Genomic DNA, 243,793 nt, shown 5'->3' with positions numbered 1-243,793 from the left:
TTACGACGTGTTTCATAAAAATGCTTCATCAAGGAGGTTTATAGACCTTGGTGGAGAAGTCAGTCCAACTCTCATCTTCACCCAGCAGCCTGTATTTCTTCAGAACAAAGCCTAAAAGCAGAAGGGAAACATGCACTTTAGGCCCTCTATCACCAGGGGGAAATAATCCTTCCAGGTTTGTAGTGAGATTTTATTTCTGTAGAGGGAAGAGGTAACACTGAATCGCAGATCCTCTCACCCAAGGTTCTGTTGCTGCTTGGGGCCTAGGTCCCATGGGCCATCCTCCTCCATTGACCTCCTCTTATTCATCATATTTTGCCAGTCTGTAAGTCCTACAAGGCACTGGGGGATGTAACTTGTTTTCCTCTCAACTGATGAGCCTAGACACAGGTGTAGTCGTGCTCTGAACAGAGCTGAGGAAGCTCTTTATCCTCTAAAGAAAGTGCCTGCTATACTGACTGCCGATTAAGTGATGGGGGAGAAGCGGAAAAGCCAGCTGGGCACAGCCTGGAGGGCCACGCTCACCCGCGTTCCCCACCTCCTACAGTGTCCTTTACCATAGGGAAAGAGCTGCACCTGGTCAGCAACCTCACTACAGCAACAGCAGCAGTAACAACCCTACACCCTTTAGCGGGGAACAGCCGGTTTTACCTCAGCCGGTCCACGGAGGAGGCGTCAGCGCTACCACCCCCAAGCCCGGCACCTCCGTCCGCATAAAGGCTGGCTGGCTGGCAGGGCCGGGCCACGCCACAGCCGTCGGGAGGGAGGGAGCGCGCTGGGGGGAAGAGCCGGCGCGCGTGTCGGGGAGGCGGCGCGGAGGGAGGGCAGCCGGGCTGCGGGAAGCGGTGCTCCGCGCTGGGACTGGTTCCTTCGCAGCCATTTTCTGTCCAACCAAACAGCCGATTTGCGGAGGGAGCCAACCAGGGCCGCACTGGAGGTTTGTGCCTGGCTCCGGCCAATGATTGGTAACCGGTTCCACTGCAGGCTCGAATGAAATGTCCGTCTCCCTCCCCGGGCTCCGGCGCTGCCGCCGCGCCGCCGCCGCGGGGACCAGGAAGTGGGGGGCGGCAGCCCCCGGGACCCGCCACCGCCCGCTCGCCTCTTTGTGCGACCGGAGGCTCGGGGGCCGCCCGGACGAAGGAGCGGACGGGGGAGGCGGCGGAGCGGGCGCGGAGGCGGTCGTAGCGCGGGGGTCGGGGCAGAGCCGGCGCGGCGGTTATCCCCGTCGGGGTTCCCTTTTCTCCGCGGGGCCGGGTGCGAGGAGGTGCCCCCCTCGCTCCGGCTCCATTTTGTGGCCTAGGCGCGGGGAGGAGGGGGGGGGTTGGAGGCGGGGACGGGAGCGCGGCTGCCCCGCGGTTGGTGTACGGCCGCCGGTGTGGGGCCAAGCGAGGCTGCCGGCGCCCCTAACCGCTCGCTGAGGTCGCGGCGAGGCAGGCGCGGGGCACACGGTTTTCCGCCGGGCCGGTCTTGCGGTCGCCGTGACCCTTTAACGGCGGTTTCTCTCCGGCCCGCTGGCCGTGTTCGGTCTGCCCTGGAGCCCCTCCGCGGCGGCATGGCGGGCGGGGCGGGGGGCGGCTTTGTGGTAGCCGTGCCTCGCCGCCCGCAGGCGGAGGGGGCTCCGCTCTCTTTTGTTTTTCCCCGGCCGGCGCCGCAGCCCGCTGAGCCCCCTCCCTTCGGCCGCGGGAGTGGGGGCCCGGGCCCCCACCACGCCTACGGCCCCTCGCAGAGCCGGGAGCCGTGCAGCGGGCAGAGAGCTAGCCAGCTCCGCCGCTGTCGTTGGGACCGAGATGGGGTTGGAAGGTCTGGCGGTGTTTCGCAGCGGTAGGGAGCGTGGGGCCAGGCCCCGGGATGTGGTGAGAGCAGCCGGGTGTTTGTGCGGGCAGCCCGGACCAGGCACGGCGCCCCGGGGCGGGGGAATACCAAACGGAGGTCTGCAGCAGGGCTCCGGCAGAAGGCTCCCACAGCAGGCAGGTACAGGTGTGTAGCCTCTGCATCCCACCGGAGCCAAAGGCTGCTACCTTCTGCACGGAAATCACGGCAAAAGTGATTAACAATAAAGTTGCTGAACTGGGGACGCTTTGGTTTGCTCTTTCTGGAAAGAAGGGATCGTGATAGATGAGGTTTCCATCGAACATAGTCGAGCTAGGTGCAAGGAAGATTCGTGTAGCTAAGGGGGTTCCCCCTCATGCCCCTGTGCTGGCTGCTGTTGCATCATTGAAGGACATGAAATCAGGAAGTGAGATCGATCGGTTGGCACAGCCGAGCAGCATCGATGACTTGTCCTGTAGCACACATGGCAGGTAGGAGAGTGATGGGACTCTGCTACTTGCAATGTCTACACAACTGTTGTGTGTTTGGCAAGTGGTGTTGGCCATGCCTGTGTGTGCCAGCCCCTGCTCCATCCAGAAATTACGTAGTTGGTGATTGTAAAGAGAGTTAGGTAGGTTACTCACAGAAAATCATATTGGAAAATTACCCCCACCCAGATGTATTCTAGTAATGTTTCTGCAGTTATTAAGATACACTGGTTAAAGAAGCCTTCCTAGGTACTACAGCAGTAGAAAATCAGTCAATTTTTAGCTTTACCAACTTCTTTGAGGTTTAACCAAGAGGATTTGTTCTGCAAAGAACTGTCATGTAAAAGCTCCCCAGTATGCTTGGATTGATTTTTATGCAGGCAAAATAATTGATAATAATGGCCTGATTGTTTCTAGGCAGTGAGGGATGTAGAAGTCTGGATTTCAGTCCTTGAATGGGCTGTCTTGCGTGTAGTAACCTTTGCCTGTGTTGCTGGTAGATGGAAGTTATTGCCAATTAAAAAAAAAAAGTAATTGCAGCTTTTTCAAAAGACACTCAGGCAAAATAGTGAAAAGCAAAATGGAAGGAGCTGCTTTGGGCATTATTTGCAGTCTGGGTTTAATTGGCTTGTAGGAATGAAGAAACAGTGTTTATGCATAATCATTAGCATAATGTTCCTAAACAATAAGCTCAGTGATTACTTTCTGTCTTTGCTTATGCAGCCTATATGACTATGTGGCATGACAGTTACAAAGTTAAGGGGGAACCCATCTGTAAGTCTCTTGGGGACCCAAGATAGTTTAATCTGAATCATTATTTATGAGGTCTGCATGAGCAGCCTGTGCTTTGCATTGGGCGGGTAATATATATGGTCTTGGCTGATAACATTTACAGCTATGAAATTATATTTGAAAAATCAAGAATATTGGGTATTACTGCTTAGACTTTAATATTTGATAATTAAGGCAGTTCAAAGTTTAATAGATTATCTCTTATTTGTGATAATAATTGCATGAAGGCAGCAGTGTACAGAAATGAGATGAAAAAGATTGTTCAAGATACTGTGCAGATATGAAACATTAAATACTGTGAAGCTTGAAGTCAGTTATATTGCCTTTTTAACATTTTAAAAAGGCTTGTAGGGCTCTTCAGTGCTTCAGGTGCAAATTTCTAATGTCACTTCACCTTTAAAATTTTGCTTAGAAAGAAACTTGTCTTCAGTAGTGATTTTTGCAATATTACTTTAGAAAAACATGTATTTGGAAATGGGTGTTTTAGTGGCAGGATGCTTGTAAAAAATAGAAATGTGACTCCAAATATCGAATACTAAACAACATGTGTAAATAACATTGGTAGAATAAAATAAAGTGTCAGCAGATTTGATAATGCTGACTGAAAATACTGGCCTGGTCTGGACTAGTTTTGTATAACTCTTACTTGCCCTGTTGCTTGAGAGCAATAAGCTTCACCTATTTGATATACTACCACAGTGAAGGAAAACCATAACCAACTTACTGATGTTATCCAACTTGCAGAAGAAAGGCAGGATTTATGGACTGCTGTTTTAATAATTAAACAGCTAAGTTTCAGTTCTTCACAGAAAAAAAAAAGCATAAAAAACTGAACATGGAAAGGTAATATGGGGTTTTCAGAGTTGCAGGAGGGTGGAGGTGCTGGTGCAGCCTGTTCAGCACTGCTGTCCTCTTCCAGCTTCTGCAAAAGCAACAAAATTTCTCTGTTCATCTCAGTTTTTTACCTCCGGTTTATATTACTGCCAAGAAAGAGAAGGCATGGAAACTCAAGTTTCTCCTGCCTGCTCTGTATCACTGATCTACTCCTACTTGATGTAAAAATATATGCGTTGTTAGTCCACCCATGTAAATTGCAGCTAACCATGCTTGTGAACAGTTAGCCTGGTAAGGAGACACCACATGCTCTAGCACAGCTGGATCCACGTGGAGGAAGCTTGTGGCTGGTGACTTCAGGGCTTGTAAGATGAGCCAGAAAGTTTAAAATACTGGAAAGGTGAAAAGGCCCTGTTCAGACTTCATAAAGGAAAGGTTTTCTTCTTGTGGTCCAGGGGGAGGAAGGAGCCTGGTACAGCCTAGGTGGTAATGAGCCTTAGTGGTGCTGTCAGGTCCTCTCAGCCTCAGTCTGCTTCTCCTAATGCTATTCTGCTGTGGGGGAATACACTGAAGACACGCCGAGATGAGTCTGAAATGGAGAGGGACAGTGCAGCCCCTGTGTTCTAGGCATGTGCTGAGGGGTTTTAACGTGGCTATTTAACTTCAGTATGTTCCATCTGCTGGAATGATGTCCCATGAGTACGTTTACCAGTCAGTGTTTCTTGCTGCAGGAGACACTGCTTTACTTCCAGGTGAGAATTTAGTGGGAAATTAGGTTCTCCAGAAGTCATTGAACATTGAGGGAGATAGACATTATTTTTTTCAAATAGAAAATTCTCTATTTGTGTTTAGGAACAGCAAGTGAGGGTGCAGAAAGCCCAAATAAAACTTTGTTTCTACTGTTACCTACTGCTTTACATCTCGTAATAAGATGTGGTAGAAAAATTAATCTACGATGACTGATGTTACTACCTACAGCTATATTTCTCTCCTTCCTTCTGTGGAAGGGACAGCTGTATGGAAAGTGTACCAAGTGCTTCAGATAATTGCATGGAATTTTCGGCAGTCCCTCTTGCTGGGTAGCAATTTTGGGAAATAGGATGGATAAATAATGTGTGAAGTACTTAAATCACACAAGGCTTTTAGTTGCACTTGGGAGATCAGTTTTGCAAATCGTTGCAAAATAAATTCCTCACTCTGAAGACACAATCTTTGATTCTATTACTGCCCTTTTTACTGACCCTTTCTCTCCTCAGTGCTGGCAGGTCTGGGGTTATGTTCTTTGGTTGTCATTTAGCTGGGCTACTGATACTGCTCTTTCAAGAGAGGTCCTCAGATTAAACAGGCTGCAAGATTTACTTTGAGATACTGAGGTTTTATTAATTCAGTATCGATGTGTTCTAGGAACAGACTGGGTTGTGGGTAGCAGACAGGAGCATCTTTCTTTTTTTTTTAAGCATCCTCCAGAAATTTTTCTACCAGATGTCCGTGTAAAGCTGTACGTTCATTCACTTGCATCTTAGTGCTGAAAGTTCTTTCATGCCCTTGATCTGAAAGGTTTCTATTTTAACATATTTCTCAGGTTAATTTCCCTGGATCCATCAATTTGTATATTCCTAGCACTATTCTTTTTCATTAGAGATACACAAACAAAACAAATCCCAAACCAACAACAAACAAACAAACCCACAAACAAACAAAAAGTTACTACCAGATAACTTTGTGCTGCTGCTCTGAATTTGGATGCTTATTATGGAATATTTGAGTTGAGTTTTCTGTGCTTATTTGGTTTCTCTCCCTCATTTTTGGTAAAAAATCAGATGGTGTCATGGTCACTTTAGAGAGTAACCTATTGTCACTTCTGGTATGCTTAGCACTCAATCTTGATTCAGTCAGCATATGCATGGATGAGAGCTTGAGTGTTTTCCTAGCCCTAAAGTCTTGAGGGTAACGTACAACATGCAGTAAGCGCTTCTTGCAGATAAATGTGTAGTACGTGCTACTAGACCAACGTGTTGGAAGACCTCTTCCTCGTGTGATTCGGTCGCTGCACATTTGTAGGAGATGCTGTCTTGATTAAAAGAGATTGCAGTGTCTGCATGCTGAAGCTGCTGTGTGAGTGGGACATAGAATCTGCAAATAGGTACTCCAGGGGCTAAAGCAAAATCTGAGATTTCTTGCCCATCTGAACCCTGTAGGATTATATCTCCAAGGACTCTGTTCATGAAATTTAGCATCTAATTCTGTCCAAAGAAGTAGCTCTTCCTACTAAATACGCTAGCTTAAGAGTTGTTGTCCTTCACTTTCCCAGTGACTGTAGGCTTGGTGTTGTTTCTATGCTACATTGTACTGCTGCATTTTTTTAACTCGCTTCAGGGACACTGCAAGTTTCGTTTGTTTCAGAGCTTTTTGTTTTTTTAAAGTGGTGGATTAATTGGTAACAGTCTATCAAGAGCAGTGTTTTCTCATTTTCTGAGCATTGTGTTGTATGTATTACAGGCCAGCTGAGCTGACAGTCAGGTATGTGGTGATTAGCTTGAGTTTTGAACATGTAAAATTAAAACCATAATACTTGAATGTGTAACTGGTCATTATGAGATGAGTAGGATGGCAGCCACCACAGTTTTCAGCAGGCTCGTGTTTGTGTCATCCATCAGGCTCAAAGAAATACTAGTAGGCTGACTAGGTGGTATATTAATTACAGTTGCTATGTTCAGATGCCTAGGTGTACATGACAAATCTGACTGAAGTTCTTCAATAAAACTTATTTGGATTGCAGTGTTGTGTATAAAATGCCACTCCTTTCCTCACCATGAGGCCAGCCAAGCTGTGGAAGGGGGCTTGCAGTATGGTTGGGCAGGCTCTGTCTGTGAAGATCTTCAGGGCTGGATAAAGCCCTTAGGAGCCTGCTGGGATCTGGCCCTGCTTTGAGCAGGGGTTGGACGAGAGATCTCCCGAGGCCCCTTTTAACCTGAATTATCCTGTGATCCTGGATTAGGACTGGGTTATGTTAAGCATTATGCAGAAAGGTGTTACACTGTAATCCTCTGTCCCAAGGTTGTTCTGGCAGTTAAAAGTCTTTCTTAAAGTAATACACATAGAATTTATTTCAGTTGATGTCAAGCTGTCAGTGCCTGGTGGTTGTTGTTTTTTTTTTAATCTGAGACAGATCTGCCTTTTTCTTTTGCAGTCCTTTTCCTATTGATTTTGCTCATCACTCTTTTAATTCACAATAAGATTCCACTCAAATTCTCACTAATTGTGAAATAACACATGCTGTAGGCAGACTTGGAAATGTGCACACAGAAAAGGATAAAAGCAAATATAATACCTTGAGGATACATCAGTCTAATATGGCCAAAACTGTCTACAGATGCAGCAGAGGTTTAAAAGGGATTGGAGCAGGAAATGTCTTTTGAAGGTGAGCTGGGCTAATGAAAGCAAGACGGTTTCTTCAGTAATGCTGCTGGGTCTTGGCAATAAAGATTCAGATGGGGTAGCCTGCAGAATGGGTGAGCAGAAACCAGTGAATTATCACATCACTGCAGAAATTGAAGAAGAATATTGGAATCCTGGAGAAAGAAAACATTTTGGAAGATAAGGTTCCATAGGAGACTGAAAAAGGAGAGGGGAAGAAACCTTAAGGCATTTAAAATAGTACTGTGGCTGAGTAAATTTAACACAGTTGGAGGAGACCCTAATTCCAAGTTAAATTCTAGTAGGGATCAGACAGCTGAGACTGAGAACAAGAATGCCAGAAAATCCTAACTTGATTTTGGGATTTATCAGGCTGCAGAATGTTAATTGCTTCAAAAGGGAAAGAGAGATACAACTCTTAGTGGTGAGTGATGTCAGTTTGGGTGATCTTGACATGCAGAATTTTGATATCCTTGTCATTACAGTGAGCTGAGTAAGCAAACTGCAGACCCTTTGGAAAATTGAAAATCAAAGTTAGATCGCCCAACAAAGAGTGCAAAATGCAGGCAGCAAATTTATGTGAAAATTGGTACATGTGTGAAACATTCCCCTTCCTTTGGACAGAGCTGCTCTGGAAGAAGTGAAACTGATTTACAAAAACCCATCAAAAGGGACCAGAAGTGATGTTAAAAAAAGCACTGTGTGCATAATAATTTGTATGATGAAGAGGTGGCAGATGTGGAAGAGGTTTTCCTTTCTCTTAAGTAGCTCCTAGGGCTATCTCCAGCTGTTGTAGTATTGCTCTGAATGATGTGAGCCGTGCTCAGGTTACTTGTGCATCTGTGGCCATGTAGCCGCAGATGTGTAGCGCTGGGTGTTGCCTGAGGGTTTGAAAGCAAAACCCAACCCTGTGGCCACAGACAAAGTGCAGAGTAGAGAGAGGTTAAATTGCTCATATTTCTGTGTAGGTATAAAAATAGCATGAGATTGTTTTTCCCTTCCTCCCTTTCTCTCTTGATCCCATTCGCTCTTGAGGCTAATGGTTGTGGAAAGAAGCGAGCTGCATGGTCCGGCTGGCAGTGACCATGTGACCCTTTGGGCAGAGGTTGCTTTACCAAGACACCAGGGTACCTGCACCGCTGGTGTAGGTCAAGGAGTGAATGGAGTGGGGTTCTGCCTCCCGTGGGGCTGTGATTGCAGCTTGTCAATGAGGCAGGCTGCCCTTGTCAGGAACAGCTGGAGTGGGAAGAGGGAAGGATGGGAAGGGCTGGTCCAGAGACAGAACTGTATGAAGTGTAGGATGGGAATGGAAGAGGTGATTTGCTAGCCAACAGGTAGATAAGCATATGCTCGTGGAATTGTTTGGTGGTAAACCTAGGCAAGAAAATTTAGGGCAAAGGTGAATCTGGTGCTGCGTATCTAAATGCATTCAAGAATATCTTTGTATTTATGCCCCAGTGTTGGAAGAGTTTGTATGTGCTGGGGACCCTTTCTGCCTCACTCATTTTTGCAGTATTCCTTTTCTCCAAAAGAAGCATTTACACATGACTGCACAACTGCCAAGATGCCACCTCGTGGAAAAAAAAAAAAGCATGGGAGCTAAATGTTCTGCAAAAGTTTATTTTTAATACACTAATTCTCAAGACACCTGCGACTGGAGAAAAGAGCATTGTCCGAAAGTTTTAAAAGGCTGGAGGCTTGAATTCAGGCTTGCATTAGCACTGCTAACATAGCCTCTTGGAAAGCGGAAATATTGTCTGCCATGATTTTTATAGGTCTAAGTTTTCTACCTGCTGATAGCGTTTAGTGAAATCTGTTACTTTTTGTAAAAGAAGAGACTTTCATATGGTAGCACATTACATGGGCTGAAGTACTTGCTTTTACAAGAATGCATGTGTATCTATCTGCGTGTTGTGTATGGTGGCAAAACGCGGATGCCAAAGGCATTGATGTGTTGGATTGATGCTATGGGATGTACTCACTGAAGAGGTGTGAACTTCCAAGGACGGTGGGAGGCATCTTCATGTCTTTTACCTCCTCAGAATGAGAAAGTGCAATACATGTGATGTCTCTAAGTGTTTCGAGGCTGCTGAGGAGCCTCTGAGCCACAGCCCGTTTGGAGACCTCTACTTCATCACAAAGTAGATATCCTAGAAAACGTTGATGCTTAACCAGCAAACCCCTGCTGGTTTTGCTAGTTTTGTCCTATTTGAAAGGGGGTAGGTGAGCTTCTCTGGGACCTCTCTAGCTGAAACATGTTTGGTGCCTCCCAGCACAAAAGGTCTCTAAGGGGGTAGGGAAGTACTGGCTATTTTGGCTTCCCTCTTTCTCCTGCCATTGAAATTACTTTGACCCTGTCTCTAAAGCCTGAAAGAAAATACTTATTGGCCATTATGTCAGAACATTGTGAGAGGAGCACTGGAGGATGCCCAGAGGAGCAGGGCAGGGTGGGACCAAAGAAAGCAAAGGAAAACACAACTCAGAAGGTGTCTAGGAGTGGCTAGTGCCTGAGGAGAGTGAGGATGTGGATACAGGTCTGGCTAGTATAAGGTTGTTAGTGGGCTTGACAAAAGGTGTTTTGAGTGGAGGGCAATGGTGAGTGAAGGATGCAGTCTGTAATAATTGTAGGTAAAGCATTCAGTGAACAGTGGGCTCATGTAGGTTTTTAGGGTTGCTTGGAGAAACTTGCCTGAACCTGTTCATGTGACTGTCGTAGGAACAACAGAAGATTGCATGAACCAAATGTTTCTGTGCATGGCTGAATTTTTGGGAAGCATCACAAAACAGTTTCACCATTTCCACTGTCAGTAAAGCTTTGTAGTGAGAGAGGGGATACTGTTCTCAAATGACAAAATATTTATGCTTTGTGTTAATTAGTCTTATAATTCTGTGTTGATTAGAGTGCTGTTTTTTAAGCAATAGCTGCACTTATTGATGTAACAAACATACCTGAAAGGTTGGTTTCTTCTGTTTGTAGATGGATGGTGATAGCTCCACAACGGATGCTTCTCAGTTAGGAATTACTGGAGATTACATTGGTGGCAGTCACTATGTGATACAGCCTCATGATGGTAAGAAATGTTACAGTAAACACTGCTATTTCTGTGTGTGTGTATATATATATGCTTCTAGTTCTTATAGTCTATCCTCTCAAGCTAAGAATTTGCAATTGTATTCTTTATGCCTCACTGTATAAAGCAATTTTTCTGCAGTCTAAAAGTGGGGGTTGGATTTTTCAGTGTTGACACAGTCCTTTGAGGTCATGATAAAAAAAAAATCTGTTCTAGGGAACAATTTCTATTTAGACATAACATTGAGAATGTTTGGTGTTCAGCCGTGTGTACTTCTGTGCATAATGTGCTAAAGATGATATGGAACAACCATGAAGGTACCGTGGTGTTCCATCTATTTTTAAAACTATTTCTACAATGCTAATACACTGTGCTTTCAAAGGTCTTCATCCTTCAGTGTAAGATTTTAAACTGACTTAATTATTGCTTGCTCTCTGTCAACTACAATTTCTGCTAACTTTTCTTTATTTCATTAGACCCAGAGGACAGCATGAATGATCATGAAGATACAAATGGCTCAAAAGAGAGTTTCAGAGAACAAGATATATATCTTCCAATTGCAAATGTGGCAAGGATAATGAAAAATGCCATACCTCAGACAGGAAAGGTAATACCCTTGTCTGTAAAGAAAGCATATTAATGAATTTTATTCCTTCCTCTACCTGAACTTGAGCTGGTAAAACAGTATATTTTTCCAAATGATCCTGGTTTATTGGAGAAAAGCCTTACAAAAGAAAACAAAAATCTGAGCAGGAGGTGATTGAGACCAAGTCCATTTTTCTTAGGTTTCTGAAAGCTTTTAGTAACTGCAGTAATTAATCAGAACAGTGTTCTTGATAGCACTTTCAAGGGCTTTCTTTTTCTAAGATGTATTCTCTGAAATTGTCATAATGGGTCAGACTTGGTGACCATCCTGTATCAATAAGAGTATTTTCTATGTACTTATCTCTTATGAAATTTAATCCGCATTTATTGAGATGCGTAACATTTGGAATAAATGAACCATTCGGTTCACTTTTCCAGTGAACCGGAAAAAAACCAGTCCTCATCCTGAAGAAAAGAGAATGGTTAGTCTTTCATCACCCAAATCTTCACATATATCCAAATGCCAAAATGACTTAAGAAGTCTGCCTTATACAATGTAGAACATAAGGCCAGATACTGAAGGACTTGTTTTATATTTCCTACTACTAAGAATAGGCTTTTTAATCCATTCTGTTGAGCTGGTGATTGTATAAGCGTTTGACTGTTCTACCTGTTTATCTGAAACCTTTGCAGGGCTCCTGTTACTTGCTGTTTCCCTATTGTATTCCAATACAATTCCTGCCCCAGTAACATTTCCTCTAGCTAAAGCTGTTTTTTGGTTTTTTTTTTCTTTTTTTTGAGATCACTCTAAATAGAAGCAAGACATAATTTACTTGCATCTGCTTGTACTTTCTTAGTGTTCAGGGCTCTCTGGAGATCTGCATGTTCCATTTATATCTTTGCTGTGAAAATCTCTTCCCCAGTCCATATTGTCATAAATTTTTAGTGATCAAGATGAGATTTTTCTCAAGAATTTAGCATATGGGATGTCGAGCTTTCTCAAAATCAAGGAGGGTTTTGTCAAAAACTGCAAGGGAAGCTGCTGGCTGATAAATACTTATGAAAATCTCACCCTATGTGTCTGAAAATATCAGAAGAACTAGTGAAGATTCTACATATGATTACTGCTTCGTTTTTTTTTTTAAATACAAACAGGTTTTTCTCATGTAAAGAATAAGAATCTTAATTATTCTAATCTTTCAGTTGCCTCCTGTCAGCTTCCCAAATAATCATGAGTAATGCTTGCTGTTATTTAAAGTTGGGTAAATTAATTTTTTCCAGCTGAAAACCATAATCAAATTTACTTATTTCATTCCTGCCAGGACCATATGTGTTTCTTCATTTGAATTCTCATTTGGAAAAATTATACCAGAATATTAAAGCATTACAGAGGCTTGCTGCTAGGCATATATTCTAGTCCTTGAGTCTGGTCAGGATACAAATACTTGTTGTTGCCGAATTTGTGGGTTATACTGCAGAGGGGTTGGTTGGAACTGGTGGGCCTATTAAAGGGAAGATGGAAGTGGGCTATGGCATTGTAATGAACAGGTTTAAAGACAACGTGTAGGTAAGCAATACTGAGGTGCATCTATGTGTAAAAGCTTGTACAGATACAACTTCGGGAGACCCTGGGAGTTGGCCATGCTGCTTGAAATAGTAAAACTTCATGTTGCAGCTCTGCTTACATAGGGCAGTGATGACATCCAGTGGTTCCCTCACATGCAGGTGTTGCCTAAATGGGTATAGCCATCAGGTTTGGGGATGTTTCCCTTATTATCTAGTGTATTCTTTGCATTTTGCTTTTTTAATAAATTTTCTTGCATCTTGATTAATCATTTTATGATACTGTTTCCTTACTAGATTGCTAAGGATGCAAAGGAATGCGTGCAAGAGTGTGTAAGTGAATTCATCAGCTTTATAACATCAGAAGCAAGTGAGAGGTGTCACCAAGAGAAAAGAAAGACCATCAATGGAGAGGATATTCTCTTTGCCATGTCTACCTTGGGGTTTGACAGCTATGTTGAACCTTTGAAATTATACCTCCAAAAATTCAGAGAGGTTGGTATATACTTCAGTATTTCCTCATTTATTTAACCTGGTTGTGTTTATCATTAGCTCCTTGTCATTGTAATAGTATAATGGTTAACTTGTATAATGTCTCACAGCTATTGTCAAGGACTAATGTAATGTTTAAAAGCATTCCAGAGGATATATAGAGAAAAAGGGGTAAGTAAGCATTTTTATTAGACTTCCAGATTCAAAGTTCTAAAGCTTTCAACTGAATAAATGCTCTAATATATTGCTGGTAGTAAATCACTCTTTAAAGGTGACTATTTAGAGTACTTAATTCAATCTTCGGGTTCAATCAATAAAATTGTTCTAGACAGCATTCTCTGAGGAGCTAGGCTAATGCCTGGTGTTTGTCTGGGCTTTGTCTAGGCTTCAGATATGCAAAAGAAAAAGCAGTTTTTCTCATGTTGGAATAATGATTCACATGGAAACCTCTCTGTCTCTAGCAGAAAGTGACTTCCCCCCCACGCCTCCCCTTTTAGCATTTTAAACTTCTTCAAAAAGAAGTTGCTTCTGGTTGGGTTTTTTGTTCTGGTTTGCCCTCCACCCCTCACCTCCTGTCTGGAGACCAAAGAGAATTGCTTACTTGCTCCTCCACTCTGGTGGTGGTCTATCTCAGAATATCAGATTTAACCAAACAAATCAAGGGTATTTTTATCCAGTGACCTCTCTTCCTCATAGTCCTGATTGAAGATGTTGTTCAGATATTAAAAAAAAATAATTTGGGGGGGGTGGGTAAAAATTAAAGCAAGTGTTCTATGATTCTATTAATTTTGTTTTTAATGTGGATCACTTTTCTGGTATGGCTGCTTGGCTCTACTGGCATGAGTGAAGCAGGCATGTCTCAATTGGCAGTGTTGTAGATAGAGATGCTCTTCAGACTTTGTTCTGTAAACTGAAGTTGTTTAATTAATGGTGTCAGACTCATTAATGATGATTAATTTGCTGATAGCACTTGAAGCTTCCCCTTTCCCAGGAAGTCATCTGCTGTGATAACTGGCTAACAGCAGGTGTAATCTCTAAGTTGGAAGTACTGCCTTGTGCTGTCCTTTTCCAGTTCTGTATGGCAGTTGCACGTGACATTGAAGTGCTCTATGTGCTTTCCTTAAAAATGTAAAGGAGTGCCTGACTAGTTTCAGTACTTCTGGAGAAGCCTGAAGTGGGCCTGTAAGTGACCATTTTTGCAGATAAATATGCCGTAGTGGCAGAGTGGTGGGATTGGGATTTAAATGGATGGATGGATTGGATGGTTTTGCTCATCAGTTTTAAACCTCCATTCCAGCTAGTTCTGTCTTCAGGGTACCATATATAGTGAAGTATTTCTGATTTGTAGTATTTAGTCTGCATCAAACAGTTTCAGAGAATACTTCTTATGCTTGTATTATTTTCTTGGGTGTTCTTACATAATTAGCAGAGCATCAAACTTCATACTTGTAAAACTGCATGCAGATGACTGGAAGCTTTGGCTTTCTGTGCTGATATCTTTTCTGGCTGTAGTCCTTGATGTGGGAAAAGAAATCCAGTATCTTGGTTTTAAATGCCAACTGTTAGTTGTATGATGATGGCTCTTGCACGTGGCTGGTAAGCAAGTGTTGCACGTTCTCATTAGTACTGAGATTCTGTGATTTGTCAATGTTCCTAACGGCTCCTTCTGGACTACTGCAGATATTTGACCTTCCTTAGAAGGTGAAAGCCTTTCTTAGAATCTACACAATCCTAGTTTGCAGAGTTCCTGTTTCTTAGGATTATGGCTAAGATGAAAAACACCCTTCATACATCCTTGTTTTATGCCTGTTCTTAAATCTCATAGCGTTTCACAGGTCTTGGATTTCAAACTCCAGCTACTGCACAGTGACTCCTCTGCAAGTTCAAAACCTTGGCTAGATCTCTTGGGGTTTGAAAACAATCTCAATCCAACTGTACTCTAACACAAACTCTCTTTTACTATCCTCCCCCCCCCCCCCCCCCCCCCCCTCCAGGCAATGAAAGGAGAAAAGGGAATTGGAACAGTTACAGCTGGGGACGGTCTAAGTGAGGAGCTCACGGAGGAAGCATTTAGTAAGTAATACTTTTTATTATATTACTACTACATCTTTTATAAAAACAACAGTCCCTTTAGACATCAGAATTCTTACCTGAGAAATCCATCCTGGACATCCCACACGTTACACCTTTGATCTGCTGAGATTTTCATTTGAGATGTCTGAAAGCTAACATGTGCTAACATAAACCCCTCCAAATCAATAGAATTTGTGGTCAGAATGAGGAGCTATAGTGATAAGTGATGCCACTCTAGCAAAAGCTAATGTCAACTGTGGAAGATAAGTGCATATGTTAGTGCTAGTATTTTTCTCTACACTTAAATACAGGTTATAGTGAAAGGTGCAAACTCCCCCAACTCCCCACCTCTAGTAGCTACATATTTAAGCCACATTTGTTCTACTTGCAAGACTGCTGGGGGAGGGGAGTAAAAAAACTCCATGACTTGAGCTTGTCTTTGATAAATGAGCCAGAGAAGAATGTAATTTTTGTATAATTCTAAAACACTCGGTATTTCTTATATTCAAAAGACTGCACAGACTGGTAAATAAAAGGTGTAGGGCAAGTAGCATCATATGCACTCACTGTAGTTTTAATTCTTATACTGTGAATGAAAGCCTGATAGATGATGGGACTTTGTGTTGGTTTTGTTGATGCTGGATTCTTGGATGTAGTCTTTGCCTTGGGTTTTAAATGCTATGAGCTGGTAAATCTTGAAGCCAATCAATACAAGAATTAGGATGTGCAGCTCTAGTCATATGTCGTGGTTTAAGCCCAGCCAGAGGGCTCGTTCACTCACTCCCCCCCTTCTTTTCCTCCCCCTACTTCTGGAGGGACAGAGAGGAGAATCAAGAAGAATGCAACTCCCACGGGTTGAGATAAGAACAGTTTAGTAACTAAGGTATAACACAAATCACTGTTGCTACCATCAATAATAATAATGATAAAGGAAATAACAAGAGAATACAACACCTTACCATCAGCTGACCAATAACTCGCCCCCCCCCAGCCCAACCAAGCACTGACCGATGCCTCCTCCAACCCCGCAGACTCCCAGCCCTTCCAGGTAACTCCCAGTTACATCCTGGGCATGACGTGCTGTGGTATGGAATACCTCTTTGGTCAGTTTGGGTCAGGTGTCCTATCTCTGCTTCCTCCTGGCTTCCCCTCCTCCCTGGCAGAGCATGAGGCCCACAAAGTCCTTGGCCAAACCAAAACATCATTGTTATCAGCTCTGTTCCCAGGCCGAAAGTCAAAACACAGCACTGCACCAGCTACCGAGAAGGAGAAAAATGACTGCTACTGCTGAACCCAGGACATTGTATCTACTGACAAGATTTAGTTTTTCAAACATCTGATAAAAGATGAGGCAATGCAAATAGAAAAGTCTTATCCATATTCACTTATGTGAATCATTGTAGAATCATAGAATGGTTTGAGTTGAAAGGCACCTTAAAGCTCATCCAGGTCCAACCCCCTGCCACGGGCAGGGACATCCTTCCACTAGAGCAGGTTGCTCCAAGCCCCATCCAGCCTGGCCTTGAACACTGCCACAGACGGGGCAGCCACACCTTCTCTGGGCAGCCTGTACCAGTGCTTTACCACCCTCACAGTGAAGAACTTCTTCCTAATATCTACCCTAAACCTACTTTCTTTCAGTTTAAAGCCTTTCCCCCTTGTTGTGTCACTGTATATCCTGAAGCTCCCATCTAACTTTCTTAAAATGCTTTTTCTTTCAGCTAACCAGTTGCCAGCAGGCTTAATAACTACAGATGGCCAACAGCAAAATGTTATGGTCTACACAACATCATATCAACAGGTACTGTATCCCATCCTCTACTCTCCCTTCTGCTGCTGAAATTCCAATGCTAATTCAGCTGCCCTCCTCTGAAAGATGCGAATTAATTTAATTTAGTCCCTTCGTGGTGGCTGTCATGACATTCCAACACCGTGACAACTCAAGCAATGCAGTTTCAGAAAATAATGTAAGCCTGCGTTTTCTTTCTCTAGATCTCTGGTGTTCAACAAATCCAGTTCTCATGATCTGAAGAAAACTTTGTATCTGGGAACATGAGACAGAAAAGCTGTGCAACTCTTAACGAAGAGGCAGGTTTAATGACTGGAAGAGATGTATCTCTTTGTATATTAAATAGCTGTAATGTAGCTACCGGAAGCTTGACTAATTGAGGTGCGAGTTCTGACTCAAATCTTTTTCATGATGATTTAAAAAAAAAGAAAATTGGATTTTAAAGGTATTAAAGTATTTTTGTTTTGTACAAGAGTTTGTTGCTCTGTATAACTCCTGTATGCATTGTATATTGCAATTTATTACTGTCAGAGATTTGTAGACAGTTTCTTATTTTCATATTGAATCATGTTACTTTTGTAATTCAGGTAAACAGCTGGGTTAATTCATGTTTACCCTTTGAATAAAATTGTAAGGGTAAAGTTCATTTTTGAATGCAAGTTGCCTTTATTATAAAGATTGAGTTAGTCTTGGTTATGTACCTTGTCTTGCATGACAACCTCAACTAACTTTACATGTCGGCATATTTATTGAGATTTTGAAAGGGACGTTTTCCTCATGAGCCTAGGAGTGCAGAATTGCCACAACTGCTTTTTGTTTTGTTTTTGTTTTTTAATGTAACTTCAGAATTAAAAGTAAATCAAAACCAACCAATGCTCTACTACATTTAGAGACTTAGAGCTTATCAACAGTGTTGATGAAAACACTATGTGTGATGCAGGTCTTCATTTATTACTTTTCTCTTCAGTTGCATCAACTCTCTTTAGACTTATTTGATATATTTAAGGTAGTCTTTGTGCTACTGAAATAACTTTTCCTTTTTTTATGTATAGTTTTTAGAATCCAGAACTTTAGAAATTCAGGGGGTAGTGGGGGAGGGAGGGATTTTATAGTCCTTGTGGTAAAAGATCTCATTTTAACTTTTTACTGAGATGTTTTAAGGGTTCTTGCGAGCCTGTGGGAACTCCAGTGTGTTAGCGACTTTCCGTGTACAGGCTGCGTGCGTGTGTGTGAGCGACTGAAACCTGAGCAAGTGATACAAATCCGAAATGGAAGACAGACTTCTGGTTTCTGGTTTTGCAATAAACTCTACCTAGGTAGTGTAGTTCTGTATATTTAGTGAGCTGTTCTTGGTAACGTTGCTGTTTCTTTAATACACGGGAGGGTAATTTTGTTAGATGCAATGTCTTAGCCTGGTAGGATAAGGGTAGTGGTTTTAGTAATATATCTTACTAAGAATGAATTTTGGGACCTTTGATATTTTTACTGTTTGCAGTGAACTGAAATGTAATATAATATCTATCCACATATCTGTCATTAATTTAAGCAACCACACCTTGAATCTGTTGCCATTTAATTTCTTGCTGGATATGTCTTTTTTTTTTTTTTTTTTCTCCTTTTCTAAAGTAACAGTTTTGTATTGGAAACACAGCTTAAACTAAGGTGTCCTGGAAGCCTGGAATAGCCAATTCTCTACTAAACGCCAGTTTTATGTATGTGCAGATTTGAACAGTGTCTCTTACAAATCAGCATCATGCTGGCAGAGCCTCTGGAGGTGATGCAGTGTATTCCGTGGCAATCTGGACAGATGTTTGGGTTTTGTGGCAGTCTGTCACTCTTCTGCAGCTATGACTGAACAAATGAAGTTTTTATTCATTAAATGTAAAAATGAATAACACCATCCCTACATGAGCCCCTTCTGTTTGTATTCTATGATTCTATTCCGTTTATTTCAGGCCATCATACCCTGTTCTCAATGCTCCCAGATTTGCAATGGAAAAAAGCTGTGATCTCAGCTAAGGAGAAGCCAGGAGAGATTTGGTGGTTGGATGTGCAGAAAAGGGGGCTGAGGTCACCCGTTGTACTTGCTTGAAACAAGCTGCATGTTTCAGAGTGCTATCTCCTGTGAGTCTGAAGTGTTTTGAGTTTGTGGCTTACACATGACTGGGAGCAAAGGAGCTGATGCTGCTTTGACTTAATTTTGTCTTCTCCTTCTCGCCCTGTGAGGTTCAGGGACAAAACTGCAGCCAACTCATTCACTTCCTGAAAGCACATATGTAGAAGTAATAGCACAACTATTGATCTCTCTCTGAAGCCATTCACCTGATAAAGATTGCAGGGTGCTGTAGTGCTGGCAAAACAAATAATAGTCTGAGGAAGTACTTGCAGAATATTTTGTTTGAGCTAAGAGAACCCTAAACTGAGCTTGAGCTCCAGACAGCTGTGGCAACCTATGCCAGAACTTGGAGAAAGGCTGCTTGAAACAGCAGTGATGTTCAAACACATTTTCCCAAGCACAGTGACTTTTTTTTCAGGTGTTTTTCCATGACACAAGCACATTTTAGTACTTTTTTCATTAATTTCTATGTGACCTGATCCTTCTGATCTCCATGGAGTGCTTGTGGTGCCTTTAAAGGCATAGAAATTATCTCAGAATGCAGTGATGAGAAAAGCTATTTTAGATGGCCTTCTACATCTGTTTTCACTAGGCTCTACCCTCACCTCATACATACACAGCTTCACCGTTTTATTTATTCCTCTGTTCTGATCTCTACTGAGCTCTAAAATATGTGGCTGGAGGGTCAGCGCAGAGAGGGAGTCTTGGTGTGAGGTGATACATCCTAAATACCTACTGACCCATGCTCGTCTGCCTGTAGCTAAAAATCAGTTTGATTATGTGGGCTGCACTTTAAATAGCCACCTTCCTTGAACTGTGCCCTGGTACGCTGTGAATCCTGCCAGATTATAGATGCAGCGTTCCAAGATGATGCTCATTAACATGTTCTAAGCATACATAGGTGATGGCTCTCATGCCTTTGGCAGGAGAGGAAGCATATGGGCAACTGTGCACGCACAGGAGATTCCTCAATGTAAAGCACCACAGGGGAGAGCCAAGGGCTCGTATTTTCCCAAGCACCTGGCTGTTATGATAAGAGCTGGCAGCAGCCTTATTTATAGCTATGAAATTCTTCATTTTGCAGAGCTTTGAATGTGATTAATGTTCTAGTTAAGTCACGTACACTTCCTGCTTCAGTCGTATCTACAGTGATGAGACAACTTGCTTTAAAGTCACTGCATTCCCCAAATGGTGCACACTAGACTTTTTTTCAGCTTTGATTTGTACTATGTAGAAGAAAGTAAGTTTTTCCCTTATTCAAGTGAATTTTATTGCATTCATAAATTAAGAAGGAAACCTGTATCTACATTTAAAGATGAATAACAGTACAGGGAAACTATATTTTATGTAGGGCCCAGTTACATATTGATAATGTGGACAATGGTTACTGTTATAATCCCTTTTCAAATTGGTTTGGTGGAAGGAAGGATGCCCATTGGCTGTGGTACAGTTTAAGACATGTACCTAGTTGAAAACACACAGACCAATTTCTCCTCTTTGAAAACAAGGGCTGTTGCTCTGACATAATCAGTCACACACCTTTTAAAAGGGTGAAAAAATTGTACTTAAGCAACTGAATATTGATCTGTTTACCTATTGATTTGTGAAATCGGCGTGATAATGGCCTGCAACATCACCTCTGACCCTCCCTATGTAAAAACTTAATGGAAGGCTCTCTAGCAGCTCAGTGCCAGTTCAGCTTGTGATGCTGTCCAAGGCCAGACGCTCTGGGGAGGGAGGGCAGTTTGCTCCCATGCACAATAGCTTCCAAATTGGTGCCAGCTGCACTGAGCTTACTGAATTGCAGCCTCCAAGCATGGCTGTGGAGGAAGGGAGGGAAGAAGTCAGCTACACTGGTTTAAGAAATCTTCCAGGCACATTGCCAGGGTCATTTCCTGGAATATTTTATTGCAGTGCACTGGGCCAGAGGATCCATTTATCAGGAACAGCAGCACCTGGTTTGCTTTTGTATGGAAGAAAGCTATTGAGGATCTAAGTCTGCAGGGCAAAGGAGCATCCTTCAGGCTGCTCATCTAATCTAATCTGTGGGTGCCTCATCTGGCCCAGCCTGTACAGCACCGGGGAGGGCAGCTGACTGCAGGAGACAGCTGCCTGAAACGGGCTGGGTTCTGCTAACAAACCACAGTAGTGTGTGGCTCAGCGCTCACCCCAGAAGGCACATCAATGGCAGCTCATTGCAAACAACGTTCTAGCAGCAGTTTCCTCCCCAGCCCAGGTTTTTGGTCCCATTCAGAGGTGCAGACCAATTTTCCCAGACATCACTGCGTGCGGTGTGAGCCCGCCCTTGCCATGGGTGTAACAGTGACTAAAGCACTTTGCTGCTGCTGCTCCTAAGCTGTTGTCACGATGTGTCTTAAGTGTGTGCAATAAGAAGACAAAAAAAAGGGCTGTTTATAACATAAAGAAGCTCCCTACCCTGTTGGGGTACATAGCTCTACCCAAACTGAGGGTATGGCATGGACCCAGCTGTTGGCTGAAGCTTGGCCAGTGACAGCTACAGCAGAAAACTATTTCTTAGATGTATTCATGCCTTTAGCAAGGCACAAATACAAATGCTGCGTCACTCAAAATCCAACTGAGGCCAAAATGTGTTCACCGTTTTATGCACCAGCAAAGTAGGAGACCCCCACCAGCAGTACTGCAGTCAGCTCGGGGGCCCCAACACAAGAGGGAAGTGGACCTGTTGGAGTGAGTTGAGAGGAGGCTCAGGGGGCTGGAGCACCTCTGCAATGGAGACAGGCTGAGAGTTGGGCTTGTTCAGCTGACCTTACAGCAGCTTCCAGTGTCTGAAGGGGGTCTACAAGAAAGCTGGAGAGGGACATTTATATGAGGGCATGTAGTGACAGACAGAGGGGAGATTTACATTAGGTATTATTAGGAAGAAATTCTTTACTATAAGGGGGTGAGACACTGGCACAGGTTGCCCAGGAAAATTGTGGCTGCCCCATCCCTGGCAGTGTTCAAAGCCAAGTTGGACAGGGCTTGGAGCAACCTGGTCTAGTGGAAAGTGTCCCTGCCCATGGCAGGAGGGTTGGAACTGGATGAGTTTTAAGGTCCCTTCCAACTCAAACCATTCTGTGATCTTCCTAACCTTCTAATAGCAGCACAAGCACCACAAATGTATCTCAGTAATTTATCTTCTGAATAATTACTCAACAGTCTGCATTTACACAAAATATTCATGCTGTAACATAAGTAGGTGAAACCTCAAACTGTTAGATTAACATTTCAAGTCTTTCCAAGACAGTCACTTCAGGGAGTTGCTCCAAGACTCCAAGCATTTTCCTGCTGGAGTGGACATCATGGAAACCAACATATAAAAGTCCGCTCCCTCTTCAGGCAATGAAGCGCAACAAAGAAATAATTACAAGGCTACTACTAGAAAGCAAAATTTGGGGTACTTCTTAATATTGCTCAAAGTCACTTGTGCCTAATAGCTTTCTGTTAAAGGAGAATTATCAGCACTGCATATGAGAGAGGTGGTAATCCTAAAAGTCCCCAGCAAGAGACATTTAAAGAATGCAAATAAAAGAGGATGCAAATGAAACCTCAGCACTGGAGGGTTTGAATCCCCTATGATGGCATATACCAAGGGTGCCTCTTTTAAGTAGCACTTGGAATTAACTGTGTATTGATAAATTCCATGTGTGCATAACAGTATTCGATAACTTGGTCAGATACAGAAATAACTCTCTGAACACTACGTGCCATTTGGGACACACGGAAACACTTTGTCTCATTTTCTCTTTGAAGATACCATATCTAAGCCTTTATTTTAAGGAGCTGCTGTAATAACTTAGCAATTATGTCATATATTAAAAGCAGATGCTCGTGCGAGGCAAGAACCCTCTCAGTAAAACAATGACAGCAAACTAAGCCCAGCCCCAGTTCTTTTTGTTATTGCCAGGGCTGTTAAATGCAACAAGTAACATAGAGTACTTCAGGCTTTTGGGAATAGACCAAGGAGCCACTTTACCACCTTTTAGATGCCAGATTTTCACAGCTTTCTGTTAGGCACATGTGGACAGAGTCAGATGAACAGACATCTCTCAGGCCTTCCTCCCATCCCTTCACATCCCATCCCTACTCTTCCCCCTCTCCCACTCATGCAGCCCAGTCCCTCTATTTCTTTTGCTCTGCTGCTTCTGTCTCTTTGCTGAGCTGATGGCCCAGCAGAGCAAATTCACACCATCTATCTCATACAACCTGAAACTAAACTGGGTGCCTAAAACACATCAGCATCCCTCCACCTCTGCCTTCCAGGTACGAGCCTTCCGTTTTCCCTTCTTTTCCTCTGCGCTGCAATTCCCACAGCTCTCTCCAGCAGCATGGCCAAATGATGGCTTTTGTGCTTGACTGAGGAATGTCCAGGCATAGACAGCAAGGGAGAAAGAGGTCACTTATTCCTGGAGCAAGGGGAGCCATTTTAGCTCATCTTCCTGCTACTTTCAACTAACTTGCGGAAACACTAATAGAAGGGAACTCCACTTAGCTTTATATCAGTGGAAAACATACTCACATGAAGATTTCACAACTACTAACAGGAGGAGGAACACATTAACTGCGAACACAATGCCAACAGCCAGTGCTCCACCCCTGCCCTGGGAATCTGGAAATGCTTCAGCATCAGAAATGGAAGCCAGAGTAAAAACCCTGGTTTTTAGCTCACTAAACGTTGTAAAAATACACCAGAAAAGAGCTAATGTGACAAAAAAAAAAGAAATCCCACGTTGGTTTTAAGATAAATTCAGAAACCAAATTCAAGTCTGCCTTAAAGAGAAGGTTACTTCTACCTGAAGAATCTTATTAAGAGGAAGTAAAAACCATAGTGAAGGGAATTCTTCACCGATTGTTTAGGTTTTTCCATGTTTTCCACTAACTCAAGGGTCACAAAATAACTGAAAATATGACAACAGTTACTCTATTAAATAGCTAGGAACACAAGAAGGAATCGGTTCACAGCAGACAGCTTTTAGCAGTTTCTTTTGTGAAGCCTCTTAGAGGTCTAGAAACAATCCATAGACCTTTCCATTCACTTGCTCCTCTGCTTCTAGAAACATGTAGTCCTTATTTCCCAAGGAGTTCCCCATAGTCAACTGCCATACCAGTTTAGCAAGTCACCCTAAGACTGTGATGTTTTGTGCAGAGCTGGATCTACACACTATCCGAATCCTTACTAGAAGCTGCCTGAGCATTGGAAATGCTCATTCATATGCCATCGTTTTAACAAACAATGCAATACCAAACTCTTTGTCACTCATTTTGAACAGCAGCAACATAAACACACCCTCTCCTCCCCCAATAAACATACTTACTCTCTTCTACCATCCCCTTTTCTGAAGATGGTCAGAAACGCGCACACCTCTGAAAAACACAGACATACACCTCAGTGTTTACAATGTGTTTGATAGGACAACCACTTTATTACAAAGAACAAACAATGCTCTGAAATAAGACTGATCAACTTGAATAGTACAAAATGTCAGTTTCCTTGTAGAGGTCATTAAGTAACAGGCTGTAAGACTAAGTTCACGTCAAATCCGCTACTCTGAAATATCAGGTAACAACAGTAATACTTATTATATCTTCAGAGTTTACGGCATGATCATGTGCTCTACTCCAAACTACATTCAGAAGATATTGCTATCATTACTTTGAAAACACAAAGTGTAGGTTATTGTTCACTTCATTTCCGTTTTCACAAGAACATTCTTGAGGTGAAGCTGTAGCCGTGTCTGCCGTAACTGTCATGACTGTCCTCTGCTTACACAGTCACAGCTTCCCTAAGGAGTTTAATAAACTTAGACACATCTACAACATGGATACTGTCATCTGATAGATTCAGCTTCTGTTACAATGTCCTTTAGCAATATAGGAAGTAAATGGCTAACATGGATTCCCAAAGAGCCAACGTCAACAGTCTTCCAAACAAATTCAAAAATCAAACAGTCAGTATTTGTCTGATACCTACTTGATGGATAGGCAAACAGCTGGCATTTAGATGTTATAAATACAGTTCTGAAAACAGACCACAAAGTGTATTTTACAGTGTGAACCACGATTTCATCTTAAAGTAAAACTGTGAGGAACTGAAGATTTGCGTATGATCACTATTCAACGTCACCAACTCGGACAAAGAAAAGTGACATCCTATGTCAGGGCAGCTGGAGAAAGCACACTTACAAGGAAATTATACTTTCATTGAAAACGCCACACTTTTACCCTTTGGTAGTTGTGACATACCCACTGAAAAAGAAATTGTGCAAAGCATGTGAAACTAAGTGCAAAAAAACTCCACCCAGACATACCCAACAGGTTTTATTCTTAAATAACAACTCTACAATCACAGCTACCAACCAACAAAATCAAAGCCACAAGTGTTTTCTCTAACGGCTTCTTTCACAGTACTAATGAGAAAAACCAAGTTCTATTCTTCTAGTTTGCAGTTCATGTGTATGTTATTTCAGTTATCAGACAGTATTGGTATTGATGAAATGGACCATTAAAAACACAAATATTTTAAAGCCAGTTAACTTCAGGAAAAGTCCTATACATTCATACTATAAACACTGTTTAAAGTGAATGTGGGGCATCTGTCGTCGTCATAAACACAAGATTTTTCTCTGGAGCAAACCCACATGTATTACTCCTGTGCCACAATTAACACTATTATGGCGATTTATGGTCCCCAGCACTTTTTATATGCTATTATAGCATGCGATGTGTTGTGACAATTAAGGCTGTATCAGCACTTCCATCACAACCCTGATTTTCAGGGTAGCCAAAAGTTGGCTATTAAGTCTGTTCTGGGATACTGGAGCTGTTAAATCTCTACTGTTTTAGTGATCCTTCTCCCACCAAACCAGGCACATCATTTGTTTCAGTTTATACATTTACAAACGCTCTTAAGACAAATTTAACTGGCAGAGGCAAGAAATTCTACCTTGACATATAGTCTTTTGGCATTTGGGGCAAAATTAAAGTGCAAAGTATAAACTTCATTGCACAGTAAATAATTTAGATTTTCTTTTAAAATAAATCTTATTTAGGTGCCTCAATCTATTCACCTAGTGACCTTGTCCAACTCAGCCATTTTCCTCTATGCTTTGGTAAACATAGGTTTATATATAGATACATAAATAGCATTTAAAATGTTTACCTTTATTTCACTACTGTGAACACCTTTTTTTCCTCTTAGCATAGGAATGGATCAACCTATTCCTAGAAGTAATGCTTGTTGAATTCATCAGCTAGCTAGTTAATGTAAAATGATGCATAGTAAAAAGGGAGATACTGAACTTGATTGGTAGAATATACTGGTAAAGCAAACAAGCACTTAAGAAGATTAACTGGAATAAATATGTTGAAAGTTGCCATATAATATGTGCAAAATTGCTTACCATGTATTCAAAACTTTGGTTAACGTTTTCAGATTGAAGTCTTACAGAAACATGATGAAAGCAACACAAGTGATTACAAACACAGGAATGAGGTAAGTTATTATTAGTGCAAAAAGCAAGCATATGCTAAAAGCAAAGCATATGGATTTAAAACAAAAACAACAACAAAAAAAAAACAAAAAAGAAAAGAAAAAAGAGAATGAATCTCATGGAAGTTTTAATCCCAAGACCAGAAAGGTCTCTTGTAAACATTGGTATTTACAAGTTTAAGATTTGTACAACTACAAAAGGATAGTTCTAAATAGTAGTAGTGCATTTACAATGACTTTTCGGTTTTCTTAATAAGAGAAATGACTAAGTTTTATCTTTTTCCTTTTAAATCTTCAGGGGCTATCTTTCAAGATTAAGGTATTTGTTACAAATAGTAGAAAAATCATTTCTTTACAAAAAAGGTATATATTAAAATATTTATACACTTTAAGTTACTATATAATAACTGGAAGTTTTTGCCTTGTACTCAGGCACTGCAATGAAGAATGTGGTATAAGGAACTGAAACCAAACAGAATTTGCTCATATACCAAACCTTATGAATTACCTATGCAGGATCTGTAGCAATCATGGGGACTCTACCTCAATATTACTGCATGTGCCAATCATTTATGTATTCATTTTCAATCTGAAGGTGTGTCTTTTTTACATCTTAACTATCACTACCAAAAAGAGCTGCTGGATAGAGTATGGTCCTCCAGCCCACCATCCTCAATATACTTTCTATATGGTACTCATACCTGAGCAAGGCTGTATAATGCTGATGTTCCAAACGTAAAAAAGGTTATATATTTTTAAGATAAAAACAATGCAAAAATAAAATATTTGTAGCATTTACAAATAGTACAAGAGTTACATTAAACACTACATTCGAAATTTGAGATTTATCATGTTGTTTCTACTTGGAGCTTGATGTTTTCATATCTGCAAAAAGAAGGAGACATTGTTAAATGTTTCATAATTTCACATCATACACAGGGTCAAACACCTTCAAACAATGACTATTTCAGAGTTCTAGGGTACAGATCAAGGTCAAAACCCTTGCCAATTAAATGGTTAAACCAGCACTGGAATACTTCACATTACAGAAGACAACTTCTTCATTGTTGTTCTCCATCTTAGAAAAAACATCAGAAAACAAGCAGTGGTGTATTCAACAGCTGTCTTTCAACCACTCCCTGGGGATCACAGCCCACAGACTGAGAGGTCAGCTAAACCCATACAACAGTTCATAGCTCCCGGAGGGGGTGTGCACACTCCCCCTCACTCTGCCCTTCCTAACCTTACTCCATGCTCACAGGACCTCTGGCTGAGCAAAACCAGCTCCCAGCTACCAGAAAGCTAAGGCAGAATGAGGAATAAGTGGGGTAAGAGGCAAAGCAAGCAAAACTTCTTGTTTTGAGCACCTTGATTTGCTTGCTTAAAAAGGTGAGCCAGAACTGATCAGGCTTAAAGCTAATCTTTATTTTCAGGAGATCCATTCCCATCCCCAACTCACCATGAACCCGTACATATTCAAGCATGGGGACAAGGTGACAAAACCTCTTTTGGCTGTAATATACACTTTAAAGTGTACATGCCCCACAAAAACAAACCTTACATTATGAAAGATTCTTCTAATGAAGAGTGGGGAAGGATTGAAAAACACCCTGATTACACCCATGCATGTAACTGGATTGCTTCTTATTAGAATAAAAAGCTTTTGAGCTGAAGTGAAGCCCAAGGAACTCAGAACCATACTGGCCTTTCATTTGAGGGGTCAATAACCAACATTTCAGTTCTTGCTTGTCTTTGCTTGTGAACAAAAATGCTTTTAAAATGTTATGCCAAATTCAACAACCGAATTTTCTTAAAAACTTCTATAAGGAACAAAACAATATTTCAAGAACTTCATGTGCGGTGCTCAGAGAAGCATTAGTTCTAGAGACACAATACGCTACTTCTTCCATTTAAATGCTGCACCTGACACTGACTTTACCTTGAAGCCATCGAACTTGCGTCGCTGGTCCATATCCTCGCTCGTTCTTTGCGGAAATCCTGAACACTATAGCAGGTCGGGAAGTGTAATCGACGTGAGCGTTTGAAAGCTGGGCAGCAGTCACTATACATGATGTTTTAAGACCACAGTATATTCTCATAAACACAAGCTGACTTGGGTTTTCCTGTAACTGTGTGGAACGGATTGCTAAGTAGGCAGAATATTCCAAAATATTTCCAGAGGGTGAAGCAGGAGGCTCCCAAGAAAGATGAATACAGTCTACACTCTGAAGAAAAAGGGACAAAATGGGATGGTTATGGAGGTAACCATTGGATACTAATATATATATATATTAATAATATCAATATTTACATGTATCTTTACATATATCATGTATTATATATAATACAGAGAGCAATACAAAATGCCCAAGTTTTCAGATTTAGCTTGTGATGAGAATTTTATCCATCAGAATTAGAATTATTTCTATTTCTCACCTTGGTGATTTTGACTGTTGAAGGAGCTCCAGGAAAACCTGGAATGCAAGTCTTGAATTCACTGATTTTACTGAAAGGCCCAACACCACAGCCATTAATTGCAGCAACTCTGAACTTGTATACTGTGCCTGGAAAAAGATCCTGTTTCTTAAGTAATCTGTAGTCTGGTACATCTGCACTTTCCATCTGAAAATAAAGCAACATCTGTATTAATTCTTAAAATATTCTAAACATAATTAGTCTACAAAAATATAAAATGGGTAGTGATAAATTGAGATTAATACGTTCAATTGAAGCTGAAAATCTCATACTTTTGTACTTAAATCAGAATTTATAAAAAAGTTCTGACTGAAGCACTAACTCACCTCAAAAGAGCTGACCTAAGATGCAACATGAGACTCCATCTCCAACCAACCCCATTTTTCAATCATTTAAATTGAACTGCAGCTCTTGGCTATTTTTACTTGAAAAAGTAAAAGCAAAGTAGCATTTCTAACGGTACAGATTATGATTTCATTAGCAGACTTGTCTGCTCTAAAAAAGTATTTTTTATTTCAAAACCAGTTATTCCTGTGGTTAGGAGCTGCAACATAGGTAATCAAAATGTTTTTGAAGAAAAGCACTGTAAGTTAGTATCAAATGTTTTCTGAAGCATTACGTGCTACTGTAGTTCCATGTTTAAAATATGCATTGATGTATCACTGAAACATTCAACAGAAGTATTTTCCTTCTGAATAATGTATAAGAAATCACAATTGATGAAAACACTGTAAAATGTACTACCCTTCAAAACTAGAGATGTGCAATATTTTTAGTGAAGTGCTTTCAAATAGTGTTATGCTCTTTTGTTTCTGTCTCAAGGAAACATATAACCACCAGTTTTCATTTCTAATTTACCAGGATATCATTAATTTAAACACCATCAAAGCTGCAACATTTTTTCAAGTTTCACATGTATAGCATGTTAATAGATAAGCCTGCACGTGCAACAACATAAAGTTAGAGAAATCTAACACAAAACCCACTACAGTTCCGTATCTAGTCCTTTTAAACAGCCTAGCCTATGTCGTCTTAGTATCTCTAACAACTGGTAAGCAAAGATTCTGAAAACAAAGAAACTTTGAAATGTTTCAATGCTGTTCTGAAATAACGTATTTAAGAGTTGTGGGTTTGTTGTTTCATTTTTTTTTGGGGGGGGGGAACACAGACTGGATTTTGTTGGTTTTTTTTTTAGTTTTAAGAATTTTTACTGGTTTCAAAGTTCACTAAGTTTAAAATTCTTTACTAAGGCCAGAAATCGAAATATGTAAAGAATTAGCAATAGCAAAATAAGATGTTCTATATTATCATACAAAAACAACATAAGAAAATTCATCTGTTTTATGAAAAAGTAAAAAAAGGTGAGCAAAATACATGAGGAACTTCTGGTCACAAAATACAAGACTCCTACAAGCACCTGATCCTGCTGTAGTATCAGGAATCCTACATTTTATTGTCAACCATATAAGCAACAGATTCCAAAATATGTATGTGCAGGTTATGTCAGAGAAGAATCAGCAACTACCTTGTTAGAGATGTTCAGTGTTTCCTCTGGCAGCAAGTAGAACTGGCTCACCACAGCACTGTTGTTCTTAAAAATCCCAACATCATACCACTGCCGGTCTCTTGGTTTCACCAGTGGTCTTTGTGGAGTTTTCTAGTATTTGAAGAACATGTTATGTAGACTACCCATACTTCAAGGTAATGTAAAAGCAAAAAGTTAAGACTAATATGTGTAAGAAACAACCCCCTTTTATACCAGTGTTACTTTCTTATGCTTGAATTGAATATGCATAGGTTAAAATACTGTTCAAAACCAACTGGTTGTAATACACTGACATACACAATATTGTGTAATACACTGTAATACACAATCCATCATTTAAAAAAACCCCACAACCAACCAACAGTTGGGATGTCACCTCTGACATTCTAGTTTAAACATGGATGGGAAGAAGTTTAAAGCTGTAGAACTAGGTGTCTGCAGCAGCATGTACTTGCGAGTTAATTTCACTCAGAGGTCAAGAAGTTCCACAGTGTGGTCCAACATCAGCAGCTCTACCTGGGATTCAGCTGTACCTCAGCCCCAAGCACACTCTCTTTCAAGGTGCTGCTAACTCACTTGCAACTGAGAACAGAGCCTCTGCTGTGGCATGGGGTGATGGTGGTGGACGGCACTGGAACTGTTCCTGACTGACCCAGAAAGACAAATCGTCTTTCTTGCTTGTCTCCAGGCACCAGGGAGGGCGCTGGGGTGGTCAGTGTGCCACACACAGCCAGGCCATGGTCCTGCTAACATGGAAGAGGGGCAGGAGTGGCAGCTGCTCTTGGCAAAAGCACCCCAACACTTTAGTAGCAGCTGCTTCTTCCCATCCTTAGCTCCTCCCTTTTGGTGGCAACAATGGCACCTTGGTTTTGTGCATTAAGTTGTAAACGGGTGAAATAGGAAGCATTTACTTTTTCAGGCAGTATTTACAGCTTGCATAGCCAGTCCCCATCTCCTCTAGGGAAAAACATCAAGATATCAGTTTAGTAACGTTTCAAACCTACAGATCAGCAGCTAACACTAGTCTGATGTAATATATACCTCACTTTAAATCCTGCTGTCCATACAGAAAAAACATTTTACATTTGCACATCATGCAGCAGAGAACCATACCACTGTGCCAGTTGATAAAAATGATTCAACAGCTGAACACATACTTGGATCTCCTCCCAACTACACAACTGCTGCTTAGACTCAAATCAAACCCACACAATGCGATTAGTTTTACAACAGAAATGTTTACTCCTGTATTATTAACTTCAAGCCCTAAATATACATTGCTTTTCTTTCAGAGAGATAATACAAGGAAAACAGAAGAGCCCTTGCAACTAATCAACAGAACAATAAATACAGCTATTTAATTATACTTTTTCAGACTTACAGAGGAGTGTGAATCATTTGTCTGTCCAGAACTGACCCTTGTTGAAGGCATGAGATACGCAGTTTCAGCAGCTAGGAACAAAAAGTTACGTTTAAAAAGCTTAAGTGATAGGAAAAATTTAATACAAAGCCCACAGAGTATTGAAAGTTGACCTCAACAGCCATTTACAAGTATTTGTAGCAAAAGTAGGTCTCAGACTCCTTCTGCATGCAGTTCTATTTATAGAACGGATAGCTAATTCTGGCTTGCATCATATTTACAGAACAATTTTAAGAGCCCGGAATTGCAGGCTGCTACAGATAACAAAAACAGAAGGCAGGACTCATAAAACACTAAAAAGTGATAGAATTATGAAATTAATATGAAATATTTGTGAACAAATAAACTAAATCCTAGATTGAAGCACATGCTGGTAACATTGTATGAATAGTCTAAGCATGAAATCTTAATTTGAATGCACTCTGACATCAATACAGTCTGAATGCTGAACATGAGCAGGTCATCCTTATACAAGCCTAACAAATGGAAAAAGAACATTTATTAAATTTAAAATGGAAACTTAAAAAAATTAAAGAGAAATCAAAGCACGTAAGCACATGAGCAACACATGGGAAAATTAGTATTCTATACTTCTGTTTCTGGGGTTTGCTTTTAAAATAGAATATACTGTTTGGTAAAAATTCTACTACTCACACAGCATCAATAAGAGAATACAGTTCTTAACACTCAAAACAGCAAGCACAGCCTGTTGATATTCACGAAAACCAGAACCTGAAAAACTACTAGTATGTTTAGTTTCTGCATCACTGCTTATTTTGGCTATTTCTAGCAGACTGAAGAGATCACCACATCCAACTGGCGGCGAGTGAGGCACGTGAGCTGGCCATATTTGTTACAGAGGTCAATTGTTTAAAATCAGAACCAGAGATTACTAGTTGTAGTCTTTTGCTGACTGAATAAACAGACAATCACTGAATACAGCAAATGTGCTATGGGCACCAAAACTGGCTGCTTCTGCTGTTCAGAAAATGGGCTTCTGCATAAATGCAGATTTAACAGACTTTTCACTTACAGGAAACAAAGTAGTTTACAATGGTACAAAAGGAATATCCTGATTTTAAAAGATGTTTAAATCATAGCAGAGATCATCCAGGCTGCCCAAGGTCCTCAATGCCCAAAGCCCTATCTTAGTCCCAAGACAGTCAAGATGGGAATCCCACCACACTAGAGAAACTCTGATGGCCTTAGATATATATGGCTCAAAATACAGTATGTGAAACACATTTCAAACCTTCAGATTTTGAATTGAATGTTGTTAGTGAAGTTTCATCTTTAACAACTGCCCCATTTGTACTTGATGATTCAGTTTTAACAGCCTGCTGGGTTACCATAGTTTGTGTGCTGGAGACAGTACAGGATACAGAAGCATCAGGATTTACAGTTTGTTTATCCAAGTCATGTAATTCACCTACATTTGCTGAAGTTTGAGGACCTTAAAAAAAAAAAAAAAGAGAATATTAACCAGAATTCAATATTGGTAACACTTACCAAATCTCAACTTGATCTAACAGCTTCAGTTTCATTTAAAACCAGCGTTTAGCTCAGATTCAAATCAGAACAGATCTGATTATGTTAATTGCTTTCTTTAGGTCTATAACTTAACAAGAGTCTGTATGCATGCTCATAACCAGATACATGTAAACAGTTCAATTAAAACAGTGATTTCATTTGTTTTAAGCTTGCTATTTTGTATCTATTTGGTTACAAAATTACTAATTTGAAAAAAATCCTAATATAAAGTATCCACACAAATCAGTATCACAGATTTGGAACCATCAACTGAAGATTAACTACTGTGGAACGTCTGCTTGTAACTTAGCACTAAGATTCAAAATTTCCACATAATACTTAAATTACACTGTGAAGAAACAACCTATAAATTACATGAAAGTCAAATATAAAGATCAGGTGATTCTGGATTCACCACACTGAACTTAAGGCACTTCAGTACAACAGCTGTATCGGTGCCTATTCATCTTCTACTTCCTCTGCAGTCAAAGAGAAACATGCTCCTCCCCATGTTGCCTAAAATTTTACATTATCTAATGGCTTTTCACGATTAACAGACAGAAGTAGTGTCAAAGAGAGCCTGGAGTTACTTTTACCTTAATGCTGTAAAATTAATCTGGTCCTGTCAGTCTGTTCTTTGATGTTAAAACCAGCTATTTATGTTTAAAGATATGCATTTGCCATCATAATAATGAATATATTGAAAATTTCATGTCCCTTGCAACACTTCAAACAACTTAAGATTTCATTTTTCCTCATATCATCTAAAAATACATACAGTAATAAGTAGCACAAGCTAGGGTTTATTTAAACTACAAAGGCCTCAAACAAACTGCGAGACAGATATAATCTTATGTTTACAAGACGAATTTTAACTCTCACTTTTTGATTAATTTTTATTCTATAGTCATCTTACTTGAAGTACAAACAGGCAAAAGAGAAGGGGCATTTGATTCTTTGAATCCTGTAGCATCTGCATGGTTTTTCATAGTCTCATGTGTAATCTTGTTTTCGGGTGCTGCAACCTTTTCTTTTCCTTCTACTTTTAATAATGAGTTGGATGCAAGGGAAACTTGGACCTAACCAAAACAACAAGTTTGTTAAATGTTTAACTGCAAAGTTCAGAAACGTCAGTTGCAAACATGGCATGAAAACGCTCAAAAACAACAAACAAAAATCCTCCAACAAATCCCCCTAACATTTTAATCAAGAACCACCCTCACAACCTACATCATCTTTGCCAAAACAAAGACTCAAACTATAGGTTGGCCTGGAAGTTTCCCTGAAACATACTAAATTTTACCTGAGAGTGAGCTCACCTTCTTAGTTTATTATATAGAAGCTCACTGGTGCATACATTTAGTCTATTGAGGGAACAGGAAAAATCACAATTACAGAGGTTTTCAACCTTTGCTTTCCTGGCACATGCCTAAGATATTTCTACTGTCAGTAAAATTCATAGTACTTCTATGTGTGTTTTCTACAAGAACACATTATGAATTCCATACAGACCTGAGGCCTTAACCCAATTAAGAAATGGTATACATTTCTAAAAATGTAATCTTTTAGCCAGTTTGTCCTCCCTCATTCTTTTAAATTGGCAACAGTGGAACATGTGCAACTGCACAACTAGAACAGGTAATAACTGAGTTTATTCTGTAGTAGGAACGTACAGCTAAACAGGCTAGCATAAAAACACTAACAAAGAAGGAATATGCCTTTCCTTTTTGCCTCCCACATTAATTTCACCAACACTGAGAGTGAATTGTATTTCTATTGTTATCAGGCTTCCAGTTAGCATTCTAGAAGTCAATACAGTTGCATTTTCCTTTCTTCATTACAAGGAAGACTGTCTGCCAATCATAAAACTAAAAAGGACATATGAAAACAGACATAACTACTTCAGCAGGTGTCTTTTTTGCTGGATCTGGATTGTTTTCTAATGCCTGAGAAGTACATAGGGACTTACAAAGCTGAGAAAGTGTTTTGGCAGTTCGCTTGCTTCCCATATTGCTTTGCCACTTAGAAGCATTTTTCAGCTTACACTTACATTATTAGGAATAATATTATTTGTTCGGCTGGGATGATCCGCCTTCATTTCTGGATATGGGACATTAGGCATTGATTGTGGACTTTGATGTAGAGAAGAGCCACCTTTCAGGTAAACAAAAGCAAATTCTAATTAGTTACATAAAGCTTAACATTATGTTCATTGGAATCTATTCCAGTAAGCAAGAGGGAGACCCAAAGCTGCCTGATGGAAGACTTGGTTGTAAGACTAATACGAAACTGCACAAACAGTCAGATAAAATCCTTCCCTCACTGTTTCCTTTCTCAAATTGTGCCCAGCACTGTACAAATACCTTCAGACAGATGGCCATAACTGACAAGGAGAAGTTAAAGCTGAGATTCCCATAATCATGATGCTCGCATTTGGGGAATAACCAAAGAAACCGGGTCTCTGTCGCTCAAAATCATATTAAAAAATTGCTTATTTGCGCAATCCTCTACCTCTGCACAAACATTAGCATATTATGATCTGACTACTACCTTGCTGACTCAGCACTGATGTCTCAGGAACCCCAGTACCAGGTATTCCAGCCGCTGGTGGCACTGGTGAGTCAGCATGTAACTGAAGAAGATATCCTTCAACTGTAGGTACTTCATCCCATTTCACTTGAAAAGAGTTGGTTGTAGCTCTAATCAGCTGTACCTGTGATGGTGCTGGAGGTTTCTCTAAAAAAAAAAAACCAAACAAAAAAAAACACATATGGCATGTTTAAAATTGCCCTCTTCATCAGTTTAAGAAATACCTACATAATGCAAGCCAAATCAATAGCCCCTTTTCTGCAATGTACAATATATACCATGTTTAACAAGAAACAGTTGTCAAAGGTGGTAAGTCAAGTCAGAGGATTGCAAGTCTTCAAAAATGCTTAAGTTTTAATGCTTTGTTTTTTTAATGGCTCTTCTGCTGCCACTAAGTCTTTGTATATACATCGTTATAGGGATTACAGAGAGAAGAGATCCTTATCCCTTCCTAAAAGGCTGCAAGCAGCTCTTTGCCTTCTAAAGCTTTATGTATTCCAGGAAGGGATTCACAGAAGATTGTGCTTTCTTTTTTCTTGCTCTCAGGAGCTAAAGCAAACTTTCCCTTAAAACTTCTACTGCAGAGGCTGAAGCCTAGGCATGATTAAATACCTATGACCTGCTCCTCCCACTTGCCTTCATGGCTGACTAGGCTGCACTCTCAAGTACATACCTCCCCTGGTGTTTTTTTCATTTTCTGACCTCCCTGAGGATTAAAAAAAAACAAAACCAAACATAAACCAAGCACCAAACCAAATCTCCTAAATGTTTCACAATCTTCAGTAACTATTCTTATGCTTCTGCTTGAGTGGGCAACAATTCCCTCCCAGAAGTACTATTCTAGTTCCCTCTCTCCCAGTACCATTTCAGTGTTCTGCCACCAAGCCAGCTAATGAGTGACTGGTGCTCCAGAATTCCCTTAAGCCCCAGGAACAATCTGGTCCTTTCTCAGATTTGACCGTATCTTTTTGTAGTCCAAGAGATGAGGAAGCAGCAGCAGCAATGATCCCAAGAGAAGCAGGGGTTTGGTAAAAGTAGCAGCAGAAAAGATCACTAAGAAGAGAGGCCAGGCACCCTGAGTTTAGATAAAACACCCTTTAGCACCTTGTATCTACTATGACGTACAATGAAGAATCTAGCCACAAAGTTCTTTCAGAGGATTTAAACAAGCCTTTCTACTTTTGAGCTGAAGCCTTCAAACAACACTGAAGCATGGTTTATTTAAATAAGGTTTAAGATCTAAATAATCTTTGAGTTTGCCACAGCTACAGATGTTCCATTCATCAATGATGCCAGTTTCCCATATAATAATAATATTTGGAACATAGTACAAGTCTCTTACTTATTTCTGACTCACCGGTATCAAGGTACCAAAGATCTTTGCAGCAGACTTGATTGTTCCAAGCTTTTCTGTAACCATCTCTACCACTCCAGATATACAGACGAGTGCCAACTGCTACAGCACAGTGTCCTGCTCTTGGCCCTGGTAACAAGTTACTTTTGTCCTCCTGGCAATCTGAGATCAGACCTATCCATTCTGTGGTATCTAGTAAATGAAACTCAAAAGATTTAGTTTCTAGATGTCTTCCAAAACAAGCAAAACAGATGTTAATACACTCTGTTAATACACTTAACTGCTCAGAGAAAAGGAAAGTAAATCACCTCTGGTTTTACAGACAATTGCATTTAAATTTGCAATGTTACAATGAGAAGGTCACTTTCCAATTAGTTTGCAAGATACAATCAGTTAATACAGGATGAATTTCTGACCTCTGGTTGTCTGTCTCAGGCAAATACAAGATCACAAGTTGAGGATTTAGGGACAGTGCATTTAGAAAAGACTCATTTCAGGATCTGTCTTTTGTGGTTTTCTATAAATGAAGGAGGAGTATTTATACTACTGAGTATTAAAGTCATACTAACAAAGATTTGCAGAAGCAAACCTGCTGAATGTTCAAAGAAAAATTTTACTAATTAAAATAACAATTTCTTAAGGAAGATGTAAAAAAATAAAAAATGGCATCTTCTTCAGTCAGCCAGGATTACAACTGTGTATCCTAAATGTTTTCTCAGGAAATTCAAAATATTTACTCCATTCCTTTACGAAAGTATTAATTCCAAATGCCCACTCCCAGAAAGGCAGAAACACTAACCCAAATTAAGATAAGAAAATGAACCGGTACATTTCCATTCACCATCATGAGCAGAAATTTCACCTCCTGCTGACTGTGGAACCCATCCACCAAAAACATACATTCTGAAATACAGGAAAAGAAGGAAGAGGGGAAAAAGACAAGAAAAGCCAATTAACATCTAGATCTGCTGCATGTGCTCTCTCAAACTAGGACAAAGCAGAAAATACCCAGTCCATCAGTTCTGGTTTACAGCAGATTTTATTGTGTCTGCTCTCTTTAGAGAGTATTGTTGCAGACACTCACCTTCTGAAACTTTAGAGTAAGTTAACTGATTAAAAAACCCCAACCAAACAAATAACAAGCAAACCCAAAACTACTCCAACAATTTCCCAGAAACAGAAGTTAATACTGTGTCTTTTTACAAACCACCAAACTGCCAATACTCTCTAAAAATCACACATGTACACATAGGATTTCTACAACCCTTTACTGCAGACTTCTAATTAAACCCTTCTAAAATTAGAGTACCAGTATCTAAGTCAGATATCAAAATTTAAAAACATAATGCAGGCTACAAACTATTAACATCTTAGTAAATAATAAAAAGAAACTGTTGGATCATAAGATGGAAAGCTTTCACGCTTCCTTCCCCCCTTGTCTCTGACTCCTCATACTAGCTTGTAAACTAATATAAAATGGACTGAAACCCATGTTTAAAAGCCCATTTTATCAATGCTATCCACCAAACCATAACGGCAAAAAGTAAAGTAATGAGAAAGAGTACAGAAAAACTGGCCCTAAAAAATGTGGAAAGGTTTTACTGAGAGGTAGTTCCACTCTTTAGCATTTTCTTTGCGTAGCTAGTTCACTGTGTCACAGACACAGCAGGACTCAAGTTGTCTCCTGATAAAGCCAGCTCAGGTCCAGCTGAGACTGCTCCAGAACACATGAAGAAGCCAGGAAAGCTACTTGTGGGCTAGGCAGATTACCCTGCTAAATGGACACTGACAGTTTGATACCCTTAAGTTAACAATGGTACTTTTACATTTCTTCTGAGATAGCATAATAGAAGCAGAAGAGTACTCTACAGGGCTGATGGTTTATACTGAGCAGTAGTGGATAAACATCATCATTCTCCTACTAGGTGTACCTTTCTAGAGCTGAGCTTTTAACAACAGACATACTTGTTTCCTATTACATTGGCTGTATGGAGGCTGCGAGGAAGTGGTACTGTTCCTTTAGTTTCTGGTCTTGACCAGGTCATGGTTTCTAAAAGAAAAAGAATAAAGCTATTCAAAAAAGTGCTGCTGTGTATTCCACTACCTGAATTTTAGGATGGAACATATGTTTAACATTCAACAAAACAGAATTCCACCTTCTTCAAATGGCAATTTTCAGAAAGCAGGTGCAATAATAAGGCACTTAAAGCTTCTTTTAAAAAAATCACAGGAAATACTGACAAACTAATTGCTAATCAGCTTATCGAAAAGATACGTTATGGTTTCCTTATAGTTATTCAGCTTGGTTATCGTACTGACAGTCTTTAAAGCACTCTAAGGAAATAATCTCACAGTGTAACCAAAACCAGTAAGGATAATATATGCAAACAATGCTGTATGTATTTAATTCCAAAAGGCTAACACTATGGTGTAAGTCCCAATAATATCTGCACCACATCATGCCATCATTATGACATTAATCATTATATACTATATTTTTTTTCTCTTAGCCTGTAAGGCCTCTGCACTGACTACTAGTGGCTCATCAACTTACCTATGTCAAGCTCCCAGAGATCATTAAGCCGACAGCCACACATCCCTCCAAAAATATACATCTTTGGACTTCCCAAATCTTTTCTGCAGTATATGATGGCTGTGTGAGATTCTCGCGGAGATGGCAAGATCCCTTTGGTCACAGGAATACTCCAGCCGACAACGCCAGAACCGTGTTGCAGCTCCAGTTCATAGAAATCATTTAAATATCTAGGGTATTATTGTCAAAGTATAAAGAATTCACTTATAAGCAAGATTATAAGTGAGCTTTAAAACCTGACCCCTTACAAGTATTACAGACTTCAGTCTTGGGAGAGGGTAGAATTTAGAAGTCTCAAAAGATCTGATGGCATTGTGGACACTACCAAAACTAAATGGATTTATAATAAAAAGTGAACTACCATAACTTACGGCCTTTAAGAAAACATGCTTTCATATCATACTTGATACACTGTATTACATGAAAGAAATATTAAACATTGACAAAAAACATTTGTAGCAGAAATTGCTACATATGGACAAACCTGGAATAAACTGCAAAGTTGTGAGAAGTAAATGATGATGTGGGACATCAGAGATTAATTTCTGCAACTCTAAGGCAACAAAGGTAAAAAGAAGCTGTTTGTGATTTCTTCAGGCTGGCCAACAATTAGCCATTTGTTGATGAATCTATTAGCAAGTTACTTTGAGATAATGGTCACTGAATTTTGGCATTCACACCAGATACCTCTTGCTTACTGAGCTTAAAATTACCAGTTTATAGCTCAGTAAGCTCTCTGAACTGCAGGTGAATGTGGATATAAAACTTCAGCATTATCACAGAATAAATTGGAAGGGACCTTAAAGGTCACATAGATCCAACCCCCTGCCACAGGCAGGGACACCTCAAAGCCCCATCTAGCCTGGCCTTAAACACTTCCAGGAATTGGGAAGCTGCAACTTCTCTGGGCAACTTGTTCTGGTGCCTACAGGAAAGAATTTGCTCTCTTTCAGTTTAAAGCCATTCCCCATTGTCCTGTCACTACATGCTCTTGTAAAAAAGTTCCTCTCCAGATTGGAAGGCTACTCTAAGGTCTCCCGGTCTCCCCTAAGTCTTCTCTTCTGCAGGCTGAACAAGCCCAGCTCTCTCAGCCTGTCTTCATAGGAGAGGTACTCCAGCCCTCTGAGCATCTTTGTGGCCTCCTTTGGACTCACTCCAAGAAGGTCATGTCCGTCTTATGTTGGAGGCCCCAGAGCTGAATGCAATGCTCTGATGGGGGGCTGTCTCACCAAAGCAGAGTAGAGGGGCAGAATCACCTCCCTCAACTTGCTGGCCAAGTTCCTTTTGATGCAGCCCAGGATATGGTTGGTTTCTGGGCTGAGAGCACACACTGAAGCCATCTCATGTTCAGTTTCTCATTGAACTACATCCTAAGTTCTTCTCCTCAGGGCTGCTCTCAATCCAGCCTCCATGTCGACCCACATGTGTTTGGGACTGCCCCGACCCACATGCAGGACTTTGCATTTGGCCTTGTTGAACTTCAGGGGATTTGCACAGGCTCACCTCTCAAGAGTGTCCAGGTCCCTCTGGACAGCATCCCTTTCCTCCAGCATGTCAACCACACCACGCAGCTTGGTGTTGTTGGCAAACTTGCTGAGGGTGTACTGTTATTATAGTGCTATTTGCCAAGTAAAGGAAACTTCAGCTTTTACTTTGAAAAAATTCCAGATGAATTCATGACTGTTTTCTACAGCATTATAGAGGAAACTTTTATGGTGAATTCCCTGGTGATTTGCAAGACTGCTGATTTAAGTAATTCTAACAAACAAGCCATTCTTAAAAACATCACCAAAAATACTAAGAAAAAGACCAAAGTCTACTCAGGTTTCCCTCCAAAAGTGTCAGGGCTGTCAGTCAGTGTTGTGGGATTAGCAGAAGAAATATGTAAGCTTCTTAGCATGTAACCCCTCCATTGCACATATAATCCAAATGTGAGTACTTGATATGTAGGACAGGCTCCCTAGAACGCTCCTCTCTGAAGTTGTCTATCTAGTAATTTATTTTTTTTAAAGACATTGAATTCAAACCAAAGCAGCATACCTGGGAACATTATTATTTGAATCCTCACTTTCATTTGCCAGGCCACCAAATAAATAGCACTTGTTACCATATAAAGAAAAGCTGTGGCCAAGTCGAGGACAAGGTGGTGATCCAGTGGAAGGAGCTTGAGGTTTTACTTTTTTCCAGAGCCATCGACTTGCCTTAAAGACAAGAAAAACATATTCAGAAATACCTTCATTTATAGTTGTTCATAGTCAACAGAATACAGATAATATTAAGACTTGTATACTTTCTGAATTATTTTTAAGGGAATGCTGGGCTTTTCTTAGGATATAGATATTAAAAGGGACAAAGAGAAGCTAGTCTTTATAAAACATCAAATATTTTATACTTGATTCAGACTAGATGGAAGTCTCTTTTTCAAAGTTATTTATATTTTCTCCATCTTCAGAATCTATTCAAAGAGTTTATTCTTCCTGGAGCACAGCAAAGCTCATCTAACTCTCCTCTGCACCTGGCAATATAAAATGTGTTTGCTCATAAAATATAAATAAAGTAGTCCTCAGAACTGAAACATCTTCACACATTTCATACCTGCAATTCATATAAATCATTACTGTATCTTCCATATTCAACCATTCCTCCAAAAACTAGTATTCTGGTGCCATCACAAACAAATCCATGTGCTGCACAGCCTGGAGGAATATCTCCCCTTACAGCAGGAAGGAACCACTGATTTGTAACTATAATAGAGAGGGGGGGAAAAAAAAAGTATTTTTAAACACCTCTGCTTTCTAAAGAATTACCTTTTACCTGTATATAACTGTGAATGGGCTGTTTAACACTAACTTTTAATAAAAAAAAGTAATTCTATTAAAAGAAAAGCAAATACCTCTATCAAACCTATGTTACTCAATCGGTAAATGAGCACATGAGGCCTCTGTAATAAGTCAGTTACCAAGGGTCACTCAGCAATTTTAACAGACTGGCCAAAAAAAAAAAAAAAACAAAAAAAAGGCTAATGAGGACCGTAGAGTGCAGTTCCACACAAGAGAGATAACTACACTAACTCAGAGGGAGCAAGCCCTAGAAACAGAATTATTAGAGCTGCAGGGGCATAGCAATGTGCCTGGACTTAACAGTGCTATTGAAAAGCTAATTACAGTGTTCTGGGACCCGTGTTAATACCTACAGAGCACTGCGCTGATACATGGGAGAGGAGAGGCAAAGAGGCAAGAAAGGGCAACAGAGACTGCCCGATCCAGCATGTTGGTGTTTAAACTGTTCTGGAATTAAAGAATTACAGGAGACTGCCTCCTTTTTCCTAAGCTTTTTGCATGAGCACAAAGAGGAAAAGTATGAAATTAGAAGCTACGAGTGAACATTGCTTCAAGGGATTAAGATGCCTTCACTGGGTGCCAGCTCCTCAGAAATCATCATGCTTTTAGCAAAAGCAATGATGACATCCCAAATTCAAGCAGCTCAGGTCATAACCCTGCATCTTAGCCACCAGATTAAAACAAAAGGTCAGCTGGGGCCAAACACTCGTCTGGGAATTGGAACAACCACGTTGTGATGCTTTTTGTCACTGCTGCAAATAGGAAACACCTTCTTATTTTTCCTGGGCAGAAAAATAAAGTGATGTTAAGATTCACGCAGAAGGCACCCATCAGAACCTCTGTTCCGTTAGACAGTATAACTGTCCTACCTAAAAGCTTCCTTTAGATTACTCATCAAAACAAAAAAGACTAAGAGATTTTTCTTTTCTCCCCAAAAAATGTAACTGAGTACAGCAGATCTTTAAGCTACATGGAAATACCTGCTTGGAAGAACCCTACCAGTAAGCATTTCCCACTAATAAACTACCTCCAAAACATGTTTGTGCTGCCATATTTTACCTCAAAAACACTCAGCAAAAATACCATCCCTTTTTTTGGGGGGGTGGAGAGACTGGGGGAAGAAGGGACATAGCACGATAAGAATATTTTTTTAATGTTCTTATAAGCTGGCAAATTAAAAGGCTAGTTAACATGGTCTCACTTTCATGCTTTTGGTACACTGCAAAAGCAGCTAACAGCGACTGACTGAGAAGCCCAGATCAGTCATTTAACTATCTCAACTCTGCCCAAGCTCTGAAATCACACAGAAGTTTTCCAGCTTCATCCAGTATCCCGTACAGTAAGTACTTAGCCATCTAATCTTTCACGAATAAAATCGGTCTTGGGCAGCTTCCTGTTTGGAAAGGCTCCCAGTGCCAACATGTTCGCTTTTCTAACCCAGATTTGTTTCAGCGTGCTCAGCTCTCGTAAACTGCCACCAGAGGGAAGAAGAAGGGGGCTCTGGACACCCATGGGGAACTAATCCAGCCTGCAGTCATTTAGCCGAGACCTCCCGGGGGAGGCTCTGCATCCCGGGACGAGGGACTAGGAAAGCAGAATAGACGCAAGGCACACAGAACAATTTTCCTGGTTCCCGTTCTCCAAGAAAGGGGCAGCATCAACCAAGGCGCTGCACAAACCCGGGAGAACCCTCACCCAGGCGTTATTTCCCTGTTTCCCCCTCCCATTTCAGCTCCAGGCAGCTCTTCAGCATCCCGCCCGCCGTCCCCTCAGCATCAGCAGCTCAACCGTCCACGGTAGCCTCGGAGGACGGCAAGAAGCTCGGAGAGAGATCGCCCCACTGTGAGGAGGCCGGTGCCAGCGGCGGCGGCTGAGAACATGACAGCCCCGCCGCTAGCGCTCCCCTGCCGCCTCAGAGCCCCGGCTCCGCCCGGCGCTCTCCATGCCCGCCGCCCCGCCCCGCGCACCCGTGTTGTAGACGTGCAGCTCATCGGCGATGCCCTCGTTGCCGCCCCCGAAGATAATGACCAGCTCGCGGATGGCGACCGCGCGGTGCCCATGGCGGGAGCGTGGCACCGGCCCCGTGAAGGAAGACACCCGCCTCCAGCTCAGCCCAGCGGCGGCAGCCGCCATCTTACTGCCACTCCCACAATGCACTGCGCTGCCGGGGGAGAGAGGGGGTGGGAAGGGGGAGCGGCGGGGGTGCCGCCGCGGGTCACGTGAAGGCTGTGGCGGGGCGGGTGCCGTTAGTCGGTTGTCTTCGTCTCTAAGGCGGAGTTTTTATGGTGGATCTCTTGCAGGCAGTGGGTGCCTGCTGGGTGCTGGCCTGTGCCCCCTCGGTGGCGGGGCCGCAGCGGAGGACTTGCTGAGAGTGTTCCAGGCCAAGGTGGGGACTCGGAGGCCGCCCTGGGCTCCCCCCTCGGGCTGTGCCGGCCGCCTCTGCCACAGCGCTCTCTCCGCCCCTCAGGAGACTCGGCCTTGCTCCCTTGGAGTCCTGTGAAGGGCACCTGGCAGAGGCGGGGCACCCGCCCGCCTCTGAAGTGCTGAGATGCTCGGTCATCACGGCTGTTTAGCTTAGGACACGCAGCTGTGTCTTCAAACCCTCAGAAACGTGTAGTGTTTTTTGTCTGTTTTAACTTGCTAGTGGTAGGCGAGGTGTGCTGCCAGCGAGGTACGCGCATGAGAGAGAAATGAGTTGCTGTTTAAGCGCTGAGGGCTGAGAATAGAAACGAAGGTTTCAGTTCTACAGTTAACGGCGGGTAATCTGAGTAAACCTGAAGATCTCATTCTGCAGGATGGAAGCTGCTCTCTTTCCTGTGTGAAGGGGTTGTTAAATGAGGATAAAAACGGCTGAGGCTGAAGGAGATCTAAAGGTGCTACTGAGTTGCCAATAATGTAAGCATTGCTGCTAGGTGGTCCCAATGCTGCAGGCTGATCACACTCGTGTGCTTCTTGGGTCTGTTCAGATGCAGAGCGACACGGATGGGAGAGAAAAAAAAAAATGGAAGAGAAATAAAAAAAAAAAGGGTGGATTTTTGGTGAATACAAGCTTAATAGAGTTTAAACAAAATAACATAGTACAAACAAATTATGAATCATTGTGCCTAGCTGCATGAAGCTCATAACTGTATGTATAGCTCTTCATTTAATTTTCCTTAAGGCAGTTTTGCAGAACCTGGATTTCTGTATGAAATCAGACACAAGTAATGCAGTTTGGCATGTTTGAGACATGCAACTGAAAACCCACTTTTTCAGTTCCTGCAAATTGAACACCAAATTTCATTTAAAATACTTTCAGATTTTTAAAACTTTGGCTGAATGCTTTTTAAGTTTTGCACTGCCTCATGCTAAAAATAGTTTAGAATTAAAGATGACTATTACTCCTTCCTGTATTCATTTCAAGAACTGCATTATTGTATAGAAGGGGGGCTCCTAGAAGAGAGGGAGAAAATCTGAATGAAATAAGTGGTGTAGAAATAAAACCACAATAGCATTCAGGAGAGCTTAGGAGGCAAAGTATCAACATGTGTTGGTCGCCTTTATCTAAGATCCCTCTGAATCTAAACCAAATCTGTGGATTCGGGTTCCCCTCACTGCTCATGGATTTGGAAATTATATGGTTCGAGTAAAAATGCATGTGCAGAGTTGAATTTTCCAAGTTTTCACTGGCTTTTGGCTCTGCAAACAGACACTGTAAAAACTTTGGCATGCTGTTGTTTGGCTCTTGCACACTAGTGATCTGTTCACATTGACCATAAAATAATGACGAGAAGCCTAACCTGCAACTTAAGCTGTTGAAGTAACTTCTGGAAGGTTTTGTTTCCTTCTCTTTCCCCCACCCCTTAAGACATTTTGTCTTAAGGGATTTGTTTGCAATCTGCTAGCTGAAGCTCTGAGGCAAGTTTGCTAGATTTGGGGCTGCATCATCATTCTAAACATCTGGAAGTGGTTTATGGGCTCTCATTCCTCCAGTGCAGCGTCTGGATCCTGTGCTATTCCTCAGCAGCAGAGAGAGAGAACCAGCACAACTCCAAAGTAAACTTTGAAGAGTCTGGAAAAGGAATTGAATCTTAAAACTGTTACTGTGCCCTGTAAGGCCCTTGTGCGGGGGACTTCAAAGGAGGTTGATGGTCAAGAAAGCTTTGGCAAGAGTGCTTACATCTGTGGGCTGTTTAGGATCCCAGTAAATAGCTCTACAGCTCTTCAGGAGAGAGGAGTCCCGAATACGGTGCTGCTTTGAAGAGGTAAAAAGACTAATTAAGCAGGAAATATCTAACCAGTAATGTCACTGTTTCTGAGCTTTCCCTTCTGCAGCCCCTCATTTTGTTACAGGACTTGGCAACTGAGTTAGGGGCTGCCAGGTTCCAGGAACTAATGTCTACAGTCAGGGAAAAATGAGTAAGTATTTGTAGGGGAACAAATATTCCTTTCTTTCCTTAAAAATGAGTGGGTAATCAATCTGAGTTTCTGAGACTCAGGAATGCTGTAGTTTTAGAACTCAAACTTGTATGAGAGTCTGTCTGAGTTTGGTTCTTAAAGTTTAAAACATGGTTCAATTTATATTGATTTAGTAATTTCTGAAGGTATCATGAAGCTGTGGCTATCCAACTTTCATCTTGCCATGATCATCAGTACTGTTTGTGACTATCATTGCAAGTGTTAATTAAAAGATAGTACTCAGCTCTATGGAAATCAGTGGAAGATTGTGATTTGCTAAAGTGGGGTTAGAAAGTTCCTTCAAGAGTATAGGGGGTTCTGCTGTCTCTCAGCTTGCCTAAATGAGTAAACATAAAATGGATAAGAAGACAATGCTTATGTGTAATGCATGAGAGAAGGGCTTTCTCAGCAGTGGGGTTTGGGGTTTTTTTAACCGATAAGCTTGATTTCCTGTCTGTGTAAATTAATGCCACATGAAAAGAATGGGTTGCTGGAATGTAGATAAGTACTGCAGATTCGAAAGAACTTTAGAAATACTCCTCTCAGTATGATTTAGTTATCTGTTGGGACCTAAATACATGCAAATATAAGTAGTTTGGAAACAAAGGCACATCTTAGCTTTTTAATGTATTTTTATTGTCATTTAACTTTTTATTCAAAGTAGAGACTAATTTAGGATGCTGCCTGATCTTGAGCATTAACCAATGAGAAGCAGTCAGTTTCATGACTCAGGTTTCAAGAATTCTTGCTGTTCGTCTGCTTTCTCACGGAGTTGGAATAATTTTTATGTATAGAAACCGCTATATATCCTTATGTATGCTGTAATGTGTCCATATCTGGATGCATATACAGCTACCACTGCATAAAGGTTAGGTCACATAGCTGTATTTCCCCCTCCCCACAAGCCCTGCACCAACTTCTGGTGCTGTTTGTTACTGTTGAGTTGTTTGGGGGTTTTTTGGTCTGGTGTTTTTTTGGTTTGTTTTTGTTTTTGTTGGTGGGTCAGTTTTTTGTTTATTTGGTTTGTTGGTTTTGTATTTTTTTGTTGCCTTTTTTTTTTTTTTCATTAGCAGTAGGTTTGGGTTCAGAATTCCAGTGAATGTAATTTCTCTTAACCCTGTGTTTTTGAGATTCTGTCTTGACATCTCAGGCAGAAAGCCATGGCTACCCTTGGGCCTAGCTTAGAAGTACAGTTTTGGGGAAGGCTACCTCATTTTCTTCAGCATCACAAATAATGTGCTTAAATACAAGCCACATTGCATAAGCTCTTCTGCCCCTCCCCCCTTCTGTTAGTGGAAGTGTATTGCTGTTAGAAAGTATTTTCACTATTGCTCTGTGATTTTATGAGAATATGAAAGATGCTGCTCCAGTATAAGATTCCCATATGTTTGGAAACATACTCCAGACTAGCATTTGTCACTATGTTTAAGTTAAATCAGAGGTAAATGTATTTACAAACTGCATCAGTGGAGTGTTTTAATACTTCTTTGTAGGTGATCGGATGGAATTTATTAAAATTATGTTCTTTTCAGCCTGTATCTTAAATTAACATAAGTAATAGTTCTAACCCAGAATGTTAGTTATTTAGAAGAGTTATTTACAAAGATAGAGTTCAGTTTTACCAGGTCAGTAGTAAAATTTGATGGTGCAAACCCTTGTCCCTGATATAACTGCTAGTATTCACATCTGATGTTAATGATTTTTTTTCTCTCTCCTTTAAAAATTGTTTATTTTTATTTTACCACAGATCACAGTTCTCATCCAACAGGACACATGGCTCTTTTAAAGAAAAGTAAGACAGATGAAAAACATTTGAAATATCTATTTTTAAAAGAGGACAGAAATGTCAAAGGCATTTTCCCATGCAACTGTTGTTACAGTTGCATGCAAATTTATAGTTCGAGTTTTGCTATATTATGCTTAACTTTCAGTATACAGATAAGACTTTTCTTGTTAACTAAATCAGATCATTACAGCCATAAATCCCATTAATTTAAAATTACTTCTTGCTTTACTGCATTACAACAGGGGTCTGCAGTTTCCCACTAAGAGTGCAGGTAGCTGCTGGTTTCATGTGGGTTGTGCCCATAGCTCTGAAGCTGTGTTTTTTTACAGAACTCTGCACATTAACACTGCTCATACTTGCAAATGAGGTGTGGCCCCAAGAAATTTGGTGCTTTCATCAACTGGCAGGATCAGTGACTGCAACTGGACCAGTGCGTGCCTGCAGTTATGCACCCAAATTTCTCCAAAAGCAATGGACTGTTTCCTCAGCTGGCTTAAATGGGTGCGAGTTTAGTGACATATGTTTACCGTTTTCAGTTTATTCTCACACCCAGTTCTGGCCAGTTGGCCCTTTTGATTGGAGTAGTTCAAAACTCTGTTCCCTTTGCTTTTTTGTACACCTTAAATCCTTTTTATAGTGGTGCTAAAGTAACAAAGTGTCTGATGCAAAAGAAAAAAACAACAAACCTCCCATTATCAAGGTAACTGCTGATGATAGCAATGTATTCCTTCCTGTTGTAGTCAGTGAACTGTCCTGGTAAGTGCTTATTGTTAGTTTACGTTGAATGACTTAAACTTGTACAAGACAGTGTGGTAGGAACTGCAGATCACAGTATACAGCAAGGTCTTTGCAGTTGCATGCTTTGTTTTGATTTTACTAATTAATCACATCAAATATTTGTGTTTTCAAATATTTTGAAACATTTGTGGCTTTAGTAGCATGCTGGATTTTTTTTTTCCAGATTTTTAGAGTTTTTTTTTCCTCAAATACACCCTGAAGATCTGAATGTTGAAATTGGAAAAAAATTCTCCTGTGTTTGAAGCTCTTTCAGGGAAGCCTGAGAGAGGGAAAGGGCTAGGTAAAAATAATGAACTCCTGAAGTCCTGTGATGAGAAACAGCAAGTTAGTCAAGAAAAGAGAGTTTAGCTCTGGTAAAACTCAGAAAAGTGTGAATTTCCTAGTATGGATAGCCTATCTATATTAGGAGCTTGATGGTTTTAGTGAGCAAGTTATCCATGGAAATCAGATAATTGGAAATTATTGCAATGGGGGAGAAATACTATTATGTTTATAACGTATTTTTTTTTTGTTGTTGCTTTAATAATGAGAAAGCAGAAGTTGATAAACACAGCAAATACAGGTTATGTTATGTGCTGGTTACAAACTGGATTTTGGTTTTAAAAAGATGCTTGGAATTAGCTATAATACTGACGGTCAACAAATTCTCCCTTTTCTTTCAGTTAACCAGATCTTACTGTTACTTCTTGTCTTAACTGTATGCGCCATTCTGTATAATAAAGTTCACCAAGTGCCATCTGCATTAAAGAATGAAACAGGTAAATGACTTGTACTTCTGTTTCATTTATGCTCTTGTTTTACATTCCTTATTTCCTCATTTGAACAGTGCTTTTTGTCTTACTGAATCCTGTTTTCCCTGCAGTAGATGAACTACTCACACTGTTGCATATGGTCTGGGATGCAGAATTTTTTCTTCTGAATTACTTGAATAAAATAGTAGGAGACTGATAGTGATAACTAAGAATTGTCATTCTGATTCAGATTTTTATCCAGATGCCACTGATGTAGATGGAAGCTGGAGTATATCCTTATTTGTTCTGAACAGCATTGCAGTTGTTGAGTGGTAATAAACTTTGATCACAACTTGTCCCTGTGGGAGTGCTCGTAGCCTAGCTATTCATTTCAGATAGATCATCAGATCTTGACATGACTTACAGCAGAAGTATTTGCTGGAATTTTTATAGTGACATAAACCCACTAGGGTTGATGTGGTTGGTCTGGTGGTAAATCTTTATACTAATAGCTTATTCACTGTTCCCAATATAAACAAACTCTGTCTTGCTATATTTTTTTTCAGTATATTTTATGTTGTATATCAACTGTTAAGAGTTTAATGGTATGTTTTAACCAGTATAAATATATCCATATAAGTTCTGTAAGTTAATCAGTGCTAGAGATAAAAGCCTTTCTTAGCAGTAATGTGAACTGATTCAAAAACCATGTAGATGGGGCCCTCAGTGACATGGTTTAGTAGTGGTCTTGGCAGTCCTGGGGTAACGGTTGGATTTGATGATCTTAAAGGTCTTTTCCAACCTAGTTTATTCTTTGATTCAATTTTGTTTAGACCTTTTTTCCTTTTTTATCACTATCAACTTTCTGCTGGTATAAAATTTTGCACTATTTCTTTCTAGCCTGCTTCCCAAAGAAGTGGGGCTCATGCAATTGCACCATCTCTTTGACTTACCTCTTTCCTTTGATAATTTTGGAACCTATTGTTCACCTTATACTAGATATAACTGAGAAGCAGAAGTCTCAAAGGTATTTGAACTTCTTCAGGTTTCATGTGAATAAGCAGCTGCATGGATGACAGGCTGAACTGTGCCTCTGCTGAGTAGAAGATGCCAAGAACTCTGTTATATATTCTGTTTGGAGGCATCCAACAGTGAAAGCTCATGCTGTATGTGTTGCCAGATGCGGATGTGTATAGGATGTGGTAAGGAAATGGGGTGAATGTGATATGATTCAGCTTCTTCTGGAACTACATACTTGTTCCTGGTATCCAGATCTGATATAAAAAGATTCTTAATTTTCTGTTATAATGCATAGTTTTGTTTCTTGTAGTTGATTTGGAGAGTCCAGAGGAAATGGAAGAAGAAATCCCAGTTGTAATCTGTGCTGCTGCGGGCAGAATGGGGGCAGCTGTAGCAGCAATCAGTAGCATCTACAGCAACACAGAGGCCAATGTTTTGTTCTACATAGTTGGGCTGAAGACTACCATCCCACATATTCGGTATATACCAGCCTTATTTTGTTTCATGCTGTGGTTAGAACCAGGTTGCTGTGTTCCTTAAGATGCATGTAGACTTTGGAGGATGTTTCAGGTAAATGTTTCTCCCTTTAATTACTGCTATACTAAGTAGTGCTATACCCAGTAGCAGCAATACCCAGGACTCTCTCCGTTTAGGAAACGGGACCATTTTGCTCTCCGCAAGGCACTGCCTGGTGTAGAAGGGTGTGAAATAGCCAGCCCATGTCTGTTACTGCCTCTCTGCCTGCTGTAGATCAGCTGCAGAAAGTCTGGAGTATATAAGTATACACATGCTTGTGCCAGTCCCACTTTGTGACACCGCACTATCATCTGGCACTGTGTCTTAAGCTTAAGTGTAGAAAAACTTGATGTTTAAAGCTAATTTCAGCTGAGAGGGTGTATTAAAAGTTATAAATAGAGACACCAAAATGGTTGTAATGAAAGCATTGGGTGTTAAAATTTGAAAATACTGTCTGAAAGAGGAGGAAGGTGTGAATCAAAATTAAAGCAGTTTCTTACCAGTGCTCACCTCTGGCTACTCCACTTCTGTAGCCTGTGTACCCACATTTTGTGTCAAAGTGAAAAGCTGTAATGAGTGGAGTTCCGTAGGGAGTTTTTGCATTTTAGTTCATTGGTAACCTAGATAATAGTGGAAGATGTTCTCTATGAATCTGCAGTTGGCATGAAGCTGGAAAAGAGACAGCAGATAGATATATTGAGAACAAGAGCTGAAAACAAAGTGATCATGATGAATTGGAAAAATGAACTGTACAATGTGATCAAATTCAGTAGAGGTAATGACAAGGTGGGAAGAGCTGATTGTATTGGCTCGGGGTAAAGCAGGAATTGGGTAGCACTCATTTGAAAAACGACAGAATTATATAAGGCGTGCATCATTGTGGATATACATGTTGATATATGTGACCGCAGGAGACTTGAAGAAACTTCTGATCGTGCAGACATTATTAATGCATCAGAAGAAGTGTGGTGGTTAGTTCTAGGTGCTTTCAGGAAGGATTTAAAAGAGAAGTCAGAGGAGAAAATGAGCAATGGTGTCAAGAAAGGTGACACAACAATGGGAAAATAAGTCTAAAGACGATGTGGTTGAGAGCTAATGGAACAGGCATCTTGACGGTTGTAAAACTGTGAAAGGGAGAAAACTAACCTCTGCTTTAAAGACATAGATAGGATAAGAAAAAATGGTCTTTATAGGAGGAAAGCCTAGAAAAATAGCATTTGATGCTAGTGATGGTGGAAGAGTTGTTTGGGCAACAGGTGGAGTCTGGTTTTGGCAGTGGGGTAGGATGTTTTGGGGGGTGTTTTGGTTTTTTATGTATGTGTGCAATAGCTGTTGACGGAAGTGATTCTGTCTTTGGACAGAATAGATCAAGTGAACTTTCAAGTTCTGTTCTCCTATGAGTCTGCAAATTTAATATTGGAAGTACTTGCTACATACTCAGTATTTCTTTTACCGCTTCTTTTTTTTCACAGAAGATGGATTGAAAATTCTAAACTGAAAGAAATAAAATTTAAGGTTGTGGAATTCAACCCTATGGTACTAAAAGGAAAAATCAGACAAGATGCATCACGTCCAGAGCTACTGCAGCCTGTGAGTAAATTAATACCACATAACAAATTTCCAGTGTTTTTAATGCTTTCTAAAGCCTTTACAATGTACTAGAAATTCTGTTCCATTACATGGGGGGTGGGATGTAAGTCAGAGAAGCTACATCAGGTCCAAACATTGTGCCCTCACTCAAGAAGGAAAAGTGCACTATAACAAGCTCCTTGCAACTTAGCAGTCTTGCTGGGACCTCAGTATTTGGTGGCATAAACTAGGTGATTGGAATGTGTCGTATCTTTAAGAATATATTTACAGTTTATTAGAGAGAGGACCTAATAGTGTTCTTTGTGCTTCCACGATGCCGAGTTAGCTGCATTCTGCTCATGTCCATGGGGAATTCAGAAGCTAATTACTAATCTAAATATTACTCACTGGCAGAAAAAGGCAAATCAGATGCTAGAAATTATTAGGAAAGGAATATGGCTTAAAATAGAGAATATTATTATGCCACAATACAAATACATTGTTTTCCTTCATCCTAAATACTATATACAGTCTTTGTCCCCTCATCTGGAAAAGATGTAGCACCACTGGAAAATTTTCAGGTCTGTTTGGAATGTTTATTCTTGCTGCCCTTCTCTGAGCCTTTGACACATTTAATTATAGAATTTCTTCCTTCATGCAAGGAATCAGTGGGTTAAAACTGTTTAGCCTGGAAATGTGACCTCTAGTGTGAAAATAGAGGTCTGCAGAACTGAGTGACATGGAGGACCGGATGGGGGATGGTTGCTCACTATCTCTTCCAGTGTAGGAGCTAACAGTCATTGGGTTAAATTAGTAAGAGTTACAGTCAGAACAAACAAGAAATGTTGCAAGATTTTCATGCAGTGTATCCACTTCTGAGTTCCCGTGTACAAGAAAGTTACAGACTTACTGGGGTGAGTACAAAACAGGGCTCCAAAGATGACTCGGGGATGGGAGCATCTATTGTATGAGAGGCTGAGAGAACTGAGGCTATTTAGCCTGGGGAAGAGAAGACTCATTGAGGATCTTATCAGTGTATAAATACCTGAGGGTGGGACAAAAGGTAATGGGCACAAATTAAAACACATGACATTTCCTCTTGGCACAAGAAAAAGCTTTTTCTTTCTTTTTTCTTTAATAGTAAGGGTGGTCAAACACTGGAGCAGGTTGCCCAGAGAAGCTGTTGAGTCTCCATCTTTGGACATATTCAAAACCTGATTGGGGATGGTCCTGGGCAGCCTGCTCAGATGAACCCTGCTTGAGAAGAAGGCTTAGATAATATAAACTTAAAAGGCCCCTTCCAATCTAAGTGATTCTGGGAAGAAGCAGCTATTTGGGGCTGCTTTGTTAGAGCCATAGTGAATAAATGAGGGTAAATAATAATGGATTCAAGATACTACTAAAGCTGGGGAGGAGAAAGCAAATGATTGGTGGCTAGTCCTCAATGAAGAGAGAAATTTAATTTAGCTTAATTAGTTTAATTACACAGTTAAATAACAGTTTAATTGTTAATAGAGACAGAAATGTGAGACTACTTCATTAAACAGCTTTACCACTTAGCGTTTACCTTTTTTCTGTTTAATAGCTCAACTTTGTTCGATTTTATCTTCCTTTGCTTATCCAGAAGCATGAGAAAGTCATATATTTGGATGATGATATCATTGTTCAAGGTAAGCTGTCATCCAAAAGACAGTTTCTAGTAGAATTACAATCAAAGGTATTGCAGCTTTTACAGTCATTTGGAAATATGACATATAGTGGAAACAGAGGCAGCTGCTAGGAGTGTTGTGCTCAGGGAAACTACAAATCTGCTTGGTTTTAAAGGAAAGTCTGTATAATGGCCCACTATATATCTTTTGAATTATTGATTCTGATTAAAGTTGTATGCATGGCTTTAATTTTAACTTAATCTGGTCAATTGCTGAAAGATACAGATTTCACTTAGATGCTGCCATATTTATGAAGTATGTGACATGCATTTCCTGCTAGTATTTGAATTCCCACAAATGCTAAGAACATTAAGTGAATTTTTATTCTCCACAGCTTCTCTTGCACTTTCTTACAGTTTTTTCTCTTTAGTAGCAGATTTCATAACATCTGCATTTAAAGGGGCTGATACTGGTCACTTTATAAAAACAATCTGCCCTGCCCATCTCATTTTAATTTGCAATAGACTTCATATGACAATTCTTCAACATACGTGTTTCCAGTGGCTATCTCTGCTTTTTGGTTTTGTTGTTCTCTCTTTCACCAATGGGCAACAGAAATATTTGACTCTCTGAAAGGTTCTGAAGTCTTCATTTATGTTCCAATTTCATGAGCACTGCAGGCTGAGCTCACCACTTCTGTATCTCTCCTTGCACCTCCACAGGCGTTCACCAGAATTGTGATTGCTTTCAGCCTGAATTTCTTCCCTGGCAGGAGTCAAGGCAGTGTGGCTGGAAGAGGGGTGGTAGGGCTTTCCCTTTTCTAAGGGGTGTCAGCTTCTGTCAGCTGATAGCGTTTCTGGAGCCACAGGATAAAGCTGCACCTAGTTTCATCTTACAGCTCATGGCAGGCTGCTGCATCTCCTGTCCCCTGCAGCTCCTATTACTTGTGTCCTATGTACAGTTGTGCAGCTGCAGAATAAGCTGATTCAGCTGCTTGACCTGGCAGAAGACTAGCGGTACAAAAAGAAAGAAAACCCAACCCTTTATTTTCTTCTTCTATTTTTTTTCCTTGGCTTAAGCCAGGCTGTCTTGCTCACCCTTGGGTCACGCAATCATAGGGCCCAGAAGAAAGGAATGAAGAAAGACATCTGGGAGCAAGGTGGAGGGAGAAAGCCTGTTCTGGCAGCTGCTCCCCATGTCTTAGCTCTAATGTGAGACTGTGCTCTCCATCAGATGTCTCTGTAGTGGAAGTGGATGGGGTTCTGTGGGTTTAACTCTGTGATCACTTGTTGGTCATTACTTTATGCAAAGCAGTAAGAGTGAAACATGCTGAATTTGGGGCTCAGCCCAGAATTGTTTGGTTGTTTTTTTTCCTGCTTTTCTCTTGAAAAGCTGTTTTCTCTTCCTTTTTTGTTGCTTTCTCTCTTTCTTTTGCTTTTTGTTTTGAAAAGCAGAAGCTATTTAGAATCAGAAGAAAATTCTTGGTAAGGCATGTTGATCTTCAACAATTAAATGTCCCATTAGTTCAAATTCTATTTCTTGGTGGGACATGAATCCTAACCCAAGTTTTCCACCCAGCTGATGAGCTCAGACAAATAAGTAAATAAATTCTGCTTATTTCAGAAGTAGTAGTTTCAGTGTTTATAGTATGGAGAATGCTTTTGATTACTAGTCTTTGAATGAGCTCACCTCAGGCTGCTGGCCTTCTTATCCGTGACCAGCTCTTGTCTAGCAGGAAAGCTGTCTAGCAGTCTTCGTGAATACCTGGGAATCCTAGAATTGGAATGTTCCTAAGTAACATACATGAGAACAGAAGTTATCCTACACACTCTGTATGAGTGAAACAGGTTTCTTCTTATGCTTTTGACCTTTCTGCAATCAGGTGACATCCAGGAACTCTACGATACTAAGCTGGCTCCTGGACATGCTGCAGCTTTTTCAGATGACTGTGATCTGCCTTCCACACATGAAATGGTTAGAAGTGTAGGGATGCAGGTAAGGTGCCAATTTGGAATTCTAAGGGTGAATATATTGGCCTACAAATGTAAGGTGATTTGATATATTTTCCACAAAGTGAAAGTTATGTATTTTTTTGGTAGTTTTGTAGTAGTTTTACAATTATTGCAGTAACTCTGTAATGCTCTGCAGTTGTTTCCTGGAATAATTTCAGTATCTATTGTTCTTTAGATTCTACAAAATTATGTTCGCTATTTTGCCGTCAGTAGATCACGAGCACTTACGGAACAACTAAAGAAGGCAGAATAGATGGTATTTCTATTAGTTGAATTGGGAATGAGACTTGGGAAGACGAGTTTACAGGCTAATTGCTGAGCTGAGTTCCCTAGAATTGTCAAAGTGGCATTATGTCCCTGGCATTACAGCAGTACAAGTGTGATATTACATCATTCAGAATAAGCTGCAGAAAGACAAATGTATGGTGAGAGAAGAACTCCCATGGAATAATGCTGTGGAGAAACTAATTCAGTAGCTGGAAGTATCCTGCCTTTCAGCCTTGTGTGATGTGGAAATGAAGACAAGTAACCACCTTCTGGAAACTCAGCTCTGTTAGGGCATATTTAGTCTCCATGTGAGAGCTAGAGATGCGTTTAAGCTTATCTTTATAGAGATTCATATGGGATAAACATACTTTTTTTTATTTCTTAGAACACATACATGGGATTCCTGGACTACAGAAAGCAAGCGATTAGAGATCTTGGCATCAGTCCCAGCACCTGCTCCTTTAATCCTGGAGTAATTGTTGCTAACATGACCGAATGGAAACATCAACGGATTACAAAGCAATTGGAGAAGTGGATGCAAAGAAATGTAGAGTACGTGTAGAAATCTAGCTTTGCACTTTTGATACTCAGTTTGCAGTTTAATTTTCTGTTTAAAATCTCTTAAAAGTTTTATAGCAGTCTTTCTTTGAGATCTCATCAAGCAGAGTAACTCGCATTCCAGAATTTGGCTGCTTCAGTCTGACCAGTTGTGTAAAAGGAAATGGCCACCTGGAATTTTAGTCTTTAATCACAAACCATGCTTAATCTCTAGGGACATTGAGAACATGTGGTTCTCATTTTGGGTGACCAACCGCACTGGAGATGAAACCACCTAGGATCGTCTCTTTCTGAGATTTGTTTAAAGAAGGAGGAATATTTCCCTTTTGTTTTTGTGGGGTCTCTTATATTGTAACATCAGCGAGACTGTGACTGGACACTGTATTTCTTAAGTATTAATAGAAACCACTATTTTTTTCTATACATGAACAAAAATTGACCATGAGTAAGTCATGACACAATGAAACAATTACTTTTTATTTCTTGTTAGTTCACTGGTGACCTGGACTTGCAAACTTGACATTTATTTTCTTCACAAGGAGTTAAATTTAAATGTAGTAAGGCTGAACTGAAACTAAATAGCTTGTGCCCTTGGACTGTTACTTGTTAGTTTCAGAAATGAGCAGAGGAGACACATAAATGGTAAGCATGTGCAGGAATGAAAAAGCCAAAATTCTTTCTCTTACTCTGCTTGTGTAACATATTTTGACAAGCTCTTGCGGTGCTTTTTAAGAGTGTTTAAGAGGAAAAAACCTCCCTGAATATTGCTGCAAATTTTCTCTATGAAGTTGATTTTTATACCTTAGTAACACATTCATGTTATTTTTAGCTGGATTTTGAAATGACAGTGCAATAAACTGCTTGGCAGTCAAAACCCAAATTTGAAGGGGAGGTTCACATCTTTTTTTTTTCTTCTCTGTACACATCTCTCGGTGCTTCCCACGTTTCCTCCTCATGGGGCTGGGTGGTGGGCACGGAGCCCCAGAGGTGAGTGGCTTCAATCATGTGCCAGCCAGGCCTTCAGCACACTGCTGCCTCACCTTACAGTGATTATGCTAACCTAGCTCTGGATATATCACAGGATTCATAGGGAATGGATGACCTTCAGCTGTTTGTTTATAGAAGTCATAGAATGGTTTGGGTTGGACCTTAAAGCTCATCCACTTCCAATCACCTGCCATGGGCAGGGACACCTTCCACTAGACCAGGTTGCTCCAAGCCCCCTTCAACCTGGCCTTGAACACTGCCAGAGATGGGGCAGCCACAACTTCTGTGGGCAACCTGTGCCAGAGCCTCAGCACCCTCACAGTGAAGAATTTCTTCCTTACATCTAATCTCTGTCCTCTTTCAGTTTAAAGCCACCCCCACATTGTCCTATCACTACATGCCCTTGTAAAAAGTCCCTCTCCAGATTTCCTGTAGACCCCTTCAGATACTGGAATGCTGCTCTAAGATCTTCCCAGAGCTTTCTCCAGGCTGAAAAATGTAATTGGACTTTGGCAAAATCGGAAGCTGATTTATGGGTCTAAAAGCTTAAGAGAGGGGAAGAGAGGGAATGAAACACATGGAAACATGTACATTAAGAAACAAGTCTAAATTATGTTTAATTCCTTTATGTTAACAGCTTTTTTTCTTCTGTAAGCTTTGTCAGCTGAGTAGACTGTCAGCAGTGTGTAGAAGTGATTGGCTTCAGATGGGTCTGACTCCTATTTTGCCTAGTAGCAATGAGTTACTCAACAGGACTTGGAGTTGCAAAGACAAGCAATTGAGAGCAGTAGGAAGGAGTATGCTGAAAATCAGTCTGTTCAAAATGAGTCTGAATTTTGACAGGGTGCTTATTTTTAATCTTCTGCCTTTTGTACCTGTGTTTGAAATTATAAATATTTTATTTCCTCCCTCCCTTCTCCCCCTTTTGCAGGGAAAACCTTTACAGCAGCACCCTTGGGGGAGGTGTGGCAACCTCTCCAATGCTGATTGTGTTTCATGGAAAGTATTCCACTATTAATCCTATGTGGCACATAAGGCATCTTGGTAAGTTTAACTTCCTACTGTTTGCAGTTGGAACTAAATAAAGTGAGTGGTCTGTAAGCTTCCAGCACAGGACCTTATGTTACTTTACCTCAGTGCATCACTTCATACCTCAGATCCCTAATAGTCATTGAGTTGGATTGGAAAAAAAAGAAACAAATACCAAGGACAAAGTTACATGTTTGAAGACCAGCTAACTTGTATTGTCATAAAGTATGGGAAGAATGTATGAGAGCTGAATAAAGTGAGAGACTGAAAAACAAGCAGACACTCTCTTAGAAGGTGTGGTGGGAGATGGTGGGATGCCTAGCAGTGTTTGTCTCCTCAACATTTTGAGAATGTATTTACCTTTTGCCTCGCAATGGTGAGTTATCCTGTCATAAGATAATGGCTCAGCTGCTATAGTAAAATGAATAGTGTTTAACCCCAGCTATGCCAAGATCTTAAAATGTTAAGAGGGAGGAAACCTGCTGAGATTTTTGCTGCTGGAGCATTAGAGGCATGAAGCTGAAAAAAGCTACTGTCTTACAACCAGTTGTCTATTAACAGGTGGAACCACACTAATAAGACTTAAAACCCTCACTGAGTATATCTCACTCTATAAGGCCTTCAGTATGAAAACTGGGAATTTTTAGCTTCTTTTTGTTTTTTTTTTTAATCTACTCATGCAGGGTGGAGCCCTGATGCCCATTACTCAGAGCATTTTCTTCAAGAAGCGAAATTACTTCATTGGAATGGGAGATACAAACCTTGGGATTATCCCAGTGTTCACACTGATCTCTGGGAAAACTGGTTTATTCCTGACCCATCAGGAAAGTTCAAATTAATTCGGCCTGATAGCTGATACGGAAACCACTGCACCGCACCCAGAGGCCATGGTTTGCAGTACATAATAGTTTGAGATGCAAGATATTGTGTAATTCACTGATTTTTTAGAAAGCTAAGGGTCTGTTAACTAGGTGAGTGACCATCAGTTTTGTGTGCTTATGGCTGGAATGACAGACTTTCATGTAAGGTGAGGAAACAAGTTTACTCCACAATGATGTATTCTTATTAAATGTTTACATAGGTGAAATTCAGTGCCAAGCAGTGTGGTTTAATGTAAAGTCTGATGGTAGAAACACAGAAAAGACCTTTAAGATTATCAGCCCCAAACGTTATCCCAAGACTGCCAAGGCCACCGCTAAACCATGTCACTGAGGGCCTCATCTGCACAGTTTTCGAACACTTCCAGGGATGGTGATTCCACCACTGCCCTGGGAAGCCTGTTCCAATGCCAGTCACCCTCTCTGTGAATAAATTGTTCCTAATATCCAGTCTAAACCTCCCCTGGTGCAATATGAGGCCGTTTCCTCTTGTCCTATCACTTCGTACCTGGGAGAAGAGACTGAACCCACCACATGACAACCTCCTTCAGATGGCTGTAGAGAGCAATTAGGTGTCCCTCCTGAGCCTTCTCCAGACTAAACCCCCCCAGTTCCCTCAGCAGCTCAACAGACTTCTGCTCCAGACACCTCAGCAGCTTCATTGCCCTTCTCTGGACCTGCTCCAGCACCTCAATGTTTGTCTTGTAGTGAGGGGCCCACAACTGAATACAGTATTGGAGGTGTGGCCTCACCAGAGCCATACAAGGTATTTTTACTTGTCTGGCCCACATTAAACAGCCCAAAATGAGAACACACACACCAGTTTAGTGAGCAGAGTTCTGTTGCGTGGTGACTCTCAGGGTTTCCATGTGTTATGCACCCTGCAGCCCATGCAGACCCCTGCTAGCAAGATACAAAAGCATGTTCTGAGACACTGCAATACAATTCATGATTTTATTGTGAAACTTTTGATAGTTTTAAGACAGGTTTAAGAACTTCTGTATTACTGTAAGGAAAAGAGCACCATTTCTGAGGGAGTACACACAGAATTGCAATACTTAGTGGAACGGTCATTGAACACTGAATTCTATACCTAGATAACCTAGTAGCCGACTCCATTAAAGAGAAGGCCTTTCCCTTCCAATCAAACAGGATAGCCTTACAGTAGTGTTACCCTACTGTGCTGCATACTCAGAAGTGCTAATTACATGCTCCTAATTTTGTTGAAAAATAAAACTGAATTGTAACAAATCCCTGATGTAAGATACTTTGAGCACCTGTAGGAAAATGTCCATGTAAACAGCAATACGTGATACAGTACACTTTAAATAACAGACAAGACAAGCTCCATACCTTTTTGACAATATACTGGACAGCTTTCTGCTGAGGTTAATAAACACAATCAGAATCATAATGCACACTTGCTTGATTTAAGACACTCAGAATTAAGCCACATCATTTGGGAAGAAACTGTAAACATTGCGCCTGCCTCACGACAGGCTGACAGTGTGTGATCTCAGTGAGAGCTCTTACAGCAGGTTTAGAATCTACGCTAACTCGTTATGCTTGATGCATGACAACTGTCACTGGCTGTGAGGAAAGGACAGAAGACACCAGTTCACGAATCTCTGACCAGCGTGGACTGTGGAGATACTGTTTGTATCTGTTTTTCAAGTATGTGAAGCACCTATTGTCATAAGACCATCAAAACTTCAGTGTTTTGATCAGCTTATTGCTTTCACTTCATTTCTTCCTCACATGGTAAAAGAGGGAAAGAATATGATGGTTAGGCACAAGCATAGAGTTTCATTTCTCTCTCAGTCATTAACATTGGCCAAAAAGGTGTATTGTTTAAGCAAGTTCCCGAGAAGAAAGCTGGAGTTTCTACAGATGGCTTCTCGTTCATGGAACACCTGCCCTTAGATTTAATTCAAGGAATAATGACAACACCCTTCTTCCTAAGGTCTTACAGACTGAAGAGAACCAGATGTTAAAACCCACTAAAGTGCAAACCTCTTTCACCCTGTACTAACTGTATCTGATGTAAATGATGCAGCTTTAAGTGATTTTTACAGGGAGCCTGATTTTTCACTTCCCTGCAATGAAATCTGTGCAAAGGGACTGTCTCTTGCTAAAAGCCAGCTGAAGAGACTAATCCCACAGATATCACTGAGAGTTAAATGCCACAGAATTCAAAAACAATGAATTCAAGAATTCATTTTTTTAAAGGAATTCCAGTTCCTTACATTGGAATTTAATGGGGGAAGAGATGGAGTGCCAGGGAAACCTTACCCTAAAGACAGCTTAGATACAATATTTAGGCCCTGTCCTGTGCAACACAAATTCCCCTCCAAAGTGCTGTGACTTGAGATGATGTCTCCACTCACGTTAATCCTGAATAGACAGAGCGCTCTCTTCCCACCCAGAAAATATACTGCAGAATACAACTTTCTGCACTAAGAAGGTAAAAGTCAGACTTAAAAAAGCACAGGTTGCTTAACTGTGCATGATTAAAACCACCATTTCATGTAAGATAAGAGTACACTTCCTATTTTCCTCTCAGGATAGAAAAGGATTATGAGAGATCCCAATATTGAGGCATCAGTATACTGCTGTTGTTACAACTACGTTATGATTCATGGAATGAAATTAACGCCCCAAAGAAATCTTCACAAATGACAAACCCTGCAATAAATGGGATACATTAAATATAAAACTCATATACAAAAAAGGGCTAACTTTTTAAAAAGCTTGGACAGTTCCTTAAAATTCTCTAGTTCATTGATTGGAGCTACCACACACATACTTGGGGACTAGAATAAAATAACTAGGGGAGATAAAATCCTATTCAAATGCTTCAGTTGGAGAACCGAGGTACCAATCTTGAGCACTGCATTAAAACTGCAGCAGGTATGCATAGCTGAGAAGACACAGCTCTTACATGTTGCTTCCCTCTTCTTCCTGTGTCACACCAGCATTGAACTGTGGAATCTGGTCTGCAAAGGACTGTGTCATCCATTGTCCATTAGGAACTTCACCAAAGGATGGTCCCTCACAGTACTGTGGATTACCTGCAGCCAAACCAAACACAAACAGGAAAACACAGTTTGTAAAATGCAATTGATGGCACGAAGTATTTATTCATGAGAAAGGGTTTAGAGACTGAATGCCCCAAGTTCTTCACTTTACCAGTTCCATTTGAAGAGAAAGTGCACTGTTCACTTTCATAGGGCGCACGGTCGCAGTAAGCTCCTCCATACGCTGCTTCATAACCTGGATCGTATTTCTCTTCTTTGACAGCCATCTTTTTAGCATCCTCTGCCAAAAGAGAAGACCTCAAGTATTAATATGCAGAGTAAAAATGATCAAAGAGCATTTTTAGCAGAGAATACTTGACAAAACACCCACACATTCTACATGATAATCCCTGCTCCTCCCCAGATAATTAAGGCTGCATTAAAAAGACAGTGGAAACCGTAATTCTACACTGCATGCTTTAGAGAACGTAGCACATCTCCCCCCTCTTCTTAAATTCTTAATTTCTTTCTGCTTGGGAAACTGCTGTTAATCCAATAAAAGATTAACAAAATATGCACTATACCTTGTGCAAGTTGCAAGTCAAAGGTGTACCGCACCTCCTGCACCTCTGTGTTTGGTGCAATGCCTTTCAGTTGATCCCTCAAGTCTTTCAGCTTTATGTAATAATGAACTTTATCTTGTGCACGGGGAAACTGAGCACATCTCGCACTGGATGATGGCATAACGTAGCAGAGCTTGAGACAAAAAGCAAGAGAAATAGTATTAATGGTCTCTGAGCTAAATGCCCTGAGTTGGTATTTAGTACATCGAGAATAACTTAACAGTTAACTTGCTGCTTTAACCCTTTGCACTAACTTCAATTAATACACTGGTAGCTGTGGAAGAGGATAAAAGGAGTCTTTCATTTTTCTTGGCCAGCCAGAAGTCTCACCCTGAAGGGCTGATGACCAGCTGCTGAAGAAGGACAATTCTGACCAGTTGTTTCTGTGCTGCAGGAGATGTAGTAGCAGTATGTGTTAAGAGAAGTGCAATTTATAAGTGTCAGAGAGTGGAGCACACTGCAGAGCTCTGAGCCAGCAAGCCTGCAGAGAAGTACAGCATGCAAACACCCCATACTAGCAAGGGAGGCGTCACAGGTTCATCAGCCTGGCTTCTTGGCCAAGCGCCTCTGCATCACACTTGCCAGGGTTTGAAACTCTGGAGTTAGAGTGACTGAAGCCAACTTAAGTATCTCTATCTCTGCCAACTGCCCTAAACTAATGGCATACAATTAGTTCAGGAAAAAGGAACTGTATCCAATATTTTTATTACTATGCAGTATTTATGAACATGTACTAGTAAAAAGGATTATTCATCTTTCTTACAAATACATCTACTGCAGAAGTCTTTAAGAGCTACTTAAGAAGCAAGCACTTAATCAGTAATGGTTCTTCAGGCTCTGATAGCAACATCTCACTTTTAAAGCTGCACAGCTTAAACTGAACTCTTAAACTTGCAGCACCAGTAATTTGGGACAGAAATAAAAACAACCCAAACTTTTGAACAGACAAGGTAATGAAGCTCTGCAACAAGCTACATTGGCAGGTTGTGTAACTGCCTTTGTCCTAACTGGTTTATATGAAGAAGTTAAACAAACGTATCTGTGATGAGACATAGCTGATCTCTTGAGATACTTTCCAGCACTAGATGTCTGTGACTAATATACTCTTCATCAAACTGCTCATTTTATCTTAAGTGTTTAATTTAATTTCAAGCTGTAAATCAGCTGAAGAAGGCTGAGTCTGATGGAAGTGCTTGGGCACACCCAGATCCAGTAAGGCTGGAGCTGTAGCGTGCAATAGCACCATGGTCATATTTGGTATTCAATACTACAAACATAACAGGGCATTGGACACAGATGATCAGATGAAAGTAGATGACAGTTATGATAAAAGCAAGTATGTTTTGTTCATATTTTAGACAGGCCTCACAGAATGCACTGTCCTACTAATCCTCATACACTACTTCCCAAATAAAGCCTGTAACTCTAATGAAGCTGCATTAGAGCTGTATCTGAAATCTGCACTATTCCCCTTTCTCTGTTTAAGTCTTTCCCATCCCTTGTACTTTGGGCAAACTTTGATGTTATCTTAAGTGGTGCAAATCCTGAGACTCTGCTGGTTTTGAGATAACCAAAATGGAACCCCTGATCAATACTTACAGTTTCTGTATCTGGCACCTTGTGTGGCTGCAGTCCAAATTCCAAGTTCTTAACTTTTATTCCAAAAACTTCTTTACTAAAAATTTCATAAATACCTGAAATGAAGAGAATATAGGATAAATTGGGGGGGGGGGGGGGGGGGTTGGGGGCACGGGAGGGGAGGAAAGAACTACTGACAAAAGAAATTAATTGGAAAGCCAGGTTCTCACATTTTCCATTGAAAGCTGCTATACGAGGTTTATACTTTTGTAACTTCTGCATCAGAATCCGCCCTCCTTCCCGAAACTCTTTGCTAAAAGGGAAAGCACTCAACATTAAAATCACAACTATTCATCCATTGAAAAGCATGATACTCCTCCTTGTTATCCAACCTGGAGAGGTCTTTGCTTCCAGGTGTTGTCCTTTCAACCATGTTTGTAAATCCAATCCCGTATTTATGCGGCAAGGTGTGGTCATCCATATGGTTCAGCTGTTCATTACTTAGACCAGACATGAACAGACACTTCCCTGCAAAGTAGGAAGATAAGCATTTGCCTTTTTCTAAGGAAAATAAAATCAAAAACCCCCTTGACTATCAAAGTACTGGAATGCTAAAAGAAGAATCTGTTAACAGGGCATCAGTTAATTTGGGAAGACTACTGTCCTACTGGAAAAGTTTTAAATAGCCAAAATTATTTTATCTACTGCCAAGAGGATAGAAAATCCCAAATGAAAAACAGGAATTCCTCACCATGATCCTGTTTACGTAAACCAGGCTTTTATTTCTAAGTTAAGTTCAGTAAACAGCTTGAGATTTTGCACTTCCCTTAAGCAGGCACTGAATGTGATCAATACAGATTTTGTGGGAAAGAATGTGGCAAATATCATGTGCCAGCTTTTATACCCTTGCCATTGTTTCTCCTTGCACTAGGCCTCTCTGACAGAACCTATTGACATCTTACATTCTTATTTAGTGTATAAAGCTATTGTTTGGGTGATTTAAATCACTCTTGATTGGTTAAAAACAAAATCCTTTTCCGCATTAAAAAAAATAAATATCCCCAAAGGGCAAAAAAGCAGAACAGCAAACCTGAAAGCAGTTTAATTAAAATGCCACAAGTCCTAACAAAGTTCTTCGCATTCTCTAAGAAGAAAGGAAAATAAAAACGTACAAAAATGGTTTCCAGGTCCAGGGTAATGATGTCCTTTGTAAGCTGCCATCAAGCCAGGGTTTATGCCAATCTACAAAGATACCAGTCAGGAATTTAAGCAAGTTACAGTAAGGATGCTTATTCAATTCTCTTTAAGTTGCTGCCAATAAACAAAACAGTTAATGGTCCCTTCCAGCATTATTTTAAAAAATGTGAAAATTGACAATTCTATAGCAGAGTCTCATTTAGTTGTGCAACGTCAAAGCAACTGCTCACTGTGTGTTTACGGCCACTGGTGAGTGCTTCCAGTAAATAAAGTGTCAAGTAACAGTCTCTCATGACTGTATTATGTGTAAGCCTCAGATTTCTCAGAAATGAGAACTATGTTATTACAGTTTTAAACAGAAAATGCAAAGCGGCTCTACACACAGGAAACAGTTCATATACTTTATCTTGCAAGATCTTGCCATATAAGCGATACAGATAGGTAGGCATGAGGAACGTAAATCATAACCAGTGAGTACAGACTATTCACTTCTCTACCTAATCTTGTAACTGTGAGCTACTTACTATTACAATGTCCAGATCAAAGGTCAAGATATCAGGTAAAGTCTTGGTCAAAAGTTCAGCTTCAGATACCCCATTAAAACGGTCCACTTTTCTTTTGACTTTAAACGTATCTGTGATCTTTTCCTGTTTGCCTTTTGACTTGGCTGATTTTTCTTTTTTAGCAGCAGGCTTTTTAGGTTGCTTTGGCTCAGTTGCTTTGGCTTTTCTTTTCCTTCCTCCTTTTTTAACTTCTGAAACACACAACAAACACCCTTTTTGTACATTTCTAATGTTGAATGTGGATATTCGGAAAGACTGAGCTAAATGTATGGGTACCAAAAGAAATCAGACAGCTAAACTTACCTTCAAAATTCATTCACTTAAACAATTCTCTGATGAATCTCTGTTTTGCAGGCTCAACACAAAGCTAGCTTGGGTGTCTCTGTGCCACAGGCACACACACAATTCACAGGCAACTATGCTGACTTAGGATACAAACCAACAGTAATCTCGTGACAAAGTTATGTTGTTTACACAACAATCCTGTCAAAATAGTTTCATTTCTTTTGGAGGATATGCCAGAACATTGAGGCTTAGGTTCCAGGTTTGAAAGTGCAGTCAAACAGCATACCCATGGTGACATCATGTTACCTAGTAATAAAACTGCAAAAGAAGCCTATCTGCATAGGGCTGAGGTACATCCTAACTGTAGTGAATAATATCCTGACTGAATTGAGCAGTCACAACTACTGTAAACTGGAGGGTTTCTTCCTGTCATTTCATCTGGCCATATATTACAACTAAAACAACACAAACTTCTCAAAGGATGCACTTAAACAGCAATTTCGTTGCATGAACTGGCTGATAGGATACCTCATACTGAGAGCTCTGACCTATATGTGAGTATTAAAAGCAAGACAAAACTCAGTGTGTGAATATCGTCTGTAGAATCAGAATTTCAGCCTGGCAGAGATCACTGCTTTGTTACATGGTAAAGAGCAAGCAAAGTCACAGAACAAAGAGTCTTCTCTTGGACACTTACTGTAAAGCCTAAACTACTATGAAATCCTAGTGAGGGAAAAGAAAGGCAACACAGAACTGCATAAAGTACAAAACCTGTGTCACCTACAGGGCACTTTCCAGCACTGGTGGTATTTGTTTAAATAAGCCTCACTAAACCCAAACAATCTTTACTGTACATAAACAATTCACTGATTACTACAACACACTAAACCACCATTTAAACAAAAAATATTTCAAATAGACAGTATTATACTGTATTTCTCTTGCAGAAATTAAAAAGAAAAATATTTTGAACTCAGCCTTCAAAAAGAAAACGTCACTAACATAACATTAAACCCCATTAAATCAGCTAAAAATTATAAATTTATCTACTGATACAAGAATCTGCTTCTCCTGCTACAAGAGAATTTTGTGAAGCTGAACAATGTGAATACTATCAGTTGGGTTTACTTCTTTTCAACTGTCTGATAAAAGAATGTTACTTAAAGACACAGTTCATCAGTACTTCCTCAGACAGCATCAAGAAAAAGAAATCCAATAGGCCCAAAGAAGCAGATTAAGACCAATAATTTTTGCACCCAACCGATCACTATCTCACTTAGCAGAGTTTAGCCAAAGTACCTTTTAGAGGCTCCTGAGCAATGTTTGGCTCTGGGATGCCCTCTAGAGTCGGCTGCTCAGTCATCATTTCCATGTTGGGCACCGCAGTCACCATCTGATGGAACGGGAATGTGTAAAATGCTTGAGCTTGCTGAAGATACGCGTAGTATCTTAGAAAGGGAGGGGAAAAAAAGACACACTTTATAAACAACGTAGGAATGTAGTGACACACCAAATAGAGTATAAACACCGATCATTACCACGGCTGGCTTGTACTGCACTTATGTTCTCCAACAACTCTATTAACATGGCAGTAAACTATGCAAACGCACTAGGCAGTCTGACTGCTTAGCTGGTATCAGGTGAGGTTAAACCCAACAGTACAGTTCTTTAGGGATTACTGTCATGTGGAAAAAACACAACATTTGTAAGCAAAGCGTAGAGCTTTTCCTTTTTTTTTTTTTTTCCTGAAAAACAAACCACTCCATAACACACATTATGAAGGCAAACTGTCTATCAAAGATGCCAACAATTTACAACACAAGTGAATTAAAACTCTTTGGACTTCAAGTTTCACAAGTTTTAGATTTTCTTAATGTTATGTCAGTTACTTTATCTGATACAGCACGTAATGGATGAATCATTCTGGGCTACAAAGCACTATGAGTATATACAGCATTAGTTACTATGCAGATTATTAGAGAGCTTTAACAAATCATGCGGCAGATGTTGCCCAGTTATCACATATTGAATCCCAACACTTATTCTACACAGAAGCGCTCACACACACATTCAGTCTCCTTCCATGCACAAAGACAATTTTCCATTTACAGATCTGCTCCACATTTATTAGTCACATACATCCCTCACACCACCACCACAAACTTCTGCTGCATACTGTCATTCCCTTCTACCTACACAGCCGCCTCCTTGTCCACAGATTCCACACCATAAAAATACATAGAAAAGATTTCATGAACAGCAGATTTTCAGGAAATAATTTTGTCATCTCTAAGCTATTATAAAGCCACCAAATAACTTTTGGATACATAGAAATTTGGCCAAGATTGGCTATTTGACTAAGAATGCCAGTAACATCCTGGCCTGTATCGGCAATAGTGGCCAGCAGGGCCGGGGCAGTGATCATCCCCCTGCACTGGGCACTGGTGAAGCTGCACCCCAAATTCTGTGTTTAGTTCTGGGCCCCTCACTACAAGAGAGACATTGAGGTGTTGGAGCAGGTCCAGAGAAGGGCAATGAAGCTGGTGAAGAGTCAGGAGCACAAGTCCTGTGAGGAATGGCTGAAGGAACTGGGGTTGTTTGGTCTGGAGAAGAGAAGGCTCAGAGGGGACCAAATCCCTCTCTACAACTGCCTGAAAGGAGGTTACAGTGAGGTAGGGATTGGTCTCTTCTCCCAGTTAACAAGTGACAGGAAAAGCTGGAACAGCCTCGTATTGCACCAGGGGATGTTTAGAGTGGACACTGGGAAATTGGGTTGTCAGGCACTGGCACAGGCTTCCCAGGGCAGTGGTGGAGTCACCATGCCTGGGGGTATTTAAAAAACGTGTAAAGGTGACATACAGGGACATGGTTTAGTGGTGGACTGGGCAGCGTGAAGTTTACGATTGAACTGGATGATCTATGATGCAGTGTAACCTGGTATAGTGGAAGGTGTCCCTGCCCATGGCACGGGGGTTGGTACCAGGTAATCTGTAAGGTCTGTTCCAGCCCAAACCATTCTGTGATTCTATGAATATTTAAAAATCCCACTGTAAATCAGGTTTACGCTAGAGTAGCCCACAGTCTTCTGACCAGGCCACTGATTTTGAACCAAATACCTGCCCTCAATCAAGGACAGTAAATCTGCATGTAGGTCTGTCAGACTCCTGGGGAAGTTGCCTAACAAAGTCAGGGGAGATTTTCAGAGCACAGTAAATACATCCCCCCCCCCCCCCCCCCGCTGGAGGAGCTCCCTTTAACATCAAAGACTTGAACACTTACTGAACCAAACAAAACTAATCTTCAGATGCCTTCTTATTTAATGCGTATATAAAGTCTCCTTGCGAGAGTAATTTCCCTTTAAATAGAGGTCAATTTGCGTCCTGTCATGGACAAGTCCTCTCGACGCACAGTAATGAGATGAAAGAGAGCTTTTTACCCCTACCTCCAAGCTTCATATACATGTTTTTAGGTCATTATTCTTGCACGGCTTGAGAAGCACGATTTTTTATTATTGGTGTATACGTTATGGAACACTTAAAGAACTATTTTCGCACCTCCTAGGGTCGCCTCACCCGCCTCAGCACCGCCGCCCCGCACACAGGCGGGGCTCACACTGCTCCATGCCACCCGCAAACCTCCCCGCCGTGAGCACCCACTAACTTTCCTCCCTTGTTCCCACCCTCAAAAACCACCCGCACCCCCGCCTGCGGGTCCCCACCGCACGTCGGTCCCACTTCACCGACACCAGCGCCCGCGGATCCTCATCAACCCATGTCCCAGACGGAGCTCCTGCCCCGGGCGCTCCTAACCCAGGATGTACACACCCGGCATCGCGCCCCACGCTCCCCACAGCCCAACGCCTCGGGCCTCCCCACCCCGCTCCCCGTAGGGCCGCACACGGCACTAGGCCCATCCCGCCGCGCCCCCTCTCACTTAAACCCCACCGGGAGCGCGTCCCCCCCTCTCGGCGGCCTCAGGGGGAGAGGGGAACCGCCGCACCCCGGGCCCGGCTCCTCCCGGGGTAAGGAGGAAAACGAAAGCGGGGCTGCGGCCCCCGCCGATACCTGCCCAGCTCCTGGGCCTCCATGTCCGGCGCGCAGCCTCGGCCGCCGACGGGGCTATTGTCACCGGGCGCCCCTATCCGCCCCCGCCCCCCGCTCCTCAGCGCCACAACCGACCTGCCGGCCAGACCCGCGTCACGTGAGCAGCACTGGCCAATGGGAGAGCGCAGCCGGCCCGGCGAGGGGGCAGGGCCTGAGGGTGTGTAAGACCCTACGTCACGACGCTCGGCGTGTCACATGCAGCGGGGGGTGGGCTCCGCATCCTCCTATGCCGATGTGAGCTGCAGTAGGTGGGATGACGTACATCCGGCGCATGACGTCATGGGGAGGGGTGACCGGTAGCGGTAGGCGAGCCGAGCGGTTATGCCCGCCGGCGTGCCGTGGCCCACCTACTTGAAGGCGCTGACGACCAGCCTGCTGGCCATGTTCGCGGGCGCCGAGGTGGTGCACAGGTACTACCGGCCCGACCTTGTGAGTGCCCGCGGGGCCGGCTGCGTTACGTGAGCCTGTCGGTGGGGTGGTGGGGCTCCTGGGGGAGAGGGTTTGGCTTCAGGGCGCAAAGCGGAGCAGCGGTCGGGGCGTCCCTGCGCAGCTGCCTTCCGGCTAGGGACATGGTGCCGTTAACAGGAGAGCGGTGCTGGCTGCTGCGGAGAGCCGGGGTTTGGGAACAGCGCGCAGAAGTGGCGAGAAGGGCCCATACCAGGGTTTAAACAGGCTTTCTGTTCCTCCAGGAATGGAAACGATGACCAAAGCTTTGCATTAGAAGCAGTGACAGTCAAAACTGTCAACGTTACAGCCACAGAGCTCGGCTCCAACTGAGCTCAGCCACTGGGGATATCAGTGGTTAGTTTGGTCTTTCGGAGACCGTTTAGCCTGTAAGCCTGGTCTCACTCTCTTGTGCTTGTATACTTTGCTTTTTAAAAACACTGTGCTGGATTCAAGTTAGAGAAAGGTTAAAAATGACCATGCTTGAGCTGCCACATGAAAGTTTACGCAGTGAGGCTCAAGTCATTGATGTGAAAGTATTTATGTATTTTAATACTATCCACTGTGGCCTTCATAGGTGTATGTATTCAGAATGATCTAATGATCTACACCGGTTTCAAGTAGCACACATTTTGAGGAGATATAGGTCTTGAAACAGCATCTGGCGTCTTTTCCTTCTTTTAAATTTTATCTCCAGTTTTGGTGCTTGAATTTCTAAAATAGAGCAATAGAAACAGTAAAACTTTTTCTTCTGTCACCAAGAACCTGTGTGGAAGCTGCAGCTGTAGTAGACATCCCAACCAAACTTACCTTCTTAAATGGCAGAAAGCTTTGTTCTTTCAAAACAAACTCTCCATTCCTTCTTTTTGTACCTTTCAAATCATTTTTTGCTACTTTAAAAGTCAAATTATAAAAAAGGGTATAGGTTGACTTTTAAGATGTTTTGTGTGTAAGAATTAGTACTGTGCTCAAAAAAGAGGGCAGTGTAATCACAACTTAGCTGTAGTGCCATCTCTTACAGAGTGTGATTTACTGCTTTGTGAGTTTAGTTTCTGCCACCGTGCTGATGTCTTCCTGTTTTGAACAGAGCATCCCTGAAGTACCTCCTAAGCCTGGAGAACTGCAAACAGAACTGTTGGGTCTAAAAAGCAAGATCAAGTGATGTTCAGACTTCACAACAGTGAGCAGACTTTACTTGCGCTATGAAAACCAGAACTGATAAAACACTTGTTCAGCTGCCTCAACTGCAGAAATCTATGTGTGAAATACTGTACTCCTTTCATAATTGTTTCCTTTAAACAGTTACAGGCAGTGGTAAAAATAAATGTACAGCAAATACTGTTGTTGCAAGTCTGGTTAGTTGTGTGCCAAAACACTTATGATTTCATCTTGATTGCAGTGTAATGTATCCTTCAGAATTAAAGATGCAAACTCATGGCGGCAAGTCTGAGGGAATCTGAAACTTTTCAGCTGATTCACAAGCACAGGATGTTTATAGTATATTGAAAACTCAGGTTTTTATGGCCTCTCAATAAGCTCTGCTGTTCATCTGCAGTAGAACCCTGCTTACCTGTTGGCATTTCCCCCTTGTAAAACTGAGTAGTACTGGATGTAACCCAGAATGTAATGCAGTGAACTACAGCAGGTACAGATCAGATTCCTCATGGCAGCACTTTTTGCACTGGCTTCCTCTTTGTGCTGGCTAACTGCTGTAACAAAGTTAACATTGGTGTTCTGTCTGTATCACTGACAGGAAATCTACTTTGGTCTGCTGTAAGGCTGGGGAGGATCTTACAACATGGTTGTGTTAAAAGGGGGTGAATACACACAGATTACACTGAAATTGTGTACGGTTGTACTCCACTGGAACATATTCCTCCATTTATGACTGACTGACAGCTGTAAATATAGTGCAGGTTTACCTTTCAGTCCTGAAATAGGATTGCCGCAAAACTCCCACAACAGGAACTTGAGAAGACACACAAGGTCATAGATACAGAGTTATACAAGGACGGTACAACCTGTGTTTGAGTGGTATGCTGGTGAAGGATGGGGATTGCTTTCCTTGAGCAAGGCACATGCTCAGGTTTAACTCAGGAAAGAAAACCACAATCTGACAAATTGCCCATTAAGGAAACAAAAAAGCTCCAAATTTCTAGTGGCAAAATACCTATACTCTCTTTTAATAGCAGAGGGATACAGCAACAATCGCTGACAGGGCTACTTGTACACCTGTTACAGCTGTGAAGCTGTTATTTATGTTTAAAGTTGGAGTGGCTTTCCTAAGAAGAAAGGTTTGCTCCCACAGACTTCTGCAACTATTGGTTAACCTACAGAAGGAACTGAACAGAACAAGAACCTTTCCCGTTCGTATCTGCCCATACCTGCATTACTGTATGACAGGTTTGCTGTCTCACCCTTATCAGTAACTGCAGTCACTAATAAAAAGGCTCCAAAGTAAACCCCAGCTGCTAAGCCCAAAGAAATCAAGCACTGAGAACATCTTACCAGTCCAGGGTCTTTTCTGGTGAAACTTTTCCCTTCACTGTTCCCAAGCAAAACTAAGTTGTTTTGCTGTGTCCTCAGCATAAGTTTACTGAGACAAAACTGAGTAGTTCAGCAGTGTTTTGTTCTTGTTCTAACTACATCAGCAACAGCAGTTTTTCAGATATCCCTTTAAAAAGCCAGGTTTCACCAACCATTATCCTGGTACTCAAGTATTTCGCAGGGTATCTGTCATTGTGTTGTTGATGTCTGACCTGCTTTTCTAAAGGCTGCAGAGGGAGATTACTAATTGTGATATGCTGGGGTTTCTAAATGGATCTTGCTGCTGATGGCAAGTGAGCAACAGGGAGCATGTTTTACCCCAGCCTTCTCTAGCATTAAGGGAACTGGTGCCCATTTGGAACAAAGCTGACCATGCACCGGCTTTTAGCAAGTGAGGTGACAACCCCAGAATTGGTGACTGCAGCACTGAGAGCGCCTGAGGGTGACTGGGAAACAGTTCTGGCATTGACACCACTTTGCTTCACAGAGCTGACCCCAAAAGCAAGCTTACAACTGCAGTTTGTGCTTATTAATAGCAAACACTTCTCAGTCCAGGGCCAAGGAAGCAGCTGGACCACTGCATATTGTACATTACAGAATCAGCTGAGGAACACGAAGTGCAAAGCATGACTCACATGTGTGCTCTTTATTATTTCTGAAATTGGGTATGTTATCCTAAAACCAATCAAGGCAGCAAGAACTTCAGCTGCTCAAGTCTACAAGTAACAGGTTAAGAACAGTATAGCAAGCAACCCTATGCTTCCAATACACCGCTTTGTTAGCTGTGAAAACTCTCCTAACCATGCAGGAGACACATGCCATATTTGCTACTCAGGCTGGTCAAAGAAAGGGTATGCATTGATAATACTGAGAAGTGCATTAGTAAAATGATACTTTAGGAAGTACGAAATCAAAATCTCAGCAGCAGTTGATTACTACAGAGCACAAAAGTTGCACTGCCATAGTAAGAGAACCATGCTTTAAGAAGAAATGGTGCACGTGCCCAATAACTAGCAAAGGACTGCTGTTGAAGTCGCTGTTGCTAGCTACTGAACTACACTCTAGGGGTAGAATACTGTCCACATGCCCTAACAACAAAAGGCTCTTGGGTACATCTAAGATACTACCACAGCAAGCAAAACCCAAAGCTATCCCAAACTCGCTAAAAAAAGCAACAAAACCCAAAACTCAGCTCCCCTTCCTTGAACTCTCAGGCATCATACTTCAATAAAGCCAACATTTCTGTAAAAACCTTAACGCAATAACCACACTGATACATGGCATTTGTGTTTATTGCATGGGAACAGTATTTGGGTGATACAGGAGAACCCTGGTAAAGTAAATGGAAAGCAACTCCTTCACGTCAAGTGTTCAGTACCCTCACCTAATTTGGAACAGTGTATTTTGCTTCAGATTGCAGAACTGCCAACTTCACAAACTTATGTTAACGAAGAGTGTTTCTTCAGTGAAGTCACTGTACAGAACCACTACTCCTACATACTTCTTCCAGAGCAAGGCAAAAATACCACAAACAAAACACTTGAGCATAAACACTTTCTACCAACCACATGAAGGTGTTTCAAAGTAGAGGCACAAGTAAGAAAATGTAGTGCTTCACCCAACCACCACATAAAGCCAACATAATGAATAGAAGAGAAAGCAGTGCCTCCAGTTTAACCTGTCTACATTACCATTTGGTATCAACGGATTTAGTCTGAGTGACAGTTAAGTACCTACAGAACTTTGTCAAGAAACACAGAACAGGAGTGAAAGTTTAGGAAAAACAGCATTAAAGGAGTTAACAACTGTAAGAGATCAGTTTCTAAATTAAAAAAAAAAATATGTGGAAAGCGGCACTGCTGTATCTACAAGTCAAAGGCAGGGCTACCAAATACCATGGAGGACAGTGTATGCCCACAGGCAGTAAACCACTGCAGGCTGTTCATGTATGTAGTGGAAGGAAATGTCTTCTTTTTCTCCTTGTCACAGCTGTAAAAGATACCCCTGCCTATTCTGTAAGTGGAGTCAAGTCATACCTAGTCCAGTGCAAGCTGGCAGGACACCAGTTCCAATGCCATTTATAAATGCCCTATCTCATCTTCCTTAAAATGGCAGTAGACATAGCTTCTTGAATACTTACTTCAACTACGAATTTGAAATACAGCTCTCAACATACCAGTTACATTTTGGCTAAACAGCACAGCAGGTTTGTTAAACCAAAACCTAACCACAGTTACAGTCTACAACAGTTAAGTGTGGCTGTGCCAGTGTGGACAGGCACAAGGACTGCAAACTGCCTGTTGTACAAAGGACCTGAACACTCAAGGCAATCCCTTTGTTTCTTTGTGCTAGCACACAAGATGAGCTTATTATGTATAAATTTTAGAGTTAGTGGTGTTTGGGATCATTTTATTTTGTACATGACAAGATTTTACACCAAGTCAGTTAAATAATACAAATTTACATTCATGAGGAATGTTTTTAGAAAAGTGAACTTAAAAAAAAAATCCTCCTTCACCCTTAAACCCCATTACCATCCCTCAACATCTTGCAGTGGAAAAAACCCACAACAATCTAATTCACATTCCCTCTTAACCCCCCAATGCAGGACAGTAGTTGAGTGGAGCTTACAGTTCATCTTTCACATCTGTGGATTCCTGTGAAGACAAGAAGAGAGTAAGAATCCGTTTCTGAAGGTGGAAAAAGGTTACAAAAGCTGTCCCACAAGAACTGAACCTAACTATTGCTGATGCTTTTGCAAAGCACTCATACAACTTTTTGAGGTATTAAAGTCAAACTTCTGTTCAAATGATGGCATGTTAAGACTTTGCTATTAAAAGAAAAATGCTTTTTCAGTGTGCTCAAATGTAGACCTAGCAGCAGACCTAGTCATTTGTGTTGCAGGTTTTTTTCCCCCTCCAAGAAAAGCTTGGAACACCTCACAGTAAGGACTAGTGTAATGAAAGGTAAAATGAGCACCATTTGTTGCCAGGCAGCACCACGAACAAAACCACACAAATATAGGTAGGAAGTCAAACTACAGACCGTACCTTCTGTGTTTCACTGTCTTCAGCATCAGCATCAACCTCCTCTTCATCTTGCTCTGTCTCCTCAGCTGCATCTTCAGGCTCTTCAGGTTCCTCCTCCACCTGTAGGAAGGTCACAAGCAATTTGCTTTATTTGCTTAGAACACTTACTAGTTGTTCACTAGCTAAATACAGGCTATGGAAGTATTCACTATTAGTTCCTAACACTTGTCCTAAGCTACTTGAAGGAGAAAGCAGAATCTTTTTAGCATAGACACATTAATCATGCCTCCTCTGCCAAGACACCCAGCCTAAGTTCTTGCACAGCATTATAAGAACCCGTATTACTTATACCCACTTACTAATTTATCCATTATGAGACAGGCACATATGCCTTTGGCCCCTGATTTACTCCCATAGAAAAATCACTTAGTTAAGGACAATACTCAAGAAGCATCATAAGAAAGCAGATCCCAAAGAAATAGAAAAGGGTGGAAAAGAGGACAGGAGCATTGAGTACAGACTCTAGTTTCCCACCCACATACTTGCACTAGGCTCCTGGTGGGCCTCGTAAGTGCAGGAAGCCAGATGCATTTCATTTTATGCAAGTCTATCAATTAGTCAATTATCAAGCCCCAAGCTGAAGACAAACTAACCTTTGCATCCAGGTCAATGTTTAAACTTAAACGAAGCATCCTTTCTATTCTGTCTCCGTATTCTTTGGTGTCTGGTAACATATATCCTGATCTCAAAGTTGCAGTTTCAAACAATACCACTGCAAGATCTGAAACTGTTTTGTCGTCTTCATTTTCCTAATGCAGAAGAGCATTTAAAACAAAAAGAAAAGCAGAACTGTTAGCCGGGTTGTATGCAGCCAAGTAGTCAATATTCCACTACTGTTATTTATTTACCTTGACTCGCCTCAGCATGTCCTTGATCAGTGGATGCCTGGGATTAATTTCAAATGTCTTCTTTTGGCTAGCATAGTAACTGAAAAGAACAGAAGTACATTAGTAAATTTTCAAGTACAGGACCCAGCTACATCTTTAAACCCCTGAATACCAATTACAGCCACAGTAAGCATATTCCTCCCCCTGCTCCACTTTAATAGTAGCTCAACTCTAAAAAGCATTCCGATTACTAAGAAACTTCATCTTCTCTTGTCACAAAGTTACAGATATAGCAAATGCCACTGATGAGTCTTGCTCACAAGGCAGTTTCACATATTTGGCTTCAAAATATGCAGGTAAGACTATGAGGGAGACCACAACTCCGTTGTAAGTGACCTTAAAAATATGAAGGATCATCTAAACTAGATGGAAGCTGCTTGTGCCCACACTAAGCACGGGAGGTCAACTACAGTTCATGCCTACTGCTATGTAACCGAAAGCTTACTTTGTAGATATATCTTTCCCAGTTTGGTAAGCCTGAGCCTTCATGATTCTTTCCATGTTACCAGACCATCCATACTGACTAGCCACAAGAGCACAGGGAGACTGGGTTAAACGTTGAGATAGCACAGCTTTTTCGATCTGTAGGAAAAAAACCCAGCTTTAATGTTAGTTCACAGAACTAGTAGCTTATACAGGGACTAAAGGAGGTAACTCAGAGCCTTCAGAAAATGCTGATATTTCAAAAGATGACATTCTAATCCTTATTTTCTTGAAATAAACACGATCAAACATGTATTTATTCATAAAAAGAAAGGCCACTCTCAAGTCTACGCTTAAATAATCTGCAAGGCTTGTTGTAGCAAGTACAGCAGCATTTACAACTAAGCATTACATACAACATAACATTTTACCTTGTCTTTTAGAGCTTTGTCCTTCATCCAGTTTAAGAGCGGTTCAAATTCCTTTTCCAAGGCTTCCCGACTCTCCTTAGACTTCTCACTTTCTTCAAACTTAACTCCTTCTTTAGCTACATTCTGAAACCTCTTGCCATCAAATTCTGGCAGAGCCTGAATACAGTATTCATCTACTGGTTCAGTAAGATAAATCACTTCATAACCCTTTTTCAGAAGACGTTCAACAAATGGTGAAGACTCAGCCTAAGACAAAAAAAAAATAGATCAGATGCCAGTTTAATTGCACTGGTACCAGCAGCTTCTGATGCCTGTACAGCTATTTGACAGAAACTGGTACAAGGAAAACTGAACTGCAGTAGTAACACATGCATGGAGTGTTCGCATTTACAGAGAATGCAGAGTTCACAATGTTCATGGTACTACTGTAGCTAGAAGCTGTATTATTTTTTCCTTTCCTTCTTCCACATTCACATACCTCCTTCCTGCTGGCACCTGCCATGAAGTAAATTTTATCTTGCTTCTCTTTCATTCTTTCCACATACTGGTCAAGGCTTGTGAGGTTGCTTTCATGATGAGAAGACTGGAAGCGAAGAAGTTTAGCCAGTCGTGTACGATTGGAGTGATCCTCAATAACTCCAAGCTTTACATTAGTACCAAACTCTTTCCAGAATGTGTCATTGTATTTTTCTTCAGCAATTTTCTTTATCATGTCAAGAGTTTTGCGAACAAGTTTTTTTCTGATCACCTAAAAAAGCAGCAATACCAAGTTACAACAATAAGCACTTGGAAGAACCCTCACTCAATTCACCCTACTGCAACAAATGGATTCAAGACACTTGGTGTCCCCAATTTGAAGCAAACACAAAGAGTTTGAAACCAGCAATTTGTGGGTTTCCTATACTTTAGTTTATACACATTATAACATAAAATCAATCAAGCCATCATTCTTCTAAATCTTTGTCATGTTACAATGAAAGAATGCAAGATCAATTAGCTTACCTTTAACAATTTATGCTGCTGAAGTGTTTCACGAGATACATTCAAAGGAAGATCATCAGAATCCACCTAATTGAGGAAAAAGCTTTGTAAGTATAGCTAACAGTAGCTGAAGACAGAAAAAAATAATAAAATATAAGTAAGACTCGTGATACTTACAACACCCTTAACGAAGTTAAGATACTTGGGCATCATGTCATGGAAGTCATCAGTGATGAATACTCTTCGAACATACAGCTGAATTACAGGAGGAAACAGCAGCCAGGTTAAAGGTTCATGGTTTTTAAGACATGAAAACATACCCACACGCTTGCTTATCCTACCTTAATGAAATCACTTTTTTTGGATCCATATTCATCAAACAGGCCACGTGGAGCAGAATTAGGAACAAACAAGATAGATTTGAAAGTTACTTCCCCTTCAGCAGTGAAGTGGATGTAAGCCATTGGGTCATCGTGTTCCTGTGAAGACAGAATTCTTATAGTTGATATGGGAAAAATCAGAGTTAATACATTTCCAGTAAAAACACAAGTCTGCCAAATAAGTGCAATTATTTCACAATTAACCTATCTAGCAATAGTATGGTTATTATGGACACAGGAAGTTCCAGATTAGCAGAGTTACTCACATAGCACTAACCTTCCGCAAGACATAGGTTTTTATTTCTTGCCCTTTTTTTTTTCTTAGCTTGTTAAGTTTTAACAAGCCAACCACCAACAGCACAGTAACCAATACAGTATTATCACAGCAGATAAGAGACTCCCAAGGCAGCATTACATCACATTTACACATACACATCATTTCTAGAAAGCTGTATCTCTTTCTTCTGTCATGTACAACACAAACACTACCACTCTCAGACTGAATAAGAATTTCGCTGTCAGCATTTGAAAAGATTGGTAAGCTCCATATGAGCTAGAACATACTACTTCTTAAACCTAAGACACTCAACACTTGGGTGGGTAGTACCATGTCTCTGGAAAGAATATTAACTCCTGACTCAAATGCTGTTCCCTCCTAGGCACTCCACAATTCAGTCTACCTACTGACAGCAGTTACTTCTTCAGAAATAGCTCATCCTGTAAGCCTTCAGTTTTGTTTACACTTTGGAACAATCTTGAGGCTCAGAGCTTACCTTGGAAAAGGTTTTGTAAAAAGCTTTGTATTCATCTTCTTCAACTTCTTTAGACGGTCTCTGCCAGATGGGTTTTATGTCATTCATGAGCTCCCAGTCCCAGACAGTCTTTTCAACCTAGGTATGTGAACACAGTAGTTCATAAAAACTCAGTCTTCTGGTTAAGTCAAAGACACTCCACTGAGGCTACAATGTCACTGAGGCAATGTAATACAACAGCATGTCAAAAATACATGCTCTAATTTACAAAATAAGTGGACATTCTCATTCAAATATACACATTAGTGTAACACATGAAAACAAAACTCATGTTCACTAGAGTGTGTCCTATGTACACTGAACACATTCACTGAGTATCAGTATTTCTATTCTACTGCCATTCCAAAATAAGCTTTCCAACAGTGTACTCAATTTAAATTGGTCAACAGTGTCAGATTACTGGAGTCCACTGCTGTTCATGTATTTATAGTTAGACCAGGGACCACTGCCTCACAAGGCAAATAACGCTGCCAAGTGCCAGTCATTTGCCTGATTTCAACTAAGTCTGTTTTGCTTATGATGTTCTTTACTGACAAGGTATCTAACTGCACTCAAAACAGGAATTGCTGTTTGAAAGCATACACATGCTACTGAAATGTATCTGGAAGACTACCTGTGAAAGTTACTGAGATACCTGACATGAGCTGCAAAAACAAAGTCTGACAATGCTCACCTTCTTAGTCTTTGGTTTCTTTTCTTCTTCCTCTTCTTCAACTGCAGCTTCATCATCATCTGTTTCTTCTTTCTCCTTTGCTTCCTCCTCTTCAATGGGTTCTTCAACAGTCTCTGTCTAAAGAGACAACTGAGAGTGAGGACTTTGACTGCTTGGCTTCCTACAAGGTATGCTCTAGGATCCTCTCAAACAGCTTAATCTCTCAGAGTGCTAGTTTAACTTATGCTGTTTGCCTGTTGCAAGCGTTTCTCTACAGGTAACTATGGTTTTTAGCTGTATTTTTCATGAAACATGCTCTCCTTCAATACACTGGGAAGTCACTGTACTCAAGTTTTTTATAACTTTACATTTAGCTTTACACATAATGCTCATCAGAGGCTTTGGTGATATAACTTAGTGCTACACTGAGAAAACATCAGAAAACCAGGCCTTATAGTTAAGATGCTGCCCTTCTTTTAGGACACCTAACCATGGCCCTGCTTGAGAGCTTACCAGAGCTTCCAGCTACCAAAGCCAGTGGAAGAAAGATCTTTTTTAGTGATTCATACAGTCTTTTTCCTTTGTTAAAGTTCTTTGAGTCAGAATAAAAGCAAGCTCATTGGAAATTAGTAATTTTAGCAATACAGTAACTTTCAGCAAGTAACTAACTAGTTACACTAGCCAAAAGGGTCAGGAACAGAAGCCTTTTGGAAATTAAACCAAACAAATTCTATAGCATTCTCTCATCCTTCCTGAAAGATCTGGCCAGAGTTTTCACAACCAAAGGTCATACTCTACAGTGATCTGTTTAATATACTTACCTTGCTGCTCCACACATATATGGGGAAGTTTATGAACTGTGAGTATTTCTTTACTAGATTCTTAACAGTATCCAACTCAAGATAATCAGATGCTTCCTCCTTCAAAACAAGGCTAAAGAAAATGAGAAAAGGTTCAATTAAAGTGCTGGACAAGTATTTTAAAGTAATTTTACAGGAAGAGATGCATCTTCTTTTGCAGCTGCAGAGATTCAAATTTAGTGAAGTGAGCCTTTATTACTTAAGCTCAAAGTGATTCTTAAAAACCAGAATCCCTACTGAACTGCTCCAAGAAGGAAGGGTTGTTTTCAACAACTGGGACAGACAGTAACCAGGAGTTTAAATGAAAACCTCAGAACACTGATACTTAGCAGAAGGTTAATGCATTCTTACTAGCTCTACTTGGAACTAGAGCACCAAGATGAACTTCTTGATGCTAAGTGCCTTCTTCAGGAAGAAGTCATCTGAACGCTGACTAAATAAACCAATCTGCTCATGAAAGCCATGAAAACAGGCCTGTCAAACTATCTCCAGTTTAAGATTTGCATCAGGTCAGTTCCACTGGTATATAAGCAGCAGCCAGTTTCCCAGAGGAAGCTCTACAGCCTTATATAGGTTTCAAAGGGTCACAATGGTGAGAGGAACCAAATGAGTATGCAGGCAGCTGAACTGTCTGGAATTACTTGCTGACAGTTGTCAAGATGCTCATGGTTCTCCTGGTTTATCTAATGGAATATGAACTATATTTTGGATGTTCTATTACACTGAAAAAAGCTGTATTAGAAGAAGCAAACAATGTATTAGAGTCACAATTCTAAAATAATCCACATATTCCAATAAGCAAAACACACCAACACTTTTCTTTTAACTCCAAAGTATTTTACTACTTACGTTATGGTTGTGCCACGTCCTAAAGTGTTTCCTCTTGGGTCATCAATCACAGAGAATTCATTTGAATCAGATTCCCAAATATGTTGAGTATCATTGTTGTGTTTTGATGTGACAATAACTCTGTCTGCTACTAAGAAAGCAGAGTAAAAGCCAACACCAAACTGGCCGATTAACTCAGATGTTGACTGGCTATCATCCTGCATTTCATTCATCTTGTTTAAGAATTCACTTGTACCAGACTTTGCAATGGTACCCAGGTTTTTAACCAACTCCTCTTTTGTCATGCCAATACCCGTATCTGTAACATGAAGCATGTTCTTCTCTTTGTCACACTGGAAAAAAAATAAGTAAAAAAGATGCAGTATTAACTTCATTTTGAATTTTAATACCTAATAAGGTGCCACAGAAAAAGTATTAAGCAGAATAGCAGCTATTCACTTTCATGCCTGGCTACAATAAAACCAAATATGCAGTAACTACAGGAGTGAAGTAAATCTACTTTGCAGTATTTCAATACCTCAGTTACTCCTCATAGAAACAGAAATGTATTTTCACCAGTAAATAACAGTACTTGACAAAGTCAATTGCGAAGGTCCTGATGTGGTCCTAGTTTCTATTTGCATCAGTATTAAGCCAGAAATTTGCATTTTATGATCTACTATCTTTTTACATTCCTCCCACTGCTCCTCTGTAAGAGAGGATTGTTCCTAATGCTTCTTACCTTGATTTTGACAGTAAGTTCCTCATTACCAGCCAGAGCATTTTCATCAGTTAAGGATATTAACCGTATCTTATCTAAAGCATCCGAAGCATTTGAAATAAGTTCCCTGAGGAAAATCTGAAACAGAAATCAGCGCTCAGATTTCTAGAACACACACAAAGATTTCTAGCATGTTCTATTCAAAGGCACTAACCTCTTTATTTTTATACAAAGAATTGATAATAAGTTTCATCATTCTGTTGACTTCTGCTTGAAATGCAAACTTCTCAGATTTTTCTCGGATTTCTTTGATCTGGGATGCATTTAGGCCATCTAGTTGGATAGCTTCTTCCTCTCTGTTAGGACAAGGAAAACCTGTCAAGTAGTCTTGCCTATAAAGAGTGTCGCTAATTTTATCATCCAGCAACAGCAATAATAGTGTAATTACAACAATACTAACACGCTTGATCACTGCCATAGCCCCAAAGTAACACTATCAAATAGGTGCAGGAATAGCTATCCTCAACTGCACCACCTTAATTTAAAACGTAAGTGAAAATCCATGCTTCCAAGAAAGACTCTGTTTTCCCTAAAAAAGAAATTCAGGAAGAAACACAGGTATGTTAAAACCACTGTAATCCTCAGCATGTGGATCTCACAGGAGATGAGGTGGCTCATGAGCATATAACTATTTCATCAGCAGGCACTGAAATGACTATTTACCATATGCAGGAGAAAATCCCTATGAATATATTGTGGTTTATGTTAGCTACTGATAGTCAAAACCAACTTGACTATTTCTGAATCTGAAGTTCTCAGACTCACTTCTATTTAGAAGGATTCAGTCATTTAAGTGACTAGGTCTCTCTTTTGCATGGCATTTCTCCCTTCTCCTCTCATTTCTGAGGCTTTAGGCATTACTGATGCTCGAATTGACCCTTGAAAAGCAATGGAAAGTCTTAGCGTCTCAGAAGTAACTTACCCAGAACCCCAGGTACTAACCTCTGAACAACTTCATCATCTGTTCGGGACCCTTCTCTGCTTTTACCCAAGTCATCTTCCACGGTCCCCTCTACATCCACTTCTTCAGCTCTAACCGATACTGGGAAAACATGGAATGCAACCTTAAGAACCTGATCGCCACTACACACTACTGAACTTCTCCACTTATCATCCCCATAGTTTTCGCCTCAGTCCTGCTCCTTTTATTCTACTCCCTGAAAAAAGTTCAGTCCAACCGGAGACAGCCCAACGGTGTAAGAAGACAAACCCTTCCCCCCACTTCCCACCCGTGGCCGCGCATGAGCAGCATTACAGAGGCCGGCCCCCTCTCCCTGCCACCCCAGTCAGCGGAAAGAGGTGCTGGCAGCAGCCTGGGGAGAGCATAGCAGGAGACTGAGCGCCGCTCTCGGGGAGAGCGGCGGAGACGGCAAAGAGGGGAGCCCCCGCCCCTCAGACACCAAGGGCCCCACCGCGCTTCTCGTGGGCCCCATCTCCCTTACCCTAGGGAAAGGGTGGGGGAGTGCGTGGAGAGGTGTGGGGGGAACTACTGGCCGACCCCCAGCCTCTCCCCGCCCCCAGCCACCACTCGCCAGAAGCTTCTAGAAGTCCGCGGGCACTCACCGGCCAGGAGCAGCGTACACGCCAGAACGAGTCCCCACAGCGGCTTCATAGCGACGTGGGCTGCGGTCGCACACGAAAACGACCCCCAGCGCCCCTACCGCGCGCTCCTGCCCTGCCGCCAACCGGCTGCCGCCGCTGAGCCTGCTGGAGCGGCCGCGGCCCTCCCCCCTCCGCCTTATAAATGCGGGGCGCTGGAGGGTGGGGGCCGCCGCTCCGCCGCTGGCAAATCGGAGCGTACCACGCCAAAGATACAGCCAATGGGGAGTCTGGAAGGGAAGGGCCTGCAGCTATCACCGCCAATCACGGCTTTCCATGTGCGGTTTCCTGCGGACAGAGCGTGGCCGGCGCCGATTGGCCAGGCGGAGGGGCAATGGGCCAATCGTTTCCGCGGAGGGGTTTAACCGGCACGGCCTACCTTTAGGTTTTAGTGAGTAAACCGTTAACGTTTAACGGTGAGGCCGCGAGGGCCGCAGCCGCTGCGGCCAAGCCCGGGAGCGGTAACGGGAGTATCCACATGGGAGGCCAGCTCTGACCACTTCCGGGGGCACCCGGGATGTTTACCGCGGGGAGGGTTGCTGTGGCAACAGGCGCTTCCCGTTATGGCGGTCCCCGCCAAACCACCAGGGCACTAAAGAAGAGCAAAATGTTATGAGAGGCGCAAACATATACAGAGCTGCGGAGTAGCGCCAGGCTTGCCTGCCGGCAGAGAAGGTGCGGCGCCGACTGGCCCCTGCCGTCAGCCCCGGCGGAGGGGATCCGTCCTACCGGCCCTACGGCAAGCACGGGTGCGCCGCCTTGCATGCCGGGAGTTGTAGTCCGCACCGGCTTTCTCCATGGCGCCCCCTGCTGCGCGGCTTGAGGGGTGTGGGGTTCGGGCGCCGTTAACAGGGACCTCGCTCTCCGCGCGGTTCGTTGTCCTTGTCTCCCCGGCTTTGGCTGTCCGCTCCCTTCTGTTGTCTCTGGTGCCTCACACGACCGTGAGGGAGACTGACTGGCTTCAGACCAGCCTCCCCGCGGCCTCGTCTGGGGAGGTGTCGGTATCGATGAAGGAGAAGACAAGCTGGGTGCTCAGCAGGTCTTTTGTGTTTTCCTGTTCTCCAGTGCTCATCTGGGAGATCATCCTCCAGTGAGTTTATTAGCACTCCTCAGCCTACCTTTGGGGCCATTGTTTATCCATTAGCAGCCCTTAACTTCACCTTGTTCCCTCCCCCAGCAGAATGGAGGAAGGAACTGGAGAGTAGAAGTGAGCGAACCTGTGTGCTAGGCTAAAGACAGTTTAACAGGTAAAGCAAAAGTTTTACCTAGATACCTACTTTTCACACAAGCAAAACAAGGAATTCATTCACCACTCCCTGTGGGCAGGCAGGTGTTCAGCCATCCCCAGGAAAGCAGGGCTACATCCTGTGTAATCATTACTTGGGAAGATAAACACCATAACTTCAACCATCAGCCCACTTCCTTCTTCTTCCCCCAGCTTTATATACTGAGCACAATGTCATACGGTCAGCTGGGGTCACAGTTCTGTCTCCTCCCAACTTCTTGTTCACCCCCAGCCTGCTCACTGGTAGGGGGATGTGAGGAGCAGAAAGGGCCTTGATCTGTGTAAGCATTGCTCAATGGTGACTGAAACATCCTTGTGTTACCAAAACTGTTTCCAGCACAAATCCAAACCATAGCACATACCAGCTACTGCAAAGAAAATTAACTCTATCTCAGCCAAAACCAGAAGGCCAAGATTTGATTGTGACCTATTTAATCATGAAGCTTTTCTGCATGCTTTGCAGTTTCAATAGCTGTTCTTCAGAAGCTGCTGCTTCACTGATCACAAATTCTCAGAGAAATAAGAAGGAAAGTTACTCTCTCAAAATGTATGTGAGAATGACTGTGAAAGATACGTATGAAAGGTCAGGGTTGTAAGTAAAAAACCCATCTGTCAGGTTTTTGCAGACACCTCTGTGAACTCAGAATTATTTCCTGAAGAGTAGCCTTAATTGAAAATACAATTCAGTTATTTTCATTATTCTAAGCAGAGAAAGCTTGCCTTTTTCTAAAACTCACCTACAAGTGGTTTCAGGATTTGATTTCTTAATTACGTCTATCCTACATGATTCCCAGGGTGATATGTTGCTCTATGACTATGAATAGGCATTTGAGAGACACAGGGATTCAGAGTAAATTTATCTCTTGTAGAATTGTTGCTTTTATAGGTTTTTATGGCAGTTCTGGTTCAGCAGTCATTTTGCTGGCAGTGGGAAAATGTAATTCTTTGTGACAATCTTGTTGAATCATAGTTCTGGAGTAGTAGGAATGCAAACCAATTCTAGTATTGACTATGCTAAACCAACAGAGATTTTAGATTAAGTTTGGTGGAATCCAAATTTTATTGGTTACTTTACTCTTAATGGTTATACAAAGTAGAATGTTGCTTTTGAAGGAGATACAGAACTTGATAAAACTGTGTTTGTGCTTTGAATTTAGTGGTCAGACTGGTAAGAAGTGTAATGTGGTTAGTGGCATTGCTTGCTTTATGTAATTACACTGTTTGCTTTCATGAAAGCCCAGTTGGGTTACCCTGGACAAAAGTGATAGGCAAGAATGAAGCAGCTGAGTACTTACACTCTCACAAAGAAAGTTTAATCTCTTTACAAGGAGGTTAGCAATTGAAGAAAATGTCTTCTTTGAACATTAAGCTTCTCAAAATACTTTAAAACTATAAACATACTGTTAAATACTGTTGTTGATGTTTTAAGCAAATCTGAGTAGAATTTCCACCGAAAAAATATTAATTTCAGCTTAAGTTCTGCTTAAAAAAGGGAGTTTTTAAGACCTTAGTTGCATTGATTACTACTGCCATTCAAAAGAAATCTGAGTATCACCTCTCAAGATTTAATACCAAAGGAAAAGTGTAACTCTTAGGAGCTAATCATTCTTCAGCGACTTAACTACATTAAAGGGTTCTGTAAAGCAATGAGATATACTTTGATGACTGTGTGCATAATGGTTGAAATAGTGTATTTAAGTGCTGTACTTGCTCTCTTAGCTGAAAATTCAGGGGCATGTGGTGATAAGAGAAACAGGATACAGGTAGCGCCTTCTGCCATGCAAACAGTAAAGCAGGCCCCTCTCCATTCATCTGAATGCAATCTTATCAGCTCATCCATGTGTCTTGTGGGGAAGTCAGCCCACTGAAGCGTGCCACATGATTCCAGCTGTAAGCTGTAACTAGCAAGAAGCAATACTTTGCCAGAAATAGCTATAGAGATAAACTGAGAAGAATTTGTATGACCTGACTGGGGGTATTTGACTTAACCAGCTAAATTAGCCCCCTAATCTGACTAGGCTCCATCTGTAATAGAGAGACAGTCACTGTACTAGCTTTGGCATACGACAGATGATTTCCAGAGCTGATTTAACTCTCTAGCTCAGCAAAATGCTCTGTAGTTAAATCAGCTTATATCAGATCCAGGATGCACCATACTAGAGCATGGTAAAGAGCAGTTTATGGCTAGCAGAAGGTGATATCCTGGTTTGATGGTGGTGGGCTCACCCTGGGGTGTCCATTATATAAGGTAAAGACACTGTGCATAGGTGCAATGTAAGGAAGCCATAAAACTAGACAATGAGTTTGCATTGTCAGACTATTGCCTCTTGTAAGACATAGTTGAAATTTGTAACTAATGCAAGTTCCATTTTTGTTCAGGGATAACAAAAATGCTGTAATTTGTGTCACTGCTAAATAGCCAGTTGCTGTCATGCTGTTTTTGATAAAGAAGTGTAAGAGATTTTGAGAATAATTAATGCAGTCTGAATGAGTACCATCTTTCTTACATAATAATGCATTGGAAATATGAAGGCTTACTTCTCTGCATTCTGTAATTTGAGTGCCATTTGCAACAGGAACAGTTTTGAGAGAAACAACATCTTACTTGAACTCTGGCAATGGACAGTGGTGGTGAGCTGCTGTCTAAAGAGCTGTTTGATGGGCTGCAGTGGGGTGTAGGAGTCCTGGATCTGGTTAGACATGAGCCTGCTTTCCAGCTCCCTCTCCTCTGAATCTGTCCTGGACTCTTTGACCTCAACTAAAACAGGCAATAGATATGACAGATGTGGAGCAGAAGGAAAGAGTTTATGAGGTCCAACAGGACTGACTACAAGATAAGAGGGACTATGAAAATATCCACGTGCACAGAAACAGGTACTTCCTGCTGAGATGGATTGCTTATTTCATTGTTTTTTTTTTTTGTATTCAAGATTGGAGCAACAGACAAGTTTATCCTTTTGCTATCTGGAGGTTATGGTAGCGGGAATTCACCTCTGAATCCTTTAGGCAGAAGCAAGGTGCTTTGGTGCAAGTGTAACAAACACAATACAGTGTCTGTAAAATAACATGGTATTAGGTGTCATTCATAAACATATGTTTCTAAATACACACCCACCTACCATACTTTGGTAACCTCTGAGCATGATAGCCTCTCATGAGCATTCTGCAGCTAGCAGAACTTACATACGCACACATTACTTTTAACAATGACACTCAATTGGAATGTTGCTTTTTAGTTGTTACAGTAATATCAGTGCTCTCACTCTACCTATTTTACTTATAATTTCCTGAGAAACAATAGGGAATAAAAACCTGCAAAGCACATGAAACAACACTGGCACTCCCACAGACTAGAGCCAGTTAAGCCAGTAGATTAATAGTGAGCTGAGTAACACTGGCAGGAACAGTATGGGCTTTTATTGATTTGTTCTCTTGTTCTCTGTTCTTGCCCAGAGTGCATCCACCGTTGGCTGCTGCTGGAGACAAGGTAATGGTCTGATGTGAAGTGGCCATTCTTAGGAACTCCATATGTTTTATACATGCTTCATCAGCTTGAGTGACTGAATGCCTCAGGGCCTGAATGCAGTGGATATGGAACACATAACCAGATCTACAGGGAGCCATGGGCACTATTGCATTTAGTCAAATCAATCCTCCATCACTCATCACAAAAAGTGGAGCAACTGCCATGAAAGATATTGCAAGTTACCTGTATGTTTTCAACTTTTTCTTTTCCTCACCATTTTCTGATCACCATTTAGGGTCGAGAGAGATATGAGGGTGAATAAATACCCAAAGGAGGGAACAAATTGAATGGAAGTTTCTCTGAGCTTGGATTAATATTTTAATCACTGTGTAGCTGCATAGAAATGCTATGAATACCAGCTGAAGAAGGGCAGCAGTCTCCACTTCAAAAAAAACCAAACCAAACCAAACCAAACTTGATCTATTAACTATGCTCTGGGCTTTGTTTATGGACCAAAATTACTCCAGTATGAAAAATGGTGGGAAATTTGTTTTGTGAAGGTCAGGAATGAGCTGGGTTTGTTACTACTTGGCACGATAAGCAGTTGCAGTACCAGAAAAGAGACTTTCAGTACTTGGGAAACTTTAGAATGAAAACTGAGATGCTGACTGAGCTTAGGTAGTTTCAAGGCTAGGTAACTGCTACAGAAGCATTTTGGGGACAACAATTTTGGACCCATGTGTCTGAAGAGAGATCTAAGGTGAGTTACAGCTTTCTGTGAATTTAACATTCAGAAATTTCCAGGAGGTCCAAAGCATCTTGTAGGATCTTGGTCTGAAATGCCTAACTTTTCAGACACTACACTTGCAGGAGACTTAATTCTTACGCTGATATGCAAATCCTAGGAGGCTGATGAGAGATTCATTGATGTTAGGTACACTACACACGTGATCAGAGCTGGTGTTTAAACATCTACAGGATTGGGGTCTAAATTGTTCCTTCAGCAAGCACTTTTGGTATAAATATTTCTTTCAACAGCAAGACTGTTGTTCACAGCACCATCACAATCACATTAGGAAAAACCCTTATCTGTATCTTTTGCCACATCAGTCTCATACTTCCAGTATGTTTCTTTTTTATTTCTGCTCTGCTCCAAGTTTTGAGGAAAGCATTTGTTCTTCAAGTAATATTGGGTCTTTAGTCAGCTTTATCTTGTTCCTCCTGAGGCTGATGATTGCACTGCAGCTGGCACTGTTAGAGAAACATCAGTAATCTGCGGGGTTTTCCCCTTGTCAAGAAGTTTTGAAGGCTGCAAGTTGGTGTCCCTTGAAGTTTAATGCTCTGTATTCTCATAATAGAGGAATTGACAGATTGGAATGCGTTTTAAGGAGCCTAGAATAAAGGGCAAAATCTGTTAAGATGAAGAACTGTAACTAGAAGAATCTTTGTACGGATAAAATAATCATGTTTTGATCATTATAAAACCCTCCTTGACTCTTCAAATGCTAAAACCTCTGTAAGTTTCAGTATCACTGGAAATCTGCACCTGCAGCAACATATTTCTGTAGCCAAAAATAAAAACTGTATCACAGGGAATATTAGTCTTCTCAAAATAGTTAAGCCTTATTCTAATCTGTAATTACTATTCTCCATGGCCGAATAAAGTCTTAGCTTGAAATAGCTGGCCCCCGTGAGTGCACAAACGGTGGCATTTGCTATGAGCAACCTTTGGTTACACAGCAGCTTCTGCTTGTGATGTGTAACAGCATGTAGAGGGCACATCTGTCAACTGAAGAGGACATGTTGACATCTGCAGCAAAATGGGCACAGAAAACCCGTGCTGTAAAGAATATCCCTTCTGCTCTCTGTGCCCCGAGGATGGACTGAGTATCTCTGGCAGCAGAAGCACTGTTGATAAGGTGCTGTTGACCTTCAGCTGGTGCAGGTCAGCAGGTGTAAGTTGGACTTGGGGAACATAGAGCAGCCACAGCAGCGTAGAGTGTTTGCATAGCGTCACCCAGGTGAGTTGGTATAGCTTCCAGCTTGTTCTTGCGAGCTTTGCAAGCTTGCTTATCGCTAAAGTGTATGTTGAAAGTTCTCAGAGTAGAGCCTGTGTCCACAAAGCTGACTGCCTAAATCTGAACATATCATTGGGAAACAGCATTTCTGCACACTGGCACTCATGCTCAAGAACCGAGGCAGCAAGATGCAAAAAGCTTTGAAGACAAGGCATTAAGCTTTAAATAAGGTGTTTTTTTCCACCCACTTCCTTCGAGAAAGAACGGGAGGCGGGAAGGACCAGCTCTGGCTTGGATTTGCTGGGCGAGAGCTCACCCTGGCGGCCTGTGGGGAGCTTGTCCTTTCAAGAGATCACCTCTGCCAGGTCTTTGCGTGCAAGCACCTGCGTTGTTCCTGCTACTTTAGAGAAATACTTCATCATGGTATTCTCATTTTTGCATTGACCTCATGTTAATCCTCATAATGAGACATTAAGACCGGAAAGAGACGTTTCTAAACGTCTATTCTTTGCACATACGTATGTAAGGGCAACGAAGCTAGTGAAGGGCCCAGAGCGTAAGCTTTATGAGGAAGAGCTGAAGGAACTGGGGTTGTTTAGTCTGGAGAAGAGAAGGTTCAGGGGGGACCTTATCGCTCTCTACAGCTACCTGAAAGGAGGATGGAGTGAGGAGGTGGCTGGTCTCCCAGGTAACAGGACAAGAGGAAACAGCCTCAAGCTGTGCCAAGGGAGGGTTAGACTGGATATTGGGAAAAATTTCTTTGCCAAAAGGGTAGTCAGGCATTGGAACAGGCCGCACAGGGACGTGGTAGAGTCACCATCTCTGGAAGTGTTCAAAAAACCCCGTGTGGATGAGGCCGGTATGTTTTAGTGGTAGACTTGGCAGTCCTGGGTTAATGGCTGGACTTGATCTTAAAGGTCTTTTCCAACCTAGTTGATTCTATGATTCTATGTGTGTATGAATGTATTTAAAATAAGTTTTTCTCTAACTTTTTAATAGGGAAAATGTTTTTTTTGGTGGTTATACAGATTACCACCCTTTTGAAAATGTGTCATGACTTCTCTCGTGTCCTGGAAAGAAGCTCTTTGCAGTACTGCTGGAGAAGGTTAGTAGACAAGCTCTTAGCAACATTCATTTGGTTTGGGGTGGAAGGGACCTTCAAAGGTCATCTAGTCCAACCCCCATACCATGACCAGGGACATCTTCAACTAGATCATGTTGCTCAGAACCACATCTAGGCTGGCCTTAAGTGTCTCCAGGGATAGCTCATCCACTGCCTCTCTGGGCAACCTGTGCCAATATTTTACCACCCTTTTTGTAAAGAATTTCTTCCAGCCTGAATCTCCCCTCTTTTAGTTTAAAACCGTTACCCCTTGTCCTATTGCAAACATTCATTTGTGCTAGGAAAAACAGTGCTTATTCCGCCATTCAGAGACATCATAAGTAAACTGCAGTACCCTGTGAACTCTAAACCTGTTCACTGTACAGAAACAAGTACCAGGATCTCAGTGAATAGCTGGGGGTATAATTTATTTATCTTTGGCTTTTGTTTCTTATACATGAGGTCAAACCCAATGTGCCTGGAAAATAAATATATAAAATATTAGAAAAAAAAAACTTTGAACTTTCTTAGGGTAAAGCAAAATACTTTCTTTTGTAATTGTTGTGAAATCCAGGTTTATCTCAATGTAAAACCAGCATAACAATTGTATGTCCAAATATATTTAAAAAGAAGGAAGATCCTTATACTGGGACTGTGAAATGTATTTTAAGTATGAGACCACATTTTTTTTTCTTACTATGAATGAGGATAGTTGATATTGACCAGTTGGAGCCGAGTCTATCCAAGAAGTCACCTTGGCCAAGCCAGGTATACCTCGAACTCAGGCCACATGAGGACTAGGGCACAGGCCTAAGCTTAAATGCAGCTCGAAAGCCAAAGTGAGAGAGGTGTGCGGGTGGATGGAGAAGATAAGGCTTCTCACAGCTGTTCTCACAGAGCCCTTGTCCCTGTTACACAGCTGTGTCATATCAGAGCATAGCTTGAATGCTGGCAGCTGAAGTCTAGGGGGTGGATGGATGACACTGATAAAAATTTTATAGGAGAGGAAGGTTGCAGGCTGCTCAAGGTATTTGCAACCTATTTGTTTTCTTAAAGTTTTGATCCTGAAATTATATTTACTATTTTGAGTTGGGGTAGTGAGGCATTCTGGCTTTTAGATGTTCTAGCTATGCAGACAAGTATGAAATCTTTCTCTTCTTACTGCTACTATGGCATGAATTCAGGAAACTTCAATAACCCCTTGTACTTTCATTAGTCAAGTGCTGCATAGCATGAGCAGCTTGGTAACTGAGCTACAAGATAACATAATGAAAAAGAAATATATTGATCATGACAAAGCTTTTTTTTCCTCTAGGATGTGTTATTCTTCTCCACTGGATTTGGTTTCTTGGTCCCATATTATACTAAACACAAAACTTATTTTCAGCTCTTTTCTATGATACTAGGCCATCTTTTCTATTTCTGGGCCAAATGATTTAATTATTGCATGCAAAATGGAACAGCTTTAACAAGGGTGAGTAAGAATATTTGTTGTTTGAATGCTGAGGATTACATGCCCGGCTACTTTTCTGACGTACTTTTAGCCTGGCATTTCTCAGTCATTGTAAGTGCTAATTTATTTGGTGCTCTGCTCCATCTCTTGATGTATGAATGTTTCATCCGTAGCCGCCTCGCTATCCTTATGTATTAGGCACTTTTATTTTTTTTTCAGCCTTTCTGAAAAGCATATGTTTCTTTTGGTGGCAAGGCTGTTGAAAATTGTTTCCTTGCCAGCATGAATCCTGCAGATTCCAGGATAGTCTTTCTCTTGAACACCCTACGTGAAGTAGGATGGAATATTTAATAGGAGAAAGGGTGCATCTCCTAAGATAAAGGTACTTTTTACATGGGCATGTAGTGACTGGACACTTTAAACTGAAAGAAGGTAAATTCAGACCAGGTATTAGGAAGAAATTATTTGCTATGAGGGTGGTGAGGCACTGGCAGAGGTTGCCCAGAGAAGTTGTGGCTGCCCCATCCCTGGCAGTGTTCAAGGCCAGGTTGGACGAGGCTTGGAGCAACCTGGTCTAGGGGAAGGTGTCGCTGCCTATGCCGGGGGGCTGTAACTAGATGATCTTGAAAGTCTCTTCCAACCCAAGCCATTCTGTGATAAACGGTGTTGGTAGGATAAGAGTATCCTAGCTAGGTGATGAGTTGCAAGCCTAGCTATAGGATGCAACACTGCTTAGACTGTAGCTATGTGCTGATAGAAGTTGTAAAAAGCATTTACAAAGCAGTTGTTTTTGTCATCTTTTATTCATTTCTACCTGAAAGGAAGCAAATTAGCATGCAGTTGGAACTCGGTACTCTAAAAGCAAAGTGATTTTTATAGTGTATGACAGCTACTATGACATGTTCTTGAGAGCTACTATGCAGTTCTTTGACTCACAGGTAATAGTCAGCAATCTAATACTCATGGATGCTACAGTAAATACCTCTGTGCTATTATCTGAAGCTATGATATGGATTCTGTGGGTTGAATAAAAAGTAGTTTTGAGAATTTTATATGATAATGCTTCCTCCCTCCCCCCCCCGCTTGTATCCAGCAGGCAGCAGGTAACAGGTTGTGATAACACCTGTAGGCATCATTATGGGACAAAAGCAGACAATAATAAAATTTAGGACAGAAAAATCTGTCAAGATGCTGTGTAAGATAAACTGCTGTCATGCCTGAGTTAGGCTCATTAAAGCTGTGGGGGAGAGGGGAGAATGAATCTTCTGCAGTCTCCCAAAAGACAGGAGCAGTCAAAAGAGACATCCTGAAATCTGTTGTTACCAGATGACTCAGTTCTCCAGCTACAAGACCTAGATGCTTTTGTATAAGTGAATGCTTCTTGCAGTGAGTTTTTATTAATAGCAATGCTAAATATGCCATTGGTTTAAAGAAGCAGCAGAATGCAGGGGATGATGTGCTGAAATTATCAATTTTATGACACTAATGAACTCTTTGTAAGGATTGGCAGTAGATTTTTAAGATTGAATGTGTCTGTCTATGGCTTTAGGTTTTTCTGAGTAACTCCTGTTTTAAGAATGGTATGTTAATAGGCTGAACAGTGTGTTAATAGATTTTTTGTGTATATATTGGAGTAAAATTTTAAAGGGACCCATTATCTGAATTTATATCTATCAATAGGCACACAGATTTTCAAAATATGTCAGTACTCAATAGGACATGAGAGGCAAATCTTAAGCCAGACTTCAAATTCAGTCTGCACCTAGCAAGTCCTTATTACTGTTATTAAGTGAGAGCTGCTAAGCATTTAACAGTTCTGGAAGCATTGTCTGTAGTGGTCAACTTGCCTATTCCCACTGATATTTAGGCAAAACTATTGATTTCAGATGAGCATGATCAAGCCTCTAAGGTCTCATTGCATCATTTTGTCACTCAACAATGTATGTTACACTACAGTGATAGAGATCTCTTACAGTTTAATATACTATTCTGTAAGTATTACCATGTTGATACTGAATTTTCCTGAATTCTGAAATGCATAAGAAATTTTGTATCTCTTACATTTTTTTGTAAGGTTGATCTAGAAGAGACAGGAAGATATCTTCAGCTATTTGCCAAAAATTGATTTCCATGAGAAATGCTTGAATTGTACACTAGAAACTAAGGGTAGACTAGAAAGTAAGATCCTTCAGGTAGGGTGAATTATCATTGGTTTAAAGAGTGATGGTGTTTCCTGGCAGACTCATAAGAAACGTTTTTAGTGTTTAATTCATGCAATACGTGCACCATGAGCTTGCCAGATGCATGGTGACACTCTGGATGTCTGTAATGCCATGTTTCCTCTGCGTACAATTCTTATCAATAAGAAGATCCCAGAATAAACTGGCTGATTGGCTTTATAGTGCTCTTGCTCTGTGCTGATTACAATATGTAATTCACTCGCCACGTTTGGTCAGCAGATAGATATGGACATCATACTGTTTGTCAAGGCCATGCCCTCCCTGACTAGAGAATGACTTGCCAGTGATTGCCATCACTGATGGTATTTCTAGTGTGCTTCTGTGAAACCATTGTCATCAACCCAGCAATTGTGCAGTAAGTTCTACAACATATGGTTCAATTCTTTAAGATATTGAGATTCCTCATCAGGGCATCTGCTGCTTCATATGTCAGAAAACAGAGGAAAAAGGCAAATATGTATTTAATTTCATGTTAGAAAATGCAGAGAGTATGAAAACCACTATAAATTGACTGTCTATTTACTCTTTGTGAAGTGAAATAGTCTGAACCTTCTTCCAATAAAGCTGATGATAGGGTCCAGAAATGGCTCGGATTGCAGACTGAAGCTGTACCAATTTTATCTGAGAGATCTCTGTAATTGCAGCAGTAGAGTGACTGCAAATTCATGCTGCTTAGTAACGTTATGGACAGAGCTATGAGGAAGGAATTGTACTTTTAAACATGTACTTACTTTCACTGACTTCTCTATTTGAATGTCATTTGCTACTTGCATTTACTTGCTATTTTAGCATTGTGCCCTGGCAAGACACAGTTCCTGCATCCTGTGTTCATTGAACTTGTGCCTGTGAAGCCTTACCTCAGTGAATAACTTTGTGTGAGGAGCAGTTAAGTCTTCAAGGATGCTGCTATGTCAAGCATATCCATAAATCTTCGCAGGTTCCAAACACAGTCTAGTTATGCTAAAGTTAGTTACAAGTGCAGTGTAACTGTGATGCAGTGTAACTTAATGGATTTTGTGGAGAGGATGTACAGGCTTCCCCATTGAAGGGGAGCCATGCAGGGGGATAGATAACAGATACTAATCACCTTTAAGGAACATAACAATATGATGCATCCATCTTCACCTAACTTAATATTTATGCTCTCATATTCTCATATTTATAGGTGGTAACATTATCAAAAGTACCTGTTTATCAACAGAAAGTTGAAACAGAAATCAACTGAAAAGTTTAATTCCATGCATGTACTGTCAAATGTAGGCTCAAAAGAGGAAATGTCTTTCAACCAGTGAATAAAGCAATCCTGCTTTTGCCAGGTCTTAGTGCTGTAAAATGGTGCGTGGAGGGAATCCATGAAAAACTACAGGAGATGGGTAGAATCTCCAGAAAGAAAATAAAGTAGTGGCTGAAGTGATTTTTAGGAGGAAGATAAATTAAAATATTCATACACCTGATCGCTCTCTAGAAAATATGGGCTAAATGAAAGATTTTTACACTTAAGAAGAAAACCCATGATTCTATGATTTTCTGACTCTTAGGATCAAGTCTCATGTAGCTAAGATGTGGAGGGTCAGATCTATTTGATTAAATTCTTCAAAGATTTTCACAGGATGCAGAACAGACATGGCTGCCCTTGACTTCTGTTGTCTTCAATGAGTGTGCATCGTACTACAGCTAAAGTAGTATCTGCAGAGCTAAATATGTATCCCAAGACTTTAATATTTTAATGGTGGAGTCATAATTGTAATACAGTCTTCTGAGTATTGAGGAATAAGTTTAGTTTGTGTTTTTTTTCTTCCTGAAATTGATATATGCCTATTTTTCATTTGTAGCAAGATAAGATTGTTTTAATGCCAAAAAGCATGGGGTTTTAAATTAATTTAATTAAAATTGAGAGTTCTATCTTAGGGTGTGTTTTTAAAGTTATATATGTAGACACACAGATGTGATTATTTGTTAATGATTTGATTTTGGGCCAAAGTAGGAGACCATGTTTAAAAAATAAAATAGCTGACTGCCAGGTTACTAAACCAAATTTAAATTGCCTATAAAAAGAATGCTGCCTATAAAAAGAATGCCACCTATAAAAAGAGAGCCATACCACACTATCAAGTTTGAAGCACTGAGATTTTGTTGTTGTTGCTTTGAAGTGCCTCTTTTCCCTAACTATGTGAAGGTTATTTGTTTCAGTCAAATTAGAATAAAATTAAGGGAAAAGTTTTCTAAGCACAAGATATTACAGACAGTTAATTTGATTTGGGTAGAACAGGTGTGTATTATAAGGATCAGAGAAGAGTCAGCAGTATGATGAGGGTATTCTCCTTTGTATTTGTGCTAAGGCTATGAAAAGGTTACATAAGTGTAATTAAGCTGTGTGGGCACTTAATTTGATAGGAGTTCATATTTAGCTTTAGAATAGAAAAGGTATCTTGATACAGGGTAAACTGCAATGAAACTTTCTTAAACCAACATAATAATTTTATATGGCTTTAATCACAGCATCTGAATAAACTGGATGAAGTTAAACCAGTGCAATTTTTCCCAAGTAAAATAAGGCCGGAGAACACCTGTACATTTCTCTAAGAGGGTGTAAGTTAAAGAGGGGCTGGAAATGGGAGGCTGTATCCTATGTGCTACAAATGTCCCTCTGAAAATCTGCTTGACTGTGGCTATGCTGCAAGTCTCTGCAGAGTTTGCATCTGCTCAATAGGGACTTGGCTACACCTCCCTGAGGGTACCACTGGGCAAAGCCCCAGCCAGCCCAGTGGGCTATGGTATGGTATACAAAGCTTGTATTCATGTCATGTTTCAATGTAACTTTATTTGCTCAGTTAACTTTATTCAGGCAACCAAACTGTCCATCAAAATTAATTCTTTTTTATTTACAGACAAAATTTCTCTTTGCTTGCTTGTGTTCAGGAAAAGAAATGGTTTCAGTAATTCAGTAATTGTTGTGTGTGTAGATTTTTTGACTTGAGATTTTTTTGTTGGGTGAAAGATAGTTCCCTTTTTGCTGCTATGCAAATCACACTTTCCATGGCAAGATTAATCTTTTAGTTGGAGGTCAAAGGCAGTTGGCAGAGTTTTCAAGTCATCTGAAGAATAGTAAAAAGTCAGGGCTATATATAAAGTGCTGAGCAGTAAGTGACATATAATTATATGATCACCTTACCTAAATTTGTCTGTAAAGGAAATAACGTTTTGTGGTATGTTAAGAATTTGAAACCTTATTCAAGTTTCATTAGTCTCTTTAATGATTGACAGCTCTTCCCCATTTCCCTCAGGCTCTTCAAATTTATTGCCAACATTATCTTTGCCTAGCTGAATGAGTGAAAACAACCCAATTCCCTAAGTACAGGGCAGGAATCCTGCTGGCTGATAGTTCACAGCCTCTTGTTTCTTGCCTGCTCATAAACACGCTGAAAATAAGATTATGGGATGAGTGTTTACTGGGCTTTGGTTGGGTATAGTAGGGGAAAAAAAAACCCAGTCCTGCTTAGTCTCATGACATGATGTGACATGTCATGCTGGTAATTGAGTCAGTCATGTGGAGGGGTTCTAGTGATGGAGAGCCAAAATAGCAAGAGCTATGATACCTTCTCTTTCTGCAGCCCTAAGGTGAGGCATGCCTTGGGGAATAAATTTCCTAGCTCCTTTGCTTGGAACTCCTTGGTGGCCACTTTTTGAGATTGAAAGGGCAGTGTCAACTGGTGTAACCTGAAGGGCACTCTGTCCCATGCCTGCTTGTCTATGCAGTCCAGAAATATTCTTTGCTCTTTGAACTATTCTGATTGAGATTAGTATAATATAGAGCTACCTTTCCAGTACTTCCGCTGTTTGGTGGGACAGCACCAGGTTGTGTATAGGTTTATAGGTTAATTTACTTTGCCCAGAGGCAGATATATTGAATTATTAGCTAGGAGCAGAATAAATTAGCGCATGAGAACTCTGGGCTGATGCAGCTGGATTAGTTTTCAGATGACTTGGAAGCAGTCCATGCAGTAGAGACCAGGGTAACCATTTTTTTGGTCTAGATATATGTGGGCCCTGCTTCTTGTGATATGTCATTTGACCAGAGCTTGCTCCCTGGCATTATTATGTGACAAAGCTAGAAGGATGTCCCTCCAACAACTCCTGCTGAAGGAGGGGAAAAATGCCTGCATTAAGTTGTGACCTGTTGCAAGTGCTGAAGTCAATAGTGTTTTTTTTTTTTTCCCCTCCTTCTGCCATGTTAGAGATGAATTGTCAGGAACACACTGAGAGTGGGGATAGAAAATCCTCTGTCCTAGCGTAAGGTGTGATGAAATAATGTCTTGATTCTCATAGGAGTGATATATGCATCTTGGGACTGCCCTGGCCAAATCAAAGGTATATCTACACCTTTTTGGCCAGGTGTTTGTTTACAATGCAAAATAGAATTAGATGTAGTTTCATGGGGTAGAACAGGCCCCAGTGGATTTGTCTTGGCTCTGGATAATTTCTGAGGGTTAAACAACCTTATGGAAGAGCTACTGGGAATGGTTGAGTGCCATGCCAGTTAGACATGCCCAGGATGTGACCCATCTTTCTTCCAGGCTGTTTGGCTGTCTCTGTACTGTTCTTCTTCGCATTTCCTATCCACTGCGAATTTAGATACAGATAGATTTGGCTTTGTCTGCTTTGACAGCATTATTATTTTGAGATCTGGTATAAAATAATTCAAGATTTCTTATTTTTTACCTTGCAGACTCAGACTTCCCTTTGGACCAGATGTTGGTTAAGTGCTCACCTGTCACATAACAGCTAGCATGTACTACACTGGATAGCATTAACAGAGCTTCTAACTCCTCTGGTATGTTTGTTTTGAAGTGAATATATAGTTAAAAATGTACTTAATATAAAAATCAAGGTTCTTTTTTAATTGTTATTTAATCTTCTCTTCAGTACAAGATTAGGCTGTAAAGCTAGGAAGTTGGGGAAAAGCAGTTACAAAACTTGCATCCCTGTTCAGGTTTGCTTGATAATACTGGATTTGGTTTTTTGAAGAGGGTTTTTTTTTAGAGTTTTGGCATGTTTTTAGGATGTCTGATGTAATGGCTGGAAAAATGTACCAGAATTCACATGGCGAGGTGCATCGATGCTAAGCTGTGCCTCTTGGGTTACCAGAAAATCTCATAACTTGTTTGGATTAAACTTTTTCTTTTGTGAGGAGGTATGGCTCACAAATGCTCACCAGGCAGAACCAAATAGTCAGTATCTACCCTACCCAGCTCCACTATGGAAGTGTAACATTTAAAATATTCAGCTCTGGTTTATATTGGAGTTTGTGAGGAACGTTACTGAGACTAATGTTTCCTATTTCAGTTGCTTTGTTTTTATACTCTTGTTTTAACCATGTATTTGCGTGCATAGGTAGTGTGTGCTTACATTCTTGCTTTTCCACACTGAATGTGGCAAATCCACTTCAAATGGTGTTAGCATTACCACAACAAAGCAAAGGAAGAGAACGAGTAACTCCGGGAAAAGATTTTTCTCCAAAGTTAAAGCTGCTTTTCCCAAATAGTTGCATGTAAACACAGTTCCACCTGTTTTTAAACACCACTTCCCCCTCAGAAAAAACACATAAGGTTTTAATACTTGTAACAATTTTCCATACGGAAACATTGGCTGGAGAGAGAGTTACTGGCGGGCTAAAGGGCCTGTAACAGGGTACTGTTTCATAGGGGACTTGGGTCAATAATCCCTAAAAACTGTCGTCAGCATCTAATGGTTCTGTGGCCTTTAAAGCAAAATAATTTTGACAAACACATTTAGGAAAACTTGTGTAAGCAGGCAATATATTAAAGATGAAGAATGTAACATTCCTCAGAATCTTTTAAGGCATTAAGAAAGACTTCCTATCCTTTCACAGTGGACTGCTTCTGTGTTGCTTTTTCCCATTCTCTGTTAGTCCAGGGTCATTCACCTCTGTAATAAACAGCTGTCTGATACAATCTGTCAAATGGTTTTATTGCTTATGAAGCTATTCTGTTTGGAACAGCATACCACAGAAGCCCCATTAAGACATCATCAGCTTTCCTAGCATTGCATTTTAATTTAATTCAGTGGGACTTTAACAAATTGTAGCATCTGTTAGTCCAGTCTTAGGCTTTACTTGAAGACTATACTAGCTGATTAGAAATCCACCCCACAATCACTTCAGTGAAGGAGTGTCTTTATTAGCCAAGTGGTTTCTGAGGTGATGAGTGCTCTAAGTAATCACAGATGTGAGAAGGAGCTGAGAGGGCTGAGCAGGCTGCAGGGAGATTTGCATGTTTCCCTGTGTGAACAAAACTATGAAAAGCAAAGAAATTAGGTAGAGGTGTAATTATAGGTCTCACTTGTCATACATGGCATATGTGAAACACTTAACAGGTCCCCAAAGGTGTTTTATGTATGTATGTATGGAGATTACATGGCATCTATGTCTTGAACCTTCAACAGGTGTTTATGAACTGGGGATAATATGTACTTAATTACTCCTGGTCACAAAATTCAGCCAAAAGTAAAACATCTAGTTCATAAGCATTCTGTTTATCTTGAAAAAAATTGTGTATATTATCTGCACTCAGACCTTAGTTAATCCCACAAGTCCTGAACAGTAAGTAGTAGAATGCCAGATATAAATCAGGGTATATGGTCTGTACTTCACACAGCTGCATGCCTTTTTGGTTTTAGGTCTATGCTATTTCTTGCTCTACTCATGAAGTTAGATGGCCCTCTGAGATTCTTCTTTGAAGGATAATTCTTCTGTGAAGCTCTTTATGTTGGGTGTGAGCTTTTCTTTTTTAATTGTCAGCCATACCTAAACACCTTTCAGTTTGTACCAGGAAAGTGTCACATTTGTGGTCAATTCTGACAACAACATGAGGGAAAGTCTGGGTTCTTTTGTGCATTGTGTAAAGTATTGGATACCTCCTGTTTAGTCATTGGTCCATCACTTGGACCGATCTGATTAAGAAGGGACACTTAAAGTTATATTGGCCTGTAGGATTATATTTCAAGTTAAGTGCAGTTGTAGGTTGACTTCTACTTCTGTATACCCAATTCTGTTTATATAAGAACTGATATAACTTCTGGAAGAAGGAATGCATATTCCTGTATCTTCTATAGACCCCAAATAAAGGCAAATGAATTTCCATGTGAGCTTCTTCATGCCAGTTTACATTACCACATATTTTCCAGTATTTGAGTCATTACTCAGAGACCAGCAGACAAGGGAAAGGACAGAGTTGTCTGAAGTTGAGTTGTTTAACAACTTATTTTTAAACACTACCACCTCATGTTTTAGTTCTGTCTCCAGTCTTGCTGCTAACACTTAGGGATTACTTTGATTTGTGTGAACAACCCTCTGGCCTAACAGGTAAGCAAAAAGTAATCCCCCCATTCCCCCTGAAAGCTGCTATGGTGAACAGAATAGCATATAGAAAACAACATTTTTTTTAATTTGTATCACATACCTCCAGAATATGCTAGCATTACAAAAGCATATTACCTGACATGTGGGGAGGATGATCTCTGAAAGCGCTGCGACTAGACACTCAAAGCATACATCTCCCTTTCTAAGTCAGTCCTGGCTACCTGTGGAGCTGACTGCAGCAAAAAAGAGAGTTTCTACCCACAACAGTGGTTTCTACATTCAAGGCCCTGTCTTGCACATGCTTGCAGAAGAAATAGAAATACTGTCATTCTAGTTTAATAGTAAAAAAAAAAAGTGAAAGTTCAAAGTATTTGGGTTTCAAAGAGTCAGTGACAGTGCTATAAGCACTTTATTACCTTTTTAGAGGTAAGTTTTCTAACCTTAATGCTGGTGTCATAGTAGAGGAACATAAATCCCTGGCCCTGCAGTATTCTTTCTGCTTATGCCACAACAGCAACACCTCCACTGACTGCTGGAAATGGCTTTTCTGCTACTGCTCCTTCTTGTATTATTCAGAGCAGTTCTTGTAACTCTTCCTTGAGAATGCCTCACCTACTGATGTGGTTATTGTTCACGATATTTACAGTCCTGGGACTTGGAGACCAGGCTAGGCTGTGTTCAGGAGAGGAACAATGTGCCTTTTGCCATTAATTTCAATTGAATTGCACATGGGATTAATTAGCCCATAGGCTGGAGTGGAGAAGCTGTCCAGTTCTAATGCATTTTTGCTTTGTTGAAGGTGATTGATTAATTAGGGATTTGGATGAACAGAAAATCTACAATGCCCTAGAACTGTGCTATGAATTCAGAATGACTTTTCACTGAGTCTCCTAATTTCATAGGTGACTTAACTTTGTTTTTTTTCTAGTTGCACATGGAAAGTTTGATGCTGAAATGTATATGGAAGTTTAAATTTCCTCTGCCCCAGGGTGTTGTAACAAAATTGTTCTGTAAAAATCTCTGTCTAGAAAGATCAAAGGAAGCATGTACCAGGTTAGAAATTCTCTATGGAGTTGTCTTTTGCCTTCTCTGTTTCCTAAATACTGACTGTCTTGTTCTGCCCTTGTTCCCAGAATTCATCATGATGAATTCCTAGTAATGTATACCAGAATCACATACTGCAATAACAAAATGACAATGTAATATAAGTGATAACGTAGGAACTTTGATGAAAGCTGTGTCTGGTCTCCATAAAGTAACCAAGTCTGGGCAATCCATAGGTATCAGACTTTTGGCAACCACAGTTAAAATGTCAATCAAGAACTCAGCCTCAGTAAGGAGTACAGAATATGCAGCTACCCACTGACAGACACTTTGAAATACAAGGTTGATTGTTTTTCTTTCAGTTTGTTGTGGTTTTGCCTGTAAAAATACAATGGGTGTCATTATTTGTAAAAAAAAAAAAAAAAAAATAAAAAAAAAGATTGCTAAGAGTAATATTTAGTCTGAAATCCTTCAGATTTGTGAGGCTTGCTGCTTTAGAGATGTATGGGGAAGAATGGCTGGCTAACTTCATAACTTCCAGACTTAAGTGACAATAGGTTCTGTGGTTCTCCTTGGTATAAGAACAAGCTGTCTGATGTTTACTGTACTGGAAAAAAAAGAGTATGTTCCTTTTGTTGTAAAGAAAGTTTCTGAGCACATCAGGAGTTCTGCATGTGGAGCCATCACCTTTCTGCTGTGGAAATGGTCTGGACTTGGTGGTTCTTCATCCATGCATCATCTAACTTATTATTTTTTTTAAACAAATATCGATAGATCTGATTGAAGTTATCAGACTGACAGGGTCTACAGATACCAATGGCAAGTGTTTCATAGGGAGATGGGGGCCTCAAAACAGCAGTATGGCTTCTGTGGATTTCACAGTGTTCTTTGTGTTATGTATTTTATATCCAGCTTGTTTTGAGCTTATTTTGCTCATGGGTGTAAGCAGGTGCATATAGCCTCAAATGCACTATGGCTGGAAAAGTAGGTATTTGCTGTGGATGTGATGTGAATACCAGGCAGTTCCTCACACAGCGAGACACCCGAGGACCAGGGTATTGTGTAGTTGGGGCGCATTGCCCGCGCCACTCCTTGAACTTGACCTTGAACTGCGTGTGACCCCTCACCAATTGCTAACGAACTGCTGCCGGCGGTTACATATGGGGGAAGCTGCTTTCCGTCGCCGCCACGGCAGATTCGAGAGCCGGGGACCCAGCCCTCTGTTAGCTCCATCGGGGGTCAGGGCTTTAGAAAGCCGCTTCCCGCTGTAGCCGGCCGGTCGCCTCGGGCCCCCATGGAAGTGAGGCAGCAAGCGGCGGGAGCTACAGGGCGCCCACCGCTCCCCACCGGCGGACCGAGGCGGTCCCGGGTCGGTGGGACGGTGCTACCTGCCGCCGCTGGGCAGGGCCCCGCCTCCGTGCGGCCCCGGGGCGGAGCCCGAGGAAGTGACTTCAGCCGGCGGCGGCGGCGGAGCGCGGCTGAGTGGAGCATGGCAGCAGTGGCTGTGGTGCGGTCCCTGCTGGCGGCGGGGCGAGCGGCGCCGGGCGGGCAGCGGTGTAGGGCCCTGCCCGCCGCGGGGGCCGCTGCCTTGTGCACTGTGGCCCCGCAGCAGCAGCCGCAGCCGCCGCCTGACATGAAGAACTACTTGTGGTCGCGATACAAGGAGGCCAAGAGAGCCACCAAGGGTGAGCCGGGACGCGGGGCCCGCGGGCGCCGGTTCCTCTCCCGCTGCAGGTCGGAGTGCCGCCAGTGCTAAAGCGAGTAGATAGATGTTGGCTGTGCGGAGCGGAGGAACGGCGAGCTTTGTGGGCGCCGTTCGGCAGCAGGAAGGGTTCAAGGAGCGGGGTGTGTGTGTGTGTGTATGGGGCGGCGATGAAGCCGCCCCGCCTCTACCCCTGCGGGGTTCGTACCCGTGGTGAGCGTCTCTGGGTCTGTCCCGCAGAGCCCCGAGAAGCCGCTGTCTGCTCTTGGAGCCGTCGCGGGTCTGGTGGCCAAGTGCTCTCGCTCCTGCTGTCCCAGGTCGGACGGGGAGCGCGGGTAGGATCGTTGCCTCGCAGGTCTCCGGATCCCCGGAGACGTACCGCTGGAAGCGGCTGCCCCCCTTAATTCCACCGGGCTGTACCTGTTAGGAAGGGCCTCGGAGAAGAAGCCTCTCCTACAGCGTAGCTTGGGCTAGGCAGACTGGCGGGTTATTCGAGACGTGGTGTTTAGAGAAAGGCAAGTGTAAAAAGAAAGTCGGGAAGTTGGTTGTCTGTTAGAGGGGATCTCTGCAGTAGGCTGCGCTTCCAGGAAATGCTGAGAAGGTTTGCATGTCTTTCAGTTTTAATATTAGGAAGGAATTCTTCCCTGCCAGGGTGCTGAGGCACTGGCACAGTTTGCCCAGAGAAGCTGTGGCTGCCCCATCCCTGGCAGTGTTCAAGGCCAGGTTGAACAGGGCTTTCAGCAACCTGGTCTAGTGGAAGGTGTCCTTGCCTATGCCGGGGGGGGGTGGACCTGGATGAGCTTGAAGGGTCCCTTCCAACCCACACCAGTCTGCGACCGTATTACTTTTTGTTTTACTGGTGGTTCCATTATAATACTTCCATGAAGCATTGAAGCCAGGGTGAAACACTGATGACACATACATTACTCTGGGAAACACTGTTGTTCAGCCCAGTTAGGCATAAAGTTAAGGGTCCAATACTTGCTTAAAGGTTGCTTGCTTCAGCCCTTGGTCTGATGGAAAGAGTATTACCAAGGAGCTTGAATATGTGATCTTTAATTTAAAGATCTAAAAGACACTGTGTTATGCAGCATCAAGTGAGAAAGCTTGTCCTATAGTGGCAGTGGATTATGTTTTAGTCTTGCATGTTTTGTCCTTAAAAAGAGAAATTACAGTATTATCCTGCACTTAAAGAGTCTTGAGTAGTAACTGGGGCTTCACAGTGCTGGGTGCAAATGTAGTGTTTGCAAACATAAAATAGAGGCAGCATTTCACAAGTGAAATAAGAGATTTCAGAAGATCTAACACAAGCGTTGGAGATCTCGGAAGAATGCTGTGGTATTTGGAGGATGGGATAAGGGGCAGGAAGAAGAGAGTAAATACGTTTTATTTTGAATCTTTATTTTCCTGTTCTTGAAATTAACTTGTTCTAAGTGACACCCAAATAATACTTCAGAGCTGAGGCTAGAGAGTAGGGTAATGTTAAGAGGAAAATCAGTCAGTGGGCGTGGGTTGGCAGAAGAAGCGGCAAGTGCTTCTAGAATAATTTGGAATATTTTATTACAGCCAAAGTCACTCCATGGCTTCAAGTATGTGGCATTTCACTTAGTTACAGTGTTAAGATGACAAAGCTGTGCCGATTTTTGATGCAAGGTTTATAGCACTTGGGATGCTGTCTGCCAGCCAGGGGGTTGGAACTTGATGATCTTAAGGTCCTTTCCAACCCTAACTATTCTATGATTCTATGATTCTAAGTATTTTTACTGTTTTCAGTCAGGTGCTGGTCAAGGTTTTTTAATCTGAAATATCTGTATCTCTATATATAGCTATATTTTTAAAATAAATGTTAACTCACCAGGCTGTACAACTGAAAAAATAATTTATAATACAGAAATGGGTGTTGTTATTTTGGAAGTTAATTTAAAACTATGGTTATGGCTTCAAGTGAATTGGGTGATTCATGGCTCTTTTTATAAAGTAAGAGTATTTGCCTTAATAGTATTGTGTCAGATTGCATTTGGTTATTTTGTTACCTCAGCTGAATGTAACATTTATCTCATGTATTACTATAAGCAGTGAGTAGAGATAGCAGGAGCTAATGTTTTGATTGAGGCTTATTTTGTTAAATCCCCTGAAATGAAAGATAGAGCTTACAATGACCACTTAAGCATGGGAAACTCCTGAGATTTTTTTTTTTGGTGAAAGAAACTTGGAATTAAACTCAGTCAAATTGCTGTTCTTTCTTAAAAATTAGAAGACTTGGGTGTCTGTGTCAGATAAAGTGGAACGGTTTCACACTGCAATCTGATACTGGGCGTCTGTAAAAGTTTCTTATTGTATCTGTCCATTCACTGTGTGGCAGACTAAGCCATTGCTTTATAAAATAAATGTCATTTCCCTTTCTATGTGTTTGGCCAGAGTTTTCAAAATTGAATGCTATCAAATTTTTAACAGATCTGGAATCTCCATGTCTACCTGCCTTGTGCAGGTAGTTTCCTCCCTCCCAGGGTGGAGCATGTTGTGTATCAGTCCTCAGAGATGAAGGTATTGACCAATTCCTTCTAAGCTTATATGTAGAAAGTAACCAAACAAAGCATGTTCCCTTTACACTCATCCTTCCAAGCACAGATGTAAACTCCCTTTTTTCCACAATAGGGAAAGGTGGTTTATAAAGATAGTATATGGGAAAGGAAGGAAGGAAAACATGTTCATGTTTTATGGTTTCACAAGGGTAGCATTTAGCCTCCTAATGTTGCTTTTTCAAGTTTTTGAAACAAGAACAAACATCCTTCATACTGATGTTGGTATTGGTCCTAAAGTTACTTAATATTTTATGGCTCTAAGTAAGTGGTCTTAAGTTCTCAGTGTACTTTTCAAACAAACATCAAGGGAAACATACCCTGAAGAATAGGAGGTTTGCACACACCACGTAGTTGTGTGTAGAGAACAGCAGAATATTTTTAGCTTCCTAATATGCTAGAAGGATAATAAGCATAGCAATGTGTATGTAACTGTTGTTTGGAAACTATTGCAATCACACAAAGTTTATTTATTTGAGTTGACAGTGGGTACTGTGGTAACCTTGAAATGATGAAGCAAAAGAAAGTAAGTGTCAAATTGTGGTTTGGCTTCAGGGGCGGAAGCCAGACCAGATAATGAGAGGAGAAGACAAGGCTTCTATAATAGTAATAATCATGATCATCATCCAAATCCAAAGTTCATTTTCAAAAGCAGTAATAAATGTGTTAATGAAGTTAGCCAAAGATTACATATATTGAGTCTTAGGTTCTTTGATGAGACGTCAAAATACATCTTCTCTCCTACTTGAACTGTACAGGGGAAAGTGTGCTTTGACTAAAAGCTGTGGGTCACCAAGAAAAGTTAGGGACAGTACTTTCAATGGCATCATGTTGTTAAGGATTAGCTGGTTAGTGTGAATTAGTTTGATAGTTTCCATCTTCATTTATCTATATTTAGAAATTGCTAATGGATTTCTGTGCATTATTTAAAACTACAGGGCTAGTCTGACTTGTTTTTTCCTTCCCCAGAGTTGGTTCCTTCAGTCATGAGTAACATGCTGAATCCAGATGCTATCTTTTCAAACAATGAAATGAGCCTGTCAGACATTGAAATTTATGGATTTGATTACGACTACACCTTGGTCTTTTATTCTAAACATCTCCACACGCTGATCTTCAATGCTGCTCGAGATCTTCTTATTAATGAGCATCGGGTAAGAAAAAATAGTGGAATAACAACTGCTGAATAAAGAGTATAGAAATAATTTCTGACTGAGAGGGACATAACTCTTTTCATGCCTTAGTCCTAGCTTGGCTCCCTTATAGCACGTTTGGTACAACAGCTACATATGAACCACACAAGTCCTGGTATATTCTCAGCTGCAGTTTTGAGCAGAGCACAATCTGTCAACTGTTAAGGAATATAGAGTTTTATTTGTTTTAATTTTTAATTTGGTGGTGGGTTTGTTTTTGGTGTTTTTTTTCTGATTGTCATTAATTGGAGTCACCCTAATAAATAAGAAGCTTACAAATTACCATTGCTCTGTTTTATGCATTGCTGTGAGTGCAGTGATTAAGTTCCATATGAAATAGTTTTAGCCTGACTTCTTAGGAGGTCTTTGATTGCACTGTGTGCTTTTGAGGTGCTCTGTTATGTCCCTGGCATTTCAGCTGAGTTAGCTGAAGGGGTGCATATGCAGTAATGCTGTAATCAGGCTGGATACAAGAAAGACGCAAGTAAGCGTTCAGCTCTATAGTCCTTTAAGAGGGAGCACTGCTCTGTCACCTCACCAAGCAGTGTGTTACATTGGTGACTTGTTGGCATCCAAGCAGCTTGGAGTTGGTTGTTGGGTAGTCTGGGGATGGGGAGGAGGTGGGTGCCTTGGAAGCTGAAGATAGTGCAGGGAAAAGGATGGAAGAAAATGTGGACTGAAAGAGGTAAAGGTTATTGGACTGTAGGATTTGCAGGAAAATTCTCCTGCAAAAGTATTCCACAGAGTAATTTAACTAATAAACTGCTTGTGTATTTCATACAATCTAAATCTGAATGGGTGGTGTTATTCTACTTTTGGATTTGAATCTAAAGGTTAGGAGCTATATATAAACATCTATAAATATCCCTGAAAGAGCAAACAAAACTTCATGGGTGCTACAAGCATACACAACTTGATCCCTCTGAGATCTTGGCATGTCTCGGCAGCAATTGCTGTAGGATGTGTAAATAGATTTTATTAAAGCTGTGTGGTTCTTGTAAAAAAACGTTACTGTGGGAGTCAAGATTAATTCTTGTAGACAGAATCTCAAACTGTGCTCTGTCTTTACTCTTTGAATGCATCCAGGTAGTAATAACTTTCCAGTTTGTCTCAATTAAATTCTCTTGAGTTATAGGAAATGAAGCTGTAATTACTTTCTGAGACAGCTTAGTGGAAATATATCATGTCTTGTTGGAATTTATTGAAGGACAACAGTTTTTGTTAGTGCTGTCTCTGTAGCTTCTTACACTGTTAATGTTTTACTTGCCTTTAACATTAGAAAAACTTCTAGATAGCATTGCCGATTATGACTGTCACAGTCAGCCTAAAAGATGGCCAATTTTGGTCATGGCAGTATGAGGTAATTCATCAGAAACTGCAAAATGCAGTGTAGGAAGCAAGGAATTTTGAAGTGTATCCAAGAGAATAAACATCAATTTAATGTTAATCTCAGAAGTGGCAGCAGGTGTTGAATGAAAACTTTTGCTCTTGGGCTTATTTCTTTCCTAATGTATAGGCCTTGTGTCACCTTATCTGGACTGCTGTTTCAGTCCAGATACAAGTATTCCTATCAAGAGTAAGGCAAGCAAACAGTGCAATTTTTTAATCTTTTTTTTTTGTTGTTGTTTGGTTTATAAGGAAGCTTTGATTTGCGTGCCAAGGTAGGCTCAATCTTTTTCTCATGTGTGCTGACATGTGTGCCAAAAGACAGCCCTCTAGTAGAGTAAAGTAGGAAAGTCAAGTATGCAGAAATTTGAAAGAGTCAGAACTAGATTTACTTCTTTGTGATTGATCACATTCTGTATATGCATTCTGTATATGCATTCTGTATATGCATTCTGTATATGTTTTCCCTTGTCTCTTCTGCTTTATGTTCCCTGACCAAATCTACAAATCTTCCCAACCTGTCTGTAAGCTTTTGATGCTGTTCTTCATTCAGTCAGTAGCCTTCGCTATGTTTTCTGGAAGTTGTAGTAGGGATGATAGTTCAGAAGTTAGGAGTATTTTCTTTAAGTCTAGATGCTTGTGTTTGGTATGAGCACAGTCTACAGCAGTTGCAGAGCAGGTCCTCTTCAGAACAGATAAAAACTTTGTGGAGAAAATGAGATTTACTAGGTTTTTTTATAAAAGTAGCTAGAGCCTCTGTTGAAGCTGTGTAATCTACTTTTTTCACCAAAGGCTTGTAAATTAGCCCTGTATGTATGGAGACAGTTGTAGAGAAGGTGGAGAATGTGCCCGAGATTCATTTGTCAAGTTCTAAGATGGCTGTGCCTATGGGAGGGAAATCAAGAATTGCCTTTCACTTGGTTAATCAAAGAAATGATAGTTTTCTCAAGCCTTGTCAGAAATGACTGAAGCATTTTACCTTTTAAAAACAAATGAACAAACCCCTTAGCCCAAGGCACACACCTAACATATTTTTTGCATGACTAACCTGTGCTTAAAGCAGGACAAAATTACAATGGGCTTGTACTGAAGAATGTTAGAAAACTCTCTAATAGGTGGTATGAGCTTCCTATGCAGTCATTCAATTCACATGCATCTCTAAGCAATCTTACAAATGCTGTTCAGGGTAAATATAGTTGGGTCACTGTGGTGGTCTCCTGATGTGACTCACCCTGATGGTGTTTGATGCCTGACTTGCTTTCAGGATCTGATCTTTGTGACACACTATACCTTGGGAAGGTCCCTGTGGGGAAGCATGGCTTCTCCAGGTGACATCTGCTGTTGTGAATTCTCTTCTTCCTTCCTCTCCATCTGTGTTTATTTGTGGTGCGTTGTATCTTTATAAACACCTCTGGGGGCTAAATTTCAAACCGACAATCTAAGATGAGGAGTATGGTCTGCAGTGAGGGAGTCAGAACAGATCATTGTGCTGATTTTATTTCTTGGCAATGACAAAAATGGTGTTTTTGTCTTTCCTCCTGTTAATATTGATGATGTATTGCTTTTTCTTTCAGTAGAAGTGAGTGGTAAAGTTCAGGTATCTCTGTAAATTGTGGCATGTTCTTGGGTTTGTAGCTAGAAGGTTGAGTTGGAAACTGTGTTCATATAGTCTGTTTCTTGGGGAGACTTCACAATGCAAGGTAACTGCATTAAATTTTAGGAATTTAAGAAAATGAAGCTTGCATGCAAAGGTGTATGTATTAAAATAAACTTTTGAACAAAAGGCTAATGCTCAAAAGTGATCTCTACAGAGGACGTGTATATCCAACTTTAGGTACTGTGCTTGACTTAGATTTAAAACAATGACTTTGCATTTTGGAAAAAAGTGTTTGACTTGTCTCACACTGAACATTCCTCCAAATTCCTCCTGATTCCTCCAAATCTCACCAACCTATCAAAAAGCCCCTTAATGAGTAGTGAAAATGAGAGACATAGAAAATGTAGGCTTTAAAATTCTGTAGAAAAAGATTTTTAGTTGTTGGTGTTATGGATTTAAAATCAAATCATTGCTCTCTTTTCTTAGTACCCTGCAGAAATAAGAAAATATGACTATGATCCCAATTTTGCAATCAGAGGACTTCATTATGATGTGCACCGGGTATGTAAAAATAATTTTGTGACAAGTTATCTAGTGCTGAGAACCTAACCAAAGAAAATAAATAGGGCTTTTAAGTCTTCCAACTTTCCACTCTGCATTGACATGCAAGGATTTTGTTTCATATTTTTCTCTTAAGTAGAAAACGTTTTGGGTGCTTTTTTTGGTGGCAGAAGACAGGTCACTGGACAATGTTTCCTTGGTGATTTTGCAAGCCCTGGGTAAAAGCCATTGATGAAAGTATTTTGGAAGCTATAAAGGAAGTTGAAGCAAATGTGCTCAGGTGTTACTGAGACAGGTTATAGATAAAATTGCTTTGATTTTTATAATTTCATGGCGAACAGTTGATGTGATTAAAAACTGATTTTTGTTTTTCTTCCCTGCAAGGCGTTATTAATGAAGATTGATGCTTTTCATTATATTCAGCTGGGAACAGTTTATAGGTGAGTAAATTTACTTCCTATTTATAATAAAGATGTATCTGTTCATTTTTATGAATCCCTTAGTTGCATTTATTAATGTACATCTTAGATTCTCATTGGGAACAGTGCCCTGAGAAGCACAGACATGAATTAACAGCATTAGTAGTAAGGGGGTTTCTCTGCACCTTGGGCTACACACAGATATATGCACAAGGTTACTGGCTGATACAGTACAGCTGACGCCCCAGTTCAAAGCTGGGGAAGTTGGCAAGCTGGTTGGTCACATAGTGCTGACTCACTTTGTTTCCGGCTGTTAAATTGTGCTGAAAGACATCTAAAAATATGCTGATGACTTCTCTGCTGTTGCTTTCTATGTAAATAATGGTCACAGACTGGCTGTTAGCATGATTTTGATGTGGTTGTATAGATACTTGAGAGGTCTTTTCTGTGTTTGCACAGAGCTTTTAAGTTTGGACACATCAACCGCATCATACTTGCAGAATGGAGCACAACTGCTTTGTGTTCGCACAGCCTGATATTTTTGAGTTTACTGAACTAAGTTAAATAGGAAATCTCTGTGCTGTGCTTTGTTACATAATACAGACATACTGTATGTGACCTTGACAGAAGAGTTTTTAGTATGGCTCAGTTTTCTGTAATGAAGCAGTACATGTTTGACTGATGTGAATGCTACACTTGGTACCAGATTTTCAAATGAACAAGAAGCCTAAGCATCTTTCTTGATATCGTTGCACAGAAAGTTTTCTTCTAGGGCCAAAAGATAATGCAACCTCACAGTGATTTACTGTCGGGGCTGTATATGGTAATATGAAATTATGATAACATGCTCATTACCTCTTTTCATCTGCTAGTGAGGCAGGTAGATGATTCAGCCATAGTCATTGATCTGTTCCTCATGTGTTAGTCTGAGATGTGCTTTGGGAGTGAGGAGAGGAAGGTAAGGAAAATGAAAAAGATGTCATGGTCCAGCACTAGGCTCATATTGTCAACATAGTAGCTACCTAGGGCTGCCAAAAGAATGTGTTCTGTATGTATCATCAGAGTCTGAGTGAAACTTTATAACGTTGGTATATGCTGGTGTAGAGTAATTACTGTATGTTTCAACTGACAGAACCTGTTCCTGTGGTTTTCAAAGGAATGATTTATTCAGGCCTAGGAGGGAACCAGAGAACTCAGTGTGAAGGTCACTGATTGTAAGATTCATTTAAAAAGGCTGTCACATTATTGCATTTTTCACTGTGAACAATGCTAGTTTGCTAGGTTAAAGACTAGGTGAAGTAATCAGAGCTACATTTATCTGTAGAGGTATGTAGCAGAAATATTAAGACTGTAATGAATGTAAATGTGTACGTATGTATGTTTGGTGGAGGGGCTTCCAGGGTGGTTGCCACCTTTCTTCTCTCTCCTTGTGAGGGAATTAAATTTGGGAAGTGATGGAATCGCCATCCCTGGAAGTGTTCAGAAACAATGTAGATGAGACCCTTAGTGACATGGCTTAGTGGTGTCTTGGCAGTTATCATTAAATGTGGAGTGACTGCCCAGGGGTAATGGTTGGTCTTCATGATCTTAAAGGTCTTTTCCAACCTAGTTGATTCTAGGAGAGTAACAGAACTGTTGATAGAAGAGACAGAAGGATGGTATATGTTGATGGTGCCTGGATCTATCGGTCATCAAGTTCTCATGACATTAACATGCTGCTTCTCCAACCACCTGTATGGAGGTGGGGGGAGAAAAAAAAGGGCTGAAGGCTTTGAGAGATGTTGTTGGGAAGGATATTGGTATGACTGGAACCATAATGACCTAGAGGAGAAGATGAGTGGGTGGTGAGTTCTTCAGGAGTCTTACCTTATGACTCAGAGTGGGACAGAATGAAGTAGTAGATGATCACAGTTGTTGTCAGCTCCTAGTACAAAATGCACATCCAAAGCCAGAACATGATGACCAGTCAAGAAAGGTGTTGAGATTTGTTGAGGAGCTGGTGTCCCTTGTTCTCCGTATCACCCAAAGTAATTCTGGATGGACTGCTAAGCCGCACATCGTGGTTACCTGTGAGTGTGTGTAGGGGCAAGTATGAAAGCTACACCTCACTCAATGTTTGCTTTTGTTTAAAATAATCTTACCTTTCTCTTCTATGCCAACATGGAGCTTTGCTGTCAGTTGCTGTATATCTGTAGTTCTTAGTTTTAACTGTGTGTTCTGTAAGTGCATAGGTCACTTGTATAGCAGAAGGTAGTAGGACTTGCCCAAGCACACAGCTTCATTTGTACTGAGAGGTGTAAGCAGTTCTGGTATCCCTCTGACAATGCACATCTCCAGGAGCACTAGTGGGAGTGCTGCTGTAGGTGAACAGCTTCTAGTACATGTGCTGATGCTGTCAGTTGAACTTTGTAGTTGTACAGATGAAGTCTGCTGACTGTGAACAGGCTGTGATTGTGAACAATTCTTCAAGTAGTCTTAAATTTTGGGAAACTGAACTGTTCATACACTTCAGAAGAAAGTCTTATTTTTTTAAAGGTTGTGTATGTTTTTCTTTCCCTTGAGTCTTCCAAGGTCATGCTGCAGAGTAATCTGGTTTAAACATTATCAGTGCTGTATGAAACAATGGCAGAGTGAGGAATTACTGTGTTAAGAAGCTGGAAGCTTTAGCTAGTACTTACAAACCCTTAAGGCATAGTTTCAATGGAGACTAATTAGCTCTTTTCCTGTAAGAAAGTAAAAAGGACTTAAAATTGGAATGCATTCTATGTGTGTCAGCCTCTTAAGAAGTTACTTGCTCTGTAAGGAAAGATGCTGTTTTAACATACAGACTAAAGTGTTCCTATGACATTATTAGTATTTTAATAAGCTCCAGATCTGTTAAGCTGTCAGACTTTCATTCGGTAATTACTTCAAGGTTCTAATCTGACTTTTAAACTAAACTAAGTGTTGTTTTCCAGAGGCCTCAGTGTCGTCCCGGATGAAGAAGTCATTGCAATGTATGATGGTTCCCATGTCCCTTTAGAACAAATGAGTGACTTTTATGGAAAGGTAAAACCACAAAATGCTCTTTAAAAGTTATTTTATTTTGGGAGGGGAGGGATAGTGGTGATTGCCTTTTGTTCTTGTTCTTACTAGCAGTTATATTTTCTCAATACATGATTGACTTACAGTGCTAGATGTGAAGTTTGCCCTCTAAAATGGCGAATGAATTTTCTTTTTTCCCCTTGCTGTAGTTTCTTCTTTCACTGTTCCCTTGCCCAGTCATACAGACAGTGAAGTGGAACATAACAAAATCAAGTGACTTTGCGCCGCAAATCTGATAAAGGCTGGGAAATGAACCATATCTGGTACCTTACCCTGGTTATGCACTTCTTCCCAGTGGTCAAGGACTTAGTTGGTGTAGCAGCAAGTAAATAAATGTGTGGAGGCATCCCTTGCATACAAGCTGGCAGAGTTGACCTTAAGAGGATTTCACTGAAGATGAATGATAAAGCTTTTAAGTTTTAGGATTTGGCTCTGTGGGGAAAGTTGAACATTTTGCTGTTAGGTTCCTTTCCCAAATGAAGAATGGTGCTGTCTTTTCAGTAAAAACCAAGTTTATTTTATGCCTTTTACTTATGGATGTTAATTCCATGCTGACACAAAAGGCTCGTTGTGCCATGGAGTGTTTTGTTCTTGCACTTGTCCTTATTTTAAGGAGCTGAACTTAGAATTCCCAAATCTGGTCTCTGCAGCAGTTCTGAATATTGCCTTGGCATTCCTTATGGAGTGTCTTGGTCTCTGCAGGTCTATGCTTTCTTTGATAGTGACAGGACAAGAGGCCATGGGCACAAACTGAAACACAGGAGGTTTCCTCTGAACATCAGGAACCACTTCCTTTACTGTGAGAGTGACTGAGTGCTGGCATAGGTTGCCCAGGAAGGTTGTGGTGTCTCCATCCCTAGAGATTCAGAAGCCGTCTGGACAAGATCCTCAGCAATTGGCTCTAGGTGGTCCTGTTTGAGAAGGGAGGTTGAACAAGATAGCCTCCAGAGGTTTCTTGCAACCTCAGCCGTTATGTTTCTGTTATCTTGACCAGTGTGCTGTCTTGGGCAGGTTGCTTTACCTGTCCTCTTCTTGAGAAGTATTTAGTTGTATTTGCTCTTGTATGATATTCTCTGTTTTTATGAGACAGCTATATTCACAGCTTTTGCAGACTAGAAATGTTTTCTTTTGTTGCCTCATTATTGTAGATTCTTACAAGTTTTTATCATCTCTTTTCAAGGATGTAAATTGTTTTGTAGTCCTAATCAGTATTCCCCTCATTAAAAAGAAAAATAGAAGATAACGAAACCTCCACCCCATCACAGTACCCAGTGCATCTTATTTTTAGAAATGCAGACTTGCAGTGAAGGTCTCAAAGTCCTTCTCTTGACTTTTAGCTAAGGATTGTCTTTTATATGTTTATGAATTAAAATATTGCTCTTAAGAGTAATGCATCATGATTAATGCTTAAAATAAAGCCAACACTTTTGTTGCAGTTATTTTATATAAAAAAAGTCTGTTAGTTCAAAAAGCATCTAAAGTAATGAGAACAGTTATGGCAAAAGCTGAGTATCTGCAACTAAGCTCAAGTGGTTCTACTGAATGAATGGAAGTGTTCTGAGACACACCTGTGTTTTCTTCTGTTTTCTTCCCACCCGTATAGAGCTCACAAGGAAATACAATGAAGCAATTCATGGATATATTTTCCCTGCCAGAAATGACACTCCTTTCTTGTGTGAATGAATACTTTCTGAAAAACAACATAGACTATGAGCCCGTTCATCTGTACAAAGATGTCAAGGTACTAGCTTTGAAGATTTAGGTAAAGCTCTGCATTTGTGCATCTTCTCCCTGAGCTCTTCAGGAAGCTTCAAAGTGTTGTGTCTGCCCCAGTGAAATACCTCAACTTTATGTGTTGTGTAGAGTAATTATTGCTATGCAACCGTGAAAACATAAGTGAAATGTTTCTTTTCCAAGGTCTACCTTCAGAATAATTTGAAATTTGTTTTAATTCCGATGTTGCTCTTTTTATAGGTTTGAGGGGTGAATGGAGGAAAGTGAAGAAGCTTTTGTATGTCAATAAAGCTTCTTTTGATTGTTATTAAATGCATACTTTTCTCACTAGGAGGAGTTGTAAGAGGCTACGGGGAATTCCAGTTCAGAGCTTTCAGTTCAGCTTCTGTATCTTCACTAGTATACCATCATTTGCTGTCTTTTTCTTTTGGCGTATCTATTTTGTGTGTTTTCCTCCTCCAAAAAAAATGTAGTAAGAATGACTAAAGTAATTTGACCGCCTTGATTTCTCAGGATATATCCCACAGAGGAGATAATTTTGTGTCGTAGCTGTTTAAGAACAGGAGGTTATGCCCAAGTTGATGGTATTTGCCTACACAGGGTTTCCATACAGGAAACTTTTGACCTCCAGGGTAATTTTCCCTTCTGGCTATGGTTACATAGAGTCAGAAGGCTATTTCTTGTGGTTTCTGCTGAACTGTTGGTAGAAACTTCTGTACTGCTCAGCATTACCAACATTTTGTAAGCCCTATAGCGGCATTTTTTTTAGGATTTTTAGGACATGCCCCATAAGTACCAAAATGGCAGCATCACTGTCCTAAACAAAGCTGGTATGGAGCTGATTCAGGAGAGCTGCCAAATGAGTACTTTGCTTAAGCATTTAGCTTCTTTCATCTGTTCATAAATTTATTTTTCAAATAACCAGGGCATTTGTGAGTGATCATAATCTAAAATCTGACCTAAAGCTTTTGGGTTTTTTGCAAGAGGAAAGGAATGTGTTCTGCTCCAAAGGTCATTGGAAATCTGTGACGACTCTGCTTCTGCAAAGGGCTTTCACCCCACTTCACCCTTGTGAGCACCCTTTCATAGTTGTTGTGTAAAACAGCCCCTGTACAATACAGTTTCATACTTTCCAAAATTGCGAGGTTAGTTTCTTGGAGGATAGGCTTACTCTTTGTCTGGTGGTGACGTATATATCATGAAAATCACGTGGCATTTCTGTGAAGTTGAAAGTGTAATTCAGAGAAATCAGTTGTTTTACAAACAAATTACTACTGCTATGCAGTGAGCACTGGATTTTATACTTGAAAAGGTTTTTCAGTTCTGTGGTGCTCTGTTGCTTTTCCTGACAGGATTCAATCAGGGATGTCCACATCAAAGGAATAATGTACAGAGCAATTGAAGCAGATATTGGTAAGTACTAGTGAGATCATCTATCAAGCCTTTTTTCACTGGTAGTAAAATCGTATTTCTGGCTTCCTTATTTAAGATTACAAGTTCTAAATTTTAAAGCTTGAAAGAGTTATTTGGCTTGTTTAAAGTGCCTTTGTTAAGTGTAACCTCATCATTCTGAAACTTTGGTTGAATGCAGAGAAAATTCATGTGGAAAAACTTTTTCAGTTAATACTGTATTTTCCTCAATCCTCTCAGAGAAATACATCTGCTATGCTGAACAAACTCGTGCAGTGTTAGCAAAGCTGGCTGATCATGGCAAGAAGATGTTTCTCATCACAAACAGTCCCAGCAGCTTTGTGTAAGTGAACAGTTGTTTGCTGTATACATTCCTAAGGGCTGGGGAGGATGAGGTTCTTGATTGTAATTCATTATACTGCACAGATAATTGCACTTCTGTTATGCTTCACTGTTAATATCCCTTTGTACTTTTTAGGGACAAAGGCATGAAGTTCATAGTTGGCAAGGATTGGAGGGATCTCTTTGATGTGGTCATTGTACAAGCTGATAAGCCGAACTTTTTCAATGATAAACGAAGGTTAGTATTTAGTCAGTAAAAATTATTCAAGTTGTTTATTCCATATGAGGCTATGGAGCATGTTACAAAATATTTCAATTTGGATATCAATGTAAAATGAAATCATACTTGGTGAAGTCCTATGTAAGGTCATTACAGAATGCAGTAACACCTAATTCTGAAGTCCAAATATTTGCCTGAGAAAGTTCCAGCAGGTATTACAGGCCTTCTGGACTGAGTTAGGGTCACAGAAGCAGTTTCTAGCATCTTAGCTTGTAAGTTGGTGAAGCATGTTCCTTTCTTAATAAACCTGAGAATTTTTGGTGCCTTTCAGAATTGACCCTTATCTGGAAATGTCTTTCATTGCTTCTGGGTTTTTTTTAGTCACACATAATATTTAAAGGGCAGAGTAGCTGACAGGCTGGAGTATTTGGACTAGTTGCTTAACTAGCTAAACACATTTGTAATGCATATGCACTACTCTTACACTTGAAAAAGACCCATTCCTGTATTTGTACTTGTGATTTGAGAGCAAGACAGAGGGAGGTGGAATTTTCTGCCCCCCCCCCTTTATTTTTCTTCCTTTTTTTGTTTTTTCCCATTTTTTTTTCTTTTTTTTTTTTTCCTTTTCCTTTGATTTTAAAGGGAACTTTGCTGTACATCTTGCCTCCAGTCCTCTTTCCCCTTCTTTAGTTTTTTGGTTGTCCAGAATGAGGCACTGGGCAAAATTTTTACACATCTTCACTTTTTTGGTGTTATCTCCTTAATGGCAGATAATTCACACTGTTTATTCTCATCTGTCTGGGACACCTGCCTTAGTTTTCAACAGCTGTTCTCAAACTCCATTATAAAAGTCATAGGTAGACTGGGTAGATACACTGCATTTCACTGGCTAAAGTGGAAGTGTCGCAGCTTTGCTTTTTCTCTCTGTTACAAAATGGTTAGATGCTAAAGAGCATATTTTCCTTTTGAAACATCAATATTTTTTATTTAAAAATTTTAATCCCCTTTAAAAAGTGGCAGAATTTCTACAGCAATATAATGATTGCATATAATTCTATTCTAGACCATTTAGAAAGGTGAATGAAAGGGGAGTATTGCTCTGGGACAGAATTCACAAGCTGCAGAAAGGTCAGATTTACAAACAGGTATGCTTTCAATAAACTTTTTTTCAATTCAAATTTAATACCTATTTTCTAGAATCCCAAGCTTCTTTAGCTAAAAATGCGTCTGAAAAGTAGATAAGCTTTTTAACAGAGTTATTTTAATAATTGAAGTGGTACGAATTTATCATTGGTATTGTATATCTGCAGTTGCCTTGCCTCTTGAAGTATTACTGAAACTGCTTGTAAAATTTGGAATTCATACTAGATAAAGTGAGGATAAGATTCTTGATATGAAAATATATTTAGGGGTGTACTAAATTCTTTTTTTGGCTTATGAAGGTGCAAGTGGCATGCTGCTGCAATGTTCGTGTCATTGTTTCTGCAGGGTAACTTGTATGAATTTCTGAAGCTTACTGGCTGGAGGGGCTCTAAAGTTCTCTACTTTGGTGATCACATTTACAGTGACTTGGCAGTAAGTAGTTTACTTTCACAAAATAGGATAAAAGACAAGTTTTTTTTTGTTAGTTTTCCCCTCTTCCTCCCAGTTATTCAGTATAACACACTTTAATTTGAGATTTCTAAATACACCAAGATTTGTGTTTGTAGTTAAGCCATATTGCTTTTCTTGCAGCGAAGAAAATTGGTGCTGACCATATTTTCCACCTGACTTGCAGCATTTAACTTATTTCCAAACTGTGCTTAGGAACGTGTGAGTTTGTATTCCTGATCCAGATACTGATTGTGTCAGATGTAATGGAGAGTAAACACAGATATCCAAACGTACAGGCTATGGCTGATTTGGATGACATTTACTACCAAGTGTAATATGAGCTGAATGAACTTCTGTTTTCAATGCAGGAGGCAATCTTCCTGTCACAATCATAAGCTTTCGTCCTGGGATCTTCTTGTGGTTTGTAGCCCCACTATGCAGGCATTTTCTTACTACCTAATGAGCAAGTATATTGTTAACTGTTACCTTAGAATAAGCAACCACCGCTTAACGCTTTTGTAGTTGATGGTATATGAATGCCTGGATGTGACTTAGCACTGCCAAGCTGCAGTAACAAGTTTCAACAGCAGCGGACGTTAACATTTTTGTTCCAGTCTGCTTTTAGAAAGAGTAGTAGTTTTAGGTGCTTTAGAAGGCTGTGAGCCAAACAAAGGAGGGTGCAGCTCTGTCCTTGTCTGGTATAATGGAGGAAAGAGCACAGGTGGCAGCTGCCTTGTCCTATATTTGTCAGGTGGAGCTTGAATAACTGATAGGTCCTGATAGGACCCTTCTGTCAGATGAATATTTCTGTAAATACCGCAAACCCAACACATGATTTCCTCCAGATGATCCGGACAGCAGTAGAGGTTTCATCTACAAGAACGAGGAATTTCCTACTGTTTATTCTAAACCTAATGAATTTGTGTTTGTTCACAGGTGCTCATATGTTTTCTGCCTCTCTCTTTAAAACTGTGGCTTTTGAAGCTTACTCTGAAATTAAGTTCTGTTTTCTATTGGCACAGTTAAGTCCCACTGTTTAATATTTCTGCTTATAGATAAGAAGCAATTAAATTAGTGCCCCTTTGGGATAAAAAATGGTCAAATTCTTTTTCTTTTTTTTTAAATATTTTTACTATGTATTTCTTATTAAGACTAATACTTGTATTTTGTAATTCTTGGTAAATAGGATTTGACCCTGAAGCATGGCTGGCGCACTGGTGCGATTATCCCAGAGTTACGATCAGAGATTAAGATCATGAACACAGAGAAGTACATTCAAACCATGACCTGGCTTCAAACCTTGACAGGATTACTGGAACACATGCAGGTTTGTTCTCTGTGTGTATAATCGGCTCTGTGTAGCAGAAGGGATACAGCCAAGTTTCTAAATGCTAGACGTTGACGTTGCAAATGCCTTCTGTCTCATTAAAGTTCACCAGTTTGACTGTAGATAAATAAATGCAATTATTTGTGTGGCTAGTTTAATAAAAATTTTGTCAAAATCTTGTCTCCTTCCTACACTGTTCAGCCTCGATTTATTCCTGCTTTCATTGTTTAAAATGCATGCGGATAACTTCTGTATACTGATCTCTGAAGCACTGCTCTTGTTCTGTTAGCTGATAATGGTTTAGTAACGGAAAGCCTCATTTATGAGGGCATCCTTAGTTACTTGTTACCCATACTTTACATTCCAGGTTCACCGTGATCCTGATTCGCAAATGATTTTAGAAGAATGGAAGAAGGAAAGAAAGGAAATGAGGTAAGATGCTAGAGATGAAGAATTTGTAATATGCTTCATGGTAGCCAGGTGTTCTATGTGATGTCCTCCAAATGTCTCCTCATAATTTTTCTCCATCACTTATTTTATATTATTTGGTAGTTACAGACCTTCTAAAATAATCTGTGTAAAACAATATTCTGCCTGTCTCTTCTGCAGCTCTTCTCCCTTCTGACCCTTTGTACATACAAACCACTTTTTCATGTTCCCCTTCTTTAGAACAGGCATTAGTTTTTTGAATGAAAGGGTAACATCATATCAAATACTTTTCTTTCTCCTGTCCTGTGTTAATCTGCCCCTGTTGCTATTGATTACTCAGTTTTACTTCTGCATGATATAAGTCTTGATGCAGAAATGCATATTTGTGTCACTTCAGGTTTTTTTTAGATAATTTCTTCAGATTACATACAATACATATTAAAGTATGCAGAAACTGGGCTCTGCACTAGGTTGGATATAGCAGTGGACTCATCACAAACATAGGTAATAGGGCTAAAACTCCAAAAAGTCTACTGTTGTGAAGGAGTAATCGCTAAATGCTGAGTGTGGGAAGTGAATAGCTGGCAAGGCCAGCGGCCGTACTACCAGCAGCCTTCTCCAGAAATGTGAAAGTAAATGAAATGGGAATTACACTTGGCAGTGACTAATAACAGAAATTAATTCCAAGATGTGCTTAAGCTTTTTGTGTACATTAAGCCAAATCTTTGCAATTTTTTTTCTTTTTTAAAGTCTTATCTTTGGGACAAATGGATGCCATTAGGATTTAGATGAAGGCAAAAGTTGTCTTTCATTATCTCTGGGATAAAGATAGCTCGAGACACCGTGTTTCTGAAGTCAGAAGCAACTTATCACTGGTTTTAGTGGGCAAAGTGTGAAGCTCTTCTGTTCACTATTGTGATTGCTAGATCTAGGCTACATATATGCAAGAGGTGCAAAAATGACGTTGCATTTAAGTGTGTTGGAGTGTAATGGCAAGACAATAATGCAGAGAACAGATTATAGGAACTGCTTGTTTCAGGTTCTGGGTACTAGCTGGTAAGGAGATGTGTGCAGGTATCTTCATTCTTTTTGGGTGTTGTTTTTTTTTTGTGACAGGGAGCTGAACAGGAATTTCTTCAATGCACAGTTTGGAAGCTTATTCAGAACTGATGAGAATCCAACTTATTTCCTAAGACGTCTCTCTAGATTTGCAGATATCTACATGGCATCGCTGAGTTGTCTCTTGAACTATGAGCCCGATTACACGTTTTATCCAAGAAGGACTCCACTGCAGCATGAACTTCCTGGCTGGTCAGACCAGCTGTACACTGGTGCATTCAGAATACCTTTCCTACCGGAGACAGTTCAGATCAAATAAGCATTCAGCAGCTTGTTTTTAAATTAAAATGGGCAAATACATGCAAATTTTTTTGAATGTACATGTATTTTATTTAAGTCACTTAAATGCGTTATCTTGATCTGGAGGTAATTCATGCTTGTTCTCATAAGTGTAATACCTGTTTTCTCCGCTTTTGCTTGGAGATCTATAAACTCATCTTACGTACAGAAGAAACGATGGACTGCCAAAACTGTAGTGGGCTGGGAGGCAGGGCACATTTGAGGGGAAGGACTGGTAGTGACCTGGGGTGGTTGATTTTGTTTGTTCATTGGAAATTTTGATCTGAAGCCTTGTGGTTTACAAACAAATACCTGTACTCTGTTCTGGCCCTATTCAGCCCTCCAGCTGCAGCCTGTAATGGATCTCGGCATTGAAAAGCTTAAATGCAGTATTAGTAATTCAGTGCTACACAGTTAATAGCCAGTTTATGGTGAGGCTGAGGAGGGATGATGTATGCATTTTAACTTCCCTTGCTGCCATAGCTAGAGCCTTACCTGTAACTGAACTAACCACTGTGGTGTTGGTGTGGCTCTGCTGCATTGCAGTGGTTACATTACTCACGGCTCAGGCTGAGGGGCTTTTTCTCCTGTCTGTGCAGTTTCTGTTCTTGTAATGGCTGTGGTTGGCTGTAGGTGGACCTCAGCCTAAAACTGAAAGTGACAGTAACTTGGGCTGTTTCAGCTTCCTTTTGTTAACTTTTCTTTCCTTTTGTTAAATTTTTTTTTTTTTTTAAATTTGAAAAGACTATAAATATTCACTCTCTAATACTAAAGCCATTTCAAGAGGTCTGGCGTTTTGCATTTCATAATGGAGACCTCTGTCAGGCTTAAGATTGAACTTAAATGCTGCTTTTTAAAATTTTAAGTGTCTTACAGCGGTATGCAATGTGGTTTTGCTGTTCCCTAGGAGAGAATGTATTTCATATAGCCTTCATTAATGGACTTTTACAGTCAAAAGTAAGCACGCACAATGAGTAAAAAGACAAAATAAGAAATGAGAGAATGAAACCCAGAGCTTTCTGATGCCCTGTTTTTAGCTCAAACCCTGAAAGCTGAATTGGGGGTGGTGGACGGTTTGCATTGAGCAAAATAATTTTGACGGTGCAGTTTTTATTGAGTTACTGAAATTGCAGGTAATGTGTGAGCACAAACTCTGGGTACAATATATGTTCCAAAGATTTGAGCTGAAAAATGTCTATTTTGCACAAGGAAAACGTCTGTTGATGTATTTCCTCAAACAGGCACTTTACGGAACTGCTACCTAGTCGTTTTTAAATGAGGATGCTTTCCTTTCTCTGCATCCAGAGGATTTTTTGTTCTTTAACTGGTGCTTCCCACCCCAGCCATTTTAGAAGGCAGAATATGATTAATATTTTTTTCAAACTGTAGGTACTAAAGGCTCTGTTTTTAAAAACATAAAATATATAGCATTTGGTATTCTTCACTTCATTTTGGGATATCATTTGCTTCCTACCATGATTGTCAGGTAGAGAAACTTTTGGTGACCAAAAGTTTTCTTGTTTGTTTTATTTTCTTTTTAACCTCTCTGTATCATGTGTGGAATTTCTTGTGCAGTACCTCCCATATTTTTGAAAGCATATTTGCAAAGTAATGAATGTATTCTAATCTAGCCTGCACAACTTCATATGTAGTTTTCCTGTATTCTTGAAATCAGTCTGAAGTCCTCAGAGGTTGTTACAGATTTTATGTTCCTGGTTTTCTTGTGTTCCTGCTTCAGACTTGATGTGCAGCACCCCTGAAGTGTGTGTATTTGAACAGGTGAATATATTCAAAATGAGTAAGTTCATCTGACAGTCCTACTGTTCTGCTGGAAGAAAAAGGTAAAGTTTTTCAGGAAGTTAGTTTGGCTTTATTGGGCCACTTGTTGGTGGGGCTGTGCAAGAAATATTCAGCATAACTTGATAAAGAAATGTGGGGCTGGAAACACCCCTGATTTGCCTTCAGTTCTTTATCCTGATGCTCAGCTAGAACTGAACTTGGTGTTACGTGTGTGTAGCTCCTCTCAGGCTCCAGAGATTTCAATGCACTGTTTAAAAAACCCCCAATCACAACCCCAAACCACTGTACATTCTCCATCTTACTACCAGCAAATAATAATCTTCTGTTACTCGGTTCTGCATTACTGCATTTGATAATGTTTTGTTGGTTATAGCTCTGTGATTATTCTTTTAAAGCTGGCTAGGAGTCAGTTTGCCTGATTTTTCTGTGTTAAGCAGGAACAGTTTAATTGGGTTGGATGAGGTTATCCACGTAACACATGGCAGGGGGGTTGGAACTAGACGTTCTTAAGGTCCTTTCCAAACCTAATTATTCTGTGATTCTATAAGATGATTTTCTCCTCTTCTTCCTTTCTCTTAGCTTACAAATCAACCTTCTGTACAAAGCTATATTACAACAGCCAGCTGAAGTAAAATCTTGTTTATATTGCATGACTTCTTGAAATAAACAACACTGCATGAAAAGAAAAAAGATTGTGGGAGAGTTACGTTCCTTTAAAGCAACCCAACTATAGATAATTTAAGTGAGAATTTTAAAATCTATTATTTATTTTTCAGTACTAGAATGCTCTTTCACTTTTGAAAATGTCTTTCATTTTTGTAATGATTTCACTTTGTCACTTTCTGCATTACTTATTTTAATCTTGTTATGTTACTGACTTCAAAGAGGTTTTTGAACATGTTTATCTTTGTTTTGGGGGAATAGTTCATTTGAACACCAAAGCAAGAAGAAGTTTTCATTCTAGTCTTTCAAAAACATAGAGGAGAATAATCTGTCAGTCAAAGAGGAGTTTAATGAACTGTGGAACTTTTTTTTTTTGTGATAAAAATATTTAATGATTATTACAAAAATAAATGCTTGGACTTTATCTTATGATCCTTACGAGCCTTGCCTTAATGTTTTGGGTGACTGGGGAGAAGGAAAGAACATGACAAAACTCTATGGGGAAAACTACCCTAAATATATATATGTGTGTGTGTGTGTGTGTGTTTAAGTGTGTTATGTGTTGTGAATTTTTTACTATCTTGCAGGTAAAACCAAGCAGGCATATGTATGGTGGGCAAGGGAAGGACTTGGGAACATCACCTGAGTCTGTCTCTTTCGTCCAGGCATATATACACATTAGATTCCCTTGGCTGTTCTGGATAGCTGTGTCAACAACCCTGGGTTTACCTGAAGACCTTGTTCTAATGGGGCTGCTTTCGGAGGTAACTTATGCTTTCCTGGAGTGACACCTTCCCTTCTGTCCCCCATGCACAGCAGACACCAGGTAGCATATCACAGGGGAATGCTACTGCTGCCAGCAACAGAAACCTTCCTTTTCTTGCTGATCTGTGGCTTCTGTAGTGTTCTCACAATTCGCTATGATATTAATGTTTTGAGGGAAGAAAATGACAGCACATCAAATGAGTTTGATTCACTTCTAATAGTACAGTGAAAGTTGCAGCTATTACTGCTGTGCACAGGTTGAAAGGCAGTGTTAGTGTGCTTGGGAAAAATACAGTTATGTGAGCAAGCAGGTAGCTTCTGCTCCTCTGGGACATAACAGACTTCATGTGGACACAACATGGCAGGGGTATGTTCATCTTCATTGTCCACTTTACACACAAATGGCTCAAGTATAAATTGATTACTACTTGAATGCTCTCACATCACCTGCATTTCTTGCTAAAGCTGCTATGATTACTTTTTATTCCTTTTATAAAGCGAGGTGAGATGTAAACAAAACTCAGTTCAAGTCTGAGGAAGGACAGGAAAACTAGAGGAGGCAAGTGGGGCAGACAGAGTGGCTGCATTTCCTGCTGCTGCAAGTCTTACAAGAAAATATACTGGCAAAAAATCCCCTCTGCTTAGAAATACAGGTTTCAGATGTGTTCTGTTTCACACTTGCCAGTTGTAACTGAGCAAAATGAAAGCGTAAAGCTGGAGAACTACCCAATCTAGGATATATGCGTATTTAACAGCTCTCTGTGTTTGAGGCCATTTTAAAGTCTGTGAAGAATAAAAGCAGTTAAATAGACTGGTGAAAATCATCTACTTTTCACAGGGAAGCGTCTTCTGGGTGGGTTAGTTGAGACTCAGGTTTTGCATTTAGTACTCCCAGTTGGTGTTGCTCAGACACAGCCAACACTTCTATACTGGTAAAACGTGAGCTCTACAGAATGCATCTTAAACAAAGCTGTGCTCTTTTGGGTTTTAATTTGTAATGAGATTTTATTCCCTGAAACAAGTAGGTGCTGTTTTTCACAGTAAGTGGAAATAGAAATGTATTTTATAACTGACTAATGCCAAATTCAGTCTTTAATTCTGATCATGAGGACCGCTCATCACAAGCTGCTGGTCATCCAAATCCTATAAAACAGAAGGAAAGGAAAATCAGGCTTGAACCTTGTGTTACGAAAGTCACTTTTTTGGCAGGTTTGGTCATACAGATGGCAGACTTTGTACCTGACAGTTTTGCACCAAACAAGTGCTTTTAGTGGGTGCAAAAAGGTTTATTTTGATTTAGACTCTGCATGTACATGAGAGTCCTGCTAAATTAGGCCATTGAAGCTATGCAGATACTGTGGTTTTACTCAGTCTTTTCTTCTCTTGCTTCCCAGCCCCCTTCCCATTGCGTTTCAGATACTTTGGAGTGCTAGCATGGCACTCAGCTGCCCTTGCAGCAAGAAGGGAAGGCTTCTTGCTTCTTTTTAAGTTTCGATAGACACGTCACTACCATCCTGTGTACCATCTGAAGTCCAATTCTCTTTGCAGGTAGACTTGAGATGCAGCTGTAGAACACAGCCTCCTTTTTGCCATAAGTGAGGCTACCCGATTTGTAGCAGTGGTGAGACAGAAAAGCCAGGAAAGTTGTTTTCCCAAGTTAATTTTTCTGTGTTTTCCAACTAGACATTTCCCTTTCATCAAGTCATTTCCTCTTACCATTATTTTAGCTATGTCTCAATCTCAAATCAAAATGAACACTTACTGAGAAAAGGTCATAAGTAGGCTCTGGTGGAGTCGGTGCAGAAGAACTTTCATATGAGGGGTTGGTGATGTTTGAAGGCTGTGACTTGTCCAGTGGTGTTATGTCAGTGTCATCTTTTGACTACACAAAATCACACAAACCTGCTTAAAATCCATCCTTCTCCAGTGCATTAAGTGGGGCACTTAAGCTTTACTACTAACTGGTGCAATGCTTTGAATGAATTGGTTTTACCACTTAAATCAGTGTCTCTGGGGCATGAACTCTGTGCTGGGTTGTAGTATTATCTCGGATCACTTAATACGTGGATCTTTTTTCCTCTTTGTGATTGTCTTTAAGCCTCAGCAAAGACTGGGAGAGGAAGGGTTGCCCTGACATTGTGACATTGTGCCTGGGGTAAAAGGTACTTCAGGGCTTTCATTGCAACTGTATAAAAACGCAAGTGCTTCCCCTGGCTCCTGGCTTTTGTTTCTAGATGATCCACATTGCACGCAGAGGCTGACTAGAATAGGAACAGACCTCTGTGTACCTCTAGGTAGCCTTTCTTTTGGGTTGATTCTTGTGCATATTCTAACATTTGGGTCTTTATGGTCATCCCTCATCTCTGAGTAGCTTGGCTTTTGCTGGCTGGTTTTGCATCATCATGACTGTGTGAGGCTAGCAAAATTAGTTAAGAGAAAGCAAGGACGGGAGCGCATCAATACAAGGATTTGCACTTTTCAGTCCTGCAGTTGTTTAAACTTGCTTGCCTTTTGCATCTGGCCTTTTTCCTATCAAATGTTTCAATCTCCAGAGCAGCAAAATAATTAGCAATGCCATAGAGGAGGGGAAAGAGAAGAGGTATCCTTTTCAGTGGCTGTAATTCCCTGCTTCCCAAAGAGTGGGCTTTCTGGAGAGGCAAAGGCTTTTGTGCTCATGCTGTGTAGTTAAATCAGCTTTTGCCCAGTCCTTGGTGTTGGAAGTGTCTGTGAGAGCAGGAGCCCGTTGAGCACTCTGGAAGGGAGAGGTCTGAGGGAGCAGTAGGCAAATGTAAGCACATGCCTAGGATGAGCCTTCCCCACTTTCTCTGGGTCTTGGTCTGAACAGTTCAAGTGGGAAGTGATCGGGAATGTTTCTGGCTTAATAAAATGCAAAGAGAAACTGGAGGCTGAGTATGGGAGTTGTGGTTGGTCATGGGAAGTGCTTCCCCTTGCTTCGCATTCTGGTCTGCAACTTACCTTGAAGTGCTGGAAGCCTGTGTTTCTCTTCCTGAACCTAAGGTAAAAATACCCAATAAAAGCTACAATCCCAGTAACCACGCAGATGCCAAAGAATATCCCTGTGCCAGCTGCGGCGTGGAGAGGAGCCTGGAAGCAAGAGAGGGCAAGTGAGCTACGGTGGGCACTGGTCACCTTCCAGCATCCAAACATGTGCAGTGTCCCTTGAGATATGCCCTAGTCCTTCACTGCTCTTGTGCTCAAGTTTCCTGGTACAGGTACACATAGATAAGTAAATGTAGTCTTTTGATAGTAGTTGCAAGCTAGATTTTTTTGGGGTGCTGGCCGTTTCCTCTACTACAGCTTCATCTTATTTGTGGTTTTGAAATTATGGAGCCTGCAGGCAAAAAATACCTGTTTTCAGAACACCTTCTTTTGGATAAGAGTGAACACAAAGCCAACAGTAAAAAGCTTTTCTTGTAAGCTGTTTGGAAAAACTGAAACGGAACTTTATGAAACCTCCATTGTAAAAATGAGCTCCATTGTAAAACGGAGTTTTTGTTTTATTTATATGGAATAAATATGGAAAGAACTTGTTCAGCCAGAAACATTTTGAAAAAGTTTCACTGGTACCTTTTTCTGAACTTCTGATTTACTTTTGAAGTAATCTTTTAAGCCAAAACTGCATATATAGGAGGAAAAGTGGGAATATATGAATGTCAACAGTGAATTTTGGATGATCTAAGCCACAACCACCTCTCACCACCCCCCTAAAAAATATCACTACTTACTAGTGCTGGTGGAGCCTTTAAAGGCTCTGAAATGACATGGATTATCCCGTTGGAAGCTAGTATATCCCACTCAACGATAGCGCTCCTGTCCACATATCTGATCTCGCTCTGCCAGGAGAAAGAGCAGTGAGAGCTGAGCTTTTTTGACCCTCCTCCCTTTGCGGCTGAAATAAACCTTGAGACTATTTCCCCACTGCAGTTACTGGAAGGTGGTCCCATTTCGTAGCTTATCAGGAAGGGAGAGGAATGGGGTCAGTCATCGCTGCCCCAATACTTCTCTACACTCTGCTTTGAGCCAGTCTTGGGTCTCTCCAGCGTCTGTGTTTCAGGAGGGTGGGTTCATGGGCACCTGCACTATTGCAAACTGCTTTAAAACTGCATCCTAGCAATATGGTTTCTCCTCAGTGAGCAGAACCTGCTCTTGCCCCTGGCATGAGGTGGTACCCTCATGGTAGTACCCTGCTGCTGGAGCACATGGACACTCTGTGCCCAGGGACAAAGGGGCTCAGCAGTGGTGGCACTGCGGAGCGATGTGGGAGTCACCCCATGTCCTTCTGCCTCAGCCCTGCACTGCCCTGTCAGGGTGCCTGGCTCCAACCTGGTGTGCTGGGACTGGTGGGTGCTTGGCTGCCTGGAGCATGTGTGGAAAGGCACCATGACACCCCACTGAGCTTCACTGCAGCTGGGGGAACCAAAGGTTTGCTCAGGCCCTCCAGGGAAGAAGAAAAGCTACACATCTTCAACCAGCTTTGAAGGGCAGGAGCGAGATTTGTGTTAATGGGCTCAGATCCTCCCCTTGGCAGCTCCTGAAGAAAGGAGGATTTTCTTAAGAAGAATGCCTTCACCTCACATGTCAGATCAAAGTGATCCAGAAGAGCTTCTGGCATGCTAATGAATGATACAAGTAAGCCTTGTGCTGGTGCACCCATCTCTCATGAGGCTCTAGTTTATTAATGTGATAGATGGGCTTGCAGTATAGGGTGGTTTTAAAAATATAAATGGTAATTCTTGTGCCAAAGGGGCTTCTCCTGAAAGGGGAAGGAGGAACGGAGCAAAGGCAACAGATGAGCCATTTGTGCACCTCTTCCTGCAGCAGCTCTTTCCTTCTTGGTGGTGTGTGTGAAAATCCCTCCCCACAGTTGGCATGTTGGGCACTCAACTTCCCTTGAGTCCAGCCCATTCTGTAGGGCACATTTTAACTGCAAGCTCACAGACACAGGGTTTCTTATTTTCATGTTCAGCTACACAAAGGCTCACAAGGGGTTACTATCCTTACTTCCTTTCTTAATAAAAAGTGGGAAGTTATGTGTGTTTTCAAAAAAGGCTTTCCCCTAAACCATCAAAGGATACTTTTTTTGAAGGTTATAAACTTTTGCATTTAAAACCCACTAAAATAGTAACGAACCCCACTGTTTTGTCTGCTTTTGTTCTGAGTGAGGCTGTGCTGGCATCTCCTGACCCTCCCAGAAAGTTACCAATAAAGGTTACAAATGCCCACACTTTTTGTTAATGATAAACTATTGCTATCCTCTTTCCTCCTATCATCAAACATAATCCTGCCAGGTTGAGAGGAGGGTTGAATCAGGCCCATATCTGCATCCTGCCTTTCCTGCGGGCCACCTGAACAGCTTCCTTCCATAAGGGAGGAAAAGGCATGAAGGTGGGAGGTTTATTAAAGAGGTACCTGTTCAGTGGTGGGGGCCTGATGTTTGTGGCTCCTGGTGTTTGTAATGAGGAGTTTTTCCCCTAGACGAGTTAGAAGAGTGGTTCCGTTGGCCAAGTCCTCATAAAACATGATGCTGGTGTTAGATAAATGATACTCAATGTCCCGCCCAGAAAGTGTCTGCAAATGAGAGCAATATACAAGGAACGTTAACTGATCTCATTAATCCTCTGGATTTATCTGCAGGCTAAGTGCCTGTGACCTTTTTCCCTCTTTGCTATTAATGCTGCAGCGAGTGCAATGTGGGGTAGAGGCTGTTGGGAAATTTGGGTGAAAACAGTGAGATCTTGTGTCTCTGCTGGCCCTGCAGCAGGCAGTACGTTGATTCTGGTAGGAGAAAGGACTTTACTCTTTTTGTATGATGATTTGAAGTGATCAGCCTCAGAGGTATTTCAAACAGCTCAAAGGTGCGAGCCAGGGCATAACCCATGTTAATTGTTTGAGACGATGTTTGATTGAAGAAAGGAAAAAGGAGATAAGCATAGAAAGGAAGCTTGGGACAGAGGCCTTTAAAGTATTTGTGGGAAATACCAAAGCTGTGCCGGCTTTCTTCAAGTAACTGGGCTTGATGTTAACAAGGCAGACAGACTGCATCTCAGGCAGTCCTTTGTAACTGGGTAAATAAAATCCCTGGTGGAAGAGTCTCTATAACAACTGAAACACTCAATAACCTTGCACTCCTAACCATGGAAGACAAATTATGAAGCACAGTTTACACTCTGTGGGGTTACACAGGAGTCATGTCATACTAAGATTTTATCCTTAAAAGCTTGAATTTCACCAGGATGCAGAAACATATAATGGCTGTTTAAACAGTGTTATTAAAATGAGATGGAAAAAAGAAACCCCCCTGACCTCATTTTCCCTTAGCCCATTATCATTTGGAGCAAAGAGAGTGGCGTGCACTGACAGGTCCGTGAGGTACTGCAGGAACTCTCTCCCCTTCCTAGAGGTATTGGAGTAAGCCATGATGTCCTAGGGAGAAACAAGATCCAGCTTTACTAAAGAGCAATTGTGTGCTCCTGTGCAGGAGCTGAAAAGATGAGACCATATAAATAAGAACAAAGATTTCTGTTACTAGCCAAGAAGCACCTCTGGAGTGACATTAAAAAAGAAGTTTGTATTCAAAACCCAGTTTTAACTACAGATTTGATGAGCACATCTTAAACTGACTTGCAGGATGTGGCCCTTCTTGTCTGTGAGGCTATTCATACATATCATGTCTTTCTGAGTAGTGGCATGAAAAGGACCCTTTAAACGTTCTGCCTTTCTCCAGCAGCAGTTCAGTAAAGTTACAAAGCAGCACACTTCTTGTGATGCTTACAAATCCAGAAGCAGTTGGGCACAGCATCTCCTTTAAGCTAAAGCTGCAGAAGCATTTTATTTTGTAGAATCATATCACAGAATGGTTTGGGTTGGAAGGATCTTGAAGATCGGCCAGTTCCAACCCAGATTTGAAGCTAAATCTGCAGCAGCATTTTGTTTCCAAATGAGTTTTAGAAACATGAAACCTCTTTGGAGCACATAACTAAAAAAAATTAAGTTTTGATTTTGATGGTGCGTATTTAGACCACTCCACCTTGCTTTGCTAGTGTGGTGGTGTTACCTGTCTGTATTTGCTGTGCTAGTAAAGCAATCGTTGAGATACAACCTGGTGGCAGAGCTTACTTTGCTCTGCTCACGTGCCCGCTGTTGGCCGTACCGACAAGAAGTTTGTCAGCGTTGGGAAGGACATCAGCACTTGGAGCAGGTTCCCACTGCAGGAGAAGCCGTCCCCAATGTAGCCTGGCTTGCAGGTGCAGTTCACCTCTGGAAGGTACAAACATGGATAGCAAATGCCCTGTTTGAAAAGGCTTTAGGCTGCCCTAAAAAACAACTTGCGGGAAATAGATTATTATTCTTTTTAAAGTTAAAAAGAGGCAGAGTCTCTCACAGTGTTATATGGCAGCTTGTGGTTGACCAAAAGAACCACAATCTGGATTGCTGCTCCTTTTTGCGCAGAGGGATGCAGCAAAGGACCCTCTTACCTTTCTCCCTGTAGCAGAAGACATCCCAGGTTTCACTCAGGTTGACTCTTGTGCCATAATCCACGATGCCGACGTACCCAGAGCCACAGTTTGGGGAGGAGAAGGCAGTCGGATAGCCCACTCTCTGTCCCTCTAGCCAGCCGGCAGAGCACAAGTGGTACCTTGCCTGCAGTGGCACAGCCATAGGGAAAAAGCACAGGGGAGAAGCTGGGTGGTGGGACTGGGGCTCTGTGGGAGAAATGAGCCATCTCGCTGGGGTGTTCAGGCAGAACCTGACCTGCCAGCACTCTTCTGATGGGGTTTTGTCCATCCATGTGTCCTGCGTCCTACTCTGTGCTGAGCTCTGTGCCAAGGGGCTGCAGAGACACGGTCCCCTCTGAAAGTCAGTGGCTCCTTGTAAGGACCCAAGGAGCCTTCCCTGGGAAAGCTTCCCTGAGGCCCAAAGTCAGGCAGGATCAGAGGTGGGTGTAAAAGCCAAAGGGAATGTGCAATGCTATTGTGTCCCAGCTCACGTTTTGTTAGCGTTGGAAGGACTGACAAACTAGCTTAACACAAAGTAAGTCCTCAGGAGCACTGGAGCTAGCCTTGCTGCCCACAAGGGAAATATTAAGACTATGGGGCAGAAGGGACATGTAGCTTTGGCTGCAATCTGCATTTTCTTGGGCAGCAGAAGGAACTTTATGTGCTGACTATGGTCCCAGCCTCACATTTTGCTAAAGATGCCTCTAAACAGTATCTTTCTTTTTTTTTGCAGATGGGAAGGAGCCAGAAAGGCACAGTCAATGTGACCCACTCTTCTAAAACACGTTTTACAAACCCAAGTGGTGATGCTCATCCCACTGGCATCAGCCATGTGTTGTCTATAATACACATAAGGAAAAGTATATATGGGAATGGTTTGGCTATCTTAATAACATTTGGGGAAAAGATTCCTGGAGCTTTACATACAGAAAATAAATGAATCTAAGCATAATTCTGAAGCGTATATTTCTCTAAGAAGTGCTAATAATTAAAAACCCCTATGAAAATGCTCTGTAAGTGTGACCCTACCATCTCACCCCAGTATCATCGGAGATAAGAATTTGGCAACTGGTTGCATTGCTGTATGAGGAGGCATAAAACCAATAAACAGTCCAAAAACTGGTCCCAGTCTAACATACCTTGGAGCACGGGGGAAGGAAAGGAAGGAAAATGAAGCTTAGTAGCACAGAGCAGCCCACTTGCTCCTCCCTCCCCATTTACTGCTGCGGGGATCTCCTCCCACAGTGAGGTTACCTCACCTTCTGTGCATACAGCAGCTGGTTATACGTAGCAATGGTGGCTGACTCATTGGCACAGGCCTCCTTTGCCTTCTGGTAAGTCATTTTGTACTGCCCTTGTGGGGACCGTAAGTGGAAAATCCCAACCGTGGTATCTGCAAAGAGAGAGATCCAGCTCTTCCTGAAGGGGTTTCCATGGCTAGATGCAGAGTCAACTGTACCATACAAATACCTGTGTATCTTGTGAAAAGTAGTTAGGACAGATTGAACCCTTATGGGGAACATTCTTGCCTGGAATGCCCTCATCTATTGCTTCATAAATCTGGTATCTCAAAGTATGTAAGCACATGTTCCAACTTTAATCTTCTCTTTGTTTCGAGGGGACATAGATAGAGGACTGTGTGGGCTTACAGCCACAAAGGTCCCAGCCACTGGCTCCAGTGCTATAGCACAGGGATGAGGATGTCCCTGTCCTATGGTGTGCTACCCTCACCTTGGAAGTGCAGGTCGGCACAGTCAGCGTCAGGGTGGCACTGCCCATTGTCTTGCAAGCAGCGGTCGAGTGGAAGCTGCATCACCGAGCAGTTCAGCCCATCACCGATGTAGTTGTTTTTACACTTGCACTTGCGTTTGTCCTGGTCACAGAAAGAATAAGAAAGGCCAAGCCAACTATTTAGCTGACATGAAAGTGGTATTTCAAGCAACATTCTGAACTGCTGGGAAGACTTCACTCGCTACAGCCAGGAATGGACAAACAGGAAAGCTGCTACAAACAACTGTGATTCAACAGACCACAAACTCAGACACTGGCATTTATTCTGCTAAGCAAAACATTTACGCATGTGCTTGGGTGCTTTGCTGAACCAAAGCATAAGTCCATCCACAAAGCTAATAACATACATAGGAGAATTATATGACTTGCAAGTAACAAAATGCATGCAAACCTATCAAAATGATATTTAAAGGACTGGGCATGGGAGCATGAAACGTTTTCAGCAGCCCACTGATAGAAACTGAGAACTATAAACCAAGCATGAGTTGGTGACAATCAGGGACTGTGATTGTTGGTTAGCATCAGGTTAGCAGCAAGGTTTTTCTAGACAGCTCCTGGAAGACAAATCAGGCAAGCCATCAAAGTGGAATGGACAGGTGATCCTGAAAGCACCAGGATAAATGCTGGATCAAGTGACTGGCACAATTTTTCCTCAACAACATTGACCATGTGGGCCAAGGAATTTGTATCATGTGGCTGCAGAACACTTTAAGCTGAGTCCAGCCAACCAACAAGTGACACTGTTCTCCCAGCTGTCCCTAGGTTTACCAAAATACATTCAGCCTCAATCCAACAAACTCCTACTGCAAATAGTGATATCCAGCCAGGGATTGCTAGGAAGGAGACAGAAGAATTACACTTGCAAAATGTCCCATCTGCTGTAGTACTCCTTTTGCTAGAGCAAAGATGTCAAACTGCTTCTCACTCAGCTGAAAGGATACCAAACTGATGTGGAAAGTAAGGTGGGGCTATGTAAAGGTTGTTTTGGAAAACAGGGACTTTGAGAGGTATTTAGTGGGATCCAGCCAGAGAAAAGACTTCTGTTGGCACCTGGCAGAAATGCCTCAGATTTTCTTGCTGGTGACTGACAGAGGAGCATAAGGAGAGGGAGCGTAAGCCGAGAGAGCATGTTACAGATCAGAGATATGAACTGGATGTGTTTGCCTGTGTGTGTGTGTTGCAGTTTTTCAGTGACTGGAAATTACTCCTGGGGTTTGGCCACGTGTACTCAAGACTAGCATGGTGCAATGGATAATTATGAACCAAAATCAGCAAGTAGTGGGAGGAGCTGACAGAAGGGAGATTTAGATTGGATATTAGGAAGAAATTCTTCGCCATGAGGGTGGTGAGACACGGGCACAGGTTGCCCAGAGAAGCTGTGGCTGCCCCATCCCTGGCAGTGTTCAAGTCCAGGCTGGACAGGGCTTTGAGCAACCTGGTCTAGTGGAAGGTGTCCCTGGCCATGGCAGGGGGTTGGAGCTGGATGAGCTTTAAGGTCCCTTCCAACCCAAAACATTCTATGATTCTGTGAAATCATTCAACTTACAGGTCCTATGACAGTGCAAATGGCATGCTCATGGCAGCCTCCGTTGAACCCGTCGGCGCAAGGATTTATTGGAAGGCATGCAAAGCCATCTCCCTTGTATCCTTTCTGGCAGCTACAGAAGACTTTCACCCCGCTTTGTGTGCATTCAGCCATTTTGTGGCACCCACCGTTGTTTTGTTTGCAGAGGTCTGCAGCTGCACAGGGAAAAGAAAATGGGTGAATAAAGTCTTCTTTTAAACAGGATGAAGGACCAACCACCTCCATTGTTTTTTTAAACCACTCTACAAATACTAGAACACTTGTTTGGGAAAAACCCTAACTGTTTCAGTTTCCTGAGGCTGCCCTTTAGGGCTCTGAAGCCCTTGTTAGGATGTTCGTGATTTAAAAGACATAGCACCATCCCACAGATTTCTCGCAGGGATGACTTTGGAGGATGCAAATTGCCTGGCTGAGAAAGAATGACAGTTTCTGCAGCAAGGAACTGTGGAACTGCCTTGTCTAAGACCATCAAAGAAAACTGTGTAAGGGAAACCCTGCCTATAAACCTGCAGTCTCCAAAACCTGATTGAACTTCTTGCTCATACTCCTGCTGGAGAAGTCAGCTGCATGGTTTAGAACAACTTGATCTGTATCTATCCTAAATTTGTTTCATGTGCTGCACTGTGGAAATTTGTAGGTTTGATAGCCAACATTTCCTACTGGACAGTAACTGCATGCATGTGTATGTGCAAGTGGGGACAACCTGCTTTCTTATAGCAGGCTGAGGATGGGAGAGGGCACTCACCTTCACATGTGATCCCATCCCCATTGTAAAAGGGCTTGCACTGGCATGTGTTGTTCTCCCTGCAGACAGCGTTGACAGAGCAGCTTGGGGAACACACTGGTGGCAGAGCTGTGGGGAAGGCAGAAGAGCTGGGATGAAACCGCTGTCTGTATTGCAATGCCCTTGTCCCGTTCATAAAGAAAAGCTCTCATACCAGTCTTGCTAACTGGAGAACCTGTAATAGTACTTTTCTGACTGCTTAGCTCTCGGGTGATACCTTCCTGCATGTAGCCCAAGCCCCTCCACAGGGGAGGTAGGCACTCATATTCCCATTTCACAAAGAAGGAGACAGGGGGGTAAAGGGACTTGTTCCCAGTCCAGAGCAGAGTCCTTAGCGTCCTCTGAGGGGTTTTGATGTTGTTAACCCTTTCTCCCTCTTTACACAAACCCTCCATTGCATTGCAAGTGCTTTCAACCCGTGGCTCCATGAGACAGAGTCCAGTGAGAGAAGGCAGAGACCTAGCTTGGTTTCACACAGCCGGCCAGTCCATCCTGTTTCACAGAAACATCGGCCCGTTCCTGAATATCCTTCATCACACTGCCCATTGTTCTTGCATTCGCAGGCTGCAAAAGGAATGCAGAGGGGTCACTTACAGAGCTGCCGTTGGGAAAGGGGAAAAGCTTTCTCTAGAGAAACGTCACTGAGGCTGTCAGTTTGGGTGTAGTGTTATCCAGCAGTAATTTAGACAAGTCTAACCTCATGGTTTTTCAGCGTAAGGCCAGTCAGACAGAGAACCAGACTGGCCAGAGCAGCTGGGCAGTCTCCATCCTTGGAGGTCTGCAAGCCCCAACAGGATAAATCCTGAACAACCTAGTCTGAGCTCAGGAATGACCCTGTTTTGAGCAGGGAGTTGGACTAGAGACCTCCTGGAGCCTCTTACAATGTAAATTATCCTGTGATCCTATAATTTTATAGCTGGCATTAACTCAGCGTGCCTCTGAAAATGAAACCGAGTATTGATCTGCATTGTGGTAGAGCAGCAAACTTCACAAAGGACTGTGGCAGGGAGGAGTTAATGGTTAAGATGAAGACTCAGCTTGATCCTGTCCTAAGGGGCAGCAGTTACTAGTGGTGGGGAAGCCAGAGGGAAGTAAGGTAAGTGAAGGGTGGGCTTTTGTTTGCTGTGTGGGAGAAGGTTTACCTGAGGAAAGAAGCCAAACATGAGGTTAGTGTCCTTTGCTCTAAAACATGGTTAAATTACCTTTTAAGTTTCTTTGGGGGGGGGAGTGTGTGTGGGTGTGTGGGGTGTTGCCCTGCAAACTGAGGCATGAGGGGCTGATTCAATCTATAGCTGATGTTTTTTTTCTCCTACTTTTCCAGCCCTGCAATAATTTATATGCTGAGTCCTTCTTAAAGAGTTATTGGTGGCTCTCTGTTTTATAACGTAATGAAGTAGTATCCTTTCTTGCCTTATCCCTCTTAATGAAATATTGTCATTTAAAGAGGAAAATGATGTGGGATGGGTGGAACTGATTCTGTGAAAACCTATCCTGCTGGAAAGAAGTTTCACTCACTATTTTTATCTCATTTAACCTGGTTAGCTGATTTTTGGCTGACATAAATATGCATCAAAAAGAAGGGGCTAATAGAAGTTTTTTCTGTTAGATCCCACAATCTGTGTTTCAGAATAACAGCTTGCACAGTTTGTGCTATAAAATGGATAAAGTGTAGGTAAGCATAATCCCAAGCATTAGCGTCCAAGCATATTGTCTTGCCTATACCCCAAGGATACCTAGCCTATAACACCCCATCATGTGTTCCTCATGAGCACTGCAAGTGTAAGTAGGAAGGATGGAAGAGTTAATGTTGTAGCTTCTATCTGAAGGCTTTATGTCAGAGAAAACATTTTAGTTTGAAGGGTGATACTGATCCTAGTTTAGTACTAGATTCAGTAAGTAGCTTCCACCTGGTTTACACTTAAAACCACAGCAAAGTGGATTATTTGAGCAGTTTCTTGGCTGCCGTCCCTCTTCACAAAATGCCTTAATCTTGATGCCCTTTTTGTTCTCTTCTGCAAAAGCAGTGCATGGCCTTGGCCTTCTGTAATCTTTGAGCAATCACACAGCTGAAAGGCTTAACCTTTGTGGGGATGAGAGAGAAGACTGTGCTGCAGTTGAAAACACATGTTGACAGAGGCTATTCCTCTATTCCTTGTTACTTACAGTCCTGTTATATGTGCCATGTAAGCATAAGAGGAGCCCCTCAGAGACAGCCATGTAAGCCTCTTCCCCCCTTGCCCTCTCCTCCTCTTTTCTGAGACCTCTGTGTGAGGCAGCACCAAGGAAGTACGTTGGTGTTGAAAGTGGGAAAAGTTTCTCAGTTTGCTTAAAAACTTCTTGCTGACAAAACAGTTCAGGGATAGGTACTTGTATGGAAAGGAAACTTAAACTTACGCCTGCAGCTGAAGCCGTATCTGCCCGGCAAACACAGCTCACACGAAGTCCCATTGAAGCCGCTGTTGCAGTGGCACTCTCCTGTCCCGCTGTACCCATCATCACAGGAGCCATGATTATTGCATGGTGTCTCTGGGCCCCCAGGACAAGCTGAAAGGTTTAAAATGGGGAGAAAAAAAAGTGGCTCTTTAGCTCAAATGCATGTTCATTCATTGTCACTGTTCATTATTTATTGCTCTGTAGAAATCCTTAAATAGGGAAATGCCCGTAAACACATCTCTGCTGGGGTATGTAAAAACATCTGTGACATTTGTGCCTGCAAGTCTCATGCTCCAAATGCCTTTTACAGCTCTTGTCAGAAAGTTGTTTTGGATCCTTCCAGCCCTGTGGGTGCTGTTACCTGGCTGCTTGCTCGTTCAGACCCATCAGTGAATGGCACTGCCCTGCCCAAACTCCGCCTTGCTTGTGCATCTCCATGTGCCTGCCTGCTGCTGGTGAGAGCCCAAAGGGCAGCCTAGGCTGAATTGGCCAGAACTGCATGGGACCTGCATGTATCTGCTTGTGAAATCTGGACAGAGTGAGTCAGCAGAGCTGCTGGATCTGTCTGTCATCCGACATCCCAAGCCTGTGTGCCCTGATGAGAACCTCAGCACTGTTACCCCATGGGGCTAGCAGGTGAAGAAGCACACAGTGTGTTAGTGTCTGCTAACAAACTGCTGGAGATAAAGCCTCCTAAATGGTCTCACACTGCTCAAAGCTACAATTTCTATGCTTACTTCAGTGGTGTGTGCCCTTGTACATGACTGAGTTCTCGTGAGTTATGTCTGGTGTGTCCTGCTACCACTGCTGTAAACCTGATGTCTGTCTGTACTGAAATGACTTCCAGCTGGTGACCCATTAAGACTTCCCAGCTTGGTTACACAGGGCAGACTTTATTTTCTATAGTGTTCATTTAGATTGCTATTAACATGGAGTTTAAAACTTGTAAATGTGAAAAAGAGATTATCTGGAATGGAAAAGCCATAATACTTCCTGTGTACTTCAGCTCCTGCAGCTGAGCTTCCCAACCCCATGGCTGGTCATTCTTCATGCCCCTACCCCAGTTCTCACCTTTTCTACATGGCCATGCCCAAGAAGCCATGGGCTGGTGGTGGGGAGGGGGGTCCTACCTTGGCAGTCTGGCCCGAAGTAACCCTTGCAGCATTTAGCTGTGTGGATGACCATGGAGCAGTTCCTACGGCAGCCATCCCTCCGCAGGCCATAGGACTCATACGTGCACCAGTGGATCCCTTCCTGGGCATCATATGTGCCAGTGCAGAGAGGGGGGAGAAACACAGGAATGTAAGTGCTGTGTGGAGGTTTGGGTTTTTTTCCCCCTCTTTAAATCATAGTTTCTGATGTACATTGAATAAAAATGTGCTGTGTGATGAGTGCAGGTTGGAAGCCACTGCCTTATCTTTGATTCCCAACTTGCTAAACACCATTAATGAGGATGGAGGGGCTGCTCCAAAGTTAACCAAAGCACTTGCTACAGTAGATGCCATGTGAGACCAACAAGCATCTCCCAACACAACACTTGGGTGTTTGCCTGGGGACAGTTTTGTCCCTGAGGCTTTATGGCATGACTTAACAGTGTGGTTTGGCTGTTGAGGGGTATCTTTATGTTTTCAAAGCAACTTATTCTAGTTTGCTTGCGTGAAGTACAGAGAAGAGCAGGTTGGACTGCTTAAATGCAAGATTTTGATGTATTACCTTTGGTTTTGTCCCAGGAGGGCATTTAGAATTACTGAAACAGCTAACACAATGCCCCTGTTGTACAAAATAGAAAAGAAGAAAAAAAAGTGTATTAAAATAGTGGTAACAAAAAGCTACTTGGCACTGACAAGGTTTTGTTTAGGAAAGCAGCAAATATGAGCAGAGTGTAGGCTGATAACACTTGAAACAGATTATGAGAAACTCTGGAGAAGGAAGACAGGAGAATGACAACAAAATAGGTGCAAATATTTAGTGCCATGAAATGCAAGAAAATAGATCTGGTACCAGAATGTAAGTTCTGGAAGAAGAAACTTTGCTCTGGATTTAAACAAGCAGGGAAGAGATGGTGAAGGTTCTTCAAACAAATATTGATGTGGGCTACATCACTTCTGGATGTCTAATTTGGAGTAGAGGTGAATGATTACTTCTAACAAAGTGCTGACCTGATCTGAAAATGATGTCTGATTTCATTTGACATAATCATGACAAAAAGGTGACTTGAACAGGTGGGATACACACAAGTGCTGGTTTTATAACTGAGATACAAATTCTAATAAGTGTTTTTAAGACTGACTAGATGAAAGTTGTTTTACTTCTAGGTATTTTTTTTTCATGTATTTGAGTAAAACTGAAGTATATTTGGTCTTGTAACCATTTCAAAATGGGTTTCAGAACTTCTTGTTTGTGGGACCCATCAAACTTCCCAGAGAAAACTTCCTCTGTGCTAACAGTGCAAATTCAGGTGTGTTTAAGAATATTTTTGTGAAAGCAAGAAATGTGAGAGACTGACAGCCTGTCTAACGGAGTAGGCAGTTCTCTATCTTGGGTCCTTAATTACCTGTGCGGCTGGGACAGCAATGATGTTCCTTTGGAACTGGAAACTTTATAAATGCAATCTGTATGACCAGATTAATAGTGTGAATTTGCACTAACTTAAAAGCATGTGAGGAAGATGTGTTCTTGTTCAAATTTATGCTTGCATTTGTAAGGAACTGCTCTCATTGAAAATGAGGCAGAGCTTCCTATGCTTGTCTGAACTGAAACCTTGTCCTGTCTGTTCCTTAGTGTGGATGCAGGATTTCTGTTGTGTATCTTTCAGGTGTTGTGCTGCACTTCTCAATCTCAGCTCTAACCAATGTGTCAGATGAAGCCAGAGTGAGGCTGTAGGTCTTAACTTCAGCAGTGCTAGAGCTGCTGCACATGTGGTCCCAGTCGCTCTGAGACCAGGCTTTGGCCCTTGGGCTGTGTCTTTGCCAGGGTGGGGGACCAAAAAGGGGACTGACCATGAAATCCACGGTGAAGAAGCTGTCGCAGCGGCCCCCCAGACTGGGGTCTGTCAGCAGGCAGTCAATGCCGTAGGCGATGCCCCCGTCAAACTCCAGCTGCCGCTGCACTATCTTGCACTGTCTGTCGTTCAGGAAAAGGGCGCCCTGCGAGATTGGATGGGGAGAGGGAAATGACAGGTTGTGAGCCAGTGCTTGGGGCTGGGCTGAACCCAGGACCTGAATGGGAATTGGGGATAATCTTCGCCCCGTAGGAATGTTCTTGGTGGAAGATGTTACTCTGTAGGTAACACTGATAGCTGTAGGGGCTCAAAACCAATTTGGGGACTGCTCTTCCTATAACTGAGTGCTATAACCTCATAGATGGGCATTTTTCTTTCCTGAAGAGACCAGACTATGCCTGCCCTATGTCCACAGGTTTACCTTAAGCACATTTAGACTTAGTCATGTGATTAAGGCTTGATGTCATTCAGGCTGGATATGAGGAAAAAAATATTTACAGTGAGGGTAGAAAACTACTGCCCAGAGAGGTGGTGGATGTGCCATTCTTGATGACATTCAAGGCCAGGCTCGATGTGTTCTGGACAACTTGACCTAGTTGAAGATGTCTGTGCTCATTGCAAGGGGTTTGGACTAAATGACTTCTGAAGGTCTTTTCCAATCCAAATTGTTCTATGATTCTATGTTTTCAGATGCAGATGCTTGCCAGGTATGATCTAATAAATTTGCAAAGAAAAAACGTGCAGTTGCTCTGGTTTAACAGGCTGTGTGCATACCAGCAGTCTTGGGTTGTAAGTGATTACAAATCAGAATCTGCATGCAAATGTTGTGTTTATGGGGCTTCTGTCAAAGTCAGATTCATCTTCATGGTTTTCCGTTATGTATTTCTTTGTGGGAGAAGTGAAAACATGCTGGTATCTCAGTTCTGTGGTAACTGAGAGCTGTTTTGAACTAATAGCATCTTACAGAAGAGAAAACAACAGCTCCTGGGAGTCCTGCAAACTATCTAGTTTGGTGTATCTATTGGGGTGACTGCCCCAAAGTGGCTGTTGACATGGACTGGCAAAGACCAGTTGAGTTTTGAAGCCACTGACCCTTTCTGTGGGTTATGCACAGGCATAGTAGGGTCTGCATGGGTGAATCCTTCAGCAGGGGCAAAGGATAAGTGTACCGGCAGAGTGAGCACTTACAATCTCCCTGTTATCTCCACAGCTAACGCTGAGATTGGAGCCCTGCAGGGTCTTCAGTGAGGTGGAGCGGGGGAGCTGGTAGGCCAGCACCTGAGAAGGAAACAGGGGAGATGCATGTGCCTGGGCTTGTATGTCTTGGCCTTAGCAATGTTCCTAAGATGCAAGGTCTTACTGCAGCATCACGGACAATGTGGAACTTGAGGTATTGCACCAGTTTGTCAGTGTTGGACTTCTTGAAGAGGAAGTCCTGCTGCTCCTGTGGCAGCCCACGGATAGCTGTGTCTGTGGGCCAGAATAGCGTGACAGGTCTGTGGATAGGGTCGTTGATCAGTCCAAGCAGGTTGTTTTTCTGCAACACACCAAAAACAGGGGTGGAGGATTAATGCTGCATGTAGAATGACATTGACCCTATCTGGTGAATGTCTGGTATAACTGGTATACAGTGACTTGTGGGCTGTCTGGTCACCAGCCTGCAAACACCATGACTTCAAAATCCAGATGCCTGAGTTGAGCTGCCCAAGTTGAGTTACATGACTGAATTCTCAGAAGTGCTTCATCTCCCAGGGCTGCCCACTGAAAACCAGGCTGACAGCCCAACTTTGGGTTCAAAAAGTCATACTTGGGTCACACCTTGGTCATGAAGTCTTGACATACGGTAGGACAGGACTGAGTGGTGTAGGGAGAAGTGGCTGTGGTTCTACTTTGTAACTCCTCACCTTTGTGGGAGAGGGACGATGTGGTGACCACGGTTGTTGTGTATTGTGTTGCGAGCCCTTTGGCTCACTCAACGCTATCCTGCCAGTGGTGCCATGTGCCATGTCTCTGCTTCTGTCTTTAAAGAAAGTGTTTCAAACCTTTACTCAATAGCTTCTGTCTCTGTGTCCTTACCTCTAACAAACTGCTGAACAGGGTGTATCCGTGTTTGGCTGCAACCATTTTAAGGCTTTCCTACAAAGAAGAGAATTTCAGTAACTTATATAATAAATGCATTGTATGTGTATTTAAAAAGCAGATATTAGTTTGTTTTCCCCTATAAGTCACTTCTTGTTATGAAATCAAAGCCACTGTAAGAGCCTTGTGCAGAAGTCCTCTTATACTGTTCTTACTATAACTGTAATTCATGAACGAATTTTAACTATAACATTCAGTTTATTCAGTAGTATAAAATGATGCTTGTATAAGTCTTTTTGGTATAACTTTTTTTGGTGACTTACATGACTTAGATATCTAACAGTAACTGTGGAAAAGCTCCCTGAGAATGGCAATGAGCTGCACATACCTTCTTAAGGGGGAAATCCTGCATATGTGATGGGACCAGGATTTGGTTTATGACATGAATCACACCATTTGTGCCAACAGCATCACTGAGTATGATTTCAGCATTGTTGTTCAAAACCAGTTTGTTCTGGAAAGGCAACAAAAACATGTTTTCTGTGGAACCTTGTGTGAAGGTGGGGCTGATGCCAGATGTCTTTGATACGGTGAGCCCAAACCATCCTTTCTTTGCAGTAAACAGCAGCTTCAGTTCTAATAAATTGCCCTTTGCTTTTTCAAGTTCTCATCATGCTCATAAAGCCAGAGTCTGAGGATAAAATAACTTGTGTCAAAGCAAGGGTTGTACAGCTCCACTCTTGGCATAGCAGATAAGTGCTGAACACTTCAGCTGGATGGGCAGTCTTGTTTTAATGGTATTTATTAATTTTTGTGCATCAAGGAGGAAAGGGAACCAGTCAGGTTTTTAAAGCAAGCTGGATGAGAACAGACTGTTCTATTACAGTGTCTCCTGCCTCTTTATGCTCCATTACCTGAGAATAGCTGATGTGTATTGGGTCCCCATGGAGAGAGGTGATGTTGGTGATTCTTGTCAGGTCACTGTACAACAGACTGGCACAACCCACCATGTGGTACCGGAGGATTTGAGCCATCACTCCTTTGGCAATCCAGTCCTTGACCTGCAGCAGAAGAAGGAGTTGGAGAAGTGGAGGAGTTGAGCAAGGCATCTGAATCCAAAAACTCACAGCCAGCTCATCAAGAACTTCTGGCTTTCTTACTTACTCGTGGGTCACTGTTCAGTACATCTGTGCGAGGTACAAACAGAGTGAAGGGGCCAGGACCTGCAATATCTCTGACAGACGAGGCCTGTCAAATTTAAGAGGACAATGAAGTAATGAGTTGTTAGTGTGCTGAATGTCACACAAGAATGGGGACATCCCTGCTGAGTGGGAGGTGGTGCCTGTATCCCAATTGCTGCTGTGTGGGGTTCCCCTCCTTGCAGTATAAGAGAGAGTGAAAGTCCTGTGCAGTATGGACTTTCCTTCCCAGTCCCATCTGCCATCTCTGTCCACAGGTATAAAATGGAAGACTTTTCTCTCTGCTCTTTTGGCTTATAGCCAAATCTCTGTTTTCTCTGCAATAACAAACAGGAGAAGAAGAGGGAAAGTTCACAACAAACACTAAGCATAGGGGAAGGTGGAGAGTGCTATTTTCCCCTGGGGAAGGGGGAATGAAGAAACTCTTTCATCTTGAGAAAAGCATGAATGGATAATACACATGCATTTCTACATGCTTTTAGCTGATAACGTTGCTCATACCTAAGTAGTAGATTAGTTACTGTTAGAGGTACAAATGGACCTGGGATATTGCAGGCACTTTGCAATGACAAAAGAGCTCTGCTAAAGTGAGGGGAAGCCATCAATCTACCATGGTAACACAATTAAAGCTAGAATATGAGTTGTTGGACTAGCAGGCCAGTATACAGGTTTGTGCCCTAATGCAGGGGGTAAGCAGAGAATTACTACTTCCAGTCTCTGATAAGCAGTGAGAGCTAGCAGTGCACACAGGCATTTAGCAACACACAGAGCATCCTGTGATGTTTCAGAGAGCAACTGAAAAGAGCATCACAGTTCGGAAATGCAGAAAGGGTAATAGAAGAGTGGTATTTGCTCATGTCAGGTGTCATGAGAGATGTGCTGGCAGATCTCAGACTGTGAATGGGTGAAAGCTTTTGTTTTATGCCTGGTCTGGAAGCCCTACGTTTCCCTAGCATCTTGGTCTTGATCATTAATACTCTAGAGGTTTTCAGGGCATTTTAAATGCTTAAACTGACTAGTATTAGTGACTGGTGATCCAAATCCAGTCCCAATTAAGTTGAGGATGTTCGTACACATCAGACTCTTGCCTGCTCCCCAACCTCAGCTGCCCTTGAGGTAAAAAAACTCATGAAAAAAGAGAGGGATGCCACCTCTTCCCCCCAAATTACCCCCCACTCAAACTTTTCTTACCTCTAAGTGGAAATAAAACCTAGATGTGTTGGCGTCCCTGAGAAGTTCCTGCAATCAAGAGCAAGACTTTGTAACAGTGATACACATGTGAGACAACATCAGTGGAGAGCAAACAAATGCAGCACTTGGACAAGAAATGGATCTTCTGGTTTGAAATAAATGTTGCCCCTCTGCATTGCTTCTCTTCAGTTCTTACCTTGCTCTAGCAAAGAACAGGCTTCCAGGCTTCTTTGAAACCTAAAAATACCAGTATTATCTCCCTAGCACTGCAGTCATAATGATTGTCTATCAGTTTGATTTTTGTGTTCTGGGCAGGTAAGTTTATATTTCAGCTTCCTGTTCCTATTCCTGGTTTCTTGGATTCGGATTATTTCAAATTCTGGAGTAGATTTACCAATTTGTCCAAGAAAAAAAATGTCGTGTTTCAAGAGACAACCATTGTATTAAATAACATTGTAGTAAAGATGAGGGGCAGCAAACACATGCAGCACTTTACCTGGAAGATATTGCCTCGGCACTTAAATCCATCTCCAATGTAGTTCTGTTTGCAGGTGCAGGTCCTTTCTGTCAGCTCAGTGTCATTACAGATGGCAAATTCACTGCAGCCTCCATTATTCTTGTAAGATTGACATTTAGATTATTTAATTCCTTTATTGCCAGGTGCACAAACCAATTCTAGTTCACAGTTTTTCTTAAGTCTTTTTTACATGTTTTTATCTTAGAAAGACTTAATCCCAATTTTTTGAAACCAGATCTTTCTAGAACTTCTGATGCTATATGCTTTCTTGCAAATATTAAAGAGCATTTGAAGTTCCTAAGAAATAATTCTCCTTTTATGCAAAGGATGTAGTTTTGACTTCCTCTTTATATCTTTGGTTCATGGTGCTATAATAATCCAAAAGTCTTCCCTGCAAATTTTACTCTGGACCATAGGGATGAGCCTTAGCTGTTCTGCTGAAGCAACATTGACTTACTTACACCAAAAGGAACTATTCACAGCTGTAAATCACTTTCATGGTGCCAGGAGCCTGGATTTCTGGAGGAGCTGTCTGTTTGTCTGATGGCCCAGGCCAGCTGGAACAGGGACCTGCCACAGGAGCTCTCCTCTAACATGTCTCCGGTCTGCTCCTGGGTCCACCACCAGTGCAACCTTAGGCTTGGTGCAGCAGATTAATCTCACCCAGCTGCCTCCAGGAAGCTTCCCATGCTAAGGGGAAATGTCCCTCATCCATGAGCAGCGTGTTGGGGTTCAGAGCCCTGCCCAGTCACAAGCAGATGCTCCCTAGTTAACATCTCGGCCTGCAAATAAGTTTCTATGCTGGATTTGAGAGCAAATCGGGGAAAACTGAGAAGCCACCTTTTCTTCTTTCCATGTGCTTTTTTCGTGGTGTCCTTTCTGTTGTCCTTTTCCATGGGCTGTGAGTGGGAGCAGAAGCTTCTTTGGAGGTATCACTGGGGCCTGACTTGACAAAAGGTGAGCCCAGGCTGTAAGTAGTGGGTTTGGGTGCACTTGCTATTTATTTGGCTAGCTTTAGGCAGGCTGTTGGCAATCTTGGGTTTATCCTAGCTTCTTGTACAGCTGTGCTACATAACCATCATCAAGCTAGATTAGCCTCTGGTCTGACACTGACTCTTCTCAAGGCTCTTTTATGTATAATTAGTAAAGCAGACACAGACTTGCTGGGAGAAGGCACAGGAAAAAGCAAAAGCACACAAAGTCACAGGAAGCAATGACTTGTTACTTTGACCTCCCCTTCCTCCAGCTTCTGTTGCTGCCAGAGCAAAGGCAGCTCTTTCATCTCTGCAACCTTTCTCAAGGTTAGAGAAAGTCTGCTGACAGGCCAGGCTGGGAGACTGAGAGTTATTGTCACTGTGCTCAAAGCACAAAGGATTAATGTGCACTAGAGAGTGGGTACGTCCCTGCTGCAGCTTACCAAGAAGCAGAGTAATGTGGCTGGTGCAGAGAACCATGTTGCTTGCAAATATGTGGCTTGTGATACGGGAGCTGACTCGTGTGGAGCATGTGTGGCTAATTCTCAGCCTCCAGTGATAAGTAAGGGACAGAATGAGAAATGCTACAGGAAGTCCTGGGTTGTGTGCTGTGGAGGGAAGTGATTTGCATGAAGAATGAGTGTTTGTAGGTTTGTTTTGCTTTTTTAACCTCCCAGTCAAAAAAAGGTGGTGGGTAGCACGATGAAAATCTATCTCCTCTGTTTCACTGTTCACTAACCTGCCTCTGCTGCAGTGTTGTTATCCTGTATGATGCATCCACAGGGATGCATTTGGGATACAGCCTACACATGGCCATAGGCGCTGTGGGGCTCTGATCTTTGACCGCTCTGTGTGCGAGCTATGTCCTAGGTGAGCTTTCAGGCTGGGACCTCTGCTGAAAACATCTCTTCCAGGTAATGCAGGCATGCCCAGGCTCCTGAGTGACTCTTTTCCCTCAAAACCATGGATTTCACTGGTAATAACACAGCAGTGTGAGGACTTGATACTCTGATTAGACTGGAAAAACATCAGAAAATCATTTCTCCTGTTTGGGCTGCACAGATATGGTCCTAAATCACACCAGAGGGCTTAATGAGAGGAGACTATTAAAAATATATATGCATTTTGATCTATTGTAGACTATTCTCTTTGGTTCCCAATCACATGGCTCCTAGAACAGCTACAACTGCCCCCTGAGCATCAGTAACCTGAACAGTAGATTTTTCTTTGTTAGTACAGGTAACGTGTAGTAGCAGATCACATTTCTTTCTTATAATTTGAACCAAACTCTTTAACTGTCTTGCCTAGAAACTGCTCTTATTTATTTATTTATTAACAGTAATTGGAATGTTGGGAAGCCCTTTGTGTCCCAAACACAAATTTCGATAGCGGCTTTTTATGTGAACTCTAGCAATGACAGAAAAGTTGCTGAGAAGATATGACATATTTTACCACTACATACTAGGGTTTCTTTCTCTAGATCTGATTTCAAGTGTTTTTTAAGACTCAGTGATGAGTCTGGGCCCTCACTTGTGTCATGTCCTGGAAAAGTCCTTACTGCATGCTTAGTTTCTAAAATAGTGACAGCATGAAAGCATGTACTGAACCAAGCACACTTCAAAATTAGTTAAGTTAACATAAATTGATTCTGGGCACATCTGATTTAGGTTTGAATGTATACAACCCCCAAATGTGTAATGCTTATACCAAGACCTTAAATAGTCTCATTAAATGGATACTTACTTGCGAACACAGACTGATATATGTGCATTTTTTACCATCTCCAGAGTATCCCTTCAAGCAATTACATACTGCCTACAAAGCGAAACCAGAAAACATGCATATATGGAAAGATGTCTGATTATTTTTTTTCAGGACACTTATATTTAATTTACTTTTTTTGCCAGATTACCTCATAGCAATATGGTGTACGATTTATTAAGCTGAAAGTACATTCTCTTTCCCATGGCAGTTTCTTAGCCAGCATGAGCAACCATAGGATGAGATGGGGAATAACAATTTCTAAGAGGCTCTGTTTGCCCTTTACGTGTCTATTCATCTTTCCTCTGCTCTTCTGTTCATTTGAATGACCCCTTTGGCATCTGCACATGGTCACCTTGCTAGCAAAACAGGCTAAACCCCTGAATTGTTTCCCTTATTTTATTTGCATAGATGGGTATTCCCCCTCTCTTCCCTTCCCCAGTTTTTTATGTGATGAAACATATCTTCAAAATAATACACTTGGAATTGTGTCCCAATGCTACTGACAGCTTCCCATGCAGCGGTTATGCATTTGACAGGCCATGATTACTCTATTTTGCACTTGCAGTTGTCACAAAGATGAAAATCTAATATGGTTGCAAAGAAATGACTTATCTTCTTCTCCAGTTCACTGCTTAATGGTTCTCAATTTTGAATTCAGATTTAATGTTTAGGAGTTTGAAAATTCAAGGAGACTTCTGCAGCGGAAATAAAACTGCTAGGCAGTGTAATAACAGTGTTTTATGTATGTGGATGACTGAAAGCCCTACGGAAAGCAGATGCATTTCTGTTCTATATGTTTGCCTCTTCAGTACTGGGATTTTGTAATAGAGATTATTATTGCTCCCACATTAGTTATATTCCTATGGGTAAGGAATTACAAATAGTCATGCTGTAGCTACTACGAGTAGCCCCAGAGAGGGTGTATGGAAGAAAATAGCCATCATCCATCCTGTCTAGAGGAGCTGGGAAACAGTTAAGCCGCTCTCTGCTCCCACCAGAAACATATTAACTTGCAAATGACAGTCAAAGCAAAGAGTTAATGGATTGGTACTGTCAGAAAGGGTTGATGGGGTTATTGCCCCTCCTGTCCCTGGACAACTGGAAGGCAGGAGGTGGCCTGTGACTCCTGGTCTCTGTTTCCTGCATTGCTCCTGAAGAAATACTGTTCAGTGCTTGCTGGAGGATTACAGTCCTGACAATAGCCGGTATGAAACTATAGGGGGATGAAAAGAATTGCTACAAACAGGGAGTTCACCTTCTTCTGTAACTGTTAGAAAAACAGAAACCCTAATCTGAGTCACTTGATGGCCTGGACAATTTGCTGCTTCTTTTCCCCTTTGCTGTTTCATACTTTTTTCTCTTTGGACATTATGCTGTACTTGTGCCTGGGAGACTCAGAACAGCAAAGGTGCGAGTAGATGCTGTAACCTCTATTTGAGAGCTCTGATTCAGGCCAGTTTGTTTCCTTGTGAATACATTTGAGCTATGCTGGGAGAAGGGCTAGTCTGAAATGGATTTTTTCACTGGCAGTTTCTATAACAATAAAGCAAACGTTATCTGGCAATACTTTAAACCTGACAGGTTTTCATACCCAAACCTCCCAAACGAGGAAAACAACCACTAGAAACAGCAAACCCCTGCTTTCCTCTGCAGTATTGTATTACTTTTACTGAAATTGGTTTATATTCATCTTTGTCCACACATTCCCTCAAATATAACTTCCGAATTTTTGTTATGAAATCCATTTTTCCATTTAAAAGCAAAGCTGAGATGAGGAAATCTTTCTTTATCAAGCTGTAAACACTTGGCTAGTCTTATTTTTATGTCCTGACAAAGTACTCACTTGATTGGGTCCAGTCTGTGTGCATTCTGCATTTCTATCGCATCCGCCGTTGTTCTCCAGACAAGGGTTGATTTCTTTATAAAACAGAAAGAGTATAGTAAAAAAGAGTGACTTCCAAAAACCCAAGAAGGGAGAATTTTAAGTAAAGCATACTAGGAATGCAGATTTATGTGAATCAATGAAACTAATTCCCTTAGCTACTTAATACCTCAGTCTAGGCCTTGCAGTTGTCTTGGTGAAAGCTAAAACCCTGCCATCAGCATTTCTAAAACCATACCCGGGGATGTATGATATAACAATGTCTATATATCTTAAAGTCTGCAATGGTCAGAGGAGTGTGAGCATATCAAGCAGCTGAAGATGGAGCTATCCTTGTAGAGAGGTAGATCTTTATTAATAAGCTTTGGTGTCACACCACACTGCTGTAGTTGCAGGGTTTGCCAAGTAGTATCAACCACACGGCAGGTAGAGATGCCTTTGGCACCAAGGTTTACAGTAGTATCAGGAAACTGCACTTCTGGGTCATAGGGGAGAAAGGATCTCCCATTTACAGGAAAAATCACTCCTGTAAATTCCCTCCATGTGATATATGAGAAGTTGCAAATGCTTACCGATGCAGTATATTCCATCTCCAGTGTACCCAGCATTGCAGACACACACTCTATTGCCAGGCGTTGTTCTTCTGCACTCTGCCTTAGCAGAACAGCCACCGTTGCTGGTCTTGCAAGCATCAGTAGCTGAACAGTGACAACAGCCAAGATTAAATCAATGCGCTTAAATGGCTTTTTGCCTTTCAGGTTAAGCTGTCTCTATATTTTAAAGGGATTTGCTGACATTTTCTGAACACAGAGTCCTTGTGATTTAAGAGGCCATAGGCTTCGTTAGTGCCAGATTTTAATACATCTTACTGATTTCATGGGGAATGGTGAGACGATGCTCCTAGTCTGGAATTTAAGAATTCACCCAAGACTGACTTTAAGTAACTTTCCATCTTCAGATTCTGCCCATTCCAACCAAGCACAAAAAAGGGATCTTCATGCTCTTATCTAGATTAAATGGCCATTTGAAACTTTACCTTAGCTTGCTTTTTCTACACACAAATCATATACCTTCTCTTGCAGGAAGTCTGGACTGTGATACCACCTAGTCCTCCTGTGACAAAGAGTCCTGGTTCTTATTCAGATGGATACTCGTGCCTGTTCTCCAACTCTGGATGCATCAGAGGTTTGCAAATTAAGTTTGCTTGCGCTACCCTGAGAGCAGGGAGGAAGCCTTTTCTGATCTCCAGTGTGAATCATATCAGTCCAAACACTGGTTTAGTTTTTCCCTCAAATGACCCCAAGCTGATGTTTCAGCAGCTGTAACAGCCAGACTGGGTGATGACTTCTTCTGTAACTGGTTTTGCCCAGGAATCCTGTATAGTGGACTAAGGGTGAGTGGAGAGCCATTACGGTGCCACCCAGGTCTTCCTGCACATGGGGTATTTCCCACCAGTAGATTAAAATGGATTTGGTTGATTTCTGCCAGAAGAGAAAATGAAAGCAGCTAGAGTGTTAAAATCTTGGACCCTGCCAGCCATTGTGAGTGAGTACACAAATACGCTTCTGTTCCTAAATGCACTGGTATTTTAATCAGTTAAGGATTAAGTAAAATTCCTTACAATCTTTGTAACCAGAAGCAGTCTATTTTCTAAGTCCAGATATCCCAGACTCTTGGAGGGACACCTTGGATAAGTTGCTATTGCCCCTTTCTGAGTACCTTTTGGATCTCTCTGAATTAAAGAAATTGATTTTGCCACCCCAGAAACCTGTGCAAGTTCAGAAAGCTGAGGAAATGGTAGGGCTGTACAGCTTCCCATAGCTGAGAGTGTTATCGTATTCTGAATTGAACTCTCTTTGCTGGCCTTTGTTGGGAAAAGGAGTAAAAGTCATAATCCAGGTTTCATTGCTCTGCAAACAATGGGGCCTGGGCTGTGCACGGCATGTTCCCTTTTCTCTGGTTTCCCTTAGCACAATGCCTTGCAGCTTGGAGGTTTCGAGCCCTTTGTTTGCTATGAATCCACACCTGTTGGGCTTTTACTTGTTTTGAGCAAACTGGCAGCAATTCCTGGTTTTTAAGTGGTGCATAGGGAAGTGCTCATCTCTGACCAGCTCCACTTTGAGCACAGAGTGCTTCCAGCATGCTTTTTTGGTTTATGCTTTCTTCAGAAAGGAAGAAACAAAGCCCATTACCTGTGCAGAACGTCCCGTTCCCCTCAAACCCAGCTGCACACTTGCAGTAGGCAGTGCCATTTGATAGGAGAAGGCAGCTAAAAGAAGCAGGGGGGAAAGAGACAACATTAAAACCAAGAAAAAAAACTTAACAGGTCTTTTGTACAGCTCTTGTTTTTGTGCTTTGCTCCAAAAGTAATGCCACATAGAAATACGAAGGCATTTAACCCTACGGTATGATGTAGTTTAGTTACAACCATAAAAATGAACCTAGTTGAACCAAGCTTTCCAAATGCTTTAGGATGTATTATTTTAAGTATTAAAAATGCACACTTCGGTTACCTATTTTCTCACGGAGAACCCTTGAATTTCATGTCTGCTCTCCCAAATGCTGTGCACAGGTTTTTGTTTGTGCACACGATTTCTAGAGGGACGCAGCAGAACTGATGCACAGGGATTGAGCCAGGCATCTGAGTCTTCGCCTCTCCTTGTTTTTGAAATGTACTGGGTAATGTAAATCCTGCTCTCTGCTCAATGCTAGGCAGCAGGTATGCTTCAGTAAATGGCTCAATGGGGGTGACTTTCTCCTTTGAAAATTAGTTAGTTCTTTAACATTTAAATAACATAATTTTCTTTAACATTTTTTTCATAAAGAACAAGCTGGACTATACATTTTGCCTTGCAAGAGAACCCCTTTTCCTCCTCTCTCCTCCAAATAAGTGGTTTTCATACATACTTAGCACTGGTATGACAGGAGGTGTTACATGCGTCGTCTTTGATTTCTGCAAGAAGGAAAAGGAACAGGGGTCAGAACCCTTTGTGTCAACATCCTTCTAGTTTCCCAGTCTTTTCTTCCCACCATAGAAAGCTGGAGTCTGTTATGAGTTCTGCACCAGACAACCAAGTGCTCAGTCTGTATAGACTATCTATACAGATCAGCAGGTACCACTTACTCAGTTGTAATCATATCACCAGGAAAATATTTCACCTGTTACCATACGTATTTTTGTCTGGTGAGTTTTGCACAGTATTAGTTTAATTATATAAGATAGGTTTTCTTAAAGGAGCTGAAATTTGCTCAGCAGCTACAGCAACTCTAACTATAAAGTTAGGGGAGACCTTATAATAGCTTTCCAATACCTAAAGGGGGCTTTACAAGAAATCTTGAGAGGAACATTTTACAAGTAGTGTTTACTATGTTTACAAGTGTTTACAATGTAGTGACAGGACAAGGGGGAATGGCTTTAAACTGACAGAGGGGAGATTTAGGTTAGACATTAGAAGATTCTTCACTGTGAGGGTGGTGAGGCATCGGCACAGGTTGCCCAGAGAAGCTGTGGCTGCCCCATCCCTGGCAGTGTTCAAGGCCAGGTTGGACAGGGCTTGGAGCAACCTGGTCTAGTGGAAGGTGTCCTTGCTTATGGCAGGAGGTTGGAACTGGATGAGCTTTAAGGTCTCTTCCAAACAAAACCACTCTGTGATTCTATGATTACTTTTTTTTCCATAAGCAAATTTAAAACTGATATTGAATATTATTAATGTGTTTATATCACTATTTAATTTCTATGCAAAGTTGTAAAATATTGAATACATTTTAATCATATGTAACTAAAATATAATTTTATTAGATATAGGAGATATATTAAACCAACACAAGTTTATTTATTTTCTAATTAATTTTTATTGTATTAGCAAAAGCATAATTTAACATCCAATGTTGTATGGCTAAATCAACTTATTGAAGCACTTGAGAGGCTTTTGATCTGAGGATCAAAACGTGTTGGGTAACTGTTCTGCAAAATATACAGCCTCAACAAATGGGATATTCTTTCAGGACAGGTACAGGGTGACATAGGTAGAGGATTAGCTAAATAAGGTGTTTGAGTGTCATGATCAATATCTCAGCTGGCTCTCTATGAAGAAGGTAATTAATTGGCATAGCACAGGAGCGTGTCACCCGTATTTCACTGCATGGGGAAGCTGCTGGGTATCTGGTCATAGCTGTAGTTCTGGCATTTCCTGAAATGCTCACTTCTCACCCCAGAACAAAAAGGAGGGAGCACTCACCAGTATCACACGTTACCCCTCTCCAGCCAACATCACATTCACAGGAGCCATCCCCATCGATCCCGCTACTGCATTTCCCATGGACACAAGTGCACACTGTGGAGAGAGATGAGAGAAACCCCTGTCCCTGGTCAGGGGAGCAGTGTGTGCAGCAAAGCAGTGAGGGGAAGGAAGGGCAGGAAGGATGGCCTGGATGTCTTCTGCTGATGGCACCTTCTGCTCTTGGCTACTTCAAGGATTGCTTTGCCTATTGGCTTCTACAACTACTATAACTACAAAATAAATCTGTATTCAAAATATGCTTATCTTTCCTCTATTCCTAAATACAGGGGGTGAAAATGTATTTTAAAGGGAAAGCATTGGTGAAAAAGCAGTGCTGGAAAGGATTATTCTTGCTAGAATACTGTTCTAATCCTGTAGCATGCTAGAGTAGGAGGCACCATCTCCAGAGAAGGGAGAAGAGCTAAAATACCATAACAGGAAGGAAAAGGGGTTAATGGTGTTTTTAGGACTAAGTTTTGACATCTGACAAGACTAGAAAAAGTGCTGGTGAGGGGATGCTCTGTACCTTGATCGCAGTTGAGGCCGTATTTGCCCTTGATGCAGCTTTCGCAGGCTGTACCGACAAACCCCTCTCCACACTCGCAGGTGCCTGTTCCGTTGATGCCGTCCATGCAGACACCGTTTCCAAAGCAGGCATTCCCTGCTTTCCCTGGGCAGGACTGGCACTGCTGCCCAAAGAAGCCTGCGCAGCATTCCCTTTTCTGGAAACCCAGAAATACCGTGTTGAGGGTTGGGGTCAGGGTAGCACGCAGGGAAGCAAGCACGGATGTTGACTCTTGGCCCTGCTGCTGGGTGGAGGGGAATTGGAGAACTGGATTTTAAGCAGCACTTCAGGTCTGCTGGTGCTCCTCACTGTGCTGGGGCTCAGGCTGCCACCCCAGCTCCTTGGTGGGACCTTCAGCACTACAGTGAAAGGTGATTGTGATTGCTGTGGTCAAGCATGGAGTTACCCTTCCCAAAGCTGTGCTCCCTGTGAGCCACACCAGCTCCCAGCCCTTCCTATGCTGCAGCTGTCAGCAGCCTTTAACCTTCCAATCAGTGCCGCATCCAGAATAAAGGCCAATAAACATATTGCCTTGATATGCTTTTAGTGGGGATTACACGGAGGGTGAATTTCAGGTATAGGGGTTCCTGGCTTTAACCACAACAGAAATGGTGTACTCACAATGACCGTTTTAGCACATTTTGGCTGGCACCCAATCTGGATGGTGTACATCCTCATGTTGTTTTCTGAGAGGATGCAATATTTCTTCTCCCCTGCCTGAATGAAAATTGGAGTAATATTGATCAGCTACTTTCAAACATTTTAGGAAATGGGACATTATCTGTATGTGTGCTGTGCACTGACTCACACATTTACAATGAACATTAAGGAAATACTTTTAGAAATAAAAATGCATCGGTTAAATGTTTAGGTTTTTTCCCTAGCAAACATGATCGACTTAACTCAGTGCCCCGTGGAGCTTTAAAGATGTGTCTAATATTGCCTTTGCTCAGATTTAAACAGAATCTTTTTCTGAAATTTGACAAACATTTTTCTTTTTTTTCTGACACATTTCCCATTCTTTCCAATTATTCTTGGAAAACTGAGAGCTAAAATTCTGCAAAACCAGCTGTTGAAACACTGTCTTCTGGGTCTGAACACAGCTGGGAAAGATTGCTTGCTGAAGACTTGTTGGTCTCATTGTATACTTGTTAGGAGTTTGATACAAGCATCCATCCAACTGTTCATTGTAAAGGAAATGTTAATGTTTTTGAGTTTTACCAGTGAGCACTTCAGTTTGTCTTTGCCAGCCACTTACTTTAATGGGGTAGATGGGACTTGATCTGCTGTGGAATCCTATTACTGACATAATTAATGACAAAAAATAATAGAGGAAAATATGCTTGCATAATCCCAACAGAGGGGGTTTCCCAGACAAATTTAGGTGCCAAGAAACTTTAGGCTGTGATGTGGTTGACAGGGACCTGCTGCATATTTGCAGTTCTTATGTGTTGGACGTCCAAAGTCTCTATAATCTGCAAGTCTCCTTATGACCCTAACTCACAGCATATTGCTGGGAACAGGTTGAATTTGCCCTTCTGTACCATCTCTGACTTGAAGGGCTTCTGTAATTCCTCCTGTAGCAAGCAGACTCCAGACTGTGTATCAGCTGCCTCAGTTTTGAGTGGTAGAGGTAAACTTTGCAGATTGAAGAGTCTTCGGTAGTCCCAATGCACAGCTTCAAAATGAAGCTGTCTTTAAGCTGCCCTTGATTTCGCTCCCTTGCTCTCAGGGTGATTGGAGTCTATGGACTATAAGCAATGTATGCAGCAGGCTGAAGCAACTATGACAACATTTGCTGAAACTGAAGCAATTATATTAAAACCAGGATTGAATACATCTATACTCAGTTTTGATTAATATATATATATATATAAATTAGCATTAATGATGAAATACTTACTATTTCTTTTGTTCCTGGGGGACAACTTGAAGACTGTGAACAAATTCTGCATTTTTCCTTAAACAACACAAATGGTTAACTGTGGTTAAAGACTGTATAGAGCTGCAGACAGCTTATTTAATAGAAAATGCATTATTTCCAGCTATACTTCTAAACCTAGCCCTTGGGATGCATAGTCATGATAGCCCCTATGGTAAAGGTGATGAGAGTAGCTGCTCTGCTCAGAAAGGAAGATCATCCCCACCAGGGACACCTCATGGGAAGCCTCTTCCCGAGGGTCAGGAGAAGGAAAGCTCTTTTGGGTATTTCACTTTGCTCTTCTAAAGCGATGCTTCCCAAGAGCCTTCCCATCTAAAGCACGATAAGAGGAGGCAAATCCTGAACTTGGACACAACTTTCCTGTAGTGCAACAGCAGCTTGGAAATGGAAAACTCACATAGATGTGTATCTTGTGCTGTGTGTGTGTGCGAAAAATTTCACAGTTTCTGCAAAATGCTTAGATACATGTTGTACCCAGTACGTAATGACTAATATTATTCCTGTTTAGCTAATGTCATTGCTTTTAACAAGGCTTAAATGAGTGCTGGAGTATGTTACTGCATTTGAACATAGTGGGGAAAATAGTTTTCCATCAGAAAAAAAAAGGCTAGGCTTATGTGCAAAGGGCCTGACAGAGCAAAGCTTTGGAAAAGCCTGGTGTGAAATGCACTCAAATATGGGACCGTATCCAAAGGAAAAACTGCAAAAGTTCAACCCTGTTAAATTTGTTTTAACCAAAGCACAAGTCTCACTTTTTCTTCTTTGTGTAGCTTGTTGCATGCTTCATAAAAATGGAGGCAAGCTTCCTGACGGCTGTGCTTTTTGACTTGGGAGAAAAGCAAAGGAAACCTTTCTCTGCCAGCTTGAGTAAATCACATCCTATTCTTCAGAGGAATGTAAACCCATTTGTATTTCATATGTAAAAGTAACCGAAGTGGGAGAATGTTTACTTGGAGGGTAAGAGAAGTCCATGTGTATGTGCAATGGAATGAAAATAAATTTTTTCCTTAAGAAAAATAATTTATTTTCCATTTTTCCCCACTTGTTTGCTTTATAAACAAGTGGCCTGGCTGAGAACATGTATTAGAATAGTGAATTACTATTTTTTTTTTTTTTTTATATTAAAGCTCAGGATTTTCTTACTCCAGTGCTACTCTGATTATGTTTTAACCAGGCTGTCAATACACTGACTGCAAGATCAAAGTTGTCTCAAGAAATGCTAAAATTCTTGTAGCAATATCCTTTGTGGAAAATATATGCATTCCTTACTGGGAAATAGTATCACATATCTTGTATATTTGAGCTATGTTTGGCTATAGGTCTCTCAGATGGGCCTTTAAGCACCTACATGAACAGAACCACTTACGATGATTACTGTATCATTGATATCACATCTGTTCTTCTGGATTTCCAAGACCTTTCCCAACCCATGGATAATTCCTTTGTCTGTTGCAACATTTGTATAGCTTATAGGTGCATCATTTATGGATAACTGCAAAAGAAATGCAATCAGTTAGAAAGCAGGAGAGATGAGTGGTAGCCATGTGGTAGCTAGAGCAGCAATGGTGAAAGAAGGAGCAATGTGCAAGTCTCACTTCAGGAAAATCAATGAATGTAGCTAATTTCAAGCACTTGCTCATATCCCACTTGCTGCATTTAAGAGCTTCACTGGACTGAAGGGCATAAGATGACTTGCAGCATGCTGAAGTTTCTTAGCAACAGGATTTGCCAGAGCAGCTTTTTCTGCCATAAGGTGTAAAGGTGAAGCGTTTGAAGAAGGAGCCTAAAGCAAGCCAAGAGCTGGGTTTCCTGTCTGTGGGGGATGATAGGCTTCCCCTTCCAGCAGCTGTGGCTTCAGGGAGGACTTTCATCATCTCACTCCTCCCCACACTCTTACCGAGTTGTCACCAGCAGCATCCCTATGAGTGAATGCTTTTCTGAGGGTCTGCCACGGGCTGAGCAAAGAGCAGGGCTTGAAACTGCTTCAGTGAGAAGCTTTCTGTCTGCCTTTGCATATGCCCAGAGGGATCTCTGGGACAGAGAAGAAGGAGGACAAAACTCCCCTCCCAGCTCTGCTGTAATTTTGGCTGTATTGCTTAGTCTTACTATGCCTGATTTTCCCATGAGTGGTCTTGAAAGGCAATTCGTATTTGTTGCCCAGTGCTTTAAGCTTTTAGGATTAAAAGTGGAGTAAATCCACAGAAAATAGAATTAATGTTTTATAATTAAGGGCAGGTTTCTAATAGCTCTTAATGACTATTTTGCAATGCAGGCTTGTAGCAGCTGGAGATAGACATCCACCCCAGCAGCTTCTAAAATGCAGTGCTAAATGTGAACAGCACGATTGAAATAAAATTCAATCAAAGATCTCTTCAAGGGTGACTTGGAATTAAGCAGGTCCGAGAGAGGCATTTGAGTGACCACTTTTGTGCTATTACATCCCAGGAGCTAAAGGAGGAGGTGAACAGCTCCTTTTGACTGCATATTAGTTTAAAGTTGAAGCTGGCTTCATAAAAAAGCAGGAAACCTGTTTCTCCAAACAAGTGAAAACAACAGTACCTGGCCATCATGGAGGAAGACCCCAACCTGGTAGGAGAACCCTAGCATGGTCTCCCTGTGCATGCCGTTGTGCAGGTTGTTCTTCAGGAGCTTCTCACCCAGCACAATGTGGTAGCGGATTTGGCTTTCGTCCTGCAAACGTGGTAACATCACAAAGCATGAAAGGTTATTTAGGCATAGATTTTCCCAAAGGGTACAAGGCAAACATAGATGGCCTGAATTTGAGGAGTAGCTTCTCCAGCTGGCAGGTTATTTTGTATTTCCTACCATGGAAAGCCTGCATTCCTATCATAATGAAAATGTAATTGACCTTGGGGGATTAAAGGCTTGTTGAACTGGCAGGACCAAAGTTTGCTTGAGCTTAGTAGTGTCTCCTCCTGTGTACAGGACTGACTGATTCAGGGAAGAGTCAGTCAGATGACTTTTTAGAACTCTGAACTTCATGAGCTCATTTGACATGAAAAATTGGGTATGTGCTTTTATATTCTTCCCCATACCCATTCCTTTCCTTTGGGAATCCCTGAATCACTTATAGATGAATGTTTACAGTAATTTATAGTTTTTTTTTGTTGTTGTAGTTTTTTTTTGTTGTTTGGTTGTAGTTTTTTGTTAAGGTCATTTTCAGTCAATAAAGTGTTGGAGCCACACCTGTTAATGGAAAAATTTTCTCTGCCTCATTGCTAGAGGATATTCACTTTTCATTGATGTGGTGAAATTGTTCTCTGTGCATCAACATTTAGTAAGGACTTCCAAAGGTTTCTGCATCTTGTTCCAGAGCAGGCGACTCCCAAAGCTCTACCTGGCTTGGAGGAGGAGGAAGTAGGATGTTTTGTGAAGACTTGTAGATGTGAGAGAAGCTGGGGCATTTGGAGGGTTTTAGGAGCTGCTTAGACAACAGCTATAGTGCTGCTGCATTTGTATGCCTTTGCAATAAAAGGTGCTTGCAGGAAATCCTGTTGCCTGCTGTCTTCTTGTTCTGAATGTTCATACTGCTCCTTGTTCTTCCATCCCTTCAAAAGCATGGGAAAGCAAAATACATAATGTTTCCTGGCTTTGCCCACAAGGTGAAATACTGATCTTTACACCTTTTAAAGAGGAACCGATTCTATTTTGATTTCCTCAGATTTGACAAAGAAATATTTGCAGGAAAGAAGGTGGGAACTAAGAGCTAATCTCCACCCGTGTTCAAGTCTATTTAATTCTCCTGACTTGGATGCTTTGGAGAAAGTTAACTCTCTTTGATCTTCATTTCTGTCTTTCATCACTAGCAGAGTGAAAACAAAGCCTTGCTTCATCAAGGCCAAGAAATGGGCTCTTTTCCATGTGTTGAGCTCTTCCCTCTGTGGCAGAGTTCTCCCAAGGTGTTTCATAAAGAGGATAAGGCTTAGGCAGGCTTAACCTTAGGGTGTTTTCTGATTTTCTTTATGAGGTTGCCACACCAGGCAAGGTTGGGAGAGTGGAAGAAAGGCAGAAGAAACATTGGTAAACTGTGGAAATGAAAAGGATTTCTTTGTGTGTGTAACCTAAATCCAGTGGGGTTAATGTCTTATGTTTCTCTCAACGTTTGTTATAAATGCTTCTTACAGTGATGCGGAAATGATGGTGCTGTGTCATAAAACAACTAAAATAGCCTTCAAAAGTCATTTGAGCAGATGTAGCTTGATCGTGTATGAATTCTTCCGGTGAGGCAGCAAGTGGGGGTTTTGCTGTGGGTCTGCTGGTTGGTGGAAAATATTCTGGGACAAGTCATTTGAACCTTGTGCTGCTCAGCTTCCTGGCTGTAAATGGAGACTGTGAAAGTAGGGACAGAGTGTGGCAGTGTAAATATTTATGGAAGAGGCAGGGGAGTATTAATGTCATTGAGCAAGTCATGGGAGAAGCTTCCTCTGCAAGGTGTGACTCTCGATACGTGCATTCAGTAAAGCAGTTTCAAACTGGAACAAATATGAAGAAAGGTGCTGAGGTGATGCAGGAAGAGATAGTTTATTTTGGGAGGAGACTGTCAGGCTTGAGAAGGCTCTTTGGCCTTGTAAATATGTCAGGACGTAAATGCCAGAAAGTTGTTTCAGCTAAAGCATACTCCTGGCACTAGAATAAAGGGATATAAACTGGCCAGAAGTGTGCTGTCAAAATAGCATAAACTAGATCTGGGCATGAGGACTGAGGTCAGAAAGGGAGGTGGGATGGCCTTGTCTGTGATGATGGGGAGCTGGCAGCCAGGTCAGGTATGAGCCTGGTGTTGGGCTCCTTGGGGTGGGCAGCAGCAACAGGGTTTGCCTAAGGGAATTTTCCTAGCCAAGAGAATTTTAGTAAGTTTTCTGAGCCCTGGGATGGCCAGTGGTGGTTATAAACTGGAATTAGAAATGGCCTGCAGAAAGGGCCGTGTAATAGTGTTCCTGCAGGAATGACAGGGCAAGCATCTGGGTAGTTTCAGAAGGAGTCAGAATGTTTTGTGGGTTATTAATGACAAGGTTACCACTGATGTCTGGGGACTGGACTTGTTCACCTAGGAAACTCATTTCAGGGTTATTCCTGGTCATTCTTTTCCTGATCTTTACAAAAGTCTATTGATGAAATGTCTTGGGTATTATATTGTGTCATCTCAATCCATCCACTTGAAACTGAGATGAGATACTGAGTTTTTAAGACAAGTCTTATAAGCAATACTTACCAGGGTAGCAGACTTTTTATCCCTAAGGTAATTTTCTATGGCATCATTATCTGGGGCAAAGACTGTGTATGTGTTTGCAGCTTCTATTTCATTTGCCAGGTTGTATTGCTGTTGTGGAACACATAAACAAAAATCAGAATGGCCACTGATAGTCTGATACCAGTCCAAATGCAAACAAGGCAGAGAACTACTTCCATTCTTAAAACAATGTGAGAGCTTACAATAATATAGCCTCTGAAAATGGAGTAATCGGGCATTTGCTCCAGGCGGGCCAGCAGCCTCGGCATGACAGTGCTGCGGAGGGGGGTCAGAACCTGAAAAGGGAGCAGATATCCCGTGTCAGTGCTTGTGTATGTGCTATGGCTGAATCTGCAACTACCAGACCCAGGCCAAAATGCTCTTTTGTGTAAATACTTCTTTTCCAAGAGCTGATAGTTATTTTCTACTGTTTGTGGTGCAGAGGAACAAATCCTCCCTCTGCAGCCATATACCTTATCAATAACATGTATGATTCCATTTGTGGATGCGATGTCACCAGCCACGATGTGAGCACCCTCAAGGGTGAGGTTCTGAAAGAAAAAGAGGAAAGAGAGGGTTTGCTTTCTCATTGCAGTGGTGGCATTTTCCCATTGATTCCCACACATTCCCAGAAGCTTGCCTGGGACTCCACCTTGGCTTCACTTGCCTCAGGCCACACTCAGGGAACCATGTGCATGGGAGGTGACTTTGGGACTCTGTTCTGTTCCTGGTGTTCAGACCAGCAAAACCATGGGACTGCTTGCACTGGGGTGGTTATGGGGTGGGTGTGCTCACTCCCACCCCACAGCAGGGTGAAGCCCTGTGCCAATTCATGCCCTCCCATTTCTGTGCCGCTTTGAAAGACCCCATTCATGATTTTTCCCTCTGGGCATGGAGGTGGGAGGAAGTTTTCCCTTCCTTAATGGGGGTGAAGTGCTTAAATGTGCCATATGTATTTCCGGAAAATCCTCCTCAGAACGTGGAGTACTAATGTGCTGAGGGGGAAGGACTGTCAGTTCTTTTATTTATCATTAAAAATACCTTCAGGTGATTTGGGACTATCAAGCTGTGGATACGGGCAAAGTATCATTGCTTTCTCCTACCTTCCCAGTTCCCTAAAATAAGTTATTTGGTTTACTTGGTGCCCTTTATCTTAAATTAGTCCACATGGGCTGCTCCAGGAGGGACCATGCTTCTTCCTGAGTACAAGACTGTCCAGTGTTTGCAGCAGCTACTGGGACATTAAGAATAACTAATACTGGGGACAAATTGCAGCTAGGTAAAGTGGTGGAGAAAATCATGTTTCTCCCAGAGGGCCCAATGTAATTGATCTATTCCTTTAATTTTATGTCATGGTCTTTTTTTAAATACACCTACAATGTCTGTGTGGTTTTGTATTACAAGGAAGTTGGTGGCAGTGATGGTCAGAGTTTGTTGTATGATACCACAGTGGTTTGCAGGTCATCTCACCCCATTTTCTTTAGACAAGTGTAGGAAGTTGCTCTGTAGAGATGTTGGCAGCATCTCAGAGGATGATAAATTCTGGAAATCAGCAAAGCTGTAAGCTTCTGTCAATACATGATACCTGAAGGAAATTAAATGAATGTGAAAGTGTTGTGTTTTCTGTCTTTTCCCAATAAATATGCTTAGTGTGCCTGAAACTGTGGTCTAAAGCAGGAATTATTTGTACAATACCCAGTTCAGCTATGTTCTGATTTTAGCTTGGAATTTAAAAATTTCTGACATAACACAAATAATACCTTTGTTTCCAGTGGAGTTGCTACAGAGATTTATACCACTCTAACTAGAGGAGGAATCCTATGACCCTCCCTTAAAATTATAATAGCTGTCTTGCTCTAGTGGCTTCAAAACAAAGGCTTATTTGCCATAGAAAGCGATTCATCATAACCCCCCAAACCATTAACATACTTCAGTAGAGTTGGGATGTTACTCTTTGACATCCAAAAGGCTTTCTCGTCTTCATCCATGTTTTCAATTGCTTGCAGAGAAGGCACGAGGACGGTTAGGTTTGAGGTGCTGGACAGCACCGAGTTTATCTCAGCCTCCTGCATGGAAGTGAACAGGGTAAAATAATTCATCCTAAGGATGATCTATAAATAGCATCTGGTGATTTTTTAGCAAGGTGGAGTATGTGACGAGCTTTGTGACCAGCCTGGAGAGGAAAAACTGAGCAATGACTTGAACAAAACTACTTAGAGGTGCACAGAATGGTAAATGAGTGTCTATTTTTTACAGACCGGATTGCCAGCATTTAAAGGGCAGAAGCAATGTTTAGGTCATAATTGTTTTTTTTGTGGTGAAACACTTAGGTTTCCTCCTACAAAAGTTACTTTGACTCGTGGATTCTATATTATGCACTTAAATGTTAAAAGTAAATCATGGTAATAAACATGAGTGGTTGCTGATAACTACTGAGAATCTGCTTTTACAGAGCACTCTGTGCTATTTAATAGATAGAAGGATTATGAACTGTGAAATAAGAAACCCACATGACACAGTGTTCCCATTTGATATAAGACTACTTAACATGTCTGGGATTTTTGAAGATGTCCAAAGGATATCTGTGCCCACTAGCTTGCTAGCTGTGACAGCTCTAATTTTAGGTGGGGGATGTGGGCTCTTTATTGTGCATGGACTGATTCATCTTCCATATGTTTGTATCTGCCTTAAGGATGGGGAGAGCCTCCACTGGAGATTTTTCCAGTGTGTGGATTTTTTTTTGTGGGGAGACCTAAGGCTTAAGGAGACCTAAAGATCTGAATGCTGAAGATGTGATTCTCTTTACTTTTCACAGGCTCCACAACTTTTGAAACTGCCAAACTTGAGGGAGCAACATGAGCTTAAGTTCTACCTTTCTGCAGCTGGTATGCTGCCTGGAAGATGGCTTGTTTTGCGTGGTCCTTCACTACTGGGTTTTAAGTCAAGAAGAGAACCAGCTCCCTTAAATAGCTGGGGATTTTGTCTCTGTTAAGATCATCCATCTTTCTAGTCATCATCACTGTCACCTTCCAAATATTTAAATGTAGAAATAGAAACAGACTCCCTCTTCTCATCCTTCCTGACCAGCAAGAAATATATTTGGTTATGAAAAGTGATAAACATCACATTCCTGCTCAAGTATGAAGTTAAGAACCCCACAGATGGATATATCTCCCTATTTTGCTCATGTTTGTAGCTACAATTATTTAAGGAATACTGTTTCTTTGAAGTGTAGCAGAGATTTCCACATCTCTGTTTCAACAGGTTATACAGAATCTGTGGCCTGATTTCCTCCTCACACCACTTCATTATCTAAAGAGCACATTAGCAGGTGACCAACCCTTCCTATTGTGCTCATTCCTTTAACTTCATTAGTTTCTCTTTACAGTATACAGTGCTGCAGTCAGCCCAGGGGCAGGCAGATAACTGATTTAAATTAGCCACATTGGCCTTTCTTTTAAGCAGCTCCCTGAGGTCCCTGTTGCAACTGTGTGCTTTAAGGATTCCTAAGCTATTTAATTTTGAAAAGCATGAAAACGGCTAATATGCTGTGCCTTCTGTTTTTGATGCTATTCATTAGCATATCACTGTTCTTTTCTGTTTGCCACTATTTCCTCTATACTTCTTATACTTAGGTTTTAAGCTTTTTGTAGGGGAAACTGGTTTTGAACTCTATTCATACAATGTCAGCCACACTAGGGTAAGGACCTCTAATATTCCTGCTGCCCTAGTAATAATAGTATGTGAAAACATAAATAAAGAGTGAAAATCAATAAATCTAGAATGTTTTTTTTTTTTTAAATCTAAATTGGTATTTCTTCCCTAATCTGCAGCCAGACAAGCTAATCTCTTCCTTCATTTCCTGCACCTCAGTCAACCCCACACAGACTGAGCTTTCTCCTCCTTGGTTGCTGTGAGAGCAGCACACTGATGAGCCATACAGCTGCATTTTCCTGCCATGGGGCACAGTGAAAATGGGGAAGGTAAGGTATTGCCTTCTCTCTCTACTAGTATTTTTATTGCATGAGAGAGTTTGGAAGCAGCCACTTAGGGGCATATTCAGGCTCTGCTTGTACCCTGCCGCTTGTCATCTGGACTAGAGTATATTTATGTACAGAGCTAGTCCTGGCTTGTGTAGCCCCCTGCTCCAGAAAGTGGGCTTGTAACTAGATCTTCTGCTTGTGGGACTTCCTTACTTGCCTGAATTTGGGATAAGAATTTGGTTTTCGGGCAGAAATAGGGAACCAGGTGATCAGCCCTGCCATGGCTGGTGGGAGAGGCCTTCCGATGCCTCTCCAGAGCTTGGGCCTCTGCTCTGTGATAGGAATAGTGCAATGAGATTCCCATCTCTATAGCCTACAGGGCTTATGTATTTATGCAAACTTGAACATACTAAAAAAATCAACCACAAAGTGTACTTACATTAACCCATTGGTTAAATGAAGCTGCTTCTGACAGAGTGGATAACTCCTGATTAGAAAGAGAAAGAGAGCAATGAGTATGTAAGGTATAATTAGCTGTACCAAAGTACTCTAGCTGTAGCTTGTGGTGTAATCCGCTGTGTCTGGCCTGGCTGATGTGACATAGAGGAGGAGGTTTTCAGCATGTATGAAATGGGAGGGCATTCATGTTTTTCTAGTACTGATACTTTCTGGCAGTGGGAGTGGTGAGTTACCAGCTCTTCTGAAAATAGGCCATCTATTGCTTAGGTGTATTAAGCTTACCTGATCTTGGTACCTGATACGCACTGACCCCAGGCTAAGTGTTAATTTTCTGGGAATCTAAAACTTTTCTTAACTTCATGCAAAAATAACTGAAAGGTGTGTTGTTGGTGTATGTACAGCATTTTACATATCATTCTGCAAGTAGAGAGCCTTTATTCTGCCACTGTACTCAGAACAGTGAGTGAGATAAATGATGGTATGAGCAGGGATGGCAGGTAGCGCTTAGAGCCATGTAATGTTATTGCCAGTGGCTGAGACAGCTGACACTTCCATTTTTCCTGTGCTGTTAAATGCATATTGATTTCACCATTTTACTTGTTTTGGTTTTATTTGCCTGCTGGTCAGTATGATTTCTTTGAGCGTGATAAATTGATGTTTTCACTGAGAGAGACCTCAGGGCAGAACTTCACAAGAGCTGCGTGCTCCCTGGGAGGTGAGTGCTTAGCACATCTGCAGGTTAGGCCTCTGGGGCTGCAATTTTTCAATTTGTCTTAAGAAGGAAATATGCTCAGATCCCTTAGGCCCCTTTCCAAGCTGTGTTTTTAAACACAACAGGTCATTTATGTATCAGACAAGTGCCTCCAGCTAGAACATTGTTTGCAGGTAGCACTGGTGGACATCATATTTTTCTGTTTATAATGGCTTTGCGATCTCTCTGGTTATGATCCAGTGTGAGAAGACGCTCATCTTACTTACATCGGCAGCATTTCCATAGCAGATTCTGCCATCTCCTTCGTAGCCCTTTGGGCACACACACTTCCAGCCATGAGAGGACTCAAACTGGCAAGATGCCTTCGAACCAGAAAGAAAGAAAATTCAGGAGACCACTAAGAGCAAGGATGGCCTCTAAAGCCCCTTCTGAAACCCATTCGTATACAAACATGAACTTAACATGATGCATGGACATCCTTACCCTCCCATAGGACAAACTCCACCAGCTTTGGGCACTAACTCCCTCCTCACATGCCCACCATACCCTAAATCTGTAGGAATCTAAACTCTTCCTCAACCCTTTCTTACTTCCTCTGTACATAAACTGAGCCCTGTTCCTTCACCCAACTGTACCAGATTTGTCTTATGCTCTTCATTGCTCTTCCTTTAGCTCTGTTCCTGTGTTCTGCCTGAGGCTGCTGTGGCTCTTGCAGGCACTACAGAGCACAGCAGAGCCTGCAGGTCGGTTGAACCCATGCAGTTGCAGATAAAGTTTATAGATGCCTGTGTAGAGATGACTTGGCTAAGCATCCCAACAGGCTAATGCATCCAAATTGAAATTGCTCGTGGAGAAGCAGCATGCATTTATTCCAGGCTTGAGAGAGTACATTTAGGATTGGGGGCAGCCCTTGTAGTCTCTCCTCAGCACATGTGGTTCATGTAGCAGTTTTGATGCTTGCAGCACTGCTTGGAAAGCTTTGTTCTAACTCAAACAGAAATTGCAGGCTTGAAATAGCAAGGAAAATCTATGGTGTGTGCAGGAGGCAAGGTGTGATATGTATCTGAACACTTTGTTCAGGGAATGGTTAATAACTCACCAAACGATGGCATTTTCCATTTTGTTCGAGGCATGAGTTTATGGGTGTGCACTCCACTCCATTCCCCCGAAATCCATCCTTACACTTGCAGTCATTCTGTTGTTTTAATAAAACACTGCAGTTCATTAAAGTGACTAAAATAGGGTGCATATTCTAGACATGGTGAATTAGTCTATCTGTCTTTCTGTGTAGTTTCAATACTTCAGTGAAATGACACTGATTCATATATCCAGAAGACCTTTATACCTGACATCTACTAGCGTGCTTACTAAAAGGTATTTGCTGCCAGAACACCACCACAGAGTGGGGAGGGTGCACTGGGATAGGAACTGAAGGAGACTGCCTTGTGTAGAGAGTGCTGTATGGGAATAACCTTGTGGCTGTGCGGGAGAGGAGAATCTGGGGAAGAAAACCGGGTGAGAAGCACAGGCAGAGCAAAATGGGTGAGAACTAGTGCCTAACAAATGTGAGAGGACATACCTGACCTGGTCCAATGTATATGCAGGTGGCATTTTTGTGGCACCCTGACACTGTGGGCAGCAGGCAGTTGTTGATGGCTGAGCAGTCCCTTCCGTCACCTGTCCATCCTGCCTGGCAAACACACGTGTGCTCTCCTGGGCCAGTCTGAATGCATTCAGCCTGGGGGGATGCAGAAGCATCTGTTCAGGACAGGTAGGTGGCATCTGGCTTTAGGTGTAAGGCTTGTCTGAGCAATAGTGATGCCACTATCTGGGGAAAGAGCTTGAAACTGCAGTGAAAACTGACTCTTCCTTCTGCAAGTTTCTGGCCAAACCTTCCTTTCTATGGTGCCAGGCTCTATGGGAAAAGTAGGTACTTACATTGATATTGCAGCCACCTGGGTTTAAAGCAGCACAAGGATCAACTTTGGTGCAGCTCATACCATCTCCCGCATAGCCAGGTTTGCAAACACAGCTGTAGAGAATGAAGTGAGGCATTAAACATGATAGGACAGCTGTAAAGTGAAGCAATTGTTTTCCACTGTAACATGTTATTTATAGGCGGCTTAAACTGGTAACCTTGGATTCACGATGCATATATTATATGGTTTGTTTTTTTTTTTCCCCACAGAATATTGGCTTGCTTAATTAAGACAAATCAGGGATGCATTCTCCGTGTATGAGATGGGAAATGAAATTAGTTTTGCCATGATGTGGTATTTGCAAAGGTGAGCTAGTAGCTCTGAATTAATTATGAGCTGGGATTGCTCTTTCTTTCAGTGACACAGAAGATAGCTCTTTCCCTGAAATGCATACAAGAAAATGAGCCACCCCATTTCCCCCGGTTGTCCTCCCAGGTTAATCTGTACTGGAGGGAATTTCTTAAGCACTCAAATTACACAGCATCCCCCATCCCGCCTTCTATGGTAATTGTTGTGGTTTTAGCTCATTATGAATACACTGCAGCAAGAGGCAAACTTGGTGTGTGTGAAAGTGAGCATGAGGTGAGCAGCAGGCATCTGTAACAGTAAGAAAGTTTTGTGACGCATCCTGTCAGGACTGGAGAGCCTATGCTGTGGCATGCAAACCAGCTGAGCTGATCTGAGTGAACTGTCCATCCCCAGACTGCTTGAGAACTTAATTGTTTTTCAGCAAAGCCCAGGCTCTTGATTCACTAAAGAAATGGTTAGAAATAAGAGTTTCCTGAGAGAGCCTTTGTAGATGTTGGTAGGAAGGCAGCCTTCTGAACAAGGGTTAGATCTGTATGAGTGTATCAGTGTTAAATACAAGGTGCGGGGTAGGGCATTGAGAACTCTTGATTACTCTCTTGCAACTCAAGGCTGATGTGGTGCATGTTTATGCTTTTTTGCTGCATAGCAGCATTTCAGTGGCTGATGTCTGTGTACTGCTACACAGTGCTGTTTTGATCAAGCAAATGGGAAAGAGCCGCAGCATAGTTAATTAGATGCAAGTTACTGACTTACCTCATTGCACCATCGCTAAGCTGACAGTCTGCATGTGCATGACAGAGCTGTAGAGAGGGATCGCAGGGAACAATCTGCTTATCACAGAGTTTCCCCATGTATCCACTTCTGCATGATCCAGGAAGACAGATCCCATCACTGTCTATTCGGTTATTGCACTTCCCATAAACGCAGAGGCATTCTAGCAGAGATAAATTATAATGTGCAATTCCATAATTGTAAAAGGCATCTATTCTTACATAGCACTTACGAATCAGGTCCTCCTTTTTTTCCTAGTGTCTAAACTTTTGTATTTCTAAAGTCTTACTTTGTTGGGGAACTTATTATTTGTTTATCATGTCCGTGTCTTTTCAGGTGTGCTTTATGGGTAACTATTTAAAATCTGTTATATCTTTATAGTGCACTTATCTATCAATGAATTTCAAAGTACTTCAGAGAAGTAGGGGAGAAATACTGTGTCCTAGGCTATTAAGGCTGAAATTGTTTCATTGCACAACTTTTGGTGTACTTTCAGAGATATGGGAAGCCTTTTAATGCTGAGTCCACAATGCTACAAATTGCATAGTGCTGAGCTGGTATACGGAGCAGCAGCACAGACCTATAATCATTTTGATGGGGATGGACTGATTAGTGCTGCTGGGAGGCACAGCAATGTGCCCAAAGGACTTGGTAGGTAAGCCTTCTGCAATCCCAAGAAGTGCTAGTGGTGACTAGTTAAGTCAACAGGTACTGCTTTGGTGGGACTGCAGCTTAGGCAATACCACCTTTTCTTATGGAACTTGTTTCTCAGTTTTTGTTCATGTACCTGTGAACTTTTGAGTGAGCTGGGCTTCATGAATGACATAGCAAAAAGAGACTAAACCCGATTTTGTAGATGGGGATTATATCTTATATTTGCTGGTTTATATTCTGTAGACTCTCAAACATAGTATGGTTTGACATAGCAGGTGTAAATCTGTCAGTATATAGAAGATGACTGCTAGAACTATAAGTTTTGAAGATCATAAATCATTCAGTAAAGATGATTATTAAGCGTCCCTAAACACAATCTGTTTATAGTTTTAGTTGTTCTTAGGTTACATATATTTGTCATTGCAGGCAGAATTTGCTCTATTGTGGGCAGTACTAGATGGGAATAGAATAGCAAAGATCTTCTTTTCCATTACTTATGTGAGGGAGACCGAAATGAAAAGAGCAATAAATTAGTATACAGCAAGCTATGACCTCTGCAGAAAGTCCAATTAAGTCAGTGAGAAGATTTTCACTGACTGCAGGCTTATGATGTATCCCTTTGAAATAAGAAATGGAAGTACCCCAGAGACATCTTGCTCATCTGACATAGAGAACGTTTAGCGAGGAGTTAACTCCTACCTCAATGTTACTAGGATCAAAAAGAAACAGTTATGCTGAGGAAGTATGGCTGTACTTACCTTTATCACACTGAGGACCATATTTGCCAGGGTCTGAGCAAAACTGACACTGAAAGCCTTGAAATGCCTCAGCACAAATGCAGGTCCCATTTCCATCCAGGCCGTCCATGCACTGTGATAGTGGAAAAGAGGTGATTTCTATGTATAAACTGAAATGAATTTTTATCCTTCCCCCAGAGAAGAGACTATGTGCCTCTCCATATTATTGACTGTGACAGACTAGCAGGAAGAGCCTCAGCTTTAAAGAAAAAGGTATTTCAAAGCAAAAGCTTTCCTTATGCTTGTACTTTGTTGCTGTGTATTCTACATTCCTTTGCAATTTTAAAGTGAGAATAGCAAGCTGTGTCATTACTGTGTGCTGTGCAGAGTAGAAGTGTAAGAGTGGATCACCAGCCCTGACCTTGCCTGTGTGCTGTGTGTTGGAACTACAGAAGCCTGCAGTTCAGACATCTGAGAGGAGACCAATTAGTTTTCCCTCCCCCATATAACTGAACCTGAAATTCACAGCTATCACTGGACATAAATGGAGGGAGCCTAACGTATTTATTGTGCAGAAGCACTTTAGGGACTTCTGGGACACAGCTTATCCTTCCCTCCATGGGAGTTCAGGGTGCTGCCAGATGCTCTGCTCACCTGACCATTTCCTGAGCAGGGTTTGGAAAACCCTCCTGGGCACGGACTGCAGTCAGGGCCGAAGAAGCCTTTGCAACATTTTGGTTCCTGTGAAATGAAGTAAATATCGTCTTTTTTAGTGCCTTAGTGAGGAGGCAGTGTACGAAAGACAACTCTTCATCATGTTTTGTCTCTGGCAAATGCCTGTAGGGGTAGCTGGCTCTTAAAAGGCTTGTGTGGAGCCAGAGCCACCCCTGCAATGGCCTTGTTAAAACCAGGAGGGGTGCTGGGAGCCTAAGAAGGGGATACAAGACCACCATATCCTTCCCTTGTTCTTGTCAGACTCATCAGTGTTAGAAATCCCTGTCCTCTTGCCACTTACAAATGTGCCTGTGTGCATCTGCTCATATTGTGTGCACTCTCATATTTGGCAGGGGGAGGGAGTACAGTGCAATTCAGAGGCAGGCAGTCTCCTTTACATCTGAGATCAGGAACTAGAAGATATGTTTTACCCCAGGGAGATGCTGTGAAAGCCAGACATGCTGCTTTGATCTTCCCCCTTCCTCTCTGCACCAGTGTGGCGTTTCTCCGCTACACAGACCTAAATGTTTTTCTCTGCTGCATCTTCTGTTTTATTCATGAATTTGCTTCTTGATCCATTTGTTTATCAAGAGCACAGAAAGCGTATTAGGAAAAAAAACCCCTCATTTACATGTGCGATTCTTTTCTCCCAAGTAACAAATGACAGGACAAGAGGAGATGGCCTCAAGCTGTGCCAGGGGAGGTTTAGACTGGATACTAGGAAAAAATCCTTCACCGAGAGGGTGATCAGGCATTGGAACAGGCTGCCCAGGGCAGTGGTGGAATCACCATCCCTGGAAGTGTCCACAAGCATGCAAATGCCCTCAGTGACATGGTTTAGTGGTGGACTTGGCAGTCCTGGGCTAATGGTTGGATTTGATTGTCTTAAAGGTCTTTTCCAACCTAAGTGATTCTATGATTCAAGGGAAAGGAGTAAGCAAAAAGCTCTCAAAGCTTATGGATTTGTTAGACTTCTCTGCTTGTTACTTAATGGTAGTTCTGAAATGCAGAATCTGTTTAGGAGCCCCAGGATCTGGAAAAGTGTAAGTACTTCTCATGGGCTAATGACTTCTGCAAGGACTAGGTTTGCCAGGCAGAGCAAGTGGAGCGTGGTTCTTAGGAGTGTTTCCTATTCATTGTTACCCCATACTGTGTGAAGTCCTGGGACAGGAGTGGCTGTGACCAGGAGGGATCAAGCTGTCCTGTTCTTTGTGGGTAAAGCTGTATGGAGCAATGATAACACCTGGGCTTGGAACCTTATGTTGAAGTCCTGCATTACAGAGTGTTGTTAATAGCATATGGCAACTAAAAATCTCTCTGGAATGTGCCTGGTATTTTGCTCTATGTTTTACAGTCAGTCCTCCCAGCCCCCTGTAGAAGGAAGGGTATGGAAACTGTATGGACATTTCCATACCTCTCTCAAGTCCAAAAAGGAGAGTTCACAATTCAAAAGACAGTATTTTGGAAAACTTTTATGTACATTTCACCTTAAGGAAACATAACTCTGTACCTTTATTGTTACATTGCAGGCTCTAGTGCAGCCAGTTTTTTGAAAGGTTGGGCCTTCAATAATGCATCTTCTTTTTGAGAAAGGCTGAAACATGCATGAAGTGGAAGCATTAGTATTTCTAGGCAATGTAAAGTTCTGTGATATAGCCTTACTATCCCAACGTAATTTAAGTGAAGAACAGTAAGTACTTTGCTATAGAGTTGCATTTAAAAATGTTTTAAATTATGTATTTTTCATTAATATGAACTTTCTTTTCATTTTTACTGAATAAATAGCATATAGGTTATTACTGAATACGGCATACAGGACTAACTACCAATGAGTTTTTATAACATGGGGAATAAAATTCCTGTGATAGCTAGACTCGAGTTTTGTGTGTGGAGAAACATGCAGCCAGATTTGCATCTCTTAGATGCAAAGCAGATGGGAGGGTTTCTATTCTTTCTGAAGCTGATTCTGTTGACAGTTACTTCTGGGAGGATGCTTAATCAAAAGGAAATTTTTAACAGATGTGAGGTCTATTTTAAGTCTATTCCTCCTCTATTTTTAATTTGCTAACTCTCAAAGTGTAATCATAGCAATTCTCATTCCTCGCCTCCCTCTTCTGACAATGCCTGTCTGAAATAGATTTTACTTAACCTGGGAAGAGTCAGAGCTTCTATGAAGTCTACAAGGGATCTTGCAACGGTAAAAATATAATGCTGAAATCACCTGATGATTCAATTATTGCCTAAAAGAGGCTAAAGTAGTGTCTACATTTGTATTTTTATGTGGCCTCTTGTATTCATATCTGGTTCGTTTTCTCATTGTATTGGGAGAGCAGTAATCAACATATGGGACCCCTTCCCTCTAAGCATTTTGCACAACTGGGGAATCTGTCACTTACAATGGGCTTTGAATCCTGAGGACACGGAGCCATTGCTTGTGATAAACAACTTGTACAGAGGCCCTAGATGGAAACAATAAGGTTAGTCATTTGAGATGGCGTTAAACCAGGTGCATACTTATGGAAGATATACTCTGTACATTGTAAGTACATGTGTTCTATGGCTTTTAACTCTTAGAGCATGGATAAGGAACCAAACAGCAGCACCAGGGCTGTATCTGCTGGTTCTGATTTTTCTGGAGTGGTTGTTCTTTTCTACCTTCCCCCTTTTATCTTCATCTGTCCTTCCCGTCCTCCCTTATTTTAAACAATTGGAAGCTTCCTAAAGAGAAGATAAACATGGGCATGAATGCACTGGTGTCCTTTGCTCAATCGCATATATTAGCTAACATTGTCTGAAGGTCTAGTGCAGTTTGGACGCTTAACTTCTATGAGTATTTTTTATTTCATCCTAGGAAGACCACAAATTAATGGTCCCATATATACACAGCGTGAACAGAAATTTGTGTATAGGCAGGCAGTGAAGAGAAAAATATTCTTTGCTTCCATGTTGTAGATCCTGTACTCCATTGTGATCCAGTGGTATATAGCTATTTTTATGTCTTCACCTTTTGGTTGCCTTTCTCCACTAGCTAATTTATCACCATGTGGTAGTGACAGTAGCAATTATGGCACCAAGGATGTATAAACTCCAGCGGCAGTTTTAAAGATGAGTTCTCTGACAAGATCAACATGCAATAACTTCAGAGATTCTCATCTTTTCAGAGGGTGAATATGGAGTTTGTCAAAGCTGTGTTGCTCGTGACTGCTAATGTCTTGTGTTTCAACCAAGTTAGAATAAATCCTAGAGCTGGCATTCCATGCATTACCTCACTGTGTTTCATAGTCATTCGACAAGTGACCACGAACACTAATTATGGCATTTTACACACAGATTAAACACTGGAAATGTAGGGAAAAAAAAATCAGGTATTGGTTTGGGTTTAATAGTTCTTCATGGTGTACAGCGCTTAAAGGAATAAAGGGCCAGACTTACAAAAGCATTTGGGTGTCAAATAGCTGAGGTTTGTGGTTCAGATATATTTTGTCAAATACACTTGGGCATTGAAAAGCTCTTTGATAAGCTGTGGAGTCATGGCAGAAGCTGTCTCAGGCTCTTACCTTTCTTTGTGTTTCTGAAAATCCCTGCAAGTGCCTCCTTGCTGCTTTAGAACTTAAAAAATCTGTTTGCTGTGGAAAATGTTTCTTTCTGTTGGCATCACTCTCCTGATGCTCAATGCAACTTGGTGTCATCTACTCACTCCCTTTCTCTGCCTGGGATGGTTTCAGCCACTGACATGTACCAGCTCCCTTGTTTTCCTGAGGATGGGGGTCCTGTCTATCCCCTCAGCCTTGCACAGAGGGGAACAGAAAAAAGCATCTGCACTTCCACACAAGGTCAGATCTGCCTGTTTTCAGCAGTAGGTTAAAACACTGTCTTTGCACTGAAGTAACTGAAGCATAGACATATATTCCTGTACATCAGGTCTGCTGTGGGAGCGATGACCTCTGGGAAGAGGTGGAGCAGACAGCTGGGAACAGCTACTACTGGTTCATTGCTCAGAACACCTCTTGTCAGAGGTCATCAAAACTGGTGACAGTCCACACCTCAGGCAGGTACTGCAGACCTGGTGTCCCTGTGTTCTTTGTGACATTGTGGATAAGCACTGCTGTCATGCAGTTCGGCTCAGGTGCAGCTTTCAGGGTTTGGGTATGGCTACATGGCTACATATGCATTAGCATTATGGTTTTGTCTTTTAGGATGTAAAGTTCCTGTAGGTGTGTATACCTGCTTGTTCCTACAAAGTTTGTCTCTTTTAACTGCTACTACAAGTATTATTTATAAGGTGGTATTATTCCAGTTTTCCGAGAGTGGAGAAGATGCATGGTGAAAGGTAAGAACAGCAAAGTCATTGCTCCTTTCTGGTATTCTCCTTGGTAGCAGTGCTCTGCTTAAAGCCTTGGATATTAAACTATATTTTAAACTATGCACGAAGCTTTCAAAGGTGACAAACCCACCTAATTCAATTTGGGGAGTAATTTTTGTGATAGATGCGGTTAGTTTCATCTTTAAATCATTTCTCTGTGTTGCTTTAGGAGTGATTGATGTCAGACATAGACTGTAGGTAGGGTTTTGGTAAGGAATGCAGATTACTAAAGTGTTCTGGGTCTTGATTGGTTTTTGTATTGGAGATGGCTGTTCATCACTCTGCCTGGTTTATGATTGCATTGCACATATGGCATTCTGTAGTTACTGCCAGAGGTAATAGTTCTTTACTGTGCCAGCTCTTGTGTTTTCTTCATTGCATTATGATACTGTCCAGCTCTGTTGCGAACCTCTTTCAAGGCTGTGGTTCTGGACTGTTGTAAGTTAAGATAGTAAATATTTTGCATCACTGTACCAGAACTGTTAGTGGCCCAGATACGTGCTTGAACATAGTACAATAACAGCTCATTGGAACCACGGTTATTGCAAATTAAAAGCTTAGTTGGATACTCGGTCGTCTTACCAGAAATAGTGTCTGAATATTACCAAGTGTAAAGGCCTGTACTGTGTTACCAAACTGAACAAGGTATGTCAAAGTCTACCCCTTGAAATATAAAAGTGTTTTGTGATTCCTAATTTGAAATAAAAAAAAAAAGGAAGAAAGCAGAGCTAGGGGAAATTGGAAATTGTGGCTTCTGAAAAGAACATATTTCTAATATATTAATACAAAATTAATAATTAATATTTTAACTTGTGGCTCTTTTTCCTGCATACTTAGTAGAAATGAAAATACTGATCTGGAGTAGTTTTCCTGGGAACTTGACACTGCTTACTGTGTTTGCACAGATGGGAATCAGGAATTGAAGGAAAAGGTTTGACTGGAGAGGCAACATATTTACATATACTACTAGATGATCCTGCAAGAACTAGATGTGTTAAAGTGGTTTAGGATGTGCTCATATGAGTTCTCAGTTTGCAAATTACTTGTATATGTGCAGTAATGCTACTCAGGTGGCTGTATGTGATTGATATATGAATTTCAAAAAATACCCCTTTTTTTAACAGACAATATCAGAGAAAATAGTAAAGAAGAAGCTAGAGTGCTTTGTATGGAGCACTGAAGAGCTGTTGATTTGTTATGATTCTCTTACCATTGCGACTTCGCTTCTTGTCTCATCACACCGATGTGGTAGAATTGGAGCAATCGTGGGTGGGATAAGAACCCCTGCTAGGGTATAAATGCGACCATTTTTTGCAACAATATCTGTTTCTTCCATTTCTTCTCCACTCACCAAGACTTGTCCCTGTGAAACAATAGTTATTAATAACAAAATTTTCATGGTTTCTCAGTTTCCAATAATTTGAAGAATTTCTACTCGCACTTCTTTTCAATTGGCTATCTATCTTTTATTACATTTGTTTTATTCAAGTAAAATGAGCACATATATTGCTCATTTTCATGAATATTTCATGAACAGTGGTCTCTAAAGTTTTCTTTTTAATCTGCACTGTTAGCCTGTGGAACTGGTTAATAAAAAACTGACCAAAATGAGAAGACTACTCATGACTTCAGGCACTTATTTCAGTGGGCATAAGCACACTTTAGTCCTCTCTCTGACAAAGTGGGGAAAAATGAAAGAGAGTTTGTGGGGGTGTGTGGCGAAAAAGGATTCTTTATGCATTTCTCTTGCAACTGCTCTGCCTTTTCAAGAATTTTCGTATTTGCCTCTTATCTCCAGGACAGAAGGAACTTAAACATAACAGATAAGTTTGATTTCACAAAAGTACTGAAAAATTAACACCTTAAAAAACGTGTTCACTGCATTCATCAGGATCAGAGATTATAATAGTAAAAAAAAATACAAGACCATGTGTGCACTGAAAGGAGTTTAAGATAACTAAAATATGCAACAGAATTATTTAAAATATTTTAAATAGATTTCTTTTAAATTAGAGCAAAAATGAAAATCACGCCTAGTCTGCGGCTAATCATAAGAAAAAGGGAACTGCAGACTGTTCTTATATATCGATCATTTGCTCTGCATCCCCCAGTAAGTGGGAATAGCAAGTTAAAAATTTCTGCCTCATTATATTTATTCACATTATAATCTGCCTCAAGAAATTCCCCTGCTAGTGTTCCCCCTCCTCCCTTTTTTATTCCCCCTGAATGCAAACTGTTGCCTAGATCAGAGAGAGCGGTTCCCAGGTGAAAGCTGCATTGACTTACAGTGCTGGTCCTGTTAAAATAAATGAACTGCTTCGCCATGCTTCTGATGTGCTCTATTGAGACAAGACTGGCAACCTCTAGCTGAAACGAACATAAATTCAATGAAAGAAATGTATATCATTATTCTTTTCAAATCCAGATGGGTTTCACAAGAAAGACTACTTTTCTCTTTAAGGTGGGCAAATGAAACTATTAGCATTGTAGGCAGCCTCACATTGACTAACCTGCTTGTGTAACAGTGACTAAATTTTGACTAAGTTTGCTGGTTACTGCATGTGAAGAGCTTGTTGCCCAAAAGATATTAATTTTTCTTCTAATTATAGCAACTATTCTAAGTAAAGTTATCACCCCTCCCTAAAAATAGCCCTGTTTGCATCCTTAGACCACTGTGCAAATGGCAGTGCTAATGTCTCATGAAGAGACATGTGGATCTCATGCCTCTGCTCCCTGTGATCCTGCTCTGTGCCAGGAGTGACCTCTGCCTTGGACGCTGAGAGCAGGGCCTTTTGCTAAGTATACGAGCACTTCCTTCCCCATCCTGTGGTGAGGATGAACTTCAGCCTCCTCTAACCTTAGTTGCTGGTGGTGTTGCTGGGTTATGCTCTTTGTTTTCAGCAGAAAGGAAGAAACAGAGGGCTTACTTAGGCAACGGCAAAACCACCTCTCTCTGATAAACAGAAGACTAATATTAGCAGAATAGGTTCAGAGAGAGCTTGATTTTGATAGCAACAAGTACTTTTCCTGCTATTCATTCCTGCAGTCCTGCCAAGCTGACAGTATCCCCTGACAGTGATTCTTGCTCCACAGCATGCTAAGGCAGTGGGTCTCAGGTTCAGAATGACTGTATGTATGCATTATCTATCTATCTATCTATCTATCTATCTATCTATCTATCTATCTATCTATCTATCTATCTATCTATCTATCTATCTTTCCCACTCAGGTTAAGTCCCTATCACCAAATGGTATATTTTAAAGTGAAAATAGTTACTTGCAATTAACACACTAGTGTGACAAAACACAGTTTTAATTTGCCATGATTCAAGGACTACCCTGTGACTTCTAGCAGGGTTTTATTTTCATTAGTGACATCGAGGTGAAAGGTTTGTGTTCTCTGTTCTTGACCTTTATGCGACTAACCTTAATAAAGACAGAGGCATAGCTGTCCTTTGCAAGCTTACCATGCAGCACTGAGTAGAGGTTGTTCTTGGAAAACCTCTACCTTTAGAGTGGCAAAGGGTTTGAAAATGCCCTTACACCCTGGGTCAGTAAAGCAGCCATGCTCACCTCTGCATTGGAGACAATGTGGTATCGGACCAGCTCCAGCAATTTCCATGAACCCTACCAAAGCAGAAAAGAGGCCATTTTAGCCCAAAATGAGTGACACAAACCTGGCTGGCCTGTTGAGAGGACAGGGGGATAAGAACAACATCACTAGTTGGTGCATCAGAGGTTTTGGAGCTTTGCCATGTGGCTGTCTGGACTGTGCTGTGCTGTCAAGGCAAGAGCAGGGGAGTGGGCGCCTGGTCTGGGGGATCATCATTGCTTTATAGGATGTGAGACCCCAGATTCTGTTCCTTTTAGGTGTTGCCTTGATCTTTAATTGATCACTTCAACCTCGATCATAGGAGCTTAGCTTAGATGAACACTGGACAATGTACATATGCATCTGCTATGTATCTAATATCTGAGAAAGATTTGTGTTGTAGAAGGACTGTACCTCTGCAGAAAGCAGGTAATCCAGAACGTCAGCTTTCATATTGCTCAAAGCCTCGTTACTTGGAACAAAGACTGTGTAAAGCCTGTTGTCCTGCTGTAAATCCATTCCCAGGCCAGTTTTCTGGTTTGGTGTAAAAAGAAAACGAAATTATATACTAATATTGAAGAAAAACTGAAAACAGCTCTTTAGAATTGCTTTTCTAGCTCCTTACCTCTATCAAAGATGTAAATTGGCTGTATCTTCCATTATCTTGAAGTACTGACATTATGGTTTCCTGAAATATGATGAAATTAAGATTTGTTTTAGTTGGGAAAACAGAACAAACCCCAAGCCTTATAAGACGCTTTCTGAATTACTATACGAGTCTCAGATAGTACAGATTGAATCCATGTGGATTTCCTTATTGTTTGGGTGGTTGGTGGGGTGTGGAAGTGTCTGAGTTGTAGCACTTGTCCCAGGACTATACTTGATTATAGTTAGTTTGTCATTGTCCTGAAATACTGTGTAGTCACAGAACATACAGTGTGTATGTGTGCAAAGTGTTTTTAACTCTTCATTCCCAATAAGAAAGAACAGAAAAATAAACTATTTGCATCACCATATGAAGAAGTGAACTCTCAAGGAAGCATGCTAAGCAGAGCACCAGACACCCCAAAGCATCCAAAGTTACCAGTTTTTATAATATTCGTCTTTGAGGGTGAGGGATTGCTAGTTTGAATACAAGTCTTGCCTAATATCAGTCCAGATGTCCCTCCTTTTAGTGTGTTGTTCTGGAATTTGGTCAGATGTGTTGCGACTGCAATGAGGAACCACTTAAATGCAGTGAGAACAACCAAATCCTTCACAGACCAGCTTGGCAGAAGAGGGAATGTCTGTTTACTGGGGAAACTGTGACAGCACCTTCCACTTTGAATGGTGCTCCTCTGAGCTGACCCTACAGTGGCTCAGTAGAGTTTGTCCAGCTGCTGTCTGTCATCTTCCTTGTCATTCAATTAGTGTGAAACTATTTTAAAAGAAAGTCTGACATTGAATGTATGTAGCTTATGACTCACCTCTTTGTTGCTTTCAAATGTTGGCTCCACATTGTCCATGGCTTTGTCAATAATGTGCAAAATCCCATTGGAAGCAATAATATTTCCCTGCAAAAGTTTTCCTTTCCTCCTCCCTCCTTGGATTGTAATTCTTAACTTATTATCCTGAAAGAAGCCAGACAATGGATAGTGAGCTCTTTATTCTGAAATGACAACAGAATGAGTATGCCTGTTGAATAACATCTAGCATTCCCATTGCCAACACCTGGGCCATTTAAATCTGGGGAGGCTAAAGGTTGCTTCCAATTCCTATAAAGGAAATGGAAAAATTTCCTTTGGCTTTGAATTAGGATCGTGTTATTTTGTTCCAGGACAGCAAAGTTAAGAGAAGCAGGGACAGGTTCTCTGTGAAAAGCAGTGTACCTAAAAGGGCTCTGATGACTGCTAGTAATAAAAGTCTGCCAGGAAATGATTTTAAACATGATTGTACTAAAAGGCTCAACTCCTGTAATCTTAAGGGACTACAATCCATTTCCTTATATGTATATTCAAAATAACAAAATGTTGCTGATTCTGCACTGTACCAAAGCCTGCAGGAAACTAACAGGCCTCAGACAGCAATGATATTTTCCTGTTACAAATGGAGTGTGTACTCATTAAAGAAATAAAATAGATCTCTTGGATGCTACTGATCTACTGCAAAACATGAGAAGTACTTGATTTCAGCCTTTACATAGGCCCAAGTCATTAAAGAACATTCAATGGACCAAGAACAGTAACTCTACATTATAAAATCTAGTATATCAGTTGTAGAGAATAAATTTTTCAGACAGTGGGATCAGACTTCCCTGGAGCTCACTGACATCAAATAAGCTGGGCTAGAGATGAACTTTACTATATGTTTTTTATGATTTACTACTGTACTAGGTTAATGGCTGGACTCTGATCTTAAAGGTCTTTTCCAACCTAAAGGATTCTATGACTCTCTATGCATTTTATTGATGCTGAAGACCTCCATTTGCTGCATCAGTCAGAGGATGCTGATGCTCAATGGGAGGTGGGAACTGCAGTGCAGTTAGTGCTCACTCTGTGAGCTGTGCACACAGGTTTCCAGCATAAGTTTTGAGCTTTTTTTGACCCATGCCCCCTCTTATTTCACTTAAGCTCTCTGTGCTCTCTTAATACCTGCCCTCCCTACCCCCAGCTCTGTTGGTCAGGTTTAGGATGACTTAATTTTAACAAGCATTTTTAGAGCAATCTGTGTTAGGCCTCTGTGTCACTCAGTGTTGTATTTCTGAAGGTAATTTTTGCTTTCTCTGATTTTAGCAGGAACTTTGATGTTGGTGGTGTTCCAAGTTTCACTTGAACTCCTCGTGTTTCATGGCCACAGCTGTATTTTTTCATAACCTAGCAGCTACCTGCATCCTGATATCTTGCTGCAGAAAGACCTTTCATACTCCTCATTGAGTGAGCAAAGAGTGGCATTCTTGCTGAGGTAGGCTGGAAGGCCACTTACCTTTTCTCCCTTTGATATCTCTCCTGGCTTGCCAGTCAAAGTATATATGACATTAGTATTATTCAAGCTACTGGTGTTCAGTTGACCAGCAATTACATGGAGTTTCACAAAGTACTGTGCTTTCTCTTTATTATTCAGAAGATCTTTTATCTAGAAAAGCAGGAGAACAGAGATTTATTTCAATGCACGCTTCATCTAAAAATTAAAAATAAAAATATCCTGGTGAATGCTTTTTTCCCCCCTCCCATTATATTTTATCCCCCTTAAATAAAAAACTACCTGTAGTCTCCCTGCTGAACATTTGGATCTTAATTCAGCCCCTCTCTCAACCGAGTGATAAAAACCTGAGCGTAGCTGTGTAAGACAGTCCAAAACTTACTAGAAGCCTGACTGTGTTCTACCCTGACTTGCCAAATTGTTTTGCTTTTCTTTCAAGTAGAAAAAGACAATTCTGGTCCCTATATGTAAATGTACCCAGAAGTATACTAGAGCAAAGAGCTCTTCTCAATCTGTTGAATCAAAACACTTTTAACACAGATGAGATTTCTGAAGGAGCTAAATCCCTGCCCCTGATGTAAACCCCTTTCTCTTGTTTACTTACATTTGCGCCTTTGAGCCCCTTGTTTGTCGGTACAAGGACAGTAAATGGTCCCAGAGTACTCAGTGGCCATTTGTAGGTATTTTCTTATAAGAAGGGAGAAGGGGGGGAGAGAGAAGAAAAGAAGTTAAAATGCCTATTGAAAAGATCATTGGAGGAAGGGACTGTGTATTCTGTGGGGGGTATAGAATACTGTCATGATTATTAAATGTTAATGTAAGATTCTAAAGTCTGAGTCATTAAAAAATAAGAGGCAGATAGGATGTGAAATCTAGCTGCTGCTGCTACATTTGACACAGGATGTGGCAAAACAGTCAGAACGCTTCTGGCAGCCTGGATTCTGTGTCAGGCAGACAAGGGCTGTGGACATGAAACCAGCGTTTCTTTGGAGATGTGCCTTAAGAGAAGATGGCCTTCTGATTTAAATCAATTTAGCCTTCCTAGGGTGAGGGTATGCTGCTGATAACCTGCTGGTAACACAAATGTCAGCAAACACGCAGCTAGTCATAAAAACTGATGCACTGAATATTAATTAAAGTTGTGTTACCCAGATGGTATTTCTGATTCCAATACAGTCATGTGAGACCAACGATACTGCAGCTGAAGGCATTAACTGTTTCTAATATTCAGCTCTTTCTCCAGGGGCTTAAAATCAGAACTGAAAAAATCTTTACAGTCCTTATAGGTATGTTATGGCAGAGAATATATCTCAAAATTAATATGCTGTATTATAAATCAATTTGGACTAGTCTGCTGTATATTCTTAGCTTTTGAAATACATTAATGTAGAGTAAATGTATTGTAAGATAACCTGTGTGGTTAATGTGTCATTGCAGCTTCTGGCTAGTAAATCAAATGGTACATATATGTCCAAAACTTAACCAAAGAACATGAAATTGAGATTCTTGTTAACAAAAAGTGGCACTGAGCATGCTGAGCACTTTTTAGATGCATAAGGAAAAATGCATAGAGAAGCTCCCACTGAGCTCTCAGTGCTGAGGCAATGGATTTCACTCTTCAGTGCTGAATCTGAATGTCACTGCTAAGTTTTGTCCTTGGTCAGCTATGGGGATTCTTAATCCCTTTTGGTCAGGAATTCAGGATCTTTATTTTAATCATAGGGCACAGGGAAAAGGACCAAGAAAATTATATGAAGCAGGAGGAAGTTTTTCATATGTACACATTTAATGGAAAAATTCATCTGTATTGTAGCAGTGTTTGTCCATAGCCATGCAGCAGAAGAAGACAACAGTTACGTTATTCTCTTTACAAGGTGACTGCAATAACTTAAAAAGGCTGAAAGCCGTGAGCCCTGCCAGGGGTTCCATCTCACTTCTGCAGAGATTTTGGATATGTAGAGAACCCTCAGCTATGCCTGAGATGCTCTAGTTGTGGGTCCTGGGGGTGATGGGGACCATGGATGGCATCAGTCTCTTTCATTTGCCTCTCTCCTCTTTCTTGGTGAAAGCAATGTAACTGCTGATAGCTGGGGACCTGGGAAGAGAGATGCAGCTGGGCATCCGGATGTTTTTGTTGGACTTCTGTGTGTTGTTCTAGATCAAATCTCAATTATCTAAATTAATGAGGGCAGGGAGGAAGAAGTAGTGGGATGATCTCATTTATTCCAGTATGGGGCAAAACCCACTGATGATACTGAATGATGTGTAAGGGGTTGTGGGAATATGTTTGTCACTTCTGCTTGTAAATTCCTGTAGATTGCATGGCATGCTACACAAAGGCAGCTTTAAGTGGTCAGGGTGAGTCTGCAGGGAGTAGCACACATGCTGTGGCACCTTCCTATGGTGAGGAGCACTGGGACAATATCAACTCACCCAGCAGGAGCTGACTCTGCTGCGCATGTTCACTTACCCATGAGTGATAAGGCAGATGTTAGCTTGCCTTGCCACTGCCCTCCCACTTCTGCGTTCAGGTCTTGGAGGCGCTCCATCACGTTTCCGTAGCACACAAACCCATTCCCCACGGAGCCCCCCTGGCATGTACACCTGCAAAGGGATTGTCATTTTAGCTGCATGCTGATACCCCAAGGTGTCATCGAGGCTCACTCTAAACCTGTGCCAGCTGTTTTTTAGGAAGCTCCAGTGCATTTTAGTTGTCTTTGCTTCTGCATGCTGTCAAGTGCGTCAGTGTGTAGAGCAGCCTGGTGGCTGCTTGCCTGATGTGATGTCCTTCTATCAGCTGGCCCAGGAGGCAGTGGTGTCTGCCTTGCAGGACCTCTTTGAGTGGGGGCCATATGACACCTCTGGCAACCTCACATCTCTGTATGTTTCTGGAGGCCGGAAAGCCACCAGATGGGCCTGCCTTGTGGGTGATGAGAGGCTGCGGCATGAGTGTATGGGATGCCACAAGGATACCTGCACTTTATTATCTTTTCTTCTAAAGCTGCTGTAGCAGAAAATCTCTTGCTTTCTCAGATGTATGCTTTATGCTGCTGCTGTCTCTGTACTGGAAATAGCAGCTCATCTGTAACACTCTGGCTGTCCCCTGGGGACTCCAGCCTGTGAGAGGTGTCAGTGACCTATGGTTGACACAGTCCTATGTATGTCCAAAGCAGATTCAGGTCACGGTGCCTGAGGGAGGGACAGGCAATGCCTTGAGATTGGGCTCAATGGCCTCACTGCCTTGGGATGGGCTGCATATGAAGTAGCGTGTTGCATTCAAGGCAAACTGTACAATTTATGGCAGAACCACCACAAATGTCAGTCTGACATTTTCTGTTTTATGAGGGAGGGAACATGCCTCATGAAAAAGGAACATTATGGCCATGAAAGCCCTCAGTGTCATGAGAGAGCTGGGGAAGAAATTGTTGGTTGTCAAGGTGATTGACACATACTTGCTATTAGGTGCTGATGGGTACAAATGGTAGCGCATTTCAAAGAGCAGCTAGGACTTGAGTGTGCCTTGGCCTTGTGTCAGCCTGACTGCTCACCAGGAGAAGTGGTTAGTACTTTCTAAAGCATCTGAACTCCTCAAGCCTGCCTCAATGTGAAGGGCCATCAATACCTGCTGATTTTGCCAATCTCAGATCTTTCTATTGCAGTCTTCTGAAAATGAGCCCCCGCTTGGCTGTGCTTGGGAGACTGGCTGGAGGTGTTAGCTCAGTCATTTACTCGTCTTCAGTGCTAAAATTAAAGCAGTCACTTGTCAACACGTAGTGTGCACAGAAAGAAACCCTTGCTATATTTAGGAGGCTAAACAACTGTATGGTATGTGTTGTCAAACATTGGCTTTTAATAGGGCCCTTCCTAATATAGTCTTCAGCATGCTCAATATTCACATGAGCCCTATCCATAATGATGCATCTCTCTGGATAGGATTCTGAAGGCATGGCTAGAGAGGCACATTGCTCTACACAAGCAAAAGATGTTCTATATATAGCTAATGACCTTGTTGTTTGCGTGTGCTGGTTGTTACAAACACACATCTGCCACTCACACCCCACAGCAGTATCAGTCTGATGCCAAATCGTCTCCTGTTTCCCACATATGGTGTCTACCATAGCTGTTTCTCTGATGAAAACAGCACTAATTGAAAGTCCCCATAGTTCCTGCAGGCTGGGGGACTGCATACAGACTCAGAGGGATACTCAGATTTGGGCCAAGAGACTCAGCCTTTGATTCCTTCTGGTCCTGGGTAGAAATATCACTCTAAAAGCATCTTAAATTTTCAGGATACAGTTCTAATGATATTTTTAAAGGGTTCTCTTGGGAAGAGGGTATGACTGTAGATAGAGCCTGGATTAATAGGTTAGGGCTGGGACAGAGGAGCAGGTCCTCCTTGGGAGCTGAATAATTTCTTCTGATAGGGTAAATATTGCTTTATAAATGTATGTAATGTAATGTATTCACTTGGAGTATTGTGTGCAGTTCTGGTGTCCTCAACATAAAAAGGACATGGAACTGTTGGAACAAGTCCAGAGGAGGGCCATGAGGATGATCAGGGGGCTGAAGCACCTCCTGTATGAAGATAGGCTGAGAAAGTTGGGGCTGTTCAGCCTGGAGAAGAGAAGGCTGCGTGGAAACCTCATAGCAGCCTTCCAGTATCTGAAGGGGGCCTATAGGGATGTTGGGGAGGGACTCTTCATTTGGGACTGTAGTGATAGGACAAGGGGTAAGGGGTTAAAACTTAAACAGGGGAAGTTTAGATTGGCTATAAGGAAGAAGTTCTTTCCTGTAAGGGTGGTGAGGCACTGGAATGGGTTGCCCAGGGAGGTTGTGAATGCTCCATCCCTGGCGGTGTTCAAGGCCAGGTTGGACAGAGCCTTGGGTAACATGGTTTACTTCAAGGTGTCCCAGCCCATGGCAGAGGGGTTGGAACTAGATGATCTTAAGGTCTTTTCCAACCCTAACTATTCTATGTGTACAGGCAAGACTGAAAAGAGATGGCAACTATCACTGCTTCAGCTTACTCAGGAGGAGAACTGCATCTCTCTGGAAAAGAGGAGCTCAGCTATCTGTCTCCACTTTACCTAAATACTTGTATAACAGAGTTTTTGTTTATGAAGCTATAATTTCTATGTTGAAGACATAGAATAAAAATAAGAGTGGGATTAAAAAAAAAGAAAATAATTGAGTTTAGTTGAGGGAAAGTCAGTTCTACTTGGAAATCAGAGAGGTCATGGTCTAATATGCAGTGTAATACTGCACCAGTTGAAGATTTGTAGCTTCTGGGCAAGGCTGAACATAATTACTGTGCTGAAGCAATGCCATAGAAAGTGTCAGCACTCACTCAGGGAAGATCTATATGGGAACAGAAAATAGAGACAATCTTGATTTTCCAGGAGGTTGCCATGTTATGTTCACAAACCAAATGTTTGCCTTATTTACATCTTTGTCTGTACATGAGGTTTACGTCTGTACAAATAATTTGATCCTGGAGAAAGTAGAAGTGACTGAAAGAGGGAAGATAACAGCACAACTGCATCTTTAAAAAAAACCCAAACCTGGCCTCTGTTACAGCTTTGTGTTTCAGAAGTAAAAATCCCCACCAAAAACAAGCCTTCCCAAATATATTTAAAGTCTGGGGTGCAGTCAAAATACATTAAGTGTTTGTCACTTATCATAATTTATTGTGCCCACATTTATCAATCAATGTTTTTCTTTGTAAAGTTCCTCTTTCATAAATATATTTTCCATAGTTGGAAGCTATCCAGTATAATTTCAATATTTTTCAAATATATAGGTTTAGTTTGATTTGAATCCCACTGCTTTCTTCTGTATTTGTTTTTGCCATTAAAGGTCATTGAATGAATGATGTGCAAAGCATCTGGAATGCTCGTTTTCCTCCCCAGTCATAAATATTTAATTTTCCTTTTCTAAAATTCTCAAAACTTCCTCAGCTGTAGAAAATTGAGTTGCAACAGTGGAACAGTGACAAATCAGGAAAGAAAGGTCCTGATTTATGTGATGTGGAACTTCAAGGTAAATTTTCAACTCATATTGACAAGTGTGGTAGTATATGATACTAGGGATAGCATAAGTATATATTAAGTGCAACTAGAGGGTAATATACTACCCTCTAGAAATAAACTAGGGGATATTTAAGGTAAACTTGTTTGAAATGCACAATATCTTACACAGAAGTGATGTTCATATTACACTGTAAGAGAAAGCTGCATGATTAAGCAAGTACTGGCAATAAGAATCCAAATTCTTTGGTTTAAGATAGCTTTGTTAAGCTTAAGCTTAGTGTTAAAACCGAGTTTCTACATCCTAACATCTGCGTAGCAAACTTCTGTGCAGGAAAACAAACTCTGCCAGAGGTTTTGCATTATCCCACGTGCTTGACTAGAGGCTTTGAGGAATCTGCTGAGGTTGGTGTTGCTTTCACAGCATGGGGGTCAGATTCCCCACTTGTATCTGTATTAGTATACTAAAAAAGAGCGAGGGCTGCAGCTCTGTCCCGTGATAATTAATGCTGATTAATTTTTAGCATGCTGCCTGGCATGTTTCTGGCACACACCAAGTAGCATTTACCCAGGCAGTGCCCAAGCACAGTTGAAGGGATAACGTGTGCCAGGAACTGCTGCCAAGAGGCAGTTACTCTGTTTTGGAAGAAGAGGAGGCTTTAGCTGTGAGCCAGATGCTGGATGCTGGCTTGCCCTGAGGAACAGAAAAGAGGCCTTGGTCCTTTTTATTTACTAGTGTAGAATTGACCTCTGAGTGCTATAAAAATAAAACTTAGTAGGTATTAGCAGTTGGTCTGATTTCATCAGGCACTATGCTAATTGTCTGACCCTAACCCTATTAAATCTTGTGATTTGTCCCTAATAGAGAAACTATTGATGATGACTTCAGGAGGTGTTCATCCACTGGATTTGTTTTAGCAGCCTGTTTACTAGTGGGAGGAAGGGGAAATTGGGTGAAACCTTTAGTAAGCAAAAAGACTCACGTAATCTGTCCTGGTGCAGCCATTGAGCATTTAGCTTTTTTATGGCAGGTGTTGTTTGTTTCACAGATGTCCGTCATGCTGCATCCTTTCCCAGCTACAAAGTTTGTATAGTGCTCCTTGCATTCACAGTGGGACTAAATTAGAAGGATGGGAGATGGGAGAAGAAAATTAGGTGTGCACAAATTGTAGATTTCGGCATACTTTCTGGAACAAAGGTTTAAAGACAGTGAGCTTTAGTTAATCACCCAGTGAGTTGAGATACAAGTATAAAGCTTATCCACATTTATACAACTCCCTTCTAGGTTTTATCCATTCAGGAAAACTGTTGACTCTAAGGTAAATTTCCTTCAGATAAAGTCCTGTAGATTCACTTTTTTTTTGACCAGAGAACATTTAAAATCAGTGGGGGTAGGTCAAATTTGTATCTCCGTTCCACAGTTTTCTGCCTCTTAAAATGAGTGCCAAAGCATACTATTAATGAGTGAGGTGTATCAGAACTACCTTTTACACACCAGCCATATACAGGTCACTGAGGCACCCCTCAGAGAAGCAATTTATATGAACTATGTATATATGAATATATGTGAACTGCAGGATCACCCTGGATGACCAAGTCCCTTTTTGGCACTTGAGGGTGTCCAGGCAAAACAAACAAACAGTCTTTGAAGTCTTGCTTTCCTGATAGTGAAATGTGGCTTTACAGACACAAATCTGAGCCAGTTCCCAACAACATGAATAAAATGCAGCCTTTATACAGCACCTTTCATCAGGTGTCCACAAAGACACCCGATTACTTCTTTCTTAAATACACTAACTTTAGGCCTTTATCTGGTGGTACCGGTGTAAGGAATCTATTGGTCTTACAAGCGCCCTGTGGTAAGAGAGACAAAATTTAACTGGGAAAATTTCATTTCAGTGTCTTCATTCTGGAGAGGCAAATCTGAGCTGAAATATCATAGGAAAAAGAACCCTGTTGCCATTCCCATTTTCAGAAGGGAAACATGGTATACATAAATTGAGAAGAGAGATAGACTGATTCACTCCTGGTCAACAGTAGGACTTATGCCAAAGCTAGGGTTAGAGCTTCATCTCTGCGACCTGTTCCCGTTACCTTTATGGCTTCTTTTTGGAGAGAAATTATTATCTTAGGCACTTAACAGAGGAAACATCTGGGGCATTCATTCAACACTAACCTTTCCTGGACCGTCATATATACAAATAGTGGACTCTGCAGGGCAATTCCCATATGTTGCTTGACAAGGGTCTACAGGTAAGCAGACTTGACCATCCCCTTTGTAACCTTCTTGACAGGTACACCTGTGCTGATTTGGTCCGAGGTAAATGCAGTCAGCATTAAGATCACAGACCTTTTTGGAGCATGGGTTGACAGCTTGTGAAAAAAGAAGTAAATGAATTATTGCCTGCAGTTCTCAAATTGAAGACAAGGATTTGCCAGAGCACCATCATGTCAAACAAAGCCTGGGTAGACTAAACTTCTCATAACAGCCAAGTCCGAAGTATTGCGGCGGCATGAAGACAGAAGGGAGGAATGTGTTTATGCTAACATAGCAACTAGCTGTTTGCTTTTTGAACAGAGATGATCTCTTAACTTGGGAAACTGAGTTATAAACAGATTACAACATGTAATGTGCTCATTAAAGTATCACAACTATTTCCTGTTCTGTGGTGGATTTTAACTAGAGAAGGTCAGGTAGGTGACAGAAGGTCTACACAAGCTTTAAGCCTGTGTTAGATCAGTTGGAAAATATTTCTTAGTACAATAGGCATTTACTGCTTTCTTTCCGGTAATTAAACAACATAATGTCATCTGTTCAGCAAGTACTTCAGTTGAGTATTCCACACTGCTGTGGTTTCAGGACTAAACTGGAAGCTACTTCCACAGGCCATTTTTATCGAGGCTATGGAATTATTTGTTCTTGTTCAAAATCCAGCAGTGCTTGAAGAACATCTTCTCACACCTTTGTGTTCACCTTAGGATATAATTAAGCACACACTGTAGCTAGAAAGTGGCAGGCCCTGAACTCACCTAAAAGGTGGTGCTGCTCACTGTCTTCCCCTCTCCTCCACCCTGTGTTCCCCCTCAGATGGGACTGAGAAACTTGGCAATGCTCAGTTTCATTCTTTCAAGCCTTCTCTTCTGTTCTGGTGTGAAATCGTGCACACACACATATGCACATGCTCAAATCAACTGTAAGCAGTGCCACCTCCAAGCTGAGTCTGGGGCAGCCAGTCCTATATCCCCACTTACATACTTAGCTGTGCTAGAGCTGCTTGTCCTCTGCTTCCCAGCCAGTCAAATATAAAAGACACTGGCTTAAACCACAGGCAACCCTAGTGTCTAAAGGTACTGGGAGAGAGAATGAACATTCATACAGACTGCATCAATATAAACCCCAAGAGAGGCAGGGATACTAGCATCCTCTGCTGGTTGCTGCAGTTTGTGTCTTGATTGTCTATGCTGCCTGCTGCCTGCTAGAACCTCACGTTCCCCGAGGACTGACTTTCTAACATCTTGCTCTTGGATGGTGTTCAAGCCTATTCAAAGAGGATTACACCACAGCTAGGACCAAGAGGTCTGAATGTAAATATTTCCAGATGGAAGAAAAACGATTGAATCTGTGGCCTGATCCAAGACAAAATTTACTAAATAGTGCTTCTAGCATCAGATGCAACCATTTTCTTCATTGCAGTTGATCTAGAAAGAAAAGCTGATGCTCTAAGACTAATGTAAACAGTGGAAAGAAAATCTGGACTCTTGTAATACAGCTAATTTGAGCATTCAATGGCAAGTTGAGGAATCTATGAAGACAACTTTAAGGTAGACTTTTACCTCCGGCTGAGATGCTATTAGCTTTGTTTCATGAAAAATAGGAAAGATAAAATGAGCTTTATTTATCTGTAGGGTTTATGCTTAGTGATGAAACTGAGCCACCTCATGATGGATATTCAATAAATATAAGCCTTTGGTTTCTGTTTTTCATGTTTATGGAAATAAACCATGATGTTGAACTTTATCAAGTAGAAGGATGTGATAGGACTGGATTGGTAAGCACTGATGACCCAGTATTCACACTATGTATTTCGTGGAGGTTTACTAGCCTTACTCTGATTCCCTGGAATGAAACTTGTTAGCCTTTGGACTGATGGGCTTCTGAAGCACATTTTAGGGTTTAGTTTCATCCTGAAGGAATCTAGTTTGTGCACATGAGAGTGCTTGGGGATATGAACCCAAGAACAACTAGATGGTGGGATTTGGTTCAAAAGTGTACTCAGTATCTGAAATATAATACTAATGATGTTGTATACAAAGAACTCAGCAGACATGAAAATTACTTACATTCGCATTGTGTACCATCCCCATGGTAGTTGGGCAGACATGTGCATTGCAGTTGTCTTCCATCCTTGCCTGAGGCAGTACATCTGGAGTTTGCAGGGCACCGCAAGGCCTCACATTCAGCTATTGCTGAGGGACAGAGTGTGACAGGTTAAGCTGTGTCTGCACTCTGTACCAGGAGGCATTGTGTTCTGCAGCCTACTAGTTTAAAACATGCCTGATCTAGGGACCATAAATTCCATTGCTGTCATTGTTTTTCTGGCTACCGAAGTGGTGATGATGGTTAGGGAGCTCACACACAGGGTTTGAATTTAGGTGTATATTTGGTTGCTCTAGAGTGATTAACCTGTGACTAATTTTACATTCGTCCTTACCAATTCTAACTGTATCAGAGCTGTTGAATGTAGAAAACAATCTACTTACGCTGATCACAGCTGAGCCCTTTGTATCCAGATAAGCACGTGCATCTTCCATCCCCTGTAATTCCACTGTTGCACACTCCATGGACACAGTTGCAAACTGTATGGAAAGATGGATTGGCTTTACTGAATAATAATGGTGTTTGGAAAGACATCCTTAGTGGGTATCCCATAGCAAATAGCATCCTGGCCAACAGCTTTGAGCAGACAAAGCTTTTACTTGAGTTCCTGAATGTAGAGACCTCCATTAATAAGATCAATAATCACAGTTACATATATCAATAAATAACATACTGATTTTTGCAGGCTGTTAATAGCCTGGGGCCTGAAAATTGTCAGGACACACACACTATAAACACCGAACTCTCTGGTTGCTGATACCATAAAACTTGTAATATTTGACATAGAATCTTGAGACAAAATCGAATGTAGTGTGTAACATAGACTATTTTTATCACAGACCATTTGTTAACAAATTGCTCATTTTTGCTTCAATTCTCTCTCATACACCTCCAGAAGAGATGAGCTTTGTGACCTTTTTTTTCTCCCCATAAGCAGGATTTATTTAGTTAAAAGGATGATTAATCACTGTGTAGGTCTCAGGCTTTTTTCTGGCCCCGTTCCTATAGTCTGTCATTTCTGGTTATAAACCTTGTGACAATATGTGCACAAGATGCCATATTCAGAGTTGAGGCAACTATGAAATCCTTTTTGAAGGTTCTGTTGTTTTAAGCTTTAAGTATACTTAAAAAGCTCAAATATCTGAAAGCTGAAGTGTAATATGTTGCTTAAATTAGTATGCAGCTGAGTCCCCTGGTAGCTTCCTGGAAAATAATTGCATTTACGATATCAAATTCATTCAAGTACCCCATTTGCATGAAAACTGCTCAGTCACATTTCTGTGTATCAACACTGGCATCCAGTGGACATCTGGTGGAAAAAGTGCCTTTGAGTCAGCAGTGCTGTAGGATTAGTATAGAAAAGCCAACACAGATTATTTAAATTGAGGCCATTCATGACTCTTCTAAGAAGCCATTTCATGTAGATGTTGAGGGAAAAAGAAAAAAGATTTTTACTTAGAGATGAACAACTATTACCACTAAAGAGATGTTTCTTAATACTCATTTTTTTTCAGGCAGCTTTCTGGTTTGACAGTTTAATGCTCAGCAGGAGTAAGGAAGGTAAAGAAAATACTAGAAATCCTTAAGAAGCAGGCAAAACTGGAAAAATATAATACAAATATATACACTTGTGATACATACACATTTTAAATGGTGAACATAGTTCTGATCACTCCATCAATATCCTGCTTCTCTCAACAGAAGTATGGCTAACTAGTGAAATCACAGAACCATAGAATGGTTTGGGTTGGAAGGTACCTTAAAGCTTATCCAGTTCCAACCTCCCTGCCATGGACAGGGAAACCTTCGACTAAACCAGGTTGCTCAAAGCCTGATCCAATGTGGCCTTGAACCATCTACCAGCCAAAAACTGGAACTAAACCAAGTCCATCCTTTTTCACACTTTTGACTGAATTATGGAATTCTCTGGCACTTAGTACTGTGGAGAGCTAAAGGAAATTGGTCTCAGGCACAAGGTAGTTAATTTAGGGAGGATCAATCCAGGATCCAGAGCCTTTAAACAGTGCAATTTGAACTCAGTCTCTGGGTGCTTCTACTCGTTTCCTGGGTATTAACTATTGGCCTCCAATATGGAATACTAGGCTACAAGGACTTTTGGCCTGTTTCCAAATGGCTTTTTTTTTGAGTCAGGTGTACTGATTTCACGTATTTCATGCCTTAAGAAAGATGGTCTGGTTTGCACATATATTTATAAACCATACCAAAATACTGTAAGCCACTATAAGTTATGCACTTGATATGTTCCCACCCAATATTTTGACTACTGTAACAGCCTTCTGTATTTAGATTAAATAAATTCAAATCCATAATTTCATGTGAAAAGTGGGAAAGATAACTGGCTACCTGAGAGGCACACCTGCAGAAACACACAGATGATGCTAATCACTGATTTATTTGATTATTTGCTATAGCAAAGATACTCAAGACAAGATAAAGATATTTTTGCAGCACTACACCATGTTGTCTGTACAGTCCTGAGTTGAATTCTGCCCCACTGTGAATGAGGAATGCAGTAGCTGCCTGTTTTCTTTTCTCACTGTGCTCCCTGAAGCAGACAGCAACTCTTGATAGAACCTGTTACTCATTTCACTGTTATCTTTCAGTGTCTGAATACAGCTTTCACTTACCTTTCTTTCCCCACTTCAATAAAGAAAGCTCAAACTCACCTGATGTGCAGTAAGGACCAAATAAATTATCTTCAGCACATTCTTCACAGGCTGTCCCACCAAATCCTTTCTGTGAATTACAGAATGGAAACAAGAAATGAAGTTTCTCATCTACCCCTATGCAGATAGATATATGCTTAGCAGCCTGAAAACCGCACCTTTAGCTGCCGAAAGAAAATAACACGGCAGGTTGATTCAGCAAATCAGAAACGACTACTGCAAACACTGTCTTTTGAATGATTTCTTTTCCCCCTTCTCTCTGCCTTCTTAAAAATAATTTTTAGGTCTTGCACTTCAAATCAGGTGTTCTGAATGCTGAGGTACTAATAAAGAACAGTAATCAGGCTTAATGCCCAAATCATTCTTACAGTTGTTAGGTTTTATTTTCTGAATACTTCTCACTGTCTCTTTTCCACGCGTCCCAGATGTGCTTTTGATGTAATGGAAAGATTAACCAGTAGAGGGGGAGGTAGAAAAGATTCACTTGAGTTGTTTTTATTTAAAGATCTTTTTGGCTGAAGTTAGTAAGCACTGCATATTGCACTCTCCGCAAAGGAACATTGTAGTGAGGATATAGCCCCAAGCACAAGTACTTTCTAATGAGGGCAAAAAGTTGTAATAGCTCACTCTAAGGAAAAACAAAAATAGAGGAATTCAAAACACCTGAGTGAGGAAGGCAAGACAAAAGGACTTTGTAATAATTTCACCCAAACATGCTCAAGTCAGTAAAAACAATAGTGCGAACATTATTTGTCCCAAACAAGCAAAAAATGAACTTCAAGCAGATTTTCTCAACTGTTTCTGAAATGCTTCCTTTTAATCTATTTATGCAACGGAATGTGCAGTATTTTTAGCAGAACTTACATGTGATTATGTTTTTTTTTTTTATTTTAAAATAAAGGATGTACCTGGCAAGTGCATGTTCCATTTCCATTTATACCCTGGGAGCAGCGTCCTCTCCTGTTGCATGGTGATGCAGCTCCTCCTGGACATGCTAGAAATGACAATGTTTAAGCCATCAGTCATCTCACTCTGACCCTTATGGTCCCCTTGCAGACTAGGGGTAACAATCCTGGGGGCTGCAGACATATGGGGCAGACAGGGACCTCAGGTGACAACTGCTGTTTTGCAGCTGCCCAAATCTCTTAATGAGAATCTCAGCTTCAGCAGAGGCCATCACCTCCTCTGGTCTGGGAACTTAAGCTAGTGACTGTAATCAAAGGATTGCACAAAAATAGTTTTCTTATTCTAAAATACAATATTGATTTTGTCCCTACTGACCCACCTCTACCTGCAGACAGTCTAAACTGTTAAGAATGGATATGAGTTCACCTGACCACTTCTTCTGTATATTAATACAACTCTGATTGAATATTTGCTGCCAGAATGATATTTGATAACAAGTTAGAGTTTAAGCCTTTTTATTTTCCCCACAGATTGCATTTACTTTATGTGGGAATTTTTTCCTTTTCCCCTCTACCTTCTATTAGACTGTGATATTTGATTCAAATAATCTTGGAAATGGGAATTTGGGTATCTCATAACCTATTTCTGTCCAAGGGGCTGTGGTCACTAGTAAAACCTTTGTGCCAAAGATGTACTATCCTCTTCAGATCCTCTGGTGCTAAAACCATAATTACAGGCAGTGATATGCCAGGTGAGACAGAGTCTGACTAAAAACCCCAGCCAGCAGGAGAGAAGAAGAAAGAATGATGGTATTTTCAAATCAAAATAGTTTAATTTTTAGCTGAAATTATTCAATATTCACATTTTTACTGAAAGGTTGCCCATAGGAAAGCCATATTACAATAATTTTTAGTCAGACTGTTCTGTCAGGCTTTTCTCCCTGTAGGGCTATCCTTTATTTTTTATAGTGGTGCAGCATCTCCATGAAAATTATTTTTAAATCCCTTTCATAAGCCCTTCCTTCCTGTAATTGAAGTTCCCATTAGGTACCATAATCCTGATGCAGGCCATATCAAACTCTACTGCCCACATAGGTTCTCTGTAGTAGATTTATTGCTTATGAAGAGTCTTAGCTTGTTCTGTGTGGGTGGAGATGGGCAACACTGGATTTATGCTTCCGCTGAATAACTTAATCCTGATTTAGAGTGTTTAAGTGATTCGGAAGTTTTCATGACGGTGATGAACAAATGAGTGGATGCTACATATATACACCTAATTTTAGTGAATGCTTTGGCTTTATACCAATCTATTGATATTTCTTAATTACTTAATGATGACTCTGTACGGTCTGTTGGATCTCAGTAAGCTTCTTGTAAAAAAACAAGAAATCTAAAGATGAAAATTTTAGTGCAGTTTCGCATACATGCTGAAATGAAAAGATTTATTCAGAATTGACATGAAACAACCAGAAATGAGGTAAAGTAATAGCTACATGTACTTTAATCTTCAAGGTGCCTTTTAGTGAATCTTGTTTTCTGGCTACCCTGTGATAGCTACATCTCATCTTTAGCACTGACAAAGGTGCAAGCTGTTTAATATTTGCTCTGAACGGAAACAGTTTTACCTGCGCCAATGCTTTTATTGAACATGCAAAGATAGAGAAAACTCAGAGTTTATGGTATAGTTTCTAGAAAAGGATTCTGTAAAACTGCTGACAAGTAGGGCTTTTTCTTTTTTTGCCATTGGCATTCATTGAGCTTCCTCTTGTTTTCACTGTCTCTTGTCACTTGTTTTGATACCAGCACCAAGGGACAGCTTTATCAGAAGTTTAGCAAATTACTATACTGTTCTATGAGTTTGGCCAGGCCAATAAAACTCTTCCTCCAGCTAGCAGGGCTGCAGGAGGCAGCACCAGGACACTGGAGTGGTCCTGGCACAGTCTCTTGCTGCTACCCTGGTGCCAGGGACAACCGAGTCCTTTGCTTTTATTGGAGATGTTCTTCAGAAAGTAGTAGGAAAGAGATGCTTCTGCTTAGAGCTGTCAGAGTATGAAGGCAAAATCTTTATAGCTAGGCAAAAAAAGCTTAAGTCTTTCAGCTTTTTTGCTTCATGGAGTTTAATTTAGCACTTCCCAAATGTTATCAAATGCAGCCTCTTGGATTACTTCACCTGCTTCCCTGGAGGCTGGAACAGTGGGTAGAACTTGTAAAGTTGTATTTTTGACCTTATAATTTCACAGAACTAGGTTTGTTATCTTTTCTTCTGGCCTTAACTTTTTAATTTTTAAAAATTTTTATTTTGTTATTCTCACAGTGTTTTTTATTCAGTTGCTCATACCATGCACCTTTCAGTTGGTACCCAGGCTTGTCTTTGGAGCCATGCAAATATTTGTCCAGAGTGGGGACCTGAGCTGGCACAGGGAGTAGTTCCTGGTGAAGCCCGTCAGTTAAACATATGGGACATCTGAGCTCCACCAGCTGTGGTACCTGTGGTTGGATGATACTGGCAGTGTTAAAAGGCTGTGCTCTTTTCCTCTGGACCTTTCTTCCCCTGTACTTTCCCCTTTTCCCTTGATGCCTCTTTACAGAGGGTTGAGTGTGTGGCTGGTTGGCTTGGGGCACTTCGTGGTGAGGGAAGGGGACAAAGCATCTATCATTCACACTGTATATTTCAGTGTGTGCTATCATTGAGGAAGTCAGAGTGCTATTTAAGGCCTAATGTTGTCATTGCCATCAGATGCTAAATATGAAGTAAGGCCCTAATCAGGGATTTTTCTCTGGCCTCAGGAAGGACCGCTTTCCTCCAAACATTGCAAGGCGTGCCATATACTCTTAAAGAGATTGCGATAATGCAAAGAGCTATTTTCTTCCTCCAAATGACAGCAGAAACAATGCTGAGACCTTGATTCTTTGCTTTTTGGGGCCAGGAAGTTTGGCCAAAGGAAGAGAGGTTCCTTGCCTCTGCAGCCTCCTGCCTGCAGTGGTGCAGGCAAGACTCTAGCTCAGGGGAAGTGAGCTCTGCCCCTCATATGGCCTCCCAGAGCACCCTGAAGTATGGAATGATGGTCACATATGGCATTGCCTTCCTCCTACTGGGAACTGAGGCTGCATTTGGTGAGAAGATGATAAATCACTACTCAAATGGTTATCTTCAGATGAAGACAAGACCACACACCCCGTACTCAGCTATTTGCCTGTCTTTCCTATAGAAGTAGCTGTTGGGGTTTGATTATTTTGCTTTAGTAGATAAATGAGTGGTATTTAAATAACAGCTTGGGCTAAAGCTATATGTTTCTATTTGTTTTGTGGACAAAGGGACTTCGTAGTTATTGAAGCAGACCTTAACCCCATTAACTAAACAAGGAAATGCTTCTTCTGGGCAGGGAAACTTCCTCTGTGGGTCTTGATGCCCACTTCAGTAGCCTGAGGTTTGATGCACACGTGGAGTTGCTGACAGGCTTTTCCTGAGGAAGGGGCAGCAAAAGGAGAGGCACTCCTGATAACTCCTGCTTCAGTAATGCCTTTAGCATTTGCTAGTGGCAAAAATGTTGGTAGGGAAAATTTTTTCAGGTTCTGCTGAAAGACCCTCACTGCCTAAAAAAAGTAAAGAATTAAAGAGATACGGAAATATTTCAGATACAGATAAGGGTATTTTTGACTTAAGATAAAACATTTAAACTTGAAATTTGAAACATTTAGATTTTAAAATCCATTGTGGGGATCCTCCCAAATGAAAAGTATTTTTACAGGCATTGACTGAAATGATTTGTTTTGAAAATCTCACAACCAAGAGGGTTCCCTAATATTTTTTTTTTTAATTTTTGGTGTATTTTTCTTTTTAAATGAAGTTTTGAATATGTGTTTTCCCCCAAATCCTCCAAGTTTTGTCTGAAAACTGCTGTTTACTTCTACTCCTATAATACGCTCTGAGGAGCAAACTTCTCATGGCAATAGTTGCTGAAAAGAAGAAAAATCACTGGTTTGCTTCTACTCAAATATTATAAGAAAATGCAAACCCAATACCCTAAATCACAAAAAGAGCTTACCCATGCAGTCTGGGCCCCAGCGTCCCTGGCAGCACTCAGGATGTTCAAATTCCTTCACACAGTGATGCCGGCATCCCGGAAAAGAAAGTGTGTGTGTTTTAATGTCTAAATAATACCTGAGGAAAAGAATTTGGAGTTGCTTTAAAGTACTTAAAAGCCTGCTGTGGGGAAAAGTGAAATTCTTAATCTCAGTGTCAGGCAGGATTGCTTTAAATGTAGTTATATTGGCCTGCCTTTTTTTTTCCTCATGAAAACATACATCACACATCAAGGTCTAAAAAGATCTTTGGAGCTGTTTCTTTTGCCATAGTATATTTATTTTTCATTTTATTTCTTTTTTATTTGATCTCCCCCCCCCCCCCCCCCCCATTTTTGCAACCTAACTGCAGCAGTTTTCTCTAAATATTGATCTGAAAGAGTTTTTAAAAAACAATTAATATCAAGGTTCTTTAACTATTAAGTGAACTCAAAATAGTTACATTTCCCCTAAAATATTTTTTTTTAATTTTTTTTTTTAAATTTTCATTATGAAAGGCAAGATTTCAATTTTTTTGAGATATTCCTTCTTGCCCTTCACCCCCCACACCTCCCCAGTCTGGCAGTTTGAAAAATCTGTTATTTATATGATAATATATGATAATATGATATGAATTATATATCAGTATAATTTATATGATAATATGTATCTGTCATGATTTTGATATATAATTCATATCAAGTATGCAGAATAAACAAATAAATGATTTTATGATATCACTCAAAAGAATATCTGATAGGCCATTGATAGCAATGTTTATTTTCCTCTTATACCATTTACTCATTAATTTTAGGCTTGAATTAGTCTGAGTAAAGCTTTAGTTCTGGAGTTGGTGAGGCCAATGGTAAATGTTCATTAAGAAAATCACATAGAATAGAACATTTTTTATATGAATTAACATTTTTTAATTGATGGAGAACACTATTCTTGAAGCAAAACTCTGACAAAAGAGATACCTGCAGTCTGGTATTCCAGTTCCGTTGGTAATTTTGGTGTAACCAGCAGGGCACTGGGTTTTGAGGTTTAAAGAGCAAGGCACACATTCAGTTTTCATTCGCATGAGCAGCTTTTGATCACATCGCTTCTTCATCTGTAATAGGAAAAGATTAATTAAAAAGGAAGAAGTTCTCTTTGTTGGTTCAACTCTGTCCCCAGTGGCATTGCTGAAAAATGACAAATTTAATTCAGCTTTTTTCCCACTAAACCACATATCAGGGCTTTGCAGTCATTTTCTCTGCACAAAATATATCCAACCACTGAAGGATAAACACTTCTAAGTGTTATATTTCTCTTGAGAATGCTTTGTCAGGAAATGCTAAGTTCAGCAGACTTAAAAGCCAGGTTACTGAGACAGCATCAGTCTGCAGAGTGTTAGCTCTGAAGCTCTTGCCCCTTGCTGTGGAGATTCTATTTTCACAAATGCAAACCTGAGAAATGACTTGAGAAGGTCACAAAAAAGAGAAAAGGCTTAGGGTGTTGTCACAGCAATGGCATTTTATTTTGTGGTTGTACAAGTAATAGGTTTGAAAATGTCTATATACAAAAAATAGTGTTTCTTTCCTACTACTGAAACAGTTGACCTGTTTTAAATCACAGTCTTTGCTGAACTTCATCTAATGTTGGCTTCATCCTCTTTCATCCTGGCAAGTATTTGTGGAATTAAACTTATAATTCACAAGTGGTGAAAAATGATCTAATGCAAACTATGACCTTTAAAAACCAACAACAAGTAATAAATTAAATCATCATTCTTGGAGAGGAAGTAGTGTGGAGTGCTCCTTTTTCTATTCCAAGATGATAATTTGTCCAGTGTTCTCTAAGTATGGACCTGCTTAGCTAGTCTTAACTCACTCAAGCAATATTGACCATGAGAGACTTCCTATCTGACACAGTAAAATTAAAATTAACTTTTTGAATGGAATTTCAGTTAGGCAGTTGAGTAGTCAATTACGTCTGAATCATTACCAGGCCAATGTGAGGAAATGTTTAATGTTTATCTCTAAATACTCTACCTGCCCACTGTGTGTGTGCGCTCGTGTACGTGTGTATGTATGTAGGGCCAATTCTAGCAGCATCATCCATTTACAAATGTTCATATATGTTAAGCACAGAATCACAGAATCATTAGAATTGGAAGGGACCTCTGGAGATCATTTGGTCCAAGCCCCTCAATAATAGTTAATAGTTGTCTATGGATGTTCTAAGTATTTTTCCAGATTATAAAGCCAGAAGGACAATTATACTAGAGAAGCATAACTCAGGATAATGGAGCTTCTTGCACAAAATTTAGTTTGAGAGATAAGACTTTTTAGAAAAACTCCCATTTGATTTGGAAATGGTCAGTTGTGGAGAAACAAGCTGTGGTATGTTGCTTCGATTGTAATTTGTCTCTGATGGTTTTGCTTCAGTCTCCAGCCATTGCTCTTTGTAGATTCCATGATAGATAGGAATCTGTTCTGTTACAGAGTTTACTACTCCTTTCTTATGAATACTTATAGTCATCTCTCAGCTCCCCCTTGGAGCCAATAGCCCACATGGATGTGGAGTGTCAGACCCAACATTTCTGGGCCATTCCTGTTTGCAGGAATGGGCCCTGCACAGTCTCCCTTCAAGGTCTTCTCTGTCCCTTCCCTTGCCAAGTCGACCATTAACACTTTGTGCAGTAGCACCATGGTAGGATCTTCAGGTCTTTTGCTATGCAGGGTGTGTTCCAAGTCACCACTTTCAAGGATGGAGCAATTGCAGTGCTGTTATGTTTTGCTCAATGGATATTCCCAGTTTGGGAATCTGTCCAGGGATTCCCCAAAAACATGCACAATTGCAGCCCTGTGCTGTCCAGGCATTATTAGACCTTTTGGGCACATGTGGGGTGCTGCAGCCTCTTTGCAGAAACTAATGGTTAGCCTGGGTGGGTAGACTGGCACGTTGGGCAGGATTTGGGCAGCCTGGTAGTCCCAGATGAAGCCCTCACCCCAGCAGTTTCTCCTCTTGTTTGTTATGTTTCCTTCGGTGTTTGTTTGCCATAGCAGCACATTTCAGTAGTGAAGATTGTGAGGATGTATCACAGACACTGATAATGAGATCAAATTTCATGAGCTCTGAGCTCACCCAGCTATAAGTATATTTCAACATCAATTTAGTAGTCAAATTTTAGTCTTTAGAAATGTACTGTTGAAATCTGATTTGGGTAACATTCAAATAGTTGAGTAGTGAAACGTTTTTCTGTTGCATAGATGCATTTCACGTGTCTTTGAAATAAAAGTAAGGCCTCTTTCCAGATGTGAGGATAATGTGGATACAGCTTGAGCAGAATGTGGCAAAGCAGCAGCGAGCAGTTCCATGCTGGCAGGACTGAGCAGCCCCCCTGCACATTCAACAGAGCCCAGTGCTGGTGGGGCACTGGACTGACTTGGCTTTTTGGGCCTCAGGTCTATGGTAGCTCCCACAGACAAACCAGAGCATCCCTGCACCTTGCTTCCCATCCAAAACCACCTCACAAGGCACCAACATAAGGTGGCTTGAGCACTCCAAGCCTTTCAGAACACTGGTGCTCAACACTAGTGCAACCACCTTAACAGCCCATCGTTAGTAATAGCACCAGAGCAAGAACCAATATAGAATTGAATGTGAAGTCTAGGCATCTTAACTCACATGAGCATTTCCACTGAGTCATATTGGTACTGTTAATATTGAATAATCATAAACTCAACAGTGTCAGCTGATTTTTCTGAATCTTTAACCAAGTGTGATACTGAAGCCCTGCTCCTCGAAGGTGCTTGTAGAAGCTGTTATGAGTCTGAGGCTGGATAACTGGCTGAGCTTGTAGGATATTCAGATTCAGAAGTGAATAAACTGGCAGTAGGACGGCCTGAAATTATCTAATTGCAGAAGCTGTCACTGGAAAGGCACCCTACAAAACTTCATTTTGGAACAAGAAAATTTAAAGATATTTTTGAAAAGGTAAATTCCAAATAAAAATCAGTTATACCCTTTCCCTACCACTAGCTATAAAATGCTGTTTGTTTTGGAACGGTGGGATTATTTCCACTTTCTTCCATTTCCTCTTCCCTTTTTGCTTAGGGAAGCTGAAAAAAGGCAATTTGTTAGTGGCTCTGTTTTTAGAGACAGAAATAGGTTTAACACATATCCCAATACTTGTTTGTACTTTTCAAAGTATTTTTCCATTTAAAATACCCAATCAAACAAATGGCAGCAAAAAATTAATCTGAGTGGCTTCCTTTCCCCTCCTAATTTCTCCCTGTGCTTTTATTTCCTTTTCTGCAAGTGTTTTTTCTCTAGATCACAGTAATTTAAAGCCTCATGTTGTGAGACAGTTTAGATGAGTGAATGTCTCCTTATTGAACTCCTGGTTCAGATTTGTAAAGAAATACTTTCTGCCTCTGTGAAAGGATGGTGAAAACAGATTTTGTGAAATTCCACAGAGCCACAAGATTCGTACATGACAAATGTACCACTTCCTGAAAAGTTTACAAATCTTTTACTTAAATTCATAACTTTGTACAATTACTTCCAATAGCTCAATTCCCTAGATTTTTTCCCTACCTATCTGAAATAGTTCTTCCTCATGCTTAGTAGAGTTGATAATTTTCACTATGGAAAAAGTTCTTCTGATTTATCTGAAATTCTGATAGTTCTATTGCTTTTAATGAATGTATCAGCTACAGTCTTTTGCCACATTTGCCATTTTTTAGAGACCTTTTCAGTGTCCTCATGACATATCCTTTAAGCCAAATTCTCATGTGGAATGGAGATGCATTTCTGTTATGTCAGAGGACTGAGTTACAGAGGTCTTAGTTTATAATTCAGTGACATATGCATCAGTGACTGTTGAAGTGGGTTTTTCTTCTGTAAGGTACAGTATCTGATAACTGTTCTCTCTATAAAAGTGAAACAACCCCCACCTTCATACAGGCATATAGTAATACATTACTTAAATAAGAAGCTGCTTCTTACCTCATCTGGGACTTGTGATGTCAAACACAGTTTCACTGCAGCCAAAAGAGCCAAAAAGAATAAAATAACTGGATTTCTTTCCATTGCGAAGAATTGGATTTTTTCTTCAGAGCCTCCCAGACATGCACAGTAAAACTCTGATGTCAAGTGATTGTTTGTTAGAGGTGCTATTTCTTCTGCATTCTTAAGCAAATTATTTCAAGGGACTCTTGTCTTCCTGAAGGAAAAATGAGTGAAGGATACAGCATGCAGAGCTCGCCTGTAGGCAGGGAAAATTCCAAAACTCGGTATTTGCTGCAAGTTTTCACTGAAGAGCTGAATAAACCCTTCCTAATTGAATGACAGGATATCCTGACAGGACTCTGTTCCTTTATCCCTCTCTCTGAAGCTGTTGACAGTACAAAACTGAGGACACTGAACTGTTATGACAGAAGATGTTTTCTTCTTTTGGGTGGGCATGGATAGGGGACTGTTTGCTATCATTACAGTTGTTCAGCTAATCTAAGGCAGAGCAAAAGATCTCTGAATGTTGGCTTATCATCCCTAATAACATAGGGCTGATAACCCCTGAATGTGGTTCTGTGAGGAATAATGCCTACTTTATCTCAGGAGGGCAAAAGAACATCTCCCAGCTTTGGTTAGCTGGATAAAAAAAAAGGGGGATTTTTTTTTTTTTTCTTTTTGCTATTTTTCTTAAATCACTTTGACTGATTTCCTGGAGCCAAACAGAGGAAAATTAGCTCAGTTATGTTACTTGCATATGGCTGGGAGGAATGAGCAGACAGTCATTTTGATTTGCCCAAAGCAAGACGGTTTCTCTTAGAGCTCTTCAGCTCTTTCCTAGTGCTGCTATTTGCTTTTCTCATATCTCAAATACCTAATAATTTGGATGCCTTTGCTTTATGCCCCTGACATTATAACTTTTCAGTCATTTGAAGGCACTCCATAAGGATGCCTTAGTACAAAGTTGTGCTTTGAAACCAGGTTAAGATTTTGAAGAGCCCACAGTGGGTGTAAACATTGTGCTTTCTCCCAGATTCCTACTTGCGGTCATGGCTAGATGGTGCATTCACCACGCGTTAGGCTTGATGCAGTTGTACTCTATAATCTTGCACTCGGTATTGTTTTCTTAAAGAACTCAGTGGTGATAGATACATAATACGCAAATTCATCTAGTCTTATTATATGCTCTAAGTGAATACTGCCGATTTGCTGGTAGGAGATGGCAGGGCAAGATGTTTCCTGCACGCTCATTAGATCCTGTTCCTTTCTGCTATACAATAAGGAAAGTAAATCATTTCTTGTTTATGCAGACAAGATAGCAGCCAGAGGTTGAGATGTACATGCTGACGGTATGTATGGCCCTGAGAAGTGCTGTTTCTCTTTCCTGAGGTCGAGGCCTTTCACGTTACTTTGGGTTTGCATACAATGTACAGTCTGGTCTGGCGGAAGGAATGGCTCAGGTTTTTCTCCAAAAGAACAGAATCCTGGAGGATCTCTCCCATGTGGTGATAGCTCGTGACCACATCCTGTTCTCCTTGGGATGTCTGGGAGTAAAACTTACTCTCCCTCTTCTGCAGCTGTGCCTTGTTGGAACATGGGCAGGGTGGCTTTCTAGGCAAGGTCTGTGCTACCTGAGCTAAACATGGTTGCCTGGTCCCTGCACGTATGATGGCAGGAGCTGACAGCTTCTGCAGCAGCTTGAGGTCAGCTGGGTTTCTTGCCTGTTGCCACTTCAGACAGTGCAGTGATGAAAAGAGCTGTAAATCAAGCACGTCCCTTTCCTGTCCTGTAGATTGAGATAAAAAGCAACACACATCAGCTCTCTTGTTATCTGCTGTTACCTCCCGTATAGGCATTTGTGTGAAGTAAACCCTTTTTCCCTTTCCTTCCTCTCCCTTCATGTCAGAGTGCTGCCTCCCCGCTAACTGCCATGATGAACGCTTTCCCTGCTCTGAAGGGACGGGCCACCCTTTCCTTTTTTTGGTGAAGGGTTTTTAACTTGTTCATGTGGGTTAAAAAAGAATAGTAGAGAATTTACTAGGGAATAAAAATAAAGAATTGTAAAGATTAGACATTAGGAAGAAATTTTTCACACTGAGGGTGGTGAGGCACTGGCACAGCTTGCCCAGAGAAGCTGTGGCTGCCCCATCCCTGGCAGTGTTCAAGGCCAGGTTGGACGGGGCTTTGAGCAACCCTGATCTAGTGAAAGGTGTCCCTGCCCAAAGCGGGGGTTGGAACTGGATGGGTCCCTTCCAACCCAAACCAGTCTGTGATGCTTCGTTAAATAAAAACTGTGCCAGGCTCTAACTATAACTCTAACTGGCCAGCTTCGGCCCCACTTTGGGCAGAAATACAGGCTAATCTATCACTTGGCACACTTTGTTATCTTGCTGCATTTACAGCTCATTGGAGACCTTCATGCTCTTGCATTTCCTACTCTTTTCCTGGCAATAGCATGATATTTTATTCTACCTTTGTGTTGTGCCTCTTTCTGTGTCCAGGTGGAGTGGTGGAGAGGTCTTGAATCTCTGGTTGCTATAAGGTGGTGAAAATTTTGGGAGCCTTAGACAAAAATATTAAAACACAAATGTGTCTGTGGAGTTGGTCCCCTCTGTTTTTTTGTAAATAACGATTATACAGGTGATAGAAGTGAGAACCAGGAATGGGGGAGGACTGGGCATGGATACATGTAAAAGCTGGGATCTATTTGACATGGAGCTCAGGCAAGCCTCTCTGGGGGTATCCTGGCCACTTGGATGCTCCCTGTCTCAGCTGCTAGTTACCCTTGTACCTCTGAAAACAAGCAGGCTGATGAAAATGATTAGTAAGAGTCACTGTGTGTGCTGTAATGCTGCAAATACCGCATGTTTCGGCATACACTCGTGTGTCCTGGCCTTCCTCCATTCTGCTACTGCCTTGCTGGACTGGATGCTCCTACTTTAAGTAGATGTGAGCTGGTTGCCTTTTTACTTTCTTCATCCACTTAACTGCCTCTCTCTAAGTTGCTCCTTCTGTTTCTGTGCTGGAAATGTCAACCAACCAGAGAAAATATGGTTCATTTATGTAGTTGTTCTTGAAATCAATTTTTAGTGCTGCAACTTATTTCAGTGTTTTTGTTTTAGTTGGTTTTTCTTAGAGGCTAGCATCTGGCACAGGAGATCAGTTTGAAAGTAAACAAAAACCAATGGAGATGCAAACATGATGGCTGCTGCACTCACTTTCTTCTACATCATTCTGATGGCCACACAATTTTTTGCATTTTTTAAAGTTTCAGTTGATTATTTACTATATGATTCATGCTGTACATTGTTCTCCTAAAATTTCTGAATGTGAAACTCTCAACCTGAGGTAGCTGAACAGCCTACAGTGGGCTGTCAGAGACTCATACAAAGCTGACCCATTTCACAATCATATGATAAAAGTACCATTTTAGAAGAAGAATAAAAAAAAAAAAATGATGGTTTTGAAGCACAGCACTCATTGCAGCCTGAACATTCATGACCTCTGCATAATAAAAGTTGGATCTGCTTTTCCAGTATGTCCCAATCTGCTTGTTGCTCATCTCCTTTCTAAGGGCAGAAGCTTCATTAGTGAAGCGTTAGAGAGTGCCAGCTCTGAGGGGCTGTCTTGAGCTACATTCAATATTCTTAGTAATTTGAAGGTTAGCAGCAGAAAATGAATGAATTACTGTTTTTTTTTACTGTATGTAGCTTCTGTTTTAGAGCCAGCCACAGCAGGAAAACTGTCCTGGGGGTGTTTGGATACAGTTTGAGGCTCCACATGTCTGAGGAAAGTCACTTTGCTCTTTGTTTGGAAACTGGCTAAAGCACCTTGCATAGGGGTAGGAAAAGATAAAATGTGTTCAGAAGAAGAAAGCTTCCTAGGGGGAGGGAGGCTTTGGCTCTGCCAAGAGAAATGTCTGAATGCTAATTGTTGGTGGAAGGAGGGGGGGGCACAACCATCAAGTTGCCTAGGAGGAGGCTTGGGGTAGGGGGGGAATATTTGGGAAATACTGCCTTTGATTAACACAGTCTTAATTGGAACATAACAAAGAGATTATAAAAAAAAAAAGAAGTTTGGCAAGTTAAATCTTTCCAGTGCCATACATCTGAAGAAGCCAACGGTGGCCTATGGAGAGTCTGAATGGGCAATGTGGAACATTCTAGGGGTGTGTAATTTTATCTGCGGGGTTATGACAGCCATCATTTTGAAAGATGGTGACTATCAGAACTAATTAATTCTCCAAGCCCATAGGATGCATTAAGATAGAGCTGCAGCTGGTATGCTGAGGAATGCCGCGCACCCGGCAGAGGCCATCGCTTTTATCAATGTTAATGAGGGAGAAGGCACAGACAGCTGATCTAAACCCCAATGCGTTCATGATGCATACAGCTGATGGCAATGCAGACTGCCAGTCAAGGGGTGGTCTTAGCCATAGATTAGATCCTCATAGTGGCCTCTTCAGCTTTCTTTCTTTCTTCTCTTTCTTTTTTTTTCCTTTTTCTTTTTTGTTCTCAAAAGAGTCTTTCAGCTGGTGAAATTGTAAACAAAAGGCATTCTGGCTGAGGCTGTGTCAGAGAGGGCTTTGCTAGGCAGACGTGAGGAGAGTTAGCACGGCGCTTGCTTGGACAACGTTATTTACTACAACTTTTAAGGGGGTGCTAGGTGGGGGAGCTGTAATGCTGAGCTTATAATCAGCACTGTGCTCTAAAGGGATCAGCCACAGAGTGAGGGCCTGCTCACAGGTACATCTGCTACCTTTCATGCTACAACAACATGTTGCTTAAAAAATGAGAGTCATGCTCAAGCCATAGTAAGGCCCCATGCCCTGTAGTTCCAGCAGGGTACAGCACTTACAGTGAAGTCCTTGATTTGTGGGAAGCATTCCCCATTTTCATCTGGGAGACATTCAGGCCAAGACGTACAGGGGAGATGAAGCTACAGAGCTTCTGTATGGCAATGCCATGGGGATGAATGGAAGGACTTAGTCACCCAGATCTGGAAATGTGGGTGACATTAAAGCCATTTTTGCGTGTCTCTCTCTCTGCTCTGCATCTCCTGCATTTTAGTTCTTGATAGACCATGCATGGACTCTGATCCCATGTTGCTGCCAGCTAATGGGCATGATAAAGGCAGAAGCTTGACTTTTTTGAAGACTGTGGCTCTTCCTGGTGATATAATTATTCAGAATTATTAAATCTCATATTTAATGGAGTATAAATAGAACACATATTCCTTCGACAGATTTGGAATAAAATGAATCACAGTTATGAGCTGCTTGATAATTACACCAAAATAAACTTGTAGCTTGAATTAACATCCGCCCGTTTGTGTCATGTCAGCATGGAAGAAGCTTCAGCTTTAAGATGCGATCAAAGAATATCGGAAACTAGGAACAAATAATGGGCTTACACAAGATGAGAAAGCGTCTCAAATAGATGACAGTTCCCAAGCAAACCTATTTTGCAGTTCATAAACATCCAGACAGGAAGGAGACTGGGGTTGTTTGTATGTGTGTTTTGTACTTCAGCAGTTCTGTTAAGGTTGCAGTGTGCAAGACCAAAATACCAGGAAAACCCTGAGGCTCCCAGATTGAGGATAGACAGAGGGATGTAGAGCATGAATTTCTGGTGCTGTAAATGTTGCATTGATTTTTCCAGCCCCATGGAAGATAAGCAGGACAGAGCAGTACACACGTTTCACATCTTAGTGGTTGGCTGTAGTACAACTGGGGACGTTTGGAAACCCCAGGCACCATAAGGTAAGGGACTTGTGGAGCTGGGGAAGCAGCAGAGGCTGTGTTATTACTATGGTGTTATTACCTGCTGACTTCCTTCCGTGCGTTAGACAATGCAGAGAGTTTGCTGTAATTTTGGCCTACGCAGAACTTGTATGCTTTCATAGTAATGCTTTTGTTTTGACTAGTCAGACTTGAACAAAGTTAGCTTAATATAGTTAATAATTTACTGGTAATAGAACGGAATTGCTGATAATGATGTGGAGCAATCAACCTTTGCTCAGTTTTTTTTCCCCCCTTCCTTTTAAATGCAGCCTTTATAACATTATCCAAATGTGCATGTTTATGGCTATAGTGAATTTATTTCAGACAATTATCTTGTCTGAGAAAAGCCATCTCAAAATTTGTTTGAGAAAGAAAATCATTAAGAAGACAAGCTGGCATAATTTCCACAAATCAAATCACACAATATTATCTTGTCTTCCTCCTTAGGATATATAAACTTGCTGTGGTTTACATCAGGCTACAGCGATCTGTTACATGCTGTGCTAGGTGGGTAACGCAATGTGGGTATGCAGTGTGGTAATCCCTAAACCAATGACCTAAGGGCAACAGGTTGCCCACAGGGACATCTGATATTGCTGGGAAGAGGCAAGGGTGGAGATGCCTGGCATGTGGTGGCTGGCTGCAGGCCAGCAAAGGTTGCAAACCATTGCCCTAAGAAACAGAGCTGAACTTGGGATAAAGAAGCTCAGGCTGCATTTCTGGCTCTGTATCTTACAGATGTGAATGAGCCGCTCTTCCCTTCTGCCTTGGCTACATCTCTCCTTTCTCCCTTTTCTATAGCTTGTCTGCCTTTCGTTATGGTTGTGTATCAGTGCCTCGAAAAGTGACACCTGGCAAGGAGATGTCTTCAGTGTAAGTCAATGTTGAAGAATAAAATGCACTTTCTATGCCAGCATCCTCCATCCCTCTTCAGTTCAGTGCCTTTTCTGCTGCAGCCTGCTGGGAAGGGGGGAGACACGTGTGGGCTTCCTACCTGTGGTCTCCAGGGTCAGGCTTGCCTTAGCCCGGGGATGTTTTGCAGGGGGCCTGGAACCGGGGGCAGCAGTCAAGGGTCCCGGCATGGAGCCTAGGACCCTCCCCACGGGACCACCGGAGGGCAGCAGAGCCCAAGCCACGGCTTCAACCCCCCCCCCCCCCCCCACTTGCAACCCTCAGGGAACACACTTGGAAGGGGCTCCTCTGTCCCCACGACTCCCTGCTAGAGCTGGGTCCTTGTGTGGGGACCCCCACTGCAACCCAGAGGGGACACGCCAGGGCGTGAAAGTGGTAACATGTTTACATGATTGAGGTGTACTGATTTCCTAAAAATAGTCGGACAGCATGTGGGTATGAATAGATATATTAAAACTAAATGGTTTAGAAATACACATAGATAGGAAACAAATGTATATGCATATAAAATAAACACATAAAAATTAATAAAATAGAATAAATAGCTTAAATATTTAAAATATAGAAAAATAAAAAAACAGAAAACAAATACATACTATAAATATAGAAACTATAAAAACAAATATATGGAAGCATATGAAATATATATATATATATGTTCAATTGTGGCAATATTAAAATGGTGCGTGGTTTTAATATGATGAAAAAGTTTGGAAGCATTCATCATGAGTCTTACTGTGTTCAGACAGTTGGGGGATACGTGTGCTTCATGGGAAGTTTTATTTTCTGCCTCCACCATCTACTTCTCAATTTTTTTTCTTTCTTTCTTGAGAAATCTGAACTCTGCGGAAGCAGGGAAAACAGGTACTAACCTATGAAGGAGACATAAGAACTCCACTGAATTTGAACTGATTACTTCAATACATATTTCTAATGTTGTTATAGAATGAGTATGGAAAACTGGAAGCGTGAAAATGGGGAAATGAAAGAACCAGGGGCTTTCTCTCTCTCCAAAGGAAACAGGGATTGGGGGAAGCTGAGCCTAAACTCTGAAAATTCCTTAGGCAGAGTTCTGGGGTCCCATAGTGCATTGCTAAGTATTTCCCCCATAAGATGTCTGCAAATTGCATTAATGACCCTGAATTCCAAGATGCTTTTGTCTAGTAGAGTAATTTACGGAGAACACTGTATAGGCCTTCCTAAGTGTCTCTACAGAGTTCAAGGAGCATCAGGATGACACTGTTAGTCATATGATTAGTTTTAGGTAGTACTGTGAGGGGCTTTGGGAGTTGGACTCTATGATCCTTATGGGTCCCTTCCAACTTGAGATATTCTACAATTCTGTGATCTACTTGCAGAAAGTGCACAGGACATGAGGCAGAGGGGAGAGGATATATTCAGACACCTGCACAAACATATGTTGCATCTCAAAACCTGAGCACCTAGGGAACTATTCCCTTTCCCATGACTTCCACTGAGTTACATATCTTCTATGAATAAAAAATTTGAGTGATTTCAAATATGCAGGAACATCTACTGAAGTTCTGAAAGAATCCACTTTGTACCTTGTGTGCTGAAGACTATGTTAGAAAGTTTACTGTTGTCTTACTGTGATGAGGTAAACATACAAGGATTCTTTCGGATTGCACAAAAGGCATGGTAAGTAGACTATACTTTGTGTTAAACACACTGGAAAGTCTAAATAAGCATAAAAATGTCAAGTCAATGTTACTGGCAATGAGATTAGGCTGAGTAGACATATGCAGGAAAACCTCTTCAAAGGTTTGTATGTGTTACAAAGCTCTGTACAGAAAGCACTCACGAAGATCTCATCAAAATCCTAATCTACAAGCATAGATCAGTTTTGGTTATGTCTAATGTAAAAACTCCACAACCTACAGTTTTGAAAATGCTAATGGAGAACTCAAGTATTTAGAAGTATGAAGAGTCCAGAATTAAGTGCTTTCCCCAAGAGGATTATTCGGTTTAGCAATTAGAGACAGTAAGATGAAACACTAACATGAAGAAAGGAAAAACTGAGTTATGTAGGGGTCATAAATTTGTAATTTTCTAGCTGTTAAGGGCTTGATTTGTTTTCAAATTTTAAATAAATGGAAATATTGTGGGGCTTTTTAAAGCTTCTGATGATGTAATCAACTAATGTCTATTAAAAAAAAGGAAAAAAAAAAGAAAAAAGACCCTTAAATAGAGTTTTAATGTAGTTATTTCAAGTCCACTGAGGTTATAAGCAACCGAAACAAGGTCTGATGATGTGAAAGTCTAAGCAAGAACACTGTTAACACTTTGGCCCCTGTAACATCACTTGTCTTTGCAGACATATCTTTTTTTGTCCCTGCCAGATAGTGTTCCAAGACTCTTACCCAGCACTGTGTCTCTCTGTGATTGCAGAATGTATTTTAATATAGTTTAGCATGAGAAATGTTACAGCAGTGTAAAGACAGACTCTTCCACATTCACACCCTCTTTAGCATCCTCTTCTTGTGCATCATCAATGACATTAGTGCATCCAGAATCCGAAAGTCCCTGCAGACCCAATGAGTTGTACCATAAAAGTGTACATACATGACAAATGCTGACTGGCTGTGTGTAGTTATTTAGCAATAAGGAATAGCATTGTAAGACAATGCAATTCAAAGTGCAGCTTTTTGGGGTGTTTCCTTCTTTTTTGGTTTTCAATTTTGACCGGCAGATTTGAAACAACATCAAAACTTCAGGGATCGGTTAGGGAAATAACATGGCAGAAGAGCAGTGTGGCATAACCTCACAAACCTCACCTTTTCTAATACCATCAATACGCTAAGGTGAAATAAATGTTAGCTTCTGCTTTCATCTTCTGGGGGAAAGCACTTTTGCTTCTTAGAGGACCAAACAGATAATTGCAGATGTGGCCTGCATATTTTAATGACAGAAATTCATTCCTATTAGAAAAGTAGGAAGTGATATATGCTTGTGTGGAGTAGACAAAAGACTAAAAAGAGATAAAATGAATAGCGGTATTACAAAGTGTGTAGAGAGGGTAAATGGGAAATTCTTACGTTTTCTTCTATGGTAATTCTAGAGTAAGGGAATGTTTGAAAGAATTACCTTTAAAAAATAACCAAAATGACAATATTTGTGAATAAAAGGAAAAACTTTCAGTCTTTTCTGCCAAGGAAACTTATTTTCTTAATCTCTAATAGTAGGCAGATAAGTCTTTGTATGTCCTAGAAGTTTGTGTTTGAGAAGAACAAAACAGAAAGCTGTTTCACTGACCTATGCAGCATTCAGCTGGAATCTGTAAGAAGCAAATTCTTCTTTCTTGTAGAAAATGCTCAATTGTTGAATAACCTTGCTTTGTTCCAAGTCAGAATGTAAATAAATAGTCACAGGTTGAGTTGAAGAAATTTTACTGCAGAAAAAAATGAAAATGTTCACCTTTTTCTAACTTATTTGCTGGGTAAAGCATCTGCCTGGTGTACTGGACTCCTCAATTGTGTAGTAGCTTGCCTCAAACAATGCTGAGAAGCAGAAAGGCTCAGAGCAGTTCAGGTGCCTAAACACCTAGCATCTAGTGCCTCTTTAGATGCCTTTAGACCTTCAGGACTAATGAGTGCTGTGGCCTTCTGGAGTAGCACCTGGCAGCCACATGAGATACCACAGATGTTTAAAACAGTCTTCGACAATTGAAACAGACCCAGTGGGAGTATGGTTCCAAGGAACTAGAAACCTGGAAGTATGAAGGACTGCAGAGTTTATACAGAGGCATGGGCCTAAGACAGCCACAGGTATTTCCTTCCCAAGTCCCTGTTAGGCAAAATTGCACAGAATCACATTTTTTAAGACTTAGATTTCCTTCTTCCTCACTTGTTTGGCTTCTATGGATCTACAAGTTGGGAGGCACAGGCTGCTTGGAAGTCCTGGATGCTGCAGAGCATAGAAGCTATGTTCTGAGGGAAAATCAAACTGATGCCTCGAAATCAGTATCTTCTTTCAGAAAAGGTTTTTTGGAAAGCAGGTTTCCTGTTGGGCAATCATTATAATGGAAAAATCACAACTGTTTGTTCATTTGATGCAGGCAGCAATCAGAGGGTAGAGTAGATACTCATCTGCTCCAATCAACCACCGCTGAGTATTTCCAGAGACATTATGATGCAAGTTTTCTGTCTGACATCGAGCTCTCACTGGCTTGGCACTCTCAGCTGTGACAAGTTTTTCAAAAGAGCTCAGTTCCCATTGCGACTATTATGACCAGGTTTTCAAAAGATTTCAGCACACTGAGTGCTGAGGTCCTTTGAAAACCTCCTAATAATTATTTAGGTGAGTAAATAGCATCTCAGTCTGGTTGTAAAAGCTGACTCTTTCTGGAAATTCTTGTCACAAAGGACTGTATATTATCAACCTTAAATTTTCATGTTCCCTGCATGTGATATGCCTTTGTATATTCTTGACATTTGAGCCGTTTTAAACACAATTTCCACTAAAACAGAATACTACAGCAACTATAGGTTGCAGTTGCTTGTACTATTATTAATTCAGAATCAATGCAATGCCTTTTTACATTGATGGATCTATCACATTAAAACTTGAATGCTATTATTGAGCAAAGTTACCAGATTTGCTGATACATAGCAAGAGAAGCTGTGGAAGAAGAGTAAGGGTGAATTCTTGTTAGTGTTATATCTCTAGACCAAAGACTAGGGGGAAAAGAGACTGTACTGATGACAGTCTTGCACCCAAGGACAACAGCACTGAGGACAGCAGTGAATGTTTCAAGCACTGTGTCCATTACAAAGTTGGATTTAACTAAATCCTGTCACAGTGCTTAGGAGGCAAAATGCCCAAATTTGTATTCTTGGCAAAATTCCCTAGTGAAGACATTGTGAATTTAACCCTTAATGTATGTGAAAACACAAGAGCATAGCAACACCACCATGTAAAATCAAAACCCCATTTAGTCTTGTATCCTCTTCCTGAGAGTGCAAAGCACTGACTGTCTAGCAAAAGAGTATAAAACCCAAGCTGAATTTAGAATACTGTTTTTAAAGTACTTTTCCATCATTCCAACTGTAACCAGCTATTTTTACCTGGTTTATATTCTTCCTTTTGCCTCTATAGTATCTTGTGACGGTGACTTCACAATGTAGTTGCACACTGTGTGGAAAAGCCCATCTCTTTTATTTCAAACCTCCTGTCAGATTCTGTGGATAAGTGTCCCTACATGCTGGGGTGTGAGAAATAGCTAATACTCCCTTTGTAACTTTCTGAAATTCTATAATATCCTTTCCTTCCTTGCCCCCATTGTTTGTTTTCCAGGTACAAGGGTTATAGCTTATCCAGCTTTTCGTCATACAGGAGTCTTTCTAGACCTCTGACCTGAGTTTTGCCCTTCTCTGAGATGAAACCTTTCCTAGTTTACTTCTGTTGCTTTGGAAATGGCATGAGCCAAGCTGCCTACAGCATTCAAGATGTTTGTCCCTCATAGATTCACATTGCTATTCAACAGTATTTTTTTTTTTCTGTTTCATTCTCAGTTCTCCTTAAAATCCTTAGCACTCCATATGCTCTGCTGCCTACTCTTGAACATTTAGCTGATGTGTCAGAGAGAGAGCACCACAAGGCTCCCAGATGTTTTTGTGGAGTGCAGATACTGATTTAAAGACCATCCTTGGGTCGTGGTTATTTTTTCCATGTGTGAGTGGATTAATGCAGGATTTCATTTGCTGCTTGTCCTCTCTGATTTGCTGAAATCCTCTTGCAGCAGTTCACTCAACTGGCCTTACAATTGACCTCTCCAAATATTTCCACAGAATCACAGAATGGTTTGGGTTGGAAGGGACCTTAAAGATCATTCAGTTCCAATCCTCTGCCATGGGCAGGGACACCTCCTACTAGACCATTTTTTGTAACATGGTATGCTTTGTTGCCTCATTATTAACTCCATTTTCACCTATGTTTTCAGCATAGTCATGTATCTCACTTTCTGGCCAATATTTTTCCTCTAAGTTGAAGAACTGTCAATCTGTTCCTTTCGTTTATTTCATATGTTTCAACCAGTTAATAATCCATTTGAGGAACTTTATTCAGTATCCACTTAGTTTCTTTCAGAGGCTTTTGTAAAGGGTGGTTACGCTCTGGAGCCTAAAAGACTGGGCTGTATAAATGGGTATAGTTCTAGTGGAGTTGGGAATCTACACTCCTTGGAAAAGCAGACTGTCTTAAAGAGTTCACAAATTTGTAATAATCTATTCCTATTGTTCCCAGTACTGCATAAGAAAATCTATTATCTCTGTTTCTTGGCCAAGGTGCCCAGATGTGTCATCATCTTGCCATAAAAACTTTATATTTCATTTATAATTTCTTTATCCAAAAGCAATTGGTGCAGACATATGTTCCCATTTGTTTTTACCCTTTGAGAAAGAGAAATTAAAAGTCTTTGGTCATCTGGGACTTATGAAGTTCTAAGAATAATATGGTAGCAATTTTGTAAAGTGATATATTTATTGTTTTTGCTTAAAGTTGAGTAAGAATAGACAAACTATATTATGTAGCTTTTTATGAAAAGTCTGTCCAGTAAGCAGCACATTGCTATATCCTTTGAAAGCAAAGGTTGCACAATAGATGGAATTATAGTATTATTTTGAGCAGTCTTTGAATAATTTGTTTTTTGCATGCCTTGTTGCTATAACCTCATGCTGCCCCTGGTGTAATGTCTCTGGCTGGAAATTAGATACCTGCAAAGAGCTGCAAACATCATCTGCAGGACATGAAATAGAAAATCACAAATGTATTTGCAGTGAGGCTGCTCTATATATTACATACAAGGAAGTGTGCTTTGAGACGTAATGTTGTGGAAGATTTTCTTCTTTCTATTATTTAAACCACTTGAGCTTGTCTCTCAAACTTAATAACACCATGGAAATCCCTTGGTGAAACTACAATTTATGACACCAGATAGGGTGTATTTTATTCTCTATTTCTGAAATTATTGTTTGTCAGCAAGGGCTACAGATTGCTTTCCTGTAACTGCCTTCCATGTGATAGATGCACCAAGATGTCTTGTTGCTTAGACTCTTGGTCATACAGAGTACTGCACAGAAGTATTCAGAAATATTGCTCATTCTGATTATTATTGACTTCAGAAGGGGTTTGGGGTTTGTTCTCTTTGCTGAGTTAATTCTTAGGAATTTCTTGGATGCATGGCCATACCAATTAAAATCTCATCTGAGTGCACCTTAAGACATGGATGCCCAGGATCACAAAGCATTTGAGTGCCTGTGCCCTGATCTCTCTGTGGGGTTGAAATGGTGAAAGCTTAAGAAGCACCACACACAGTTAGTTGTAAGAAAAAGAGAGATTTATGTAAAGTTGGTTAAAAAGGGAGAATAGGTTGTTGGCTTTGTGTCCAGTTGGCCTAAAGATATCTTAGATGGGACCACATAAATAATTACTGTTGGATCCATTCCCCTTGAAATCAATGGTAAAACGCAGAAGGCTGCACAGTGCTGTGATGCAGCATGGGATGGATCTGGAAAGAAATCCTATTGCAAACTTATATGCTTTTATCCCTGTGTGGCATCTCCTGCAGAAAGACTTGTGAAACCTGGAAATCCCTCAGTCAGACCAAAGCTACAGGAAAACTGGGACCTGTTACTGTCTAATTTCAGCCTTGGCTAAATCTTTATTAAAATCCCATTTTTCCTGTGTGGAGATATTAAAATACATCAGTAATGTAATACATGAGAATGTGAAAATTCTCAGTTGTAGATTTGGAAGTAGGACTAGGCAGGATGAATCCATAAATCATGATTTACACCTCACTGAATGAGAGGTCCAGCAGTGCTGTTGCTTTGTCTCAAATGACAGGGATACGTGTTTTTTTCATTAAGGATGTCAAATTCATATTCTGGCAACCTGTGTGGTACCTACTACTGTAAATCCCTCTCTAAACTTTCATTTAAAAAGAGGTACTGGAGTCTGTCCATAAAAGCTAACATTCTGGTTTCCCCAGTGACAAATTACCATAACATTTGATAAACACAGTATGCCATAAGAGGGTATATCAGCCACTTGTTATCAAAAGTTAATTTTCTAGACTAAATATTCATTTGGATCATTAGAGCTATTAAATACTGTGTCAGCATTTAAGGAGCTGGCTGTGCCTGAGTGCTAGAAGGAGCCCAAAAAGAATCATATCCTGTCAAGATAAATGATTGAACTGTTCAATGAACTCTTTGACTGGCATTGGTTCCAGTCATGCCAGCTGAAGCTCAATTCCTCTTTGTCTGTGTGGTCTTGTTTTCACCTTGCTTGTGGGGTGAAAGCGGTTTGATGTGACCTCCTCACAGACAGAGGCATGAGCCTAACCTCTATTTACACCCTGTCATAATAGGGAGCTGGCAAACACCGCTGCTTGCTGCTGCTTTCCTCATTTTGCCTGCTTTTTTGTCAAATAGTTAGAAGTTGTGCATTCTAATAATAATCTAATTAGCATAGTAGGCTTATAACATCTTGTTTATGTTGTCTATTTTGAACAAAAAGAAGAAAAGAAAATATGCTTCATTGCATAGCTTTAGTACTGCCTTAGGGACCATGCATGAAACACAGCAATATGGTAACTGGATAAGGTATATATAGTTTTGATATTTTTAAACTAATTCCATAGCATACAAAGTCTGAGGCTTGGACTTTAATTCAGTAGTTCATGTACAACACTTGATACCTGGCTTACTTTTTGGCATTCAGCAAACCTTCTCCTAACAAACTCAGTTTTTTGATAGTGCTTTATGTTTGCACAGACTCCAAACTCATTTATTTTCTCTAACAGTGAAACTATTGTTCAGTACTTTTTCTTTAGGGCCAGATTTTCTGTCACACAGTGTCTCCAGTTTCCTCCCTCCCTTTCCCTCTAGCTTGGTGATTGTTTCTTGGGCCAGAGCAGCAAAGTCCTCCAAGACCTCACAACTGAATGTTCTTACGGTGATTGCCCTGGGGCACTTGGGCTCCTACAGAGCTCAGTGGAAACATGCATCTCCCTTGGAAAATGGGAAGGTGTCCTGGGTTACCGGCTGGGCTTAAACCATGGCAGAAGGAAAAAAAAATCTTGCTGAGAACTCTTCTGAAAATAACTGTATGGTTGAGAATTTCAGGTGAAGCCTTATTTATAGCTACAAAGGAAAGAGGTGATTTTAAAATGAGAGAAAGGAAAAAGACCCCGATAAATCTCCTTTGTGTTTTGAGGGATCATTTCTATTTATGCAAGGAGATAAGTTATAAATAAAACCACAGTATGTGTACCATTCTTTTACTGCTGTATTAAAAGGAAGCAAGATACAAATGGGATGGTACAATGCAGGGAGACAGCTAGAAACCTGTTTCATAATACCTGCCAATCTAGGAAATACAGCAAATTTTAGGAAAGAAAGAGTTCCTTTGTAAATAATAATAAAAAAATTATTAGAAATATTTTTTTCATCTATCCAGACTGTAATTCAGATTGCTAAATTACTTAAAACGTAAATCCTTATATGAACAAAGGCAACAGGGATTAGCTCAGTGCATTGGATGCCCTCTTGAGCAATTATACATGTGTCTGTACCAGATGGGAGATCTAGTGACAATTTTGTTGAAGCGTTGCTGTAACTGTGCAGTAGGTAAAAAAAAGACCCTAAACTTGGGGCTGGGGACAAGATGCTAAATCAGGTTGCTTCAAAGGGGGAAATTCATTGCCCTCTCGGGGTGCTCCTGGAAATGGAGTTGATGGGAGGGCGAAATCTTTGGTAGTGCTCAGAGGGAGCCTTGGCAACTCCTTCCCTGGCATGCCTGATCTCTGCCCTCTAGGCCCAGGACATGGTGAGTGATTTAGATGGTCACGCGCCGGATCACTGACATTAGCAGAAAGGTTCTCTCCCTGTCATCTCTTTCTACATCGTAATGCCTCAGAGGGGAAAACTTCCATTTCTCTCCCTTATTTTCCTTTGTCCTGCTTATATTAATCCTGGAAGGCAAAAATATCCAAATCAGTATATGAATTTTAATCCTATTTCAGACCTGCTGCCATGTAGGCTAGTAAGGAGTTGCATGCTTTGTAATACTTCACTTTTTTTTCTCAATTATTGCTTCTGCTACCATGGGTCATTAGTAGCGTGAGGTGTGGGAAGCAGTCACTTCTGCTGTGCAAATGTTGTACTGTACTGCTCTTTCTGTATGACCCTTGAGTACTATGGGGGACATCTGAAGTCAGTGTACTTATAATAGAGCTAGTTAGGTATCTCCAAAAATGTTTCTTCTTTCCTGTGAGACAGTATTTATTTACAACAAAGCCTGATTTTAGTAAAGGACAAATTCTTGAAATTGCCTATTTCAACATTTTCTAGGTGAAAAATGTTATTTTTCTGGTTTGGAGCACTTGAGATTATTGAAAGAAAACATTGCAGCTGACCTTCCCCTTTCTTCTCTCTCTTGGGCTATTGATTTGCAAACCTTTTCAGGATTTTGGCTTTTTATTGTATTGGGAAGGGGAAGAGTTTGGATGTGCAGAGAAGACGAAAGCTGCTAAGGCCAGTTCTCACACCCAGTGGCATGGTAGCAAGCGTTCATGCTCATAATCCATGAGAAGCCTTGCATTACATTGCTCCAGCTGCCTTCTGGTCCCTGAGCAGGGCTCTGGATGTGGCAGCCACCACAGCAACTTATGGCAGAGAAGTCACTTGCTAAAGCCCCTTCATAGAGTAGCTTTTTATGCACAAGCAAAGCCTTTTCACTTGCGTTTTCCTCGGTGGCTCAAGTTTGTCCCTACATTGCAATGAGCTTTATGCTTCCAGGAGCTGCCTGGTTTCAGCGTAAGCCGTGAACTTCGAGCACCGATTGCATTAATTGTTTTCACGCCAGCATATTTCCATTGTGGCTGCCATAATAGTTGTGTAATGTTTCTTCTCTCTCTTCTTTCAGGGCTTTCTTTGCCTTGACAGGCTCAGTCAGATTTCCTCATTCACATTTGCTAATGTGAGGGCTGAATAGAATAAATCTATGCAATGATGGCTTCAGAAATGAGGGGAGGAGGATGGGGGGAGAGGGAGCTGTCTCAAAAAATAATTTCTACTTAATAGGTGGGTTTTCAATAGAAAATTTCAGTCAGTTTGTCCCAAGCAAGATGCTTATGTTATGAATGGTAACACAAACCCAAATCCAAAAGTCTTATCCCCCCGCTCCTTTTATTCCCATCTTAAAAGTCACCCAAGCGAAGGAATAGACAATGCACAGATTACTTTATTTGGCTTCATCAGGTTTGCCAGGAGAGGAGAGTGCTGCCAAGCTGCTCAAGACAAGCTATGCTGGGTGCTTGCCCCTGTGCCAGTGTGAGGACAAAAAAAAATCAGGAGCCTTGAAAAGAAGCTGGTGCAGCACATGGCTCTTTCCCACTCCTCACAAATGATGGCTGTTGTGCTCGTTAACCTCTTCTGGGGCTCAGTCAGTTCATGCTGTGCAGCAGCGGAGAGCTGAATGAAATAAAAGGCTTGCAGGACCCATAGAAACGCCATAACTCCTTCATTCCCAACGTGCACGGAAAGGCCGCCTTCCTCGCAGAATACCAAGTGCCTCTCGTGAAACTCTTAATAAGTCAATCCCGGCTCCATGTGGCAGTGACAGCTCAGATTCCAGCACAGGCCAAGCACAGCTCCACATTTACCCCACTAGCTTTGGCAAGCCACCTTGGGCTCGTGCTTGGCTTTGCTCTGACGACATGCTTTAATGAGTCTGGGTCTTCTGCAGTTCAGTTAGGCCAGCCCAGACTCTGTGCATAGCCTAGTCCTGCTCAGATCATTAGCAGCAGTTTAACAGGAGACACGTAATGAGCCTTTAGTTTGTAAGATCATTAAATAACTGTAACTGCAGAATATCAGTTATGAAAAAATGTCTTTTTTTTTATCTGAGTGGCTATGGTTCTGATAAATGAAAGAGAACCTCCTCTTTGTGGTTATAAATGAACAAAGAGGACTGTATAGGCTGATCCGAGGCCTGCAGAAATGAAAGGAAACCCAAAAACTTCAAGGCACTTCAAATGTAGGCTCTTCTAACTAGTAGCCTTTGATTTTAAGGATTTTTATCTCAAGCTGAAGAGGACAAAGATACTGTTTAAAATGAACTATGAGCAGTTGAAGGGCATGATAAACTCCCGCCTGAGGCTGCAGAAGGAATTTGTGTGCTATACACACTGTAAGATATGAGTTCCAATATTTAAAACAAAAGAGAAGAAAATTTTTAACAAAGCATAAAGCTAATTAGAGAAAAAAAATCAGAAAAGGTAACAAGGAAAATATCTGAATAAAGTTCTCCATGGCAGTTTGACTGAAACAGGGAAACACATTGCACCACAACTGAACGTTTTCCATTAGCATTTTTCACCTGAATTTAGACATCAAAGGGTAAAGTATATAGAATAAAAGAGAAGAAAATGCCACTGCAGCAAAATACATGTTAAAACACATGAAATGCATTTCATTATGTAGTATTCATGCATGTATTACTTTGTGACCCCAAAATGCAATTTTATCCAGTGATTTTTAGATGCCAGTGAGTGCAGAATGGAGAGCTGCTTTGCCGGGCTTGTGATTCTGTTTCCTTCCTGGATCATAAACTATCACTGAAATCACTTTTTTCCTGAATTCTGTGAGATTCTGGATGGTATCCCTTCTGCTTTGTTGCCAGAAACAGAAGGAACTCTTTCCCCAATACTGTGGTCAAGCTGAGAAAGCTCTCTAGGCTCACCATTCAGTGGAAAATAACCAGATCAGGAATTTTTATGGTAGCAATATTCAACTTGAAAACTGTATCTAAATAAGAACTTTAATAATTCTGTATATCTTTAAAGGAAATGGCATCAGAAAGCTTATAACTTGTCTGACTTACCCTTGGAGAGAAGCATTTAATTGAATATACTTTTGTTTCATTTCAGTCTAAATCCACAAATGTCTGTGTATTAGTCTTACACTAGTATGTAAAAAAACAGAAAATGAAGCCTAGTTAGGAAGAACAACACAAAATGGTATGAGTGTTTCTAAAGGATGAAAAGTGTGTGGTCTTCATTCAGATTTCAAACTGGTTTGACCCCATGTCATGCTATTGGCTTTAGTTATTGTCCTGATTTATGTTAGTGCAGACAAGAGCAGGATTAGATATAAGTGTGGTAGGCCATTGTTTAGAAGCAACATGTTTGTTTTTCATACTCTCATCCAGAGAAGTTGACTAGAACTAAGTTACTTCAATTATCTTATTTAAAAAAAAAAAAAAAGTAAAGAATCCCATGCAGAATTTAGAATTAAACATTGAAGGAAAAAAACATAGTTCCAGCTCATTAGGAAAGCATTTTTAGACATATTTCTATTCTAAGTTTTAGAGTAATTAACATACATGAAAAGATGAATTTTACAAGTGAACTACAAATCTGACTGGCTGCAAACATTGCAATTATACTTTTGGTAAGTTCGACATAGTCCACCTTTTCACGTGTACCTAATTTACCAGAACATTGAGCTGTTACTAAAGCCCACCTGACTATGCTTACTCTTGTGAAGAGCAACTTTCTGAAAAGGGAATAACATATTGCTTGCATGCTGAATATAAAATAAGGCTGGCTTAGCTTGGCTGATTTTTTGACTTGTAACATAGTGAGGGAAAAGTTGTGTCCTCACTTCTTCCCTCACTTGCATACCACTATGTGGAGTAGGGGTAGACCCTGCTGGGTGTAGTATATGTAAAATCTTAGTGTAACTTTTAATATGGCTTAAAATTAGACTGCAGTATGAATTGAAATACATATTGCGTTTGTATTCATAACCTGAGCTGATGAAACTAGGCGAACTGATCAACCCATCTAAGTGTTCTCTAGCTGGTACACCTTAGATGAACACTAAGAACACTTAGATGTATGTGGCACTGTCTAACATGAAGAGTCCAAGGTTAGTGTTGCAACATGAAGACCAGCAGGAAGTCTGCAGAGAAGAGTCTCAAAGCTTTAGAAGGCATAAATAATATCTTTCCATATCATGGTATTTTTTCTGTTAATTGAACATGATGGAGCATGATGTAGTAGTGGCTGATGCCCTCTGGCTTAATCCTGACTAACTTTAGTGGGAGCAAAATAGGTTCAAAAGCTTATAGATCTCAAGTTGCCTCCTTCATGTTCTTGCTGCCTCTCCATCTCCTGCTGGGAGGCATTTCTGTGAAGTCTCTTCCAAAGGTGCTGTGATGATGGGATCAGGCCAGTCTGATACCCGAGACAGAGGTGAGAAGAGACAGGGCAGGAGACCAGTTGGGGAAGTGAAAGGATTGGAAAGAGCAAAGGAGGGAAATGGAGAAGAGGAACACTGCCAAATAACAGGCAAGAGTAAACAGCCTCAAGTTGTGCCAGTGGAGGTTTAGATTGACTATCAGGAAAAATTTTTTCACTGAAAGGGTTATCAAGCACTGAAACAGGCTGGCTAGGGAGGTGGTTTAGTCACCATCCCTGGGGGCATTTTAAAGGTGTAATGTGGTACTTAGTGGTTGACTTGGCGGTGTTAAGGTTACTATTGGACTTGATGATCTTAAACCAACCTAAATGATTCTGTGATTTTGTATGTTGGCTTGAGGCTAGATTTTGTGATGTCCCTGTGAAGAAGCTCTGTGGAGTCCTACTCTCAGACTGACATGAGACAGTGTTTAAAGGAAGTTTTCTGCTTTACGTTATCCCCCATTCAGCAGTTCATTGGAGAGACTGGACATGATACTGCCTCAAAATGTGGCTCCTCAGATAATTATGCTTTTGCCTCTAGGATTTATACTTCTGTTCCTAATTTTGTGTAAGGTGTTTTGAAATGCCACATCAAATTACGCTGAGAGCACTAACATTGTGAAAAGGATATGTAAGAGTCAAGAAACACTGAAACTGAATCACCTTCAGCAGTCTCTTGCAGTACACATGTTATCATACAGCTTTTAGTTGAAGAATGACATTTGCAACAGAATTCCACTGAAAAGTGAGTAGTGTCTTTCAAAAAGGCTTTTTAAGAACACTTTTGAGACATTTTTTTCTTTGGCAGAAAGATTGGAGATATGTATCTAATAAATAGGTGAACTCAAAATATTGCTCATTGATTTTTAGTGTGACTAAACTGTTGAAATAGTCTGAATCATGGTAGAGCCCTCACCTGGAGGTTTTCAAGACAAGACTGAACAGGGCCTAGATAACCTCATCTGTGCTCCCTTTTCCACTAGAGGCTGGATGAGATAATCATAGAATCATAGAATAGTTATGGTTGGAAAGGACCTGAAGATCATCTAGTTCCAACCCCCCTGCCATGGGCAGGGACACCTTGAAGTAAACCGTGTTACCCAAGGCTCTGTCCAACCTGGCCTTGAACACCGCCAGGGATGGAGCATTCACAACTTCCCTGGGCAACCCATTCCAGTGCTCACCACCCTTACAGGAAAGAACTTCCTCCTTATATCCAACCTAAACTTCCCCTGTTTAAGTTTTTACCCGTTACCCCTTGTCCTGTCACTACAGTCCCTAATGAAGAGTCCCTCCCCAGCATCCCCATAGGCCCCCTTCAGATACTGGAAGGCTGCTATGAGGTCTCCACACAGCCTTCTCTTCTCCAGGCTGAACAACCTCAACTTTCTCAGCCTATCTTCATACAGGAGATGCTCCAGTCCCCTGATCATCCTCATAGCCCTCCTCTGGACTTGTTCCAACAGTTCCATGTCCTTTTTATGTTGAGGACACCAGAACTGCACACAATACTCCAGGTGAGGTCTCACAAGAGCAGAGTAGAGGGGCAGGATCACCTCCTTTGACCTGCTCGTCACGCTCCTTTTGATGCAGCCCAGGATACAGTTGGCTTTCTGGGCTGCAAGCGCACATTGAAGCCGGCTCACGTTCATTTTCTCATCAACCAACACCCCCAAGTCCTTCCCCACAGGGCTGCTCTGAATCTCTTCTCTGCCCAGCCTGTAGCTGTGCCTGGGATTGCTCTGACTACATGGGATTGCTCTGACAGTCACTGAACTTGAATTTGATCTTCATAATGAAGTGTCCTAGAGATGATACCTTCTCTGGTTTAAGAACTATATGTAGAGAAGGAGGCCTCTAATTCAGTGTGCCCACTATGGTAAGAGGACAACATACAGACATTCTGGCATTTTGGAGTCCTTTGAGGATGTAGTTTCTTGGGAAAAAAAGTAGGTGCTACAAAGATCGTGTGCCTTAATGTTAGGAGGCAGAATGACTAAAACAGAGATCCTGCAGATCCTTCACAGTGACGTCCCCAAACAATACAGCATGTTAGGAGTAGAAACAATTAAGAAAACAGCAATTAGGTGCTCTGTCAATGATGAAATTCTCTAGAAGTATGGGGAGCCTTAAATGGTGAACCATTTTGTGCTTGCAAGCAGTGTGTGCTTGTAAAAGAGACTGTAGAAAAAGCCTCATTATTTCTGTAGGCAGTAGTTAGCTCTGTATTCTGGCTTGTCTTAGTAGATTCAGTTAAATCTGTCAGAGTAAGCTAAGCATGAAACTGCTGAGGAGTGTCATACTAAATGTATAACAGAAACCAAAATGGAAGATGAAGCATTTTTGAGTGAGCAGAGGTTCAATCTTTCATCTTCTCTAATTATCTGAGGGCTGGGTCCTCACTGCAGCCTGGAGTTGAACTCTTCACAATGTTGAGCAGTTCAGAAATAATCCCCAACAGCAAAGCTAGACTTTGCCAATCCACCAAAAGTACCCTTTCCAGGATGAAGTTTATATTAAAGGGTTAGCACTTCTCTAAAACATGGCTATGTTGGATTGTCAGTCAGGACATCAAGAAGAAAAGAAAGGCTGAGACAGAAAGAGAATTCTCTGTGTCAGAGTCCAAAAACGATAAAACCTTCACATAAGAAGTGAAAAGCTGGACAAGGTTCAAAGTGTGTGAAGAGTTGCAAATTTGGGGCAGATGGGGTCAGCTTGTGAGAAGCAGCCAGTGGAGGTTAGGAGAGTGCAGATTCCCACTGTCACTGCTCCCATGGATACTGTCCCAAAGGGTTCCACCACACTGAGCAGGAAGACCTCTGTGCAAAAGCAGTGTGTAGTCAGAGGCAGGACTCTGGCTGATAAAACTAAAACCAATAGAAAAGGTTGAAATTAAATCAGAGCTCATCTGATTGAAAGAAAACTGAAAATACCTATCAGGTATCCCTGCTGCATGATTCCCAAAACAATGTGGAAAGCAATGTCTCTTGTAAAGAGAGAATTACTGGGTTATGTATGCTAATTAGGGCTCTGACAGACATTGCCTAATGATTTGTCTATCAGCCTCCTGATTAACATTCATATTTCTCCATGAAGGAAAGCACTGAAAAATAGCTTGAGTCTTTCTCCCTTGCTGTCAAATGGCTGAGCAAAGAGAGGAAAAGATTCCTATGGGTGCTTGCCTGGCTCATGGGTGTTTCCATGTTCAACTTTCCTGCTCTCTAATTACTTGTGACAGCATCATAATGTGATTTTTTTTTAACTTTGCCATGTTTACAAACATTTCCATCAGCAGAGGAATCAAGCACAGTCCTTATCTTAGCCTGCTTGTGATGGGTTATTAATAATGGGGCGTCCTGACAGCAAGTTGCTCAAGGCATTGTTGTAGGCAGGAAAAAAAGCAAAAGAAGCCTACAATTCCTCAAAAAATGATGAATTTAAATACAAAGTAACTGTTTGTGAAGACAAATACTAGTGTAGGTATACCTGTTGCCAGCTTTGATCTTTGATTTCGAGATGCAAAGAGAAGGCAGTCCATGCCCTCTTTTGCAGTGGAGCTTGAGAAAGTTTATTTCTGGTACTAAGAACAAAAGAGGAGGCATGGAAAAATCTGGCCATTCCTTTTTTGTTTTTTGTTTTCAGTTCTACTTTAGAGGAAGTCGTCCCTTTTAGATAAAACATTCCCTTGCTTTTAGCTTATTTTTCTAATTTATAAATCTCTACCATAGCGAAGCAAAATTGAATGGGCTTTTGCTAGGTCTATGGCATTTGTAACAATGCAAGGGAGAAAAAAGTCCCATGCAATGAGCAGACTAAGGATAGGTGGGCGAAAATTCAGGGCAGAATGATGTAGAAAGGCACAGTAAAGTGGTAGAACAACGGGTAACGAGTTCAAACTTAAACAGGGGAAGTTCACGTTAGATATAAGGAAGAAGTTCTTTACTGTGAGGGTGGTGAGACACTGGAATGGGTTGCCCAAGGAAGCTGTGAATGCTCCATCCCTGGTGGTGCTCAAGGCTGGGTTGGACAGAGCCTTGGTTGACATGGTTTACTTTGAGGTGTCCCTGCCCATGGCAGGGGGGTTGGAACTAGATGATCTTTAGGTCCTTTCCAACCATAACTATTCTATGATTCTATGAAAAACAAGTTAACAGAAGAGACAAAGACTCTGTCTGAAATTAAACCCTAGTTAAACTGGTCTAACAGATAAATCCTGCAAATGCAAATATATTGATTCATATTTGTGAAAGATGACCTGTGTGGAGTCATGTTTTCATTTTTACTTTTATTTTCTTGAAAAGGCTACTGCTATTTTCCCCACTAGTATTGATCAACATAATGGAAAGCTTGTTTTCATATAAGATCATTTATTAGAGAATAAAAAATAAATATTAAGATTACTTAATGCAGCACTGGTGCTTATTGAGTCTGTGACTGAGGGAGGCAGAAGAACATAAAAAGAAAACACCATGCTAATAAACTGCAGTGACAAGTTAACACCTACGTATTTAGATGTCTAGAGAACGCTTTTAACAAAATCTATCATAAAGGGAAAAAAACTGTTTATTGGAAAAGGTCAGTGTTTGTTTGTTATCCTGGTTTAGCTCTTCCCCCATAATGAAATGAGCATATGCACTACATCACTACAACCCCTCACTCCCTGTGCCAAGCTCTTGAACTAAAGTGCTGCGATTCAAGGGGCTTCGATAAAGAACTGTCTTCCTCCACAGCCATGTCCATTCAGTCCTTCAGAACTCATGCCAAAATTTAGACTTCTAAATGTAATTTCTCCTGCACACTCACCTGCATTTATTCTTCTCTGCGAATGGAGGGCAGGTGTTACTTGATGTTTGCTTGTAAGGAGGCAGCTCTCATTCTCTTCTCAAAACCATTGTATCCATAGCGTTTCTTTAGTTCTTGTTCCCCTTTCCCCCTCAATGGCTGTGACTTTTAAAGCAACTGAGAAATGAAGAGTCCTAAATCTCAGAGAAATTACTGAAATTTGCATTTGTTAAATGCTTTGTTTTTGAAATGGGACATAGGACATATAAGAAATACTTGTATCAATTCTACCACTAAATCTGCAGAGATTACTTTTGCAGGCATTGTGGATCAGCTGGGCTCCATCTCCACCTGTCTTCTCTTAGAGAAAGACAAGAGACACTATCAAAGGAATCCACAGTGTTCCAGGACATACTGTGTGCTAAGGGTGTTCTGATGTATCTAAACCTTAGTGTTGCAGTCCTCATCTGTTCTCACGCACTCATGTAGACACACAAACAAGGCAAGACTGACTTGGGCTTGTCTGTTCTCACCAGAAACAATGAATTAAGTCTCATGAATTGAAAAAAGTGAGGGACTGACTGACAGTATGAACCTTCAGGTTACTAGCATTGCAAATACAGTGTATTTGTCAGTTTACAATAAATCATCTCACTGTCAAGTAACAGACAGCATGGAGAATGTTAGCCTACATAAACATCCAATTTGCCAACTCTTAATGAAATGCTGCTCTCTGGGAACGCTGCTGCAGTGGTTTACATGCTCTCTTGGTCACATGCACATGTTATATGAAAGGATGCTGCTTTCATAACTGAAAAGTATCACTGGAGACTAGGCAGTTTTATTAGAAGTGTGTCTCCTGCTGGCAGTTTACATATTTTGACAACCTCTTGGAAAGCAGCAATAATCAACTTGAGGACACGCTGCGTATGGCCTCAGTGATGCATGTCAGGAGCGGTCCAGACTCAGCTCCGCATCCTGCCTGCACTGGCCCCCAGTGTGCTGGAGTGGAATACCAAGTGCAGCTCCACATTCATTACCACCTAATTATCTGGCTCAACCTCTTTCAAGGTAATTTTTCCTCATCACTAAACTCAGACCAAAAGTTTTACCTATCTGTGTTGGCAGATTTCATATTTGAAAATATGGTTCATGTCATCCTGTCTTCCACACTTGTGGCGCCAGTCTGAGCAAAGGCTGCACCAAGGTATTAGATGTACATTATTCAGAGATGCCAGGGACCTCTGCTTTCTGCTTGCAAACTGCTGGAAATTTTGCCAAAAGGAGTAAATTCTGAGCTCCCCTCTCCATATCCTAGTACAATTTGAACCATTACATGCATAATTTCTTCCTCCCCCCCCAATATAGTATTAGTGAATAGTGAAACTTAGGCAACAGAGTAAAGTCAGTAATAGGGTGGCAACATGTTATCATGAAGATAAGCTGCTCTTTCCAGTCCACACTGCAGAAATTTCCCCCCAGGCCCTCACCTGCAGATTAATTTAACTTCTGTTAAGTGCCTGCCCTGCCCAGTATACCTGCCTGTGTCTTTCTTTCATATCACGTGGAGAACAACATCATTATCTTGGAGTAATTTCTCCAAATTTCCTCCTATTTCAATAACCTGATTGTGCTTCTTATTTTCACTTTGTCCTCTGCAAGATCCTTTTTTCCCATATGTCCCTTTTATTTTATCCTGTGACACTGGTTGTAAGAAATGGTTTGTCTGTCCCCAGCTACACTTCTGCTGCTGCTTCTTTTTCTAGGTCTGATCCCCACCTTTATTTTGTTGAAAATATTATCTGAGAGCAAATGATTATTAAAGTAATTCATACGCATGACAGCCTGCACACAGCTGGCCGGTGCAACTAGGTAATCTTAGTGTGCATCCCTGCCCATGGCAGGCGGGTTGGAACTACATGATATTAAGGTCCTTTCCAACTCAAACCATTCTATGATTCTATGATTTTATGATGTTGCTTTCATCTGTTTCTGTTTATCGTTTCAGTATTTGTTCTTTTCTAAGGTGTACTAGTTTAAGTAATACAAATTTGTTTGGACCAGAAGTTGTCTGTTTTAGAGATTGTCTGATAGTAGTACCCAAGAGAGACTTGGTGTTAGATGGGGCCTTGAATTCACATTTAGTATAAGCAGTGTAACTCCCGATAAATGTGAGCAAGTCTCTATACATTTCCAGAAGGAAATACAGGATAATTCCTGTTTGATAGCTGGCGTTATCAACAGGATGTCCTGCTGATCCTGATGACAGGACAAAAGACAATGGGTACAAACTGAAACACACATGAAATTTCATCTGAACATAAGAAACCACTTTTTGTTGTTGTGGAGGCATCCCAGAGAGGCTGTGGAGTCTGTTTAGATAGCCAAAACCTACCCGGACACAATCCTGGACAAACTGCTTCCATGGACCCTGCTCGAGCAGGAGGCTGGACCAGATGTCTCAAAGAGTCCTTTCTGACTTCGATTTGGGAATTCTGTGGTGACTTACAGTTGAAGTGATTCTTGCTATTTCTTCCACATTTGCTTTATAATCAATGCAGTAACCTTTTGCTGGCTTTGAAATGTACTCTTTAAAATGCAAGGTAAATCCAGGATTCAAATATTCCATATTCCTTCTATGTGGATTGCTTTGTGCTATATGAATAATAAAAAGGGAAAATAATAATAATACTCTGGGCAAAAAAATAACAGTCTTTTGAGAGTCTGGTTTCTTCTCATTGATTCATACAAGCAGTGAGGACTATCAGCTGTGACACCTAAAATCATGTACTACTTGCGTTCAACATGTCAATAGAAGACTCCATTAGCATTTCTAAGATGCAAGTGCAGCATGAGGTGAAAAATCGCTTCAGCAGTGATTACAAACTAACAAGAAAGCACCTTTCTACACCTTGATGGGTCATATACTCTTGATGTTTGGATTTGACTGCTTGGGAAAAAATTCTGTGGTGCTTTAACAAGCTCCATCTGTAGGTACAGTAAATTGCCATTTTTGCACAGATTATTTGATGAAAACACCCACTTGAAGTATTGCACACACGTCCTGGTGTTCCCCAACATAAGAAGGATATTGAGCTGTTGGAATAAGTCCAGAGGAGGCCACGAGGAAGATAAAGGGGGAGGAGCACCTCCCGTATGAAGACAGGCTGAGAAAGTTGGGGTTGTTCAGCCTGGAGAAGAGAAGGCTGTGTGGAGACCTCATAGCAGCCTTCCAGTATCTGAAGGGGGCCTATGGGGATGCTGGGGAGGGACTCTTCATTAGGGACTGTAGTGACAGGACAAGGGGTAATGGGTTTAAACTGAAACACAGGAGATTTAGGTTAGGTGTAAGAAATTCTTCACTGTGAGGGTGGTGAGACACTGGCACACGTTGCACAGAGAAGCTGTGGCTGCCCCATCCCTGGCGGTGTTCAAGGCCAGATTGGATGGAGTTTTTAGCAACCTGGTCTAGTGGAAGGTGTCCCTGTACTTGCTCTGTGTAAGGGGAGATATTTTTGAAACTAGAAATAGTTGCTTGGCTCTGCTCAGTTATTGCTTTGCAGTGCATAACAGTATCCAAATACAGTTGTTTGTCATGATTGCTACTGATAGCTTTAG

General features: G+C 41.2%; 8 protein-coding genes and 2 long non-coding RNA genes across 18 annotated transcripts; 5 read left to right on the top strand and 5 right to left on the bottom strand.

Moving 5' to 3' along the window:
- The first annotated feature begins 778 nt into the window (after positions 1 to 778).
- Positions 779 to 18,824, top strand: NFYB (nuclear transcription factor Y subunit beta). 3 transcript variants are annotated; one of them, XM_061445012.1, is made up of 7 exons: positions 779 to 937; positions 10,318 to 10,411; positions 10,888 to 11,018; positions 12,857 to 13,054; positions 15,046 to 15,124; positions 16,846 to 16,925; positions 17,117 to 18,824. In XM_061445012.1, exons 2-7 carry the CDS (start codon positions 10,318 to 10,320, stop codon positions 17,147 to 17,149), a joined length of 615 nt encoding a protein of 204 aa, XP_061300996.1. In that variant the 5' UTR covers positions 779 to 937; the 3' UTR covers positions 17,150 to 18,824. The 3 variants fall into 3 exon arrangements, with proteins under 3 accessions (XP_061300996.1, XP_061300995.1, XP_061300994.1); XM_061445011.1 differs by having other exon boundaries at positions 826 to 965; XM_061445010.1 differs by lacking the exon at positions 779 to 937 and adding an exon at positions 2,175 to 2,300.
- A 5,618-nt stretch (positions 18,825 to 24,442) lies between these two features.
- Positions 24,443 to 45,063, bottom strand: HCFC2 (host cell factor C2). Of its 3 annotated transcripts, XM_061445023.1 has the most exons (16): positions 44,854 to 45,062; positions 42,642 to 42,790; positions 42,087 to 42,247; positions 40,008 to 40,216; positions 39,419 to 39,503; positions 38,253 to 38,356; positions 37,457 to 37,645; positions 36,061 to 36,246; positions 35,561 to 35,664; positions 34,427 to 34,589; positions 33,233 to 33,433; positions 31,942 to 32,012; positions 30,540 to 30,671; positions 28,976 to 29,161; positions 28,479 to 28,764; positions 24,443 to 27,424 (listed from the first exon to the last, which is right to left on the bottom strand). In XM_061445023.1, exons 1-16 carry the CDS (start codon positions 45,017 to 45,019, stop codon positions 27,399 to 27,401), a joined length of 2,418 nt encoding a protein of 805 aa, XP_061301007.1. In that variant the 5' UTR covers positions 45,020 to 45,062; the 3' UTR covers positions 24,443 to 27,398. The 3 variants fall into 3 exon arrangements, with proteins under 3 accessions (XP_061301007.1, XP_061301008.1, XP_061301005.1); XM_061445024.1 differs by lacking the exon at positions 42,642 to 42,790 and having other exon boundaries at positions 44,854 to 45,063; XM_061445021.1 differs by lacking the exon at positions 24,443 to 27,424 and having other exon boundaries at positions 28,353 to 28,764; positions 44,854 to 45,063.
- Positions 45,064 to 46,292: 1,229 nt separating this feature from the next.
- Positions 46,293 to 61,332, top strand: GLT8D2 (glycosyltransferase 8 domain containing 2). Of its 2 annotated transcripts, XM_061445008.1 has the most exons (11): positions 46,293 to 47,130; positions 47,219 to 47,284; positions 49,071 to 49,115; positions 50,570 to 50,665; positions 51,969 to 52,137; positions 53,647 to 53,764; positions 55,329 to 55,413; positions 57,275 to 57,387; positions 58,057 to 58,223; positions 60,148 to 60,260; positions 60,929 to 61,332. In XM_061445008.1, the coding sequence occupies exons 2-11, from the start codon at positions 47,281 to 47,283 to the stop codon at positions 61,099 to 61,101; spliced, it is 1,083 nt and encodes a 360-aa protein (XP_061300992.1). In that variant the 5' UTR covers positions 46,293 to 47,130; positions 47,219 to 47,280; the 3' UTR covers positions 61,102 to 61,332. The 2 variants fall into 2 exon arrangements, with proteins under 2 accessions (XP_061300992.1, XP_061300993.1); XM_061445009.1 differs by lacking the exon at positions 47,219 to 47,284.
- A 731-nt stretch (positions 61,333 to 62,063) lies between these two features.
- On the bottom strand, positions 62,064 to 72,622 carry TDG (thymine DNA glycosylase). Of its 3 annotated transcripts, none has more exons than XM_061445007.1 (10): positions 72,565 to 72,622; positions 69,686 to 69,834; positions 68,063 to 68,292; positions 67,514 to 67,583; positions 66,734 to 66,869; positions 66,572 to 66,654; positions 66,363 to 66,457; positions 64,725 to 64,896; positions 64,313 to 64,441; positions 62,064 to 64,194 (listed from the first exon to the last, which is right to left on the bottom strand). In XM_061445007.1, the coding sequence occupies exons 2-10, from the start codon at positions 69,777 to 69,779 to the stop codon at positions 64,061 to 64,063; spliced, it is 1,143 nt and encodes a 380-aa protein (XP_061300991.1). In that variant the 5' UTR covers positions 69,780 to 69,834; positions 72,565 to 72,622; the 3' UTR covers positions 62,064 to 64,060. The 3 variants fall into 3 exon arrangements, with proteins under 3 accessions (XP_061300991.1, XP_061300989.1, XP_061300990.1); XM_061445005.1 differs by lacking the exon at positions 72,565 to 72,622 and adding an exon at positions 72,451 to 72,488; XM_061445006.1 differs by lacking the exon at positions 72,565 to 72,622 and adding an exon at positions 70,339 to 70,831.
- Positions 72,623 to 72,789: 167 nt separating this feature from the next.
- Positions 72,790 to 74,286, top strand: LOC133264905 (ubiquinol-cytochrome-c reductase complex assembly factor 6). Its single transcript, XM_061445004.1, is given in 3 exon segments — positions 72,790 to 72,918; positions 74,021 to 74,083; positions 74,085 to 74,286. Coding segments are annotated over 3 exon segments (204 nt in total). The 5' UTR covers positions 72,790 to 72,810; the 3' UTR covers positions 74,118 to 74,286.
- Positions 74,287 to 77,872: 3,586 nt separating this feature from the next.
- HSP90B1 (heat shock protein 90 beta family member 1) lies at positions 77,873 to 87,298 on the bottom strand. The gene is made up of 18 exons (XM_061445002.1): positions 87,168 to 87,298; positions 86,547 to 86,646; positions 85,759 to 85,900; positions 85,566 to 85,682; positions 84,845 to 85,176; positions 83,957 to 84,068; positions 83,157 to 83,273; positions 82,445 to 82,561; positions 81,633 to 81,770; positions 81,469 to 81,546; positions 81,313 to 81,378; positions 80,789 to 81,058; positions 80,311 to 80,556; positions 79,902 to 80,038; positions 79,418 to 79,496; positions 79,163 to 79,318; positions 78,531 to 78,629; positions 77,873 to 78,137 (listed from the first exon to the last, which is right to left on the bottom strand). Exons 1-18 carry the CDS (start codon positions 87,214 to 87,216, stop codon positions 78,108 to 78,110), a joined length of 2,385 nt encoding a protein of 794 aa, XP_061300986.1. The 5' UTR covers positions 87,217 to 87,298; the 3' UTR covers positions 77,873 to 78,107.
- Positions 87,299 to 91,877: 4,579 nt separating this feature from the next.
- LOC133264903 (uncharacterized) lies at positions 91,878 to 92,371 on the bottom strand. The gene is made up of 2 exons (XR_009741797.1): positions 92,198 to 92,371; positions 91,878 to 92,064 (listed from the first exon to the last, which is right to left on the bottom strand). It is a non-coding gene; the product is annotated as an uncharacterized LOC133264903 (long non-coding RNA).
- Positions 92,372 to 95,144: 2,773 nt separating this feature from the next.
- LOC133275874 (uncharacterized) lies at positions 95,145 to 103,583 on the top strand. The gene is made up of 2 exons (XR_009745714.1): positions 95,145 to 96,548; positions 103,494 to 103,583. It is a non-coding gene; the product is annotated as an uncharacterized LOC133275874 (long non-coding RNA).
- Positions 103,584 to 108,656: 5,073 nt separating this feature from the next.
- Positions 108,657 to 131,055, top strand: NT5DC3 (5'-nucleotidase domain containing 3). The gene is made up of 14 exons (XM_061445001.1): positions 108,657 to 108,874; positions 112,440 to 112,624; positions 116,133 to 116,207; positions 116,592 to 116,647; positions 119,584 to 119,674; positions 121,314 to 121,451; positions 122,797 to 122,857; positions 123,095 to 123,197; positions 123,333 to 123,434; positions 124,480 to 124,561; positions 124,905 to 124,991; positions 126,196 to 126,336; positions 126,704 to 126,768; positions 127,882 to 131,055. The coding sequence occupies exons 1-14, from the start codon at positions 108,679 to 108,681 to the stop codon at positions 128,141 to 128,143; spliced, it is 1,644 nt and encodes a 547-aa protein (XP_061300985.1). The 5' UTR covers positions 108,657 to 108,678; the 3' UTR covers positions 128,144 to 131,055.
- A 1,309-nt stretch (positions 131,056 to 132,364) lies between these two features.
- Positions 132,365 to 214,746, bottom strand: STAB2 (stabilin 2). Of its 2 annotated transcripts, XM_061444999.1 has the most exons (69): positions 214,428 to 214,746; positions 210,410 to 210,543; positions 209,417 to 209,532; positions 205,374 to 205,459; positions 204,466 to 204,535; positions 202,162 to 202,257; positions 201,742 to 201,867; positions 199,577 to 199,773; positions 198,384 to 198,517; positions 193,845 to 193,978; positions 191,979 to 192,061; positions 191,378 to 191,527; positions 189,883 to 190,026; positions 189,042 to 189,104; positions 188,831 to 188,950; positions 188,398 to 188,451; positions 187,111 to 187,191; positions 186,035 to 186,187; positions 182,858 to 182,920; positions 181,972 to 182,055; positions 180,402 to 180,488; positions 179,769 to 179,880; positions 178,339 to 178,519; positions 177,236 to 177,329; positions 176,877 to 177,035; positions 176,397 to 176,492; positions 175,564 to 175,659; positions 174,566 to 174,613; positions 172,073 to 172,209; positions 171,614 to 171,728; positions 170,617 to 170,694; positions 170,347 to 170,439; positions 170,126 to 170,233; positions 167,455 to 167,586; positions 166,262 to 166,387; positions 164,857 to 164,913; positions 163,575 to 163,670; positions 162,915 to 163,110; positions 162,347 to 162,442; positions 161,016 to 161,061; positions 160,301 to 160,377; positions 158,681 to 158,806; positions 158,070 to 158,143; positions 156,206 to 156,277; positions 153,468 to 153,587; positions 152,972 to 153,019; positions 151,746 to 151,829; positions 151,496 to 151,642; positions 150,970 to 151,095; positions 150,579 to 150,638; positions 149,863 to 150,039; positions 149,691 to 149,780; positions 148,501 to 148,647; positions 147,215 to 147,271; positions 146,632 to 146,755; positions 145,463 to 145,612; positions 143,528 to 143,632; positions 143,030 to 143,137; positions 142,246 to 142,439; positions 140,640 to 140,781; positions 140,168 to 140,301; positions 138,888 to 139,053; positions 138,563 to 138,669; positions 137,716 to 137,835; positions 136,822 to 136,980; positions 135,138 to 135,245; positions 134,368 to 134,496; positions 133,154 to 133,273; positions 132,365 to 132,534 (listed from the first exon to the last, which is right to left on the bottom strand). In XM_061444999.1, exons 1-69 carry the CDS (start codon positions 214,509 to 214,511, stop codon positions 132,484 to 132,486), a joined length of 7,647 nt encoding a protein of 2,548 aa, XP_061300983.1. In that variant the 5' UTR covers positions 214,512 to 214,746; the 3' UTR covers positions 132,365 to 132,483. The 2 variants fall into 2 exon arrangements, with proteins under 2 accessions (XP_061300983.1, XP_061300984.1); XM_061445000.1 differs by lacking the exon at positions 133,154 to 133,273.
- Between the last annotated feature and the right edge of the window lie 29,047 nt (positions 214,747 to 243,793).

Source organism: Pezoporus flaviventris, unplaced genomic scaffold (assembly GCF_033815535.1).
Source record: "Pezoporus flaviventris isolate CSIRO_AGI_PZ_B2104156 unplaced genomic scaffold, CSIRO_AGI_Pfla_v1 ptg000002l, whole genome shotgun sequence".
NCBI lineage: Eukaryota > Metazoa > Chordata > Aves > Psittaciformes > Psittacidae > Pezoporus > Pezoporus flaviventris.
The sequence above is the reverse complement of the archived record's forward strand: the minus strand, read 5'-3'. Positions and strand labels throughout refer to the sequence as shown.

Bases quoted from the DNA above. Each gene is read 5' to 3' on its own strand.
- STAB2 (XM_061444999.1), bottom strand. From the start codon at position 214,511: ATGGAAAGAAATCCAGTTATTTTATTCTTTTTGGCTCTTTTGGCTGCA. The intron at 187,192-188,397 runs GTGAGCATGGCT...TGTTCGTTTCAG, and splicing joins ACATTGTCTCCAATGCAGAG to CTAGAGGTTGCCAGTCTTGT. The intron at 132,535-133,153 runs GTAAGTGTTCAT...TCTGTTTTATAG, and splicing joins CTACTTATGACCTTTTCTCA to GATTTGGATGACCAGCAGCT.
- HSP90B1 (XM_061445002.1), bottom strand. From the start codon at position 87,216: ATGAAGCCGCTGTGGGGACTCGTTCTGGCGTGTACGCTGCTCCTGGCC. The intron at 84,069-84,844 runs GTAAGTAGTAAA...CATTTTCTTTAG, and splicing joins GGACGTGGCACAACCATAAC to CCTTGTTTTGAAGGAGGAAG. The intron at 82,562-83,156 runs GTGAGCATTGTC...TCACATACCTAG, and splicing joins AGAAACCAAAGACTAAGAAG to GTTGAAAAGACTGTCTGGGA.
- GLT8D2 (XM_061445008.1), top strand. The intron at 49,116-50,569 runs GTAAGACAGATG...CTTTTCTTTCAG, and splicing joins CATGGCTCTTTTAAAGAAAA to TTAACCAGATCTTACTGTTA. The intron at 55,414-57,274 runs GTAAGCTGTCAT...TTCTGCAATCAG, and splicing joins TGATGATATCATTGTTCAAG to GTGACATCCAGGAACTCTAC.
- NFYB (XM_061445012.1), top strand. From the start codon at position 10,318: ATGGATGGTGATAGCTCCACAACGGATGCTTCTCAGTTAGGAATTACT. The intron at 15,125-16,845 runs GTAAGTAATACT...TTTTTCTTTCAG, and splicing joins GCTCACGGAGGAAGCATTTA to CTAACCAGTTGCCAGCAGGC. The intron at 16,926-17,116 runs GTACTGTATCCC...TTCTTTCTCTAG, and splicing joins ACACAACATCATATCAACAG to ATCTCTGGTGTTCAACAAAT.
- TDG (XM_061445005.1), bottom strand. From the start codon at position 72,473: ATGGAGGCCCAGGAGCTGGGCAG. The intron at 66,870-67,513 runs GTACGTTTTTAT...CCTACTTTGCAG, and splicing joins TGGACCTGGAAACCATTTTT to GGAAGTGTCTGTTCATGTCT. The intron at 64,442-64,724 runs GTATAGTGCATA...CTCTTTTGGCAG, and splicing joins TGACTTGCAACTTGCACAAG to AGGATGCTAAAAAGATGGCT.
- HCFC2 (XM_061445021.1), bottom strand. From the start codon at position 45,019: ATGGCGGCTGCCGCCGCTGGGCTGAGCTGGAGGCGGGTGTCTTCCTTC. The intron at 42,248-42,641 runs GTATGAAATGTG...CTTGTCTTTAAG, and splicing joins ATGATTTATATGAATTGCAG to GCAAGTCGATGGCTCTGGAA. The intron at 34,590-35,560 runs GTAAGTGTAAGC...TGTTTTGGTTAG, and splicing joins ATAATATTATTCCTAATAAT to GTCCAAGTTTCCCTTGCATC.
- NT5DC3 (XM_061445001.1), top strand. From the start codon at position 108,679: ATGGCAGCAGTGGCTGTGGTGCGGTCCCTGCTGGCGGCGGGGCGAGCG. The intron at 123,435-124,479 runs GTTAGTATTTAG...ATTCTATTCTAG, and splicing joins TTTTTCAATGATAAACGAAG to ACCATTTAGAAAGGTGAATG. The intron at 126,769-127,881 runs GTAAGATGCTAG...TTTTTGTGACAG, and splicing joins AAGGAAAGAAAGGAAATGAG to GGAGCTGAACAGGAATTTCT.